This window comes from Fundulus heteroclitus, chromosome 13 (genome assembly GCF_011125445.2).
Source record: "Fundulus heteroclitus isolate FHET01 chromosome 13, MU-UCD_Fhet_4.1, whole genome shotgun sequence".
Lineage (NCBI taxonomy): Eukaryota > Metazoa > Chordata > Actinopteri > Cyprinodontiformes > Fundulidae > Fundulus > Fundulus heteroclitus.
In genome coordinates this window covers 38,111,706-38,385,588 of record NC_046373.1, presented here as the reverse complement: position 1 = coordinate 38,385,588, position 273,883 = coordinate 38,111,706, and the positions used below count along the sequence as shown (strand labels likewise).

Here is a 273,883-nt window from a genome sequence, read left to right as displayed (position 1 = left end):
ATTAGGAGTCTTCCTGGTGCGTGGAAGCCAAACCTCACAGACGCGTCAAACATCATCCAGGCTTCAGTCTCCGCTCTAATCCAGCCCAAAGAGGTTCTGGCCGGTCCGGGTCATCGGCACCAGACTCTCCCGGTTCGTTCCTCCACCATCTAGAGTCCAGCAGCAGCCTGGGTCCACGAAGCTCCATGCGGTTAGGAACCAGGAAGCTGCCAGAACCAGGCTGGAGTTCTGAACGACCCGTTCTCTCAGGAGGCGTCAGGATTGTTCTCACAGCCTCACATCATGGAGGCGGTTCTGGACCGATCTGGGTCGGGCTGAAACCCTCTTTCCCCGGTCACGGTCCAGCACCTCCTGGAAGATCTGGAGGTGCTCCCAGGCCAGAGAGTCCTGGTTCTGACCCGGGTCTCCTCCCTCCGTTGCCTCATGAAGGAGCAGCAGGCCTTCCCTGCAGAGGAGGCTCGTCTCAGCTGCTGGTATCCAGGATCCGGTTCTTTCGGTCCTGGTCCAGTTCTGCGGACCACAGGTGGAACGTAGGTGGAGCAGTAGATCCAGAACGGCTTCTTGAAGCTCAGATTGTTCTCCGGCCCAACGGACCGGATGAAGCTGGTCCGCCTGCATCACTCAGGAAACCGGAAAGTTCTGCAAGCTCCTGGTTCTGGATGCGACCCGATTTCACGTACTTGGTTCAGGTCTTCTCTTCAGAGCTGGAGATACGTTGCATCTGCAGGTGTTCTCCTCAGACGTTCAGCCAGCGGTAAAAACCCAAACTGCATCTTTTCCCAAGCCTTTCTCGTCCAGAACCAGAACCGGTCCATGTTGGAGCCGTGAGTTCTGACCCAGTTCTCCTGAAGGATGAAGCTGCACCGAGAAGACCCGAATCCTTCCTTTGCTGATTAAGAAGCTTCCAGGTAAAGCTTCATGGTGTGGGCCCACAGAACCAGAACCAGAACCAGAGTTTCTTCTCACTCTTCGGACTTCTTGTTTCGAAGCCTAATCGCAGTTCAGAGACTAATGAGTCTGTAAGTGGCTAATAATAGGCCGGCATTAAAGCTGCGGTCCACTAACGAGCCTTTCATGTCTCTCCATCTCATTAGGAGCCACGGTGATTAGCAGGAGGCCCCATTATGCATCATTAGGGGCCAGCGTCAGCAGGGGCCCCGCCTGCAGCGTGCCGCTGGTGCCACGGTTCTTCTCAGCTTTCAGTTCGGCTCCAAGAGGCTCAGATAGGATTTAGCCGCATCCATCATCGTTTTTCAGCCGTTCTGCTGGATGAAGGCTCCGGGGGGCCATCAAATCAACTCTGATTAGAGTTTAATAGGAACATTTGCTCTGCAGCTTCCTGAACAACTTGCTTTAACCCCTGAGAAGTAAATAGGAGGTCAGAGCCGAGCGGCCGACCCCCCCTGAACTCCTGGTGCACTCCGCTCCGACTCCACGAAGGTTACACGTTCTGGCACCAAAAACATCCAGAGGACACAGATCCCATGAATTCAGAGCCAGAGTGGAAGAAGTGAGGAGGAGCTGAGCTGCAGCACCCAGGGCTGTGTGCGCCGACACGTCACAATATTCACTCTGGATCGGTTCTGCTCGCCTCTCAGCGCGCCGCAGGTCCGCAGTGCCTGGCTATGACACGGAGCCCGGTTCTGCAGACTGCTGAGCCCGGTTCTGCAGGCTGCGGGGCCTGGTTCTGGAAGCATGCAGATGGTCAGGCCCGGTTCTGAACAATGCAGACAGGCGGCACCAGTTCTACCAGATTGCAGCCAGTGGGCACTGGTTGTGCAGACGGATGCCCAGGCCCGGTTCTGCAGGTTGCAGTCCAGCTCAGAACGGTTCTGCTGCTGCGTGCGCGTCAGAAGGCGGCCATGTTGACATTACAGTGATGTGTCCTCCCTGAGGACAGCTGGCTGCGTCTCTGTGCCGCCGTCCTCTGCAGACACAACTTGTCCTCCTCTCCTTCCCCCTCAGACGGAGGCAGAGCCGCTCCACTGTGACGAGGCCTCCGGCTGCTGTTTGATGTATTTTTCATGCGTTGGGGCTACTGCAGAAGATGAGGGAGGCAGGAAGGACGCCGGCAGCTGATGCGCTTGAATGGGAATTTAGTTGAAGGAGAAAAGGGATAAAAGTGTGTGTGTGTGTGTGTGTGTGTGTGTGTGTTGGGGGGGGGGGTGCATTCTTCCTGCCAGCAGCAACAACATGTCAGGAGGGATGAGAGACACTGAGAACTTGTTAAATCTGTCTGATGTAGCCTCTCTGCATACCACACACAGCAAACCCTGCAGCCTTCCTGCACATTCTGCATGGTGCTACCTGCCACTGTTGCATTGTGGGTAACACCTACTAAACACTCCAAGCCTCCGCTTCAATCAGAGTAACCTGCTGATCATGTCTGCAGCCTCACTGAACGCTTTAATTGTTTGTTTTGATTGTAAACTACATTTCCCAGAATGCAGCAGAGCAGGGGAACTCGTAATGCTGTTCCAGAGCTCAGGAGAAATCCTGACAGCAGCCGCTCTGTTGGGGGTAAAATTATATCTGTTTCCAGAGTTTATCTGCAAATGATGAGAAATCAAGAATTAGATCTAAAACAAGCCGAGAGCCGAGAAAGACAACGGCTGACCAAATCTGCACGTCTTTCCTCTGGACAACATCTGGCCAGTTTGGTCAACCAGATGTTTACTCCCCAGGTCAAAAAGGTCAGCCATGACCGCTCATCAAAGATCTTCAGTGTGTTCAGAGCATCACTCTGATGAAGGTTCAGAGTGTCAAAGAGTGACGGAGGACATCTTGATTCCAGCTCCGTGTTCTGATGTTCTCTGAGAACTTCATGTTTTTCTGACGATCAGAAGCCGGTCATCAGATCCAGAACATTTTTGGTTTTATTGGAGCTCAGCTGTGACAGAACATCATGAGCTACTGGGACACGTGGCGACCACAGCGCTCTGCAAACAAAGAAGCATTCAAACAAAGTTTTCCACCAAAACAACAGATTTCAGTGGAAACGCTGACCTCATGCAGCTCTCTGCTTTCACACTTTATGTCCAACATTCTTCTTCTCATGTTCTAATTATTCCAGACGAGCAAAATCATATTTTCTAAATAATTCACTTTATCTTCTCTGTTATCTTCAACTTTATCGCCTTTAGAAAATTACGTCTTTGATGCAACAGATTGATGAATTTTATTTGCGATATTTCATTCAAACACTTTAAGAGTTTATTAATTTCATAGATGTGAAAAGCAGGATGGCTGATTTCTAATCTGTCCCTGGTGCAGCAATGTACAACATCACATTATCTTTATTAAATACCTTTAATATGTCTTATACATCCTATCTACTTGGTTAAGGTCTTTAAACAAGAACTCAATAAAATATCAAAATAAGTTTCTACAAAGTTCAAAAATAAGTCTAAATATCTAAAGAAGTCCTCTAAAACTGAGACGCCTTCCTTAGATATTTATACTTATGACAGAGATAACTCTGTGGTTGAGGCGTCTGCTGGCTGAGGATCTCTGGTTCTGATCCAGTTGGTTGAATTCCTCGGAGTCCAGAGTTCTTTAGAACCAGACCAATTGAATTCAGTTTTATTTATATAGCGCCGATTCACCACAGATGTAATCTTGAGCCTCTTTCCTGAGTCAGTTCAATCAAATCCTCCAGACAGGTTGGAGTTTTCTCTCTAAGGAAACCCAGCAGGTCACAGAAACACTGAGCATGCTCAGTAGGGTGTGTGTGTGTGTGTGTGTGTGTGTGTGTGTGTGTGTGCAGAACAAGACAGGCTTTATTCGATAAACTAAAGAAATAATCTCGCTGCGATCTAAAATCATCGGTATTGCACTTCAAAATCCTCCTCGTCATTCTCGTCATGCTGAGGCAAAAACTACTTGTAAAGCTCTGATTTTTCACTCCATGAGGCAAACTTTGGAGCAGATCATGGTCTCCCCTCCCCTCCAGTCTCCAGAGACCTTCACTTCGCTCTCAGACTGCAGGTCTGCTGGTGGTTCCTAGAGTCTCTAAAAGTAGAATGGGAGGCAGATCCTTTAGCTATCAGGCTCCTCTCCTGTGGAACCAACTCCCAGTTTTGGTCCGTGAGGCAGACACCCTGTCTACTTTTAAGACTAATCTTAAAACTTTCCTTTGTGACAAAGCTTCTAGTCAGAGTGGCTCATGTTACCCTGAGCTACCTCTATAGTTATGCTGCAATAGGCTTAGGCTGCTGGAGGACATCAGGGTCTATTTCTCTCTCTCTGCTGAGTTCTCCTACTGCTCTCCAATCTGCATTGTTTGTTATTTCAGCTTTTAACTTTTTGTTCTCTGTCATTTTTCTCTTCATAGAAGGTACACCTGGTCTGGCGTTCTGTTAACTGTGACATCATCAGGGGAGGCAGATCATCCTCTATTACCATCTAACATAGAAAGTACTCCTGGGTCAATGTGAGCTTCTGAGCTTTCTGTGTCTCTGCTCTGTCTTCTCTAACATAGAAAGTACTCCTGGGTCAATGTGAGCTTCTGTGCTTTCTGTGTCTCTGCTCTGTCTTCTCTAACATAGAAAGTACTCCTGGGTCAATGTGAGCTTCTGTGCTTTCTGTGTCTCTGCTCTGTCTTCTCTAACATAGAAAGTACTCCTGGGTCAATGTGAGCTTCTGAGCTTTCTGTGTTTCTGCTCTGTCTTCTCTAACATAGAAAGTACTCCTGGGTCAATGTGAGCTTCTGTGCTTTCTGTGTCTCTGCTCTGTCTTCTCTAAGCCCCAGTGGGTCGAGGCAGATGAGCGTTCACACTGAGCCTGGTTCTGGTTCTGCTGGAGGTTCTCCTCCCTGTTAAAGGGGAGTTTTCCTCTCCACTGTCGCTTCATGCATGCTCAGTATGAGGGATTGCTGCAAAGCCATCAACAATGCAGACGACTGTCCACTGTGGCTCTACGCTCTTTCAGGAGGAGTGAATGCTGCTTGGAGAGACTTGATGCAACCTGCTGGGTTTCCTTAGAGAGGAAACTTTCTCACCAACCTGGAGGATCTGATGGAAGCTGACTTTGGAAAGAGACTTGAGATGATATGATGTGTTTCATGAATTGGTGCTATAGAAATAAAAAATTTTGAAAATGAACTCTTCTCTTTGGATCCATTTTTCCTCCCACACTGTTCCCCGTCCCTGTGATACTGTGCTGCTGCAGCACGTTTCAACATTATTCATTAAAGCTTCTCGTCCTCCTTTACCACAACCATAATAATTACTTACTATCAGCACTTCTGAGTGAAACTACCAATGTTTGCATGACATGGCATTATGAGCAGCACTGCTGTAGATATACTGGATGAATCTATTCCAGTAAAATACTATAATTAAGTTTCTGTGGGACCAGGAAGTGGTGCTGGAGAAGGAATGGGTTAAAAATTAACGTTTTATTTGAATTTTACTGTTTTTGTTTTTCCTTTTCTTATATGTTGAAGAAAATGATGATCCTGCTAACATGAAGTTCAAACTGCGGAGGCTGTTCCCAGAAGCAGTTCCTCCTGGAGCCAGCAGGCTGATGAACACCGAGGAGCTGCTGGTTCTGATCCATTCCTCACAGTAGAACCTGTAGAACCCGATCAGAGTTTCAGCTTTTCCCCACATGATCTGAAACTGTGTTTACGCTTCCAAACAGAAACTCTCTGTCCTGCATTGTTCTCTCTTCCTCCCAGCCCAGCAGGATGTTAGTCACACAGAGGGAGGGGGAGGAGGAGGAGGAGGAGGAGGAGAGGAAGAGGCAGATAAACATCAGCCAGGAGGACCAAAGGAGGAGGAGGAACTGGGAGGGCGCAGCGTCCAGCAGCGGCTCCAGCGAACAGGAACCCAGTAGAAAAGGTAAGAACCTGGCAGACATGTTCTCAGGGTCGGAGCAGCAGGAGGAAGAGGAGCCATGGGGTGAGTTACGTAAGGAGGCACAAGCCGAACATTCTGCCTCGTTCTGCCGAACCATCCAGAACCACAAGCAGATGTTCTGCTGGAGGAGCAGAACTCTGAGCCGACCCGCTTCTGCTCTCATCTGCGTGATGCGCTCAGCTCTGCGCCGTTTGGCGCATTTCAGCCGCAGAACCAGAGGCGCGTTTGCGGATTAAAGCGCACCGAGCTGCATCCCTCCATCATCATCATCATCAACGCATGCGCACTGCCGACTCGGTTACTGTCGCACCGTGAAGGGGGGGGGGGGGGGGTGATTGACAGCTGCCTGTGGGGGGGATTAAACACATTTCCATGTGAGGATGATGATGATGATGAAGAAGCGGCCGGAGGTTAATTTAACGCGGTCCCGCGTCAGTGCGCGTGCGTGTAGACTGCGTTTGACCCGGTTCTGCTGCTGCTCATGTTCTGTTGGGTCGTGTTCGCGGTGTTCTGCTGCTACTCTGAGCATCAGCGGTTCGGTCCAGACCTGCTGTGATCTCTCCTGTTCTGGCTCAGTTCTCCAGACTCTCTGGTTCCGTCCAATCGTTCTACGATGCTGGGTTTGGGACATTTTGCTAACCTGGTTCTGGATCGAATTTGGACCGGCTGCTGAGTTAGCACAGCAGGGTTGAATTCTGGGTTTGCTCCAGAGCACTGGGAAAACAGAACCCGGTTCTAAGCGGGTCTCTTTAGAAGAACACAGAACCAATGACACCACAGAACCCACGCTCCGTCCTGAGTCAGAACCTTTCAAGCTTTGACCTGCAGGCTCACCATTGTTTCCCAGCAGGTCGTCCAGAAAATGTTCTGGTTCCGTTGGAGCGTTCAGACCCAACATCGAGAAAGGTTCTACCTGGAACCTTCCAGATCAGGCATAATATTATGACCGCCTCCAGGGGAAGTTACTGACTTCCTCATCCTGGTTCCTGTTGGGCCCACATCAGGCGACAGTGGTTCTGGTGCTCAGATCCAGAGTCCAGATGCTGACTGCAGGGGGTGAATACTTATTCACGCTGAGCTTTTCTGTCCTATTTGTTGGTCTAAGCCGTCACCATGTTCTGTAAATGAAATAGTGGAAACTTAAACATTTTAATTGCAGGTTGGCAGGAAACAGAGTGAATACTCAGGTGGAGGTGGTGTCAGGTGTGGGCGGAGTCTACTGTGACACGCACGGCCTCCTTAAGGTCTAAGGTTGAATGTGGGATCAGTGGGTCAGAGGTTCTGTGGGGGAACGCTCTGATGTTCCCGTGGTTCTGGTTTACATTCTATGGAGCAGGTCCAGTGAAGATGGATCAGGATGTTCTAGATGTCGGCCTGAAGAACCGTCAGGGTTCCTTCTTCTCAGTCACGGTGTTTGAGCCAAAGTTTAGTTAAACCTCTCCAAGTTCTGCTCCACCAGCATGATTTCAGGTCGCAGGGAGAACCCAGCAGCTGCTGGAGAACCCAGCAGCTCTGGAGACCTTCTGCAGCTCTGGAGGGTCAGGGTCCATGAGGTCTTCAGATTACGAGCAGAACGGATGACAGGAACTGAAAGTTCTGCAGCTCGGTGTTCAGGTTCTGTTGTGTCTCTGTGTCTTTCAGTGAGTCTCAGTCGAGGTCAGTGATGCTGCACCATCAGGACCAACATCTGAACTCGGCCTTCAGAGGCGGCACCAACGGTTCCTCGCTGCGCAGCAAAGACACCAACTTCAACTTCCTGCCAGGCGGCAACGACGAAGGCTTCGCAGAACCCAGGAGAGCCGGAGACGAGAACCGGAACCCGGTTCGTCCCCGGAACCTGACGTTGGGCCGCGACGGCTCGGGCCTCATGTCGCCGCGCTCCCGCCTGCCCTGCTGGAGCCCCCTGGAGCCGCTCCCTGAAGTGGAGCCGGGGGACGACGGGTACGGACGGGTGCCGCCTGACGGAGCGGAGGAATGGAGGATGGAGGAAGAGGAAGGAACGTTTGGTGAGAAGAAGGAGCGTCAGAGGAAGGAGGAGGGCCACCTGGACGACGAATGGGGAGACAGCGACTCGGAGTCAGAGTTCAGTTGTCGCTCCGGCGGCAGCGTCTCCTCCCTGAACATGGAGAGCGGGGGCGAGGCGATGCTTGTGGGGGGCTGGGACCGGGTCGGAGTCGGGGAGCCTAAAGCGAGCCGCGATGCTGGAGCCAGAACCGGCAGAGACGCCGCTGTGAGGCAGAGAAGCTTCGGCCCCAAGCCGACCGGCGGCGTCCTGGAGAACCTGCAGGAGGAGCGTGACCGCGGCGCCAACCAATCCTCAGACTCCGACGGCGAGCTGCCCGAGCTGATGGACGCCGTGTGGACGCTGCGGGACCGCGAGCGCTTCAAGGCCCAGGAGATGGAGAAGCACCAGGTGCAGCTGACCATGTACCGCCGGCTGGCGCTGATCCGCTGGGTCCGCACGCTGCAGGGCCGGGTCCAGGAGCAGCAGAACCGGCTGCAGTCCAGCTTCGACGTCATTCTGACCCACAGGAAGGAGCTGCTGCGGATGGGAGCCGCTGCCACCGCCGTCGGCCAATCATAGGCAGGCCCTCCGTGTTAATATTATACGTTATAATCATCATGGTTCTGTTTCATCAGTCCAGCTTTCTGTCTCTGTAAATGTGCTGGAATGACAGCAGCCGACGCCTAAAGCACTGATTTAATGTGGCGACGCCATGACACCACCATGGCGGAGCGCTCCACCCGTTCACACCCCGGCGGTGGTGAGCTGCTAGCAGCCACGCCTCCTGGCCCAGACCGACGGAGGCCGCCCCACATCGCCGCCACCTGACCACCTGACCACCTGACCACCTGACCTCCTGACCACCTGACCACCTGACCACCTGACCTCCTGACCACCTGATTACCACCAGCAGGTGATTCAGGACAGAAGCACTGAGTCAGCTGGAGCCGGGGATGGAACCGGCAACCCGCCAGTTGCAGGACGACCTCCCTGACTCCATGATGTCACCATGGTGACGTCACCGTGACGATGTCAGCATGGTGGCATGACGGCGTCGACATTAAATCAGTGATTGTGCGTCTGTCCTTTCTGCTTTAACCTCTTTGCACCTGACCCTTCAGAATAAAGCGTCAGCAGAACGTTGTGTGTCTGGGGGTTGTTGTCGCGGCTGAACAGAACCCGCTGAGGAACATGGCGGTTATTGTTGGGCTATTTTTACTCCTGACTCCTGCAGCGGCCTCTCCTCTCACAATGGGCTCTGTGTGGTCTGAGCTCAGCCGCCGTGGTTCTGCTCGTCACGCGGCCCGCCGTGTGTCCGTGTGACCGCCGTGTGATGCTGCCGCCGCGGGCGCGCCCACGTCTCCTCAGCCCCACCCGGTAATCTCCACCCTGAGGGCCCCAGGGACCCCATCAATCTGCACCCGGGGCCGTGAAGGTCCGATGTGGCGCAGAGCGTGAGCTGGGCCCGTAGGGCGAGTTCAGGATAATCCGCTGATGCCGAGCCGCCGGCGCTCTGAAGCTAACCGGGCTGATCCGATGTTCTGCTGGATGTTCAGGAGGCATCAAGCTGAGCGTAGAACATGTTTACAGCAGAACAGAGGCAGGAAACAGCAAGGAACGCTCAGAACCAGCTGGATGGAGTCATGAAGGCAGAACCGCCTGGGTCCGGTTCCACTGATTTTAATTTACAGTCAGAGAATAAATCAACTGGCAGGATTTTATCTCAGTAACACTTTGATTTCTGTCAATAATCAGAGGAAATATGGACTTCAGCTGCTTTCTCACACAGTTTCTGGTCCTGCAAGCCGGAGACCTTCTGGACCGGACTGAACCGGACCAAACCGGACCGAACCAACGTCTCCAGCAGATAAACTGGAGCTGAAACTCTCTGTTGTCCTCAGCAGAACCCAGTCTGGCACATAAAGTTCTGAAGTCACAGGTTCAGCGGCCTTTAGTCTAAATCCTCTGAAGATAACCTAAATTCAGAGTCAGAACCTTCAGAACCTCCCCTGCTGCGCCTGTAGCTCCAGTTGGTTCCGGAGGATTGTCCTTCTGCAGATGGGAGGGATGCTCAGAGGGACCATGTCCCCTGAAGAGGACTATGTCCGTCTCCACAGACCAGAGACGGCGTCCTCTGGCTGAGTTACCATCTCTACTGATCCGAGAACATGCGGCCAACTAAGGTTCTCCAAGTTCTCGCTCCGTGTTCTTCTGCCGCGTTTAACCTCCTGCATCTCATCCAGCTCCTCATCTGGTCTCACTGATGCCTTCAGCCAGGAGGTCCATGAAGGCCTCCAGGATCAGAATCAGTTTTTATCCAGCAGAGTAAAACTCACGCTGATGGTTTTAGGGACAAATATCGTAGTTTTATTGATCCAGATCCCATGATGCTGCTTGGCTGTTTATATCTGATCAATCTTTATTACTTTTCTGGTCTTATTTAGCATTATTTAGCGCACTGATGCACAGCAGGAGATGCATCTGATTTCATTACAGATGATGTTCTGATCTAGCTCAGACAGTCCAGGATTTTCCAGGTTTTATCAGGGAGAGAACATTTTGGACCCTGAGCTCCACGAAGCTCCGTCTGACCCGTTAATGGATCTGGACCAGAGTTCCTGGACCTGCAGCTCCATCATCCGCTTTGGAGAACATCTCACGGTGATGGAGCTTCAGGTCAGACCTGCTGATCTGCTGTCGGTCCCAGGATGAGGTCAGAACTGCACACCTGTCCGCACACACCTGAACACGCCGCCGGTTCTGTCTCTGGTGTCCACCAGGGGGCGACACCGCACCACAGCAGCTCAGTTCAAACAGCGACATCCCAGCAGAGAACAAATGAAACGAATAAACAAATAAAACGCCACTCAATGTTTTATTATTAATACCACGAAATTCACTGAAACTATTTAATTTGAAATAAACAAAATTACTTTTCTTTTACTTGTTTTCTGATTAAAATGATGACGCAATACCAGCAAATGTCCGTTTAGAGCTGCTAATTTAATCACATATGAGGATTAAACAGCTTTAAAACCCATCAGCAGAGCTTCTGTCAACCAGGTCATAATTTCACTTTCTAAAAGTCTTTATTGTTCCTGAGAATGAATACATTTATTCATTTATGTTCAGCTTTAGAACCACAGCAGCGCCTGGCGGAGCAGCGGGACTCCTGCTGTGTGCAGCACCGGCCAGCAGAGGGCGCCAGCGGGCACCGAGGACCGCTCAGTGCATGCTGGGAAATGGAGGAGGTTCTGGACCGTTTCAGGTTTCTCTGCTTTGGGTCTGATTTGGGTTCAAAGGGTTTTCTCGGTTTATTGGCAATATAAAAGCATAAAAGCCACAAGAGGAAGTTAAAGCTTTAAATGAGACGGAGATTGTTCCAGTTTAAAGCTTTGAAAGGTTCAGAACCAAATGGACCTCCTCAGAAGGTTCTCCTGCTCTGGGTCATCTCTAACAGGTTATGTTGATGCTAGGAGGAGATCCGTCTCTGCAGGAGAGGAACAGGACTAAACCAGAACCTGGTGGCGAGCAGCTGGATCTGACAGAACCTGGGCAGAACCTGGGCAGGTTCTGGAAACAGACTCAGTCCATCGACTCCTGGATGATCCAGATCAACCCTGATGGCTTAATTAGGTTCCTAATGAAAAGGCCTCACAACCATTATCAGCCTCCTCTTCCTCGCTGCCTGCTGATCAGGAAGGCCGGTCCGGTCCGGTCCGGCCCGGTCCGGACCGACGGAGTCCTCATGAGAGGAAGTTGGGGCAGCACTGCTGCAGTTCAGCTGCTGTTTGAACACAGAAACCTCCTCCTCTTCCTCCTCCTCCTCCTCCTCCTCTGCCTGATGTAGTGTGACAGTGTGGAGGCCCGCGGCGCTCCGTTGGCGTGGAAACAATCAGCTCTGACAGAAAGGGGGTGGCTGAGGGGGAGGAAGAGGAAGAGAGAGGGATGAAGGGTGAGGGGATGCTGGGGCCCCAAGGCCCGAGGATGAGAAGCATAGATTTTATATTTTCATATAAACATGGACGCTGTTTAAATGCTTAATATGGAGTAATGATGGAGAGTTGTTCACATCTTGATGGTTTTATCTGTCTGGACCTGGTGGCCCGTCACACCTGCTCCTCGTTTTCTGATCAGCTCACCTGGTCTGCAGGTGAGCTCGGTGCTATGGAAGCCCTGGAGGCCCACCTACCCGTTAATTAACTCTTAACCTGCATCCATCCTGCTCCTTCAGCCTCCTTCAAATAATTCAGGTTATTAAACTCAAAGCTGCACGTCTGCAGCAGAACTGCTAACCTTCTGTCTTTGAGCCCCGCCGACAAAAAAGTAAATGACCTGATAAAATATGTTTTAATTTCTCATTAATTCTTATTGATTAAAGTGTTTCACATCCAGAATGTTCCAGGGTCATTAGTCAATTTACAAAAAAGGGGAATTTAATATGTTTTCATCGTAAACATTGAGTTTTATCACTTTAATAAGCTTTTATTAAGAAAACTAAATTCAACAGTAGAGTTTTCAGCAAAATTAAAAGGTGCATATTTTCCCAAAAAGCTTATTTTTTTATGTCTACATACATTGTCTAAAATTATTTTAAAGGCTCAAGGAGGAATAATATAATTTAAAGATGATCTCACAGATCTTATTTAATTTGTTGCATTTAAATAATCAGTTTCTTTAAATATTTAAATGAATACATTTTCAGGTGATAAAATTAAAATGAAGAAATATGAAACAGGTTGGTAAATCAGCTCTTAATTTCCTGTAAAATGTTCTGGTTGGTGTATTATTAACAGAAGCAGTTTCTGGTGTTTTATTTATTGTTTTTTTGCCCTAATTTCAACCAAAAACATAAATGTGGAAGAAGAGCTGCAGAGAAATCCCAGGAGTCCTTCTGCAGGAATTGTGTTTTTAATAGCGAACAGAAAACATGCAGCGTTTATTTGCTCCTGCAGGATCCGGACGGGAATCAGAACATTTGTGAAGGACCTGTTGGGGAAGCCGGGCGTCGCCCTGCAGGCCGCGGCTTCAGCTGCCTCGGCTGCTTTAACCAGCTAATAAATATGAAACCAGCAGGTTAAACTGCGCCCTGAAAGGATTAGCTCCGTCTATAGAGTCCCGTGAAAAATCCCCGACCTCATAAAGGCCCGCGTTGGCCCATAAAACTGCTGAGAACAAAGCAGGAGAAAGAAAGCTTTTTCACGCATAAGAGGTTTTTTCAGGAGCGCATTGAGGGGGTCCTTGGCGGGGCCCCGCCCCCAGATTATCCGGCTGGGATCGGCAGGTGCGTGTGCCGGGATGTGGGGGGTGGCGGGGGGCCAGCTGCAGGCACTTCTCCTCCGCTCCGGTCGGGTGGTGGGGGGGGGCTGCAGGCCTCCCTGGCCTTCAGAGGGTAAACGGTGACACCCTCTAACAAAAGTGACGAGTGGAGAAGGTCGTCTCCGTGAAATGGAGGATTAAAGCGATAAGCTGGAAGAATGCTGCGGCTCGGGTCTCTGGGCACCAGCCTGGGTTCTGGGTGTTAATGTGGCTCCGCATGTCGGCCGGGAAGTGAAGCCCGAGCTCCTTAATGAAGCAACTCATGAATTTAACACAGTGGCATAAACACAGCAGCTAATCCTGCGTCAGCGGCCTCCTTTGGACGCGTCGCTTCTCGTCTTCATGCATCTGTGATGAAGGCCGGGCGTGGACGACCCTCCCAGGCTGCGTCTCTGCCGGGAAGTGGCCGCTTTGCTCCAGAACCCGCTGCCTCTAATCGGCGCCGTCCAAACGGTGTCGCCTCCCCCAGCGGTGGCCCCGGGCGCCGTCAGGCTCCTCAGCATAATCCCTGAGAACGCCTCGCAGCTTTTTCACGCCATCTCTGGGCCAGAGGGGATTAATGTCCTCACCGTTAGAAACCACCATGAATAACAAGCAGCCGGGCCGGGCCGGGCCGGGCCGGGCCGGGCCGGGCCGGTACCGTCTGTGCTGAACGCTGGGGGTCCACATTCACAGCTGCTGACAGATTGATTGTAGAAGATCTGCTAGACTTTAGTTCCTCAGGTTTGGGAATATTTCCACTGAGATGCTCAGAGTTCAGGAAGTGAGACGCTCAGAGGAACGTCTGCATGGAAGGACAGCAGAGGGAGCTTTCAGGAGACCTCCTTCATGAGGCGGCTGCTTCAGGACGGAGGAAGAAGCTCCGAGCTGAAGAAATGCCTCATGGAGGAAGAAGATCTGCAGAGATGAAGAGCTCGGCTTCCTGCAGGACAGAAGTCTGATCTGCTGACATCAACAGAGGAACACCAGGGAACGCACTAACACTAACACTAACCCAGAAAGGCTCATCATCCACACCCTAACCCGCCCGATCCTAATCAGTCTGCAGAGGTGGTTGTATTTTTCTGTCTTATGGTTCCTTACCGCTGAGAACCAACATCCTCCTCTTTCCACATTTTTCTGAGCAGATTCATCTGAAAAGTTCAAATCAAATTCTGGAACCTTTTTTAAAAATGGAAACCAAAGTTCTGTAAGAGCTGAAACCAACAGAACCAGTAAAATGTGGTTCTTTCTGGATAAAAAGGAGCAGGAGCTCTGAGGGAGATGTTCCCTGCTGCTGTCCAGGCCTCAGCCACCGTGGAGCTCTTTATGACGTCTCCATCCGTCCACTCACTCGGCATGCTGGGTAATCCTGTCTCCATGTTCATTGGGTGAGAGGCGGAGTTCACCCTGGACGTGTCTCTGGTCCCTCATTGTTTCCATTCAGGGTTTAGAGAAAGATTCAGTGACTGAGAGGAAAGGATGAAAGTGTGTTAAAACTACCTGTAGCTTCAGGTGTAAAACTACCTGTAGCTTCAGGTGTAAAACCTAGGGAAACGGTTCAGGAACATTACATCAAAGATAACAGACCTAAAAACAGCTTCTTTCCTAAAGCTGTGAGGGCTATCGCCCCCTGCTGGGAGTCAGTGAACCAGCAGCTCATGTCTGTTACATGTTTATGAACACGCTGCTGGTTCCACTGGTTCTGATCCAATGAGAATTATTTACAGTCTCTCACCTGCTGGTAACTATTTGCTCATCAAGTTTCTCAGTGAGTGTTTTTCCTCTAGAAACGCTGGTTCTCCGTCTTTCTTTGCCTGTTTTTGTGTTTTTTTCTGCAGTCAGAGCTCAACGTAATTTTATTATGGCTGTAAATTGTTGATTTTCCTAAAGATGGACCAGTGAAGGTTCAGAGGAGGCAGAATTAATACAAACGATTACTGAATTACGCCCTCAGAGTTTTATTCTCAACATGAGGAAATGAAGCTCTAAAGGACCAAAGGAATTCATTTAGGAGTCCATTTTGGTTTTTAATTTTACTTAATAATTTTTTCTGAAACCAGTGGACCACAAGACCTGGAAAAACAGAAAGAAACAAAAATCTGGACAAACATTGTTTCTAAAACAAGCAAATGCATTTTATGGAGTCCTGCTCTGTATGCAGCTACAGACGAAGGTGGCAGAATACGCAGCGTTGTTGTCCTGATTCCTCGTTATAACGAGACTCAGTCCTCTGCAGACAGTCAGAGCGCCCCCAACTGGTCAAATGGTTAAGTGAGTCAGAAAGTAGGAGCTTCTTCAAGCTCTCAGCAAGCAAAGGTGAGTAGATCTTCAGCGGCGCAGACTGAGCGTGTGCAGAGCAGATAAAGTTATCACATTCATGTCTGCAGTTATGAAGCTAAAACATTTGAACAAGTCCAGAAACTCGCCGTTAGCTTGGCTCCGCTAGCATCAGCTAGCATCAGCTAGCATTAGCTAGCATCAGCTCCAGGACCAGAATCAGAGGAAGGTGGTACCGGAGCGCTGCTCATCTGTAGGAACCAAACTCATCAGAACTTTAAACCCAACTAAATGGAAGAGTAAAAAACAGATATGATGTTTCAGCGAAGGTCCCGTTAACATCAGGTTAATTTTACTGGTCATCAGAGTTTTATTCTCACCTAGAAACCTAAAGTCCAGTAAAAGGTCCAGGTTCTGGGAGCGAGGTTCTGCTCTGGATGACGCTAACATTTTCAACTCTCCTGAGTTTGATTTAATGTCAGCTTGAATCTTTCCTTGGTTCACATTCAATGATGGATCAGAACATCATCCCAGACAACCAGAACATCAGTGCTGTCACTTTGGACCGGTTCTGTTCAGTTCCTTGTTTCTTCTGTCTCAGTCCATCAGGTTCTGGTCCAACATGATGGACCTTCTGGATCTGCAGCAGCTGTTTAACCACAGGTCCCCAGGTTCCGCCGTCTCCACAAGTCAGTCTCGGTCCGGACGGTTCTGATTGGTGGTTCTGCCATGAAGGTCCATCTGCAGACCTCTGCAGAACATCTTGATCACCCGATGAGGTGCTGCATTCATTTTAATCATCCGTGTTGGAGGAACCTCCTCAAACATCTGGGCCACCAGAGAACCTCCGACTCACAGTGACACCGGACCGGTTCTACCGGGCCGGTTCTACCGGACCGGTTCTACCGGGCCACAGTCCTTCCAGCTGCTTTAAATGCTCATCAAATGTAAATCTGCATCTTCTGCATCACTACCTGATCCCTCCTCCTCCTCCTCCTCCTCCTCTGGTCTCCACGGCTGTCAGGACGATGAAGCTGCTTAAAACTGAGAGCTGGAAAATTAAAAAAGAAAGAGTGGTGCGATAAAACTGGTAGATAATCATCTTTTCATTAAACTTTCATCCGCGCTGACTTGAATATTCAAAAGCCCAATTAGGAGCCGAGCGCTTCTCTCCGGCTCGTCTGCAGCAGATCCGGAGCCGCTTCAGGGAGGAGGAGGAGGAGGACGGAGCTGACCTTAGACCCCCGCGGAGGACGCAGAGCGGCGGCCTGGATGCTGAGAGGAGGAGCAGGAGGATGGAGGAGCAGGAGGATGGAGGAGCAGCAGAGAGGAGCAGAGAGGAGGAGCAGAGAGGAGGAGCAGGAGGATGGAGGAGCAGAGAGGAGGAGCAGAGAGGAGTTCAGGTTTCCATGCAGGCTGTGCAGAGAAGTGATTTCTGTGTGTTAGCAGCAGAGCTGAGGCCCAGGGCCATTCCTGTGTGAGCCTGAGATAAGGGGGGGGGGGGGGGGGCTTCCTCTGGATCATGTCCCCGTCGGTCCTCCTCACCCCTCTCCCCCTCATGAAGAGGGAGTCTTGGCAGGGTAATTAAGGATGGCCTCTAAACACGGCAGCATGGCAGCAGCGCTCCAGATGAAAGTAAATGATTAAAATAATTACAGGCTGAGAGCTGACGAGCCGCAGTGTGGCGTGGCCGCCGGACATGTGTCGCTAATTAGATAATTAATCTGAATGCAAATGATGAGCCCTAACGAAGCAGTCAGGCTGAACAGCACCGACTGCCGAGAGTGAGGGGGGGGTAAACCAACAGGAAGGGAAAAGTTTCACTGCTGCTGACAGATTCTGCTGGGTTAAAAATATACAGCAGGCATGAAGAGGAGCGAGACGAGAGACGAAGATGAAAAGACACCTGAGGAGACGCAGGAGCAGCGCACCTGAGCTGCAGAGCAAACAGCCTCATTATTTCTGCCTCCTCCTCCTCACCAAGGTAAACAGCTTCTGAAGCGCCGTCTCTGCGGCACACACCTGTCAGAACCGCTCGTTCTCCAGCAGAACCCTCACCTGCACAGGTTAGCAGCTTCCTGTGGCCCACATCCGCTTCTGACCCGCAGGAACCGAGAATTACACGATCCGGATCAGAACCACAGCTTTTACCTGCATCTGTAGACCCACGCTCCATCATCAGAGCCAGAACCCGGCAGCGACCCGTCATCTGGTTCTCCAGAACCTTCCAGAGACACAGGAGAACATCCGTCCACGCTCAGACCGAGTTCTGTTTGGTTCTGTTCCTCTAACTGCCGGGTTCCCCAATCATTCACGTTATTTCAGGATAAATTCATCCAGTTCTGATCAAACATCCTGAAGGTTCTGCCGGTTAAATCTGCCTAAATGAACGGAACCGGACCCACCCGGTCCACATAATCCCTGCAGGGTTCTGGTGAGCCAGTGACCAGACAGAACCCAGAGAAAACCTGCAAACATCAGGGAAAGCCTGCAAACTCCAGGAGGAACGGCCCAAAAAGGTCCATAGAACCAGGCGGTACCACCTGATCAATAGTAGAACACGGTCCCAGCTGTTAATTAGTCCTGGTTCTGGTTCTTTTGGGCTCTCATTGGGTCAACAGAACAAGCAGGTTTGTTTTGCTGTATTTTTAATGAAGAAACACAGCGGCTGAACTAGTCAGGCTTACGGGTCAGAACTGGATCAGAACTGGGTCAGAACTCATTAATATAAGTTCTGACCCAGTTCTGACACCATGGATCGGGTCGCCGTGTTAAATCATCAGAAAACTGGTTAAAAATCCGTTAAAATAAATATTTTTACATAAATGTATCTCCTGCGGATGTTTGATCGTCTCCTCTGGGTCCAAACGGCCAAAGCTTCACATCTGGCCCGGTTCTGTAACCCACCAACGGTCCGAAAGCGTTCAGCACATCGACTCCATTAAACTTCTGCTGGACTCTGGGGGAACCGGGTCAGTCCTGCTGGGCTTCAAATGGACTCGGTACCGGGCCTCTGCAGGACAGAAGTTCTCCAGAACTGGACCTGGTTCCCCGGTCTAAGGTCTCTAAGTCTGTTCCATTAGATGGTGTCTCTGCCCCCCCCCGGTACCAGCGGACCCCTGCTGGGTCAACGTTCTCCCAGCTTTCTGGACCGGATCATCGTCCTGTGAAGATCCGCTAAGAACTTCTAGATAATATCAGCATTTCTGACATTATTCTGTTACAGCTTCATCAGAGACGTTCTGTCCAGGAGAACATATTTCTCCAATTTTAGCTTCCCTTCATTGGCTTCCTGTTAAATCAAGAATATAATTTAAAATTCTTCTTCTAACGTATAAAGCCCTTAATAATCAAGCTCCATCATATATCAGAGCTCTGATTACCCCGTATGTTCCTAACAGAGCACTTCGCTCTCAGACTGCAGGTCTGCTGCTGGTTCCTAGAGTCTCTAAAAGTAGAATGGGAGGCAGATCCTTTAGCTATCAGGCTCCTCTCCTGTGGAACCAACTCCCAGTTTTGGTCCGTGAGGCAGACACCCCGTCTACTTTTAAGACTAATCTTAAAACTTTCCTTTGTGACAAAGCTTCTAGTCAGAGTGGCTCATGTTACCCTGAGCTACCTCTATAGTTATGCTGCTATAGGCTTAGGCTGCTGGAGGACATCAGGGCTGGTTCTGGTTCTAGTAGCTGACCCGGTTCTGACTGGGTCAGTTCTGCAAAGCACTTTAATGGACAGTTCTTCTAAAGTGGAATCAGATAAAAAAACTTAAAGTAAAAACAAACAAACGAGTGACGCCTTCAAGCAGATGTTCTGGTTTTCTGGATTTATTATAATTTCAGAACACAAACCCGGTTCTGAGTCCGAAAACAACAAGAGCTACAGATGTTCCTCTTTCTGACAGCTGGGCCCATTTAACAGCAGAAAGTAATCTGGTTCCGCATCTTTTCCAGCATCACGGCGCTAAAGTACTGATGAACCGGGCTGGATCCAACAGAACCTAACAGAACATTTCCAGAACCTTTTAAAGCCCAGCGTGTTTCAGCTTCCAGAGGTTCTGATCCAGCTGATCTACACATAATGAAGGAGAACAAATTCACATAAAGCGGATTTCTAACAGAACCTAAAGCTGCAGTTCGGTCCATTCTGTAAACAGAACCGCGTTTCCTCTTTTCTGTTATGATGAAAAAACTAGGAACCAAATCTGCAGAACCCCCAACCCCCCAGTCTGTGATTAGTCCAGAAGTTCTGGTTCTGGCCGTCCTGGGCCTCTTCACTCCACCACCAGGTCGAACTCCTCCGCCTCCCGGAACTCGGCGTTCATCTGGGCCGCCAGAACCTCCAGCTCCTCGGTGTCGATGGGCAGCACCTTCCGCTTCCTCCTCTTCTCCTTCACCACCACCACCCCGGGGATGTTCGGGTCCGGTCCGGAACAGCCTTCCTCCGCCTCCAACACAGACACGAAAGACCCGGAAACCTCCAGAGACGTCCCGGAATGTTCGGCCCGGTTCCGGACCACCTCCGGGGTGCTTAGCTTCTCGAAGCCGAACAGAGTCTCTCTCTTCCGGGGGCTGTGGGGCGAGCTGTCGCTGAGCCTGCTGTAGGAGCGGCGGACCTTCCGGGTCCAGACCGAGTCCCGCTGCTCCGGGTCCCGCTGCTCCGAGTCCGGCTGCTCCGGGTCCGGCTGCTCCGGGTCCGGCTGCTCCGGGTCCGGCGAGGCCAGGATGGGTGACGGCGCGGCGGCCTGCCGCGTCTCCCTCCGCCCGGCTGAGGAGGAGGAGGAGAGGCTGGCCGGGGGCACGGAGGCCCGCTGGCTCCTCTTCACGGCGGAGGAGACGGAGGGGGTCCGGCGGTCCGGTTCCGGGGATGAGAGCTTTGTCTGCCGGAGGTTCCCGGACCTCCTCGGAGTGTTTTCCTTGTTGTCTTCGGACGGAGCGGCGGTGTTCCTGGGGACGATCTTCCTCACCGTGATGGTCCGTTTCGCTCCCAGCGCCATCTTGCTCTCGTTTCCCCGCAGAACTCCCGGAGAACCGAACCGGGGAGATCGTCTCCGCTGCGGGGCTTGGAGGCGGTTGGCCTCCGCCATGGCGGTGTGGGGTGTCCCTTCGCTCATGCTGCGGTGGAACGGGCTTCTATTCCCGGTAATCCGCGCTGGTCTCCGCCCGGTGAAACAAACACAGCAGCTCAACGTTTAAACTGCCCGCCCTTTCTGGTGGCCGCAGCGTGATGACGTGTTCACCCTGCGACGGTTAAACTGCTACTTTTGCTGTGTAATCCGAACAGGCGCAGCTTCAACGCGGTTCCAGCGTCTCTGTTTTTCCTGATAATCCTCATTCTGCTTGTTGGACGCCATGGAATATTTAATCGGGATTCAGGGGCCGGACTATGTGCTGGTCGCTGCGGACAATGTTGCTGCCAGCAGCATTATTCAGATGAAACACGGTAGGTTAGCCCCTTAGCTTAGCTTAGCATAGCATAGCTTTGCCGGTGGACTTAGATTTTCTGTCAATGTTCACGGTATAATGCTTCTATTACTGTTTGACTCAAGCCTTAAATCTTAATCTTTGTTGTGTAAAACACACCGGAGCCTTTGTGATGTTTGGCAGGAATAAAACTGGGAACAAATGAAGCTAATGTGCTTCTAATATCCGGTTTTTATCGGTATTCTGCTACAGTTTGCTCTTCAGTTTTATCAAACATTATTCCTGATTCCTAAAATGCTTGAATCTTATTTTAAGTGAGTTTCTTGTTAAATATATGCCGTCCTGCCCGTTGTAGCACCAGCAGAGCTAAGAGCTGCCTGGGCTGGCAGTGAAAGTGAAAGTCATGGCAGGTTCTGGTTTCTTTTCGGTACAAAAGAACCGAGTTGGTTCTGGATAGAAGCCCAAAAGCGTCTCTAGTTATCAGAGTCAGCCACGCGATCACTGAGCATAGAAGGTCAGCAACCAGTAATTATTAAGCTTAAAAACACAACCCACACATCAGTGGAGACGCTGCTGAGATCATAGAGAAGAACTTCAGGGAACACGGTCAAAATCTTCTAAAACAAGTGAATAAAATTCCCTCATTTTATCAACATTTTACAAAATATTGGCCCGGTGAATCAGAAAAGAACTGATTGAAATGTTTGATTTAAAGTCACGAACCAAACGGATCCAAACAATGATTTGTGTCTGGATTCAGTTCTCAGTTCCTTCCTGGTGTTCCCCAACACGCCTGAATCACACGCATGGGTCCCTAGTAGGATACGGATGTTAAAGATTATCCTGATTTCTTCTGGTAGTTATTGTGCTAATGAAAAGAATCAGAATCTTCTCTTGGTCTAAAGTCCCACAAATACAGCAGCAAGTTTTACACGCGGTTCTGATATTTTCCTCTCATGGAGCCATCGGGGGAAAATAGTACGATCCCAGTGATAATTAAAGTTTTTGGTGTTTGTCACAAATAACTCACATCATTTAAAACATCTCTGATAACGGACAGAAGCACAATAATGGTCCAGCCCTGTTGGTACCGGGCCTCTGCAGAACCTGATGGCGTACGGAGGTCATTCAGCCGCTTGGTTCAGGCGTTGGAGCTGGAAGACCCTCAGTAAAAGCAACATGCAGAACAAACTCTTTGGTGAATTTAAAGGTAATTTCCAGCTAAACAGAACTATTACCTGGGAGTTTCTCTGCTGTTGGTAACTAACACACTATAACCAGCTGGTTACTCAGGTTACCTGCTCAGAGTGTTGGCAGGGGTTCGTTTGGTTTTCACACCACCGCTCTGTTTTATACAAGCTGAAATATTCCCAGACAGCCATGTTTATCCTTCCAGTAACCATGGGAAATGCAGTGTGTAGCAACAGGTGGGGGAGGGGATCTGCTGCGTTGCTCTGCGACTGGCAGCTAGGCAGAAGGCTGTCCCTTCCTCTGGGACCTCATTAACATCTCTGTACAGACAGAACTGGTCCTTTAATGTGGTTCACTGGATGAAAACCTGCTGTCATCACGTCTGCTTAAAAGGACCGCTGGGTTCTTCAGTTCTGATCAGGATCGTGATTTAATCCAAAGAGCCCTGATCTGCAGATGGTTGAAGTCCTCCGTTTCTCTTTCAGACTACGACAAGATGTTCAAGCTGAGTGAGAAGATCCTGCTGCTGTGTGTGGGCGAGGCCGGGGACACGGTGCAGTTCGCCGAGTACATCCAGAAGAACGTTCAGCTCTACAAAATGAGGAACGGTACGTTGGTGCTGGTTCCACGCCTGCGACCCACACGGCTTCCCTTTTGCTCACGTTGGCGCTGAAGGTTCACGTCTGCCTCTCCCTGCTTTCCAGGTTATGAACTGAGTCCGTCAGCAGCAGCGAACTTCACCCGCAAGAACCTGGCAGACTATCTACGGAGCAGGGTAAGCAGTCTAGGCCCGCAAAGAACTGACTACACATTAAAACACGTGTTATTCTTTCATAATGGAGGCTTTAAAAGACATTTTTAACGCTGGAGTGAAGGCACCTGCCCTGCCTCTGCATTTATCAACGTTAAGGAAGATACTTGATAACCACAGCGCCTCTCAGTGTAGAGAACTTTAGGAGCTGTTCTGTAGATGTAAAGCTGTTCTCATCCTACAGAAAACAGCCGACATCCATAGAAATGTTTCCATCCGACTCCCCGGGACAAACAATAAAACCCCAAACTAACCTTCAGTTGGAAACTTTACCGCCTGTCCTAAAACAGTCTCTAAAACTAAGGAGGGGTTGAAAACGTTCATCTTTAACTCTGCAGTTTCATAATTTAACTCTGCAGTTTCATAAACCCTCTTCCAGGGTCTCAGCTACATGTTTAAAATAAAAGCCGTCTCACCTTCAGAATGAAGTTATTAAATATGTTAAAACTATGTGTGTGTATGTATGTGTGTGTGTATATATATATATATATATATATATATATATAGCCTATATTTCCACACTTATACTGGCCATAATGAGAGTTTGAAACGAACTTAAGTACCATTAAATGTTAAACTCTACTTTATTTTGAAAATCCAACACTGCCTCCTTCCTGTCTGGTGGTGAAGCTGCTAGCGGCTACAGGGAAGGAGGACTGGAGACGATGGTCCAGTTTTCACATTTAGCGTCTTTGTTGCTATGTTTAGCAGATTTTCAGACTTTCTAGCATCCAGTCTAGCGACGTTTTCTGTGATAATGGAGACTTTAAGTGAAGCCGCCATCCGTTCTGGAGTCACTGGCAGCAGTGAGAGCCGCTGTGAGAGTTCCTGCTTCCCTCAGCACCGTCTCACAGGCCCAGCACAGCTGCTGCTGCGCCTCCTGCTGAAAGGAGGCGCGATCCTGTCCTTGGTTACAAAGCAGGAAATAAATATGACATACATGTAGTTCTTAGAGTAGTCTGTTTTCTCTCTGCAATAATTCCTCAAATCTGATTCACACACAGCTTCAAATTCACAGCAGATTCAGACAATGTATTAAAATTCATAAAACATTTCATGAAGCTCATTTTTAGCTCCAAACACATTTAATTATTGTTTTCAATCATGGCAAAAGCTCCTTCCCACAATCTGGGTCACAAATAGCCTGTGAAATAAGCTTTTCACAGTAAGAAATGAAAGAAATGATTCTAAAAACTTGTTTTTATGTCAGGGATTTTGTCTGGGAGTTGACCTGAATTCAACATGCAAATAAAACAACCTGTGAAACTGCAACCTGTAAACCAAGATGGCCGCCGTGCCGTTGTAAACAATGAAAATGTTTGCTGCTGTTTTACACAATGAGCAGAGAACAGGCGTCACTGCAGCTGTGTCGCTTCAAACTAAGTTATCTAAAACTAAAATATCATTAAATTACTAAATTAAAGCGTCTCGTGGTAAAAACGTTTCCTCTTTATATTTTAACAATAAATTTTCAGCTTTATTCAGCTTTGTTGCTGTTAATAGAAGACTGAAGGCAAAATAAAATCCCCATTTTTCAAAAATGTAATCTTAAAAATGAATCAATTAAAAAGATTAATCGCCCAGCCTTAGTCACAAATGTATGACCAAATATTAAACGTAGCTCCGCTCTGCTGCGGCACCAATTAGAGTTATTGATTAACGAGGTCATGTAAAGTTGATGATCAATTAATTAATTGATCGTTTTCTCTTGTATCAGAAGAACTTTCCCTAACATAAAGGTTCATTTTTATACAATATGCTGAATTTTTAAAGATGCACATGATTATGTTGTTATAATTATTATTTGAACAGTTTATTGAGCCGCTTGTATTGAACACTGACTGTGATTTTATCCCATTATTAAACTTGCACATATTTCTAAAATCTAACAAAACAAAGCTGTTAAGTTACTGAATAGAAACAAATAAGTTAGAAAATAAAATATGAAACACTAATAAAGCTCAATTCTCTCCCATCACGCTAAAGCTTTAACTTTTACTAATATTCTAGGCGTCTGAGACCCTGAATGCTGCTTTTGCTTCTCTGCAGCCTGGTTCTGGTTCTGAGGCATGGAGCCGGGTCTTCATCCTGTGTGAAGCGACCGTATCGGGCCGTACGGCGCCGTCTTTGGGTTCAGCTTCCTGATAAAGGCAGAACCGCAAAGAACCCGAATGTTTAGCGGGTTTAAACGGACTGAGGGAAGGGCGGGGCCGACCCGTTCAGGCCGACCCGTTTGGGCCGACCCGTCTGGGCCGACCCGTCTGGGCCGACCCGTTTGGGCCGACCCGTCTGGGCCGCTCTGCTCCACAAACACACAGGTGATCCCAGCCTGGCTCAGAAACCAGAGCAGAACCTTACCATCTGGCTCACAGCGCACTGAGAAGCTGCTGTGTGCGGAGCTAGACAGGAAGCTGGGCCCGGGCCCGGCAGAACACGGGCCCGGCAGAACACGGGCAGAATTATTCTGCGGGTTGAGGGGAAGCAGGTGCTGCTGCTAACAAACAACACGTCGTCACCAGAAGCTGTTTCTGCACCGTCTGCAGCTAAATATGGGCTGCAAATCACCTGCTAATTAGTTCTTTTTCACAAAGTCCCGACTGCTGGCAAAAAGTGAGTTCTGCAGAAGCGGGTCCCAGCGGAGCGGGTTCTCCTCAGGCGGCGCGGCGCCGGTTCAGGAGCGAGGCTGAGATCCGTGTCGGCGGGTCGGTTCTGATGCTCTAATGTGTTTGGAGCGGTGCAGCCGCCGCCTGTCACAATAGCAGAGGGTGAAAATAATTAGAAAAAACAATTAGTGAGGCAGAGGAGGGAACGTGGGACACACGGGGGAGGAAGAGGAGGAAGAGGAGGGGGGGGGGGTCCCAGGGGAGGCCGGCGCACAACAACACCCAGCTGAGTGGGAGTCAGCGGCGCCGACCCGACCCGCTTCAGTCTGTTCACTCCAGGCTCAGCTTGTTGTGCAGGATGTCGTTGATTTTCACGCTGCGCTGCCTCAGGGGAACCAGAACCTGGTTCAGAACCTGGACCCGCCGCGTCGTCTGGGCCCAGCAGAACCAGAACCTGGAGCAGAACCGCGTCGTCTGGGCCCAGCAGAACCAGAACCTGGAGCAGAACCGCGTCCCCTGGGCCCAGCAGAACCAGAACCTGGAGCAGAACCGCGTCCCCTGGGCCCAGCAGAACCAGAACCTGGAGTAGAACCTGGACCCGCTCCGTCCTCAGGGTCCAGCAGAACCTGGAGCAGAACCAGAACCCGCTCCGTCCTCGGTTGTTCATGTTTAAGCAGCTTTAGCAACATGTTGAGGCCATCTGAGAAAGCCTGGAACCACCAGAACCGGACCAGAACAGCTCGGCCCGTTTGGTCCTTTTAATTAACGGCTCAAAGAAATTAATTTTCTATCAGGATTTAAAGACTTTAGCTGCTGATGAACTCTAATAATTAGCTAAAAGAGCCTTAATATTAATTTAATTAAATGTTATTTATATGGCGCCAGTTAATGAAACATGTCATCTCAAAGCTCTTTACAAATTAGATCCTACATAAAACACATAATAATAATAATAATTAATAATAATAATAATAATAATAATAATAATAATAATAATAATAATAATAATAATAATAATAATAATAATAATAATAAAAAAAGACTAGAGCATAAATAAAAAGCTTATTTCAGGTGAAGGTATTAAAATCTAATTTATTGGTGGTTCTGGTAGCTTTATCTGCTGCATCTGAACCATTTTCCTGAAACTGGACCTGCAGGATTAAAGATGACGGAACCAACCGGGTCCTGCATGTACATAAAGGTTCTGGCGGATGATTTCCAGAACTCCCTGTTTTCTCCGCCTGCAGTATTTATTAACTCAGACCTGAACCGCAAACATAATTGATTTGAATCACCGTTCCCTGGAGGAGCGATGGTTCTCCCCTCCGGGCCTCTGACTGGATCGGGTCGGCCCAACGGGCCCGCCGGGGATTGGTTCTGCCGCTGCTCCTGCAGGACGAATTACAGACGCGTCTGAGCGGCGGCCCCAAGGCTCCGGGCCCCTGGGAGCCGTCGTTAGCCGAGGTCTGAGGAGGAGCAGCGGGTCGTCCCCGGCAACAGCTCTGCTGGCCTCTGGGGGCAGAACTGGGGCAGAACCAGGGCAGAACCGGGGCAGAACCAGAGCAGAACCAGGGCAGAACCAGGGCAGAACCGCAGCCTCTGACTGGACGGGTCGAGCTGAAGATGCCGGTTTGTGTTTCTGTGTTTTCTGCAGCAGCCGTTCCCCTCGGCGGTACCGGTCCGCCACCGGCCCAGAAATATCTGCCAGCACCGGCCCACAGTGGACCCAAACAATTAGCGCCGCCATATTGCGGGTGGCGCCCCGGTTCTGGCACAGATTAATTCAGTAGATTGAGGAGAAGTGGCCCGGTGGGGGGAACCAGGGGCCATAATTAATGTCCTCCCTACAAACCGGGCCCGGCTCGGCCCGGTGGGCCAGCAGACCCCCCAGTAACAATACCGGCCCAGGCTCGGTTCTGATGGGTCACACTGAGTGTGCTGTTATAAGTTTATCTCTCATGGAACCGGCGGTCCGGTTCCTCCCAGCCGGGCCGGTCTGTTTGGGTTTTCACAGCAAATCAGAACTTCTGGGTTCAGCAGCACCAGAACTCCAGAAGAACCCGACAGGACATTCTGCTGCTTCTTCCTGTCAGTTTGGGTCAGGGGAACCGTTCTCTGAGCAGAACCGCTCTAGAACCTGATCGTCTGGTTCTGAGTGTTGGAGCTTCCTCCTGATTACCGCGGTTCTGTCACCTGATCCGACCGGCTGCTGGGGTCCTGCTGCCTCACACTCTGCAGGTGTGCACAGGTGAGACTCTAGTGTCACCTCTGTGGGGGGGGGGGCAGGTGGCGGGTTAACGAGGCGCCGGTTCCCTCGGTTCCCCCGGAGCGGGTTCTGCTGCCGAGGTGTTATTGTTAGTGTAACCATCGAGGCAGCTGTCAGCCGGGGAGTTACAGCCCCCCCCCTTCAGGGAGCGCGCCCCGCGGGGGGGGGGTGGGGGGGGGGCGATGGGGGCGGAGCCGTCAGACTCACCTGGGGTTCTGAGTCCAAGCGTGTCGCTGCTTCCCGACCCGAACGGCAGAGACGGGCTTTCTGGGGAAGGAGGGAGTTCTAGGAGGAGCCGTCAGAACGCGGGGGGGGAACGTCTTAATGAGCGCTGGCCTTCCTCCAGGACCGGGTGGCGCCGGTACCGAGGGGGGGGGGGGGGGGGGCAGCAGATGGCAGCGCCGCTCCACGCTGCTACAGGATCCGGTACTTTTTGTGACACGAGGACGGCCCGGTTCTCAGGTTCTGGTGCAGGAACAGCGGCCTCCATGCCAAACTAACCGCGGACCGGTTCCTGGACCGTCTGCAGAACATCTTCCCTGGTTCTGGTTCCTATTGGACCAGAACTCTGCTAAATGTTCCCTGCAGGATATTCCTGGGAGTTCTGACGTCTGACCTCAGCGATGATTGGACCGGGCCTGATGTCCGACCCGGTTGGCAGGGAGAACCTCTGGTGCTGGTCCAGAGCCCGCTCTGAGCCCAGTCCGGACTCTAACGGTTCTGTTGGTTCCCCACAGACGCCGTACCACGTCAACCTGCTGCTGGCGGGCCACGATGACGCTGACGGACCGGGCCTGTTCTACATGGACTACCTGGCGTCTCTGGCCAAGGCGCCGTTCGCCGCCCACGGATACGGCGCCTTCCTCACCCTGTCCATCCTGGACCGGTACTACCGACCAGGTACTGCCCTGCTGGTTCTGATGGACCGTCTCTGCTGGTTCTGATGGACCGTCTCTGCTGGTTCTGATGGACCGCCCCTGCTGGTTCTGATGGGCCGTCCCTGCTGGTTCTGATGGAGCGTTCCTGCTGGTTCTGATGGACCGTCCCTGCTGGTTCTGATGGACCGTCTCTGCTGGTTCTGATGGACCGCCCCTGCTGGTTCTGATGGAGCGCCCTGCTGGTTCTGATGGATTCTTACTTTTAGTTTAGTTGAAAAACAGGAAAAACATTTGGACTTTTTAAATTATTATTAAAAGTGAGCCGGTTCTGACCCAGTCAGGAACCAGAATCTTTTAAAAAGTGAGCCAGTTCTGACCCAGTCAGGAACCAGAATCTTTTTAAAGTGAGCCAGTTCTGACCCAGTCAGGAACCAGAATCTTTTAAAAAGTGAGCCGGTTATGACCCAGTCAGGAACCAGAATCTTTTAAAAAGTGAGCCAGTTCTGACCCAGTCAGGAACCAGAATCTTTTTAAAGTGAGCCAGTTCTGAATCTTTTTAAAGTGAGCCGGTTCTGACCCAGTCGGGAACCAGAATCTTTTAAAAAGTGAGCCGGTTCTGAATCTTTTTAAAGTGAGCCGGTTCTGACCCAGTCGGGAACCAGAATCTTTTAAAAAGTGAGCCGGTTCTGACCCAGTCGGGAACCAGATTCTTTTTAATGTGAGCTGGTTCTGAATCTTTTTAAAGTGAGCCGGTTCTGACCCAGTCAGGAACCAGATTCTTTTTAAAGTGAGCCGGTTCTGAATCTTTTTAAAGTGAGCCGGTTCTGACCCAGTCGGGAACCAGAATCTTTTAAAAAGTGAGCCGGTTCTGACCCAGTCGGGAACCAGAATCTTTTAAAAAGTGAGCCGGTTCTGACCCAGTCAGGAACCAGAATCTTTTAAAAAGTGAGCCGGTTCTGACCCAGTCAGGAACCAGATTCTTTTTAATGTGAGCCGGTTCTGAATCTTTTTAAAGTGAGCCGGTTCTGACCCAGTCAGAAACTGTTCAGAACAGCAGAACCTCCATCAGAACCAGGACCAGCAGTCTGTTGGGTTTAAATTAGTGGTGAACCATAGAAGGTCCTTAAACAGAACCAGGTGGTTCTGAAGGTCCAGTTCGCCGTGCTGCCGTGTTCAAATGAAAAGTTTGTGTTTCATCTGATTTAATCATGACGGCACCAGAACCCAGACTGATACCTGCTTTGAGTTCTGCACAGGGAGGTTCTGACCCGGAAGTTACCAGTCTGTGTGCTGTTGGGTCAACAAAGTTCTGTTCTGTTGCAGATCTGACCCGGGATGAGGCTGTGGACCTGCTGAAGAAGTGCGTCGAAGAGGTGAGTCCGACTCGGCGCCAGCTGACTGGACCTTTAATGTGTTCTGGGACTTCAGAAGCTGGTTCGGGCCGGCGGTACCGGTTCTGATAGAACCTTTAGTGTGTTCTGTGTGGTTCTAAAGGATGTTCTGCTCCTTCAGCTCAACAGACGCTTCATCCTGAACCTGCCGTCCTTCAACGTTCGTCTGATCGACAAAGACGGGATCCACGACATGGAGAAGATCTCCATCGGAACCAAGTGACCCGACCCGACCCGACCCGATTCTTTTTGTACTCAGGCCTTTGTTCTGTTCTGTTCTGTTCTAATAAAAGATCCCCAGTAGAAACATGTCTGCTTTCTGCTTCTGGGTCGGCTCAGAGAACCAGAACCGGCTGTGCTGCTGCTGCCTGTGTACGTCAGAAACAGGAGTCAGAACCGGTTCTGATTCAGTGCAACAGGTTCTGCCTTTCAGACCCGGTACAGCCCGGCAGCGTGTCCTGTTGGAAACGAGGAAGGTCCAAATGTGACAAACATCTAGAATTGGTTTCTGCATCAGAGCCGAGAGAAAATATTGTAGTGAACACTGCGGTTCTGTCGGGTTCTATTGGGTTCTGTCGGGTTCTGGGTTTAAATGTTCTAACCTCAGACGGGCAGAAAGAAACGGACCTGTTTGAGCTTCTGCGTGAAGACATGAGCATCAGAACCTTCTGGTACCATCACATGTAGATCAAACAGAACCTTCAGGTCCAGTTTGTACAGAACCAGAGGGGAAATGTCCTGGGCATGGCTCTCTGGGCTCTGATTGGCCAGAATCCAGGAAGTGCTGTGGCAGTAGGAGCCACTGCTGGACTTTAAATAAAGACGGTTCTGAATGTTTCACCGGGTCAGAACCATCATCACACTCTTTACTCTGATTATGGAAGAAATGGGTCAACATAACCAGGTCAGGTAAAGTCCAACTTCCTGTGACCCGTTTAAACTCTGCATGGGGTTCTGGCGGTCCAAACAGAACCGGTCCAATCTGCTGCTTAAACAGTACAGCACAAGGAACCTGGTTCTGTTTCTCTTCCAGAACTCTTAGTAATCCTGAACCAGTTGCATGGGTTTGTGTGGCGGTTCTGACCCGCGTTCATGAGGCTACAGCCAGAACCGTTTATGGTTCTGGAGCCCAGAGACTGGACCGGGCTGAACGGAAGCAGAGCCGAACCTCTACCGCTCATCGGCTCCTTTCTGGTTCCGTGTAACGGTACCTGATCCCGAACCGGGTCGGCACCAGAGGAACCGGGTCGGTACCAGAGGAACCGGGTCGGTACCAGGCAGCAGAGGAAGCGGGTCGGTACCAGGCAGCTGCGGCCTCAGACAGGCGATGAATAAAGATGAAGCAGGGAGCGCAGCAGCAGCGGCGGCATATGTTCGCCTGCAGGCGCCGGCGGCCCGCGGAGCGTCGGAACCGGGCGGGGGAGCAGGTATGAAGGCGAGGTGTGCTCCCTGGAAACAGTCGCCTGGGTTAAATAAAGACGCAGCAGATGGAGCGGAACCGGAGGCGCTGCGGTGGAACCGGGCCTCACGCAGCTCCCCTCAGAACCTGGTTCTGCTCAAGTTTGATGGATTTCAAACAGATTCTCTGGCACAATGATGGAAACGGAATGAAAATCCACGTTTAGGTTCTGAGAGAACCTTGGAGAACGTCTCATGCAGACCTTAAGAGGCTTCAGAACCGATTGGACCTCAGGAAGAACCAGAACTGGGTCGGGAAGAACAAAAACAGCTGGACTGGAGACTAACTCCTGAACAAACATGTTTAATTCTTTAATAATATATTACATTTATGCTGTAATACAATAATAATAATAAACACACACTGAAAGTACAAAATGATTTAAGTTACCAACACCTGAAAATAAAAAAGTCTCCTGTAGCCGAGAGGACTCCATTTCCCATGAGCACCTGCTGCAGAGGACTACAGATAAAGTCTCATCGCTGACCCAGAATCCCAGAGTTCCAGAGGAGGGCGGAGCCAGGTCGGACCCTGCAGACGTGGGAGTGGGCAGGGGATGCAGGGAGTGGGCGTGGCCGTGGGAGTGGGCGTGGCCGTGGGTGTGGGCGTGGCCGTGGGTGGGTCCCGTGGGGCTGCAGGGCTCCTGAAACACTCGGGGCTTGGAGAATCCACAGAAAGAGGAATAAATCAAAACCTCGTGGCTGGGAGGAGGTCAGAGGTCCATGCGTCGTCGTCAGGTGTTGCTTCCAGCACAGGTGTGGTCATCAGCCCCGCCCCTCAGTGGGAGGAGCCCCAGCCTGCCGGGAGGTAGGAGTCCGGTCCTGAGGGCGGAGCCTCCTCCTCATTTGCGGTGCTTCAGCTCCTTGTCGTGGTGGCCCTTCCCTCCTTCTTTGTCCAGCAGCTTGACGGCCTCCATCAGGTAGCTCTGGAAGGCGGAGAGCGCGGCGCAGAGGGCCGGCGTGCCGAAGCCGTGGGTCAGCAGGCTGAAGTGGGTCAGGCTGCCCTGGATGCCGGGCTCCAGGCAGGGCGTGGGCCGGCTGCCGCCCAGAGGGGAGCGGTCCTGGGACATCAGGTCCATGAACTCCTTACAGATCTCCCTGCAGGGAGACAGAGCAGAGGAGCTGAGGAGGTTCTCTCCACAGAACCTTCTCACAGGAAACAGGAAACCTTTCAGGAGCAGAACCGGTCTAACGACACGACCCCCCCCCCCCCCACCCTCAGGTCGGGTCCAGACTCCTGTTCTACCCTGGTTCTGGCCTTCAGGAAATGTTCTGGTTCTGGTCCTAAAGCCCAACCTTCCCTAGCACCACACAGCTGGAGTAACTGAACGTTCCTGGAACTGGCCTGAAAACACCTGGTGTTCTGACCCGGTCCAGTTCTGGTGTTCTGAACCGTCCAGATCTGGACCAGGACCGCGTCAGACAATTAGAACTGTACCCAGTCCAGGTCCAGATTTGGTGTTCTGACCTGGTTCTGGTCCAGTTCTAATTGTCTGACCCGGTCCAGGTCCAGTTCTCGTGTTCTGACCCGGCCCAGGTCCAGATCTGGTGTTCTGACCCGGTCTAGGTCCAGTTCTGGTGGTCTGAACCGGTCCAGGTCTGGACCAGGACCGCGGCATACAAATTAGAACTGGACCCGATCCAGATCTGGTGTTCTGACCCGGTTCTGGTCCAGTTCTGGTACTAGCTTACTGAAGGAAAGGATTTTGTTGGACACCAGTTGGAGGCTCCTGATTGGCTCCTCACCGAGCCAATCAGGAGCCTGGCCCTCAATCCTAAACCTGAGTGGAGGTCAGAGGTCGCAGCGAGTTTATGGAGCAGATCTGCTTATTTTACAGCCATTATGACTTTATTATCATTTTATTATGATTTTATTATCATTTAAAGTGAAGTTTATGTTTCTGACAGCCAGAACACGCTTCACGTCCGTCTGCAGCGTGTTCTGGTGGAACTGGACCCGGTTCCAGGTCCAGCCTCCTGAGATCTTTGAGGTCTGCAGTGAACGTCTGACCTTCCTGATCCTGACGCTGGATCTAAAGGTCCAGACGGACCAATCAGACGTCAGCTTCTGATCGTAGATCTACCAGATCCAGAAGCCTCCGTCGCTAAGTGCTGCTTTTAGCTCCTTCTGGTCAGGAGGAACCTCTGGATCTGCTCCAGGGCCTCCGTGCTGAGGGACCACGCCTCCAGGGACCTCCTGGTCATCAGGCAGCTGAGTGAGGTCATGTGACCAGCGGCGGCCAATCGGTGTACTCACTTGGTGGCCAGCAGCATGCTGCGGCGGGTGGGCAGCTGGTCGGGGTCGCTCTGCCTGCACAGGTACTCGGCCGTGGCTCTGGCTGGAAACTCCGTCTCACACACGTAGCCAAAGTCCCGGGCCAGGTGCACCGCCTCACCTGCAGCAGGGGGAGGAGTCAAGGTTAGCGCCGCCGCTCAGCTCAGGGGTCTGAGACCATTATAAAGGCAGACGCCTCATTGGGCGCAGGTTTGCACGTCAACGTCAGCGCCATGTTGTATGAGGCAGAGACTAGTGAACGTTCCCTGTGTTTATGTTTGAAGTATTCAGATAGAAATATATAGATAGAGCTTATAAAAAAATATAGAGATTAATTCATAGAGATTGGCAGCCAGACTGGCTTTTGTTCGATGTGCGTGTGTGTTATGAATATAAAAGTCATTTGGTTAAATCTAAACATTGTGGTCTTCATTAGTTCATAAAACCGCCTGGATCTGAGTGTTGGCCTAGTGCTTAGAGCAGCTTGCACTCAGAGAACGATGCAAGTACCCGGTTTGATCCTCACTGCCTGCACTCTGGGTCCCTGAGCAAGACCCTTAACCCCAGATTGCTCCCCGGGCGCCGCACATGGCAGCCCACTGCTCCTGCTAGGGTGATGGGTAAAAGCAGAGAAACCACATTTTGTTGCTTTATACTTGTGACAGTGACAATGACAATAGAGTTTAATTCTATCAAGACACAGATTAGAAACAGACTTTTTGGGGACTGTTAAAGAGATAAACTTACTAATATGAGAAAAAAGTCATAGGAGAATAAAGTAAAAAAAAAAAGACAAAAGTGGTAATATTATGAGAAAAACGTCATATTATGAGAATTAAGAGGCAACATTTCCAGAATAATCACAGTTTGCAGAACTATTTCAGTCCTGGAGTAATAGGACCAGGTTAGATTCCTATAATTATTTTTACTCTTTATGAGAATAAAGTCAGGAGAATGAAGCCAAAGTGATATGAAAATAAACTCGTAATATTACAAAAATAAAAATATTACGAATTTAAAGTATGTTCTGAGATTAAACTCAGATTTGCCACATCCAACATGGCGGACGCTCTGACGCATCGCAGCCTAGGCAGAACCGTAGATTATGTCTATGGCAGAGACCAGCTGGAGAAAACGTTTAATCCTCAGAGGAGGAATTACTGGTTCCTGCAGGTTCCTGCAGCACTTTCTGAAACTTTCATCAATGACAAAGTTCTGATTCTAAAGTTAATTTTCAGAACTAAAGTTTTACTCCAATAAGCAAGAAAAGGTGAAGCTTTCACTGAAACCTGTTTCAGACAAACAGCATGTTAGATGCAGGAAGAACCATTCTAACATGATATGTGTGTGGATCTGCACTCAGAACCAGGTACTGGGCCTGCAGAACCTGCAGAACCTGCAGAACCTGCATCAGAACCGGAGCCGAGAAGTCCCAGATTACCAGCATGCAGCTGGTTGAGTCTGCTGGTGTGTCTCCTCCTCTCTCCTCCGACAGTTTGATGCTGCTGTGTCTCTGTGTGTGTGTGTGTGTGTGTGTGTGTGTGTGTGTGTGTCTGTGTCTGTGTGTGTGTGTGTGTGTGTGTGTGGGGGGGGGGGTTCTCTCTCTGTGTGTGTCTCTGTCTCTGTGTGCGCCTGCAGCCATCAGAGCATCTCCTCTGCTGCTGTTTGTTCATGTGTGGCGGAGCGAGGACGTCTTTCAGTGTGTTTCTGTCAGAGTGTGTGTGTGTTGTTGTGTGTTGTTTTACTGTGTGTGTGTGTGTGTGTTGTGTTACTGTGTGTGTGTGTGTGTGTGTGTTGTGTTACTGCGTGCATGTGTGTGTGTGCACGCCTACCCTCCACCAGAGATGTCAGCAGAGTGACGTTGGCGGCCTTGCGTCGCCCAGCGGGCAGGTTGAGGCCAATCTTCTCCAGACGCTCTCTCAGACAGCGGCCACCATTCTTCGACTTGGCCCTGAGGGAGGACAGAGCCACTGAGCGCGCTCAGTAGGAGGCTGTGTGTGTGTGTGTGTGTGTGTGTGTGTGTGTGTGTGTGTGTGTGTGTGTGTGTGTGTGTGTGTGTGTGTGTGTGTGTGTGTGTGTGTGTGTGTGTGTGTGGAGGCTGAAATCTGTCTCCTGTCAGCTCTGTTTGTCTTCTTCAAGCTTCGACCCGTTTCCAGCTCAAACGGACGGTGCCGCTGGATTTAATCTGGTTCTGTTATAATTCTCCAGAACCTTTTATTTCTTTACGGACCCGTGTTCTCCCTGCAGACTCCTGCTGGGTCGCTGTAATTAGTGATGGAGCAGAAACGGGCCAAACCAGAACCTGGACCCGGCCCAGCTGGCTGCCGGTCACCAGAACATCTGTCTGTGTTTAAACCTCTGAATGGACCGGTACCAGAACCTCTCAGAGTTTCTGCTTTTTATAATCCAGCCTGAAGGCTGGCCGTGGACCCGGGGCGATCAGAACCTCAGATCAGTTTCTACTCTGACGCCCAGAACTTACTCAGTTATTTCAGCCTCTTACTCTCTTTTTATTTCGGTTCTGTTGTAGTTCTGGGATTTGGGTCGGCTTTCAGAGCGCTCCATAAATAAACTTTGACTTGAAAAGTTAAATCCAGGCAGAATTATCTTTGGAGTTTGGGTGAGACGTTGGAGCTGATCAGCTGGTGGAGCCGTCAGGTTGGTTCATTTCACATTTCTGGGTAAATTTTACAGGAAAGTCGGGTCGATTGCCGCCCTGCTGCTTTAAAGCCGGGAGGTTCTGATACCGGCGGGCTTCTACGGCCCGTCGCATCTTTTAATCACGTCGTCTGAAAGTGTTTGGCTCTGAATCTGGAGCAGAAAGTGTCCTGGTGTCCTGAGGCCGTGCCTCATTAAACCACTTCTTCTTCTCTTGTGATCCAGTCTCATGACCCGGTTCTGGGCCCGGTCGGAGCCCTGCGGCAACATTCAACAGATTCACTGAGGAGGCGGCGGTCATGTGGTGTGAAGCTGTTTAATTAAAACCAGCTTCAGAGATTTAGATCCAGATAATAAGCAGCTCATAAATCAGCAGAACCGGGTCTGAACCACAGCTCGGTGCTGTGAAGTCCAGATGACTGCTGCCTCGCAGTGATGAGTTCAGGTGAAGTGGGACGTCTCAGTTTTCCAAATATATGAATAGATTTCTCTAACCTGGTCGTTCTGGACGCACCAGCTGACATTAAGTGACATTAAATCGGCTCTCAGTGCAATAATCTGTGCAGCATAAGCCCCGCCCCCAGCTCACCTGCGCAGGACTCCGCCCAGCAGCGATGCGTTGAGGCACTCAGGTGGAGACAGGCGGCGCTGCACCTCCCCCACCGTCACCTTGTACTTGGAGGTGGAGCTCAGCAGCGACAGGCGGCCCGGCACCGAGCAGAACACCTCGGCCGGGTTGGACACGGCTCCCAGGCTCAGGCCCTCCTTCCCGATGGCCAGCGCCGACAGCGAGGAGCCGTTCAGCTTGGAGGGGATGGGAACTGCAGGAGAGGAGGAGAAGCAGAGCCTGAGGACGGGGAGCGTCGTGGCTAATCTATGCAGCGCCGCGTCGTCTCCCGGCTCCACAGCTCTAATTCTGGAGTGCTGGCTGTTGATCGTTTAAGAGAAGCGAGCGGCGCTTTGTCTCACAGCTTCACACCTCCAGCAGCGCCGTTTGCACTTTCTGCTCCGAGCTCAACTTCTTCTGCACTAAGCAGGAAAAGTTTCAGCTCACGGCTGATTATGCAGCCGCCTGCAGCACAGGCCCACAGCACCAGCCTCCACCACCGTGCCCCACAGCACGGCTGCTTCTGCTGCTCTGCTCTGGTTCCTCCACCATGGTTCCTCAGCATGGTTCCTCCATCATGGTTCCTCCATCATGGTTCCTCAGCATGGTTCCTCCATCATGGTTCCTACTTCATGGTTCCTCCATCATGGTTCCTCCAGCATGGTTCCTCAGCATGGTCCAACATCTCTGGTCCTTCCTCCAGGAGCAGCTCTGCTAACTCAGTCCTGCTGATCCTGGGCTGAACGTCTAAGCTGCTGAGATGTTCTCCTCTCTGCAGGATGATGGACCTCAAAGGGTCTGGAGGTTACCCCCCCCCCCCCCCTCCAGGTTGTCATGGTGATAAATTAATGAATTAATCTGCTCAGCAGCTCCTGGCTGCAGTCAGGCTCTACTAAAGTTTTTCTCTCAGATTAAATCCTGACAGTTATCAGTTGTAATCTGGTCTTTCTGTTTCAGAGGGAAATAATTTAGCAGCTGGTAAAAAACACTTTTAATGTCCTGTCACTAATAAATTATTATTTAAATAAATTTAATTAAAGTTCAGCTAGCTTCTGTTTTTAAGTTAAATTCTGTCTTAGACCCAAAGGTTCTAGCTTCTCTGCTGGTTTTTGGTCCCTTTCTGTAAATACAGAGGGTGGGAATAGAACCGGCCCTTTAAGGTGAGCCCCCCTCCCCAGCCTGTTTCTGCATCGTTACGCCTTCATATTCAGGGTTAAAGCTGTTCTGCTCCTTTAGAACATTTATTTCCAAAGGTTCTCTTTTAGAGAATGAAACATGTTCTAACGATGCTGCCAACATTTGTCTAGATTTATCCAGAGGTGGAAACAAGCTCCACGTTTCCACAGCTTAGTGTTTGAATAAAACGCTGCCGGCTCTTTAACCGGTCCCTGTTCAGAACCAGAAAGATTCAAACAGAACCAGCAGAACCTCCAGAGGCTCCATCACTGGTTCCTTGTTCAGGTCAGATCCAGCATCTTCAGGATGTGTTGGAAAGAGTCAGAGGAAGCTCTCTCTGAACCTGACCTTCATCTTTGGGTCTCACAGAACCGTTCTGGGCCCAGACCCGACCAGAACCCCTCCAACATTTCTGGATAGGCTGCTGGCCCCAAGCTTCTGCCCCCCCCCCCCCCCCCCCCCCCCCCCCTTCAACCCAGGAGATGTTTCATCATCTTCAGACCAGAAACAAGATCGTTCCTCTACGGGTTCCTGCACCGCCGCGGCCCAACGGCGGAGGCTGAGAGACATTTTCACAGCTTTTACTCCCCAAACCTCAACCCCCCCCCCCCAAAAACTCCCCCCCCGCAGCAGCAGCAGCTTGGATTTTCTAATCGGGCCCCCGTGTCGCTGACGGTGATATTAGACAGATCAGCTTCTGCAAATGTATCCACGACTCTCTTTTATCACATTCCCTGCGCTTTTCTTCCTGCTCTGACTCCCCCCCCCCTCACACACACACACACACACACACACACACACACACACACACACACACACACACACACACACACACACACACACCCTCTCATATGACCATGAACAGTTCATTAAGAATCTGTGCCTTTGGGCTGCAGTCTGCAGCTCAGTATTAGAGGACTTCTTGACTTCAAATGAAAAAGCAAAACAGAATTATTTATAGAGCGGGTGCACACATGTGTGTGCGCATGCGTGCGTGCGTGCGTGTTAGCGAGAGTGAGACTTGTGTTAGAGAGCCTTGAAACACAGAAACCCCCCTCAGCATGTTGAACACCATTATAGAGGTGCACACACACCTCCTCTTACCTTTTTTAATGACAGAGTGGTCCAGGATGCCCAGGGCGGATCCTTCCTCCATCCCCTGCAACACACACACAATAACACACAATGACACACAATAACACACAATAACACACAATGACACACAATAACACACAATAACACACAATAACACACAATGACACACAATAACACACACAGACACACCGGGTCAGCATCATTTATCCGTGCGCATCCTGGTCGTGTCAAAGACGGACGGTCCCTGTTTCTGCTGCGCCTCCGTTTAAAAAACACTAAATAAAAATTACCCTGAATTTTTATTTTATTTCAGAACAAATGATCAAAATTTCAGATTTAATATTTTTCAGGAAATACATATTTTAAACATTTTCCTTCCTAACTTGACGGCAGTAACGCAAATGAAAGGCGCCATACTTTGCGGGATAAACGCCAAGGTTTTGCGTCTCAGAGGAGACTTTAGCGCCATTAATCAAGCCGCCGCCTGTCAGCGCGGAGCGGAACACCAAGCGCCTCCGCGCAGCATCGATTCGTCTCGCCGTGTTTTCTTGTGCGGCTGCACCTGCCGCACGGAGGCCGACTGCGCCGCAAACAAAAAGCGCAACAAACTGTTGTCCTGCTGCGCAATGCGCTCTGCGCTCCGCAGCTGCGAGCGGCGCTTTCCCCAATAAAACGACGTGTTTTTATTTAGGGGAAAATTATTTGACCGACATATTTACTGCGGAACCGGCCTTATAATTTTATCCGAAGTAAAATAATTATTTAAAGACCTTGAGTAAAATTTGCAATTCGGAAAATCTAAGGAAAAATATAATTCATATAAAATAATAAATACAAACATTTTTAAATATCATTTTAAACTGAAACAAAATTTAAATTCACGTGTAAATGTATTTTTTTGTGCTGGTTTTATTTTGTTTTTAGATTATTTAGTTTCGCTTTTTTAAAGGCCTGAATTATTATAAAGGCCCTGGAGGCTTTTTTCTAAAGCAGAACCAATAATCTAATAAACAGTAACACTGATAAAAAAAATAATAATTTAAATTAAAACAACTCAGAAAACACAACTGACAATCAAACGTATAAAATTATATTTAGAATTGCGTATTCTTAAACTGAGTTTAAAAAAAAAAAGAAGAACGCCTACGGGCCTTTATTGCAAATTTGCAGACATTTCTATTTTAATATTAAAAGGACACATAAATAATCTAAAATAACAGGTTGAATCGCAGGGATTTCTGAAACAATCTGCGCACTTGGTGAGTTTAATGCAGATTCCGCGAAGCGCTGTGAAAGAAAAAAGATGCGGACTCACCTGCAGATCTTCGAGGCCGTGGTGTCCCAGGTGCATCCCCAGAGGTCCGTCCCCCAGAGCCGCGGCCCCCTCCCCGAGTCCGTGCAGGAGCCGCGGCACGGCGGCGTACTCCCGGCGGGGGTCCAGGCTCAGAGCCCGGTGAGACTGCGACAGCAGGCCGCCGTCCTCCGAGCGCGACCTCTGGGAGTGCCATGCCGCCTGCTGGTGCTGGTGGATGGAGTTGATGGAGGGGTAGGGGTCCGACAGGTGGGAGTAGGCCGACTCCTGGCTCTGGGAATACGGCAGGGAGGACTGCGGGTAGGGCGGAGGGAAGTACGGAGGCTGGAAGTCGGAGGCCGGCGTGTGGCAGAGCGGGGGAGCCGAGGAGTAGGCGGCCTGGTTGAGGGAGGAGAGCTGGGAGAGGCGGCCGCTCGGAGAGGAGCCGCTGAGTCCGTCTGCGCGCTCCTGCAACCAGAGAGCAGCAGGTGAGAAGGTGCGAGGAACCCACCGGAACCCAAACTCAGGTTCGGTCCTGGCTCCGCAACAGCGCACTGCTGGTATTCTAACTTTGAGCAATAAAGCTGCATTTAAATATTGAGAAACAACAACAGGTTAAACGTGGTAATTATTTTAAGGATAAAATCAGAGTGAGGTGGAGATGAAGTCTGAAGTGATGCGCGGTGGCAGCAGCCGCCTGTGGCGCCGCCGCTGCAGAGTCACAGAGGTCAGGGCCACAAGAAGCCGCACAAAGGACAGTTGGTGCTCTGCAGCAGCGACACGGTCACGGCAGGGGGGGGGGGGTGAAAATATTCTGCGTGGACAAACACAACGTGACCCCGCAGCAGAAAGTGAAGCAGCTTCATTCACATCCTGCTGCCATCGGATTTCTGCAGCTGGGTCAGGCAGATCGATGCGGCACCGAGCTGGAAACATGTCCATTATCTGTCAGCCAAACCAGGCCACGGGAAACTCGGTCACGGCGCGTCCGCCGCGCGCAGGAAGCCGCGACCCGCCGGACAGAGAGGTCCCCGCAACGCAGGGAAACTGCAGCGGGGGACGGCTGAGTGTCGGGCCGTGGCTGGCGGAGACACGCAGCCTCTCCGCGGAGAGACGCGCCTCTGACGCGCGCCGCCAACTGTGTCCACGCGGAGTTTAAGTGGATGAAAGCAACAGAAAGTGTCCAAAAGCAGAGAGAGGCTGCAGCCACAGCCGCTCCTCACACTCACCATGGCTGAATATGTGTGGATTAACATCTGGACCACTCTGCAGACCCTGACTGGGACTCGGTGAGGACGCGCAGGTTCCGGTGACGCACAGGTGTGTCCAGGTGTGATCCGCGCTCCTCACCGCTCCATCAAATGAAAAGTGTCAGCTGCTGCTTGCCGTACACCTGTCCGTCCGAGCCGCGGAGAAAAGCTGCTGCCGGAGACGCACACGCGCACTGCACACGGACTCCCGCAGCCTCTCCATGAGCGCGCTACTTATAGGACCTGCGCGCTCCCGGCAGAGCGAGGGAGGGGTCGCCACGGTCCGCAAGTCTTAAAGAGATATGTTCTGCTTGGTCCAAACGAAGCAGGTTACCCTTCATCATCTTTAAAACTGTTTCAGAACATTTAACGAAGCGACCGACAGCAGAAATAATCTGAAACTGTTTCATCAGAACCGCGTTTCTGGTCTAAAGGCGCGGGTTCCTGCAGAGACCCACGCCACGCAGTCAGAACCATCCCAGAACTTCAATCCCAGTTCATGACGGAACCGGCGGGAGTTTACCTGCGCGGCCTCGGCTTTGGTCCGGGACTTCCACAGCATCCTGCCGTCCGGCGTGTGGCTGCAGCTCAGGGGTTAAAGCGAGGAAGAGGAGGAAGAGGAGGAGGAGGAGGAGACGGGCTGAAGGTGCAGAGAGGAGTGAGTTAGCGGCGGAGGCGCTGCAGGAGTTTGTGTGCATGAGTCAGAGAGGAGGGGGGCAGGAGCAGAGATCCTCCCAGATCAAATCCTCCAGGAGAACCGGCTGCAGGGAAAGAAAAGTCCACCATGACGTCAGGAAAACGGAGAATAAAGAACCAGAACCCGATCCAGTTAAAGGGGAACCGGATCATTTGAACCCAAAATCTAAAACAGAAGAAGCACAAACAGCCGAACTGGAACCAGAAGGGAAGGTCCAGTGGGCTGAAGCGGTTCTGGTGGAGGCGGTGCTGGAGACCAGCAGGGAGGAGATGACAGAAGATCCAGAGAAGTTCTCATCTGGCCCAGTTTGGTCCAGAGAGCTTCTGTCAGCCATGAGACTTCCCACCACCAGCAGGTTCTGCAGAGCGGAACCGTCTGAAGTGGACCTGCGGGTGTGGAATAGTTCTGGACAAGTTCTCACAGATTTAAGAAGGAGATCACCAGAAGACGTTAAACACCAGAGGAACCCAGATACTGTTCTAGAACCATCAGAGGAACCCAGATAATGTTCTAGAACCATCAGAGGAACCCAGATAATGTTCTAGAACCACCAGAGGAACCCAGATAATGTTCTAGAACCATCAGAGGAACCCAGATAATGTTCTAGAACCACCAGAGGAACCCAGATAATGTTCTAGAACCACCAGAGGATCCCAGATAATGTTCTAGAACCATCAGAGGAACCCAGATAATGTTCTAGAACCACCAGAGGAACCCAGATAATGTTCTAGAACCATCAGAGGAACCCAGATAATGTTCTAGAACCACCAGAGGATCCCAGATAATGTTCTAGAATCACCAGAGGAACCGAGACATGCTTCCAGAGCAGCTGTTCCCAAACTTTTTAGCCCCACACTCCCTTCTGTGTTGTTGACCCACCCCGTCTTTAGTCATATTAAAGGCGCCATGTTTAAACATGCTCACATGACCAGAACACATGCAAAAATAAAAATAGCCATAAAGTTACGCATAACATCCACATCAGGATCTTCAGTCTGAAACGTCTCTGCAGCAGAGACCATGATGATCTACCTGTGCGTTCTCACTTTGTTTCATGTAGCAGCTCCTAAACCTGAGTCTGACTCACAATTTACACCACAAAATATAAACAGGAAGAAGTTTTAATTTAATTTGTGTCTGATGGAGAGAGAGAGAGAGAGAGAGAGAGAGAGAGAGAGAGAGAGAGAGAGAGAGAGAGAGAGAGAGAGAGAGAGAGAGAGAGAGAGAGAGACTTTGGTAGAGCGGCACAGAGCAACAATAACAGAGCGCTCCATAAAGCTGGTATTAATCAGAGAAATAAAAAGTTACTTCCTGATTGGTTGTCAGCGGTTACCTTCAGCAGGTAGACACGCCCACAGCAACACCTCCTGTTGCTGGTTCCCTGTTCCTGTCTGAAAACGCGCTAAAACCGCATCTTTAAAATGAATCTCAGTGAAAATGATTACAGATCTGAGCGTGAACAGAACCAATAAACCGCGTCTACCTGCAGCCCCCCCCCCCCCCAGCAGGTGGTGGTGATGACATCATCAGAGTCACTGCACCATGAGCTGTTTGTAGGCGCTGCGCCATCCATAGATTTACTGTCACAAATAAAACTTTGAGCCTGGATAACATTTTCCCTCTGCTGACGTAGACGACGTGAAGTCAGGAGAGAAAAGAGACATTTCTGATTCTCTCTCCTCCTCCGTCTCTACCTGACCTCACATGTCTCACCTGGCAGCTTACCTGGTTTCAGCCACTTCATCATATCCACCAGAATTAATGCAGCAGAGGCCCCCCATAGACATAATGTAACAGTAGACCCCGCATCGACCGCTTTCGCCTATGTGCGTTGACGGGATTTGGGGGCGCCATGTTGGGGCGGTCGACAGCTCAGTTCAGTGTAATGTGTTGACCAGGCGCAGAATCAACTATAACTCGTTGAATATTGAACAAATTTTCACGTTTATTTTATTTATTTATTTTTTTTGTTGTTGTTGCTTAAAACTTTAAAACTATAGTTATTATAACAAATGGTCCAGTGCGTTTAAATAATCTTAGTGGAATTAAAAGTAATAGAATATTCTGACAGGATGTTTCAAAACACAGCCACTCATACATGTTTATACGTTTTCAATTACTATATAAACAAATACATTTGTACATGTTATATTTATGTATATAAATATATGTTCCAAAAAGAACCCGTGATAAGCTAAATCCTTGAAGAAGTAACCTTTATTTTTGTTTACAATTATTATACAATGAAATACTCCATAGTACGTTGAAACCAAAGAACAAAACCTTTTTACAGGACCAAGCATTTGTTTAACAAATAAAAGTACTATATACTTTTATTTGTTAAACAAATGCTATAAACGTTTTATTTTATTTATTTTACAAATAACTACTGTACTGTAAAATAATAATTTTAATCATCAGTACGAACTGAAGGCTTCAGAGATCAGCACCGCACCGCGACCCGAGTCATTGGATTAGAACGGGAGAAAATTAAAAAATTATAAAAAAATAGAAAGTACAGTATAGGACAAATAGTGACTCGCGTGTATTTCACTGCTCTTCTGACTGAGCCGCTGCATCCTGACTCCGCTCTGCCGCGGTTTTTTCTTCTAAAGCCCGCGGTGCAGGTGGGTTTCTTTCAGCAGAAGAACATAGTTATCGTTGCTGTTGTCGCTCTTTTTTTCTTCTGGGCAAAAATATTCTTATAAAGCAACATGCCACCATCGATTATGTTTGAGAACTGTAATGAACGGCTCATCAATGCAAATCCGTGAAGGTGTATTTTAGGGATCAAATTCACCTGGTAGGTTTGACTGGTATCCCCTTAACTAAATAATAAAAAGTATGTTTTTTGGAAAATGTCTGTTTTTGCAAATATATATATATATATATATATATATATATATATATATATATATATATATATATATATATATATATAGATATAGATATATATATATATAGATAGAGATAGAGATAGAGATAGATAGAGTTATCCCTCGAGCCTTGACGGAGATACTCCCTCGATTTAAACAAAAATAAACCACACAATGCTGAGGCATCATTAGTGAGTTCAGCTTGAATCAGCAGGTTAATGTAGCAGGTTGACCGCCCCAAGATGGCGGCAGTAATTCCTGCGCAGCGACAGTCAATGCGGGGTCTACTCTTTTATGGGTGGCCACCACTGACCTATATAAAACACTGGAGTGCTGATTTTGCAGAAAAACTGAAGTCACTGGCCGCCATCTTGCTCCTCCCTACTCTCCCAGAATCCCATAGGATTTGGTTGCAACAACAAGCAGTTTTCTGGCTGAGTGAAAACGTTTCACAGGTAATTCTACAGTCAGTGGATGTACTAACACTATCAACTACTAGGAAATTATGTGCTGAAATATTTTACATGTTATTCATATATATATGTATACATATGGTATATGTAAATATATGTTTTTGTATATTGTTATTTATATATATTTATAAATGTTATATATATATATATATATTTAAATGAATAAAATGCAAAATATTTCAGCACATGACTTTCTCAGTACTTGATAGTTTTAGAACATAACATAAAAGTATATGGCATTAGACATTTTAAAAGTTTTAAGCCCCCCCTGAACATGAGAAAAGCCTCGTTATTCGATGCTGTAGCGCACATCAAATCCAGAACCAGCAACAGCTGAGCCTCACATTCCAGAACCGGATACAACTGGACCGAAACGGAACATTTTAAAACAAATGAAGTAAAACTCAATTTATGTTAAACTAAAAGATTATCAGTGTTTGACGTTCTGGGTTCTGTGGAGGCCCGGAGTCAACCCAGTTATTCCTGAGGGACCAAACCCAGACCCATCACTGGTTCTGGTTCAGTTCTGATGTCCTGCAGGTACCGGGCCGCTCAGAACCTCCTCAGAACCGCCTGGTGGCTGACAGGATGAGCAGGAATGAAATAAGCTGCAGGACTGCAGATGGTGTCAGTGCGCCCCCTTGTGGTTCTGGAGGTTCTGTTCAGCTGCTGGAAAGAAACAGGAAGCAGCTTCAGTGATAAAATAGGTTTTTATTAATCTTTGGTCTCCGTCACACAGAAGATGCTGGAGTTCTGACCCGGTTCAGAACCCACACCGGGCCGGTTCAGAACCCCAAAGTTTAAACCGCCACCAACTTCCTCAGACTCTTCATCCTGCCCAGAGCTCCGCCCCCGCCGCTCCTCATCGCCTCCCGGACCTCCTGCCGACAGTCCGGGCAGCGCTCCACCACGGCGCACAGAACCTCCTCCAGAACCTCCTCGGTGTTCCGCTCCGGCGGGCCGCCGGTCCGGGTCAGCAGGCCCAGGGTGTGCCTGAGCCAGCCTTCGTCCCGGATCAGCGCCACGAGGCCCGGCTGGACCCGAACGCAGCCGCCCAGAGCCTGGAGGGACAGGCGCCACAGCTCCGCCGCCTCAGCCCAGCCGTCGCTCAACTGGACCGGACCAGAATCAGAACCGGAGCCCAGGGCGCCGCCGAGGAGCCGCAGAGCCGCACAGAAGAACCGTCTCTGGGCCGCGTCCGGCGAGCCTGGAGAGGAGAACCGAGAGTGAACAGGATGGACAGAACCAGCGGCACCACAGAGCCGGTCCAGAACCAGCAGGAGGTTCTGGACCGTTCAGAACACCAGAACATTGGAGCTGCTGGAAGCACTGCTGCCCTGAGCAACAAGGTCCTGGGTTCAAATCCCGGCCTGGTACGGTTCTCCCGGTTCTGGACCCGGTGACCCGTCTCCCTAAGGCTGCAGAAGAACCTGAGACTGAGGTGGAGGTTCTCCTTCCAGCAGGAGAACCTCAGAACACAGAGAGTCATTATGGGATGGAACGGCCTAGTCAAAGTCCAGACCTGAATCTAACCGAGAAGCTGAAAGTCTGCAGCAGAGATTCATCTTCATCGTTCTAAATCCAGTTTTTACCTGAACTCTCACCTGCAGTCGGAGGCTTCAGTCGACCAATCATGAGCCCCAAAGTGCAGTAATTGGCTGCTAGGACCAGGAGGCGGGGCTTATTCACCAGAACAGGAAGTGCTTCGCTAAGATGTGCCTCCAAGGTCCTGAAACAGGGATCCTTCCTGGAAGCAGATGTTCAGATGGTGTCAGCTCCATCAGGAGGCATCAGGAGGCGTCAGGACCCCCCCGCTCCATCAGGAGGCATCAGGACCCCCCCCCCCCCCCCCCCCGCTCCATCAGGAGGCGTCAGGACCCCCCCCCCACCTACCTGACGCTCTCCGGCTCCGTCACGGTGAAGTTGAGCAGGGCGGAGCACGCCGTCTCCATGCTGGGATCTCTGCTGAGGGCGGGGCCGCTCCTCTCCCTCAGGGAGGTCCAGGTCTGCGTGAGGAAGCCCACCAGGAGCAGCGGGAGGTCCAGGCTGAGGAGCACCTTCCTGGGAGCGTCCTCGGCCGACAGGTGGCACAGAGCGGGGAGGAGGTACCTGCAGAGGGGGCGGAGCTTCAAGGCTGTTCTAAACTGAAAGCATCAGATCTCCTCTGGACGGCGGGCTTACCTGAGCGCCTCCCCACCTGTCCAGGCCCCGCCCTCCTCACCGACGGACACCCGGGCCATCCAATCAGAGAGGCCCTGCTCGGAGGCCGCCTCCTGCAGGTGGCGCCGCGCGTAACCGACCAGGAACGGCAGGAGCGCCGTCACTTCCTCCTTCAGGCAGGAAGTCTCCTCGGCCAGCCAGGAGCAGAGAACGCGGAACGAGGCGAAGACAAACGGGTCGGAGAACCGGCCCGGTTCCACCTGAGGGGAGAGGAGGGGAGAGGAGGCCGTTACAGAGCTCAGCAGCACCTCCCTCAGGCAGGAGGAGGTCCATGTTCCTCACGTTCCTCATGGTTCTCTGACCTGCTGCAGGTGGAACATGACGGAGGAGAAGGCCTCGGTCAGAACCCCCAGAACCTGCCGGCTCTGCTGCAGGCTCAGCGCGTTCTGGGAGGAGCAGTGAGGAGGCGCAGCGTCTCCCGCCGTGCACGCCTGCTCCATGGCCGCCTCCATGATCCGGTAACACCCTGCAGGGAGGAAGAGTCCGGTCAGCGCGACCAAGGCCGCAGAACCCGGGACCTGAGGAACCTGCTGCTGCAGAACCCGCAGAACCTGGAGAACCCCCAGAACCTACAGAACCCAGGACCAGAGGAACCTGCTACTGCACCCAGGACTGCAGGAGGGTTCACAGCTGCAGAACCTCCAGAACCTGCTGACCTGGAGAACCTGCAAGACCTGGAGAACCTACAGGACCTGGAGAACCTACAGAACCCGGGACCTGAGGAACCTGCTGCTGCAGAACCTGCAGAACCTCCAGAACCTCCAGAACCCAGGACCTGAGGAACTTGCTGCTGCACCCAGGGCTGCAGGAGGGTTCACAGCTGCAGAACCTCCAGAACCTGCTGACCTGGAGAACCTGCAAGACCTGCAGGACCTGGAGAACCTACAGAATCTGCAGAACCTCCAGAACCTGCAGAACAACCCTTCATGTTTCTGGAGTCCAGAGTTCTGCTGCTGGGCGGCAGAAACTGGATTACGGTTCTGGTGCGGTTCTGAGGAGAAACATACGAAAGGCTTCCTGAGCTGACAGGAAACGGGCCGACTGACCAAGAGGCAGAACCTTCCTGCAGTTTAATCAGAATCCAACAGAACCTGAGACTGTGGGAGCAGATCAGAAGGTTCTGACTAGCGTTCATTTCTACTGTTGGACAATGTTCTGCTTGGTTCTGTTTGGTTCTACTAATGTTCTGCTAATGCTCTGTTTGGTTCTACTAATGTTCTGCTTAGTTCTGCTAATGTTCTGCTTGGTTCTGCTAATGTTCTGCTTGGTTCTGTTTGGTTCTGCTAATGTTCTGTTTGGCCCATATAGGACCGAGCAGAACATTCATCGTCTGGTTCCAGCATCATTTTCATGTCCTGACTTCAGTGAAGAAAGGAAAAGTCAGGCGACCCGTTTGGACTGAGACTCTAGAACCGGGCCCAGCACCAGGAGCTGTCTGGGTTCTGGAGCCCACAGAACCACCACAGATCTCGGACGTTCTGCAGGTGTAGACTCCTCCTGGCGGAGCGTGGTTCTGGAAGTGGCGGCGCTGTTGGGTTTCCCCGGGGCGCAGGTTCTGGGCCCAGGTTCTGGGTGCAGGTTCTGGGCGCAGGTTCTGGACGCAGGTTCTGGGCGCAGGTTCTGCCGGACCTACCTGTGAGTGTGTGCTGCAGCTCCGGGCTCAGATCGGTCCCTGGAGGTTCTTCCAAACCCATTCGGACCTCCACACAGGCCCGGTTCACCAGCAGGCAGCAGAACTTGGGCGGGCCCACCGGTTCCCAGCCGTACAGGTCCAGTAAGCAGGCGCCCAGAACCAGAACCGGTCCGATCTGTTTGGGCGTTAGCTTGGCCTGCAGCATGGGCCTCAGCGCCGCCCACACGTCCCTCACGGCCTCCTTCAGCTCCTCGCTCTGCGGCGCCTCCCCTGGCGGCGGCAGGAACCGCACCAGCCGGGCGCACGTCTGAAACCGGGTCGGGTCCGAGGACCGGCAGAACTCTTTGGCGAGCCGCAGCAGCAGAGAGAGAAGTTCTGCCGGGTGTTTCCTCCACGCCTTCTCCCTGGTTTTACCTGACAGGAGGCAGCCCAGCAGGGGCAGCGCCCTCTGCTGGCTCAGCGTCTGGTTCTGGTTCTGGTCCACGGCCCGGCACAGCGCCGGCACCGCGGCCCGGTTCAGGAGCAGCTCTGGGCCCCGCGGTACCGAACACACCGCCGTCAGAACCTGGAAGCAGTCTGCGGCTGTGGCTTCGTCCAGCCTGGAGCTCTCCTGGGCGCCTTCGTCGCCCGCGGGGCGGTCCACCGGACCGGTACCGGCTCGGTTCTGAAGGCCCGACACCGAGCCGTGGGCCAGGAGGCCCAGCAGGAGGGGCACGGTGGCGAGGAGCTGGGGGCGGGAGGCCGTGTCCGGTTCTGTGCTCAGGGCGGCCAGCAGCGCCGTGCCCAGAGAGAGGAGCTCACGGGCGGGCAGAACCGACCCGTCCGGGTTCTGGACCGCCGTCACCAGGAGCCGGGCCGGCAGGTTCAGGCCCACCGCCTCCAAGATGCGCCGCATGGTGGGCTTGTCCAGCCGGGTCGGCGGGCACAGGCGGGTTATCTGGAGAGAGAACGGACCGGGTCAGAACCAGCGCTTTACAGCATCTACACGGGTCCAGTTACCAGGTTCTACTGGCCCGAAACCTCAGAACCGGGTCAGATCGCACCAGGTTACGGACTCTGCTCGGTGCTGGAGAACACAGTCATAGAACATTTAGGACCGAGTCAAGAACAAATGATGGAACCGCTCCAGAACCAGAACCAGTCCAATTCTGCAGCACCTTAACGAGCTGCTGCAGCTGACTGATGGGGAACCAGAACCAGAGGAAAGGATTCTGGTTCTGGTTTGCAGAAACCTGTACAAGGACTTCAGAACCGGGTCCATGTTCTCTACGTTCTTAGTGAGGACTTCAGAACCGGGTCCAATAATAGTTCATCATGTCAGGTGACGTTGTCTCTGCCTTCAGGTGGACGTGCGTCCCTGATGGACAGCTTACCTGTCCAGGTAGCGTCTGCCCCGCCCCCTGCCCGTGCTCCGGATGAAAACAGTGAAACTCACCAGCAGCAGCGCCGCCAGCGTCTGGCTGTCATTCTTCGCGTGCCTGAGCGCGTGCAGACACCTGTCCAACACCTGTCCCTGCGACTCGCTGAGAGACCCTCCTCCCGCTGCCGCCTGCTCCCGGTCAGCCATGTTCTCCCCGGTGACCAGGAACCAGGAACCGCCGCTCCGCGCTTAGTTCCGCTGGGAAGGCACCGCCTGTCGGGATGGAGGCTCCAGAACACACCTGCTGACGCCGCGGCTCTCTCACCTGCAGCTCAGCCGTCCGCGGAGTCTCCGCTATCAAAATAAACCACCGGGAACCAATGAGAACCCTCAAACTGTCGCTGGGAACCAATCAGAGCAGCGCTTGTTGCGGAGTCTGGGCGCCATTTTAAGCCGCGTTGTAACAACGAGGCAGTGGCTGGGTGCGCCTCATTTACCGCCCGGCGCGTCAGCCGCATCACGCTCCGGATGGACCCAGCAGCACATTAGAGTCTGGTGGTCAGAATCAGAACCAGAATCAGAACCAGAACCAGAATCCGAGTCAGAATCAGAACCAGAATCTGAGTCAGAACCAGAACCAGTTTATTCCCCTGGGTTGAGGGGACAAACAGGGACGATGAAAAACAGACAAACTATCAGAACATGAGTCGTGTGGAGCTACAGGAGAAAGTTTAAACCAGAACTGAAGGTTTGGGTCCAGAGGCAGAAATGTAACCCTGGCAGAGTGTGGTGGTTCCTCCAGACAGGGAGTTTAATACTATATTTAGTTTAATAGTAGCCTACCTACACATTCACACTCACGATGCTTGGTGACGTCATGAGCTCAGATAACTCCTCCCACCGGTAAGAGGCAGCATCCATGACGTAATCTCCTCCCACACCGCCCCTTTGTGGCTTCCTCCCAGGTGATCTGCCGGCTGACGGTAAAGGATGTGACCTGTGACTCCATGAGGATTGATTTACTGGTCTGTCCATAATCAGGATGAACTGTGGAGTTTAAAAGATCCTGTTTAATTAAATCAGCGTGTAACAGGCTGTAGAGCTGGATCTACTACCTGGTCTGCTGGTTTTATCAGGTCACAGCTCAGTGGTGCCAGCATGGATTTAAAGAGGCACAGATGAGATCACAGGACTAAAGTAAATAAGAGATCAGCTCTGTTCGGCTCACTGATAAATCCCACAGCACCATAAAGGCCTTGACTTCCAGTCCCTCAGAGATCGGGTCATTCTGACTCTGAGGTTCTGTGGTCTGAGTGTCCATGAACACGGTTCTGTTGCCATAACAGGTCACACACAGGGAGGTGTTTCCAGATAACTTCTGTCAACATGTACAAGGACATGAGTTTATTGAGCTAATAAAGAACCGTTCACAGTCAGAGTTTTTATCTTACAATAATATTATCTCAGCCTCTGGAGCAGGCATAGCAGCTGCTTTGAAGGTTCTTTTATTATCATTATTGACATTATTGACAAGAAGCAATGCTGTGCAGCTCTTTGTGTAGATTTGTCAGAAGCTTTCTAATACTGCTGACCATGAAACTTTGATAGAGTTAAACAAGCTGTTGGTTCAGAAATCATTTAGAAAAAGGACACAATGTGTTAAATATGATGATATTTGTTCTGAAGCTGTAGCTATCCACAAGGAGGTGCAGCAGGGATCTAAGTTAGATTCTCTTCTATTCAGAATTTATATTTTCACTATTATGCAGATGACACAGTTATTTATTTAAATGGATCCACTCCAACTCATGCCACTGAACTATTTCTCTCTCTCTCTGCTGAGTTCTCCTACTGCTCTCCAATCTGCATTGTTTGTTGTTATTTCAGCTTTTAACTTTTTGTTCTCTGTCATTTTTCTCTTCATAGAAGGTACACCTGGTCTGGTGTTCTGTTAGCTGTGACATCATCAGGGGAGGCAGATCATCCTCTATTACCATCTAACATAGAAAGTACTCCTGGGTCAATGTGAGCTTCTGAGCTTTCTGTGTCTCTGCTCTGTCTTCTCTAACATAGAAAGTACTCCTGGGTCAATGTGAGCTTCTGTGCTTTCTGTGTCTCTGCTCTGTCTTCTCTAACATAGAAAGTACTCCTGGGTCAATGTGAGCTTCTGAGCTTTCTGTGTCTCTGCTCTGTCTTCTCTAACATAGAAAGTACTCCTGGGTCAATGTGAGCTTCTGAGCTTTCTGTGTCTCTGCTCTGTCTTCTCTAACATAGAAAGTACTCCTGGGTCAATGTGAGCTTCTGAGCTTTCTGTGTCTCTGCTCTGTCTTCTCTAAGCCCCAGTGGGTGGAGGCAGATGAGCGTTCACACTGAGCCTGGTTCTGGTTCTGCTGGAGGTTCTCCTCCCTGTTAAAGGGGAGTTTTCCTCTCCACTGTCGCTTCATGCATGCTCAGTATGAGGGATTGCTGCAAAGCCATCAACAATGCAGACGACTGTCCACTGTGGCTCTACGCTCTTTCAGGAGGAGTGAATGCTGCTTGGAGAGACTTGATGCAACCTGCTGGGTTTCCTTAGAGAGGAAACTTTCTCACCAACCTGGAGGATCTGATGGAAGCTGACTTTAGAAAGAACCTTGAGATGATAGGATGTTAATTGGAGCTATAGAAATAAAACTGAATTGAATTATTTTAACCATGTAACTTTTTGGGTGTCTAGTTGTTGCTGCCATTTGACCAGGACTCTGTTGAAAAAGAGTATTTTTTTATCTCAATGGGACTATATCCTGGTTAAATAAAGGTTAAATAAAAAGTAAAACAAACCCTTTTCTTATTATAACAGTGCAGATAATTTAATAACAGTTCTAGGACATTTTCTGAACTATTCTAATATGATATTACCCCCCCCCCCCCCCCCCTATATCTACTTTTCAGCCAATTACAGCAGCTGTTACACCATAAAGTGTCCAGCAGATGTTGTTATTCTGGGCAGAGAGAGGATGAGCAAACATGATACATATTTAAATATAGTCCTCAGCAGCATTTAGTAAACACGGGTCACTAAACCTGAAGCGTAGAAATCAGGACCCAGAACGGGTCTCCATGTTCTGAGGAATGAGTCCGGTCGTCCTGACGGTGAGGACCTAACCTCCTCATATCTGTCCAGACCCAACAGCTGCTGCTGCTTCCTGTTGTCTCAGGGTTCTGCAGAGTAAACCTTTACACACGCTTTTTTCATCTGACACAGAGGAGAAAAACATTTAAATGCTGGCAGCATAATTGTAGATCAGGCGACATGAAGGTCCAGTTTCTGTCACCTCTGAACAGGAGACCCGCCTGAAAACTCTGCAGGACTTTATTTAGAAGCTGTGGAATATCGACTTAAACCAACATTAACACCTGAGTTTGCTGCTCGTCTTAAGTCATTCTGAATTGATGAGTAAAAATAAAATAGTTTGGATCAGGGCAAATAATTATGCTGCATTTCATTTGCGACATGGAATCAAACACGATTTAACTGTTCCAGCTGAAGCGGTACCGCTCCCTACAGAACCAGTACCGTACAGAACCTAGGCTTTAATAATACAAGCTGATAGTGAGTTCTCCACACTCCAAACACTGAAGGAACATGTTCTCTAACTGCTCTGAGTTTCTGACAGGTTTATTTATCGTCATAGTAATTTCTAATTTGAATTCTGGAGATGTTCTGGTGGGAGTTTTGGGCTTTAAGCTGTGAGAACTGGACCAGGAACTGACCCATTCAGAGAGGAGTCTAAAAAACATGTAGAAGTTCTGATTTCATGTGTTGAATAGTTTTAGTAATGTCTTAATACGTCATCATTTTTAATAAAGGAACAGCCAATCAGAGCTGCTGTAGCGTCTCCCTGCCGCCAGGTGGCGCGGAGCGGAAGTCAGGTGGATGTTTATTATTCTGCCGTAAATTAGGCCTTTAAACCACCGTTTAACCGGTTCCGTGTGTAACAGAACCGGGCCTTGGACGGATCCCGTCTAGAGAAAGTCTGGAACTGCAGTTCTTCTCTTCATTTGATACAATTCCTGAGCCGCTGCGGACTTTTATGTTGAAAATCCTCCCAGCGGAAGTTGTGTTTTACGGCGCTGATCCTTCATCAGCTGGACGGATCCGCTCTGACCCACTTCGCCGTACAGAGGGACGGAACCAGCGACCAGACGGTACCGAACCCAGAGAGGCCTGCTTCTCCGCCCAGAACACATCCGGACCGGCACCGAGCTCCGGTCCAGTCCCGGTTCTTGGAGAGATGAGCGCAGCTGTTAGCGCGAAGGAGCCTCAGCGCGGCTGATCCCGGATTACGCAGGTAAACCGCACCGAACCTGCGGTACCGGGGCGGTACCGGGGCGTCAGCGAACCTGCTGCAGCCCGCTGCCCGCACACCAGAACCGGTCCGTGGACCGGTTCCTCTGGCAGCTCCACGCGTCCTGCTGTGACCTCTGACTGCTGTTTACACGCATGTCAGATCCACGGCGCAGGACCGTCCATCTTGGCTGAATTCCTCCGGTTTCCCATCGTGGACCTGACTGCGCGGTAGTCAGACCCAGGCTCGGTTCTGATCCGGACTCGGAGGTCCTGCGTGTTTCTGGCGGGTTGTCAGTGGAACCGGACCCACGGCCACGGTGTTTCTGACCTGGACTCCTGCAGGCATGGAAACACGCAGCGGGTCTGTGGAGGGGCCCCTCCTGCAGGACAGACCTCCACAGGGGCCCCATGTTGGTCCCTGCGTGGATCCCCGCGTGGGTCCCCGAGTGTGGCTCCGTGGAGCCCCTGTGGAGACGTGGGGCCCTCAGGGCTCCGTGGGGCTCCGTGGATCCCCGCGTGGGGCTCCGTGGTGCCTGTTGCTCTGAGCTGCAGAACCTCGTCAGGTTCTCTGAGGATGCTGCAGCCTGCGGAGCATTTTAGGAACGGAAGACTTTCTTTATTCTCTGTTTTTTTCTGCTTTTATCATTTTATTTCCTTTCACTGACTTATAAATGTAGTAAATAATGTGAATAATGTAGTAAATAAGGCGTTAAACGTGTGAAAGTTGTTCTGATCCCCAGAATAATCGGACCTCTCTGCAGGTCTGCGGCACCTTTGCAGTTTCAAGTCGCCTCAGACGTTCTTACAGCGACTCCCTCGTTTCTTCTGAGCGCCTCAGGCTGAGGTCCAAACCAGGGAACAGAACCGGGCCTGCAGGCTGAGGTCCAAAGCGGGGAACAGAACCGGGCCTGCGGTCCAAACCGGGGAACAGAACCGGGCCTGCAGGCAGGCTGAGGTCCAAAGCGGGGAACAGAACCGGGCCTGCAGGCTGCGGTCCAAACCAGGGAACAGAACCGGGCCTGCAGGCAGGCTGAGGCCTCGGGTTTGATCAGAACTCTGTTCTTTCAGATGTTCCTCGTTAGAAACGGTCAGTTAACGATCCTCCTTCTCTGGGCGCCATCCTGTTGCTTTGGGCCCAAAGTCGTCACTGAGCACGCTCAGAACCCCTGGACCGGTCCTGGTTCAGTTCTGGTTGAGCTGAACGGGTTCTTGCATTCACAAACGGTTCCTAACGGATTCAGTCTGATTCCATTTGAACCAACGGTTCTTTTTCTCCGGTGCTGGTCGGTTTTCTGCTGCACTATTTAATCCTGACGGGGGAAGGTCCAAAACCCTTCTGGACCGGTTCTGGTTCTGCTCCCAGCAGGCTCAGTGATTCTTCCCCCACAGCTCCTGGCTGGGAGCTGCTTCTCTTGGATTTTAATTTGGATGAAAGCTTCGGGTTCCTGCTGACTCACGAAGCTTCGGTTCTCTAACAGAACCAGATGAGCAGAACCTGCAGAGGTGGAACCGGAGCAAACGGGAAGGAGGAACCATTTACATGTGTGAAGATAAGAGGCAGCGAACGCACTGATGGCGCTGGTCCTGCAGGCGGAAACGAACAGAACCAAGAGAACGGGCCGAGGGAACCGGACTGGAAGTCGACTCAAAGCAGAACGTTTTTTTATTTTGCTGAACGATCCTAAAAGGCCTGAAGATCCAGATTAATGAGAGGCAGCTGTTTGCAGCCTGGATGGACCTGCGGCCCGGTGCCGGTGCCGGATGGACCTGCGGCCCGGCCCGGTGCCGGATGGACCTGCGGCCCAGATGGATCTGGACCTGCGGCCCGGCCCGGTGCCGGATGGACCTGCGGCCCGGTGCCGGTGCCGGACAGACCCGCTCACTGCTCTCCCTGATCAGCAGCACAGAGGTCAGTGGTTCAATCAGTCGGAGGTTCTCCTCTCATGAGAAGAACCGTCCCTGGAGGAGGTCCGGACTGACCCGACCCGACCCATCCAGTTCTGACCGGACAAATCCACCCAGTCCCGTATTTCCAGTGCCTCCATGCAGGAAGTCGGTCCAGTGGGTCGACCTCCAGGTTCTGCTGGGTTCCTGCATAGGGAGTCCGTGTTTTAGTCGCAGCTTCTGACAGGATCTAAGACGGCCAGAACCGCTGTTCTGCACAGAACCGCCTGAGAAGCCCAATATCTGAGCCGGCACCCGCCAAGGTGACCCAGATCAGTAAAGTCCGGTTCAGTCGGGTTCTGGTCTGGCTCATCTGGACCTTAAACGGACCCAGCAGCTGGAGTTTCTGCGGCGTGGAGGAATGCGGTCGGACAGGAACTGATCAGTCGGGCTCGGCATGTTTGGCCGGTTCTGGGATCCAGACGGCGCCGCTGGCAGCAGGAAGTTCACAGGATGAGAGGAAGTTAAGTCAGCACTCAGGCTGGAGTCCGGGCTTTGACTAGGCCACAGAAACGCCTTGATCCGGTTCTTTTTCAGCCCTTCTGTTGTGGCTGCTGTGTTTGGTACCGTTGTTGGAGACACCAGGAGCAGAACACCTGCTACAGCGCCACCATGTGGCCGAGCGAGGCGGTTCTGTCTGGTCAGGGAGGGGAGGACAGAACCGAGACGTCTCCACGTGTCCCAGCAGGTGGACCTTCTCAGGTGTGCTGACGTCTCTGGACCTTCACTGGTTCTGGAGCTGAGCTCACCGCCACTCTATGGTGGCCTTGAAGGGCCAAACCCAGTCCAGGATGAAACCAGGACCCATGTGACCCAGCTGAGCTGTGATTGGCTGATCTGGTACTGGTTCTGGTTCTGGTTCTGCTGAAGCTGAAGTGCTGGTTTCTCCTCTGCAGCGAGCCGTTGGAGCCTGGTGAGGCGGCCATGTTGGATTTCTTCGTCAGGGTTCTGGTGTTGACTCGTCTTCACCCTTCGCCTCACTGCAGCTCCCTGCCAACCTAACTCCTCCTCCTCTCTTCCCCGGACCGGAACCAGAACCAGGTGAGCAGCTACTCAGAATCTTAAAAATTCAAGTTTTTTAATTAAATTTCTATTTTTTATAGTTATACTTTTCTCATTTCTTCGATTTTATTTTTTTTTTTTATTTTTTTTTTTTACGATTTTGTTGTATTGTGTAATTTTCTGAATGTTTTACTTTGATCTTTCTATGCTCTGATTATTTTCTTGTCAAAATGTCTTTTTTGTATTAATTTTCTTTATTTCCAGTTGAGTTTTTTTAACGTTATAGTTGAATAAATCAGATTTTAAGTGATGAGTGTTTGTTGTTTTAGGGGCGGTTCTGTGTGTTTCTGGCTGTGGTGCCGTCAGGGTCCAGGTCCGTTCGTCGTTCTACAATCGACCCGGTTCTGTGGTTCTGGACATGCAGCTAACGGTCTCCGTTCCTCCTGCAGGTCCTGGTACCTCGTGGAAAATGTCCTATGCACATCCAGACCTGCTCACCTGGAGCCCAGCTCACCTGCTGCGCTTGCTGCTGGCGCACCTGTGGCTGCTGGCTCCGCCCACAGGTAAAAACTCCTCCTCATCAAACCTGAAGGCTGCGCCCTGCAGCTGCCTCCACCAGAGGTTCTGCTCAGTCTGACCTCAGACAGAACCAGGCTTCCTGGTTCTGCCGGACTTCCTGAAAGCTCAACCTGCAGCTGCCCAACAGAACCGAGGAGTTCTGGGTCGGTGCCGGGTTCTTTTAGTCCCGGTCCGTAGGCGAGGGGTCCAGGGAGCGTCCGGTCTGAAGGCCTAAACGTGCAGCAGAACCACGTCGTCTGCAGAACCCTAAGCTGAGGTTCCAGAACCAGAGCTGACCCGTTTCCTCTCTGTCCCTCTTCCCGCTGCAGGCGTGTCAGCGGACCTGTGCCGGGTCTCCGGCGGCGTGCTCGGCGTCCACTGGAGCAGCACCCTGAGCCTGGGCTGGACCCCGCTGGCGTCCGGCAGAGGCGGCGCCACCTGCTGGGAGTGGTGCTGCCTGGAGCCGCGCTGCGGCGCCGTGTGGAGCATCGGGGGGCGCTGCGTGCTCCTCGGCTGCTCCAGGGAGGACGGCTGCATCATCTCCTCTCTGCCTCCGCCTCACGAGGAGTCGCTGGGCCTCCTGCAGCTGCTCTCCAAGGTACGGCGGCGTTCTCTCCCCGCGGCGCTCGCTGTCCATCTGTGGAAGAAACGTCTCTGATCAGTTTTCTCCATGCTTGTCCTGAAGGGCCCGGTCACAGCGAGGCGCAGGAAGCCTCGGCACGCTCTACAGGAACGCAGCCACAGGAAGCACCTCGCCCACACGGTAACGCTGCCACCAGGAGGCTGAAGGCTGCAGGAAGCAGCGTCAGCATCCTTCAGCCGGCGCAGCAGAAAGTTCTGTTCAAAGACGCCGGTCCGACTGGGTCTGAACTCTCCCCGTCTGTCGTCTGCAGGAAAGCTCGTCACAGAAAACGCCTCCTGCAGCTCCTGCAGCTCCCACGGCCCCCAGCGTCATCACGCTCCTGCAGACAGCCCGGCAGAACCTCAGCCGGTCCAATGGCAGCGCAGACGGCCTTCCTGCTTTGTCCCTGCAGAACGCCACCGTCGACGCCGCGCCGTCTTCCAATGAGAGCGCTCCCACTCCGCCAGGTGAGTGACCGCGGTGGGATCAGCGGCGCCGCCGTGACGAACCGGGTCGTGGACCTGGAGCTCGCTGCAGCGGCTCAGATGTTGTTTTCCCAGAGTTGATGTTGGCAGCTGGAACGTGCTGAGCTTCTGCAAACAGGAATAACTGGTCTTATCAGTTCCTCTGGGCCTGTGCAAATATCTGAGCCGAGCTTCCAGAGCTTAAGGCAACAGCTTCAAGATCCGTCAGTTTACAGCCGGGTCGGTGGAACCGGCCCGCATGAACCTAAAAGTTCAGCTCAGGTCAATGTGTCTGCAGACGGAGAGAGTCTCAGTCTCTGCTGCTCAGCAGGTTTGGAACGGACAATCTTTTAAATTCTTTAAGGCCGGTGGTTGGATCCAACATGGCCGCTCCTGGCATCTTCAACAGGAAGCTGTGATGTTTATTTTAAAAGGCACAGCTGTAAGAGTGCGTCTAACATCAACGCTGCAGCTCTGAACCAGACGGATTAAAATGGTGTTTTCATGTTTTCATCTGGAACGTTAGGCTTTAAAGACGTTTAGAAAAGGTTTCATGACCAAAACAGCAGCTTTCCTGGACGTCGCCATAATCCTCACCTGCTTTAATGTTTTTATTCTGAAATCTCAAATTCAGCGTTTACTGGTTCACTCGGTTTTATCCCAAGTTCCTAGTTCCCAGCTCCTAGTTGCTAGCTCCTAGTTCCCAGTTCCCAGCTCCTAGTTCTGAGGTAAATGGAATGCAGCATAAGAACCAGCAGGAAGTTGAGGGTTTCTGTGCAGAACCAGCTCCGCTCAGGTTTCATTATTTGGCGCTTTCCCTTCCTCATGATTGATGGAGTCTCATGATGAAACATGTGACCTAGCCAACTTCATTTCTAAGCACTTTTAAAACACAAAGGTTGACACCAAACAGACATCAAATTAAGCCTTAAAACAGAAAAAAAGATGCATAAAGGACGTTATAAAGCATAATGTGATGCATAAATAAATGGACCAAAACAGCAGGTCATGTTTATGAATGATGTAAAAAGCATTAAAAATCTGACGCCAGATCCATAATTCAAAGTTAACATAAATTAGTCACATTAACATAAATGTTGGAGGAGCACAACGGCAGACACTTCCCATACAAGCAGGGAGCTCACGCATTAATTATAGAAGTAAATAACATTTGGGGTTTTCAGAGTAGCTGTACAGGATTTTTTTTTTTGTCTGAATGGGTTTAAATTTTCTGATGGTAAATTTCATTCCAAATATACTTCCATGCTGTATTATTTATACATCAAAACCTTTTACATGCCCAGTCTTCACTTTGATCCATTTTCCTGTTTTTCTTTAATCACTGTTTAAGGATTTTTTCATGTTTTTCTCCAGAATGTTCAGCTTTGTGTGGTGGTGGTTCTGACCCAGTAAAATACTCAGAACATTTTGCATTTAAACAGTTTCTACATTCAGATGTAGATGTTTCTGTCTCCCGCTGCTAGGACTTCCTGTTCTCTGTCCAATCAGAGCCCAGAATGCAGAGACACGCCCACTCTCATCCACTGCCTGTAGATTTCACCTCTGGGTGGTTCTGGGGGGACTGGACCTGAAGGTTCTGTTTAACCTACCAGAACCTCTACAGGAACACCTGCAGAGCCATTTAGGTGGTTCTGGTTCTGGAATAGATCCGCTAGGACAGGAACGGGTTGATGCTGCCCTGCATGGATGGATGGGAGGGAAAAGCAAACGGTGACTCGGCGGTTTCTGGGCTTCTGACTCAGCAGCTTCTTCTTAACTAATCCAACATGGCCGCCTCCACAGACCGGCGTTAATCTCAGCTATCCTGTGATCTCTGAGCAGGATTCAGCATTTCTAGAAGCTGCAGGGACAAACAGGAAGAGGTTTCCACCTTCAAAATAAAAGTCTTAGTGTGAGGTGTTGGATCAGGATCTGCATTCCTTCTGGGCTGAAACGAGGAAATGCTGCAGGGTCGCCTGCTTCCTGGAGCTTTAATAAAACTCTGCGGGACATGATGGCCGCCAGCTGGAGGATGCTCCTGCTCCATCAGCCCTGGACTGGAGCTCTGTTTGCCTCAAACATTTAACAGTTGTTGGTTCTGGGCTCAGATTGGTCAGAACCTCCTCAGAATAACAGAATCTGATGAGTTAACATTGGTGAGGTTCTGGATCTTTGTGCTGACGGTGACTCTGGGTTTCTTCCTAGCAGCCAGGGAGCTGGTGGTGTCGGCCGGAGAGAGCGTGGAGGTGACGCTGCCTCGCAGCGAGGTGGAGCTCAACGCCTACGTGGTCCCGCCTCCCCCCCCAGGTAACGCTCAACACCTGCAAGCTCAGCAATGAACGTGGAGCTGCAGGCCGCCTGCTTCATACCTGCCGTGGTTCTGATGGTTTGGACCCAACCTTTGTTCTCTGCAGGAACCAACTATGCATTTAACTGGCGCCTGAAAACTCATCCCAAAGATTACAGCGGAGAGATGGAGGGCAAGAAAGGCAAGACGCTGAAGCTCAGCAAGGTGCGCAGCTGGGTTCTACCTGGTTCTGTTCTACCTGGTTCTGTTCTACCTGGTTCTGTCTCACCTGGTTCTGTTTCACCTGGTTCTGTCTCACCTCCTGGTTCTGTTCTACCTGGTTCTGTTTCACCTGGTTCTGTTTCACCTGGTTCTGTCTCCCCTCCTGGTTCTGTCTCCCCTCCTGGTTCTGTCTCACCTCCTGGTTCTGTCTCACCTCCTGGTTCTGTTTCACCTCCTGGTTCTGTCTCTCCTGGTTCAGTTTCACCTCCTGGTTCTGTTTCACCTGGTTCTGTCTCCCCTGGTTCTGTCTCACCTCCTGGTTCTGTCTCACCACCTGGTTCTGTTCTACCTGGTTCTGTTTCACCTGGTTCTGTTTCACCTGGTTCTGTCTCACCACCTGGTTCTGTCTCACCACCTGGTTCTGTCTGTCCTGGTTCTGTCTCACCTCCTGGTTCTGTCTCCCCTCCTGGTTCTGTCTCCCCTCCTGGTTCAGTTTCACTTCCTGGTTCTGTCTCTCCTCCTGGTTCTGTCTCACTTCCTGGTTCTGTCTCACTTCCTGGTTCTGTCTCTCCTCCTGGTTCTGTCTCACCACCTGGTTCTGTTCTACCTGGTTCTGTTTCACCTGGTTCTGTTTCACCTGGTTCTGTCTCACCACCTGGTTCTGTCTCACCACCTGGTTCTGTCTGTCCTGGTTCTGTCTCACCTCCTGGTTCTGTCTCCCCTCCTGGTTCTGTCTCCCCTCCTGGTTCAGTTTCACTTCCTGGTTCTGTCTCTCCTCCTGGTTCTGTCTCTCCTCCTGGTTCTGTCTCACTTCCTGGTTCTGTCTCACTTCCTGGTTCTGTCTCTCCTCCTGGTTCTGTCTCACCACCTGGTTCTGTCTGTCCTGGTTCTGTCTCACCTCCTGGTTCTGTCTCCCCTCCTGGTTCAGTTTCACTTCCTGGTTCTGTCTCACTTCCTGGTTCTGTCTCTCCTCCTGGTTCTGTCTCACCACCTGGTTCTGTCTCACCTCCTGGTTCTGTCTCCAGCTGACGGTGGGCTTGTATGAGTTCGAGGTGACGGTGGACGGGGACGGAGCGCTTGGACGTGGTTTTGTCAACGTCACCGTCAGACCAGGTGAGATAGATATATAGATATAGGTAGATAGATATATAGATATAGGTAGGTAGATATATAGATATAGGTAGGTAGATATATAGATAGATAGATAGATAGGTAGATATATAGATATAGGTAGGTAGATATATAGATATAGGTAGGTAGGTAGATATATAGATAGATAGATAGATAGGTGGATATATAGAGATAGATAGGTAGATATATAGATATAGGTAGGTAGATATATAGATATACTTCTAATGATAATAAAGCAACAATATTAATGGTAGTAAAGCTGAATAAGAATGAAGAACCATGGTTTCATCACTATTATTTACTAACACTATTTTACAGTGGCGTATTTAGGCTGTTTTTAGGAGTGGCCTTTGAAGGTAGAGACACCACCAGCGCCTTAAAGAGATCCGAGAACAGAATAAAAGTTGAGATGTCTCACTCAAGGACACTGTTTTGATGCCAATGAGTGACATAAAATATAACATCATTACGAGGGTAATTTGGTACACATAAAAAGTAAGAGATTATTTAACCTGTTGATGTGGTCGCAAAATAAATGTAATATAGGCCTTTACATATCTTAAAGTTTAATGTGCTGTTCTTTAATAGTCGTACTAGTATATACCAATAGTATATTGATATGTTCTCATTTAAATGATGAAATGGACAACCACCCATGTAACAATTCAGTCTCGGTGTCACCAAACTTACTTAAAGTACAGGATTGTGTCCTCCATGCTGCTTATGTATTAAGATTTACTGCACATTTAAACATTGATAACTCACTATTGTTAGGGAAATAATTAGTTGTCTGAGAGGATGTAGGTAAGGAGAAGCTGTTATCTACACTTTAGAAATAAGATGTAAGAAATGTGTTTAGAATGCTAAGATAAATTACATGAAATGGGCTAAAGAGAGTAACTACAGCCCAGTTGTACATTTGTTGTTTGAATTTAATATTTGAAATGCTTTTAGTATCAGTTACATTTCTACTTCCAGTGCAGATTAAATACAATTAATGTATTTGCAGTCCCTTGCATGTATAATTTTGCTGTATGTTATTTTGCAGAGTATCTTAGATAAAAAAAAATGAGGGTGGGGTTTATTTCTGTGCATTTCTATATCTTCAAAAGAAAATACAGGATAAATCTAGACAACAGACATATTGTGACTATATTTGGTTTAATAGGCACATATTTACAGTCTGTCTCTGTTGCTGGTAGTTCAAATGGAAAAAAGTCCCAATTCGACATTCATCAGATCCTGTGATGCTTTAAATGTTAACAAACAGCATCTAGTGTGTGTCGTGGTTATAAAATTAGTAAAAATGTAGCAAGAAATACTGCTTTTCTATTTAGACAGACGAAACGCACCTGATGCTCAAGTCAAGCATCAAAAAATAGGAGCATGCATATTGCGTAGGACATATATATATATATTGGGGGTTGCATTTTTTTGGGCTTGTTTCTGAAAGTGAAATTGCTTATTTGGGCTCTAAAATAAGTGACGCTGCTGCACTACAGACACTCAGTATGACCAGCTGAAATATTCCTCCGCCTCATAACGCGCTGCAGCTCATCCTGACGTAGGAGTGAAGGCAGGAAGAGCAACTCTGCACGTATTTCCTGCAGTTTACGGTGAAATAACTGATAACTGCTGAAAGTAGATTACGTGGTGCAGATCACCATTTTTATTTTTGACTTTTTTTTTTACACGCTGATAACATTGCAGAAACCATCCCATAAACTATACTGTATTGCTTATTAATTTGTTGTCTTTTTTTGTCTGTAAAATGAGTATTAATATGTAAATAGTTAATACCGTCTATCTTTGTTTAAGAAGCAAGAAAAATGTTTCGGGAATAAATTCTTATTTGTTTCCACACTGTGTAAACATCCGGGCGTTATGATGTGAGTGATTTAGCCATTATTGGCCAGAGGTTAACATTTTATGGTACCAGGATGATTTCATTCCAATTCTGTAAAAGTGCTTGGTTCTGGTTCTGCCAGGTTCTGGTTCTGCCAGGTTCTTTGTTCTGCAGCGACTTAACGGCTCATTTTCCACCCGACAGAACCGCGTGTGAACAAGCCTCCGGTGGCCGTGGTTGACCCCAAGTTCCAGGAAATCTCTCTGCCGACCAGCTCCACGGTGATCGACGGCAGCCGTGAGTTCTGTCCACACACACAAACACGGCGCCGCTGACCCGGTCCGTTCTGACCCGGTCTATTCCTCTGACCCGGTCCGTCCCTCTGACCCGGTCCGTCCGTTCTGACCCGGTCCGTTCTGACCCGGTCTATTCCTCTGACCCGGTCCGTTCTGACCCGGTCCGTCCGTTCTGACCCGGTCCGGTCTGACCCGGTCCGTTCTGACCCGGTCCGTTCCTCTGACCCGGTCCGTTTTGACCTGGTCCGTTCTGACCCGGTTTGTTCTGACCCGGTCCGTTCCTCTGACCCGGTCCGTCCGTTCTGACCCGGTCCGTTTTGACCCGGTCCGTTCTGACCCGGTCTGTTCTGACCCGGTCCGTTCTGACCCGGTCCGTTCTGACCCGGTCCGTCCCTCTGACCCAGTCCGTTCTGACCCGGTCCGTTCTGACCCTGTCCGTTCTGACCCGGTCTGTTTCTCTGACCCGGTCTGTTTCTCTGACCCGGTTTGTTCTGACCCGGTTCGTTCTGACCCGGTCCGTTTCTCTGACCCGGTCCGTTCCTCTGTGCAGAGAGCACCGATGATGACAAGGTGGTGGCCTGGCACTGGGAGGAGGTCAAAGTGCCGCTGAGCGATGACAAGCTCTCTGCCGACACGCCCGTCCTCACCCTCACCAACCTGGTTCCAGGAAACTACACCTTCAGGTACGGGCGGTGCTGGCTCAGTGGGAGCCTGCAGGGGGCGCCACAGAGCAGAGGGTTCTGCAGGAACCTCACCTTTAAGGTGCTGGCTCAGTGGGAGCCTGCAGGGGGCGCCACAGAGCAGAAGGTTCTGCAGGAACCTTTAAGATCTCCGTTTCCTCTGCAGTCTGACGGTGACGGACTCTGACGGCGCCACCAACTCCACCCAGGCCACGCTCTGTGTGAACAAAGCCACCGACTACCGGCCCGTGGCCAACGCCGGCCCAAACCAGGTCAGAACCTTCCCCGTCGACCCGTCCGTTCCGGACCGCAGCCGGTACCGACCGAGCCGCTGTCCCGCTCCCTGCAGGTGCTGCAGCTGCCGCGGAACGCCATCACGCTGTACGGCAACCAGAGCACCGACGACCACGGCAGCCTGTCCTACGAGTGGTCGCTGAGCCCCGAGAGCAAGGACAAGGTGGTGGAGATGCAGGTGAGCCCCGGCGCAGGTCCCGGTACCGGTACCGGTCCTGGTGTCGGTCGGTTCCGCCTCACGGTGTGGTGTCGTTGTCCAGGGCGTCCGCACGCCGACGCTGCAGCTGTCGGCCATGCAGGAGGGAGACTACACCTTCCAGCTGACGGTGACCGACTCGGCGGGGCAGCAGGACACGTCGCAGGTCACCGTCATCGTGCAGCCAGGTCAGAACCGCCTGGGCCCGGTTCACCGCCGGAACCGGACCTGCGTTAGGATGGTCCGGTTCCAGCCGGGTCGCCGTCCTGATGGTCCGCTTGTAGAGCAGAACCCACTCCAGCCAAAGTATTCACACCCGCAGTTCTTTGGCTCGGTTAGAACCAGAGATCCTCCTCCCATTCGGGTCAGACCGGACCAGAACTCTGTAGAACTTCCTCAGTCTGCAGGTCCAGCTGCAGCTTCTCCACCAGCACTGATGGAGAACATCAGTTGGAGTTGGGTCTGGACTTTGACTAGGCCATTCTCTGGGGTGTGAATACTTTTGCTGGGAACCGTGAGTTCTGCTGCACACGGATCCAAACGGCGCCGACACCAGAACAGGCACGTTCTGCCGTAACGGTTCAGGTTGTGACGGGTTCTTTCCCCCCCCCCCCGCAGAGAACAACAAGCCGCCCACAGCAGACGCCGGGCCGGAGAAGGAGCTGACGCTGCCGGTGGACAGAACCACGCTGGACGGCAGCAAGAGCAGCGACGACCAGAAGATCGCCGCCTACCGCTGGACCCAGACCAGGTGAGCCGCCCCGCCCTCACGCTGCACACCTGCGCCACACTCTGAGAAACCTCCGGTTCTGGAGCTTTCCTACTCTCTGGCCCCCCCAGCGGTCCCGGTGGCGTGAAGATCGAGAACGCCGACGGGGTCGTCGCCACGGTGACGGGCCTCCAGGTCGGCGCCTACCGGTTCAAGCTGACGGTGACGGACGACCGGCAGCTGGAGAGCAGCGACACGGTGACCGTCATCGTCAGGGAAGGTGAGCGAGCGCCACGCGGGCCCTGGCCTCCAGGGCGGCGCCACCGAGCCAACCGTGTGAAAAATGTGAGGGTTGATCTTAGAGGCTTTAACCGTCTAATAAAGTAAGAAGATGTTTTCCTCTCCTGCATTAGAAGAGCGTCCAGCTGGAGGTGATCCATAAACTTTATTTATTGTCCTTCAGCTGCACGTTCACAATGTTTGTTTGTGCCAAATTTCATCGCGAGGCTGCGAGTTCAAACAGGAGACACATTATAACTGTCAGTATCTGTCAAGAATGTAGCAGCAAACCAGTGTGCTAATATTACACACTGTTTAAGTTATTTAATGATTAATAAATAACTCTGTCTGCTAGGTAATATCAACCCAATCAGCTGATTTCAGGACAATAGTTTAAAGGAATGATTCGATCTCTGGCGTTCTTTTAACAGCTAAACCTGCACATATGTAGAATAAAGGAGTGACAACTTCTCTTCAAGTTCAAGAATTTATTAACAGAAATAAAATGAACATCCAGAGAACATCACTATAGAATTAATGCTATATTTCAATCAACAAACTCTCCCTTCTAGGCTAGTGAAACTTAACTAAAACTACTAAGCAAAATGAAGATAAAAAGAAGCTAAGGAACTATTTACACACAAAAGAAACAAAAGACAAACTAAAATGGTTGATCATCATCAGAATGATTCAGTGAATCCTGATTCTCTGCAGATCTGAGTTAAAGAACCAAAGTTCATCTTAAAGAAAGTGAATTGAGGTTTAATTAGCTTAACTAATTTAGAACAACATCTGGTGTTCCAACCCATTCACAAAGCAAATCCTGAGTTAAAAGAAACATTATTATTATATTTTTCTGCCAAACCTGTTGGTGCCGCTGGGCATCCTAGGGAGAGCATCGGTTCTTTCAGCATCGGGCAGCATGCGGCTCTGCGCTAGCCGGAACGTGGCGGTGGGAGCAGACCCGGGTCGTAGTCGAGTTCCCGGCATCCAGGAGATCTCAGCCCAGATTTTGCTCTCAGCTTGGGAGAATGGGTTCTGTGCTGGGTTCTGTGCTGGAGTCTGTGCTGGAGTCCGTTTCCTGCAACAGCTGAGGAAGCAAAACATGCTGGTTGGGCATAGATGGGTTCTTTACTTCGGCGTCTCTCAGAAGTTAGACGGTGAACTTCTGATCACCTGTGGTTCTGGAGCCACTCCTAGTGACCAGAAACCGAGCCGAGCTTTTTATTCTGGCCCAGAGCTCAGGAGAAGTGGAAGCTGCAGGCTTCATATCAGCTTCAGGAGTCTCTGGTCTTTGGACTCCCCGGTCCAACAGCGCCACGGCCGCCCGGGATCGGACTCCGTGGGCCGAGACCCGATCCTTCAGACCAGAGATCCGCATTATTTCGTCCAATAGACAGAATGATAATTAGATGAGAACTTTGGGTCATTGGTACCGGGCTGCACAGGCTCTCTGAAACCGGGCCACCAGCAGAACCTGCTGCTTCTGGTGCCGCCTCTAGCGTTGACTGTCTCCCCCCCCCAGAAACGGACCAGCCGCCCGTGGCCCGGGTTCTGTCCAGCCCGCCGGTCTCGCTGCCCGTCAGGACGGCCGCCCTGGACGGGTCGCGCTCCTCCGACGACAAAGGAGCTCTGACGTTCCTGTGGAGCCGAGACGACAGCAGCCCAGCAGCCGGGGTGAGACGGGGGGGCTGTCCTCACCTCTGAGGACAGAACCATGGGGGGGGGGGGCTGTCCTCACCTCTGAGGACAGAACCATGGGCTCCTGCTGCCAGGACGGTAGAACCAGACCCGGGTTCTGCAGCAGCTCTGATGGTTCTGGTTGTGTTTCAGGACGTGCTGAACAACTCTGACCACCAGGCGGTGCTGTTCCTGGGGAACCTGGTGGAGGGGAAGTACAGCTTCACCCTGAAGGTCACCGACAGCAAAGGACAGAGCCACGCCGACAGCGGCACCGTGGAGGTGCAGCCAGGTAGCTGAGGCTCACCTGCACACCTGCACACCCCCGTCCACAGCTCACCTGTCCTCTGTGTCCCATCAGACAGGTGGGAGCGTGAGCTGGTGGAGCTGGTGCTGGAGGTGGCCGTTTCCCAGGTGTCCCAGCGTCAGCGGGACCTGCTGGTCCGTCAGGTGGGCGTCCTGCTCGGCGTCTTCGACAGTGACATCATCATCAGAGACATCAGTGCGTTCAATGAGCACAGGTGAGCCGCGCCCAGGTGCTCCCATCGTAAGCTTCATCTCCAGCGCCGACTCACGGGTTACCCTCCTCTTCCTCAGCACCCGGCTGGTCTTCCTCGTGCTGGGCGGTCCAGGGCGCCCCCCGCTGTCCGGCCGCAGCGTCACGCTGAGCCTCCGCAGCAAACTGCGCAAACAGAAGAACGAGTTCCTGATCTTCAAAGTGCGCCGCGTCGACACCGTCAGTGAGTAATAATTAATAATATAATAATTGTCAACACCGTCAGTGAGTAATAATAATAATAATAATAATAATAATTATTATTATTATTATTATTATTATTATTATTATTATTATTTTATTATTATTATTATTGTCAACACCGTCAGTGAATAATAATAATAATGTTGACACCGTCAGTGAGTAGTAATAATATTATTATTATTATTATTAATATTATTATTATTATTATTAATTATCGTCGATACTGTCAGAATAATAATAAAAATAATAATATTATTATTATTATTATTATTATTATTATTATTATGATTATTGTGAACACTGTCAGTGAATAATAATAATAATGTTGACACCGTCAGTGAGTAATAATAATAATAATATTATTATTATTATTATTATTATTATTATTATTATTATTATTATTATTATTGTTATTATTATTAAATTGTTGTTGACACTGTCAGCAGGAAGCCTGAGCTAACCTGGCGCTCTTCGTCACAAAGACGAGTTTCGTTCGTTTAGACCAGAAGCAGAAAAGCTGTTGACGCTTTCAGGAAGGGACGAAGAGTGAAGGACCGGGTAAACTGTAATGTTCCTGCTGATGCTCTTCCTCACCTCCCTCCTCTTCCTCAGTTTGCCAGCTGAACTGCTCCGGCCACGGAGACTGTGACGCCTTCACCCGCAGGTGTGTGTGCCACCCGTTCTGGATGGAGAACCTGATCAGAGCTCAGCTGGGGGACGGAGAGAGCAACTGTGGTGAGATGATGATGATGAAGAGGAGGAGGAGGATGATGAGGAGGGGGAGGAGGATGATGATGGTGATGATTGATGATGGTCTTGATGGTGAGGAGGATGAAGGTGATAGTGGTGAGGATGAGGAATATGATGATGACAGTGGTGATGATGAAGATGGTGGTGATGGTGATGATGAAGATGGTGGTGATGAAGATGGTGGTGATGGTGATGATGGTGGTCATGGTGATGATGAAGATGGTGGTGGTGGTGATGATGAAGATGGTGGTGGTGGTGATGATGAAGATGGTGGTGATGATGGTGGTCATGGTGATGATGAAGATGGTGGTGGTGGTGATGATGAAGATGGTGGTGATGGTGATGATGAAGATGGTGGTGATGATGAAGATGGTGGTGATGGTGATGATGAAGATGGTGGTGATGCTGTGTTTTGTGCCTCCAGAGTGGAGCGTGCTCTACGTCACCATCGCCTCCTTCATGATCGTCTCCGCCGTGGCGACGCTGGTCTGGTTGATGGTCTGCTGCTGCAACAGGTGAGTTCACCTCTGCGTTGGTTTGTCCTGCGTGCTGATTGGCCGCCGGCTGATGACGGCTCATGTTTGTGTTTCCTGGAAGACGGCGGAGCAAAGCTCGGCGAGGAAAGAGTCGATACAAGATGCTGGAAGGAGAGGAGCAGGACGTCCTGGAGCTCCAGCAGCCGAGAACCAGTAAGAGCAGCAGACACTGTGGTTCTGATGAGCCCAGCTGTGGTTCTGGTGAGCCCAGCGGTGGTTCTGATGAGCCCAGCTGTGGTTCTGATGAGCCCATCGGTGGTTCTGGTCAGCCAGCAGTGGTTCTGGTCAGCCCAGCTGTGGTTCTGATGAGCCCATCGGTGGTTCTGGTCAGCCAGCAGTGGTTCTGGTCAGCCCATCGGTGGTTCTGATGAGCCCAGCTGTGGTTCTGGTGAGCCCAGCTGTGGTTCTGATGATCCCAGCTGTGGTTCTGATGAGCCCAGCTGTGGTTCTGATGAGCCCGGCAGTGGTTCTGGTGAGCCCATCTGTGGTTCTGATGAGCCCAGAGGTGGTTCTGATTGGCTGAGACTGAAGGACTTCAGCAACTGCCCATCAACCTGGCCAGGGTCAAAGGTGAAACCCTCTGAGCTCCAGCATCATGGTGCTGCAATGGCCTAGTCAAAGTCCAGACTGGTTACAGTTGGAGCGAAATCTGCCGTGTTTTTCGTCCTTTCTGGACCTTTAACCCATAGAACCCGGGTTCCCTCAGTTCCTGTGAACTACCCATAGAACATGGATCCAGGCAGACGGAGAGCAGAACCGTTTTACCTGCAGGTTGCTCCATGAGGCTTTATGACCTCCTGCTCTTTAAATTCTGGAGGCTGTAAACAGAATCTGGACAGATCAACCTGGTTGATGCTTGAAACGGCGCTGAAGGTCCAGTTGGACCTCCAGCTGACCCGTTCTCTGGTTTAACGACCAGAACCACACAGACCGTTCCCAACGCCCAGCTCTGATTGGCTGATCAGGTCCCTGGGACCATTCCCTCCCTGGAAACGGGTCCTGAGGGAAATCAGTTCTGAGACCAACAGAACCAGAACCAACCTGAGGACTGGTACCTCTGGAGGTTTGGCTTTGATTAAAGCTTTTTTTTTCATCCAGTTTCTGTAGAACGTTCTCCTAAAGAGTTTTGGTTTAGTCTTTGTCCTCCTCGGCTGTCTGTCCAGCATCACCTGGTTCTGAGCCCGGTTCTGAACCCAAAGTTCAGAACCACCAAACATTTTTCACCTAAAACAGCTGATATTCAGGAAGTGTGTCTCCCTGCAGCGGCAGAGCCTTCCATCTCCCTCTGCTAGCAGATAGCAGCCGTTTATGCTTAATAAATAAATCTTAGTCCTAAAAATAAACCCAGTCCTGAGAAAAAAGGAAAAAAATAAAATAAAAAATAAACCCAGTCCTGAGAAAAGAAATAAAATAAAAAATAAAATAATAAAATAAAAAATAAACCCAGTCCTGAGAAAAGGTTAAAAAAATAAATAATAAAATAAAAAAATAAACCCAGTCCTGAGAAAAAATGAAAAAAATAAAATAATGAAATAAAATAAAATAATAAACCCAGTCCTGAGAAAAAATGAAAAAAATAAAATAATGAAATAAAATAAAATAATAAACCCAGTCCTGAGAAAAGAGAAAAAATAAAAAAATTTAAAAAATAAACCCAGTCCTGAGAAAAGGTAAAAAAAAATAATAATAAAATAAAAAATAAACCCAGTCCTGAGAAAAAAGGAAAAAAATCAAATAAAAAATAAAATAAAAAAATAAACCCAGTCCTGAGAAAGAGAAAAAATAAATAAATAAATAAACCCAGTCCTGAGAAAAGATAAAAAAATAAAATAAAATAAATAAATAAACCCAGTCCTGAGAAAAGAGAAAAAAAATAAAATAAAAAATAAACCCAGTCCTGAGAAAAGAAAAAAATAAAATAGAAAATAAACCGAGTCCTAATCTGCTGACCGGACAGAATGTGTTTCTTTAAACGTGTGATGAAGAGCAGCATTGATCCTTGGTGATCTCATTACTGATTTCCTCACATTAACGTAGCTTAGCGTCTTCAGACCTGATGAGAAGTTCTGATCTGATCCCAGAACCTTTTCCTCCCCCCCAGCCCGTCTGAAGCCGGTTCCCGGGCCCACGTCCTCGGCTCTCATGCACTCGGACTCTGACCTGGACAGCGATGAGGGCCAGGAGCGAGGACACCTGCTGCGGCCCCAGAACGGCTCCCTGAAGAACGGCCAGGGGCCCCCCCGGGGCAAGAAGCCCCGAGAGGAGCTGCTATAGGGCCCGCCGGGCGGCGCCGGTCCGGACGGTACCGCCGCTCCCGCTCTGAGCCGGAACCAGCAGAACCGAGCTGCCTCTGTGATGGAGGACCACTGGCTCCACACTGTGAGGATGTTTCCTGCTTTACTTCCTGCTGCAGCCGCCGGGCCCCCATCCCCCCCCCCCCGTCCTCTTCCACTGCCGCGTCTGACGGCGCCACCAAACCACCCGACCCGGTCCAGAGGTGCCTGCATGACCGGCGCCGGCCCGAGCCGGAGATTCTGCTGCATGTCTGTGTTTTTCTGTTACGGACCCACTGGATTGGTTCTGACACTGGAGGGCCTCTGCTTAACGAGGCTCGTTAACGAGGCTGCTTAACGAGGCTCGTTAACGAGGCTGCTTAACGAGGCTCGTTAAGCTGCTGCTGATGCACTTTGAGCTCTTGTTTCGTCACTGGAGTCGCTTTACTGGGAGAACCCAGCCAAGTCCAGGAAACGCTGTTCTGGTTCCACCCGGGTCCAAATCAAAGCTGTTCGCTGCGCACAGGAAGATCACTCATGATGGAAAAAGGTTTTTATTTGTGAGCAGCTGGAAGTCTGTCTCCTTTTTAGTTTTGCTTTTATTCTATTAAAAACTTTTATTTTGCTGACAGTGAAACATCATGAAGGGATTTTAACCCAGCTTCAGTTTAATCAGTCTTCCTGCATCAGATTATCTGGACCATGAGGCTTTTCCGGACGCTTTAATCTGTTTCCTTGTTTATTTGGTTCCAGCAGACTTTCCTCGCTGCGCTGCGTTGGTTCTAGTTTGGCCCAGAAAGCTTTCAGAATCTAAGTAGATTTGTTCTTTCCTGCATTTAAAGATGTGAAAACTGACCGTTGTTTCAAAGTGAATGACTGTGAGGAAACGTTGGAGCTTCATGTGAGGAATGTTTGCTGCTCTGATCAGCGAGCAGCGACATGACGCGGCTGCAGGGCGCCTGGAGGAGCAGCCTGAGCACGCCGCCGCTGCATGCAGGACCACTGAGTCCATCTTCTCTGCTCTACAGCCATGATTCAGTTCCTCCTGACGCCACTTCTGCTTTTAACGCTTTCTTCAGACTTGGTGGGTTTAGTCGGCCATTTTGTGCCTGAAGGTGACGCCGTGCACCAAGCTGCCAGCTCTGAGGAAAGGCGTTACAGCAGCAGGCGGGCGGAGCTGCGATGTTTATTCATCTGTCTGCAGCTGTTACCCTCAGGACCTCAGCTCTGCAGGCTTCACTGTGAAGAACAGGGAGAACCTGCTGAATGATTGTATTTCTACTCCTGTTTAATGAAGGATCGTCGTCCTTTCTGTGTTCGGTCAGACCTGATGAAACTGGATCGTCTCTACATCAAAATAAAATGTTTTACTGTAAACCCTGGACTCTGAGTCCTCTCTGCTGTTCATCACCCTGTAGGTGGCGCTGCAGCGCTCAGGTGGAAACGCTGCTTAGAGAGCGGTTCTGGCACTGAGCTATATAATACACTGGAGTGCTGATTTTGCCGAAAATCTGAAGTCACTGGCCGCCATCTTGCTCCTCCCTACTCTCCCAGAATCCCATAGGATTTGGTTGCAACAACAAGCAGTTTTCTGGCTGAGTGAAAACTTTTCACAGGTAATTCTACAGTCAGTGGATGTACTAACACTATCAACTACTAGGAAATTAGGTGCTGAAATATTTTACATGTTATTCATATTAAATATATAAATATGTCTATATATGTGTTTATGTATACATGTGTGTATATATATATATATATATAAGTATACACATATGTAAATATATGTTTTTGTATATTATTTATATATTTAAAAATGTTAAATACATATATTTAAATTAATAAAATGCAAAATATTTCAGCACATGACTTTCTCAGTACTTGATATTTTTAGAACATAACATAAAAGTATATGGCATTTGACATTTTAAAAGTCTTAAGCCCCCTCTGAACATGAGAAAATCCTTGTTATTCGATGCTGTAGCGCACATATTCCCTAGTTACTGGGGGGAAATAGGGAGTACCAATATGGCGGCTGGTGGCTTCAAAGCGACTCGTTCAAACAGCGGCTATTAGCACTCCAGTGTATAATATAGCTCAGTGGGTTCTGTTAGCAGCAGGGCGGCCAGGTAGGACGGGTCCAGGGAGACACGCAGGTAACGTCTTAAAACGAGGTCAGCACAATAAATCTCAGCGCAGCATCAGGTGCCATTTTAATCATATTAACTGCTTCGATTGTGCTAAATATGCTGGTCATATATTAGAATATCATGAAAACGCTGGTTTAGGTTCAGTAAGTCCATTGAAAAAAAAAATTAAACTTGTTTATTATAACTCATTACACATATTTTGCATCTTTTTTAGTTTTGATGATTATAACTGATGACTAATAAAAACTTAATATCTCAAAAAATTAGAATATTGTGAAAAGGTCCAACCAGCTAATTAACACCTGTAAAGTCCTTTAAATGGTCAGTCTAGTTCTGTAGGTGACGCCATCATGGGGAAGACTGCTGATTGGACAGTTGTCCTAAAGACGAGCTTTGACACCTGGACAAGGAGCTTCCAGACGTCTGCAGGACCGGGTTGAGCTGCAGCATTGCTGCTCAGGAACCAGAGCCAGAATCGTCTCTCCTGGCTGAAGAAAGGAGCGGATGCTGCTGAGTGGTCCAGTTCTGTCCTCTGATGGAATAAATTATCATTTCTATGGAAATCCAGGCACCAGAGTCTGGAGGGTGAGAGGCACAGAATCCACGCTGAGGTCCAGAGGAAAGATTCCAGTCACAGGTGGTTCAGGTGTCACCTGGTGTTGGTCCACTGGGTTTTCTGAGGTCAACGCATTCATGCTCCCTGCTGCTGACCAACTTTATGGAGATCCAGATTTCATTTTCCAGCAGGACTTGGTACCTGCACACAGCGCCAATGCTACCAATACCTGGTTTAAGGACCATGGTACACCTGTTCTTAAAGGGCCAGCACACTCACCTGGCCTTAACCCCACAGGAAGTCTATGGGTTATTGTGAAGAGGAAGACGTGATCCATCAGACCTCAACCAGAGCAAGCTGGGCTCTCATCACCTCTGATGTAACCCAGGGAGAAGGAGCCCAACTAAGCTGCACATGCTCAGACCTTCAGATGGCCAACATTTATGAAAGTAATATTCTAATTTTCTGAGAAACTGAATTTGGGTTTTCATTAGTTGTTAGTTATAATCATTAAAATTAAAATAAACACTTGAAAAATATCAGTTTGGGTGTAACGAATGAATATAATGTACAAGTTTCACTTTTTGAATGGAATTAGTGAAAAAAAATGAACTTTCCATGATTTTCTAATTATATGACCTGTTTATGACATTAGTCGTTCTCACGCCTGGTTTTCTGATATCCTGCAGCCCTTAAGATTATTTCAATCCATCTCTGTTCATCCGTGTTCCTCAAATCTTACAGCTGGAACTTCTGCGTTGTCCTCTGATAATTTGGCTTTTATCACACCTTATGCAGGTGATACCTGGCTGTTCCAGTCATTAACGCCACTAATGTTTCTCTATGACAAAAAACATTTACAAACCTGGCGCTCACATTTGGTGACACTGCTTTGTGTTTTTTCCATTTTAAAAGAACTGAGGTGAACCCAGATTGTTGCTCGTTACGTTGTGCAGCCCGGGTTCTACCTGGTTCTACCGGGTTCTACCTCTGGTTGACTAGTCGGGTTCATTCAAACTGTTTTTCTTTTATTTCTGTTGGCCTCTGTGGAAACTATCAGGGAGGAGTGTTGGTGAAACTGGAGAGTCAGGAGCATAAGCAAAGCACAATGCAAATCCAGCATGATGAGCCTGACTCCAGCGGACCATCTGGGCCCTCCAGGGTCTGCTGCCCCCTAGAGGCCTGGCGATGAACCGGCAACCTGTCCTGGCCGTGCCCCACTTACCGCTCTGATGGGCTCCTCTGAATAGTTTGGTGGATTTATTAAAAACTGTCTTGTTGTTTCACAGATTATTCATTATTTTTTATATATATAAAACGTAAAATATAGTTGAATTATAAGGCTTGTCGGCCATTTTACTGCCTGCAGACTTGCTCCTTACGTTAAGCTCTCTACATTTACCAACCAAATCAGGATTTGGTTGGTAAATGTAAATTTGGGTTGGCTGAATGGTGAAGAAAAAAATAATGATTAACTACGTTTTTCTGTGAGGACTGTGGTTCTGCCTGTCCAGACAGCTTTGGTTTATCTGCTGTTGACTTTTATCAGCCCATTAAGCTCGGCTCTGCTTTGCTGCTTCGTTAGAGACGCTGATGTCCTCCATAAGAGCTGCTATTAGGAAATGACCTTCTGAGAGCCTTCATCCATCCTGCTGCTAGAGATTCACCATCAGACCGGAAATGTCCACCTTAGGTTAGACTGTGGTCACATCCTGTTGCTCTGCTGCTTTTCTGATGACTTCCTGTTTTAGGAGGAAACTGTTTTGTTGATGGAACATAATTTGATGTTCTTTGCCTAGAATGGATAATTTCCTCTCAGCAGTCTTTGATGTTTCAGGATAATGGTGACTCCTCTGCTTCACCTGAGACTCCTGCAGCTTCACCTGACTCCCTCCTCCTCCACACCTCCACCCAGGCCTCTGCCTCCGTTATGCGGCAGATGCTTCAGCATGTTCTTACACATGTGCGGGTTTTGCACCAGCAACCGTGGCAGCGCCGCAGTAGAGAGAAGATGAAACTTCTGCTTCCTGCTGTCAGGCCGGCTGCGGGGCGGTGGGGGAGGAAAGCGGCGGTTCCGGTCGGGTTCGGCTGCCCTCTGCCTTCGCGCTCCTTATATGGCAAAGGAATTAGTGAGAAGGAGGGCGGAACCAGGCGCGGTGGCAGCTGGGTAAATTCAGCGACACCCAGGAAGACCCAGCCAAGCTCTGCAGCCTGCTCTCCCTGCGACGGAACACGGACCGAATCACTGCTCGACCCGCTTAGCAGGTAGGCCGGACCGGGGCTCGGTTCGCCGGTTCTGGGGAAGGGGGAAGGAGGAAGGAGGGGGGCGGAAGCGGGCCGGGAGCGGCCGGTCGGACCCGGAGAAACGGACGGAGGAACCGGGAACCTCAGGGCGGGGAGCAACCCGGAAAACACATCCTCCGGCTTGTTTGGACCGTCCCCGTTACCGAACCGGCTCGGTCGCACCGGCTCGGTTCTGACGCATTTAGCATGAACGTTCCCAACAGAACCGGCTCATCTGGATGGGTGTTGTGATTTGTTTAAAGCCGTTTATTTGTCTCCATCTCGGCTGCAGCGGTTCTGTTTTCAGGCTGGTTCTGGTTCCGGTTCTGGTTCCGGCATCCCGCACAAAGCTAACGGTGCTGCTCACACATGCCGGGTCTCCGGTGACCCAGTGGTTCCGTGGTGTTCTGAAGCTTTGGGTCCGCAGATGTGAGCTGTTAGCTTAGCTTTAGCCTCAGAGACAGAGCTCATTAATGACGTCAGCAGCCTGGACGTGATTGGCTGCCCACCTGTGCTTCAGGTGAGGGGTCTGCGTGTGTCCCTCCGGGACCGGGACACGTTTTTAAGACTAGAAGCTGCAGAACCGGACCTGACCCACTCGCCCGAACCGAACCGAACCGGCCTCTCTGGGCCGCAGGTAAACACCTGGCTGCTGTGAGAAACCAGGTGAGTCCTGGAACAGTCAGACCTGGTTAACGCTCACAGATCCGGCAGAACCAAGACGGGCCAGAGGATCTCTGCAGGCGGTTCTGGGTCCAGTTGATGGATGCTGGGATCAGAGTCTGAGGTTCTGGGCCTTGTGTCGTGTTTATCCAGGTGATCAACCTGCGGTTCTGCTTCCTGCGGTTCTGCTTCCTGCAGCTCAGCTGCTTTAGTCTCAGGGAACCGTTCTGGTTCTGATGTTTGGATCTCGCTCTCAGCTGAGGAACGGGTCGCTGCAGCAGCTTCAGGTCCACTTCCTGCAGGCCCCGCCTCGCTGCAGGTGAGTCTCTGGAAGCAGGAAGTGCTGCGCTCTGCAGGTAAAGGAGCCGCCCCGCCCAAAGCCTTCAGGGCTGGACTTTAACCCAGGAGTTCCTCTCAGGTCCGCATTCATGGTGCCGGCAGGTCTGGGCTGGTTCTGCTGCAGCTGGAAGCGTCTCCATCTGGTACCGCTGAGGCTGCAGAACCCACCGGACAGGTAAACGGGCCAGACCAAGGTTCTGATGTGCAGAAACCGACCCGGTCTGGACTTCTGTCTGTTCAGATTGTTCTGAAAAGCAGCTGCTCAGGTTTTCTGAGGAACTTTTGGACTCAGCCAGAAAGTTCTGGCAAAGACTGTTCCTGGTTCTGCCTTAGTGACCCGGTTCACCTCAGAACCGTCTCAGCCAGACCGGCTTTCCTGGGAATCTCCAGGTGAGGTTCTGGAGGGATGCTGCATGTAGCCCGACCCGGTTCTGGAGTGTTTGGGTCAACTGAAGCCATTTTATTGATGTGAAATTGGACTAGAAGGCAGAACCGGAACCAATCGGACCCGAATCCTGGAGGCTCTGCAGCATTTTCCTGATTTCTAACTGGAATGAAGAACCGTCTCTCCAGAACCCGTCAAAGGTTCCGTCGGCCCGGTTAAACGGGGAGCAGTTTGGACCCCACCGGGCCCAAAGGGACGTTTAGCTGCAGCTAAGAAGATCCAGAACATTTTCAACCTGCAGGAGGACAGAACCAGAACCGGTCACAGAACCTGGGTCATAATTCTGCAGAGCTGGGACACTCTGGATCGTACATGCCGCGCTGCAAAGTGAACTGGACCACATGGTTCTGATGGTTCTGGTTGTTACTGGGAGACATCCATGTTTTTCTGGTCCTGTTCAGTCCAAACCCAAACTCCAGAACAAAGTAACTCTGGTATGTTCTGTTACGGGTTCCTTTGGCTGCAGATGGTTCTGAACAGAGGTGGACCCGTCCAGAAATTCTGTTTTCCTGACCTGCCTGTTTATCTGCATCTTGCTGCTGGTTCTGTGTGAATCGGACCTCGGCGCCGGGCCCAGATCAGGGGTTTTAGCCGCAGCGCCGTCTGGGTCGGCTGTTTTGGAAAGTCTGCAGGCGGGCTGAGCTCTTAACGAGCTGCAGCTCGTTAAGAGCTCAGCCCGCCGGTTAACGAGCTGCAGACACGCATATCAGGCTGATCCAAACCCGACCCGCAGCTGCTGGTTCTGGATGGATTTGGAGTTAAATCTGTCCTCAGAACACCGGCTGCCAGCCGGGTCGGAACCGCTGCCAGCCGGGTCAGAACCGCAGGAAGAAGAGAACGCGTTGGTTCAGTGAATATCCTGATGGAGGCGTTCTTCACCTGAGGACCAGAACTTCCTCTGCAGATGCTTTTCTAGGACGGGTCCAAACGATCCAGAACCTCTAATTGTGTCTGGTCTCCCTGCAGGTATGGCAGCAGAGTTGGCAAGTCTGGTGGAGCGACTGGAGGTGGCGGTTGGCCGTCTGGAGGCCGTGTCGGGCCCAGGGGCCGGTGCCGGAGGTTCTGCTGGGGGAGGTAACCCTGATGCTGTTCTGCTACACCGGGCCCGCTGACCCAGACCGGTTCTGCTGCTGTTTTCCTTCCTGAGATCCACTGTGGAGCTGCTCTGGACCTCAGTTCTCCAGGTTCTCTGAAGGTTCTTTGGTCTCCTGGTTTCAGTCCTGAAAATGGACCAGAACAAAATGAGAATCCGGAGGTCCAATTAAAACCGGTTCTGTTTCAACACAATCCTTTAAGTTTTGGACCTTCTGTCTAAATCTGAATGAAGCAGCAGAAAAAGCTCTTAAAGACCTTCAGGAACCCTGGAGAACTGCTCCAGAACCCTTTGGATCGTGTGAAGAGTGCTGGACCAGCAGAACCCGTCTGCTTGGTTCTGATTCTGGTCGCTTCTGTTTCCTCCTCAGCCGTGGCGGCGTTCGTCGAGGCGTACGATGACATCATCAACGGACCCGTGGCGCAGTACGTGGCCCTCAGCCAGAAGATCGGAGGAGACGTCCAGAAACACGTAGGTCCGCCTCCTCAGCAGGTTCTGCTGGGTCAGGTTCTGACCCGGTAGCTAACGGGGCGTCACCAGCTGTGTTCTGCCTCCTCTGCAGGCCGACATGATGAAGCAGGCGTTCTCCAGCCAGAGGCGGCTCCTCGCCACCGCCTCCTCCTCCCAGAAGCCCTCAGACGTGAGTCCAGAACCGCCCCGGTCCAGTTACGCTCCGCTCTGCAGTGGGAAGGCGCTGGCTCGTCTTCAGGTTGACCCAAACTCTGCTGCGAGACTTTGGACCCGTTTGACCCGTTTTAAAGTCGGGTCTGGGGTTCTGTTTGAACCTTCAGAGCTTCAGTCTGAGCCCATCCATTCAGAACCTTTGACTGGTCCACCAGAACCCGAGCTTCTGGACCCAAAAAAAGGCTCTGATTGGTTCTGGTAGAAAGATGTTCTGATCCATGGCGTCCGGTTCAGTCTGAGCAGCAGAGTCGTCTGAAGCAGAACCAGCTCCAGTTTCTGCAGCAGAAACCGGGCCTGGGTTACTGATGGGTCCTTCATGTCGTTTCCTCCAGGCGGTTCTGACGGGCCTCCTGGATCCCGTCTCCAAGGCCATCCAGCAGGTCCAGGCGTACCGGGAGCAGAACCGGACCTCGCCGCTCTTCAACCACCTGTCTGCCGTCAGCGAGAGCGTCCCCGCCCTGGGATGGGTGGCCATGGTAGAACCCCGGATTATCCTCCAGAACCGGTTCTGGACCCGGTTCAGAACCGGTTCTGGACCCGGTTCAGAACCGGTTCTGGCTGAAAAGAACTGATTCGTGTTCACAGTTCACCGCCTAACCTTCTGGCTCCAGCTAACGATAAAAACAATTAAAGCTAAATATCTCCACAGGTGTCTGACGGAGGTTTCCTAAACGTCTAATTCACGTTTTAGTTTTAATCTGCAGAAATTAATTATCTGACTGAAAGCTGTTTATTTAAACTTAGTTTGTAGCAACGGTTCCTCTAACCGACCCAAACGGATCAACCAGGAGGTTCTTCTCCGTAACAAGTTAAAGTTTTTTATCATTCTGCAGAGATAAAGTCTTAATAATTCAGATTATCCAGACATAATCTCAGGGAACGGACTGAGATGTAAAATCCGCCGTCACCAGGGTGCCTGGTTCTGCCGGGTCGGGTTCGGCGGCTCCAGAACTTTTGTCTGATGGACTCTGGTTCTGTGGAGCCGTGTCCTCTAACTCCTGCTCATGCCTTCATGTCTCAGGCTCCTAAGCCGGCTCCCTTCGTCAAGGAGATGCAGGACGCCGCCATGTTCTACACCAACCGAGTGCTCAAGGACTACAAGGACAAGTCAGTAGTTACTTCCTGTTTCCTGTCTGGACAGGAAGTTGTCCTGAGAAGGTGAAGCTGGAAGAACTTGCTCCTCTTCTCGTCCTCACAGGGACAAGACACACGTGGACTGGGTGAAGGCGTACGTCTCCATCTGGACCGAGCTGCAGAACTACATCAAGCAGCACCACACCACCGGCCTGACCTGGAGTAAAACCGTGAGTCACCAGAACCGCGCAGAACCGTGCAGAACCGCACAGAACCGCACTCTGAGAACCGCACTCTGAGAACCGTACAGAACCGCGCTCTGAGAACCGTACAGAACCGCGCTCTGAGAACCGCCGCGTGTTTATCTGGCCGTCTGTCCGCCCCTCAGGGTCCCGTCGCCTCGGCCTCCGGAGCTCCGCCCAGCGCTCCTGCAGGTGGATGTCCTCCTCCTCCCCCTGGACCGCCTCCTCCACCCGAGGATCTGAGTGGAACCCCTGGAGTCGGTGGCGACGGCGGCGCCGGCACCCGTAACGCCCTGTTCGCCGCCATCAACCAGGGCGCCGACATCACCAGAGGTAGGAGGCCGCCCGGCTTCTTCTCCGCTCCGTTCTCACGTTTGATGCATTTTTCTAAATTAGAAAACGGCAGCAGAGTGAAAAATGTTGAAATGCATTAAAATCTAAACTCATTCCCTGCATTTTTCCCCCTAAATTGATTCAAGTATCCTGATATGATTTGAAATGTTTTTAGTGAAAATGATTCCTGCAGAAATAAAAACTCAGATTTTTAAACCTTTATAAAAACCAATAATCTGGAAGTTTTTCGCTCCTTTCAGGCCTGAAGCACGTCAGCGACGACCAGAAGACCCACAAGAACCCGGGTCTGCGGAGTCAGGGCGGCCCGGCGGCGCCGGTGCGCTCCGGACCCAAACCGTTCGCCTCGGCCCCCCGCCCCGCTGCGGCGGCGGCGCCGAGCCGCGCGCTGCCTCCCGTGCTGGAGCTGGAGGGAAAGAAGTGGAAAGTGGTGAGGTGCCGGTTCTGATGGCTTTGACCCGTTTGGGCCTGTAACTGCTGTGTGACCCGGTGACGTGTGGTTCCTCGGAGAACAGGAGAACCAGGAGGGCGCTCAGGGTCTGGTGATCAGCAACACGGAGCTGAAGCAGGTGGTTTACGCCTACAAGTGCAACCAGAGCACCCTGCAGGTCAAAGGCAAAATCAACTCCATCACCATCGGTAAGTGCTCAGCAGGAAAAAAATAAACTTTTGCTTTAATTTCCTACAGCCGGCGCAGGAATTCAGCCAGAAACAAACTTTAAAGGTTAAATTAGTCACATTTTCCTCAGACATGTTATAACTCTGTCAGAATCCAACTTCCTCCCTTTATTTCCTGGCCGTCTGCCGAGGCTGCGCCCCCTGCTGGCTGTTGGATAGAAAACCTTTCAGATTAAATCCTGTGACCCGTTAACGGAACCGGTCTGCAGGTCAGACGGCAAACCAGAACCTGTACTGGACCTCCTGGTGCCAGAACTCTGTATCCATCAGAATATTAAGATCTAAAGTTCTAAAAACAGTGGAGAAAGAAAATCTGTAAATCTTCACGGTGCCGAGACGCCAGAATTCTGTTTTAACTTTCGTTCTCAGTCATGCTCTCCATGTGTTTTTTATTTAGCACTTACCTGTTTTACAATGTAGCACTTTGGTAAAGTGCATTACAAAGCCAATTTATTATTATTAATAATAATAATAATAATAATAATAATAATAATAATAATAATAATAATAATAATACATTTCCCAACATAATAGAAATAACTCAAGTAGCCGATGCCAGAACTCAAACTGAGCGTTTCAGTGAAGTTCTGTAAGCAGAAACGCAGCTTTGGCGCCATCATGTGGCCAAATACAGACACTACAGCATGGCTGCAGCCAGCGTTTCATGTACAGATGCAACACAGCTCACATGCAGCGTAACCCAGATATAAGTTACCATTTTTAAGGTAAACTTGTGAAGGCCAGTAGAACTCAGTTGGCTCTCAAACACTCGAAGCTTCCTGAACGTCCCAGATTTGCCTCTCAGCAGCTCGTACCAGCAGGCTTAATGTGAAGAAATAATACGCAGCGTTTGCTTCAGTCTCAGCAGCGATTCGGTGCGTTTGATTGGCTGAAAGACTCAGCCGACCCAGACGGCGTTAGGACCGGTACCGATGGTCCAGTCGTCTGCAGCAGGCCCGTCTGAGCCTGGCTCTGTTAGGGAGATGAATGCTGGTCTGTGACATCTTCACGCTGCTGTCTCCATCAGACAACTGTAAGAAGATGGGTCTGGTGTTTGACGACGTGGTCGGCATCGTGGAGGTCATCAACTGCAGGGACGTGAAGGTCCAGGTGCGTACAGGTGCGTCCTGATCACGGCGGCGGCGTGATCAGCTGCTGACCGCCTCCTGTTGCTCCGTCTGTCTGCAGGTCATGGGGAAGATCCCCACCATCTCCATCAACAAGACCGACGGCTGCCATGTCTACCTGAGCCAGGACTCCCTGAGCTGCGAGATCATCAGCGCCAAGAGCTCCGAGATGAACATCCTGGTTCCCAACAAGGACGGAGAGTTTGTGAGTAACTCAGAGCACGGTCCGGTCAGACATGATGGTTCTAGTGGGTTCCTGTAGGTTCAGGATAAAGGAAGGTCTCCTTAGAGACGGGGTCAGGCGGACTACGTCTGAGCAGCCAGGATGTTACCTGGAGTCAGGGAGGATGCTGCAGTGCAGATGTTCTGAGGCAGCTGTTGGGAGTCGACTCCCAACAGCTGATCGTAAATCTGAATTCAGCCTTTTCACATCATTTAACGAGCCTAAAGGTTAACGAAGGGAATCAGACGTTGGGCTCTTTGTTCTGGATCAGAGGACAGAACCGAGTTCTGACCCAAAACCAACATTTCCTGAATCTTCTGACACTCAGATAAACATCTAGAGGGAAAATGTTTTCTGCTCCTCATACCAAGACGAGGAGCTGGAACTCACCATTAACGGCTTTTAATCGTATTTTAAAGCATTTCTGTTTCTAAAAGGGGAAAATATGATTTTTCTAAATCAGCGTTGAGCAGATTTTCTGCCCGTTAGATTAATAGATTAATAAATGTTAATCTGGGCCTGAAACTCCCAGCTGGTTCCGCCTAACGTTCCCCTTCTTCCCTCAGACGGAGCTTCCCGTTCCCGAGCAGTTCAAGACCGTCTGGGATGGCCAGAAGCTCGTCACCACGGCAACAGAGATTGCTGGATAGACGGCTCCTCCTCTTCCTCCTCCTCGCCGACGACTGACCCCGCCCACCAGCTAACGTCACACTGTAGACTGAGATCAGACCTCATGAGTTAACCCCGCCCCCTGCCTCCTTATCAGCCAATCACAGCTGCAGCTGACCCTTCATTAGCCAATGAGAGGGCTGCTCGTGCTTTGGAGCAGATCCTCCAGCCAATCAGCAGCGAAACAGCTAAAGTGAGAGCATAGATTAGATTCTCAGCAGCCAATCAGCCGCCTCTGTCAGGATGTTTCCTCCTTTTCCAGGTTCCTGTTTCACTATTATGCAATTTCCAGTTAAGGCACTTAGAAAACAGACCAAAAGCATCATTTCGCCTCTGCTGCTGAGTTAAATAAGGTTTAAGCAATCCAAGTGAGCCGGGAACAGTTAGAGCTCCAGGTTTTCCCTCCACCCCCCCTGACATTCCTGAGTGTTAGAAACATTCCCCGACGGAAAGCTGCACCTTTTCACCTGGAAGTCTGTAATCAGATCTGTAAAGATGTGCTCTGACTTTTCTTTATTTTTGGGTCCAAACTGAAATGTTTTCATCAGTGCTGAGTCATTAAAACGTTGCAATAACACCAGGAAGTTTGTCTTTATTGGTTAAAAGTTTACAGAAGCAGTTAAATGTGCAGAGCAGGCTGGGAGCCGTGCAGGAAGCTCAGTGCAAAGGAAGGAGTTGGTGCTGCAGCGCCGCCTGCAGGTCTACCTGAGGAATGGCAGCAGGTTGGCGGTGAACCACTCTCTGGTGAACTGCAGGTGGTCCCCCTCCGTGGAGAGGAACACCAGCTTCTGAGCTTTATCCATGGCAGCCAGACCCAGACGGTCCTGCAGAAACAGGAACATCTGATTCAGAGTTCTGCAAAAAAACATCTGCCACATGTCAGGTCATCAAAACCAGCAACGCTCTGCAGCCCCTGCTAGAAGATCCTCAGAGGAGCCGATGGAGAGGAGCAGCAGCTCTACTCCAGCCTCCCCAGATGGAGCTCCTCTCCTCAGAGCCTGGTCACCCACAGAAGAAGCTCATCCCAGCAGCTGGTGTCCACCGTCAGGTTCCTTTGGGTCTTCTCAGGACCAAAGGTTGGACCAGAGCTTGAGTTCAACTCCATCACCACCAAACTGGAGCAACGTTCTCATTACTGAAGTCCTGACCTCCTGCAGACCTGAGAGAAGCCAGACCTGAACCAGAGAACGTTAAAGGGAACATGGTTCCTCTTTGCTTCAGAGGAGATGTTATTTATCCTCATGTTCACTGCAGCTCAGGCTGCAACAGATTTAGAGGAATAAAGAGTAAACCAGGCAGCAGGAGATGACTGAACTAAGAACGTTCCTCACAGAAGACCAGGAAGGATCTTCATGGTCCTCCTGCTGCAGAGCAGAACCTCATGAAACTAAAGAATGCAGCTGGACAGCAGTGATCTCTGGTCCTCCAGATGGTTCTGGATCCAGAACTGTCATCCAGCACCAGCTGATAGAACATCAGGGACCAGAGATTGTTCTGGAGAACCTTCATCCAGAGGAGTCAGTTTCTCTGAGCTCAGAGGCTTCTGGGATGGACCATCATGGACCAGATGGACCAGTTCTCCAGGTGTTTGGTGGAGGAACCGGTCCCTGCAGCCAGGCTCTGTGATGGTAGGAGGTTGGATCACGGTCTGGCTTTGGATCATCTCCTCTCCTCTGATGGCAGCATTGAAGCAGGAAAGTCCAGCAGAGGTTCTAGAGCAACATCTGCTGCCTTCAGGACCACATCTTCTCCAGGAACGTCCAGCATTTTCCACCAAGACCATGGAGACCAGATCCTAGAGGCCTGGCTGAGGAAGAGGAGGTCCAGCTGCTGGACTGGGCTGTTCTCCTTGTTGGAGACGACCCGGTTCTGATGGACTTGTTTGTAGGGAGAAAGGGGCAGGGGCGGTTCTAGCCAGGGGCCAATAGGGGCCCATGCCCCTGTAGAAATGGCCCTGGCCCCTGTTATGGCCCCTGTACTAAAAGCATGATGTTAAATAAACTTCTCATAATTATTTGCAATGGCAAAGAAACCATAACCAATTGGTCACTTTGACCAATATTATTTTTTACCTATATAGCTTTACTCCAAAAAGAATTTAAAACTTAAGATGTTTCACGTTTAGCTGCATATTTCAGGTCTGAAACCTGCAGTTCCAGAGCCACAAGTGGCCGACTTAATATTATTACACAGTTGAATATTGCCATTTTATTGTTTTTAAATGTTTTTGTTCTGTGCCCCTGTGAAAAAACACTGGCCCCACCTTGGCCCCCCTGGTAAATTTGGTCTAGAACCGCCCCTGGGAAGGGGAACGCTTTATCAGAAAACATTTTAGGAATGTGCTTTAAAAAGTTCAGCTGAGAAGAAGCTAAAAGAATCTCTGATTCAGTAGATGTGGTTTCCTGGAAGCTGCAGTTTCAGAGCAGCACCAGCAGGAGGCAGCAGAGCGCTGAGAACCACAGCTGAAGCTCCAGGAAGTGGTTCTCCTTCTTCAGGGAGAACCTGAGCTTGGTTCTCCTTCAGGGAGAACCTGAGCTTGGGTCTCCAAGGTTACCTCTTTGTAGAGAACGCTCTCCTGCAGAGTCTCGGTCTCCTTGGCCTGGCCCGTCTTCAGGAACCCGAACCACTGCAGAGAGACACACAGATGCAGCTTCATCACCTCCGCCTGCAGGTTCTCACACGCCGGGCGGAACCAGGATCAGTCTGCAGGTTCTCGCACGCCGGGCGGAACCAGGATCAGGTACCTCGGTGTCAACCGGATCCACCACGGTGTCCTGCAGGAACTTCACCATGACGAACTTCTCCAGCCGCTGCAGGTTCTTGCGGTACGTCTCGTTGACGGCCTGAAACACAGACGGAGGTGAGTCTCTGGACCCGAGGAGCGCTGGGTCAGACGGTTCTGCTGATGGTTCTGACCCGCTCCTGGTTGATGTCGGCCAGGAACAGGCTGTGCTTCTTGTACAGGTGGTCGTTGAGCGGGTCGTGCCAGTACTGGGCCTGAACGAGGCTGCCGACACAAACACACGGTCACACAGAGCAGCGGGTCAGAACCCGGACGGCGGCGCCGGCTCACTCACTGTTTCTGGACCAGGTCGCTGTAGGCGCCTCGGTTCAGAGCTTCACGGATCATGTCGCAGATGTGGGAGCTCTCACCAGGACACCTGGGCAGCCCGTACACACCTGGGCGTTCAGAACCAGAACCAGCAGTTAGAGGAGCTGAAACAGGGACCCAGCTCTGGTTCTGCTGCCGGTTCCTCCTGTTAAAAATGAGCCCTTCCTTTCCACTGTCGCCCTGTGCTTGTTCAGGATGGGAAGCGTTTTGGAAGAACCCAAACCTAGACTGGAGAACACGAGGAACGGCAGCAGAACCGAGAAGGTGGTCGTAAAATCTGCAGCCATGCAGGGACCAAATGGACCGGTCTCATCAGTAAATGTTCTTCAGAACCAGGCTGATAAAGTCCAGCTCAGTCCAGATAAAGAACCAATATCAGAACATTGATGAACCTCTAACGTCATGTTCTCAGTGCATCTCACCTATCAGAGATGTTCTGACTATGAACCCACCAGAACCTTCAGAACCTCCAGGTCTTCTGCGAGATTTAAAATATTCTAAAAGTCAGACTTTAAACATTCAGTGAAGCCTGAAAACGAGGAACTGGAGGTTTTAGGATCAGAACCCAACAGAGAACCCGGGTCGGTCCGGACCAGCGCAGTCTGGGCACGGAGGTCATCAGGCCGCGGCGTTCCGGCGTCAGAGCGAAGCTCGCCGTTCCGCTCAGTAACGCGCAGAACGTCCCGGATCCCTGCAGAACGTCCTGACGAGCCGCAGCAGAAGTGAAACTCTCTGGAGGAAACGAGAGGAACGTTCTGGGTTTGTTCACCGGCTCACCTTGATGCTGCCCGCCGACGGAGATCAGCGTTCTCATTGGTGGAGAGGGACAGCGCTGGGCCACAGCCCGCCTGGAAGAGCAGAGGAGGAGGAATGAGAGGCGGCGTCCTGGTGTGGACAGACGTGTGTGAGGAGGCGGCCGTACAGGAACTGGGCGCCCTGAGAGAAGCCCATGGCGTTGTAGCCCGCCTGCAGCTGCTGGTCCTGGGCCAGCTGGCTGCACACCTGGGACACCTGCGTGTTCACGTCCAGGAAGAAGCCGTTCTCCGTGTCCTGCAGGGGAGAACAGGAGAACCGAGGGCGTCAGCCTGAAGGTTAACGGAGGAACGAGCTCTGCAGACTAGAACGCTCTGATGGAACGTCTGCAGACTAGAACGCTCTGAAGGAACGTCTGCAGAGCTCAGACTAGAACGCTCTGATGGAACGTCTGCAGAACTCAGACTAGAACGCTCTGATGGAACGTCTGCAGAACTCAGACTGGAACGCTCTGATGGAACGTCTGCAGAACTCAGACTAGAACGCTCTGATGGAACGTCTGCAGAACTCAGACTGGAACGCTCTGATGGAACGTCTGCAGAACTCAGACTGGAACGCTCTGAAGGCACGTCTGCAGAACTCAGACTAGAACGCTCTGATGGAACGTCTGCAGAACTAAGACTGGAACGCTCTGATGGAACGTCTGCAGAACTCAGACTGGAACGCTCTGATGGAACGTCTGCAGAACTCAGACTAGAACGTCTGCAGAACTCAGACTAGAACGCTCTGATGGAACGTCTGCAGAACTAAGACTAGAACGCTCTGATGGAACGTCTGCAGAACTAAGACTGGAACGCTCTGATGGAACGTCTGCAGAACTAAGACTAGAACGCTCTGATGGAACGTCTGCAGAACTCAGACTAGAACGCTCTGATGGAACGTCTGCAGAGCTCAGACTAGAACGCTCTGATGGAACGTCTGCAGAGCTCAGACTAGAACGCTCTGATGGAACGTCTGCAGAGCTCAGACTAGAACGCTCTGATGGAACGTCTGCAGAGCTCAGACTAGAACGCTCTGATGGAACGTCTGCAGAACTAAGACTAGAACGCTCTGATGGAACGTCTGCAGAACTAAGACTAGAACGCTCTGATGGAACGTCTGCAGAACTAAGACTGGAACGCTCTGATGGAACGTCTGCAGAACTAAGACTAGAACGCTCTGATAGAACGTCTGCAGAACTCAGACTAGAACGCTCTGATGGAACGTCTGCAGAACTCAGACTAGAACGCTCTGATGGAACGTCTGCAGAACTAAGACTAGAACGTCTGCAGAGCTCAGACTAGAACGTCTGCAGAGCTCAGACTAGAACGCTCTGATGGAACGTCTGCAGAGCTCAGACTAGAACGCTCTCATGGAACGTCTGCAGAACTCAGACTAGAACGCTCTGATGGAACGTCTGCAGAGCTCAGACTGGAACGCTCTGATGGAACGTCTGCAGAGCTCAGACTAGAACGCTCTGATGGAACGTCTGCAGAACTAGACTGGAACGCTCTGATGGAACGTCTGCAGAACTCAGACTGGAACGCTCTGATGGAACGTCTGCAGACTGGAACGCTCTGATGGAACGTCTGCAGAACTCAGACTAGAACGCTCTGATGGAACGTCTGCAGAGCTCAGACTAGAACGCCTGCAGAACTCAGACTAGAACGCTCTGATGGAACGTCTGCAGAACTAAGACTAGAACGCTCTGATGGAACGTCTGCAGAACTCAGACTAGAACGCTCTGATGGAACGTCTGCAGAGCTCAGACTAGAACGCTCTGATGGAACGTCTGCAGAACTCAGACTAGAACGCTCTCATGGAACGTCTGCAGAACTCAGACTAGAACGCTCTGATGGAACGTCTGCAGAGCTCAGACTGGAACGCTCTGATGGAACGTCTGCAGAGCTCAGACTAGAACGCTCTGATGGAACGTCTGCAGAACTCAGACTGGAACGCTCTGATGGAACGTCTGCAGACTGGAACGCTCTGATGGAACGTCTGCAGACTGGAACGCTCTGATGGAACGTCTGCAGAACTCAGACTGGAACGCTCTGATGGAACGTCTGCAGAACTCAGACTAGAACGCTCTGATGGAACGTCTGCAGAGCTCAGACTAGAACGCTCTCATGGAACGTCTGCAGAACTCAGACTAGAACGCTCTGATGGAACGTCTGCAGAGCTCAGACTAGAACGCTCTGATGGAACGTATATAGAACTCAGACTAGAACGCTCTGATGGAACATCTGCAGAGCTCAGATTAGAACGCTCTGATGGAACGTCTGCAGAACTCAGACTGGAACGTCTGCAGAACTCAGACTAGAACGCTCTGAAGGAACGTCTGCAGAACTCAGACTAGAACGCTCTGATGGAACGTTTGCAGAGCTCAGACTAGAACGCTCTGATGGAACGTCTGCAGAACTCAGACTAGAACGCTCTGATGGAACGTCTGCAGAGCTCAGACTAGAACGCTCTGATGGAACGTCTGCAGAACTCAGACTAGAACGCTCTCATGGAACGTCTGCAGAACTCAGACTAGAACGCTCTGATGGAACGTCTGCAGAGCTCAGACTAGAACGCTCTGATGGAACGTCTGCAGAGCTCAGACTAGAACGCTCTGATGGAACGTCTGCAGAACTCAGACTAGAACGCTCTCATGGAACGTCTGCAGAACTCAGACTAGAACGCTCTGATGGAACGTCTGCAGAGCTCAGACTGGAACGCTCTGATGGAACGTCTGCAGAGCTCAGACTAGAACGCTCTGATGGAACGTCTGCAGAACTAGACTGGAACGCTCTGATGGAACGTCTGCAGAACTCAGACTGGAACGCTCTGATGGAACGTCTGCAGAACTCAGACTAGAACGCTCTGAAGGAATGTCTGCAGAGCTCAGACTAGAACGCTCTGATGGAACGTCTGCAGAACTCAGACTAGAACGTCTGCAGAACTCAGACTTGAACGCTCTGATGGAACGTCTGCAGAACTCAGACTAGAACGCTCTGAAGGAACGTCTGCAGAACTCAGACTAGAACGCTCTGAAGGAACGTCTGCAGAACTCAGACTAGAACGCTCTGAAGGAACGTCTGCAGAGCTCAGACTGGAACGCTCTGAAGGAACATCTGCAGAACTCAGACTAGAACGCTCTGATGGAACGTCTGCAGAACCTCAGACTGGAACGCTCTGATAGAACGTCTGCAGAACTCAGACTAGAACGCTCTGATGGAACGTCTGCAGAACTCAGACTAGAACGCTCTGATGGAACGTCTGCAGAACTCAGAGAGCAGGAAGCGCCAGGAGGATGAAAACAGGGCTGGACAATAATTCACTAACGATATTTTAACAATGACAGAAAAAAAGCAAAATAAAATAACAGTTTTCCTTCCTGATGCATTCTAGCCATATTACATCATTAATCCTCCCAGCCAATCACGACACAGACCCAGGAATCAAGCCACGCCCCCTTCAGAGAGCTCAGAGAGCACACGTTCTTTTTAGTTTTTTAAAAACCTGCAGTTTTGGTAAAAAGTTGGTTGAATGAAGGGTTGAGTTTGATTTCAGTGTTTGTGTCTAAAATAGGTTGCTAAGCAACAGCATAAAATAGTCAGGGCAGCACTTAGAATAAATGTTTTGAATTTGTTGATAATTATCGATATTGATGAATATGATTTCTATTTCATGCTTTTTTTCTACATCATCTGGCTTTATGTCCGGTTCTAAACCGGTACCGACACAGAACTAATCAGATCTGGACCCGGTTGGACCCCGGCACAGAACCAGGATAAAGCCACAGTTATGATTCTGATGAAACGTTAAATATTTCTGTTTCCATGATATGAGCAACATTTTCCCCTCGGTTCTGGTTTCTTCATGAACGTTGAGTAAAGGCAGGAGGTTCTGAGAGGAACCGGTACCTGCACCGCGTTCTTCCCGATCATCAGAGAGAGCACGTAGATTCCTGGCACCTCCTGCTCCACCATCTTCTTGATGGAGCCCATGCTGAGCGGGTTGCAGCAGTTGTCACCTGGAGGAACACAGCAGAACCTGAGGAGGAACACCGGAACACGTTCTCCTAAAGCTGCGGGAGATTCCCAGCAAGGAAAGCAGACCCGTGTAGAACTGTAGTAGAACAGAACCAGAACTGGTTGCTGGAAAGGTTGCCTCCCAGCAGGAAGGTCTTGGGTTTGAATCCCACTCAGAGGTCCCTCTGCCCACCTGTTCAGTCCAGTAGGACCGGGTACCTGTCACATTACAGACGTTCTAAGGTGGCTGTGGACTCTTTCGGTTCTCTGACAGAAGTCCAGCCGCTGCTGCCAAGGAGAACAGAAACTGGTTTTACTTCCTGGCTGTGTTTCACGGTTCTGATCCCGCCTAACCCGGGTTCTGCTGACTGACCCGACTCCCCGGGCTCTAACGTAAGAAGAGATGCTTTCTGAAGAACACATGATTAAAACGGCTTCAGACCAGGAGAAACGGACCAGAACCGGTTCTGCAGTGTGACCAGCAGGTATAAAGGGCACCAGAGCGACTGTTAGACGATTCTGTGGATCAGAACCTGTATGATTGCAGGTCATGATGCAGGACCAGAGTTCTGACCTCAGAGGACCATGACGGAGAACACGCTGACCCGTGTTTAGAGACTCACCCATCCCGTGCCACAGAACCAGAGGAACCGTTCCGTTGGAGGAGTCACGGACTGGGCCAGAGGAGACCAGCAGAACCGGCGCAGCCAGGAGGAGAGAGAAGAGGACAGCAGCCATCCTGAAACTGAGAACCCAGAATGAGGTTCTGCTGGCAGGAAGAGAACCTACAGCATCCTTCCACTTCTGTGTTCTCAGAACCTACAGTGGAACCGCACAAATCCTCAACAGAGAATCTGATGAGCTTAATGGTTTCTTTTTAATTGACATCTATTACAATCTAATGGTTGATGCTATTACCGGGATGTTTCTGACCCACCCAGGGTTCTGACTGAGCCGTCAGGTTTTAACGTTCACAATACGTCCGGATGTTCTACGCAGAACCTTCCTCAGAATGTGGGCCGCCCCAGAAAGGCGTTCTGCTCCAGAAGGAGCTGGAGGCCAGCATCAAGAACGGTTCCTTAAACTGACTGGTGGCTTTCTGAAGTGGACCTTCCAGAACCAGAACCAGAACCACTCTGGCTTTTCATTCTAATAATAATCAACAGATCCAATTTCTAAACAGAAATAAATGATCCAGCCATAGGAAGGAAGTTCAGTAACTTAGATTCAGTCCATGCTGGGAGTTTTCCTGCAGAAACGACTCATTATTCTATTCTATTCTAATGAGCCCCCATAGCGCGCAGGGACAGGACAATACAAATGATTGGTTCAGCTCTAACGGCTGACATCTGTCTGAATTTAAAAGATAATCAGGTTAAGTATAGTTAAATGAAATCGTTGAGTGATTTAACTAAACACGCCGATAAGACAGAGATTGGCAGCTTTATTTAGGAGCTAAAGCTCTTTCAGTTTCAGTCTTGTGTTTAAACTTCATATCTAATCAGTTTCTGGCTCTGTTCTGGCTTTGATTACATTATAAAATGGGCAGGAAGGTCTGATTGGGCTTTTCTCTGTTTGTTTGAGCCTTTCAGAAGCCACAGATTATTATGGTAGGCTACATTCTTTCACTGCGTGGTTTTAAATGAGCCCCAACGAGCTAAATGACGAAACAGAGCAAATAAATGCCGCAAAAGTCCCTCCTTCTAATAACACAAGCGTTTCTTTTATCTTCTGGCGCTTTAAATAAATAAGAAATATCTTTAAAATCTCAGTCTTTCATTTATTAAACTTAAATAATGTTTAAAGTGTTATAAAACCTGAAAAAGCGCGACTCACCGCCTGACTCTGCTTCCTGTTTGATGTTGGGCTGCAGGTCATGTGACTTCTGTGTTTAGGGCTGACAGCCAATCAGAAGGCAGCTAAAGCTAAGCTAGCCGCGTTAGCAGGGCTTAAAGGTTCTGCCACAAAACCGAACCTGCCACCACCGTCCGCCCGCCGAACCCATCAGAACCCGGTCCGCTGAGATGTTCTGATCCGGTCCGAACAGCAAACAAGCTGCGGTTCCTGTTCGGGGCGGTTGGGTTCTGACAGCCGGGTTCGGAGGAGGAGGAGCAGGCCAGAGAGCCCCGGTTCGGGGGAGGAGCAGGTCCCGTTGCCAGAGCTCGGAGGTTCGGGTCGGGCAGCCAGGGTTCTGCGCAGGTCCAGCATGAACATCCAGTACGAGGAGCCGACGCTGAGCAGCAGCTACAGCGTGGTGGGCTCCTTCCCCAAGAGCTTCGGCTACGGCGGGGAGGAGCAGGACCTGGACCCGGAGGACAGCAGCCCGTCCGCCGGCAGGCCCAGGATCCTGCTCATGGGTCTGAGGAGGAGCGGCAAGTCCTCCATCCAGAAGGTACCGAGGTTCCGATGAGCCCAACACACAGGAGCAGGTCCTGGTCAGCTGCTCTCTGAGAGGGGTTTGGGTCAGTGGTTCTGGGTGGTTCTCCTGTGGTTCTGCCTCCTATCAGTGGTTCCTGGAGTGGGTCAGGTTCTGATATGAGGTCCAGAAATCCCGTTAGGTTTGAGTTGATTCGTTATGTATGTAGTTTAGGTCCAGGAACTGGACCAGGAAAGTTCTGACAGAACTTCACAAAGTTCTGGAGGACCTCTGATCAGATCCGGGTCACAGGAGGAGAACCAGGACCGATTCGTGAAACACGGTGGAGGTTCTGTCATGGTTTGGGTTCATGTCCGCCAACGGTACCAGTTAATGGGTCAGAATGGAAGGTGACCCTGGAGGCAGCGGTACTCCTCAGGTTCTGGACCTCAGGTTCTGGACCTCATGTTCTGGACCTCAGTAACAGATCTTTAGCTCATTAATTTCGTATTATATTATATGTTCATTCCAGGGAGGGAGACTAGTGACCCAAACGGATCTGTTCCCGGTTCCGTGAAGAACGTCTTAATAATGAGCAGCAGAACCAGAACCAGTAAAAGCACCAAGAATGTTTGAGTCCGTTTAGAATCGCCTCGTTTAAACGCTTTCATGTTTGGACCTCGCTGGAGCTGCTCATTCAGCCGGGTCCAGAACCTCAGCCGGGTCCAGAACTTCAGCCCGATCCAGAACTTCAGCCGGGTCCAAAACTCCACACACAGAAACGCAGAACGTTGTTCTGATGGCACTGTTTGTGAGGGATGTTCTTTCGGACTGTGCTGCGGTTCTGTAATGGTTCCCAGAACTCTGCACAGTGACTGAAGCGGGCTGAAGCTGAGGAGCGGTACCGACCGTGAGAACGTTTCAGGGCAGCACCGGGCTGTGGTTCCGTTAACGGTTTGGACCCGTCAGAAGTCCCAGACGGCTCTGGTTGTTCAGAACCTTAAAGAGAACCTGTGGCGGAGCAGAACCGTCCAGAACCAGAGCAGAACCTAGAGTGAAAGGCTGTGCTTGCAGGTGGTGTTCCACAAGATGTCTCCTAACGAGACGCTGTTCCTGGAGAGCACCAACAAGATCTACAAGGACGACGTCTCCAGCAGCTCCTTCGTCAGCTTCCAGATCTGGGACTTCCCGGGCCAGGTGGACTTCTTCGACCCAACCTTCGACAGCGAGATGATCTTCAAGGGAACCGGAGCTCTCATCTTCGTCATCGACGCTCAGGTGGGTCACCTGGAGGTCCGCTCTCGGGACACGGGACCAGAATCCTGTCTGGGTTCTGTCTTATGACGCAGACCGGGTCTCGGTTCTGACGTGTGCTTCCTGCGGCAGGACGACTACATGGAGGCTCTGGGCCGGCTCCACCTGACCGTGTCACGGGCCTACAAGGTGAACCCGGACATCAACTTCGAGGTGTTCATCCATAAAGTGGACGGTTTGTCTGACGACCACAAGATCGAGACGCAGCGGGACGTCCACCAGCGGGCCAACGACGACCTGGTGGACGCCGGCCTGGACCGCCTCCACCTCAGGTCAGCGCCGCCGCCGCCGCTCACATGGTCCGTTAGCAGAACCCGTCTCCATGGAAACGTGGTTAATTATGACGCCAATAAGGGATTTCAGCCAAAAATCTGGATGTGTTTGCTGAATATCTGCGTTAAACGTCTTTAACGGATCCGAGGCTCAAAACTCTTCATCAATATTATTATTTATTTATTTTTCCTGGCTTTCTCCATTTCCTGTTCTCTGCTCTTCAGATAAACTATTTTTCTTTTATATAAATTATGGTTACGTTGATTTAGTTCTAAAATCTGGAAATGCATAAAAAATTTCTTGACTTTACAGTAAAATCAGTAAAAATGGCTCTTTTTAGCAGCGCTCTCTGAGCAGAAACGTTTCTAAAAGTTAAATATATTTAAGTTATTTCTGTTATTTTATTATTTTATTATACGGTTTATCAACAACGTAGCAAAACTGAAACGAGCTCTAAAGCACAACTCGTGTCTGACACGTTAAATTTCCTGGTTTTACGATTTTAGAAGGCGTAAATTTCAGCGCTGAATCCTCGTTATGAATCTACGTTGACCCCCCCCGCCCCTTTAGCTCCGCCCCCTTTAGCTCCACCCCTTCCTGTCTGGCTCTCTGAAGCTTCTCTGATCTCCTCCTCAGCTTCTACCTGACCAGCATCTACGACCACTCCATCTTCGAGGCCTTCAGTAAAGTGGTGCAGAAGCTCATCCCCCAGCTGCCCACCTTGGAGAACCTCCTAAACATCTTCATCTCAGTAGGTGTCCAGCCTCGTCCACCACGTCTGGTTGTCCTCACGTCTGGTTGTCCTCACGTCTGGTTGTCCTAACGTCTGGTTGTCCTAGCGCCTGGTTGTCCTAGCGTCTTGTTGTCCTAGCGTCTTGTTGTCCTAGCGTCTGGTTGTCCTAGCGTCTGGTTGGTTGTCTTAATGTCTGGTTGTCCTAGCGCCTGGTTGTCCTAGCGCCTGGTTGTCCTAACGTCTGGTTGGTTGTCTTAATGTCTGGTTGTCCTAGCGCCTGGTTGTCCTAGCGTCTGGTTGTCCTAGCGTCTGGTTGGTTGTCTTAATGTCTGGTTGTCCTAGCGCCTGGTTGTCCTAGCGCCTGGTTGTCCTAACGTCTGGTTGTCCTAACGTCTGGGTGGTTGTCCTAACGTCTGGTTGTCCTAACGTCTGGGTGGTTGTCCTAACGTCTGGGTGGTTGTCCTAACGTCTGGGTGGTTGTCCTAACGTCTGGGTGGTTGTCCTAACGTCTGGTTGTCCTAACGTCTGGTTGTCCTAACGTCTGGTTGTCCTAACGTCTGGTTGTCCTAACGTCTGGGTGGTTGTCTTAACGTCTGGTTGTCTTAACGTCTGGTTGTCCTAGCGTCTGGTTGTCCTAACGTCTGGGTGGTTGTCCTAATGTCTGGTTGTCCTAGCGCCTGGTTGTCCTAACGTCTGGTTGTCCTAACGTCTGGGTGGTTGTCTTAACGTCTGGTTGTCCTAACGTCTGGTTGTCCTAACGTCTGGTTGTCCTAGCGTCTGGTTGTCCTAACGTCTGGTTGTCCTAACGTCTGGGTGGTTGTCTTAACGTCTGGTTGTCTTAACGTCTGGTTGTCTTAGCGTCTGGTTGTCCTAGCGTCTGGTTGTCCTAGCGTCTGGTTGTCCTAGCGTCTGGTTGTCCTAGCGTCTGGTTGTCCTAGCGTCTGGTTGTCCTAGCGTCTGGGTGGTTGTCTTAATGTCTGGTTGTCCTAACGTCTGGTTCTCTTAACGTCTGGTTCTCTTAACGTCTGGTTCTCTTAACGTCTGGTTCTCTTAACGTCTGGTTGTCCTCACGTCTGGTTGTCCTCACGTCTGGTTGTCCTAACGTCTGGTTGTCCTAGCGTCTGGTTGTCCTAGCGTCTGGTTGTCCTAACGTCTGGTTGTCCTAACGTCTGGGTGGTTGTCTTAACGTCTGGGTGGTTGTCTTAACGTCTGGGTGGTTGTCTTAACGTCTGGGTGGTTGTCTTAACGTCTGGTTGTCCTAACGTCTGGTTGTCTTAACGTCTGGTTGTCCTAACGTCTGGTTGTCCTAGCGTCTTGTTGTCCTAGCGTCTGGTTGTCCTAGCGTCTGGTTGTCCTAGCGTCTGGTTGTCCTAGCGTCTGGTTGTCCTAGCGTCTGGTTGTCCTAGCGTCTGGGTGGTTGTCTTAATGTCTGGTTGTCCTAACGTCTGGTTCTCTTAACGTCTGGTTCTCTTAACGTCTGGTTCTCTTAACGTCTGGTTGTCCTCACGTCTGGTTGTCCTCACGTCTGGTTGTCCTAACGTCTGGTTGTCCTAGCGTCTGGTTGTCCTAGCGTCTGGTTGTCCTAACGTCTGGTTGTCCTAACGTCTGGGTGGTTGTCTTAACGTCTGGGTGGTTGTCTTAACGTCTGGGTGGTTGTCTTAATGTCTGGGTGGTTGTCTTAACGTCTGGGTGGTTGTCTTAACGTCTGGTTGTCCTAACGTCTGGTTGTCTTAACGTCTGGTTGTCCTAGCGTCTGGTTGTCCTCACGTCTGGTTGTCCTAACGTCTGGTTGTCCTAGCGTCTGGTTGTCCTAACATCTGGTTGTCCTAGCGTCTGGTTGTCCTCACGTCTGGTTGTCCTAGCGTCTGGTTGTCCTAACGTCTTGTTGTCCTAGCGTCTTGTTGTCTTAACGTCTGGTTGTCCTAACGTCTGGTTGTCCTAACGTCTGGTTGTCCTAACGTCTGGTTGTCCTAACGTCTGGTTGTCCTAGTGTCTGGTTGTCCTAACATCTGGTTGTCCTAGCGTCTGGTTGTCCTAGCGTCTGGTCTTCTCCGCAGCACTCTGGCATTGAGAAGGCCTTCCTGTTCGACGTGGTCAGTAAGATCTACATCGCCACGGACAGCTCTCCGGTGGACATGCAGTCGTACGAGCTCTGCTGTGACATGATCGACGTGGTCATCGATGTCTCCTGCATCTACGGGTGAGAAGACCTGAACGCATGTGGTCGAAGCGTCCCTCAGGACGCTCTGACGGTTGTCCTCCTCCACCAGGCTGATGGAGGACGGCGGCGGCTGCGCCTACGACAGCGAGTCCCTGGCCATCATCAAGCTGAACAACACCACGGTGCTCTACCTGAAGGAGGTCACCAAGTTCCTGGCTCTGGTCTGCATCCTCAGGGAGGAGAGCTTCGAGAGGAAAGGTGCTCTGATCCTTCGTCTCCTCATGTTCTCCTGATCCTTCGTCTCCTCATTTTCTCCTGATCCTTCGTCTCCTCATGTTCTCCTGATCCTTCGTCTCCTCATGTTCTCCTGATCCTTCGTCTCCTCATGTTTTCCTGATCCTTGATCTCCTCATGTTCTCCTGATCCTTCGTCTCCTCATGTTCTCCTGATCCTTCGTCTCCTCATGTTCCCCTGATCCTTGATCTCCTCATGTTTTCCTGATCCTTGATCTCCTCATGTTCTCCTGATCCTTGATCTCCTCATGTTCTCCTGATCCTTCGTCTCCTCATGTTCTCCTGATCCTTCGTCTCCTCATGTTCTCCTGATCCTTCGTCTCCTCATGTTCTCCTGATCCTTCATCTCCTCATGTTCTCCTGATCCTTCATCTCCTCATGTTCTCCTGATCCTTCGTCTCCTCGTGTTCTCCTGATCCTTCATCTCCTCATGTTCTCCTGATCCTTCGTCTCCTCATGTTCTCCTGATCCTTCATCTCCTCATGTTCTCCTGATCCTTCATCTCCTCATGTTCTCCTGATCCTTCGTCTCCTCATGTTCTACTGATCCTTTGTCTCCTCATGTTCTCCTGATCCTTCGTCTCCTCGTGTTCTCCTGATCCTTCGTCTCCTCATGTTCTCCTGATCCTTCATCTCCTCATGTTCTCCTGATCCTTCGTCTCCTCGTGTTCTCCTGATCCTTCATCTCCTCATGTTCTCCTGATCCTTCGTCTCCTCATGTTCTCCTGATCCTTCATCTCCTCATGTTCTCCTGATCCTTCATCTCCTCATGTTCTCCTGATCCTTCGTCTCCTCATGTTCTCCTGATCCTTCGTCTCCTCATGTTCTCCTGATCCTTCGTCTCCTCATGTTCTCCTGATCCTTCGTCTCCTCATGTTCTCCTGATCCTTCGTCTCCTCATGTTCTCCTGATCCTTCGTCTCCTCATGTTCTCCTGATCCTTCGTCTCCTCATGTTCTCCTGATCCTTCGTCTCCTCATGTTCTCCTGATCCTTCGTCTCCTCATGATCTCCTGATCCTTCGTCTTTCATGTTCTCCTGATCCTTCATCTCCTCATGTTCTCCTGATCCTTCATCTCCTCATGTTCTCCTGATCCTTCGTCTCCTCATGTTCTCCTGATCCTTTGTCTCCTCATGTTCTCCTGATCCTTCGTCTCCTCATGATCTCCTGATCCTTCGTCTTTCATGTTCTCCAGGGTTCCTGAGTGGCTGGAGAAAGAGAATTTTAGAATTTTAGTCACACCAGGTCCAAGTCTGGATCCTTCCTTCCTTCCTTCCTTCCTTCCTTCCTTCCTTCCTTCCTTCCTTCCTTCCTTCCTTCCTTCCTTCCTTCCTTCCTTCCTTCCTTCCTTCAATCCTCCCTCCCTCCTGCAGTTCTTGCTGGTTCCATGTTCACTTCCTGCCTTCAGGGATTTAAAGGACCTGAGGCCTGTTTCCCAACAGATGGATTAGGAAATCCCGGCTAATCCCAGATTAATCCCGGCTAAAGCTCGGTTTAACACGGCGTGGTCAGCGCCAGCCTCATCGTTCCTCAAAGCCCAGTCCAGGCTCAGTAGGTCCGACTAAGTCCATCCAGGTGTAGTAATCCGGCTAAATGTCCCCGGCTGTCTAGCAGACCAGGAGGTCGATCCCAGAGTCACTGATGCTGCCATGGAGGAGCCGTCTGCTCCACCCTTCAGACCAAAGCAGCAGCATCTGCTGATGGAGGCTGGTGAGGAACTGAGGCTCATCAGCCTCCAGGAAGGGAACGCTGCTGCTGTTCTAAAGGAGAACACGTTTGTTTGGAGCTGCTGGTAGAAATAAGTTAAAGCATTAATGTGTTCTGTCAGACTCTGACTCTAGGGGGCGCTGTTTCTCTGAGCCATGGCTCCTGCAGCAGCAGAGCAGCATGGAGGAAGAAACTAGTCAGCAGCCTTTGAGGAACAATGTTCACCTGCTGTCAGATTTTAATAGAGGCATTAATTATTCATGAGGATATTGTTTGTGTTTAAAACACTAAGCAGAGACTCTAAAACTCATTGAAAGAAGTTAATGTAGGATATCTGATGAAATTAAATGACCTATTCATGATAAAATATATCAGTAACATATTATTTCCATTAACAGCTGTTAGATCGCTGAGCCTTATGGTCTGTGTAGTTTTTTCCCTGTTGGAGTTGAGATGCATATTTTGTGCACTTGAGAGGAAATGTGTTGTTTTCTGGTGCAGGCAGTAAAACGGCGCCCCCTAGAGTCAGACTTTATTTAACACCTTTGCTTCTTCAACACCAGCAGTAGTCTATTAAAGGCCTTTCTGTCAAAGATACACAGCAGTCTCTAAAACACAGAACAGTAACAATGCCCACATACATAACAATAATAAAGGTAATAATGTTATAGGCAAACATCGTAATGTTTAAATATTATAGTGTCTGAATACCAACGTTTACTGCGGGCTGATTTAAACAGAATCACTGATAAACTCTCTGGTTTCAGACTAGGCAGCAGCATTAACTCAGCCTGGCGGTTAGCTGTTAGCCATGCTAACTGATCTAAGCCTGGCAGTTAGCTGTTAGCCATGCTAACTGATCTAAGCCTGGCTGTTAGCTGTTAGCCATGCTAACTGATCTAAGCCTGGCAGTTAGCTGTTAGCCATGCTAACTGATCTAAGCTTGGCAGTTAGCTGTTAGCCATGCTAACTGATCTAAGCCTGGCAGTTAGCTGTTAGCCATGCTAACTGATCTAAGCCTGGCAGTTAGCTGTTAGCCATGCTAACTGATCTAAGCCTGGCAGTTAGCTGTTAGCCATGCTAACTGATCTAAGCCTGGCTGTTAGCCATGCTAACTGATCTAAGCCTGGCTGTTAGCCATGCTAACTGATCTAAGCCTGGCAGTTAGCTGTTAGCCATGCTAACTGATCTAAGCCTGGCTGTTAGCCATGCTAACTGATCTAAGCCTGGCAGTTAGCTGTTAGCCATGCTAACTGATCTAAGCCTGGCTGTTAGCTGTTAGCCATGCTAACTGATCTAAGCCTGGCAGTTAGCTGTTAGCCATGCTAACTGATCTAAGCCTGGCTGTTAGCTGTTAGCCATGCTAACTGATCTAAGCCTGGCAGTTAGCTGTTAGCCATGCTAACTGATCTAAGCCTGGCAGTTAGCTGTTAGCCATGCTAACTGATCTAAGCCTGGCGGTTAGCTGTTAGCCATGCTAACTGATCTAAGCCTGGCGGTTAGCTGTTAGCCATGCTAACTGATCTAAGCCTGGTGGTTAGCTGTTAGCCATGCTAACTGATATAAGCCTGGTGGTTAGCCTGGTCTGCAGCAGCTAGCAGCTAGCTAAACGTCTAAACTGATCACGTGTCGCTGCTTTAGTCCAACCAAATTTAAATCAGCTCCACTATCTGGAAAATCACGGCTTAATCCTCCATCTTGGTTTAGTGAAACAGGCCTCAGGAAACTCAAGGATGACAATCTAGCAGGAACCCTTTAGTTCCTCCTCTCCGTCCAGCAGGAACCATTTACTTCCTCCTCTCCATTCAGCAGGAACCATTTAGTTCCTCCTCTCTATCCAGCAGGAACCGTGTTGAGGAACCTGAACTGTGTTCTGCTTCCTCTGCAGGTCTGATCGACTACAACTTCCACTGTTTCCGGAAAGCGATCCACGAAGTGTTTGAGGTGGGAAGCTTGTTTGACGGCGCCATCTGGGGACCTGCGAGTTCCTCCAGCAGCAAGCAGACGAGCCTGAAGAACCCGGTGCTGAACGGAAGCGCAGTTTAAGGCTCCTGGAGACGCGTCAGCTCCAGAAAGAGAAGCTGCAGAGTGATGCAGACTGGAAACACCTTGAATGCAGCAGGGACTCCAGATTCCTCCCAGGAAGCAGACCTGCAGCTGGGACGAGGCGCCTGACGAACTCCACGGTCTGGACCTGATTTCCAGGTTGGCCTCTGGAACCGGACCGTTAGCAGTCAGCGGTGCTGCGTGCAGCTCAGACCCGTTTGACCCGCAGAAAGCACCTCTGTGGCGTCTAGACGTTAACGAGACCAGAACTGAACCCGGTTTACTCTCACGGTTTTATGTGACGAAGCTTTTGGCCAAATAAGTTTGATGTTCTGCTTTTATTATCGTGTGGATTTTTAAATAAAAAGGTTCTGTCCTTCAGAGAGTCCTTCAGCTTCTGTTTTTATGGTTCTGCTGAAGAGCAGTTAAACATTTTAAAACCTTTAACTATGAAAAGATTCCTGCTCAGACTGAATATTAGAAATGCCTTTATTGTCCCACAGTGGAGAACCTCAGGAGTTACACACTGATTAGTAATGAATAACTTCTAAAACAAGGAATGGACTCATCAGGCAATAGATTAAAGTTATTGATAATAGGCATATTTAGATAAAAATGTTCAATAGAGGAAAGACAGCAGCTGATCCTCCTCCAGCGCTCATTCATCTCTAACCCTAAAATAAAGCGCATCACAGAAGCAGGAATTACTGCCTTGATAGACGGGCTTTAATTTGGCGGACCGCCTCAGATGAACAAAGCTAGAACTTTAAGACCTGAATCCATCTAACTGGCCCAGGATGTCATCCCTGAAGATAAAGACAGAGAAAGGTAGGGGCCTGAAACGGAGCCCTGTGGGCCCCCACGCCAAGGAGGACAGAAAAGGTTCCCTCTGCCAAATAAGACCAGAACCTCTGCAGAACAGCAGTCCTGACACCCACTGCTTCTAGATCAGACAGATTAAAGTGACACAGTTCCTGCAGAAACTTTGGGTCTGAAATGTTCTGCTGTAACCACCATGCTTCACCAGCAGGGGGCAGATCAACCCCTCCTCTGGAGGCTTGGAGGGTGCAGACCTCCATCTTCATCACCTCCAGAGGAGCAGGTCCTCCATGGTCCGGTTCTCCAGTCTGATTCTGATCAACGTGAAGAAAAGTCCAGAAGGTCCGGGGCAGTTTCTGCATCCTGGGGATCCTTCAGTAAGTCTGAAAACGTTTTAGCTCACAGCAGGAACCTGAGTCACCCTGCTGAGGAGGAGGAGGAGGAGGAGGAGGAAGAGGAGGAGGAAGAGGAGGAGGAAGAGGAGGAGGCAGAAAGGAGGCGGTCCATTCCCTCTTTGGCTGCTGCACCACAGCCTCTCCTCCTCAGTCCGTGGAAAGTTCACAGAGGATCCACCAGCGTGGGGCAGCAGCTGCAGGAGGTTCTGAGAGGTTCTGAGAGGTTCTAAGAGGTAGGTCCACCTGCTGCTCTTTGGAACAGAACCCATGCGGTTCTGGAGGGTCGGTTCTGGAAGTCGGTTGCTCTCAGAGCGGATCCGGTCACAATAGAGAATCTTTGGACTGTTCGACAGATTTGATTGTTTAAACGACCATCAGCCGGACCAAGGCAGAAGCAAACCAGGCGGCCCGGGCCGGCCGGGCCCCAGAGAGAATCGGACCTCAGAACTTTGCTGGTGCCGCCAGCAGGACTGGACCAGCTGGACGGTTTTAGGTTATTTCTGATCAAAGCTTTTAAACTTTTCTGGAATCAGTTTTTGTTAATCCGGACCTGGTTCTGTTGGGACGGCTTCTGGTACCGGCAGAACTTTCTTCAGATGTTTGGAGCTGCAGCACCAGGGAGGGAGAAGCTCTGCACGGCCAGAACATTTTCGACCCAATCTCTCCCTCAGGCTGTGTTCTGCTACATGTGGGCCTTATCTGAGGTTTCAGGGACGGAACCGGTCCAAAAAAAGCTTCTGGCGCTGGATTCCAGAGGAACCTTTGAGGAGCAGCTTCCTGAGTTCTGACCCGGTTCTAAATAAAACCTCCTCCAGGCGGTCTGGTCCGTGTTCTGGCTTATCAGATGCTGCGTCGGTTCAGATCCAAATGTTTCTCCTGGACCGGCTCACAGTCGTCCCCCCCCCCCCCCCCCCCCCCCCCCCCTCGGGTTCTGGTCCAGCCATCGGCGCCGTGCGGGGGGGTGGATGTCTCTGTGCTGCAGCTCCAGAGGTTCTGACCACAGTCGCATTCCTGGAGCATTCCGGCGTCGGGTTCTGTTGCTTCATCTGGGATCCCAGAGGGTGGGGGTAACCACGTGGTTCTGGTCCTGACCCGGCCCGGTTCAGAGGATGGCTGGGAACGTTAACTCCCCAGAAATAAAAATGTGAGGCGTCTGAACCCGGGCTGCCCAGGTGAGGCCCCGGGGCCGTTTGCAGCGATTTGCTGTGGCCCCTGAACAGAATTCTGGAACGGTACCAGTTAGGCCCGTCCAAAGAGGCGGTGGAGGCAGACAGAACCGTTTCCGCGGTGACGGGCAGGTCTGTCCCTCAGAGAATTAAATGTCTGAAAAACGGGTTCTGAGCTGTGGTGAACGATGAACGACTGGTACCTGCCAGCCGGTACCAGGTCCGTTTGACGGCACCGTGGTACCGGGTCTGGACCTGGGAGGAGATGCCCCAGGGCGCCGCCTCATGCATAGCACCGTGTGGGGCGGGGCGGACCGGACCGGATCAGCCGGCTGCTTCAGTTTCACTTCCTTATTGCATTCTTTCCTCTGTGATCCGGATCTTCTTCCTCACATGATCCGGATCAGTGGTTCCTGACATTAACCGGGTCCATATCAGGAGGGAGATCCAGCAGGATTGGTTCTGATGGGTTTCACACAGAAATATTTCAGTGTTGCTTTCATGGATCACTAAACTTACAAGGAACCAGACCCAAGCAGAACCTGGCTCTTTGATGAATGGTTCTGATGAATGGTTCTGATGAATGGTTCTGATGGTCGGTTTGATCCACATTAACAGCTTCTGAACTTTAAATCAAAACTAAATAGTTCTGAACAGGATCTTCTGGTTCTGTTCATGGTTCCCTCCCTGGAGGTCTGGACCCTCTGAAGTTCTCCAGCACAAAGAACCAGAGACTTGCCCAGTAAACACACAGGGCCCGGTTCTGGCCTGGGTCTCAACTGGACCAGGTTCTGTTCCCTGGTGTGTTTGGGTCGGGTCGTTCCGTCGTTTCCCCGAGTGACGTCCAACATCTGGTCAGCCGGAAACAACCCGGAGCTCAGAGAGTCCAAACGGACCAGTGGCCCGGGATGGAACCAGAACCGCTTTGTGTTTGGGCTCAGAGGAACCCATTTGTTTGGACAGAAAAATGAAGCAGAACCTTCATGAAGATCCAGAACTTTTTCCTCCATGTTTCCAACATCAGATCCTGGTTCTAACGGGTCTTGTTCTGATCCAGAAGGTCCAGTCCGCAGTTCTCCACCCGGACACCGGACCTCCTCCAGCTGAGGCAGAGACGCGGTTCTGGCCAGAAGGGAACCACGACCCAAACATCATCTGCTGTGGAACGGGTCCAGCCAGAACCGGGATGAGCTGGACCCGCAGAAGATGTGACACAGACCCGGAAGCCCGTATTCCCACAGAACCGCTGAGGGGAAATGGACCTGACCCGTCTCTGGATCCACACAGAACATGTAGATCCAGCAAACTTCTCCACCAGGGTTCTGGTTCTGGTTCTGAGTGATGGAGCAGGAGATGCATGGCTGGTTCAGGGCTTCGGCTGCAGAACTGGGCTGAGGTTCTGGTTCTGCTGCTCCACCTTCGGTCCAGAGATCTGGAGGTCCACCTTCTAGATGCGCTGCTGAGGAGGTTCTGGATGGCTCCTCTGCAGGTTCTCCGGGCCCTGAGCAGAACCCCTGGACCAGACCTAGAACCCTCTGGGTGGATCCTCCAGTGCCACCAGGGGTTCTGGTTCTGGTTCTGGTATTTTATATCCGACTGGACCTTGTTCTGGGGCTCATCTCCAGGTCCATTTCTGGTTCTGCTTGTTTCTATCAGAACCGAGAAAGCTGTCGTTCATGTTCTGAAACATAAAGTTCTTCCAGAACACCTGGCTGGTTCCGCCGGGCCATAAGGCAGCTTTAACAGCGCCGACCCGTCTTTACGGGTTCTGGACGGGTTCCGGACACGTGAAAGGATCCAGTTTGTAGAGTTCTGACACCAGAACCCGTCCCTCTGCAGACACTCAGCAGGCGGTCCACGGGTCAAACGGCACCGGCGCCACAGGAAGGGAGACACTTTCCATTTGGCTGCCACTACAAAGCGGTCCGGTCCGGTCGGGTCCGTAAATCTGCCCAGAACCGACAGCAGGAATGTAAGGCGTCATGCTGAGGGTTCTGGTGGTTCTGCAGGCGTGTTTAATGTCTGCGTGCTGCGGTCCAAACTGTCACCTGAACACCTCCGGAACACGAGGACCTGCTGCCACCTTCTGCACATCTGTGACCCGGTTGGGTCCGTTCAGAACCGGGTCGGCTGTGCTGGGTTTGGGCTCCTGTAGAGGAAGTTCTGATGAAAGACAACAGCTGGGGGCTGCAGGACGGGTCCGCAGATGTTCTGCTGCAGGAAGAGCAGAACACTGAGAGGAAGGAAGGCCATTGTTCTGGTGCAGCATTCATGGACCAGAACCAGAATAGAAACCGGGCCTCTGAGCAGGAAGCGGCGCTGATTTCTCTCCACGTTGGATCCGAGAGCAAACGGCAAGAAGGTTCTGCTGTCTTTGGACCGGGCCGCACTTTCCTTTAGAAACCAAATATTGGGCAGAAGACGATCTGAGCTACTCAGCAGGTTCAGGTCGGACGGTCCGGTACCAGAACCAGAACCAGAACCAGAACCATCCCAGCTCTCCATTCACTCTGTGTTTAAGCTCTGCTGTTCTGTTCCCTCTGCAGCAGAACATCAGGTCCATTCCATGGTTCTGCTGAACTGACTCTGGGAATGTTCTGATCCGCAGGCTCGGCACCATGAGCGAGCGGCTGAGCTGCAGCAGCTGCAGCGAGTCGCTTCACGGCTGCAGGTACATCCAGGTGGAGCAGAAGGCGCTCTGCATCCGCTGCTACGACCACCTGTACGCCAACACCTGCCACCACTGCAAGCAGCTCATTGGACACGACCAGAAGGTAGGCGTGCTGCTCTTCATGTGTCCGAGTGGACCCAGCAGAACCCGGCCCTGGTTCCCTGCTCACCCTGACCTCACAGGTGGTGGAAGGAACCGCCTGATTGGTCGGCTGCTTCAGGCTTTGGAGCGTAAAGCGGGCCGACATCTGCTGGGGGACATCCAGGTGCTGCAGCCCTCATGGACCAGGAGGTGTCTGCACAGCTGGACACGAGAGATCTGAAGTAGAATGGGAGGCAGAACCTTTAGCTATCAGGCTCCTCTCCTGTGGAACCAACTCCCAGTTTTGGTCCGTCAGGCAGACACCCCGTCTACTTTTAAGACTAATCTTAAAACTTTCCTTTGTGACAAAGCTTCTAGTCAGAGTGGCTCATGTTACCCTGAGCTATCTCTATAGTTATGCTGCTATAGGCTTAGGCTGCTGGAGGACATCAGGGTCTATTTCTCTCTCTCTGCTGAGTTCTCCTACTGCTCTCCAATCTGCATTGTTTGCTGTTATTTCAGCTTTTAACTTTTTGCTCTCTGTCATTTCTCTCTTCATAGAAGGTACACCTGGTCTGGTGTTCTGTTAGCTGTGACATCATCAGGGGAGGCAGATCATCCTCTATTACCATCTACCATAGAAAGTACTCCTGGGTCAATGTGAGCTTCTGAGCTTTCTGTGTCTCTGCTCTGTCTTCTCTAACATAGAAAGTACTCCTGGGTCAATGTGAGCTTCTGAGCTTTCTGTGTCTCTGCTCTGTCTTCTCTAAGCCCCAGTGGGTGGAGGCAGATGAGCGTTCACACTGAGCCTGGTTCTGGTTCTGCTGGAGGTTCTCCTCCCTGTTAAAGGGGAGTTTTCCTCTCCACTGTCGCTTCATGCATGCTCAGTATGAGGGATTGCTGCAAAGCCATTAACAATGCAGACGACTGTCCACTGTGGCTCTACGCTCTTTCAGGAGGAGTGAATGCTGCTTGGAGAGACTTGATGCAACCTGCTGGGTTTCCTTAGAGAGGAAACTTTCTCACCAACCTGGAGGATCTGATGGAGTCTGACTTTGGAAAGAACCTTGATGATGATGGGATGTTAAATGGTGCTATGGAAATACAATTTAATTGAATTAATGAATCCTTGAGTTTCAGTGGAGGACAGTCTGCAGCTCTGTAGGAAGCAGCTGCAGACACCAAGAGATCCCTGATAGGACGTAAATTATAGCCTGCCCCTCCTCCTCCTCTTCCTCCTCTGAACTAAACACAACATCTTCATCCTTCTCTGTCCATGAACTCTGTTCCTTGTCTCGAGCGGAGGCATCCGTCTCAGAGGTGAAGCGTCTGTAAACATCTGTCTGGGCCCTCAGCTTCTGGTTCTGAGGCAGCAGATGGAGACTGATTGGTTCCCTTCGTAGTTCTAACCGTGGAAACATGCAGGAACCTCACAGCGTCCGGCTTTCCCTGCAACCATCATCTGCTGGAGGCCAGGACTGTCCTGACCAAAGCTCTGGGGGACGTTCAGACGTCTGAACTGAGATGTTTTAACTGAGCTTTGGTTGAGTCCAGGTCTCTGATCTCCTCCTGATCTCCTCCCTCTCCCTGCAGGAGCTCGCGCATGAGGACAGGTCCTTCCACGAGCGCTGCTTCAGGTGTTTCAGCTGCGAGCGCTCTCTGGCCAACGAGTCGTTCATGCTGCAGGGCGACGCCGTGGTCTGCAGAGACTGCTACTGCAGCCAGTTCTCCTCCAGGTGTGCGGCCTGCAGCCAGAGCGTCATGCCAGGTAGAGACGCTGCTTTCTGTGGCTCAGATCTTCCCTCTTCCTGCTGGAAGCTCCTCCCTGTGGGTTCAGGTACCCTGGTTCAGCCTGACTCGGCCCGGTCCTGTGCTCTGGTCCAGATGGAAGCAGCAGAACCCGGTGGTGTATTGGACCCTGGTGCGTGTAAAAGATGCAGGCAGACATCTCCTGCAGCTAAGTCCAAACCACTGCCTGGTCTGTGCTGGACCTCAGCTCCCAGAATAAAACGCAGAGATGAAAGGAGCCGAGGTCTGGCCAGCAGTAAATCCCATCAGAGCCGCGGTTCTGGTTCCTGTCAGCCGCTGTTTGGGTCTGAGAAGCTGTTCAGGCTCTGATCTGAGACAGCAAAGCCAGAAGATCTGAGTTTCTGCTGCTCTCATCAACAGGATCCAGGATTCTGGAGATGGAAGGCTCCACGTGGCACGAGGACTGCTTCCTGTGCCGCGGCTGCCAGAAGCCCATCGGAGGCGAGTCCTTCATCCCCGTTAACCACGACGTCTTCTGCAGGCCCTGCTACGACAAGAAGGTGGCTCCACGCTGCAGCTACTGCAGGAAGGTGAAGCTGCTCTGCTCATGAGACCGTGATTAACCGCTTCTGGGTTTTTATTTTAGTCTGGAGAAAGTTACAGATTACCTCAGCAGCTCCACTCTGCATTTCAGCAACTCTCAGGTTTAAATGGTTTCTCGCTCTGCGTTGACTCCACTGCTTCTCCCAGCTCGTCCTGTCAGGTTCCTAAACATGAAGAACCAGAGGTGGTTCTGCCCCGTTCTCCCTGCAGAGACGTCCTCAGGAGTCCATCAGAACCGGGTGGTCTCCAACAAGGAGAACAGTCCAGTCCAGCAGCTGGACCTCCTCTTCCTCAGCCAGGCCTCTAGGATCTGGTCTCCATGGTCTTGGTGGAAAATGCTGGACGTTCCTGGAGAAGATGTGGTCCTGAAGGCAGCAGATGTTGCTCTAGAACCTCTGCTGGACTTTCCTGCTTCAATGCTGCCATCAGAGGAGAGGAGATGATCCAAAGCCAGACCGTGATCCAACCTCCTACCATCACAGAGCCTGGCTGCAGGGACCGGATCCTCCTCCTCCACCAAACACCTGGAGAACTGGTCCATGATGGTCCATCTGGTCCATGATGGTCCATCTGGTCCAAGAATGGTCCATCTGGTCCATGATGGTCCATCCCAGAAGCCTCTGAGCTCAGAGAAGCTGGACCTCCTCTGAGGAGAACATCAGGTTCTTCTCTGCTCAGTAAAGGCTGTGAACTCTGGATGTAGAGCTGGAGGAAGGTTCTCCAGAAGGTTCTCTGGTCCCTGAGCTTCTACCAGCTGGTTCTGGATGATGGTTCTGGTGCAGCTCCCTGAAAGTCCTCCAGACTCCTTGATGGTTTCATGATGTTTCATGCAGGTCACTGGTGTTTATCCTGGAGCTCCTCTGGAAGCGTCCGTAGGACCAGACCAGGCTGCCTGAGATGCAGGTATTAACCACCTGGTGGTTCTGATCCGGTTTGTGTTCTGCAGGCCGTGACCAAAGGAGGCGTGAGCTGCAAGGAGGAGGTGTGGCACCAGGAGTGCTTCGTGTGCAGCGGCTGCAGAGCTCCTCTGGCCGGCCAGTCCTTCCCCTCACAGGGCGACCGGCCGTACTGCCTCAGGTGTTTCACCAACCTGTACGGCGAGAAGTGCGCCGGCTGCAACACGCCCATCACAGGTGAGTGAGCTGTGAGCAAACGGGTTCAGCCGGGCCGACTCGCCTCTTCAAAATAAAAGCCTCTCTGCATGGCTGGATGTCCATCACGCGTGTGATTGTCTGGGTGTGGATGACTGAACACCACAAACGTAAAGTGGCTTCAGCAGCTTTCTGTCTTCTCCTGAGATCCTCACATCTCATCCAACTTAAAGCTCTTAGATGTTCCAGAGATCATCTGCAGCACCGAAGCTGATCTGCTCAGCTGGTCCACTCATCAGGTCCAACCAGAACCAGAGCTTTCTGGAGCTCTGTCCCATTTCTGTATATTTGGTCTGAGAACCTCTGCCTGCAGCTTCAGGCTGGTTCTCCTGCTGGAAGGTGAACTTCCACCCAGTCTCAGGTCTCCTGCAGCCTCTAACAGGTTCTCCTTCAGGGTTCTCCTGGATTCATCTCCATCCATCTTCCATCAGCTCTGACCTGCTTCCCACATCATCATGCTGCCACCACCTTGTTTCCCTGTGGAGATGTTCTGCCCCACAGTGTGAGACATGTAGGACACCTTCAGTTCTGGTCTCCTCTGATCATCTCCTACCTGGTTTGAGGCAACCTGCAACAGAACGTCTGTTCCCTCTCCTCTAAAGACCAGACATACGGAGTCTGTCCTGTGGACAGATTCTCCCACCTGAGCTTCAATGCTCTCCTGGTCCAGTCCAGGTGGACGTCCATGTCCTGGTAGGTCTGCAGGTGGTCCATCCTCTGTCCAGATCAGAGCTCTGGGAGATGTTCAGAGCTTCACAGTTCTGCTCTTTCTGCAGGTCTGTTGCATAAAATCCTTGACAGATGCATCATGTCCATCACCAGTGTTATGAAAGATCTGCATCTGTTGATGGACCCATGATTGATGGAGACGGCCTCCTTCAGCAGATGTTCTGTGTCTTCACGCTGCAGGCTTTGGAGACGGGAAGTACGTTTCCTTTGAGGAGCGTCGGTGGCACCAGCCGTGCTTCAAATGCTCCCGCTGCTCCGTGTCGTTGGTGGACTCCGGGTTCTTCCCCGACCGGGACCAGATTCTGTGCACGGACTGCTACAGCGACGACTGATGACCCAAAGCTGCGGTTCTACAGAAACGTGTGCGAGTCTGAACATCAGCGCCAGATCAACTCCTCAGCAGCCTGCAGCTGTTTCTGTCTGGGTCTGACACCAATGATTAAAGGCGTGATATTAAACATGTGACATTGCTTTGGTTCTGTTCAGTTTTCTTATCGGGTCATGTTGGTGCCACTGTCATAAGAATCCAGGTCTTTACTGTCATTAAGTCGCCATGATGACATTTTGGTGAGAAATTGACTCAGATTCACCCGAGACATGAAGTTCCAGTTGAAGGAAGCTAAAAGTGTGCAGATAGACATCAGCAGGTGAAAGTATAAATAATAAGTATATACATAAATAATTCTCATTGGATCAGAACCAGTGGAACCAGCAGCGTGTTCATGAACATGTAACAGACATGAGCTGCTGGTTCACTGATTTCCAGCAGGGGGCGATAACCCTCACAGCTTTGGAAAGAAGCTGTTTTTAGGTCTGTTAGTCTTTGATGTAAGGTTCCTGAACCGTTTCCCTGGTGGAAGTGGGTCACACAGAACCAGGTTCTGGTGAGGGGGTCCATGGTGATACGTCTGGTCCTGTTATGGATTAATTCTGCATAAACCGTGTCTAGATCTGTTAGACGCCATCCCACAATCCCCTGCACTGACCTCACCACCCGTGCTAAATCCTTCCTCTCCTGTGCTGCTCCTACCAGACAGTCTGAGACACAGGACGCTTTCTATTGTAACTCTGTAGAAGTTCTTTAGCTGCTTAGTGGGAAGTCCAGACCTTTCAGGTTCCTGAGGAAGAAGAGCTGTTGTTGGACCTTCTTCACCAGGTGGGAGGTGTTCACAGTCCAGGAGGTCAGAGGAGATGTGGATGTCCAGGAACCTGATGCTGTCCACACCTCCACCACCTCCCCCTGTAGAGAGGAGTTGTTCAGTCCTCCTGGACCTCCTGGACTCTATCATTACCTCCACAGCATGGATTCTCCACTCCTCTCTGCTCCTGGATCAGCGACTTCCTCACCAACAGACCCAGGTGGTGAGGATGGAGAACATCTGCTCCACTGATCCTCAGGAACACCACAGGGCTGTGTCCTCAGCCCAGCTCTCTTCTCCCAGGACTGTCCTGCTGTCCCCCCCACAGACACAGTGGAGAAGTTTGTGGACGATACCACTGTAGTGGGTCTGATCTCCACCAATGATGAGTCCCACTACAGGGAGGAGGTCAGCAGTCTGACCCAGTGGAGCTCCAGGAACAACCTAATCCTGAACACCAGTCAGACCAAGGAGGTGATGATGGACTCCAGGAGGTCCAGGAACAACCTGATCCTGAACACCAGTCAGACCAAGGAGGTGATGATGGACTCCAGGAGGTCCAGGAACAACCTGATCCTGAACACCAGTCAGACCAAGGAGGTGATGATGGACTCCAGGAGGTTCAGGAACAACCTGATCCTGAACACTGGTCCCAGAGTTGGTCCTGCAGCACCGTCAGTGACTGTAGTGTGAAGCGCTTTGGGCTCACCAGACTTGACGCGCTGCACAACACATTCACCACATCTGGACTTGTAGTGGATCCGTCCAGGAAGAGGGAGGATGGACTTCCTTCTTGTTCTGAAGGGATATTTTGCTGCCGGTTCCTGTGGAGCTGACAGTTTGATCTGCTTTTCTGTTTTAGGCGGTGAACTTCAGACCTTCTCTGCTCAGAACCTCACTGAGGTGAAGCAGAACTCCAGACAGAAGCAGAGACAAACCGAAGATTTCAGGTTTTAAAAATGTCTTTAGAACATCTATCTGCTCTTAGGGAACTTGCCCTGGATGATGTAATTCATATATTTTGGGATCAGAACCCCGGTGCTGATCCTATTCTGTTTATGTTGGACCGGATCCAGACCAGGAGAACCCAGACCGGCTCTCCGTCAGCCGTTCTGGGTTAAAGGCTCCGTTTTCAGAACTCCTGGTGTCTCTGCTGGGTTTTCACAGAAAGAACCAGATGTTGTTCTGATGGGTTTGTCCGGGTCGCTTCCTGCTGGGAGCGGAGGCTTATTGACTCTCCATGGAGGCCGCTCTTTAAGATCTGACCCAGAGATCAGGTCCAGCTGATAAATAAAAGGGTCTCATGGCGGCGCTCGTTTGAGGCTTTCCCATGACTCCTCTTCAGATATGTTTGACCTTGCTCTCTGGGATTTAGGGGAAAAGGTCCCAGGAGAACGCTGCTGAGCAGATCCGACACGTTTCACGTCATCGTCAGCAGCAGAACTTTACGGTCTCTGCTGTGATGAAGATGTCTTCAGGCCTCCATCATCTCCACCTCTGCTCTCAGGATGGAGGCAGGCTGAAGCTTCAGTGCTGATGCTGAGCAGCTGCTCTTCAACATGTCGTCATTTAAAAGATAAAAGCTCATTTCTTAGCAGCCATGGATCAATCTGGACCCGCCGTGGAGACGTTTTACCTCCTTAGACGACTAGCGGAGGTAAAAATAAAAAACCTTTCCTCTAAGGGTGACCTGGCCAAGACTACGCCGTAAAACACGTAATAAACGAGCAAATACATAAACGGCTGTTTCACATTTCAGGAAAATAAAGTAAGATGTGCCTAAAGGAAATGTTGCTACCTGCAGCGCGTCAGTCGGTTACTTTTGGTTTTCCTCAGATAGTGGATCCAAGTGATGATCCAACAGCCAATAAATAGAAATAAGGTTTAATATGATTTATAATGAAATGTGATCATACCCTGACCCTCCTTCAGCCATGATTAACAGTTTCTGGTGATTTGCTGAAGGAACAAAATGACCCAGAATCCTCCATGAAAACCGGATGTTGAATGTTTGAACGTCTGGTTTGGACCACCGGTACCGGTACCGGTACTCATTACGACCGTCTGGACAGATCGGGTCTCCCTTTAGAAGCAGAGGAACCATTTCTGGACATAAACCAGAGTTTTCCTTTTCCATCAGAACAAATGGGTCCCGGTTTTATTCCTGACCAGAACTTCTCGGATCAGACGTTCGGGTTCAAAGCCGGGTGGACCTTCATCACCCTGAACTGATGAAGAACCGTTGGATGTTCCTCTGCTTTAGGTCCAGTCCGCCTGAAAATGAAAAGCAGGTTCTGTTTGTGTTTCTGAGCCCAAACATTCAGAACCAGCTCTGAGGTTTTGGATCATTCGGTTATTTTTCCTCATCAGTTTCTAGGAAACTTTGAAGATTTTATCTCCACTCTTTGACCTCTGGGTCAAGCCGTCCCCTCAGAACAGAACTCACTAGAACCACAGCGACCCGCTTTGACTCCATATAGTTCCAGTGACCAGCCTGTGTTCTGGATCCTCCCGGCCCGGCCCATATCTCCCAGATGAGTCCCTGCAGTCACAGCTGCTGGTTAGCGTGACACACGCTCTCTACATGCGTGTCCCGTTACTCACGCAGTTCTGGGTCAGAACCGTGCCAAGAGTTTCCAGACTGACGTCTTTGGGGAGGTTCTGGATGTGAGTCAGCGGCTGGTCCCGTCCAGCCTCTGCAGCTCCAGATGGACGAGGAGGAGGTTCTGATGGGTCCCTTCAGCAGCTGGACACCTGAAGGCTTCAGCAAAACTTCAACACCCGGGTCAGAACCAGGAGAACTGCCAGACATCCGTCAGTCAGCAGAACCTGAGCAGAACCAGTCAAGATTCTGATGTCTCAGTCCAGTTTCAGAGCCTTAGGCCTATAATTTCCACAGCGAGACCTTAAATCAGTACCAGAGCAGAACCCCATAGTTCTACTGAGGTTCTTCAGTCAGAACCCCAGAGCTCAGCAGAACCTCAGTCCCTCTTTCTCAACCAAGAACAAAGGAGGCGTTGGTTCTGGAGAAATTAAAGGTCCAACTTTTATTTTCCTTCCTGTGATAAAGGATCTCCAGGTTCTTTAGAAACACACAAGGTTCTTCTGGCTTTGGACCCAGAAACCAGTCAGTGGGCTCAAAGCTGGAGGTTCTGGAGGGAAGTGACACCGGTTCTGGTGAATTTGAAGAACTCCGTCAGGAAGGGTGAAACTGATTCATCATGAAGTTTATTCCTCCTCACAGTTTATGAAACGCATCTCAGAACCAATAAAAGCAGAAATGTTCTGTTCTGGTCGTGTTGGTCCAGCACTATAAATCCAATGGTCTGTTTTCAGAATGTTCTGCCACACAGACATTATTCTGGGTTCTGGTTCTGATACATTAGCTTAATGTTCTAGTGTCATTTTTATTGTTTTAACCCAGCGGTTCTGGGCAGGCTGTGACCAGAACCGGTTCTGCTAAAACCAGGAGTTGATCCAATCATCTCGGTTCCTCTGTCTCTTTAATGACCGTTAATCATTCTCAGAGAAATTCTGGGATTTTATTGACTGGAAACCAGAATCATCTAAAGTAACAGAAGGAAATGCTGGAGCGGTCCGGTCCGGTCCAGTCAGCCCAGAACTCCATCAGCACCAGCCTGGAGCCAGGTCCTCATCAGATGAAGTTCTCCTCCAGGTCCTCTCCTGGAGGAGAACCGGTCCGCTGTGCAGAGCTGCCAGTCAGCTGATTGGAGGTAAACTCCAGAGATTTTCACGGTGAAACACCTGATGACGTTTTTACTGCATTTTGCACCATTATTATTTTTGCACTGCCAACATTGAACTTTTCATATTAATGCCTTTTTGCACCATTATCTATCTTTGCACTACATGGTTAAACATTCTTCTGCACAATTTTTCTCCTGCACCGTTACATCCTTCTCACTGCTGCACTTTATAATAGAATGTTATTTTATTTCAACTACAACCTCGTTACACTGTTGTAAGCTGAATGCAACGAAATATCGTTTAGTATTCACTCTGTGCATAAAAAAATGACAAAGTTAGTCTAAGTGGTCATCACCAACAGTAGAAAACACATCTGGCGCCACCTGCTGGATGCCAGAGGTGTTACATCAGGTTCAGGCCCAGAAATCCCACATTCACTCCCTTTTAGACAAGTTTTATGTTTAAATACAAACGTTCTTTATGATTACAATAAATATCTTGATATATAAAATAATTATTGAAGTATAAATATAGAACCTGAAGAGGCCGATCAGATAAATGACTGAAAGCCTGACAGACTCAACTTTTAAATAACGGGATAGTAAATATTTTCTACACTTATTCAGCCCTGGGAACAATGAGCAGGAGACCCTGGTACCGACCCAGACCCTGGTACTGACCCAGACCCTGGTACCGACCCAGACCCTGGTACTGACCCAGACCCTGGTACTGGCCCAGACCCTGGTACTATTCGTGGTACTGACCCAGACCCTGGTACCGGAACACGGACCACGGTGAAAACATGCAGTTTGTGGATCAGAACATGAACCCAAACATCAGCGCTTCCACAACTTTATTGGTTAATTGTAGAACAAACGGGTCGTAACAGAATCAAACGTGATGCTATGGCAAATGGTTCCTGGGAGACGTTAAAATCTGCTACACAATAAATACAAACAATCCTTTCTAAATGACACGGTGGTTCTGATCCAACTGGTCCAGACGGAACCAGGACACCAGGTGGGAATGTTTCAACATTATGGACACTGTACAGGCTGAAACATGACGACACAAAGGCAGAGAAGTCCAGACGGAGGCTCGTCTACAAGAGTTCTGGAGAGTTCTGGTCCTTCAGGTGGAGTAATCCTGCAGGGCAGAAAGGAACCGCAGGTAAGGAACCAGAACCGGTACCGTCTGCAGCAGCTCAACGGTGACGTCTACTCACCGCTCTGGGTTTCTTGTTGACCTTCATGTCAAACCTGCAAAGAACACAAAGAGCCGATTAGACGGTTCTACGGGACGAGCTGCAGATTCCTGATGAGGTGCTGAAGGTGGAGCCACTACAGAACCATGAAGAAGTCTGAAACGGGTCAAACAGAACCTTTCAGGTCAGAGCAGCAGTGAGCTTGGTTCTGCAGCTGGAATGGAGCAAAGTGAGGAAGACGTGATGAAGGAGGACATGCAGCTGAGAGCAGGGGGGGGGGGCATGCAGAGAGCGAGCAGCAGGCAGCGGGCGAGCGAGGAGAGAGAGAGAGAGGGGGGGGGGGGGGGGAAAAGTCTCACTTACTCAAAGTCATAATCAAACATGGCAGAAGGGCTGAGGGGGGCAGCATTATGGGAGGAAGAGAGCAGCAGCTGTTAGTTCATCACCGCGGTTCTGACTGAGTTCTGGAAACAATCGGTTCTGACTGAGTTCTGGAAACAAGCGGTTCTGACTGAGTTCTGGAAACAATCGGTTCTGACCGAGCATCACCTGCAGCAGCCAGGAGCCCCCCCCACTGTGCACGCGGCTCATAAAGATGGCCGACTCTAAGTTCTCAGGAAAACCCTGACAACCCTCCTGCTCCGAGTCGTTAGTCAGGACTGAGGATGAGGAAGATGAAGCCCGGTTCAGGTGAGGTCCAGAGAAGTTCTGATGAAGTCTTAAACCCAGCTGAGGGGACGCGCTGATCCAGGGTGTTCTACAGAACCCGGCTAATGAATGGGTCTGATTCGGGTGTTCTGAAGAACTGGACCTGAAGGACTGCAGTTAGAGTCATGGGCTCACATGGTCAGCGCTGAACAGAACCGAGCTCAGCAACAGCGCCACCTGGGTCCATGTTCAGTTTGACCAGAGAGCCCAGAACAACCAGCTGCACAGGTCCGATCCCGCTGAGCCGACCAGAACCCGCCGGGTTTGTCCCGTTTCAGCCACCGTACCTGAGCTAAGCTTTGAGACGCCTTCTTTAAACAAAGTGGATTCTTTGGACTTCAGTTCAGAACCACAGACTGGGCCAGAAGTGTTCGCTACACAATGTTCCATCTCCTTGGCAAACAGAACCGGGTTTGTTCTGCTCAGCATCTCTTATGGACCCCTATAAGAACCGGGTCATCTTGTGGATCATCTCATGTCCAGACAGAAGAACTAAGGAAGTGAATGTGGTTCTGGAGCTGGTCGGGTCTAGGTGGGCCGGGTCCAGAGGAACCCACCGATCTGGAAGCTGCTCGCCGTCTCCGGACCCTAACCTTTCGGACCTTACTGGACCGACCTCAGAACCTGAGACAGGTGAGCGGGAGGAAGCTCCGGGCTGCTGCAGGTCCACAGACTTCACAGGAACCGGGTCTGGACCGGTCCATGGTTCCTGTTACCAGGAGCCTGATCCAACAGGCCCGTCAGGACTGAGGTTCTGTACCTGTGTCGGTTCTTGTTCTTCCTCTTCTTGTGGCTGCCGTGGTGACTGCTGGACGAGGACGAGGACGCGGCTTTCTGGGGCTTCAGGTCTTGCAGGGCTGAGTCTACGTCCTCCGTGTCCTCCTGGCTCGGTTCGTTCTCCTGGTTCTGAAGATCTGGAGACGTGTCACTCTCTGTGCCGCTTCCAGCTTCACCTGAGAAGACCCAGCAGAACCTCAGAACATGCAGGAGGAGCTCCTCCGGCGCATCTTAGGAAGCCGACTCACGCTTCTCGTTCATGTGATCGAGGATCCCTCCGAGCGCGCACACCGCCTGCCAACCACAGCACAGCCATGAGCGGGTCGGGCCGACACGGGTCGGTACCGCATCGCGCAACAGAACACTGACTTACTGCAACAGACGTCACAGACGACTTGCTGAACAGACGCTCCGCCTCCTTAAACTTACGGTTCCTCCGGTCAGTTTTGCTGTTGGAGTTCCTGGTGGAGACAAGAGAAAACAGCTGGAAGGTTTTCAAAGTCGCTCACAGCGCCAAGAACCCGAGAGACGAGAGACGGGACAGAATACAGCGCCTCCTGGTCAGAAGCGACCCGCTGGGCCCGGATAACAGCTCAGAACCAGGCCGGGAGCTCTTACTTCTGGTTGGTGAGGTAGCGGTCCCATCCGCGGATGATGTTGCCGTACATCTGAGTGTCTTCCAGGTAGCTGCCCTCAAAAGCGTAGATCTGCCTCTCCAGGTTCACCAGCGTCTCCTGTCGGCATGAAGAAAACGAGTCAGCGCTCAGTTACTGAGCCGAGGCACAACCGGCGAAGATCTCCGGGTAAAACGATTATTACTGGCAGGTTTGTCACCAGCGTTGTAGCGTAACGCTGAAATTAGACCGTTATAGCTGCCTGAGAAGCAGCGAGACGTCACATCTACGCCCAGGTTGGCTTAGGCGTCTGGTGTCTGCCATTTACACCTCTAAAATATAATAAATATACACTATTTAGTATATTTTAGAGCTGTAAATTGCAGAAATTAGCATCAACTTGGGAAAGGGCTCTTGTGTTTTTAATTCATTTTATTTTCAAAAAGTGGTAACCCAAACATTATTTCTATCCTTACAAAGTCTCCTTTTAATGGCTTCATGTTTCCTCTGGTATTTTGTTGATTTATCTTTGGTAATGAGATCTTTGTGATCGTAAGGCAAACTATGAAATGTTGCCATTTTTTCCACTAGTTACCAATTAATTCTGACCTGGAAATAAATTAGAAATTTAATTTAATCCACGGTGATTTAAATTTCAAAACTACTAACATATAAATCTGATTTTTTTTCTTCTACAAGCTATTAATATATGATACTTAATATAAATCAGTTGATTACATGTACTCTTAAACGCTGTTTACGTCCCAAGCATCAGGGGGAGATCTTATTGAATTATCGCGAGACTTCAGTCAAACTGTTGGCGGCTGTACATTGCCATGCTAACTATCCAGCATTTTACCGCATTTATTCTAAATGTTACAAGAACAATAAACATGGACAAACATCTATTTAATAATACCGATAATTCTTTTAGGGTAATTGTTTCATAATACTATCTCTAAGAAGTTGTAAATGGAAGATAAGTTACACAGAGCCGCTCGCTTGCTCCGCTAGCATTAGCTAAGCGTTACTGTTAGCCTCCGTTAGCCTAGCCTGCAGGCCTCAGTTGGTGGAAGAGATTCGTTTCGCTGATAAGAACCGAAATATCCACATCCACTCACAGCCAGCTCCTGTTTCCTCTTCACCAGCTCCGCCAGCTCTCTCCTTGTGTCCGGGATCTGCGGCGGAGTTGCTTTAGCGTGCATCGCCATGACGGAGGGAGCTCTGGAAACCAGCGGAGGGGGAGGCGCTAGCAGCAGCGGGCTGCGGTGATAATAGCAGGGCGCCGATGCGTCCGGGAGGGGGCGCTCCAGGCCTCACGCTGTTACCGTGACAACAGCTCCATTTTAACTGCCACTCCACATCAACGTTATCTGAGCAGCGAGCAACAGTAGAGACGGAGAATATGAAGCTGATTTGTTTTAATGTTTAATTCGCTGTGTCTGAAGTTTGCTGATTCTAAATGTGTGTTTAACACAGTGGGATGTTTTCATCCATCCATCCATCATCCATCCATCCATTCATTCATCCATCATCCATCCATCCATTTATCCATCTATCATCCATCCGTTTTTCTCTCATGACTTTCAGACCTCAGGTATTCATGTCACTAATGTTCAGTAGTTTTATTTTTCATTAACTAACGAGCTAAAAAATAAGATGCTTGGTTTCAGGTTTAGGTGAAATCAGCGTTTCAGCTACACTGGCTGCACGTCTGTCTGCAGCAAAGAACCTTCTGGTCCAGGACTCACAAACCTTTCTGAAACTGAGAGCTTCACTATATATATATATATATATATATATATATATATATATATATATATATATATATATATATGTATATGTTGTATATCTGGAGCGTGTAATAATTTCCCTCTGGGATTATTAAAGTATCTCTGATTCTGATTCTTCATCGATACTGTGTCATACAAAGGGCTACCTGTGCTGACCTTTGATCTACAAGAGTCCAAGCTCAGCTTAACTTTACGTAATATAAACATGTTTTTAAAGCTTTTGTCATTTTTAAATCTATGTAAATACAAGCATTATTAAAAAGGAAGAGCAACTGAAAAAAACAACATTTTAGATGCAGCTCACTGGAGGGTTGTGCTATTCTATATATTATATAGCTATAACAGGCTTGAGGGCACCACATGTGGTCCTTGGGGGCTCCCTGATGCCCGCGGGCCCCATGTTGGTGACTCCTGCACTGGTCCATAAATTCCTGTGGCTCCTAAACAAGGAGCTGTGGCTTAGGACACAAACACATACGTGAGAACAGAGACCCAACTGCTTTGCTTCATTGAATCTCTTCATTATGTCTTTGTCTCACTGAGATCCAGACTCAGGAAGATGTACTCCAACCAAACACGTAGAACCTGCAGAGATCCTTCCCACTGATCGCTGCAGTAACGTCCTCACAGCTGGATGGTCCCAAACATCAAACTATGGCTGGGACACATCATCATCTGTGGATCACAGAGATCCACAACCTGCTCTCAGATTCCTTGGTTATTTATCCCAGCTGTGGAGGTCAGCAGAGGTTGTAGGTGTGGGGAAGCACTTCAGATCTCTGCTGAAATAAAACCTTTAAGGCTGAGCTAAGACCTGCTGTGAACAGGTAAATTCACCTGTTGGCTTCTTCTTCTCTGCACAGTTCCTCTTTATGTTGGGTTGCTATACATCTGCAGTTTCATTCAGTATTATCACACCATCTCTGCCCAGAATAAAGCATTGCAGACCCACCATGGTGAGGAGAAGCCCCTGCTATGAGTTGACCCTCTCACTCTGTGATTTATGCAGAAACATTTCCTGAAATGTTCCTGGTTTATGTGAATGTTTGTCTCTAAAGATGATTTGGGCTCAGGTTGCTCATGATGACCTGTGGACATGTGGAGAAAAGCAGGTGTCCTGCAGCCTTCTGCTGCATCACACCAGCCCTGCAGGAATCGTCCACACCTCCAAGCTGACATGAAACCAAGACATGTTTAAAAGTAGGAAAATACAGAGTCAAGGGGAAGTAGCCACACAACGCAGGAAATAAATCCTTTCCTGTTTCTTCATCAGATAAACGTGGAGGAAATACTCCCACAGCTGGAGGTCCGTGGGATGTCCTCCTCCATTTGTTCACTAGGGAAAATCTGGACCCCTGCATTCAGGATTAAAACCTAGTTTGATCAAATCATTCAGATCAATTATTCATGATTTTTAAAATAAAATCCGTCTGCTGCAGGTTACGCAATCCTCACGTTGTGACAACGACTCGTTTCTCTCCTGAAACATTTTTACTTCAACCACTCCTTCTGTTCTAAATGAGTAATACATTTTCCATTCTTTTATTCTTCATTTGCATTGTATGAATTAGCTGCTGTAACTAAACGCCGGGCCTTTGGCAGCCCAGTTGTCTGACAGCAGGAGGATCTAAAGCGGCCGACCGTGGGTTGGCTGTGCTGCAGCAGCTGCTGATCCAGGAACAGCTGAGAGGAGAGACTCTGCAGGGCAGGACGGGATGATGGGGATGATGGGAGGAGGGTCACTGTGAGAGGAGAAACCAGACAACACCACCAGGCTGCAGGCTGGCTCCATTTAACCACACCTTCTGCAGCGTTAAAGGCCCAGGATGCGACAGCTACTGCCATCTGGTGGTCACAGCGAAACATGGCAGCCAGCTGATCCCTGCCTCAGCATGGTACTCTTAGGTTTCCCTACAGATTCAACCAAACAAAAGGAAACCAATAGTTTTTTTCTGCCAAGCTGCTGATAATAAAGAGCTGCTGATAATCTCCCTGATGATGTTCAGGCTAAAATCTGTCTGAATGAGTCTGGAAGAACTGCTGATCATGGGATGTACAAACTAAAGGCGTTGCACAAGGGCAAGATTTTATTTACAGAAACAAAAGAAATGTTTTTGGTGACAAATCCTGGAACTGAAAGATCCCAAGAGTTGGTCCTATCCCACCTGCAGGATTAAATAACCTGCCGTCCTCAGGTAGAGTTGGTGAGCCTGTTTCTGTCATCTTCCCTGCATGCTGGCTGAAGCGACTCGTCACATCCTCATATTTTCCAGGCTGTGCTTGGACGGCTCCAGCTCACACTGACGTGGCCTTTTCTCTTCACGCTGCTGAGGCAGTAGAGCTGCATGGATAGCACACACAGGATGTGAGCAGAGACTTTTATGTGTCTTTGTCTGACTAAAGCAGCACTCCCACCCTGCAGCAGCTGTGGTTATATCCAGGCTCTGACTTCAGCTCCTCTCTGAAACGACAGCAGGGTGCAGGCTGGAAAACAGATTACGACAGAGAGAGAAGGAGCCGCTCCCTTCAGCCGATCATGCAGGGAGAATCCAAAAACCGCCAGCCGCTCCCTTCTGGTCTGAGAGACGTTTCCCTGCAGGAGGGGAGGGAACGCCGGGCTTCTGTGGCCTCATGGAACCGCTGAAGGCGAGTTTGGACCTGCAGCGCCGCAGCAGCGCAGCTCAACCAAACATCTGACTGCAGCATTGATCATCTTCACTGATTAAAATCCTGCCTCACACCAGAGGCTGGTGAAATAAAGAGAACTGCAGAGCATCAAAAGTGATGAACCCTGATTAGAACATAGCAGAACCAGAAGTTTTTAGTTTTAAAAGAAAACAGACAGGAGAAAATCCAAATGTCACAACTGAAACTGTTCTTCATTGAAACATTACAATAGCCACGAGGCTCCAGGTGAGATTCAGGCGACACTCTGAGGATCTAAGGCAGGGAGTCCATGGATGGGAGGGAGAGCGTCTTCGATCCTGAAGACCACAGGAACGCATCAAACAGCCTGGCTGCGGCGTTGCAGATGGACTGTAGCCCTGAGGGACGCTTTTATTGATGGGATGAGATGAAAGTGTGGATCAGCATCTCCACATCTGCAGAGGAAGCCACCAGCCTCAGCTCTCTGATGTCACGGTGGAGGAAAAAGACAGATTCTGTCATTTCTGTCTGAATTAAGGGACAGGAAGTTTTCTAATACCACCTTTAGGTTTCCTGTTCAGCAATAAAGACAAAAGTCTTGGTGTTTTTTTCTATCTGGAGGGTGAGTTTCTGCAGGAAGTCACCATCCAGCCTCTTCAACACATGCGAGGCGTCTGGTTAGTTCAGACACCCTAAAATAAAGATGTGTGTCATCTGCAACTGACATGAGACATTAAAAGTATAGAATATGTGAGTTTTCATAATCAACCCGTTACTTTGCTGCTGGGACACCTGAATGTCCCACTGAGGGACAATTAGGGACATTTCTGTCCTGTTGTAGAGTCTACCAGGAGCTCAGATGACGCGGATTGTTAGGAGTTCCCGGTTCTAAGCCTGTTTCCCCTGCAGGACTCCAGCTGCCTGTTGGATCAGCTCCCCTCGCTGCTTTCAGCTGCTCTGAATCATCTGACGGACCAAACCATTCAGGGTCCGAACCTGCAGTCCAACGGGCCAGGTTCTGAGGTTCGGTCCGTGGAAAAACTCCCGTGGAGGACCTGATCTGATCTCCAGGGGTTCTCAGGAACCACCTCAGCTCAGCTGCAGCCGCCGATCAGTTTCTGCTGCCTTTCTCACTTGGTTCCGTCCATTTGTCCGGCATGAAGGTTTTAGCTGTGATCAGGAAAAAGTCAAGAGGTTGACAGACAGACAGTAAGCGGAAATCCGGTACCCACGCCTTCAAAATAAAACTGATTTACCACGCGCACGAGGATAAAATCCCTCCTGACAACAGAGACGTCTGTAGTTTTGTTGCAAAAGTTCAAACTTTTGGAAAGTAAGTGAAAGTAAAATATTTTATGTAACAATTAATATTGTTAGACTTTAAAGCGTCTTCTTGAGCAGCAATCTTCAGGTCCAGAACCTGATGGGTCTTCTCAAGCTGAGGCTACGCTGGAAATGGATTCCTCTGTAAAGCCTGGAGACACGGGTAAAGCCTTTAATGTGATTTATTCCTTCTAGGTGCTTCTCCAAGCACTTTATCTAATGAATAAATGATGGAGGAATATGCGTCACATGTTGTTTGTTTGAGGCTGTTGATGCTGATGGAGAGAACTGCCAGCTACTGAGGGCATGAATGTCAGCATGAGACACGCGAGGTTCAGGCCTCACGTTAATGTGCAGAGGGCCACCGCCATCACCTCCAGGGAGACCAGCACCCCATGGAGCCCAGGGGCCAGGCCACCCGCCACAGGATCACCACACATCCACCCAGAGGGCAGAGCCTGAGTGGACATGGAGCAGAACCCACAGGAACCAGGAACCAGGAACCAGACAGCAGGAACCAGGCACCAGGGGCAACACCAGCCCGCCAGGACCCGGTCCCCCAAGCGTCAGTCTGGTGTGGAACCCAGGGGCCCCGCGTGTCCAAACCCCCCAGCAGAGGGCCGGCCCCTGGACAGACAGCCAGGGCGGGTCAGCACCTCTGAGGCCCCAGAACCCCGAGGGCCCATACTGGCCCCAGGTGGGCAGAGTACATTACGGCAGATTTAATCAACTTAAACAAAGAAGGTAAATACATTTAAAGCACATTTTCTGTTTTACATCAGTATTAAAATTATTTGAATCGTTAAACTATTTAAATCTGTTTTATTTATTTGACTTATTTGGTCTATATTTTATTTTTAATAAATGAAATTCTGCATCATTCCATTAAAATGATTTCATTGAATTCTTATTTTATTTTAAATGGTCATTATTCTCAGTTATCTTCTGTCGACGCATTTAGTCTTTTATTTTATTTTGAAGGGCTTCAGCGGAAGTGGGACCTCTCCTCCTGAAGCTTGACCTTCTCGGTCTCTCCCAGTAGATTCCTCAGCGAAGACCTTCACACCCGCAGGACTGGACCGAACCTCTGCTTTTTCAGAACCCACCGAGCGGATCTGGTTCTGTAATCAGACTTCAACACTTTTCTAAACCCCTGGCGTCGGTTCCGTTTGGATCCTGCTACCCGTCTCCGCTGCCTCCTCTGCAGCTGGGTGTGTTTAGAGAGAGCAGAACCGGAGTTCGGCTCCTGTACCGCGGCGGTTCTGAGGAATGAACCCGTCTGGACTGCGTCTGGACCGACACCATGGATTATAAAGAGCTGGGGGTCCGTTTGGAGGAGAAGCTGACTCTGACGGACAAGAGTGAGTAGAACACGTTCTGACCCGGTACCACGGTACCATCGATCACCTGGAGAGATTCAGCCAATCAGATCAGTCCTTCCGGCCTGAGCTGAGCTGGATGCAGGTGTTGGGATGAAGCTGAGGTCCCGCTGCTCAGAAGCACTCCGGCAGCAGCTTCTCAGGTTCTTCCGTCTGCTCAGAATGGTTCTGGGGTCCAGAAACAGAGTTCCAGTCAAATCCTTGTTCTGGTGCTGGTGGCCCAGTTGATGGGAATGTTGAGTTAATTAATGCTTCACACCCTGAAGGTGACGCTGGTTTCTGAGGAGGTCTGACGGAGAACCTGCAGATGTTTCTATGTTCTCTGGATGATGGATGGATAGATGATGGATGGATGACGGATGGATGATGGATGGATGTTGGATGGATGACGGATGGATGATGGATGGATGGATGATTGATCGATGGATGGATGGATGATGGATTGATGGATGCATGCATGTTGGATGGATGGATGGATGATGGATGGATGACGGATGGATGGATGGATGACGGATGGATGAATGAATGGATGGATGATGGATGAATGGATGATTGATGGATGGATGGATGATGGATGGATGACGGATGGATGGATGGATGCATGTTGGATGGATGGATGGATGATGGATGGATGATGGATGGATGGATGGATGGATGGATGATGGATGGATGGATGATGGATGGATGACGGATGGATGGATGGATGACGGATGGATGAATGAATGGATGGATGATGGATGAATGGATGATTGATGGATGGATGGATGATGGATGGATGGATGGATGGATGCATGTTGGATGGATGGATGGATGGATGGATGATGGATGGATGATGATGGATGGATGATGATGGATGGATGACGGATGGATGACGGATGGATGGATGGATGATGGATGGATGGATGGATGGATGGATGATGATGATGGATGGATGATGGATGGATGATGATTGATGGATGGATGGATGGACGGATGGATGATGATTGATGGATGGATGGATGGATGATGATTGATGGATGGATGATGATTGATGGATGGATGATGGATGATGATTGATGGATGGATGATGATTGATGGATGGATGGATGGATGAATGATGGATGGATGGATGGAGAAGGTCTCTTCTTCTGACCCTTGTTGGGTTTGAGGCATGTTTTGCCAGGTTCTGGAGGTTCTGTGGTTCTCCCAGGTTCTCCCAGGTTCTTCTGGGTCGGGCTGGATGACGTCCTCCAGGTTCTGTGGTTCCCCAGGTTCTCCCAGGTTCTCCCTGGTTCTTCTGGGTCGGGCTGGTTCCTGGTGGTTCTGAGTGACGGCAGGACGGAGCAGCAGATGGACCAGAACTTCACCTGCAGTCATGAACCTGCAGGGGAAGAACCACAGAACCTTCTACCAGCTTCAGCCATGGCTGTCTGGTCTGCAGCGGTACCGGTTTGGTTCTGTACCTGGTCCGAATCATCAGGTGGACCCATAGGGGGACCGGTTCCGGTTCTGACCCACAATGACCTCATGACAGAGGACCAAGGAGCTGAAACAGGAAGTTCTGCATCTCCTGCTCCATCTCTGATCCGGTCTCCACCGAGAGTCCTGAGAATTGGACCATGGCTGAAAGAACCAGAACCTGGGTCCAAACAGCCGGAACGAGTTTTCTCTGTAGGCCGGCCGGGTTCTGCTCCATCGTGCAGGAGGTTCTGTCTGACCCGGCAGTTCTGTAGGACCCTCCAGGAGGAACCGGACCTGTTTCCAACTCTGGATCACTGGAGGGAATTTGGTTCTGAAAAGGCTGAACCAGGAGTCTGGGAAGGTCCAGTTGGTTCTGGATACGTGTTTGGGTTTAGAGGTCGGGTCCAAACGGTGGCAGACCCGGTTCAGAAGTCCTGGTACCACGCAGCAAACCGTTTGTTCCATGCAGGGTTCTACACAGCTGAGGTCCGGTTCTGATGTTTGCTTCTGGACCTTCAGGTGTCGGAACGTGTGTGTGACATGCTGGGTTCTGTTCTTCAGAACCTCTACCAGGCTGCGTGCTGGCCATCAGAACCGGATCAGAACCGATGTGTTCAGTTAATCCTTTCATGATACTGAATTGGGTTTAAAATCTGAAATTCTGCCTGGTTCTGTTCTGATTAAAGCATCCTTAACTAGAACCAGAACCCTGGGTTCTATGGACCTTTTGGGTCAGCGCTGACGGGTCGGTTAAAGTTCTTCTGATGTGAGGTTCTGCAGCCCGATGCGCAGTGCGGTCCAAAGAACCTTTACTGCTGCCGAGACACCAGAACCGCCCCACAGTGGAACAGTCAAGAATTATTCTATCCTATGGTTCTGGTTCGTCTATTCTATGGTTCTGGTTCTGGTTGTGGTTCTGGAGTTCTCTGTTCTGCAGAGCTGTGATCAGCTGTACTCTCACGTCTCGTGGAGTTCCTGAACAGACCCGTATTGTTCTGGAGCAGATCGTGCGATCAGCAGGGAAACAAAGACGGGTTTGGTTCCTCTGGGAGTCGCAGCGGGCGGTCGGACCGGACCGGACCGGACCGGACTGGACCGGACTGGACCGGACTGGACCGGGTCGGACCGGGTGGGACCGGACCGGACCGGACCGGACCGCGGGCCCAGCCAGCTTGTGACGTCACCAGGAATGTTGAACGTTAGATAAACGAGAACATTCCTTCTGTCTGCTGGCTGAGAGCCGCCGTCTGCTGCAGGGACAACTTTACAGACTGTTGGTGTCGACCCGGTGGTACTGGTGGACCCGGTGGGCCCGGTGGTACCGGTGGTCAAAGGGGTTTAATCAGGAGTTTGGACCTTCTGCAGCATCTGATCTCTGGTCGGTGATGCTGACCAGAACCTGAAGGTCCGGATGTTCTGAAGGAAGAACCAGCTGCTGCTTCCCCATCACTGTCAGATCACGGCCACACACCATCTGAGAACTGCACACCGGTCATGGTTCTGATGACGACCCAGTTTGGACCCAGCTTCAGCCGTTGGATTCTAGAACCCAACAGGGTCAGAACCTGTTTGGACCGCTCCCAGGAGCCAGACTGGTTCAGGGTCATGACTTTTAACCTGCTGGCTGAGGCCTGCAGACTCTGAGGCGGACCGGGAGGTTCTGGACCGGGAGGTTCTGGACCGGGAGGTTCTGAACATGCCGGGTCTCCTGGTTCGGGTTTGGTGCCGAGCAGAAAGGAGCGGAAAGGCTTTAGCTGCAGAACCTCCAGAACCAGAGAGGTCAGTGATTAGCTCTGCTGCTCCTGCAGAACATTCAGAGACGCTGCCGGCCCTTTAAGAGTCACCTCTGTAATCCAGCCCAGATTATCTGATGGTGATTTAATCCAGCGCACAGAGTCTGTTATTCTGCTGTTTTACTGTTTAAAAGGTTAAAAAAACAGATATTTTACTATTTTACTGATTTATTGATGAAAAAGGTTAAAAATCACCAAGAAGCTGACTTTTAGAGCCAGGGATGTTTTAAGATATCACTCATCGTGTCCCCGGGCCCTCAGCTGTGGGTCCGGGGCCCCGGGCCCTCAGCTGTGGGTTGGTCGGGGGGATCGTTCCTGCGGGTCCGGGGCCCCGGGCCCCCCCCCTGCGTCGGCCCTGCTGCTTTTATTGCAGCGTCTCTGAACGCTGCAGCTTCCTGCCGGAGCATCAGGGGCCCTCAGCGTCGGGCCGAGGCCTCAGGGGACCCGGGCAGATGCACCGCGGCTCACATTCCCGTCCCAGGATCTAATATTAGAGCGGCGAGCAGCGACTGCTGCAGCGGCGGCCATCTTGGCTCTGCTGACTGATTCATGACGGGCGGTGGGATTGATTCCCTCTGCAGGCCAACAGCGACGGCGGTCCTGGTGCTGCTGCTGCTGCCTCGCTGTTCCCAGAGCAGGAATGAGCAGGACAGCAGCAGGACAGCAGCAGGACAGCAGGACACAGGCGTCCTTTCACTTCCCAGAAGTCACACTGAGGCTGTCTGACCTCAGCGCCGCCTCATCTGTCCTCCGGCACGCCGCTTCGCTCTGATTCATCGAACAGCTGATGTTTTTCAGGAAGAGACGCTGCAGCGTTACCTAACCCTCAGTGTTGGCTATGCTTCCATTAATGAACGCTCTAACTACCACAACAACTTCCCTTTCAGGACATTTTACTTATTCTAAGGTACAACAGAAACTCGTTAATCGTTAATTCTCTCTATAAATTCAGAAAATAATCAACAAAGTTTGTTTTTTTGCAGTAAGTTGAAAGTCATTCATTCAGAGTTATTTCCTGTCTTTATTTATGTTCCATCAAACCAATAAAGATATTTTAACGTCCGTTATGACTAAAACAGAGAAAAGGACCAGAGAAGGTCAGAGCTGTATGTGTGTTATAGGAAAGTTTAGTGGAAGGAAGACATTTGGTAGAAAAGGTGCCGCAGCAGCTTTCAGAGTCCAAAGTCCTGTTTTCTGCTCGATCGTTTTTGTTATTTCATTTAGAGCTGGACAATATAGAAAAAAAGCATATGGATAATATCAATAATTATCAACAAATTCAAAACATTTATGTTAAGTGCAGCCCTGGTCATTTCATGCTGTTGCTTAGCAACCTATTTTTAGATACAGACACAAACACTGAATTCAAACTCAACCCTTTATTCAACCAAATTTTACCAAAACTACAAGTATTTAAAAACAGAACAAAGATTATGTGATCTCTGACATCTGTGAAGGGGGCGGAGCTTGGTTCCTTGGATCTGCGCTGTGATTGGCTGGGAGGATCTAATGTTGTAATATTAACCTACATGGCTAGAATGCAAAGGGAAGGAAAACTTCTATTGAACTTTTTATTGTCCTTTCTCTCCATCATGGATTCACGTCTTCTGATAAATATTTTTACTGAATCGCCATCCAGCCCTGACTTCCTCTAGAAGCTGCTGTGGAGCCACGCTGGCGCCTCCAGAGTCAGACTAACTCCACGCTGAGCGGAGCGGCGTTCTGCTGGGTGGAGCAGCATGCTCACGTCCCGGGAAGGCTACAAGACCCTTGGTTCAAATCCAACAGACTGCCCCTCTGGGCCCCTGAGCAACACTCTGCTGCCTGAGGGTCAAGGGTTAAATGCTTCAGGAAGTGATGTAACAATGAGGTCACAGAGGACAGGAAGTGAAACTCAAGGCCCTCGGCTCTAAAACAAGCGTCAACATGTTGTCTGGATTTCCCCTTTTCCCCGAGACGTGATGTTTATTTGATGATCGCCACGGCGACCGCTGTAGCAGGAAGAGGAGCGTCTGAGTCATGGAGGAGTCACAGCTGGCCCAGATGTGGCCCAGTTCTGGTTCAGTTCTGGTTCAGTTCTGGTTCAGTTCTGGTCCGACAAACGGGTCATGTGCGGTTCTGATCAGCTGGCCTGGTTCTGTTGGCAGCTCCTCCTGCTCTGAGCTCATGGTTCTCAGTCATCCTGCATGTTGAGGTGGTGTCTCTGCTTCCAGCAGAACAGAACCAGAACCCGACTGCTAGAACCGGGCTGGACCGGCAGAACTTCCTCTATTCTGCTTGTCAATGATTCAACAAGCCCTTAGACACATTTATCAGAGATCCTGGTCCATTTTTATATGACAGCAGTTTATTACCAACTAACTAACTAACTAACTAACTGACTAATTAATTAACTAACTAACTAACTAACCATGTTGAGAGTTTCGGGTCTGAAACAGATTTCTGTCTTTTGACACACAGGAGCGTCGTCATGTTGGTTCTGTTAGAGAACAGATTTGGACTCTAACAGAACCACGGACGGTTCTGGTGCTAACATTGGGCCCAGAAGGTTCTTGCTGGTGACCCGTGTTCTAGCAGGGTGCCTGCTGGGTCCGGGTCGTTCCCAGGAATGTGCTTCCTGTGCCGGCGTGGAGCGCCGTTGTCCCGCAGCTTTCCGGACTCGGTTCTGTCCCTGGAGGAGGAAGAGGAGGAGGAGGAGGAAGAGGAAGAGGAAGAGGAGGAGGAAGAGGAGGAGGAGGAGGAGGAGGAGGAGGAGGAGGAGGAGGAGGAAGAGGAGGAGGAGGAGGAAGATGAGGAGGAGGAGGAGGAGGAGCTGCTGAGGACACGTGGTCCTGCTTTCAGGAGGAACCCTGAGATTCCAGGAGGAGCTTCCCTCTCTCGTGTCTTCCTGCTCGGAGCGGCGCTGACATTCCAGACATTCCTGACCCAGATCCAACATGTTCTGCTCGCCACAGAACCTCGCAGCGTCTGCTCATGTTGTCCTGCAGAACTCAGAACCCTGGTGTTGCTTGCATGTGATCTGGGTTCTGATGCCAGCGTCGGGTTCTGCTGAACAGCCAATCAGCTTCCTGACTCTTCATGTTCTCCAGAAGGTGCAGGTTCCTTTTATGGGCCACGTTCTCTCTGCTGACTGCTAATAATAAACGGGCCTGCAGGGAGGAGGAGGAGGAGGAGGAGGAGAGCTGGGGCTGAATTAGCTTTCTGTGTCAGATGGAGCGCCGGCATCATGTGATGTTGACTGGTGCTGATGGCTGGAGGCATCTTCATCGCTCTGAGGAAGACCCAGAGAGCAGGAAGCATCTGCAGCCTGCTTTAGTCTGGCCTTCACATCTGAACCGTGCTTCCTGACCTTCCAACCAGGTGTTCCACCTGGGTCGGCTGAACCCGACTTGTTCCAGAACCAGATTCTAGTCTGGGTCTGTGAGGATCCACCAGGAGAAAGTCCATCCGTCCTTTTCAACCCTTTCCTGACCATGAAGTGTCCCTAAAGTCTCCATGGAGGTCTCTGAGGAGCGAAGACGTTCAGAAGGTCTCGTGTTTCAGAGCGGTTCCTCACAGAACCATGGGATGGATCTCCATGGTCCTCCTTCTGCAGAGGAGAACAGAAACCATCAAGGAATCTGGAGGACTTTCAGGAGCAGCCTCAGCTGGACAGCAGTGATCTCTGGTCCTTCAGACGGTTCTACACCAGAACCAGCTGGTAGAACCTCAGGGAGCATGGATGGTTCTATAGAACCTTCCTCCAGCTCTACATCCAGAGTTCACTGCCTTCACTGAGCAGAGAAGAACCGGATGTTCTCCTCAGAGGAGGTCCAGCTTCTCTGGGCTCAGATGCTTCTGGGATGGACCATCATGGACCAAATGGACCATCGTTGACCAGATGGACCATCATGGACCATCGTGGACCAGATGGACCATCGTGGACCATCATGGACCAGATGTACCATCATGGACCATCGTGGACCAGATGGACCATCTTGGACCAGATGGACCATCGTGGACCAGATGGACCATCGTGGACCAGATGAAGCGGTTCTCCAGGTGTTTGGACTCAGCTTCTCTGGGATGGAGCTGTGGGAACCTGGACCAGATGGATCAGTGGACTGTCTGCAGCTCGTAGTGACGTGACCAGAAGAAGTTTGGACTTTATCTTCTGTGGGAATGACCTGGAGGTGGTGGAACGGGGAAGTCCTCCAGTTCTTCTGCGGTTCTTCTCCTGACTGGGTCCACGTCTCTCCTCTCTGGCCGGTCTCAGATGGAGAAAGCTCCCAGAACCCGTCGGTAATGAGCCGTTTGAGGCTCTCGGTTCTGCTGCAGCCTGAGCAGAGCCGGTTCTGAGCGGTTCTGGCCGCTCATGGTGGGATCCACGGCGCCTCCTGTTGGATCAGGATGGTGCGTGGTTCTGATGCCCGTGTGGAGACCAGCCCTGTGCTGATCTATTTGATCCGGTTCTGTGAGCATCTGGACAGTCTTCATGTCTGAGAGGTCCGGTCCGGTTCTGTGTAACTCTGGTCCAGCAGAACCCAGCAGCTCAGACTGGGGCGGCGGCTGAATGAGCGGTTCTGAAAGGACGGGCTTCATCCTGGGAAACGTTTTGGGTTTGGAGACGATGACGGGAAGCTTGGCTGACCCGGTTTATCAGTGGAAAGAAGGTTCTGAATGGACCGGGCCAGTGGTTTGGACCGGAGGAGAACGATCAATCGCTCCTCATCAGCACCGGACCGGGTTAGGCTGCCATGGTTCAGGTTCCAAGCATCAAAGTTCTGCTCTCCAGCAAGATGTTCCTCCACTGGGACCTTTACCGTCCTGCAGGTCCGCAGCGGGGGAACCAGATGTTCCACATCCTGCCGGTCCGGTGTTCCCCTCACATCTGGGTCCTGATCGGTTCTCCTGCATGAAGGAAGCCGACCGGGCTCTAATGGTCCGGTCCATTCTCCTGCCCGGTTCTGAAACTTTTAGTAATTGTTGATTATTTTCCTCAGAAAACTGTTTGAAATCCATTAATATTTAAATATGTGATATTTAAATATCATTGTTTCATACATTAATATTTTAAATACGGGGTAATCAGAGCTCTGATATATGATGGAGCTTGATTATTAAGGGCTTTATACGTTAGAAGAAGAATTTTAAATTCTATTCTTGATTTAACAGGAAGCCAATGAAGGGAAGCTAAAACAGGAGAAATATGATCCCTCTTGTTGATTTTCATCAGAACTCTTGCTGCAGCATTTTGAATCAGCTGAAGACTTCGAACTGCATTTTGTGGACTTCCTGATAGTAAAGAATTACAATAGTCCAGCCTTGAAGTAACAAATGCATGGACCAGTTTTTCAGCATCACTCCTGGACAGAATGTTTCTAATTTTGGCGATATTCCGGAGGTGAAAAAAGGAAACTCTGGAAACCTGTTTAATATGGGATTTAAATGACATGTCTTGGTCAAAAACAACACCAAGATTTTTTACTTTATTACCAGAGGCCAAGTTAATGCCATCCAGATTAAGTGATTGATTAAGAAGTTTATTTTTTTGAGAACTCTGGCCCAAAGATTACAACTTCTGTCTTGTCAGAATTTAGATGCAGGAAATTTAAAGTCATCCAGCTTTTGATGTCATCAAGACATGACTGCAGTCGAAGTAACTGATTGGATTCATCAGGATTTATGGATAAATATAGCTGAGTATCATCAGCATAACAGTGGAAATTAATCCCATGCTGTCTGATAATTTTGCCTATCGGAAGCATATATATAGTAAATAGAATTGGTCCAAGGACTGAACCCTGTGGTACTCCACAAGTGACCCTAGAGTTTGAGGATTTATTAGTCGCTAAATATTCCCAGATGCAGGCAGGAAGTCCTCTGGATCCAGGGACTCCGTGGGTTCTGGGTCCTCAGGGGTTAATCAGTAATTATCTCCCATTTCATTCATTCACAGCCGGCAGACTCTGCTCTGTGAATGAATGCGGGGGGGGGGGGGTGACGTGTGGAGAAATGGTTTAACTGAGACTGACAGGCCAGCAGGACGTTCTGTGTTAAAGAGCAATGAGCAGAACGGACGTCTGCACGCTGCCAGCTTCATGCCTGCATTCTGAGATCTTTATTATCTGCTGCAGAACCTGAATGAATCTGTAGGAGAAAGGTTCTCAGAACCCGTCTGACATCTGATCCCTCTTCTCCTCTGCAGCTCTGCCTCTGCCTGCAGACGCTCCGTCCCTCCAGAACCCAGACAAGAACCCAGAGAAAGACCTTCTGACGCCGGACGACTCGGCCGTCTCGGACCTCTCCCCTAAAACAGACTCCAAAACAGAGACGCCCACCAGGACCGATGCCTCCTTGAAGACTGAAGCCCGGCCGTCAACGCCCGGCTCCAGCAGCAGCAGCCCCCAACCCAAGAAAGGTAGGCGAGGTTCTAGGTTCTGGGTTCTCTGGAACTCTGGAGAACAGATCCGTTTGAAGCCGAGTCGGACACATTTAAGATGATCTGCTAAAGATCTAGAAGATCTAAAGGAACTGACAACCTGCAGGATTAGTGAATGAATGTGTAAAGTTTACACCCTGAGACTGAATCAGAACCAGATTCTTTGACTTATGTGGCAGATTAGAAACGGTAAAATGACGTAAAATAATAAAATGAGACGTAAGACGAGCTGGAAAAGCCAAAGTTACCATGTGGCAGGAAGAAGCTCCGACCATCAAACCTTCCTCTGGAAGACGTTGTCCCTGCGGACACCTGCAGGTCCGGTCCAGCTTCAGGCGGAACGGGCCGACGCTCTGGAGCTTTTTAAGTAACTGCAGCTGTTCCATAATTAGTTTCTGTCTGGATTCAAACTAATCAGAGTCAGAAATACTTTAAGAAATCAAAACCAACCGGAGATTCCTGCCCAGTCTCCGGTCGATGAAACTCTGTGATGTCGACGTTCTACCAGGTTGAAAAACTGGATTTCATGGCGTTCCTCCAACGTTCTGGTTCTGCAGAGGATCCGGCCTGGATCTTCTGCGGAACCAGAACCGTTTAAAATCACAGAGCTGCTGAGTTGTTTGTCTCAGAAGCTGCTGGGCGGCGTGGGCGTGTTGCCATGGAGACAGCGCAATGAGCCAGCATCAGGGTTTAGAACCAGCTACGTGAGATTAGAGAGCGGAGAACCTGTTTCATCAACGCTTCCCTCTGTAGTCCAGAGAGGCTAATATGGCAGAGACAAACATCAGCAGCAGTAACCCTAACCCTGTGAGCCGGTTCTGTTCTAATGGGCCCAGACGCCGGTCCCCGGTCCGGTTCCCCGGCCTCTGTAGGGCTGTGTGGGTTCCCTCCCAGGAGATCAGGAGGGAGGGGGGGATGCAGGGTGCCATGGCGACAGAGGAGAGAAGTACTGCAGGGGCTGTGATTGGTCAGTGATGTTAGCGCTGATTTACAGGACAGAGGGGAAAGAGAGGCTGGGCTGCGTCAGCTGATCCTCCAGAACCACAGAGTGGAACCACAGAGTGGAACCACAGAGTGGAACATCTGACCGGGTCACACATGATGGCTCCTGATCGTCCTTCAGCAGATCAGCAGATCATGTGAGGGACACTGAAAGTCGTCCAGGTGGTCCAGGTGGTCCAGGTTGTCCAGGTGGACCAGGTTGTCCAGGTGGTCCAGGTGGTCCAGGTTGTCCAGGTGGTCCAGGTTGTCCAGGTGGTCCAGGTGGTCCAGGTGGTCCAGGTTGTCCAGGTTGTCCAGGTGGTCCAGGTGGTCCAGGTTGTCCAGGTGGTCCAGGTGGTCCAGGTTGTCCAGGTGGTCCAGGTTGTCCAGGTGGTCCAGGTGGTCCAGGTTGTCCAGGTGGTCCAGGTTGTCCAGGTGGTCCAGGTGGTCCAGGTTGTCCAGGTTGTCCAGGTTGTCCAGGTGGTCCAGGTGGTCTAGGTTGTCCAGGTGGTCCAGGTTGTCCAGGTGGTCCAGGTGGTCCAGGTGGTCCAGGTTGTCCAGGTTGTCCAGGTGGTCCAGGTGGTCCAGGTTGTCCAGGTGGTCCAGGTTGTCCAGGTTGTCCAGGTGGTCCAGGTTGTCCAGGTGATCCAGGTTGTCCTCTCCAGCTTCCTGGTTCTAATCAGACGCTGCGCAGGACGCAGAGAACAAACTCATCAACTTATTTTCCAGCCCGTTTTCTGCTGTAGTTCATGGAGGAAACGACGGTTTCATGTTTCGGTTCTGACACCAGACCGGACCAGAAGGTGCTGTCCAGCCACTCCTCAGCCGACCCGGTCCGGTCCGGTCAGGAGCTCCTCAGGGCGGCTGGCGGTCGGCGCCGGGTTTCTGGGTTTCTGGTTCTGCAGCTTCAGGTGAAACTTCTCTGCTTCTCCTTCCAGACTCCATGAGCTCAGAGCAGCGACAGAAACTGGCCAAGGAGCGACGAGAGGAGCGAGCCCGGTACATCGGTAAGAACCGGCGGTTCCGTAAGGTCCGACCGCGCCGTGCATGAAGCAGGATTGTTCTGACCCGCTCCGTGTTCGGACCTTCCTCTGTCTCTGCTCACTGCTTCTCTCACTCTGTCTTCCTGCACGGCTGTCAGAGCAACAGACTCAGCTGCAAGGTAGGAGCTTCACTGACAGCCCCCCCGTTCACCCGTTCATCTGTTCACCCGTTCATCTGTTCATCCGTTCACCCGTTCATCTGTTCACCCGTTCATCTGTTCATCTATCTGTTCATCTGTTCACCCGTTCATCTGCTCATCTGTTCATCCATTCATCTGTTCACCCATTCATCTGTTCATCCGTTCATCCGTTCATCTGTTCACCCGTTCATCTGTTCACCCGTTCATCTGTTCACCCGTTCACCCGTTCATCTGTTCACCCGTTCATCTGTTCATCTATCTGTTCATCTGTTCACCCGTTCATCTGCTCATCTGTTCATCCATTCATCTGTTCACCCATTCATCTGTTCATCCGTTCATCCGTTCATCCGTTCACCCGTTCATCTGCTCATCTGTTCATCCGTTCATCTGTTCATCCATTCATCTATCCGTTCATCTGTTCATCCGTTCATCTGTTCACCCGTTCATCTGTTCACCCGTTCATCTGTTCATCCATTCATCTATTTGTTCATCTGTTCACCCGTTAATCCATTCATCTGTTCACCCGTTCATCTGTTCATCCGTTCATCCGTTCATCCGTTCACCCGTTCATCTGTTCACCCGTTCATCTGTTCATCTATCTGTTCATCTGTTCACCCGTTCATCTGTTCACCCGTTCATCTGTTCACCTGCTCACCCGTTCATCCATCTGTTCATCCGTTCATCTGTTCACCCGTTCATCCATCTGTTCATCCGTTCATCTGTTCACCCGTTCATCCATTAATCTGTTCACCCGTTCATCCGCTCATCTGTTCATCCGTTCATCTGTTCACCCGTTCATCTGCTCATCTGTTCATCCATTCATCTGTTCATCCATTCATCTGTTCACCCATTCATCTGTTCATCCGTTCATCCGTTCACCCGTTCATCTGCTCATCTGTTCATCCGTTCATCTGTTCATCCATTCATCTATCCGTTCATCTGTTCACCTATTCATCCGTTCACCCGTTCATCCGTTCACCCGTTCATCTGTTCATTTGTTCATCTGTTCACCCGTTCATCCGTTCATCTGTTCACCCGTTCATCTGTTCATCTGTTCACCCGTTCATCTGTTCATCTGTTCACCCGTTCATCTGTTCATCCATTCATCCATCGTCCATCCGTCCAGCTTCCTGTTTGGTTTTAACGTTCTGCTCTAGGTTCTGCCTTGGTGTGTTCTGCATGTTCTCACCTTGGTTCTCCTGAGCAGCCAATCAGACGCCGTGCTGTGGCGTCATTAGGGTGGAGCAGCAGACAGCATGGCTGCAGCTGCTCTGGGATCAGATTCAGAAACAGAAACATGGCCGACTGTCCGTCGTTTATCGGCCATCAGGGTGAGGGCAAACGTGACGAGGCGTTAAAGATGTTGGCTGATTCAGCTCGTTCTGCTGCAGCTGCAGAAACAGATTAAACTCCAGAGAACGCGCTATGCTAACGTCACGGTAACAGAGCAGGAGCTGTAATATTAGCTCAGATGTAATATTAACCTCATCTTCAGTTCAGCGTTAATATTCCACCGATGATCCGCAGCAGGAAAGGTTCAGACAGGAAGAACCCTGCCGGTCAGTGATCAGTGAGCTGTTCCTAGATCAGCCTCCTGAAGGTGTCTGAGCAGCAGAGATGGTGGCAGCAGGTCAGATGGTGGCCTCCAGCTTTACTGTGGAAGCTTCACAGCTTTAACTGCAAAGGATGGATTGGTGTTTAACTGTCGGCAGCAGGGAGGGTGGAGGCAGACTGCAGTGAGGAGCAGCAGGAGGCTGCAGCAGCTTTACTGTTTCCCATCTGCTTCTCTGTTTGGATGCTGCTGATGATGTTTGCAGCTCCGGATGATTAACCGCTGCTTAATTCAGAAAAACTCTCTCTTTCTCTGGGATTTTATGTTTAATCAACAGCTGGATGCACGTCTACGGCGTTAGCTCTAGGTGTTGGTAGTGCAGTTATTATTTTTTACGGTTTATGCAGAAACTCCTGCACTCTCTCTGAAGAGAGAAACTGCTGCTGGTGTTTATCTGAGACTCAGAGCTGACGTGCTGCAGAGAGGAGATGTTCCTCTGAAACGTTCTAGCAGTGTGGATCTGTGGAGCTGACCTTCAGGGAGCAGAAAACATGCTGACCAACAGCCCAGGTTCCTCACCAGGTTCTGTGTTTCTGCAGCCGCGAAGAAGGCCCAGTGGCTGGAGAAGGAGGAGAAGGCCCGGCGGCTGAGGGAGAGCCAGCTGGAGGACCGGCGGAGGAAACTGGAGGAGCAGAGGCTGAAGGCGGAGAAACGCCGAGCTCTGCTGGAGGAGAAGCAGAGACAGAAACTGGAGAAGAACAAGGTGAGAAGCTCCGCTGTGCACAGGTCTTCTTCAGCAGCACTGAGTATTTTTACCCCTAAAGTAAGATAAGTAGATATCCTGCATTTGAAATAAGATGATGGAGATTAATTGTTATTATTTTAATAAGTGCAAAAATGTTATTCCATTGGCAAATAGTCTTATTTAGCTGCTCAAATCAAGTAAAAATATAGTAATTTCAAGAACATTTATTCACTTTTAGTTCCCTTTTTGCAGTGAGAGTTTTTAGGCCTGAAGCTCCTTTTGTCTCCAGATCTTTAACAACAAAACTCAACAGTTCTTTATATCTTTTTACATTCAGAAACCAAAACGGGAACAAATTGTGACTTTGTGTCAGGCGCTCCGTTTTGACTCCTAAACTGGATCCAGACTGAAGAAAAAACTTTGCAAAACCTTCAGAAAACCTGAGAGCTGCTGATTAATACCAAATTAGAGGAAGGAAAGCAGAACCGAGCCGGGTCAGGAGTTCTGCACAGAACTGTGGACCGGTCCAGTTCATGCAGGCTTGGTGCTGCATGAACTTTGGTCCGCTGGTCTCTTTCTTTACTTTCAAAGCGTGTAAATGTTAAATAAACTTTAAAGCAAACTAAAATTTCAAGCACTGAGTCGGTAAATATTAATTATATTTTATTTAAATGCAGTCATCACAAAGTGGAATCAGTAACGCTCAGAAACAGAAACTATTTCTTCTTTCAGGTTTTAATTTAGCTTTTTTCTATTTGACTTAATTGTATTATTTCATATTGGTTTTATTTTATTAAGTTGATTTTATGTTGTGTTATTTGATTTCATTCATTTGATTTGTCTTTAGGTTTTATTATTAACCTTTTTTAATTTGTTGAAAAATTCTCACAGTATTTTCCTCTTTTATTTTCCATTTTCTTAGACTTTTTTATTGCAAATTATATTTAGTTTTATTTTCAGTTACTGTATTTTTAATTTGAATACATTTTTTTAAAGAGTTTTACCATTTTGATTTAAACAAAAACAAACAATGTGCAAACTTAAAATTGTGGGATCTGAAGAAAGGATCCATTTCTAATGGAGGCTTAAAAATCTTTGGGATCTTAAAGCGAACTTGGCCTGGCGCTGCACAATGCATAAAATAAAATAAAATTAAATAAAATTAAATAAAATTAAATCAAACCAAATAAAATAAAATCAGACCAAATCAAATTAAATTAAATCAAACCAAACCAAATCAAATCAAATCAAATCAAATCAAATCAAAACAAACCAAATCAAATCAAAACAAATCAAATCAAATCAAACCAAATCAAATAAAATCAAATCAAATCAGACCAAATCAAATTAAATTAAATCAAACCAAACCAAATCAAATCAAATCAAATCAAATCAAATCAAAACAAACCAAATCAAATCAAAACAAATCAAATCAAATCAAACCAAATCAAATTAAATTAAATCAAACCAAACCAAATCAAATCAAATCAAATCAAATCAAATCAAAACAAACCAAATCAAATCAAAACAAATCAAATCAAATCAAATCAAATAAAATAAAATCAAACCAAATCATCAGATCAACAAGGACTGACACAGGAGATGGAAAGTGATCCGGCTCGTTTGAACTGTTCGTTTCCACAGGAACGATACGAGGCGGCCATCAAGAGGTCCACCAAGAAGACGTGGGCTGAGATCCGCCAGCAGAGGTGGTCCTGGGCCGGCGGCCTCAACCAGACGTCCCGCAGAGAAAGTGAGTTTCAGACGAGCGTCTGGGCGGTCCCAACAGAGCAGCGGGTCAGGCGTCCGGGCTGAAACATGACTCTGTGCTGCAGACTGCAGCTCACCGTGCAGCTGATGCAATGCCAGGAAATAGCTCGTCAGGAGGGCGGGGCCCCAGGGCCCGGCGACCCACACACTTCTTTCTCCTGCTAACACTTAAAGTGTCTGAGTGCTTCTGGGCACCAGCTGGTGGGAATGTTTCCTTTAGTGTCCGACAGACATTCCTGCCATGTTTGACTACATTAGCGTAGCGAAGAGCTAATCGCCTTCTCTATTGTCCTGTTACACAGTCAGAAATGAAACTGGAGAGATCCTGAATTTATTGTCAGCTGCTGCTGCAGAAATGAGCTTTTAAACCCAACGTGCTTTCTAACCACATCCCGATCCCAACCGTTCCTCAAACCCCCCCCCCCCCCCCCCCCCCCCCCACCCGTCCACGCTGGCTGGAGTTGAGCTCAGGGAATAGAGACTGCCCGGTGACGGCGGTGTGACCCGGGCTGAGGGTGGGGGGGCATTCCCGTCTCCTGGCGGCCCTCAGCTGGGGCCGCCGCCCACGCCCGGCCCCATGTGAACAGTTGTTGTCTGTTGCGTTCTCTCTGGTGCAGGCAGATGCTCGGCCTCCACGGTCAACTTGCCCAGACAGGTGGACCCTGTCATTAACAACAGGCTGTCCAAGTCCTCCGCCACGCTCTGGAACTCCCCCAACCGAAGTAAGACGAGCCGACGTCGGTGTCCACCAGGCCTCCCCCCCCTCCCTCCCTCTTCATCCCCTCCCCTCATCCTAATCTGGTTTTCTTTGGTTATTCTTATAACTGTTGTCTGTGGTGGCCTGCCTGCCTGCCTGTGCTTGGTGACTGGTCATTTACCACCCGCTCCCTCCGACTGTCACGCTCTGGGTCTCGTCTGCATCGTGGGTTTTAATTTTAGTTGGTGGTTTGTCTTTGATTTGAGTTCTTTGCATTTTTGATCAGCATCACCTCGACATCTTTTGGGTGTTTCATGGGTTTCTAAGCTTACATCCTGTCTCACCACCTGCTTTTTGGTTGTCCCCCTCCACTTCACTGTGAGTGGTCTGTGGTGATGGTGGTGGATATTATCCAGCAGACAATGTTTGTAGAGAATCAAGCATAGAGCGACTATTACAGTCACTGCTAGTTATTTGTTGTGTTTGAGCAGCTAACACCTGATTATCTGTTTCAGATTATGTCAGACAGTAGCGCATATTTTTCTGGTAGTAGGACAACATTAATGTTATTAATGTGTCCAAAACAATGTTAATAACTAATTTATTCACAGAGTTGGGTAGAGTAGTAGTAGTAGTAAGAGGTTTTACTCAAGAGCAGCACTACTTCAACATATTTCTACTCAAGTCAAAGTAAAAAGTACCCAACAGAGAAATTACTCAAGTAAGAGTAAAATGTATTTAGTAAGAAGGCTACTCAAGTACTGAGTAACTAATCCTACTAATCGCTGAACAAATATTTAAAACTGATGTAATTTGTCAGGCAGAAATATTAAATTATGTACAAATTCTAACCGTAATTCAGGCAGAATAAACACTTTTCTAAACAATGTTTTTCAATATAAAACATATGAAACCAAGCAGTTAATGTATATACGGTAGGTTGGGACAGTTCAAAGTACTTCTAGTAACAATATCTACTGTTTACTGTGGTTAGTTGACCTGTAAATGGCTGGATGAGCTCAGCAGATAGAAAATAACATTAAAACAACAAAGCTTGTGTATAAACAGGAGGTCTCACCTCAATATAAACTGTAGACGCCTCTCTGGTGCATTTTAGGTTGAAACAAGTTATTCCTTATTCAGTGAAGTTACTCACAGTGGAGATTTTACTCAAGTAGGAGTAGCGATATTTCCTCATAATACTTACTCAAGTAAAAGTAAGAAGAACAATGCAGTAAAACTACTCCTAGAAGTACATTTTGTTCAAAGTGACTCAAGTAAATGTAACCAGGGACTACCCACCTCTGTTTATTCACAATGATGCTTTTAGCTAAGGGCTAAAAGTGACAAAGTGGCTATAGCATTCAGCCTTTAGCGCAAAGCAAAGTTTTAAGCTTTAAAGAGCTTGAAACTATTTAATGAATCACTCTAAAAACAAGAAACAATAGTTTTTCATGGCTCTGTTACACACCAGAGTACTTTAAAATAAAAGCTATCTTTAGCATGTTAGCTTTCAGCTCAAACCTCTGTTGTGTGTAGCAAAGTTAAAAAAGCCTTAATGGGAAATGTTTCTCACTTCCATTACATATTAAAAACATGATATAATTTGGGATTAAAACAAGACCTGGCTTTTATAAGTTACTTATTGCTCCGTTAGGCAGAAGGAACAACAATGCTTTGAGCTAAAGGCCTACTTTAGCATGCTAACAGGCTAGCTTTGAAAAAGCTAACAAGTTAAAGTAAAGCATGTTGGTTTTAGATGTCAGCATTATTACATTTTTCTAGGCTGAGCTACTAAGTACAATTGAATTTAAGGTCAAATTGTTACTATATTATATTGTGTATGAATGCTTAAGTGTAGTCCAGGTGTAGCACTGGGACGTACTAATCTACAGTTACTCTCCTACAAATATCTTATTGTCTCCTTGCAGTTTCATCTTTTATGTTTTTTAGTTTGTAGTTCAATAACTGCTATAAATAACATATCTAAATAGATTCTGAAGGCCCAAAATGGTAAACTAGGCGTTTGCAGTTCTGGCAAAAATAATCTCTTCTGCTAAAGTATTCAGATTAAAAATGTACTACATTCATCATATTATAAGAGGCTGTAAATTTACCATTAAAGCTTCTTCCCTTTGGGCTTATTCAGGCTTGTTTTGCTCCTGTATTTAAATTCAACTTGTAATTTTATGAGAATTATATAAAACTGTATTTTACAATGCAAGAATTATAGGAAACGCACTACATTTAAACAATGAACATTGATTTAAGGTTGAATTAGGTGAAATTGGATTACTAAAGGTTAAAAAATCCCATGTACTGTATCACCCAAACCAAACCTGGTATGTATGTGTCTCAGTAATCGACAGCTACACATTGCCACTGGTTTAGACTCTAAAGATATGAAACTGTTCTGAAAGTTCTGGTTCATCTTCAGTTCAGAGACTTGATCCAACAAGCTTGGCTGAGTTTATAGAGCCTATTAAACTACATAAAAGGCTCAAATATTTCTTTTCACCAACTGCTGTGTGTTTAAAAGTTGTTAAACCATCAATTAGGCTAATTTAATTGCACACCTGCGTTGTCACGTTGACACATTAGCAGCATCGCGTTAATTAATATGGGTTGTTTCTGATCAAGCACAGAGCAATCAGCACTTCAGCTCTCAGCCTCACTGTTGCCATATAGAGTCAGATCATCAGTGGTATCGCTGCAGGAGAACGTCAAGCCTCTAAACGGACGGCATGGACTCCAGAACTGTAGGTTCTGCATCTGGAAATAATCAGCAGGCCGTCTCAGCTCTGCTTTGTTGGAAGGAGCGTAGATAGCTGGATGTAGGAGGAGGTAGATATCTGCAGGAAGGCAAACAGTCGATCAGCATCTCAGCCTCGTCCTGCTGCATCGTGACAGGAAGAGGAGGAGGGAAGGCGCTGTAGCCTAGCAACAGGAGGTAGTGAGGTTATCCGTTATAGTCAGAGGAGCCGACTGTCGGCGTGTTGAAGCGCCTCTTGGTGCTGGCTCTTACTGTACCGTTGAGTGCCGCTATAAAGGTGCCGTGTCAGTGTGTGTCGGCGTACCGAGGCTAAAACTGAGAGATGAAAATAAAATCATCTCACTGTAAAACAATCTATGTGCCAGGTTCTGTTACCACAGACAGGAAGAACGCAGAGATCAAATCAGCTGTTCTTCACCTTAACGACGTTGTTCTGTCTCCTGTGGACTCGTTATCAGCTGAAGCTGAAGGAAGACATCAGAACTCATTTCTCAGCTTCTCTGTCATGTTTAAAATACTCTGTAACATATTTAACTGGATCATATTAATGTCAAAACATTGTCTCATAAGCAATAAGGAATCCAAAGGATCAATCTCATCTGAAGACATAGTCTGGCTTCTGTGGCTACCGAAGAGACGGGCCAGTGGTTCTGGTCTCACCTGACTCTGGGCTTTAGATGCCGTGAGGTTCCCCACTTTGAATATGAAGGGAAATGTATTTAAAGGAAAGCGCTAAGTGATTCTGAGCCAGAATAGAGGAAAAACAGAGGAAAACTGGGATCTGGGGCAACCTTTCACTTAAATATGACAAAGGTTGAGGGCAGTGGTATCCATAATGTGGCCTGGGGGCCATTTCTGGTCCTCTGAATAATTTAGTTTGGCCCCAGACCACAGTTCTAGAAAGAAGCAGATCTGACTGTTAATGAAGGTGTTTGTGGTGAGATCATCAGACAAATAAAATCCTTTTAACACAGAAAAAAATGCTTTACGCTTATAACAACACAGTTTACTTCTCACACGTTAACCAGGTCTTAACTTTGCCGTAAAGATGATCACAAACATCCAGGAAAGGATTTTTGGACACCGCCTGTGTTGGGATGACAGCAACTGTAACGTACGACCAAACAGAAACAAAAAGGCTCCTGAGACCAGACCTCTGGAGGCTGATCACGCTGGTTCCCTCTGAGCCTCTAAGTTCAGCAGTTCAGGAGACGTCATGTGGCACTGATCGGCCAATCAGAAGCGGACCTGGGGTAACATTAGAACCACCGTGCTCTGCGTTAGACAGCCAATCAAAGAGCTACCATCCTGAGGTGATGACTGCAGCTGTTTTCACTCAGAGTTCATCTAATCGATGGAATAATTTAATACAAGTTTATTTATATAGCATCAATTCACATCACATCATCATCAAGGCTCTTTCCAAAGTCAGACTCCATCAGATCCTCCAGGTTGGTGAGAAAGTTTCCTCTCTAAGGAAACCCAGCAGGTTGCATCAAGTCTCTCCAAGCAGCATTCACTCCTCCTGAAAGAGCGTAGAGCCACAGTGGACAGTCGTCTGCATTGTTGATGGCTTTGCAGCAATCCCTCATACTGAGCATGCATGAAGCGACAGTGGAGAGGAAAACTCCCCTTTAACAGGGAGGAGAACCTCCAGCAGAACCAGAACCAGGCTCAGTGTGAACGCTCATCTGCCTCCACCCACTGGGGCTTAGAGAAGACAGAGCAGAGACACAGAAAGCTCAGAAGCTCACATTGACCCAGGAGTACTTTCTATGTTAGAGAAGACAGAGCAGAGACACAGAAAGCACAGAAGCTCACATTGACCCAGGAGTACTTTCTATGTTAGAGAAGACAGAGCAGAGACACAGAAAGCTCAGAAGCTCACATTGACCCAGGAGTACTTTCTATGTTAGAGAAGACAGAGCAGAGACACAGAAAGCTCAGAAGCTCACATTGACCCAGGAGTACTTTCTATGTTAGAGAAGACAGAGCAGAGACACAGAAAGCTCAGAAGCTCACATTGACCCAGGAGTACTTTCTATGTTAGATGGTAATAGAGGATGATCTGCCTCCCCTGATGATGTCACAGCTAACAGAACACCAGACCAGGTGTACCTTCTATAAAGAGAAAATGATAACAAAAAGTTAAAAGCTGAAATAACAATAAACAATGCAGACTGGAGAGCAGTAGGAGAACTCAGCAGAATAAAAAAAACATCAAGTATCTGAGTTACGGTCATTATGGACTAATTTAAAGCTAAATAAGACATTTCATGAGAAGGACTTTGACATCTACTGCAGGCTTTCATAAATACCAACATCATGTTTTCTCATAGAGCATTTCTTTAGCCCTCGTCTGCTGGGATAAGAGCTTGTTTTGACTGGATTCATGGTTCTGTGAGGACATTTTAAAAGAACCCGGAGAAAGGACGTTCTTAGAGGAGAAAGTCAGATCTGAGGAGGAGATCTATTCCAGAACCATCTGTAAAGGTTCTGGTCTCTTCTGGAATCTAATTCTCTGATTTTTCTTCATGTCTGCAGAATGGCTCTAAATGTTCCAGATGTTTAAACACCTGAATGGTCTCTGGAATCTGGACCCAGTCAAACCACAGCCTGGTATCTGAGCCGGTCCTGGTCCAGACTTGAGAATAGCAGCATAGAAACTCAATGTTTTCCTGACCGAGCCATTAACTAGGGTCAGCCGGTGTAGGCTCAGCCTTTGTCAGATGCTAAGGGTCTAAACAGAGAAGATACGGAGGCGATTAGGACCAGATATCAGAGAACGATGAAGCAGAAGTCTGAGATCATAGCCCAGAAGCAGGTTTTGGTTCTGAAGGTTTTCCTGAGCTGGACTGTTTGTGAATGGATGTGTTGCCCAGAGATTCCTCCTCTGCTCTCAGTAGCTTCACGTGTTTTATAAGGCATGAAGGAGGCGGTGTGAGGAGGCCCATCAGCAGCCACTAACAGCGCCCTCTATGTGTCAGCCCGCAGCCTGCGCCTCAGCCCCTGGGAGAGCCGCATCGTGGAGCGGCTCATGACGCCGACGCTGTCCTTCCTGGCCCGGAGCCGCAGCGCCGCCACGCTGCTCCACAGCGCAGACTCCCGTGAGTGAAGAGCCGGTTCCCCCAGGCTCTCAGTCTGCTTCCACCTGTTCTGCTCTCTACACACCTGCCAGCGTTTATGTGTTCAGACACTAGAACATCTCACACTCTCAATTAAACCTTTATAATTTGGGCTGATTTTAGTCAGAATATGAACGTTTTATCATCCGGAGAGGAAGAGCTCCATGTGTTGTGGTCTCTGCATGGTGTGAGTGTTTGTTGCTCCTGTTCAGCCTCAGCCAGCCCCTTCAACTCCTGCTCACATCAGCATCAGAGCGCCGCCGAGCGCTGGCGGGTTTCCTCTGCCAGCACGCCGGACATCACGCAGCGGCAGCGCCGACGCAACTCCACGCCGGTAAGCAGGAGGGGGGGGGGGGGGGGGTCATCAGGGTCTGATGCAGCGATTCAATCCAGTAACAGGCACAAGCCTGAATTTGGAAAACTATGAAGCTAAATGCAGGTAGAACATTTCCAAAGTTATGAAATACGCTGATAAGAAAGTGAAGATAAGAGACTTTCTGCAGGATGTGAGAACCAGAGACCCAGAACATGTTGGGTCATCTGTTACCGATGGGACTGCCTCATCTTCTGAGGCGCAGATGGAGCCACTGCAGACAGGAAGCTGAGCCTCAAGCCGTCTCTGTGTAAAAACTAGAAGTAAAACCAAAACCATTCCTGGACGCTGAGCTCCAGAACCTTCTGGTGGTCCTGCATGTGCATCTTCATGTGTCTGAACAGGGTTCTGTAGGACATCTGGTTCTTTAAACAGAACCTTCAGGTCCAGTTTCCATCCAGGGCTGCAATCTCCTGGGAGGAGATGACGGTGTGGGCGTGTCTCTCTGCACGCTGGGCTCTGATTGGACAGAAAGCAGGAATTACTCTAGCAGTGGGAGAGAGAAATACCTACGATTGGACGGAGAAACTGGACCTGTGGAGATGAAGCTGTGGCCACGAAAGGTTCTGAATATTTCACTGGGTCAGAACCATCACTGAGCTGCACCTTCTGGGGGAAGCTGAGAAAAGTTAAACGGGTCACATGGAGGAGTAGAAGGTTCTGGTTGGTCCAGCCTGGGATCTGAATCCTTTAGCCTTAGAGTGTTTTAGCCGAATCAGATCGCTGTCATCGGCTTCACCCGCTAATCCAGATGCTAACGTCCTGCTGTTGGTCTCACCTCCAGGTGGACAAGAAGAAGAAGGAGAAGAAGGACAAGGAGCGAGAGAACGAGAAAGAGAAGAACGCTCTGACAAAGGAGAGAGTGCAGAAGAAGAGACCGACGACATCATCACCAAACGCCACCGTCTCCAGGTCCAGGCCTGAGGGCAGGTACTGAGATCCTCCTGTGAGGAGGAGGAGGAGGAAACATCTTCTCCTCAGGTGCTTCACCTGAGGAGGAAACATCTTCTCCTCAGGTGAAGCACCTGAGGAGGAAACATCTTCTCCTCAGGTGAAGCACCTGGAGCCTCCTGACGGTTCTCCTCCTCTCTGCTCCTCAGCGCTCAGAGGCCCAGGAACAGACCTCCTTCCCCGGCCCCTAAAAGCCGGCCTCTGTCCCCTCTGGTGCCGGCGCCGGCCTCCAGGACCCCCGCGGGAAAGAAGACGCCGCCCCCGCCGGCCAAGACCCGACCCAAACGGGCCCAGACGCCGGCCAGAGTCCAGGCCCAGACGGTCTCTGCCGTCACCGTGGAAACCAGAGATGAGCCGCCGCCGGCCGCCGGTCCGGAGGAGAGAAAGGGTAAGTTACCCAGAAAAGTTCTGATCCGGTCCGGAGGACCGCAGAGGGAGGAGGTACGGTTGAGGAGCTGCAGAACCTCCTGGTTCTGGGTTAGTGCTGACTGGACTTCCTGTGTGTCCATCTGCCAGCCGCCGGTACCGTTCCCGCCATAGTGGTCTCCACCGCCCCGCTCACGCCGCCGTCTCTCAGCCCGCCCGTCGTAGCGGCGCCGTCGGCACCGAGCGCCCCGCCGGCGCCGGCCGCCCCGCCGGCGCCGGCCAGCAGGCCGTCGGCCGGCACCAACGACCCGGAGGAGGCGGCCCGCGCCCTGGCGGAGAAACGGAGGCAGGCCCGGGAGCAGCGGGAGAAGGAGGAGCAGGAGCGTGTGGAGCAGGAGCAGCGCAACAGGTGAGCATGAAATCAGCCGAGGGGCGCGGCTCTGGTACCGACCCGGCTCTGGTACCGACCCGGCTCTGGGAGCTGGACCCGGCTCTGGTACCGACCCGGCTCTGGTACCGACCTGGCTCAGGGAGCTGAACCCGGTTCTGTGGGCGATTGCTGATGTTCTGACTGCATGAAGCCGCTGCTTTTATTTATGTGACCAGTTTTACCTGCTGGTCCGGTTCTGGCCTAAAAGCCACCAGAACCGGTTCTGATCCCGGCGGCGCTGACGCTGCAGGAGGCGCCTGACCTGCTCCCTGAATCCTCCTCAGGGTTCTGCGCGAGGAGGCCGCGGCCCGCGAGGCCGAGGAGAGGAAGCGCCGGGAGGAGGAGGCCCGATTCATGGCGGAGCAGGAGCGCCTGAGAGATGAAGCCCAGCGGGCCGAGGAGGAGAAGGAGGCGCAGAGGAGGGCGGAGGCCGAGCAGGAGGAGAACGAGAGGCAGCAGAGACAGGTGAGCCCGCCTCCTGGAGGAGAGAGGAGGAGGAGGAGAAAAGGAGGTCCCTGCTGACGCAAGGTCCAGACCTCCTCTGGTTAATGAGCTCCACTGATGCTGGTCATGAAAACTGAGCTTTCCAGTTAACCAGCGCTGGGTTGATGGTTTGATTCCCAGTAGGTTAGTGGAGGGATGGATGGATGGATGGATGGATGGATGGATGGATGGATGGATGGATGGAGGGATGGATGGATGGATGGATGGATGGATGGATGGATGGATGGATGGATGGATGGATGGATGGATGGATGGATGGATGGATGGATGAATGGATGGATGGATGGATGGATGGATGGATGAACGGATGGATGGATGGATTGATGGATGGATGGATGGATGGAGAGACCCAGAGACCCGTTTCTTCCTCCTGGTCCTGCAGATGTTAGAAACGGGTCAGGTGATCCAGTGATGTCAGAATCTCCTCATCCTCAGCTTCTCCTTCGTCTCTGTGCTCCTGTTCCTGGATCTGGACCGGTACCAGGTGTCTGACCCGGTACCGGTACCGGGTGTCTGACCCGGTCCCAGACCCGGTACCGGGATCGGGTCAGACACCGGGTCACTAACAGAGCTTCATCCTGGTCTCCCTAAGACAAATCAGAACCTCTTGTCTGCTTTTATATCCTGCAGCCGCCTGTAACACATTAAAATCCCATTTTCAGCTTGAAGGTTTAGTCAAAGAGTTTCTATAAGAACCAGAACCAGAACCGCTCCAGCTGGACTCGCCAGTCTGCAGCTCTGGGTTTTCATAAAGCATCTGCACAGTCACACCCTGCAGAGGATCTGAGCGTCTCCTTCTGCTGCGGTTCTTCCAGAAGGAGGAGGCGGAGGCCAAAGCCCGGGAGGAGGCGGAGCGTCAGCGCGTGGAGCGGGAGAGACACTTCCAGAAGGAGGAGCAGGAGCGGCTGGAGAGGAAGAAGGTGAGGACGCTTTAAAAGTTCCCACAGAGCAGCTGTCAGCAGACTGTCTGATCTGATGCCATGTTCTCAGCGCCTGGAGGAGATCATGAAGAGGACGAGGAAGAGCGACGCAGGAGAGAAGGTTGGTGATGATCTGAGGAACCGGCCTGAAGACGGCGAGATGTTGCTCTAACACAGGATGTTCTTTGCTCCTCAGAAGGACGTCAGAGCGCCGGCACAGGTCAACGGCTCCGGGCTCAGTCAGGGTGAGATCACCTCATGATTTAGCTTCTGTGGATCCTCCTGGATCTGCAGCTCTGACTCCAGAGAGAAACGTTCTGACGGCGACAAACGGCCGAAAAAATGACAAAAACACGCAGAGAGAGGTTAAAGAAACTGATCCATGAGAGAAAATGGCAGAAACTAGTGTTAGAAGAAGATAAAAACACAATAAAGAAGCACAGAATCACCACCAACAGGTAGGAAAAACTGGTAAATACTAAAATTATGATTAAAAGGACCAGAAATGAACAAACACTGGACAATTATTAAGCAAATTTAGCTGTAAATCTACTGGATATTTAAACACCTCTAAAACAGTAAAAAAACACTCAACATAAAGAGAAATCATTTAAATTACCAGAATTTCACTAAAATCCAGTTTAGAACCAAAAGTAATAAAACAACCTCAAATTATTTAAACTGCATAAAATTAATAAAAAGACACAAAATCGGTAAGAGATAAATAACATTTTCATAGGAAATAAATGCTCCTTATTTGGGAAAATAGGAGTGAGATGTGGCGAGGCTCGTTTCTTTTTATAGCGCCGTTTACAATACAGATGAAAAAGTTAAAGATCAGTAACATATTACCAGAATAAAATGATTTAAACATTAAAGGTGAAAACAGTAGTCAGACGTCAGTGAAGGAATTAATTCACTTTATTAAAGAACAAAAACACAGAAAACAGGAACTGATCCATTCCTGAAGCTGACCCGGTTCTCTGGAATGAGGATCTGTGGGAACCCGATACCGTAGCCGGACAGCGGGGCTGAATTCACCTTTAGATAAAAGAGGTCAGGAGAAAACGGCGAGCAGCGATGGCTGACGGGCTGACCAGGTGATGCCGATGCGTCGCCAGTGAGTGACAGAACCCCCAGAACCGACCTGAACCAGGCGGCACACACAGGTCCACCGGATCAGCAGGCCGAGCGCCGCAAACACCGCCGTAACCACAGGTGTAACCACAGGTGTAACCACCGGCAGGCGGCGAGCCGAGGCGTTCTGAGTCAGGCAGGTAAATGCAGGTGGAACGAGCCGACAGAACCCAGAACAATCCTGGGAAAAACTAAAACTGCCAAACACAGATTTAATAAAGGCTGAGAATAAGCAGGATGTAAATGAACCGGACCGGACCGGACCGAGCAAAGGATAGAAGTTTGGTATTCATACCACTGATGCGAACACAATCAGATCTCAGGTGTTTAAAGCTGATGACCGTCCCCCCCGGTGTCTCTGCAGCTCCTGGGACCCAGCAGGGCCCCGGCCCGCTGGCCCCCGGCCCTCTGGCCCCCGGCCCTCCTCAGACCGGGCCCCTGGTCGTGAACGGAGTCCAGCCCGGCGCGCATCAGAACGGCGTCTCGGCCGACGGCGAGCTGCAGCAGATGATGAAGAGCGGCCCGCAGCAGCAGCAGCAGCAGCAGGGGCCGCTGGTGGCTGAGCCTTACCTGATGAAGCCGGGCGCCATGAAGCCTCAGCACGTCGCAGGTACGCCTCCCACCAGGCGGGGGGGGGGGGGGGGGGGGGGTTCTGCCTCAGGGTTCTGCCTCACGCTCCTCTGTTCTCCCTGCAGAGGTCCTGTGAAGCGGCGTGGAGACGTGCCTCGTGCCAAAGCAGGAGGAGCGGAGGTTCTCTGTGGTTCTGCTTCTCCTGAGCCGTCACAGCCGGGCGGATGGTTACCATGGAGATGACTGACTGTACCTGAGCTCTGAAGGTCCCCCACCTGACCCGGAGCAGCTGATTCTCACTGTCGTTGTGGTGTTCTTCCTGTGACCTTCAGTTGAACTTTGTGTGTTTGCTGTTTTTTTGTCCTGAATTGTCGATTATTTAACGTCAGCGGCGTCGTGCCGGCCGACCGCAGGTGTAAATGTAAAAAAGAGCGGCTGCTTCCTGCAGGAACCCTGTGAATAAATAAAGCTTTGAGAAAAGGGGCCGGCCGCAGGTGTAAATGTAAAAAAGAGCGGCTGCTTCCTGTCGCAGGAACCCTGTGAATAAATAAAGCTTTGAGAAAAGGGGCCGGCGGCTGCGTGTTGGTGTCCGGCTGACGCTCCCAGGAAACGGCCCAGCGCCTCATTCACACACCCAGACACAGGTCCAGTGGCAACGCAGGGCTAGTGCCTTGCCAAGGGGCACGTCGGCCTGTGACACGGGGAAGCTGGAATGGAACTACCCGCTGATCTACAGCAGCGTCTGCAGCTCCAGAACCGTTGGTGGTTCTTTGGATCTTCAACATCAGCTCCCATCTGGCTAAAAATGATAAAGAACCATTTAGCATTTAGAAATATAGACATGATGACAAATGCAGCTTTGGCTGTTTCTTCATAGAATAGACTCTAAAAGTACCGATAATTGTGTTTTAGATCTATTTTCCTTCTCATCAGGTTGGAAACCCGGCAGGTCCACAGATGGGCCCCCGTGGTGTTCAGGCTCCTCTTTGGCCTGAATGAGAATCATTTCCTGCTAAAACAGTTTTGACATTTGATGATCTTTATTTTAGAGTTCTGGTTAGAATCTGGAGCCTTGCTGCTCCTCTTCCTCCCCTTATTCCCCGAACACGCTCGTCTTCTCAGGCTTAGGCCATCCATGCATGAGGCAGAGATGCAGGTTTTGTACCTGAGAAATCTGTGATTACTTGTCCAGATGTTGGCTGATGTTTATCAGCAGCGTTTGAAGACAGTTCTACCAGTTAGGCCCGTTCTGGTTCATTTAAAATCTGAAATGTTTTGATGTTAAAGCCTGATGGGGAAAAAAGGCTCAAACCTTCAGCAGGTCTGGTCCAGCAGTTCTAGTCCAGCAGGTCTGGTCCATCAAAGGTGTTAAAAATAGAAACGGATCTTATTTTCTATTTACAGCATCATGGACAAAACTCTGTCCTGTGTAGAAAAGTCCCCTTTAGTCCTGGAGGTCTGTTCATGTAACCATTTCTACTCTTCAGACGTCCTTCAGCTGCGTTACTGACATTAATGCCAACTAATAAATATAGAAGGTAAATATACGGTTTGTTATTATTTATACAGGTTAGTCCCTTTAGACTCAGTGTATCATTTACAAGATAGACCTGTTTAAACACATAAAATTACAACAATTTACAACAGCAATTACAAATTGTGTCCCAACATATGGTTTAAAAATCATGACAAAAGTAAAATTTGTGCAAATGACTAAATAAAACAAATAGTTTGCTATAGATATGAACAAATACCAGTGCAAGAGTCTGCGCATACGTAATGAGGGCCAGCTTACCAACAGTGTAGAGCAGCATGTAAGAACGATGAATAAATATTAAAATGTTACTTGGTTGTCTATTATAATTGTATTACCTTGTTAACATGAGCTGCGCAGAGGGAGCTTCTGATGTCAAAGGAAAGCAGGTGGAGCAACGCTGCAGTCTGGTGGGGTTATTAATATTGGTTTATCGTTAGCGTGACGCTTCAGCTCTGACAGAAAACAGAAAACCTGCTGCTTCTCAGCTTCATGGACGCTCAGGAAGTCCTTCTGGTGCATCTCCATCTTTGATGCTGAAGCTTTAGTGGCGGTTGCATCAGACAGACCAGGCTGGACCTCTCAGGGACTCAGGCAATAAACCGTTCTGTTATTCTGCACTACGTTCATTTAGTTCATTGAAACATTTTCAGCATAATGCCAAGAAAAGAGGCAACACAAGCATAAATATATCCTGCAGTGTTGGAGAACATGAAGATTCTGGCAGCAGCGGCTCCACCATGGTGGCAGCCCCTTTGACTCCAAAACGCTGTGGAATCATTTATTAGTTACATATTTAAATATTAACCTTAAAACGCCTCATTTGAGGTTAAAAACTCTGACATAAAATTAAAACACAAACATATTTTGGGAATTTTAAGGATTTCTTTTAGGAATAATTTTATTCCATCTTAGAGTCGTTTAGATGCAGTTCAACCAGACCTCCAGAGGATGGCAGCACTGTTCCGTGCGTAACAGGCTCTAGACAGGTTCGGGTATGGAGACAAATTTCTGCCAAAACGTTGCACACAAAAAAAAGTTTTGCACACAAACAAAACTTGTTTGCACACAAAAAGATATGTTTCACACAAAAAAATTGTTTTGCAAACTGTTCGCCAACCTTGCACTCAAAATATCATTTATAAGTTTTCCTCGAGCACAAAACGGTCTCTGCTCGCACAAAACAGCCTCTGCTCGAGTACGAAACAATCCCACTACCGCTGCGGTAAATTTGTGCCAAAAGTCACGTGATGCATTGAGTTGTTGTTGTTGTTTAGACTTCCCGACAGCAGGGGGCGCACCCGAAAGAAACTGAAATGCGCCGGTTTGGCTGAAGAAGAAAACGTGACATCACAGCTAACAGCATTAGCACCCCACAGGTAACTTTCAAAGCTTCCCCGGTGAAAAAGTAATAGTTCACAATGGTGATAGATCATGTAAGATTTCAGTTAAAGGTACTGCTATGTTACAGTAAGGGACCATGTTACTTTTTAGAGCAAATAACTTGAAAGCTTGCCTTAGGTTGAACGCCATGCTAAAACAACTTTTGCTTTGTAATGCAGCCACTGTGGTTGGCTTCTGATTTTACAATGCTGTGTCAAATAAATAGTACCTGAGTGGATACCCAGATAAATGCATTGTTAACAGATTATAATGTGTTTTTATGTTGTTTTCAAATGACTGTCTATTGTTCTTATTGGTGTAAATCTAAATTGGTGTTTGGATTTGGTAATTTATCCTAAAACTATCAAACCAATGCATGTATGCTTATGTGCAAAACGAATTCTTAATGAATTTAAAATAATTGCAACGAGTGGATATTGATTATATGAAAATTGGTAAGGAAATTAATTAAAAATTGCGTTTTCTAACAAATATGAATGTTACAAGTAAAGCATATAGCAGCAGATCTAGATTATATCTCACTATCTTTCTAACTCCTTAATTTCTTCAAAGTAAAAATGAGGTCATCTGTGCCCAATTGCAAATATGTGTTGTGCACTTAATAAAATTGGTTTGGCCATGGCAAAAACCACAGCTGGAATTAGCCACATGAGCAGATATTTTCTTGAAAAGTTTGTTTTCATCGAAGTGGTGATTTATTTTTTTCTTTAACAGTATTATCCTTTACATAACAATAACACATATCTGTTTTCCAGCACCCACTGATGAGGTGAAGGCCAAAGTTCTGGGCTGGATGGAAGGCTCCTACATAAACTCTGGTAGTCTACCAGGTCGACTTCCATCACGAGACTACCAAGACTTGAACAATTCAGGATTTGATGGAATCTTTAAACACACGAGGAGTTGGGCTTGTTAAAAAATAACTTAATATGTAACCGTTTTAGTTCCCAGTATTAACTACTTTGATCAGTAACTGTTGCAGCATGTCCTTCATAGCTCTTAGTGGAGCCGTTTAGGCTAAAAAAAAAAAAAAAAAAGGTTAGGAAAAAAAGGCCAGGTTTGAGATTGTTCTAAATTTCCTGACAGTATTACATGCAGAAATTGTTTTTCATAGTCCTGTTTTTGGCTTCATCCATTTCATCAGCCAGTTTTTTTTTAATACAGCCCGTTTTATTGTTAATACATGGATTGTTTACTGGGAAAAACCTGGAGAATTAATGGAGTTCTTTCAGTCTTAATTTCAACAATAAAAGCAATCCTTGTGAAAAAGGTGTATTCACTTTGATTAATATTGGTAAGAATTGGAAATGAAAAGTTTATCAAAGGGTATGTTTATTATGCAATGTGGAAAATAAAGGACTGTTTAATTGTCGCACAATGTTTGCATCCTCAGTTTTAGTAAAAAAAGGGGTCATGTGCCCCTTTTTTTCAATAACCTCAGCATTTTCAAAAGGTTTATACAGTACCTTACACATTTACTATCACAATCCTAGCAATTCTACATTTTTATTCAGTGAATACACTAACTTAGTTACATTTTCCTGGCTAGATTTTATTATTACTTGAAAATCTTTTGCAACAATGGTAACCAAAATAAGATTAAACTCGTAAAGTGTTGGTCATACTGGACAGTAGCAACATATACATATAGATAACATATAGAGAGAGAGAGAGAGAGAGAGAGAGATAGAGAGATAGAGAGAGAGAGAGAGAGAGAGAGAGATAGAGAGAGAGAGAGAGAGAGAGAGAGAGAGAGAGAGACAGACAGAGAGAGAGACAGACAGACAGAGAGAGAGAGATAGAGAGAGAGAGAGAGATAGACAGACAGACAGACAGAGAGAGAGAGAGAGAGGAGAGAGAGAGAGAGAGAGAGAGACAGACAGACAGACATAGAGAGAGAGAGAGAGAGAGAGAGAGAGAGACACAGACAGACAGAGAGATAGAGAGAGAGAGAGAGAGAGAGAGGAGAGAGAGAGAGAGATAGAGAGAGAGAGAGATACAGACAGACAGAGAGAGAGAGAGACATACATAGAGAGAGAGATAGAGAGATATATAGAGAGATATAGAGATAGAGATACATACAGACAGACTACATACTACATACATACTACTATAGATATATATATATATATAGATATATATATATATATATATATAGATTATATATATACATATATATCATACATATATAGATATATATATATATATATATATATTCTATATATATATATATATATATATATATATATTATATATATATATATATATATTCTGAGCCGTGCGATTCAGAATGTCCCAGTGCACCCATGGCTGCCCTCAGTGCTACCAAGTTGTTCGGGGCTCAACACATTGCCAGTTTCAGGAATAGTGACCCCACAGTGTGGGTCATCCAGCAGTCCACTGTCAATATGAGGCAGGCAGAGTCCCTGCAAGAAAGATGGAGATATATAGAGAATAAAAAAAGAGGCCATGATTCTGTTGCTACAACTTACTGAATATAATTTAATTCATGGAGCTAAGGATTGAAAAAAAGACTCCAAAATCCATTAATTATTTTAATAATAAACACATTTCAAAGAAAACAGTTTCAATGCCACCTCTCTGATGTATTCGATGTTTTGTTGTATTGGAATGATCAGATAAATTCATTTCTGGTTTGAAATATATGCATTGTGAGAAACTGTATAATAGCACGCACAAAAAAAAATCCATCTTACCTCTGTGATTTCTGGTTCTACCACAGCATGCTGGATGCTTCCCATCTTCCATAACTGACTGAGTGTTAGATTCCCCTCAGTTCTGAGTGAATGGTCATCTCAGCCACTGCTGATGGTGTGAAAACTTAGTTGTAGTCTTGGAACAAATAAATGGTGACAACAGAAGTTATCTAACATGTTTGACAGCTCAAGCAAACTGTTGTCCTCTCCTGAGTGCAGCACATTGTTGTATATGTTTGTTCCTGCGCACCACACGTCTCTCCAAACACGTTGAATTCTGAAAGGAGAGTTAAATCATGGTTTAAATACGTTATTTTTGAAAAGTCCGTTACACAGCATTTTTAGATCAGAGATAAAACTAAACAGTGCCTTTAACTGAAATCTTACATGATCTTTCAGTGAGCTATTACTTTTTCACCGGGAAAGCTTTGAAAGTTACCTGTGGGGTGCTAATGCTGTTAGCTGTGATGTCACGTTTTCTTCTTTAGCCAAACCGGCGCGTTTCAGTTTCTTTCGGGTGCGCCCCCTGCTGTCGGGAAGTCTGAACAACAACAACAACAACTCAATGCATCACGTGACTTTTGGCACAAATTTACCGCAGCGGTAGTGGGATTGTTTCGTACTCGAGCAGAGGCTGTTTTGTGCGAGCAGAGACCGTTTTGTGCTCGAGGAAAACATAAATGATATTTTGAGTGCAAGGTTGGCGAACAGTTTGCAAAACATTTTTTTTTGTGTGAAACATATCTTTTTGTGTGCAAAACAAGTTTTATCTGTGTGCAAAACTTTTTTTTGTGTGCAACGTTTTGGCAGAAATTTGTCTCCATATTCGGGACTCCAGCTTCGGCCCGGTTTCCCTGGTTCCGTTGGATTATCTGAGCTCATGTTCTGACCTCTGATGCTTCCTGTGAGCTGGACTTCTGGTTCTGGACTGGTTCTGAGCTTTCAGGATGTTTCTCTCCATCTGAGTTCTTCAACCATCTCAGCAGGAGATTCTTTGAATAATCGGAGCAAGCGGGACCAGAGGAGGACAGAGCAGAGGAAGTGACGTCACTGGCTGCCATGGTGACTGCCTCCTCTGATGGAGCTCACAGCACCACCTTTTCCATCAGACCTGAGGGAAATTAGCCTCTGGGTTAAACTACAAGTCCTATCAAAGAGCTTCTTGGCCCATCAGAGGCAGAACCTTCTACATGTCCAGCAAACAGAACCTTCAGGTCCAGGTTCTGCAGAGCTGAAATCTACTGGCCTCTCTCTCTACACTCTGGGCTCTGATTGGACAGAAAACAGGAAGTCCTCCAGCAGTGGGGACAGTCTGGATGGATTCCTATGGAGGTAAAGCTGTGACCATGAAAACAGGTTGGATCCAGAAGGTTCTGAATATTTCACCGGATCAGAACCATCATCACACTCTAGTTGAACATTCTGGAGACAATCTGCATGAATCCAAACTGTTTTCACTAAAATCTCATGGCTGTCAGTAGATAAAATGTTCCCCTGAACACTGAACTATCTGCTGCAACCAAAGGTCCAAACAGATCATTCCTGACCAGCTTTTAAACAGACCTGCAGATTTATGATTAATTTTGACTTGATCATTTCAGTGTTTGGCTTGAGGTCCCATAGTTTTCGTACGGAAATGCTTTGGTTTGCCTTGAAGTCACTGTGAACTGTAAACAATCTATTTTACGTTTTTATTTGCAGAACATACGGTTCTGTTAGGAACCGTATGTTCCTAACAGAACACTTCGCTCTCAGACTGCAGGTCTGCTGGTGGTTCCTAGAGTCTCTAAAAGTAGAATGGGAGGCAGATCCTTTAGCTATCAGGCTCCTCTCCTGTGGAACCAACTCCCAGTTTTGGTCCGTGAGGCAGACACCCCGTCTACTTTTAAGACTAATCTTAAAACTTTCCTTTGTGACAAAGGTTCTAGTCAGAGTGGCTCATGTTACCCTGAGCTACCTCTATAGTTATGCTGCTATAGGCTTAGGCTGCTGGAGGACATCAGGGTCTATTTCTCTCTCTCTGCTGATTTCTACTGTTCTTCAATTATGCATTATGTGTTGTCATTTCAGCCTTTAACTTTTTGCTCTCTCTCTTTTTCTTCATAGTAGGTACACCTGGTCTGGCGTTCTGTTAACTGTGACATCATCCAGAGAAGACGGCTCACCCGCTACTACCATCTAATGTAGAACAGATTACTAGATCAATGTGTGCTTCTGAGCTTTCTGTGTCTCTGCTCTGTCTTCTCTAACATAGAAAGTACTCCTGGGTCAATGTGAGCTTCTGTGCTTTCTGTGTCTCTGCTCTGTCTTCTCTAACATAGAAAGTACTCCTGGGTCAATGTGAGCTTCTGTGCTTTCTGTGTCTCTGCTCTGTCTTCTCTAAGCCCCAGTGGGTGGAGGCAGATGAGCGTTCACCCTGAGCCTGGTTCTGGTTCTGCTGGAGGTTCTCCTCCCTGTTAATGGGGAGTTTTCCTCTCCACTGTCGCTTCATGCATGCTCAGTATGAGGGATTGCAGCAAAGCCATCAACAATGCAGACGACTGTCCACTGTGGCTCTACGCTCTTTCAGGAGTGAATGCTGCTTGTCGGGATTTTGATGCAATCAACTGGTTTCCTTATATAGGACATTTTTGACCAATCTGTATAATCTGACCCAATCAAAATGATTGAACTTGACTTTGGAAAGTGCCTTGAGATGACATGTTTCATGATTTGGCGCTATTCAAATAAAATACAATTGAATTGAACCCGGGTTCATTCTGGGTTTTCTGTGTCGTATCATCCTAACAATGGGATTCAAAAAGAAAACCGAGGAGGTGTAAAAAATATAGGCATGGGGCTGAAACTGTGACGTTCACTACTAGGCCCGGTTGGCGGTTGTCCCTCAGTGAGAAGATGTGGATGGATCTGAGGAGCAGCCAGAGCTGCAGAGGTAAAGCATTTTATTCAGTCTTTTAGGACAGATTAAATATCAGAGGTGCAGGAAGAAGCTGCTGAGTGAAACTGCAGCTACCAACAGTGAAACTCCTGGTTCAGGAGAAACAAAGAGAGTTCTGTTGTCTCTCTGCGTTACCGCTGCTCTCTGGAAAGCTCAGGGTCCTCTCTGGGCTCAGAGGAACCTGCTCAGTGTCAGAGGGAACATTTGCATGTTTTTCAGGAATAAACCTGTGAAAAGAGTCAGACTGACTCCATTCGGCTCAGTTTTACCTGTCAAAGAACTCAGAGGTAGTTTCTTTCTAAACCCCAGAATAACTCCAGCGTTACAGAGTAAAACCTGTGATCTCTGCATCTCAGTGTGAAGAAAACGGTTTGATCTGAGTGTAACCGATACAGGCGGTTCTGCTGGAAACTTGGACTGATCCAGAACCAGATGTCCAGAGACACTGAATCAAGAGTCTTTATTGTCCTTTTGTAACCAGAATGACATTTTGGTGAGACTCAGAATGATCACTGTGTGTTTCCAGCACCAGCAGCAGGAACCAAACAGCTGAGGGATCCATCCCTCCTTCACCTCCACGCGCCAAACTGGGTGAGATCATGATGAAGAGCTGATCTCATCTGGGATCTCATTCAGCTTCTGACGCTGCACAGAGGATCTGTGGCTCAGAGGCAAACAGTTCAGACTCTCACATCATCACGGCTTCGCTTCAACGCCTCCAGAGACTGAAGTGTTTCTGGACTCGCTGTGATTTCACTGAGTTGTCAGACAACCAGGCCAAGTCCGTTCTCAGGACCTTCATCCTCCGTCTGCTTGGTGAGTCTTCCTCCTCTCCGTCTTTAGATAAAAATCTTCACATGGAGGCTCAGAGATACATTAAATCGCTTCATCAACAGTTAGCCTGAAATTTTCATCTTTCAAACCCAGAATGACTCAAACACTAATGAAGGTGTGCAGAGAGTTTCATGAACGCATAACTGTGAAGGCTGATTCTGTCGATAACCTCACTTTTTCAGTTTCTTGTGCGCTTTAACAATGAAAGCTTGTCATCAGTCTCTTTGCTTTCATATGATCTCACCGGTTAAAGCCGTCCTCCCTTAACACCTCCCAAGATCTGGGGCCTCACATTGTGGTTGAAGGAGAGCTCTGCTGCAGTTAATTTTAACCTCGGCATGAACAAATGGCTGAAACCTGCGCTGCAGAGGAGACTGACTGAGCAGGAGGGGCTTGAATGTTTCTGCAGAAGGTCAACGAGGAGCTGAGGTGTGAAAAATCAGGAACAGGTGTTCCTCCTCATTCATTAACAAATGCTATAAAGATTAAAATTCATCTTTAAATGTAAATCTTCCACCTGTATGCCTGATCCAGTCCCATCAGCTCTGGTTAAACCTGCCACCATTCACTCCTCACTGGACCATTGTTCCTTTCTTTAAAACTGCCGTTATACTAAATACTAAAATCTGACCCAGATCCCAACAACTAGAAAAATATTTGCCTAATTTCTAATTAAGCTTTTATCTCCAGAAAACTTGAAAAAAACAGTTGCCTCCCAACTCCATTCTGATTTAACTCATAATGACCTTTATGAGAAAGTCCTATAGTTCCCCTCCATCCTGCCACAGCCTGCGGTTCCCAGGACTTTTCATTCTTTACATTCTTCCTATCAGCAATATCTTCTGGAAATTCAACATCCATCTTCACCGTTATGCAGATGACACCCAACTCTATCTTTCATGTAAGCCAAGTTCTACACTCACTTCCTGCCTGCCTGAAATAAAATCCTGGTTCATTTCCAACTTCCCTAAAGTGAACAGTGATAAATCTTTTATAGGAACCAAATCTGTAAAATCCAAAGCTACAGTTTCTCTCCTTCACTGAATGGTTCATTATTCTCTCCCACCGACATCCTCCACCTGGTCAAGTCTAAACTCTAAACTCTGCTCTATGTAATTGTTCACTGTAACTTTAATCGTTTGTTGTTTTATCTTTATTGTTCTAAATTGTGCCTTATTAAATAAAATGTTAAATTACTCTAATTATGATAATAAAAACAGAACATATTATCACTTTATATACGTTAGATGTGAAATACTTGAATTCCTTGAGTCTCAGCTTTTTCTTTTGGATTTTTGCATCTAATGAATGAGAATAATATGGGGAATATTTAATATTTGTCGAAGTTGTGATATATGAATGATGAAATTGTGTTTAAGTTCATCTAAAGTTGTGTGCGAACCTTTAAAGTGTTTGCAGGAAAGTGGTGCAGGCTTTGTTTCAGTGGGTCAGACTGAGCCTTGCTTAATTTAAACGTGTCTGTGGAGATGCAGGATGGCATCAAGTTAATAACATTTATAATTTACATGAACAGAGAAAAAAAAAATTATGTGTTACTTTTGACAAACAGAATCAATGATTAAATCTTTGTAGTTTAGCCTGTTTTTCTGTATATTTTTAATTCTCCCTGTGAATGAAATGTGCTGTACAAACAAAGGTACCTCTTATGCCGTTTGACATATTTGTGAATATGAGTCGACTAAAATAAAAATCATGCGTCACCACAGCGGATTCAGAGCAACGGGTCACCAGAGGTGTACGCAGAACCGGATTAAGGGGCCGAATCAGGTGCTGCTGCTGTTTTGGAGTCTTGAGGAAGAACGCAAAAACATGCAAATCCAGTCATTTCCATCCCTGGTTTGCATGTTTACTGAATTACATCCTCATCACTATATCTTCCTTCTAGGTCCTGCACAGTTGGTGCCACTCACTGTAGATATTCCTGCTGTCGTACTTTGGTTTTGTTTAAACAAATGTTGACTGTCCTGCAGCTGCAGCCGGATTGCTAAATAACGCTCAATAACCAGAAAATCTGCGACCCGGAGAGAAGCCGAGGTGAGGACAGAGACAGCGGTTCTATCTCACTGTTGGGCTCTGTTTTCCTGTCACCATGTGGGATTAGGAGCTCCCTGAGCCCAACAGGTGCTGCATGACCCAGTGACAAGATCAGGGTCAGTATGGCGCAGCTGCAGCGCTCACTCCTCACTGGCCAGTTGGTTTCAATCAGATGGAGCTGCAAACAAGCTCAATTTGTCCTGGAAACACGTGCAAACGAGCTGATTAGAAGCTACAAACGACTGATAATTCAGAAACATCTCCCTGCTTCTTCAAGTATTTGGTGCTGTAGGGTTTTATAATTTACCTTTCTCCACCTCAATGTGCAGAACTCATATAAGGAGTCTAACAATCTCTGAAAAGAAATGGAAATGTGTCCCAGGAATGTACAGAACAAAAGCATGAATACTTTATAGGTCATAAGGGCTGCTTATTTTCTCAGAACCAACGTTCCCTTCGGCTCCAGGGATCCGTCACCTCTGATCATCAGCTTTGGCACCAACAACAGTTCCGCCTGCCAGAGTCACTGGGACCGGATGGCTGCTGGTTCTGGTTCAGTTTGTCATGTGTCCAGGTCATTCCTCACCTTGGATTCAGGACCAAGCAATGCAAAGGAAGAAGGTTCTTTAAGAAAGTCACTGAGAACCCGACAGAGGAAAAGCTAAAGAAAATGTTGCCTGAACTTCACAGAAATTAGACATTTATTACAGTTGGCTCCTAACATGGTCTGTGGTTCTGATCCGGCTGGGTAAAACTTCTAGCTGGTTCTGTTTCTATTGTATTTTACATTCTCCAGCATTAAAAAGCCAGTTAATAATTACTGTACCAAAGAAAACAGACAGGCTCCAATTTCAGATCTTAACACATAAAGCAATATTTAAAATGAAATTAGATTAAAAGTGGGCTGAATTTTTAAATTAGCAAATTAAAACCAATCATTTGAGAGGAACTGACTCATAGGGACAAACACTGAGGCTCCTCGGGGTGGTTGAAGATTCATACAGTGAGAATCAGCCTAAAAAGGGCCTGTTTCAACCCAAACCAAGCCTGCTGTGGTGGATCCAGCCCAGTCAGAGGTAAAGTTTTAATTTCCTTCTTCTAAATTCACATACAGGCTTTTGTCTTTGGACCAGAGTCCTAAAAAATAAAGTTCTTAATCAATCACTTAATCTGGATGGCATTAATTTGGCCTCTGGTAATAAAGTAAAAAATCTTGGTGTTATTTTTGACCAAGACATGTCATTTAAATCCCATATTAAACAGGTTTCCAGAGTTTCCTTTTTTCACCTCCGGAATATCGCCAAAATTAGAAACATTCTGTCCAGGAGTGATGCTGAAAAACTAGTCCATGCATTTGTTACTTCAAGGCTGGACTATTGTAATTCTTTACTATCAGGAAGTCCACAAAATGCAGTTCGAAGTCTTCAGCTGATCCAAAATGCTGCAGCAAGAGTTCTGATGAAAATCAACCAGAGGGATCATATTTCTCCTGTTTTAGCTTCCCTTCATTGGCTTCCTGTTAAATCAAGAATAGAATTTAAAATTCTCCTTCTAACGTATAAAGCCCTTAATAATCAAGCTCCATCATATATCAGAGCTCTGATTACCCCGTATGTTCCTAACAGAGCACTTCGCTCTCAGACTGCAGGTCTGCTGGTGGTTCCTAGAGTCTCTAAAAGTAGAATGGGAGGCAGATCCTTTAGCTATCAGGCTCCTCTCCTGTGGAACCAACTCCCAGTTTTAGTCCGTGAGGCAGACACCCCGTCTACTTTAAATTAAACCTACTGATAATAAATTAATTAATTGTTCCCTCGGAGGCTCTAATATGAATTCCTCGTGAATTGTTGACTGTTCTCTCGCAGATATCTGTTTGGCTTCGGGCAACTTCCTGCTCCCTTCACGTTTCAGTTACACAAAGTCTCGCGTGATTTGGCCAAACCGCCTGTTATCGTAAGTTAGCGACAGCTCGGTGGTTCGGAACCGTTTAGCGTCGCTGCAGACAGAACCAAACTTTTCCTACATTTACCCAGCGGGGACGACGTGCGGCGTATTTTATGGGCCAGGACAGAGCAGGGGACCTCCTGGCTTCTTGTTTTTACCTTCGACTCTACATCGGCTCTGCTAACGGCTAACAGCTAGCCCGCTAGTTAGCATCCGGCTAACAGATTTAGCTTGGGCTGCAGAAGAACCAGGAAGGAGGAGGTGGACCTGCAAGCTTCTGGGCCCGAACCTCCAGCGGCTCTCTCGAGCATTTATCCGGTTTAACAGAACCTGTAATCCACAGAAGGACAGAGGTAAAGCGGATTTATTTCCTTGGACTGCTGGTAAATGTCGGAACCGGGTTAACGTGGCGCTGCTGGGCATCAATCGATCCCGCTGATTGGTTTATGGGTTAAAGGTTCGGCTGCGGGGATGAACAGAACCCTCTTCATGAATCCGCTTTAGCTTGTTTAAATGGATTTGCAAAGATTTACGTTTTTCTGCAACGCCGTTAAACATAACTCAACCTCTACTGTCTGTATTTCACGTGAAAATTGGTTGAAATGTAAACGCATTGATGGCTGCTGATTTAAAAAGTGGTTTAAATGCAGCAGTTTGGTCCAACAGATCAGGTTCTAAGCGAACCTCGAGGTTCTGTTACACGGAAGTAGACTGAAGCGTTCAGGCCAGAAATCCAGACGCTGCAGCGTGTAAAGCGGATTTCTGACGCAGTTTATCAACCTGGGTTTATACAGAAAGTTTGGACCTAAAATAGCCTGAATACCTTCACCTGTACAGGTTAGAGCACATTTCAGTGGGTTTACTGATCAGATGCAGGCAGCTCTACTGTAGATATAATGTTCATATATTTAAGAGAACAGAGGCTGTTCTGCCGTGAAACGCGTCCTAAATGACATCTTTTGATTTATGGTTGGTTGGGAGATGAAAATACAGACCAGTTTATTAATATTTGGTTGGTTAAAACATTTCTAACAGGTTCTGACTGAAGCAGACCAGTGATCCTCATTTATGTTGCATACAGGAAAAAAAATCATGATATTCTGGGCATGTTTACGCCATCAGTACCACCGGTATCTGTTTCATGGTTTGAAGGACCCAGCTGATGCAGAACTGGATCAGAACCAACCCAACGGTGCCAGTTTGAAGCTGAGATTAATCCTCCTAAATGTACTAGATGGATCATGTTTACAGCTTATCAGACTCACTAAATTATTAAACTGTTACACAGTAAATAATAAAAAAATTAATTTGTTTAAAAAGGTTTAAATTCGGGAGCTTTTTTACATTTAAACAACGCAGATTTCCCAGAGAAACCAGGCAAACGTGCGCTTTGGACACGGCTCACAGTCGCTGCGTCTCTCAATTACCTGGGAGACAGAATTATTATTTCCATGCTGCCAACCATCTGTGGAGCGGAGGTCAGCGTCAAATAGATTTTTTAAACTCGTTTAGAACCAGGTAGTTACCAAAGTAAAATAAAAGACAAAAAGAGGAAGCAAACATAAAACAATCCAGTATTATTTATATAGCACTCAGAGCTCTTTCCAAAGTCAGACTCCATCAGATTCTCCAGGTTGGTGAGAAAGTTTCCTCTCTAAGGAAACCCAGCAGGTTGCATCAAGTCTCTCCAAGCAGCATTCACTCCTCCTGAAAGAGCGTAGAGCCACAGTGGACAGTCGTCTGCATTGTTGATGGCTTTGCAGCAATCCCTCATACTGAGCATGCATGAAGCGACAGTGGAGAGGAAAACTCCCCTTTATCAGGGAGGAGAACCTCCAGCAGAACCAGAATCAGGCTAGCACCTTCTCACACTGGGTCCAATGCCAAATAAAAACATGTTTAGAGAGAGACTGAAGAACCGAGTCGTCTGACTGGATTAACTTTGTTCAGCTCCTCTTGGTGCTGCTGATTCAAACCAGCCTGGATCTGGACCTCCTGTCCAGCAGGTGGCGGTGTGGCGCAGCGACAGCACAGATAACTGCAAAGAAAACCTTTACAGAACACATCTGACCAACCAGGCAGATATTTCAGCCTTAAAGCCACATTCACACCTTAAATCCTGCTGAATGTATCGTTTATAAAACTCGGCTCACTTTCAGTGTTCGGCCATTTTGGCTGAAGGTGGCGTGTGAGGAGCTTCATTCCTGCTTCATTTCTCCTTTATGTTTACTAGTTGACCTAAAGCCAGTTATTCAAGCTTCAAGCTCAATCTAAGATGGCCGCTGCCACGTTCTAAATGACATCATTAGTGGAAAGGCCTATCACTGCCTGGAGCTGCGGTCACATGATCAGCTGGTGCTATACTGCCCCCTGCGGCCACCTTAATAAACTGCAGGTGATTTAAAGCGCAGCTCTGAGGGAAATGCTCAGACGCAGCAATGTTGAGATATTTAGAAATGACGCTTTGCCGCATGAACGGTAGCGTTGCTGTTGGTTCATAGTCGACCTTGTTGTCTAATGGTTGCAGTCGTAGAGCTTTGATGATGGACAGGAGATGATGGGCTGCTGCTGTCTGCAGACAGTTCATTCTGTTTTATTCCGTCTCATCGTTTTCAGACCCTTTCAGCAGCGTGCGACTTGATCTTCTATCCTCCTCCTGGTTCTGGAACGCATCTTCTCTGCATGTCAGCTGCTCCTGGCCCAGTTTGTCTCTTCTTTACTCGTGGAAATAAAATGTTGCTGTGTGTGAGTAGATGTTGTCTGATGAACATGGCGCCACTTCCTCCGATCTTTATCTGGTCCTCCTCTCTGAACCCACCGTCCGCCTCCTGCTCGTTCTTTGCTTCATTCGGCCTGCAGGCGGCTGTCAGAAGAGCAGCTGCGTGTCTCCCAGGTGTTACAGTCACCTGAGCAGCTGCTGGTGGAGGCTCAGGTGTAGTTTTAAAACCCAGATACCATCAGGTGGGTTCAGCTTTGGGCTGAACGATGGCTGCACAGACCTGCTTTATCGGCTCTGTAATACGATTCTCCATGTAGCTCAGCTTGATTTGATTTTTATCCATATTTATTACTTTCAAATTAATGCTTAAAGTCATTCAATCAACAAAATCAGCCAAATATTATATTTATGTTCAATTTATTTAACACTGATGTATTAACAGGAAAATAAAGTGTATTTGGTTCAATGCATTTAACACAGAAACCAGAAATGTGCCAAACATCTGATTTTAGGGACGAAGGCGTTTTTTAAAATCCTGTCGGCTGTTCAGCAAATTCGTCTCACTTCCTCGCTGTGAACAGTGATGGCTGTGATAACGCCCCCTAGAGGCTGGGAGGTATATTGATGTTAAAAGCCAGAATATCCATATTAAATCATTTAGATCAATTTGGACACAAATGAAGATGTTAGGATTAATTTTCTATTGATTATTTCCAGATATGGATTCAGTTTTATGATCCAAGACACCCTAGAGCAGGGATGGGCATGTAATTATACTTTTGACCGATAGAGGGCGCGTCGTACCCAAACAAAGCGGGCACGGGCTGCTTTGCAACAGCGAGGAAGAAAGTCTAGAGCCATGGCCACTAGCAGTGACATAAAGGGAAAACTTGACAGAGAAAGTCACATTTTTTCAGACAAAATGGGAAGAAGTACGGACATGGGGATTTTTTTTTTTTTTTTTTTTTTTTTTTTTTTTTTTTGCATTCCCTCGCAAAGGTTTTTGCGTTCCCTAGAGGTACGGCTGATTTATTTGTTGTGGTCTCTTGTCATTCACACACAACAATAAACCGTGAGAGCCAATGTGAGTTTTCGCGAGCGTCAGAAAGCTATGGTGCATTCAGGAGCATGGGACATTAGATTTTTCAGAATAAAAAGCTAACAGATGTGCAGAATCAAAAAATAACAGAAATACAATTATAGAGCATTCAGTATTGTAAGAAAGCCCACGCTGTTTCTGGATAGACACATTATTGTTTGAGTTAAGTTCTGTTCCGTTTTATGCCTCTTTCCTTGTAAATTTGAAATGTCCCATGTTCCTGAATGCATTGATATGGAGTTTAAATTCCTTTTTTGCCATTTTTTTTTTTAAACCAAACGATTTGTCTTTTGGTCAAGGACATATTAAAATGCATTTATATGCAGAAAATAGTTATATGTTGGTGCAGTAAACATACAGATATAAATTCATCTAAAATTTGTTCTTATTGAGAATAATTTGTAGCGTCTTTCATATCCAATTATTTGAAGTGCGTGGTCATGTGGCCCTCCAATGGTCGTGCTGAAAAAAACGTGTCCCTCTTTATCATGGAAGTTGCCCATCCCTGCCCTAGATGAACATCATACATGTGAGAAAGTGTTAATATTCATTATTAATGATGGAAATAATCATTAAAAACCTGATGATTTAAAGCTTTTACTGACATGATAAATAAGCTTTTATAACAAATTCTCCTCAGACCCGCTTTCAGTTTAACTGTCAGCTGATAAAAACATTAAACGTCCTTAAATCTGCTAGATGTTTTATTTTCTCAGTTTGGGTCGGAGCTGATTGGCTGTGGGGCGGAGGAAGCTCCTCCCACCTGGTTCTGACCAGCGTCAGCCTCGCTGCTGCTGATGTCGGGTCGGTTGGTTCTGACTACAGTCCGCTGGAGCTGATTGCTCTCTGACGTTAATGTCCTAATTTCTGTTTCTAAGGAACCCTGATTGGATCCCACTGCAGACATGTCGAAGGCTCTGGATTCTCCGTCCCGACCCAGATCCAGGTCAAGGTCCAGATCCAGGTCCTACTCCAGGTCCAGATCCCGAAGCCACTCCCGCTCCAGATCCAGGAAACGCCACTACAGGTAACGGCTGCTGGAGAAACGCTGACTGACCATGTTTGATCTGAACCATTGGACTCCAGAACCCGGCAGAACCCGGCCCCATGAGGACCGGGTTCTGCCATGAGAACCCGGTCCTCATGCCAGAACCCGGTCCTCATGGGGCCGCTGGAGCTGAGGGTTATACTCTGAGCAGCAGACTGGACCCTGACCCGAGTCGCTCCCCGCTGATTGGTCAATGATTGTCAGAGCAGTTGACCTTTGCCCCCGGCGCTGGGGGCGGAGTTAAAGGCAGAGCTTTGACCTTTGACCCTCTTAAAGGACCGGGTTCTCGATCAGCAGAACTTTAGTTTCTGAACCGTAGAACCGGGTCAGGAGCGCTGCTACGGTCAAAGTCAGCCGTGGTCCGCCCAGCTGACTGCGTGGCACCAGAACCATCAGAACCATCAGAACCGACCCAATCAAGCATCCAGCCGGGCCTCAGGATTGGAAATGTTGGTCTTGATTGGACCTCTGTTGGTTCTGAAGCCTGAATCTGAAATCAAAACCCAGTGGGACCTAGGGCTGGGCGATAAATCGATTTAATCGATTAAGTCGAATTTACAATTCTTTAAGATTTCATTTTTGAAAAATCTGGATTTTATTTTGCCAAAACACTCATTGGGTTTCCATGAAGAGAACAGCATGTGATGCTGAATATATGTTTAGGCAAATGTATTGTCAAAATATTGTTAAGTAGAAACTTTTTTTTTTATCATAATACGAGGTACTTCATTTACTTATTTACTTTTTTTAACTTAGAAGTTCACAAGTGCAGTGAAGCCTGTTCTTAGCTCAATGTGTAAAACCACTAGCAGCAAATATTTTGTTATATTTTCATTGTTTATAATGGCACGGCGGCCATCTTGTTTCACAGCTTGTTTTTAGTTGCACTTTGAATTCAGGTCAACTCCCTGACGAAATGCTTGACATAAAAGCAAGGTTTTAAAATAATTTCTTTAATTTCTTTTTATGAAACAAAAAGGAGGAAAAAATTGATTAATCGGATTTGGTATGATAAAATCTGAGATTTATTTTTAATCCATATCGCTCAGCCCTAGTCTGACCCGCTGATGACAGTCAGAACCGATAACTGGGTACAAGAGTCAGTGGGTGTGAAGGGAACCGACCCGAAGTCAGCTGGACTTTGGGTCGGTTCCCCAGTGTTTCAGTTATATGAGAACGTTCTGAACCCCGGCTGCTGATGTGGGCTCCGGCTTCAGAACCAGCCGGTTCTCCTCTCACCAGCGCGTCTCCCTGTCAGCTCCAGGTCCCGGTCCCGGTCCCACTCCCCGGGCTACAGGAACTACCCGTCCCGGGACTACCAGGGCAACAACCGCGGCTTCAGGGGCTACAACCGCGGCTACCGCCGGCCGTACCACTACCGGGGCCGCAGCCGAGGCTACTACCCCCGGGGCCACTACCAGAACCGAGGCCGGGGGGGCGGAGGAGGAGGCGGCGGCTACGGCTACAAGTCCAACTGGCAGGGCGGGGGAGGCGGCTGGCACGACCGCCAGGAGCACCGCAGCCCCAGGAGGGCGTACTCACGCTCCCGCACGCCTAAGAAGCGCTCGCCCAGCCGCAGCCGGTCCCGGAACTCGGACCGCTCGTCATCGGGCCGGTCGCAGCGCTCCAGGCACTCCAGCTACTCCTCCCGCTCCCGTTCCCGCTCCTCGTCCCGAAACCGCGACAGCAAAGGCCGGCCCCGGTCCAAGGACGCCAAAGACAAGCAGCCCGAGAGTCAGATAGAGAAGCCGGCGCCGTCCGGCGACGGCGTCATCGTCAAAACCTCCGGGGGGAAGTGGATCGACTACGACGCCAGCCCCAAGCGCCGCACCCCCGACTCCAAGAAGGAGGACCCTCCGTCTCCTGGCAGCAAAGGCTCCGGCGGCGGCGGCGGCGGCGCGCTGTGGAAAAGCGTGGGCTCTGTGTCGCCTCCTGCAAAGAGTCCCTCCAAGTCCGGCCAGACGGCCTCCTTCGGCGGCTTCGGCTTCTTCTCCAAGGAAGAGGCCAAAGCTGGAGACAGCGCCGTCATCTCTGCTGCTTTTAAAAAGTAGGTCCGCTTCTGCTCCACTTCTGGTTCTCCTCTGCATCGGGTTCCTCACCTCGGTTCTCTGTTTCAGGTTCATGGCGGAGAACAAACACAAGAAACAAGCCGCCGAGAAGGAGAACAGCCGGGAGAAGGAACAAGGTTCTGCAGAAGCCGAGAAAAGCTCCAAATCCTCAGACCTGTTCACCATCTCGGCTTCTCCCTACGCCGAGTCCAAAGAGGACAAGGTTCCCTTCTTCGACCCGGGAGAGGAGGAGTTCCTGGAGTCCCAGGGCCTGAAGGAGCGCATCATCAGCGAGGACGCCCCCGAGGGCAAGCCGGGCCTCACCGAGCGCGACATCTTCGGCAAATGGGGCGACGAGCCCAGCTACTCCTCCTCCTACCAGTCTGCCAAAGAGAAGGGCCGCAGAGACGAAGACGAGGAAGACGCCGTCGACGACGTGGAGGAAGAGCTGTACCGCAGCCGCAAACACTCGTCCAAGAAGGAGGAGAAGTCTAAGAAGAAGGAGAAGAAGGAGAAGGCCAAGAGGAGCCTGACTCCCCCCTCCACGTCCAAGGAGAAGGAGCGGCCGCTCTTCCCCGGAGCCTTCCCCCCCCAGGACCCGTGTCCTCCTCACCGCCTGTCCGCCTCCAGGGCCGAGTTCGAGCTCAAGATGAGTTCCTTAGAGGAAATGCCCAGGTACGTTCTCTGCTGCCCCCCTGAGGCCCGCAGCAGCATTACAGGCCGAGGCTAGAGAGGGTTCTGCAACCCCCCCCCATGCTAAAGGAAAGTCCTGACAGACGCTCATCTGTCTGCTGATAAGAACATCTGTAGTAAAGATCTACAGTAGGAAACGTGTCGCCATGTTTATACAGCCATCATTTCTATTTTTAGGTTTAAGGATGGTGAGATTTATGGAAAATAAAAAGCTGATGGTTTCCAACCCAGCGACAAAAACTACATCTGAGTGTTAATTCTGGTACTTTAGTGGAAATTCAGCCTGAAAAACAGCTAAAACCTGCATTTATTAATCTGGTTTATCAGGTTTAGCCAAAGTTGTTAAGGACGGCCCAAAGAGCCACTGATGGCTCCAGAACCGCAGGTTGCAGAACCCTGGACTAGACCGAGCCGTCACACGCTGGGTTTCTGTTAAAGCTGCAGAAACCAGCTAAAAACGCCAAAATGCATCAGATTATCAGGTTAAAGCTGTAAACTAGAAGCTGTGACCTTGTCCTCTCAGCTCGTCTCTGTCCAAAGATCGCCTGACGCCTCGCGATCTGCTCCATTCCTCCAAGAAGGACCCAGAGTTCAGGTCCATTTTCCAGCACATGCAGTCGGTGCAGCTGCGGCGCAGCCCGTCGGAGCTCTTCGCCCAGCACATCGTCTCCATCGTGCACTACATCAAAGGTAGGTTTGGCGGCGCTCTCCGGTGCGGGCGGCGTGAGCGGCTCATTAACTGTCGTGTGTTTGCAGCTCAACACTTCCCCTCCTCAGACATGACTCTAAGCGAGCGCTTTGCCATGTACGAACGAAAAGCCGCCGAGGCAGAAATGATGAAGCCAAGGAAGAGCCCAGAAATCCACAGGTATCCCGCCGCCGCCACGCCCTCAGCGTCCTGCTCCTGCTGCCGCTCCCCGGCTCTAACGCCAGCTGCGCTCCTCTTCCTCCCGCAGGAGAATCGATGTTTCCCCCAGTGCCTTTAAGAGGCACTCTCAGCTGTTTGAGGATGTGGACGAGACGAGCTACAAGGTGACGAGCACTTTAGAAATTTGCCGTATTTGGAGTCTGAGGCCATTCCCAGCAGCAGTGTTCAGCTTTGTGCTTTTCTTTCAAAGGATGCATATTTCTATATCAAAAGAGCCCAAATGTGTTTAATAAGTGCCAAGAAAGCCCCCAGCCTATGAGATATGGTAATTGATTGGGTATATACGAACCCAAGCAAAGGCTTAAAGGAAGTGAATTATGATCCAGAGTGCGAGCATCTGAAGGGACGCTTATCAGTGCCTTTACCTTGTAAGTATTTTTCCTGCCAAGAAAACCATCCAGCCACAAACTGTGACGTCAGTTTATGTTTGAGCTTCATGCATGTTGCACCAACACTTAAGAACAGCCTTAATGGGCCGCGCCTGGCTAAAGTATTCACGCCCTCGGCTCTTTACCCGCTTCCTTCAACCTGCGCTTTAAATGCTTCTCAGAGTATTTAATGGTAAAGTGAGAAAAAAGAATCATTTGTCTTCACCTACTGAAATGGTCCAAACGCTGCGCAGCATTTTAACTCCAGGTTGAGACGCAGCAGATGCCCAGGGGGGTGAATACTTTTGCACGGCGCTGTCCAGATTATCTGCATAAATGTGAATGTTTAGAGACTGAAACAACGCAGAGCTGATGTGTTGTTTCCTGTTCTGACTGCAACCCTCCTCCTCCTCCTCTTCCTCGTGCTGCTGCACTTCCTAATCAAACTCCTCCCTGCAGGATCCAAGTAAAAGGTTCAAAGGAGACATCATGGACCTCCGGCTGGATATTGAAAGACGAAAGAGGTTTGCCGGGAAGGAGCGCGACTACAAGCGTGAAGGAGGCAAGAGCCCCGAAGGCTCCCGAGGGGCCAGCAGGGAGCGGTCCTCAGAGAAATCTGGCAAACACCACAAAAAGTCCAAGTAGGTCCAGATTAACTGTTTTCATCAGAACAGCAGCGCTTCGTTGTACTTCTGACGTTTCAGTGATCCTGACGCACTAAAACAGCGTCAGAACCAGACGGATCATCAGCAGCCGGGTCCAGCAGGGATGCACCAATCAGAGTTTAGCGTCCCATTTCAGATCTGCGTTTTCAAAGCTTTGAGCTGCCGACCGGTTCGGGTTTATCTGTTAGAGCTAATAATTCAGAAACAAGACGTTACGATATGTTCAGACATCAGAGCCGAGCATCAATGATCGTCATTCAGAGTGTGGCAGAGAGTCCGTTAAACCCAGGACCACATGCTGCTTCCATCGTCTGCAGCAGCTTATGCTAGCCGTTAGCATGGCTAGCATGGTTAGCATGGTTAGAGTGGTTAGTTAGTGCAGGTAGCACGGTTAATAATAATAATAATAATATTATTATTATTATTATTGAACATTATTGATCTCACAATGGAGAAATTCACTTCTGCATCTTAACCCATCACCCTAGGGGAGCAATCTCGGGTTTAGGGTCTTGCTCAGGGACCCAGAGTGGAAGCGCGCTGCTCTAACCACTAGGCCAACACTAGTTAGCGTGGTTAGCATGGTTAGCCTGGTTAGCATAGTTAGCGTGGTTAGCATAAGAAGAGCATCAGTGTGTTGAGCCAGACTCAACTCTTTCAGAAAGCTGCCATCATTTCCACATCCAGCGTCTTCCAGGACACCAGCCTTCCTGGTATCTGCTGAACAGTCCCCCCCCCCCCCCCCCCCCCCCACAGCAGACATGTCTCCATATGTGTGAGAAACCTCTGACTTTGACCAACATGACTGATGGCAGAGAAGCTAGTTACTGCAGCTCCTGGGTTAATTTGTTCAAAGCAGGAGAAAACGTGTCAGAAGGTAAAGATGTTGGTCAGAAACTACAGCGAAACATCTCAGGCGAAATTTTCATTAAAACTTAATGAACGTTTCTGTTTTTAGCAGCTGACATCCTAAAGCAGACCGACTTTAACGCTTTAATGATTTATTCTGACGTCGTCCACACCAAACCATGATGGCGGCCCCTGATGCTCGGTCTGTTCCCACAGGAAGAGCAAGAAGAAGCGTGACCGCTCTCCTTCCTCCTCGTCCTCCTCCTCCTCGCCGTCACCCTACCCCCCCCTCTACAGAGGAAAAGAGTTCATGGGGGAGGGCATGGAGCCCCCGGAGGAGGGTTACAGCCACTCACGCTATCCTCCACGGGACTACAGCGCCTCCGGGGACCGGGGCCCTCGGGATTACGAGGGCCACTTCCCAGAGAGAGGAAGAGGCCGTGGATTTGTGAGTTTGTCTTTTGTTGATGACATCATAGTAGAGCTCAGATCCCTCGTTATCTGGAGTTAACGAGCCTGTAAGAAGCCAGCGTCCCTTTAAAACTGGTTCGATGAAGATGAGGTGAGGAAGACGTTTAACTGCTTTGCTTTCAGTTCCCCAGAATAAGAGGAAGAGGCTGGAACAGAGGAAATTACCCTGGAAACAGCAACGGAAACCCGGCCAATATGAACCCCCCGGTGCGCCCCCAGGAGGAGGACTGGGACCCTGAATACACCCCCAAGAGCAGGAAGTACTACCTGGTGGGTGTTCAGACCAGCAGAGGGCGGCAGAGAGCTGAAACATGGCCTCTTCTTTCACTGCCTGTGTTTTATGTTCCTGCAGCTTAAAGTTAGTTAACGAGCTGGATGTGGTGTTAAACTGGACATGATGAATGTGATGTAGCTCCTCTGCCTCCAGGAGGTTCCTCTGACCGCCGGGGGGAACCGCTGTCAGCTTTTCCTTCTTCACCTCCTCTTCCTCAATCTTTCAGCACGACGACCGGGACGGAGAGAAGACCTGGGTGGAGAGCCGGGGCCGGGGCCGCGGCTCCTTCCCGGCCCGCCGCGGCCGCTTCGTGTACCGGAAGGGCGGCAGCAGCCCCAAGTGGACCCACGACATGTTCCAGGGCGCCGAGGAGGGCGAGCTGGGCGACGACGGCATGGAGGTGGAGCACAAGGAGTCCAAGCCCGGCGCCGACGGCCCCCCCAAGCAGTGAAGCGTCTCCTCCCGTGTCCGTTTAACGGTTTAACTCTTTCTGTTTTTATGTCTTTTTAAGGGGGAACTTTAAGGCTTCGTGTTGTGCAGAAAATCAAAGCATTTGTGCCTTAGAGGAGAATAAAAGCTGGTGGTGTTGTCTCTGTGCAGCGTGTGAAGGCATCGTTCATAACTGTAACTGTTTCTGCATGAAGTGGCTCAGCGGGACCAATCAGCAGCGGCCATCCACCTCAGCCTCGGTCACATGACGTCTCCGCCTCGCTCCGTCTGTTTAACACCACCCGTTCATGTCGTTAGACTTCAGTTCCTACTGAACCATCTGCTGTAGAGATTTAGCTTGAACCTCTTATGAATTTCTAGTTTTAAACCTGACAAAGGATCAGATGCTCTGCTGTGATTCAGGCTGTTTGGACCGGACGTTCTGCATGTTCTGAACAAACCGTCCCACGTCTTCTCTTCAGCCTGAACCTTTTTTACTTTTCTCAAGCTTTAAACTGGCTGTCTTGATTTTCAATAAATGTTCTTTTTGTCGGGCCTTTTTTGACTTTTTGTTCACCTGTAACGCTAAATGTCATTAGTCGGGTCGCAGCTGCACATCCAGGAGCTGCAGAAACGGTTCTGATCCGACTCTGCTCACCAACCCGCGTCGGATCAAACCCAGCAACAAGGTTTCAGGAAACCCAAGTTAGAAAGTTACTAAAATAAAAGTTCTGCTCAAACAAATTCAGAAAACGTGTCAAAAACATCTTTATTTTCAGTTAAATTTAAAATATAAAACCTGTTAAATTCATATTTTCACTGGAACTTTAAGGCAGAAAAAGAAATCTGGCAAATGTTTTCCTCTTAAAGGATGAAAATGTTCTGGAGTCTTTGGTATTCTCACGTGCACGCTCACGTGCACGCTCCTGCAGCTCTCCAGAACCGATGGGCTGCTGAGCTTCAGCTTCAGTTCCTGCTGAAGATCTTCCAGCAGACACTCAGTAACCTGCTCAGGTGTCAGAAGTCCGTCCTGGAAGACCTTCTCCAGCAGATCCTGAAGAAACAGAGGAGCTCAAGTTCTGGAGAACCAACCCAAGTCCCAGAAAACAAAAACACCTTAAGAACCAGTTCATGTTTTTAAAATCCATAAAAGTCTGAGTTTAGGGAGCATGGCTTCAGGTTTGTTCAGAGACGTGGTTCTGATGATGGAACCCGGCTCACTACGTGGTTCTGATGATGGAACCCGGCTCAGTAGAACCTCAGTGAACATGTCGGTCTGGAGAGTTTCACTGAAGGAACCTCAGGAAGACTTTAGAACCAGATTTTGGACCATAAATGAACAGAACCAGATGTTTGGGTTCTTGGAGATCTGATGAAGCAAACACTTGGTTCCAGAGTTCCTTCATCAGGAACCTGCTGGGTCTGGAGATCCAACTCTGTTGGGTTCTATCTTTGCAGAACCCAACATTAAATTAAAATTGGAAAAGTTGACATGAAAACACTGAAGGAACCCGTTGTGGGTTCAGTCGGAACCTGAACTATCTCCTGGGTTCTGAGTAGGAAGCATCCTGCACAGGTTAACCCACTCTGGGCTGGGTTAGAACCAGAACCAGAACACAGAAAGTTCATTGTTAACTCACAGAACTTATTCAATCCTTTACAGATGAGAGCATTAAGGAAACAAACCCGGTTCTGGTTCTGTTAAAGGGGTGAAAACTTTCTCCAGCAGGTTAACAGGTGAGTCAGGTGACCTGTCAGGAACTTCATTAAAAGGTTTTTAACGGGTATTCAAACAGAACCTCCAGAACAGAACCTCCAGAACATCTGCAGCAAAGAAGCAAACTCGGCTGTTTGTTCTCTGAAAGAAAGTCCAGCTAACCCGCTTTAGATGTTCTTCAGAACATGAAGGTGGATCCTACAGAACTGCATGAAGTGAAATAAAAAATACTTAACATTAAAGCTCAGTTACTGAGTACATTACTGCAATAATTTAAATAACGCTGAATAATCTGCTGCAGAGTGACTCTGCTTGGTGTCAGCTGGTCAAAGGAAGCAGAACCTTTAAAGTTCTCAGAAACACAAGCAGAACCTTTTCTGGACGGGTCCAGTTTGTTTCACTTTGTATCAGAAACCTTCATATAAAAGTTTTAATTCTGGGAAATATGGTTAAAAACTAAAAATTTCTCGCTGGTTCTGAAGAAGTTTTTGGGCCATCTAGATGAGACAGAACCGGGCTTCAGTCGTGGGCCTGAAGGGACACAGACCCACAGAAGGAGAGCAGAGCGCCCCCTGCTGGAGTTAAACGTATAAAAATCATTCAGAGCAGAAACAGAACCTGTTTACACCACTGAGCTGTATAATACACTGGAGTGCTGATTTTGCCGAAAAACTGAAGTCACTGGCCGCCATCTTGCTACTCCCTACCACAGACATATATACGTAGACGCGTCATAGGGCGCAGGTTCGCACGTCAACGTCACCGCCATATTGTATGTGGCAGAAAAAAGTTGAGTTCTGAACGTGGATCAGAGAAGATGGCTCATTCCTGAGCTGCAATAAATACACACACACACACACACACACACACACACACACACACACACACACACACACACACACACACACACACACACATATATATATATATATATATATATATATATATATATATATATATATATATATATATATGTGTGTGTGTGTGTGTGTATGTGTTATGAATATAAGGATCAATTTGTTAAATCTAAACATTATGGTCTTCATTAATTCATAAAACCGCGTCACATGTGAACCTTTAGGAACAGACTTTTTGGGTGAGTATTAAAGAGGTAAAATTAATAATATGAGGGAAAAAAGTCCTAGGTCAATAAAGTAAAAATAAACAAACAAACACAAAAGTGATAATGTTATGATAAAAACATCATATTATGAGAATTAAGGGGGAACATTTCCAGAATAGTCACAGTTTGGAGAATTATTTCACTCCTGGAGTAACGGGGCCAGGTTAGATTATGTTAAATATTTTTATTCTTTAGGATAATAAATTCAGGAGAATGAAGCTAAAGGGATACAAAAATAAACTTGTAATATTACAAAAACAAAAATACTACGAATACAAAGTATATTCAGAGATTAAAGTCCCTCTGAAACTGTTTAAGTGACTGAGTAACTGCAGATTTGCCACATTTAAGATGGCGGACGCTCTGACGCATCGCAGCATAGGCAGAACCCGCCCAACGACGCGTCTACTCTTATATTATGTCTATACTCCCTACTCTCCCAGAATCCCACAGGATTTGGTTGCAACAACAAGCAGTTTTCTGGCTGAGTGAAAACGTTTCACAGGTAATTCTACAGTCAGTGGATGTACTAACACTATCAACTACTAGGAAACTAGGTGCTGAGATATTTTACATGTTATTCATATTAAATATATATATATATGTATATATAAGTATGTGTATATGTATATATGTATATATATGTATACACATATGTAAATATATGTTTTTGTATATTGTTATTTATATATTTATAAATGTTAAACATATATATATAATGAATAAAATGCAAAATATTTCAGCACATGACTTTCTCAGTACTTGATATTTTTAGAACATAACATAAAAGTATATGGCATTTGACATTTTAAAAGTCTTAAGCCCCCCCTGAACATGAGAAAATCCTCGTTATTCGATGCTGTAGCGCACATATTCCCTAGTTACTGGGGGGAAATAGGGAGTACCAATATGGCGGCTGGTGGCTTCAAAGCGACTCGTTCAAACAGACGGTGATTAGCACTCCAGTGTATAATATAGCTCAGTGGTTTACACATTAAAAACGGCTGGTTCCGGTTCTGCTAACACCTCTACATGACAAAAGTAGTTTATTCAAGTGTACCACGACTATATTTATTTCATACTTACAATGAGGCTGTGTTATAAACTATATTTCATTGACTTAACAGCATAATTAAGTATACTTGACTAAGTAGGCCTACTAAGACCTAAGCTTTCACTTTTACTTAAGTATACTTAATGAAATTTAAGTGCTCTGCTTTTTGCTAAACGTTTGATTACAACCAGTGTGCACACAGCCAGGGTAGAAAACAGTGTAATTTCCCTGCCATGCCACTAGTAGGCGGTATGTTCTTAGTCCTACTGCGCACACGCCGGATCTCCCTATACTGGCAGGTTTTGTTGTCTGCAGGCAGCAGAGACCCGGACCGTTCCACCAGGAACCCGATTTCAGAGAAAACGGCGCCGTAGTTGTGTAGACGGGCAAACGTGAACCTGAGCGTGTAAACACGGCCTCAGCGACACACAGAAACTCCTGCGCTGCAGACGGTTTCAGTGGTAATGGACTCGCCCCATCGTTCCCGTCCCTGAAACCAGGATGTCCGGTTGCCCGTTCCTCCAGATTTCGCGGAGGATCCGCTCGCGTTCTTCCAGACGGCGGGCCTTCTCCAGCTCCTCCGCAGACGCGAACACGTTGACGCTCCTCAGCGTGCCGTTAGCCTGGCTGCTGCGCTCGCTCAGGGCCAACACCGTCATTTTGTCTTCAGACTCCTCCCCGTCTTCCTCCGACATGCTCTCTTCCTCCTCCTCGCTGGACTCTTTCAGCTGCCTCCTCTCGGGGGACGGCGGAGGTCTGCTGTAGCGACGGGTTCTGCAGGCGATGCCGGCCACCAGGAGGCAGAGCGCCAGGAAGAGCCCGAATGAGACGCCCATCATGAAGTAAAGAGCAAAACTCTCTGGATTGGCTGAAAAAACACAAGACAAGAATAAATAATCAGTTCCCTGCAGGCGGGACAGCTTCAGGTGTTGAGCAGCAAATATTCAGATCATTTATGGGTAGAACAATATTTTCTGTCCTCTGGATTAAAACTGCTGCTGTCTCTTTAAGATTGCCCAGTCTGCTCTGATTGGTCAGTCCTGTACCAGTGCAGCCAATGTGCTCGCTGTATGCAGGAGTTTCATGCTGATGTCATCATGTTCAGGAAGTGAAGATCAGATGTTTCTGTTTCAGAGAAAATTAGGCTCCATCTGAATACCCTTAATAACAGCATTGCTGTTTCTTCCCATTCACAAATCGATACCTTTGCTAACAATGTGACTTCCTCATTGCGTTCTGCATTAGACAATGTAGCTCCCTTGAAAAAGAAGGTGATTATTCACAGGAAGCTGGCTCCTTGGTTTAATTCAGAGCTGCGTTCCTTGAAGCACAATGGTAGGAAATTGGAGAGAAAATGGCGCTCTACACACCAAGAGGAATCCTACTTAATCTGGAGGGACAGACTATTGTTGTATAACAAGACCCTCCGCAGAGTTAGAGCAGCATATTTTTCATCATTAATTGAAGAGAATAAAAATAATCCTAGATTTCTCTTTAGTACAGTTGCCAAACTTACCCAGAGCCACAGCTCTGTTGATCCATCCATTCCCTTAGCTCTCAGTAGTAATGATTTTATGGGATTCTTCATAAATAAAATTGATGCCATTAAAAATAAAATAATTGGCATCCTCCCAAACATGATTACCTCGTCCTCAGTAAGTGAGGCAGCATTGGAGGAATCTTTAGAATCTGCGCAGTGTTTGAACTGTTTAGAAGCAGTAGAGCTTTCTGAGCTATCTAAAATTTTAGCTTCATCTAAACCTTCTACCTGTATGTTAGACCCAATCCCAACCAAGTTGTTTAAGGAGATATTCCCTTTGATCAGTGGCACTATTTTAGACATGATTAATCTATCCTTAGTAAATGGATATGTACCACAGGTTTTGAAAGTAGCTGTTATTAAACCTTTACTTAAGAAACCTTCTCTTGATCAAGATGAGTTAGTAAATTACAGACCTATATCTAATCTTCTTTTCTTATCTAAAATTCTTGAGAAAGTAGTTGCTAATCAACTTTGTGAACATTTACAAAGTAATGACCTACTTGAGGAGTTTCAGTCAGGCTTCAGAGCTCATCATAGCACTGAAGCAGCTCTGGTGAAGGTCACTAATGATATTCTCATGGCCTCAGATAATAGACTTGTGTCTATACTTGTCCTGTTAGATCTCAGTGCTGCATTTGATACAGTTGATCACAATATTCTCCTACAAAGACTTGAACATACTGTAGGGATTAAGGGAAAAGCATTAGGCTGGTTTAAATCTTATCTGTCAGACAGATTCCAGTTTGTTCATGTTAATAATAAATCTTCCTCAAACTCTAGGGTCACCTGTGGAGTACCACAGGGTTCAGTCCTTGGACCAATTCTATTTACTATATATATGCTTCCGATAGGCAAAATTATCAGACAGCATGGGATTAATTTCCACTGTTATGCTGATGATACTCAGCTATATTTATCCATAAATCCTGATGAATCCAATCAATTACTTCGACTGCAGTCATGTCTTGATGACATCAAAAGCTGGATGACTTTAAATTTCCTGCATCTAAATTCTGACAAGACCGAAGTTTTAATCTTTGGGCCAGAGTCCTCAAAAAATAAAGTTCTTAATCAATCCCTTAATCTGGATGGCATTAACTTGGCCTCTGGTAATAAAGTTAAAAATCTTGGTGTTATTTTTGACCAAGACATGTCATTTAAATCCCATATTAAACAGGTTTCCAGAGTTTCCTTTTTTCACCTCCGGAATATCGCCAAAATTAGAAACATTCTGTCCAGGAGTGATGCTGAAAAACTGGTCCATGCATTTGTTACTTCAAGGCTGGACTATTGTAATTCTTTACTATCAGGAAGTCCACAAAATGCAGTTCAAAGCCTTCAGCTGATCCAAAATGCTGCAGCAAGAGTTCTGATGAAAATCAACCAGAGGGATCATATTTCTCCAATTTTAGCTTCCCTTCATTGGCTTCCTGTTAAATCAAGAATAGAATTTAAAATTCTTCTTCTAACGTATAAAGCCCTTAATAATCAAGCTCCATCATATATCAGAGCTCTGATTACCCCGTATGTTCCTAACAGAGCACTTCGCTCTCAGACTGCAGGTCTGCTGGTGGTTCCTAGAGTCTCTAAAAGTAGAATGGGAGGCAGATCCTTTAGCTATCAGGCTCCTCTCCTGTGGAACCAACTCCCAGTTTTGGTCCGTGAGGCAGACACCCTGTCTACTTTTAAGACTAGGCTTAAAACTTTTCTTTTTGACAAAAATTATAACTAGTGACTCATGTTACTCTCAGCTACCTTTATAGTTTTACTGCTATAGGCTTAGGTTACTGGAGTATATCAGGATCTAATTTTCTCACTATATTGAGTTCTACTGTTCTTCAATTATGCATTATGTGTTGTCATTTCTGCTTTAACTTTCTGTTCTCTCTCTTTTCTCTTCATAGTAGGTACACCTGGTCTGGCGTTCTGTTAACTGTGACATCATCCAGAGAAGACGGCTCACCCGCTACTACCATCTAATGTAGAACAGATTACTAGATCAATGTGTGCTTCTGTGCTTTTTTGTTTCTCTTGTTGTGTCTCTGTTCTGTCTTCTGTAACCCCAGTCGGTCGAGGCAGATGACCGTTCATACTGAGCCCGGTTCTGCCGGAGGTTTTTTTTTCCCGTTAATGGGTGGTTTTTCTTCCCACTGTCGCTTCATGCTTGCTCAGTATGAGGGATTGCAGCAAAGCCATGTACAATGCAGATGACTCTTCCTGTGGCTCTACGGTTCCCCAGGAGTGACTGCTGCTTGTCGGGACTATGATGCAATCAACTGGTTTCCTTATATAGGACATTTTTGACCAATCTGTATAATCTGACCCAATCTGTATAATCTGATTGAACTTGACTTTGTAAAGTGCCTTGAGATGACATGTTTCATGATTTGGCGCTATATAAATAAAATTGAATTGAATTGAATTGAACACCTCCTATCTCCTATCTCCTACCTCCTAGCTGGGTCAGCAGAACTCCATCAGGGAGGAAAGAAGCTTCAGCTACTGAGCTGATTCCAGACTTTAACTCTGAAGTCATTAGTGACGGAAACATGAATGATGGAGTCAGAAACACGGAGGATGGAGTCAGAATCATGGAGGATGGAGTCAGAGACACGGAGGATGGAGTCAGAGACATGGAGGATGGAGTCAGAATCATAGAGGATGGAGTCAGAGACATGGAGGATGGAGTCAGAGACATGGAGGATGGAGTCAGAAACATGGAGGATGGAGTCAGAAACATGGAGGATGGAGTCAGAGACATGGAGGATGGAGTCAGAAACATGGAGGATGGAGTCAGAGACATGGAGGATGGAGTCAGAGACACGGAGGATGGAGTCAGAGACACGGAGGATGGAGTCAGAGACATGGAGGATGGAGTCAGAAACATGGAGGGTGGAGTCAGAAACATGGAGGATGGAGTCAGAATCATGGAGGATGGAGTCAGAGACATGGAGGATGGAGTCAGAGACACGGAGGATGGAGTCAGAGACATGGAGGATGGAGTCAGAGACACGGAGGATGGAGTCAGAAACATGGAGGATGGAGTCAGAATCATGGAGGATGGAGTCAGAATCATGGAGGATGGAGTCAGAGACATAGTAAAATAATCAGCTGGTTCTCCATCTGTTCCTCTTACATTTAGTTTTATTTTCTCTCACTCATATTTAACCTGATGATCCTAGAATCAATAAATCTGGATCATCTGTTCTGGATCATCTGTTCTGGGTCATCTGTTCTGGATCATCTGTTCTGGATCATTTGTTCTGGGTCATCTGTTCTGGATCATTTGTTCTGGGTCATCTGTTCTGGATCGCCTGTTCTGGATCCTCTGTTCTGGGTCATCTGTTCTGGGTCATCTGTTCTGGATCGCCTGTTCTGGATCCTCTGTTCTGGGTCATCTGTTCTGGATCATCTGTTCTGGGTCATCTGTTCTGGATCACCTGTTCTGGATCCTCTGTTCTGGGTCATCTGTTCTGGATCATCTGTTCTGGATCATCTGTTCTGGATCCTTTGTTCTGGGTCATCTGTTCTGGATCATCTGTTCTGGGTCATCGGTTCTGGCTCATCTGTTCTGGATCATCTGTTCTGGATCATCTGTTCTGGGTCATCGGTTCTGGCTCATCTGTTCTGGATCATATTTTCTGGGTCATCTGTTCTGGTTGATGAAACGTTCTCAGGTGTTCTTCTTCACTGACCCCTCCCTGCTGCCTCTACTCAGATTATTTATCTTATCGTCCAAAACTAACAGCGATATTTCATCTTATTGAAAGGGGACATTCTAAAACGCTTAACGTGAAAAAGCTTAACGTGGCTTAAGGTAGGAAAACAACGAGGAATCATCACCAAATTTCGCATGGCCATATCTTGTCATGAAGACTTAAGCCTGTCAAAAAGAATAAACCGAAATCCAACGATTATAGAAGATATCTCACATTAACGTTTTCTTCTTCATTGGTGCCTATGGCGAGAAAAAGGCTTAACGTGGTTTAATGTACCTAATCAACGATCAATGATCACCAAATTTCTCCTTCATATTGTGTTTGATATTTTTATAGTTTTATGTGCTTATGAAGAGCAATATGAGAGAGAAATTTGGTGATCACCGAACGTTGTTTAGGTACATTAAACCACATTAAGTTTTTTCATATAGCCAGCCTCTATATACTTAATGTCATATAACGTCCATAATAATTGTACTTTGGTTTTGATTTTTGATAGTCTCATGTGCTTAACAATATATGAGAGAAATTTAGTGATCACTGAGCGTTGTTTAGGTGCATTGAATTGCGTTAAGCTTTTTCCTTTGCCTCAATGAGGCAGAAACGCTTAATGTTAGATAACGTCCATAATAATTGGACTTTGGGTTTGACATTTTGACAGTTTTATGTGCTTATTAGGAGCAATATTAAAGAGAAATTTGGTGATCATTGATGGTTGATTAGGTACATTAAACCACGTTAAGCCTTTTTCTCACCATAGGCGCCAATGAAGAAGAAAACGTTAATGTGAGATATCTTCTATAATCGTTGGATTTTGGTTTATTTTTTTTGACAGGCTTAAGTCTTCATGACAAGATATGGCCATGTGAAATTTGGTGATGATTCCTCGTTGTTTTCCTACCTTAAGCCACGTTAAGCTTTTTCACGTTAAGCGTTTTAGAACGTCCCTATTGAAAGTCATTTTCCAGAGAGACTCTAGAACAGAACCAGAACCGATGGTCATGGTGGGAAGCGGCGATACGGACCTTTGATGTGGGCGTAGGCGGCCATGCTGTTGCTGAGCAGCTCCATGTCTGTCTTCACTGGATCCATCCTGATCCAGAACCGCTCAGAGATCCACCGTCAGGCTGAGGAGGAGAACCTGCAAGGAGCACAGAGAGGGTGAAGGTCCATTTCAGCTCAGCGGTACCGTCCGACCCGTCAGGCAGCAGCCGTGGCGTCCGATTGGCTGGACGGGTCTGAGCCTCCGGGTTCTGGCGGTCCCACGGTCAGGGCCCTGAAAACTTCCCACACTGGTTCAGCAGCAGAGTGCGTGGGAGCTGAATGTTTTCTTTCTGACCCCCGCCCCCCCCCCCCCGGAAGACCCGTTCCCCCCCGCCCCCCCCCGCCCTGATCCTTATCGTCCCCCAGGCGCTCTTTAAAAAGCTCATTTATTTGTTTTAGGCCGAGAAAGCTCTGGCTGCTGTGGGGGGGGGGGGGGGGGGGGGGTTCATAATGGGAACCAGAGGCTCTTAGACGAGTTGACCGGACCGGACCAGACCAGACCGGACCGGACCGTACCAGAACAACATAAGAGGGGGTGATTTGATCCCAGTCCAGCTCAGAATGTGTTGTTTTAGTCCATTAGTTCCTGAAAGCTGCTGGCTGAGACACGCCTGCGGGTCTGGAGCATTTATCAGAAGGTTCTGGGGGCCCGTCGGGTCAGACCTGATCCATATTTACATGTGCAGGAACCGGGCCGAAGCACAGAACCGCTCGCAGGTCGTATATCGGGCCTGGAGAACGCTGACACCGTCTGGACTCTGGAGGTTTGAACAGATTCACTTAATACCACCAGGAGAACCGGCTAGAACCGCACAGGCCGGCCCAAATGGTTCTGCTGGTTATTAACGGACCTCAGTGGTAACAACGTCCGGTACCGTCCAGCGCTGCGGTGCTGAGCCACACGTTGTGAGCCCAGGTCCAGTCAGCCTTTAAATGAGCCGGTTCTGTTATCGGACCGGCCGGCAGGAAGTCAGCGGGACAGACGGCCGGATGGAGAACAGGAAAAGACGAGGCCCGTTTCCCTCAGGACTCAGAAACAGAAACCGGGTCGGCTGGAACCCAGTCTCGGTACCGATAGAAGCGGGGCTATTCTCTGCGGGTTCTGAGTGGAACTCTCTCCGGGTTTTGGGTCGGAGCAGAGAAACAATACCGGCTGCAGCATAAAACTCATCTGGGTTCTGTTCATTTCTACGATCGGGTTCTTATACAGAAATATTGGATCCGTTGAGTCCAGGGAGGTTCTGTTTACGCTAGCTGAGCTGGTGACAGTGGAAAGCTCCAGCAGAACCAGAACCAGCACAAATTCATGCACTGTGCTGCACCCACCCACCGCTTCAGAACCAGAACCCAACTGGACTTCTACTCGGTTCTGAAGAACCAAAGAAGCTTTTGGATGAGAGGTGTGCCACCGTGTACTGAAGCCCCGGGACGGGCCACTAATGGACCGGTTCTGTTCACACGTCGCTTCTTTAATGTTGCAGGTTCTGCAGAGCAGCAGGAGGCCTGTCAGAACATCTGAGATCCTCCTTCCACCAGACTTTCCACCTCCTCCTATCAGAACCAGCTTAGCACCAGAACCAGCCCAGCACCAGAACCAGTCCAGCACTAGAACCAGCTAAGCACCAGAACCAGCTTAGAACCAGAACCAGCCCAGAACCAGCCCAGCACCAGAACCAGTCCAGCACCAGAACCAGTCCAGCACCAGAACCAGCTAAGCACCAGAACCAGCCCAGCACCAGAACCAGTCCAGCACCAGAACCAGTCCAGCACCAGAACCAGTCAAATGTCCAGTTGGTTTTAGGACCACCAGATGAGGAGGAAGACTCTCTTCAGCCCAAACCCGGTTCTCACTCACCTTGATCTCAGTGAACTAAAACGACAGGGTGGTTCTGATCCGTCAGGTCCAAGAGGATGGCCCAGTCTTCATGTTGTCCTCATCTGGGATCCTATGATGTCCACAGAGAGACCGGACCGAACCAGAACTCGTAGAACCCGGAGACTTTAAAATAAAAGCTCCAGACTGGAGGCTGCTGTGGTGAGATAGGAGGTTCTGGTCTGATCCGACTCTGCTCTCTGGTTCTGGTCTGATCCGACTGCTCTCTGGTTCTGGTCTGATCCGACTCTGCTCCCTGGTTCTGGTCTGATCCGACTCTGCTCTCTGGTTCTGGTCTGATCCGACTGCTCCCTGGTTCTGGTCTGATCCGACTGCTGTCTGCTCAGACTAAGGGCGGGACAGGAAATAACTGGGCGGCTGCTGGTTTAACACTCAGCTGTTTGCATCTGGGAGCATGGGGGGGGGGGGGGGTTGGGGGAGGAGCTTACCTGCATCAGGTGGACTGAGTCTACTTTAAGGTACCAGCTCAGATCAGCCAGACTGCAGGTTCTGAGCGGTTCTGCTGGACACGTTCTCCGGTTCTGCAGAACCACAGGATGTGTTGTTGTGTCCAGCAGCAGCTCCGGCTGTGCATCACTGCAGAGGAATTGTTTGTGTGGTTCTGGCAGCTATTCTGGGCCCGCGTGGCGCTGCTGGTGTCTCATTATGGAGACAAAGGTTCCGCTGTGGCCCGGCCCACGTGGACCACACTGACCCGCTGGGCCAGAACCGTCCAGATTCCTCACATTCCCACGTTAACAGGACCCAGTGTGCAGCGGCAAACAGAACCACGCCCAGACGGGTCGGCTGTCAACAAGCAGCGCCGCTCAGCATCTCCAGCTACAAGTTCTCATGTTTACTGAGAAACAGCGTTTAGTTCCTACGATCTACTGATCCGGAACAAACTCCAGAAAACTGGAAACTCCAGAAAGAGTTCCTTTAAATCAAGATAAAACACATTTATTCAGGATTATCTTTAACTGTTCTAGTTAAACTAAACATCATTAGTTCAACTTTTTTAGTCCAACTGTTTTTAATGTTCTATTTTGTTTCTACACTTTATCCCTACTTGCTTTTATTCTGTTTTATTTTCCTATATTTTAATCATTTAAAGCACTTTGTATTGTCTCTGTACTGAATTGTGCTATAGAAATAATTTGCCTTGCCGAGAGCTCCAGGCTTTAAATCCTGAAAGAACCGTCCAGCTGGACCAGGAACCAAGAGACGCCTCAGGAAGCTGGAGCTTTACTGGTTCCTGTAGGTTCCACTCTGTTCTCATTGTTCTCAGGTCAGAGGAGGTTCCTCCTGAAACCTTCATGTCTGCCTCATGTTCCTCACAGAACAACGACGAAGGAGAAACCAGTCGACCTAAACGGCACGTTTCAGAACGTGGCAGGAAGACGGAGAACCAGGAGAGTTCTGATGAAAATCAACCAGAGGGATCATATTTCTCCTGTTTTAGCTTCCCTTCATTGGCTTCCTGTTAAATCAAGAATAGAATTTAAAATTCTCCTTCTAACGTATAAAGCCCTTAATAATCAAGCTCCATCATATATCAGAGCTCTGATTACCCCGTATGTTCCTAACAGAGCACTTCGCTCTCAGACTGCAGGTCTGCTGGTGGTTCCTAGAGTCTCTAAAAGTAGAATGGGAGGCAGATCCTTTAGCTATCACCATCTAACATAGAAAGTTCTCCTGGATGAAGTGAACAGAACCCCCGCATGAGGAGAACAAGCAGATAGTTGCAGAAAACATGAACTCGGACCATCTGGGCTGAACACAGCGCCGCTGATGTTTCCTGTTTTTAATCCGTCATCTCTGACCCGGCTCACCCTCAGGGGGAGCGAGCTGTAATGGCGTCTGACCATGCCCCCCCCCCCCCCCCCCCCCCCACACACACACACACACACAATAAAGATGTGTAAATTAGCATTTCTTTTGTAAAGATAAAAAAAAAATGTAAATTTAATCAATACATTTTTTTTTATTGTAATGATCCTTATTAGACTTTATTGCTAAATGCTGTTGCACACTTACTGTTCCTTTAAATCTGAGTCGCTTTGGGGTCATACCACTGAGCTATATAATACACTGGAGTGCTGATTTAGCAGAAAAACTGAAGTCACTGGCCGCCATCTTGCTACTCCCTACTCTCACAGAATCCCACAGGATTTGGTTGCAACAACAAGCAGTTTTCTGGCTGAGTGAAAACGTTTCACAGGTAATTCTACAGTCAGTGGATGTACTAACACTATCAGCTACTAGGAAATTAGCTGCTGAAATATTTTACATGCTATTCATATTATATATATATATATATATATATATATATATATATATATATATATATATATATATATATATATATATATATATATATATATATATATATATATATATATATATATATATGTAAATATATATATATGTAAATATATGTTTTTGTATATTGTTATTTATATATTTATAAATGTTGTATATATATATTTAAATTAATAAAATGCAAAATATTTCAGCACATGACTTTCTCAGTACTTGATAGTTTTAGAACATAACATAAAACTATATGGCATTTGACATTTTAAAAGTCTTAAGCCCACCCTGAACATGAGAAAATCCTCGTTATTCGATGCTGTAGCGCACATATTCCCTAGTTACTGGGGGGAAATAGGGAGTACCAATATGGCGGCTGCTGGCTTCAAAGCAACTCGTTCTAACAGCGGCTATTAGCACTCTAGTGTATAATATAGCTCAGTGGTCGTGGTTCAGGGACCGGCAGAGTGAAAGCTGTCCGTCCTGTTCGTCCTAAAATAAAGTGTTAGCAGCAAAACCTCGTCTGGTGCTTGGGTGTCATAATGGAACGATACATTAACATGAAAATTTATTTATTTAGAAGAAATCTTCTTCTACGCTTCATTTTAAGATGAAAAATCCACATTGTGCTGTATATGTGCATATGGCTTGTGGTCTCTGCTTCAATAATTCTCGCAAATATGCTCAATAGGTTGAAATCAGGGGAACAGGTGAGACATCTAAGGTGGAAGTAAGTGATTAAGGAGGAGAGGAAGAGAGCAGAGAATCACAACGGATCAGGGAGAAGAAAACGAGCCAGAATCAGAAAATCTTTCTCTCTCCTGACTTTACCTCGTTTACGTCAGCAGAGGAAACATTTAATTCAGGCCGAAAATTGTATTTACGAGATTAAATTGAGTGACTTGGTCTCTATGGATCGCGCAGCGCTGCTGCTCATGGGGCCGCGATAGAACCGGTGACAAGCTCTGACGCGCAGGACACGCCCACACCGCTGACTTGGGGGGGTCATCTCCCCATTACACAGATCTGTAATAGTTTTCATTGCGATTCAGACAGGCACAGACTGCACCGTGCAGTTCATTTTAAAGAGGCAGTTTTAGCGCATATTCAGACAGAAACGGGCTGTGTGGACCAGAGGTGTGTTGCTGTGGGCGAGTTTACCTGCTGAAGGTATCCGCTGTGAAACAATCAGAAAGATTTTTCTGATTAATAACATCTTTATGGAGCACTAGAGTTATTGTTACTCTGTGCTGCTTCACCAGGTCTCTCTCTCTCTCTCTCTCTCTCTCTCTCTCTCTCTCTCTATATATATATATATATATATATATATATATATATATTATTCTTGGGGATGTTTCAACCAGGCTTGGACATGGAAGGGGGTGCGCGGCTAAAACAGTTTGGGTGTAGAAGATGGAGAAGACCGCAGGAAGGAAAGCAGAACCACAGAGCGGATCCGGTGGCTTTGGACAGTTTAGTTCTTTTATTACCAACAGAAATCAGACGGTTCATGCAGAACAAATCAGAACAAACTTCAAACCAAAACGGGTCCAGGCCCTCAGCGAATGTTCTGAAGAACAGAACCAGGGTTTGAGACGTGGAGGATTCTCTGGACCTGCAGAGCTCAGAAATGTTTAACTAACGAGAAACGAGTCATTTGGTCGTCCTGCTGAACTCCTTCCTGCCGCCGCCGCCTTCGCTGCCAAAGCTGCGGACTCTGTGGATCTGGGCCAGCTGGTTCTGGATGGTCTTCAGGATGTCCACGTGGTCGGGGATGTGCACGTAGCGCACGTTCCTGCCCGTGATGAACAGGTCCTGCAGCCGGGCGCTCCGTCCCCGCCGGTCCCGGTACACCACGTCCCGCAGGCGGACGTTCATGAAGGCGTCCACGTTGAGCAGGCGGCCCCGCGCCGTGCTCTCGTTCCTCAGGTCCACGGTGGTCTCCTCCCCCTGCAGACCCTGCAGCAGAACCACCAGGCTGTTCTCTGCGATCGTCCGCTCCCGGATGGAGCTCACCGCCGCGCTGGACGACGCAGGGTCCGCCAACGCTGCCGCGGGCGCCGCCGCCTCGGAGGCCATGGTCTGAGGATGTGAGGGGCGTCTGGAGGAGGAACATCAGAACGTCGCCAAGATCAGAAATCTGTCAGCAGAGGTTCTAGATCAGGTTCTAGATCAGGTTCTAGATCAGCAACCTTTCTCAAACTGAGAGCTACTTCATCGGTGTGTCACACGCAGGCCTACCTGTTCTGATCTTTGACCAAGAAGAGTCAGAGCTCACCTTAACTTTATATAAACATGTTTTATAGATTCTGTTGTTTATAAATCTATATAAATATGAATAAACAGGAAGAGGAACAGAATAAAATAAAGTTTTACATGCAGGCGCGTTGTTCTGCTTTTAGAACAGGCTCCTGTTGGTGACCCTGTTCTAGAGGAGGAACCGGTTCTGGGTTCTCAGGCTGGAGAACTGATCTAGAACCTTCAGCTAAGTCTCAAGCTTAATGGGGGGGGGGGGGGGGGGGGTGTTAATAGGTTAGACTGAAGGTTCTGATCAGATCGAGTTTTGCTTGTTGTTTTAAAACTTTAAAGCGTTTCTGCAGATTTTGTTAAAGAGTTTTTTCTCCAATGTCCTTAAATTAAAAGTTGGACTTTATGCCATTTTTCCACATTGTGCTGCTGCCCTAAAAACGGCGTAGCTTCATGGTTCTCATATCTGTGCAATACATCTGGACTGGACCTCTGGTTCTGGTGCCAGTGAGTCTCAGTGATTAGAACCTCCTCAGAACTGGACCGCTGGTCTCTTTCTTCTGACATTTATTCAGATATTAAAGTTCTGCTGGACTATGGCTGCGTTTGGACCCAGAAACGGAACCAGGGCGGTTCCGTGGATCTGGATCTTTTAGAACAGGGCGTTGGATGCGACGGCATTTTAAAAATCTGGACCCGAACCAAACACGCAGAGACCGAAGAACCTGAGTTCTGTGTTCGTGCTGCTGGATCTTAAACTGGGTTTTCTTGCCGGAACATGAACGCAGAACCATTTCTGGTTCTGGTTCTGATCCAGATTCCAGCTGAAAACGGGACAAAGCGGTAAAACCCAGTTTTGACTCCTACCTGTTCTGGTGGTTCTGGTTAAAGTGGGACTTGTTTCTGATAACCCGCCATAAGCTCCCTGCTACCGCAAACACCAGCTGACGCACAGCGTAATGACGTCATCTTCCCCATTCTTCCTCGTGGGTCGCACTACCGCCCCCTCGTGGTGGAAAGGTGTTACTGCCGTCATGGTGATCTCCGCTGGGCCGAAATGGGCTGAAAGTTTTGCTTTTCGGTTCTGTAATAATCTCCCCTGTCTCTTGTTTTCTACATCCCATAATATCTCGTCCTGGTTTATCTTTAGCTGTTATGGAGAGTGTAGTAATAATGTTTTGTGATTTTTCCTCTTACTACAGTAATAATGTATACATATAAATGTGTGTAATGTATAGGATTGATTTTATATTTTTATTACTGGATATGAAATTTTGTAAAGAATATTATTAAACTGAATTGTAGTGAATTAAATCTAACGATTTCTTGTATAAATCAGTGTTGGAGGAAGCTTATTTTAGCTGCTTATACCCAGATCTTGATCCACATCTGACCATGTTAATGTAGATGAGCGGACATTGGCTGACAGGAGAACCCGGATGCAGAAGCAGAACCTGGCCTCCTTCTCTGGTTCTGCTTCTGAGATAAAGAGGATCTCCATCATCCAGGAGGAGTTTAGAGTAAAGCTGCTGCAGTTCCTTAGCATGGAGAGGAGTGAGCTGAGAAGGTTCATCTGATCAGCACGCCTCCATCTGGAGCTCGTTCCAGGTTTGTTCTCTGGGGCGGAACCAGAACTCTGTGCTGGGGCTTTAAATCCCTCCTGCAGATAGAGCACAAACGGACCTCTATCTTGGTTGTACTACATTCTTAATTCATTCAGAGTGGTTCTGAAAAGCATTTTTAAAGCAATAATTTAGGTCAGATACAATTTCAACCTAAATTTTTATAATCTTCTCCAAGATTATAAAAATTTAAAATAACCCAAAGTTTGTGTTTTATTGGGAACAGGCCACAGAGTAAATATCTTTCTGATGATAACTCATTTATTCTTCAAATAACAGTTTTTCTTTTCCTATTTTATTGACTTTGCATCTTTTGGAATAAATGCTGAGTTAAAGGAAGCAGCAGAGAAATAATTGCATTATGATAAATCCCGATCAGAGGTCATCCATCATGGCCAGCAGCTCGTCTCCTTTACTGCTGCTGGGATTTTCCAGCTTCGCCTCTTCGTCTGCAAACTCTCCAGCGATCCGAGCCAGCGCCAAAGCCGCCTGTCCGTCCTGGGTCAGAACACAAACACCATAATCTCAAAGGAAGGAGTAAAATATCTCAGAGGATCAGGAAGTTGTCTGGGTTTCATCATGATGGAGGCGGAAAACCGACAACACAAGAAAAAAAAAGCTTCTTAAAACACCAACAGCTAAAAGTTTAGATGGAGATCTGGACCGGATCCTGGTCTAAACTCTATGAACCCAACCTGTGGCTTCAGACAGAGTTTGTCTTTATTTGTGTAAATTAGTATTTTTTGGTATTTTTGATGGTTTAGAACCAGAATAACTCCACAGATCAGATTTAGTCCAGATTAAGACTTGAACCATTTGCTGTTCATTAGAATCCAGAAATCCTTTTTCCAGCTAATTTAGGCCCATTTTACTGAACCCAAAGGTCCCATAGTCGCTGTTTTATAGTGACAACATGAAGAGTAGATCAACATGATAAAGGTTATTAGAAATAAAAGATGTTTTCTGATTTTGCTGAGAAAGAATATCTGACGAGGAGGACAAACTTTCACCGACCCTAAACCTTCTGGTTCTGAAGAAAAACATAACTCAGCCCACATGCATATGTTCTTATATGACAGACATGAACAACTTTATATCAAAACATTATTTAAAGACTTTTAAGATGGTATTTATCAAAAAGGCCCAGTGAGCCTGGAGGAGAACCAGAAGGGAACCATAAATCACGTACGACACGTTTTCATGAGCAAATGTTCTGCTTTTAAAAACAAAACAGAGACAGGTAATGGGAGCTCAGGTGTGTCTAACGGACCTACCTGCACAGCCTGAATGTTGATCACCTGGATGGTGTCCTGCTGCTCTCCGCCTGAAGCGCCGCTGGTCAACAGGAGAAAACGGGGATGAGTCGGAACGACGCGGATTTATCTGCAGAGAACGAACCGAAGGACGGACGCAGCACTCACGCCTCCTCCTGGTCCGTGGAGAACAGGCTGATCCGGAACCGGCGCTCTCCTGTGGGAACGTTCTCGGCCTTCATGCTGCCCATGAGGCGGGCCAGAAGGTTGAGCTCTTCTTTGGCCAGCGGGTTGGGGGGGCTGTTGGGCTGCAGTGAGAAGGGAGCATGAAGGTGACGCGGGGGACGGACCTCCAGATGTGGACCTAACGCTTTGGGTTCCATGAGCCAGAACAACGTTAATTATAGGAAAGCAGAAAACAAAAGTCCAGCAGAACTCTTTTCTATAAACCAGAAAGTAGAAAAACACCCAAACATCCAACAGTTACAGCGAGAGAATCGGAACAACATCTGAAATCATGTGAACCAAAACATTGTGGATCCTTGGAAACCAAATGGAAGATCTGGATCCGGAGCTGAGGCCCGGTTACCTGAGCCCCAGGTGTCCTGGACGTCTGGGTCTCCTCTGGATGCTCCGCTCTGTACCTTCAAACAGAAACAACGGCCGGGTCATCTGGAGCACGGTGAGAGCTGCGCTACGATACCGGCTCAGGAGACATACAGGTTCCGGCCCAGTCTGAGGACTCTGTCTCCATTCAGCTCAAACGATCCGTCTCCAACAGAACCGCTGAAGCTTCCTCCAGGCGGGAACTCGCTCCGACTCACTTCTCTCCCCCTCAGGTCAAACGTCCTGGAAACAAACAGGTTACAGATCTGTGAGCTTATATTGGACCTTATATCTTGGACTTCTACTGGGCCAGAATCATCTTCTCATTACAGAACTTCTGCCAACCCAGTTATCCAGTATAATGTTCCCATTCCCTCATAAAACACCTGAACTGGTTCTGGTCCAGAGGACACCAACCCATGCGGACCTTCAGGAGACAGTTTGTCTAATTTGTCCTGCAAACATGAATGTCCTCATAAAAACATCCGTTCCTTCAGATGAACACAAACATTTGACACGTCAAACATCCTAAAGTCAAATATTTTAACAGGTTTAAATATCTGTTCCTGGTTTCATAAAATAAATATAGAACTGGAATAAAAACAAGAACTTTGCTTTAATGTGACTTTTATTTTATATTAGAGGCTTTTGGAGCCACATTATGTCTCGTTTCTTCTCTTCAGCTTCATTCCAGTTTTTAGTCTCCATCCCTTCCTGCATCTCAGGATCCAGCAGCACCAAAAAAACATCATCCTGCCCCGTTCTCCCTGCAGAGACGTCCTCAGGAGTCCATCAGAACCGGGTCGTCTCCAACAAGGAGAACAGCCCAGTCCAGCAGCTGGACCTCCTCCTCCTCAGCCAGGCCTCTAGGATCTGGTCTCTAGTCAGAACCTTCTGGTTGTCACATGTTCATTTTGAAATGTTTCTGAAGGAAATTAGAACCTTTCAGGTCCAGTTTGTTCATAACCATCCAGCATGAATTAGAATGTGGGCGTGTCTCTCTGCACTCTGGCTGTGATTGGACAGAAAACAGGAAGTCCTCTAGCAGTGGGTGACACTGAGTCCATCCGAATACCCTTAATAACAGCTCCTAGCTCTTACCTCCTACCTCCTACCTCCTTTCTCCTGCTCCTGACCTTTGCTGGGTCAGCAGAACTCCATCAGGGAGGAAAGGAGCTTCAGCTGCTGAGCTGATTCCAGACTTTAACTCTGACGTCATTAGTGACGGAAACATGGAGGATGGAGTCAGAGACACGGAGGATGGAGTCAGAAACATGGAGGATGGAGTCAGAAACATGGAGGATGGAGTCAGAAACATGGAGGATGGAGTCAGAAACACGGAGGATGGAGTCAGAAACATGGAGGATGGAGTCAGAAACACGGAGGATGGAGTCAGAGACACGGAGGATGGAGTCAGAAACATGGAGGATGGAGTCAGAAACATGGAGGATGGAGTCAGAAACACGGAGGATGGAGTCAGAAACATGGAGGATGGAGTCAGAAACACGGAGGATGGAGTCAGAGACACGGAGGATGGAGTCAGAGACATGGAGGATGAAGTCAGAGACATGGAGATGGAGTAACATGGAGGATGGAGTCAGAGACATGGAGGATGGAGTCAGAGACTGGAGGATGGAGTCAGGAGACATGGAGGATGGAGTCAGAGACATGGAGGATGGAGTCAGAGACATGGAGGATGGAGTCAGAAACATGGAGGATGGAGTCAGAGACATGGAGGATGGAGTCAGAAACATGGAGGATGGAGTCAGAAACATGGAGGATGGAGTCAGAGACATGGAGGATGGAGTCAGAGACATGGAGGATGGAGTCAGAAACATGGAGGATGGAGTCAGAGACACGGAGGATGGAGTCAGAGACATGGAGGATGAAGTCAGAGACACGGAGGATGGAGTCAGAGACACGGAGGATGGAGTCAGAGACATGGAGTCAGAAACATGGAGGATGGAGTCAGAGACATGGAGGATGGAGTCAGAGACATGGAGGATGGAGTCAGAGACATGGAGGATGAAGTCAGAGACATGGAGGATGGAGTCAGAGACATGGAGGATGGAGTCAGAATCATGGAGGATGGAGTCAGAGAAATGGAGGATGGAGTCAGAGACACGGAGGATGGAGTCAGAGACACGGAGGATGGAGTCAGAAACATGGAGGATGGAGTCAGAAACATGGAGGATGGAGTCAGAAACATGGAGGATGGAGTCAGAGACACGGAGGATGGAGTCAGAAACATGGAGGATGGAGTCAGAGACACGGAGGATGGAGTCAGAAACATAGAGGATGGAGTCAGATCCTACAGCCTACTGGAGATGAACTACAGAGAGAAGCTCTCTGCTCTACGGATGTTTTAGTTGGTTTCTGTGAGGAGGCTGTGATGTTACGTCATGTCATGCAGGATTGTGGGAAACCTTCAGGGTTTTTGGCGCCTTAAGGGACGTTGTTGGGTCTAAACTAGCAGCAGGAGGAAGCATCCAGGCTCCTTTCCTGCCTCCTTCCTCACTGACTGATTCAGACGCTCTGATCATGGAGACGCTGATGGACTTCTGCTGAAGTTCTGACTCTAGCAGAGGATTCAGATGGAGCCAGAAACACCGACGACTGGATGGAGGAACTGGACCAAAGGAGGTTAAATCCAAAAGATTCTGAGCATTTCACCGGATCAGAACCATCTTCACACTGTAAGCTGAAGGTCCAGCCCCCCATGTGGACGCTGGATGGGGGGGGGGGGGGCTTGGTATCTCCAGCAGTGGGACATCCTGGACTATCCAGATCTAATCATTCTGAGGGAAACCGGACGGTGCTGATCTACACTGTAGCCCCAGCTGTCCCGGTCCGACTGACGCTGAGGACAAAATAAATTAGTTTTCATCACAGACGACATTTTTATATCGTTTCAGCTGAGTACCTGATAAGTCCTGGAACATCTACTCCAGACGGCACCGGACCTGAGGTTGTCAGGACAAAACGGCCGCTGGGGTTCTGGATCTGATTCTTCAGGAAAAGTGACACCTGAAAATAAAACAAACATATTTAATGAACGTAAACTGGTGCATTTGTGGCAGTTGTTGAAAAGCCTTGATTGCAGGAGACTCACCCGGATGTGCATGTCCTGGAAGAATATGAGCAGCGTTTGTCTGAGGAGCTGGAGCTCTCCTTCTGAGAACGTGGAGTAAACCTCAATGACTTTCCTGTGAGTCTCGTCCACCTGGTTGAGGACGGCCGGCGTGTCTCTGACCAACGCTCTGATGGAGTCCATGTGATTGTAGGAGATCAGCAGAAGGTCTTTGGGCCGAGGACAAAGGAAGACCTGATACTTGAAGGCCATGATCATCAGCTCGTAAAGCTGCAGGTCAAAGACAGACGGTTGATGTGAAAGCAGAGGAAAGCCTGCAGACTTTATTCCTCTGAAGGTTAAATAACTGAAATCCATGAACAGGCCTCCTGCTGCAGGCTGATGTCTGCAAGGAGCAGGAACGTCACCCTTAGTGGCCAGAAATGGGATTTTATAAGCGTCAAAGTTTACGTACTGTGTTATTTAAAGGGAACAGGGAAACTAGAGCGTGGACCAGAACCAGAACCAGAACCAGAGTTCAGCTTCTCTGCTGTTCTTTAAAGCTCAAACATTCTTTTCTCTCTGTAAACCATGTCAGCTTTGTGAGTTTAAATAAAGCAGCTGCTCAGATTTTAGCTGACAAAACTGAACCTGGATGAAAAGCTGCTCCAGAAACCGGAGCAGATGTTTACTGCAGCCTCAGATTACAGAAACATCTGGATCACTGGAAGGAACATCTGGAGAAACCGGAGATGTTTCAGCACGGTTCCATGTGGCAGTGATTCGGTCCTGATCCAGACCAGTGACGCGTTCAGAGGCCAGATGTTGGACAGAACCGGGTCCACAAACACCATGTCAATGTGGAGAGGAGAACGCTGGTTCTGCTGTCTGACCACCAGGAGAACCGGCGAGGTGACCATCATCTGCATCACTGCTCTGCATGGGAACCAAACACACCCAATGAGACCGTTCCTGCTGGTTCTGGAAGCAGAACGGTTCTCTTTCTGGTGCCGCGTACTGACGGGCCGTTGAACAGAACCGGCTCGCTGTGCACAGAACCTTCTGGTACTAAACAGAGAACCGGGTTTCCTCCACGTACCCTGTCCATGCTGGCCGGGTTCAGCCTCATGATGGAGGTGTGTGCCAACCGGGTCAGTACCGTCTTCATGGTCCGGTGGGAATACAGCTGCTGAGGCTTCAGGAGTTCGTCCATGAAGGATTTACTGAACATGGTCCCAACGATGTCATTCAGAACTGAGATTCAGCAAAGGACAGAACACAGAGTCCTCACAGTCTGTCCCAGCGGGTTCTCAGGAGGTTCTAACGGTTCTGCAGCAGGCGGTGACGGCTAGACTCACATTTACTTCCCTGGACAGCAGCTACTTCCTCAGGATTCATCACTAACTTCTAAGGATTCATCTGGTAACTAAAAGCATTCAGCACGTACATTTTAAAGGCGTTTTATTTCTCAGCGGGGATTTAAACGATGGCTACCAGGACAAAAGTCTGACAGCGACACAAATATAAAAGCTTTCTGAGCATTTCTGCCAGAAAGAGAGGAACTAACTGCAGGTGAGAACAGGCAGAAGATCCACAGCAGGAGAAGCTTTAGGAAGAGTCTCAAACCCTTCCACCGGGTCACGGTTCTGCTGAAACCGTTGTTCTGGTAGAACCAGGAACCTTTGGTGTCGTTTTACGGCCATAATGACATGAAATGAAAATTCCCTGCAGGGACAAGAGCTTCTAGACCATCAAGAACTTCAAACTGAGGAGGTCTGGCTCCTCCTGAGGAGGTCCCTGCTGCCATGTGGGGCCACCAGTGCAGAGCTTGCTGGACATCGGCAGCAGTTCATCTGCATGCACAGTGGACTGAAGAAGAAGAGCAGCAAAGAGGACGAAGAAGAGCTGAGAGCCACCATGAGTCCTGGTGGACGAGTCCAGCAGGGAAACATCCGGATCCGATCCATTCCTCCCAGTTCTTCCTACATCCAGGAAGAACCTGCTGATGACGTGGACCTGAGATGGAGCCGGTGGCTCAGGGACCAGAACCAGCTGGACCTGTGGTCAGTTCTTACAAAGCAGAACTCCAAGCACTGAGAAGATAAGAATGGACCTCCATGACCTTCAGGATTTGGTCCAGAAGGTCAGAGAGAAATCCAGACATTATGAAGGTGGAGGACCAACCCTGGAGATGTTCAGCCTGTAGATCTGAAGCCATGAAGCTAATATTTGTGTCACTGCAGGAACTTTTGGCTGAGAACTAAGTGAGTCTAGGAGGAAGGAACTAAAATCCTGCAGGATGGTCCTCTGATACCTCTCTTCCTGTCACCTTCTGACCAAACTCCTGCAGGACAGGTCCCATGAAACAGAAGAAGACAGACTTGTTACTGGAGAAGCTGAGCTGAAAATCAGACCCCACCGACACCCAGCTCACCTGCCAGGTGTGCCTACCTTTCTCTGAGCTGCTGTCAGACGTGTTGTGGGCCCGCAGGCGCTGATCCAGAATGTAAAGCATTTCTCCGCCCAGATTGATGAAGACCAGCGGCAGGGTCCTCACAGACATCCTGCACAGACAGGATCCCCTCCTGGAGAAGAACCGGCCCGTCACAAGCAGCTCAGGTCATCTGCCGTCATCTGAAGAACGCTTTCTGGTCGTTGCTGTGGTGAAACGGCCCAGACTGACGAGTCCATGTTGGCGTCTGGCTGATCCAGCAGAATCCTGCAGATTCTCACTAAGATGCGACAGGTGGTGAGGAAGAGGATCAGCAGAGACTCAAGCTCATTGGACGGATAAAGACGACGCGGACACAGCCTGCCAGCCAGAGGGAGAGCTGCAGGCCTGCTGGTAAACGGGTTTAAACAGGGGAACGTTTCATGGATGTTCTGCTGCAACATCCTGGACTCTGGAGAGCTGACGGTCATAATGGAAGAACCTAAAGATCCCTTTGAAGTGTTGAATAAAAACGGTTTTATAAATAAAGGCTGCAAGAGATTAACCACAGCAGTGGAATAGTAGCATAGGAAGAGTTTTTACTTCCCAGGATCAGCTCAGATTTAACCTGTCAGCTCCGTTAACTTTGCTGGTTCCAGACAATTAATCCCTGCAGCGAGTGTCCTGGAACCACAGAAAATATGAATGTTTTCACGCCCTCAGCAGTTTCTGTGCTCAACTTAAAGGACGTGTCTGAATGCGGGTCAGTGTGTGTGAGCGTTTCTCTTTAGCTGTCTTAGAAATTCTGAAATCTTTCAAATAATCCCAGATTAATGATAAATTTAAATATTATTATGTCAGATGTTCACAGTGGAACCCGCCTTTTAATTTGACGGAATGACTGCATGTCTCAAAGGAAACATCATGAGACAACGGGTGATATACTGATGTCTCTCCAACTGTGAAGAACAGAGAGAAAAATAATAGAACATTTTTATCATATTGACCGTCTAACAGTGTTGTATAAAGTACTGAAATCTCGGAGTCAAGTAAAAGTATAGGTACCTCTCCAAAATATGACTTTGGTAAAAGTTCAAGTCACTGACTGAAATGTTACTTGAGTTAAAGTCTTAAAGTATCTAACATGTCCTGTACTTAAGTATGAAAATTACTGTAAAAATAGATGTACTCAAGTAATGTAATGAAAAATACAAGTAAAAAGTAAAACAAAGCAAATGCAGTTTGAATGCCATTTTTTCATATTTTGGTAAACTTTGAAAGTCAAATTCACTTAAAATAATATAAACAACCAAGTGCAGGAGAAATTTAGACCAAGTTTAGACAGAAAATACAACCGTTTTGTAAGCTTTCAGTTTTCCTTCTTCAAGCAAGGTCAGTGCTAAGCAACCAACACACAACCAAGTGCAGGCAAAGGGGGCGTATACTAAGAACATGGTGAAGTGATAAAGTGATAGTTAACCTGCAGGAAGTGGTAAACTTGCTAATAGATACACCTGCAGGTATCATTTAGTTCAGAAAAGTAGGACTCCCGGCTCTGCTATTAGATGCTTTACCTATAACACAAGGTTAATTTAACCCGCCCTAGCACTGAACCAGCTTCTTGTCCTGTTGGTGGTGATGAACAAGCCCAGGCAAGTCCCGACTTTATTGCAGTCAATCAGTAGGTGGGGTCAAAACACTTGTTCCTCTCTCTCTCTTTTTGTAACGAGTAACTAAACCAAACATTGAAAATGTATTGGAGTAAAAGTATGCAATGAAGTTCAGAAATATAGTGAAGTAAAAGTAAAAGTTATCAAAATATTTTATACTCGAGAAAAGTGTAAAGTACTCCAAAATATACTTAAGTACAATAGTGAAGAATTTTTACTTCATTACTATACAACACTGCCGTCTAACATATAATATCTCTCCCGTTTCTCCGAGCCTGCTTCTGATTGGCTGATCAGCTGCTCTTAACGACTCCTTCCCTGCAAACTCCTGCAGCAGAACAGAGAGACGAGTCTGGGATGACCTGCCTCTGTTTTCTGGAACATCGTGTTCAGAATCAGCGTTTATGACCTTATTTTCCCTGCAGCACAGAAGAAGTCAGTGGAGGAAGAATAAGAAGAAAAGTTGTTAAAGCTTCAGCATTCCTGAGTTTAAAACTCAAAAGCTCAGACTCTGCTGGCCTCAGTTAGCCGGCTAAAGATTAAAGGTTTTGACCCTCAACCTGTCTGCTGGGAAACGGGATGGCAGCAGGGCTGCGGTTAGCAGAGCCAGTCCTCTGAGCTTTAGTTTAGTTGTTGCTATGTACTATTTACCGAACATCTGTTTACCGGACCAAACATCTGTTTTACTGAACCAAACATCTGTTTTACCGAACCAAACATCTGTTTACCAAATCAAACATCTGTTTTACCGAACCAAACATCTGTTTACCAGACCAAACATCTGCTTTATGGACCAAACATCTGTTTAACGGACCAAACATCTGTTTTATGGACCAAACATCTGTTTACGGACCAAACATCTGTTTTACTGAACCAAACATCTGTTTTACTGAACCAAACATCTGTTTACGAACCAAACATCTGTTTAATTCAATTCAATTCAATTTTATTTATATAGCGCCAAATCATGAAACATGTCATCTCAAGGCACTTTACAAAATCAAGTTCATTGGTCAAAAATGTCCTATATAAGGAAACCAGTTGATTGCATCAAAGTCCTGACAAGCAGCATTCACTCCTGGGGAAGCGTAGAGCCACAGGGAGAGTCGTCTGCATTGTACATGGCTTTGCTGCAATCCCTCATACTGAGCAAGCATGAAGCGACAGTGGGAAGAAAAACCACCCATTAGCGGGAAGGAAAACCTCCGGCAGAACCGGGCTCAGTATGAACGGTCATCTGCCTCGACCGACTGGGGTTACAGAAGACAGAGCAGAGACACAACAAGAGAAACAAAAAAGCACAGAAGCACACATTGATCTAGTAATCTGTTCTACATTAGATGGTAGTAGCGGGTGAGCCGTCTTCTCTGGATGATGTCACAGTTAACAGAACGCCAGACCAGGTGTACCTACTATGAAGAAAAAGAGAGAGAGCAAAAAGTTAAAAGCTGAAATGACGACAGTCATTTCAATGTAATACAATGCAAAACTGGAGAACAGTAGACTGAAGAACAGTAGAAATCAGTAGATTGAGAAAATTAGACCCTGATGTCCTCCAGCAGCCTAGGCCTATCACAGCACAACTATAGAGATAGCTCAGGGTAACATGAGCCACTCTAACTATAAGCTTTGTCAAAAAGGAAAGTTTTAACATTAGTCTTAAAAGTAGACGGGGTGTCTGCCTCACGGACCAAAACTGGGAGTTGGGTCCACAGGAGAGGAGCCTGATAGCTAAAGGATCTGCCTCCCATTCTACTTTTAGAGACTCTAGGAACCACCAGCAGACCTGCAGTCTGAGAGCGAAGTGCTCTGTTAGGAACATACGGGGTAATCAGAGCTCTGATATATGATGGAGCTTGATTATTAAGGGCTTTATACGTTAGAAGAAGAATTTTAAATTCTATTCTTGATTTAACAGGAAGCCAATGAAGGGAAGCTAAAATTGGAGAAATATGATCCCTCTTGTTGATTTTCATCAGAACTCTTGCCGCAGCATTTTGAATCAGCTGAAGACTTCGAACTGCATTATGTGGACTTCCTGATAGTAAAGAATTACAATAGTCCAGCCTTGAAGTAACAAATGCATGGACTAGTTTTTCAGCATCACTCCTGGACAGAATGTTTCTAATTTTGGCGATATTCCGGAGGTGAAAAAAGGAAACTCTGAAAACCTGTTTAATATGGGATTTAAATGACATGTCTTGGTCGAAAACAACACCAAGATTTTTAACTTTATTACCAGAGGCCAAGTTAATGCCATCCAGATTAAGTGATTGATTAAGAACTTTATTTTTTGAGGACTCTGGTCCAAAGATTACAACTTCGGTCTTGTCAGAATTTAAATGCAGGAAATTTAAAGTCATCCAGCTTTTGATGTCATCAAGACATGAATGCAGTCGAAGTAACTGATTGGATTCATCAGGATTTATGGATAAATATAGCTGAGTGTCATCAGCATAACAGTGGAAATTAATCCCATGCTGTCTGATCATTTTGCCAATCGGAAGCATATATATAGTAAATAGAATTGGTCCAAGGACTAAACCCTGTGGTACTCCACAAGTGACCCTAGAGTTTGAGGAAGATTTATTATTAACATGAACAAACTGGAATCTGTCCGATAGATAAGATTTAAACCAGCCTAATGCTTTTCCCTTAATCCCTACAGTATGCTCAAGTCTTTGTAGGAGAATATTGTGATCAACTGTATCAAATGCAGCACTGAGATCTAACAGGACAAGTATAGACACAAATCCATTATCTGAGGCCATGAGAATATCATTAGTGACCTTCACCAGAGCTGCTTCAGTGCTATGATGAGCTCTGAAGCCTGACTGAAACTCCTCAAGTAGGTCATTACTTTGTAAATGTTCACATAGTTGATTAGCAACTACTTTCTCAAGAATTTTAGATAAGAAAAGAAGATTAGATATAGGTCTGTAATTTACTAACTCATCCTGATCAAGAGAAGGTTTCTTAAGTAAAGGTTTAATAACAGCTACTTTAAAAGCCTGTGGTACATATCCATTTACCAAGGATAGATTAATCATGTCTAAAATAGGACCACTGATCAGAGGGAATACCTCCTTAAACAACTTGGTTGGGATTGGGTCTAGCATACAGGTAGAAGGTTTAGATGAAGCTAAAATTTTAGATAGCTCAGAAAGCTCCACTGCTTTTAAACAGTTCAGACACTGCGCAGGTTCTAAGGATTCCTCCAATGCTGCCTCACTTACTGAGGACGAGGTAATCATGTTTGGGAGGATGCCAATTATTTTATTTTTAATGGAATCAATTTTATTTATGAAGAATCCCATAAAATCATTACTGCTAAGAGCTAAGGGAATGGATGGATCAACAGAGCTGTGGCTCTGGGTAAGTTTGGCAACTGTACTGAAGAGAAATCTAGGATTATTTTTATTCTCTTCAATTAATGATGAAAAATATGCTGCTCTAACTCTGCGAAGGGTCTTGTTATACAACGATAGTCTGTCCCTCCAGATTAGGTAGGATTCCTCTTGGTATGTAGAGCGCCATTTTCTCTCCAATTTCCTAACATTGTGCTTCAAGGAACGCAGCTCTGAATTAAACCAAGGAGCCAGCTTCCTGTGAATAATCACCTTCTTTTTCAAGGGAGCTACATTGTCTAATGCAGAACGCAATGACGAAGTCACACTGTTTACAAAGACATCTATTTGTAAATTGGAAGAAACAACATTGCTGCCATCTACAGGGCATTTCTGCAATACGGAGGATATTAAAAAGGGGACAGACTCTTTAAGTTTTGATACAGCATTATCCGATAAAAATCTACTATAATGGAACCCTCTTTTGGGGGTGGAGAACTCAGTTAGATTAAACTCAAATGTTATTAAAAAATGATCAGATAGGACAGGGTTGTGAGGAAATACTGTTAATTCTTCACAATCAATGCCATATGTCAGCACAAGGTCTATAGTATGGAGCCAAGAGTCCGTCCGTCCGTCCGTCCGTTGTCTTCCGCTTATCCGGGGTCGGGTCGCGGGGGTAGCAGCTTCAGTAGGGAGGCCCAGACGTCCCTCTCCCCAGCCACTTGGGCCAGCTCCTCAGGAGGAATCCCAAGGCGTTCCCAGGCCAGCCGGGAGACATAGTCCCTCCAGCGTGTCCTGGGTCTTCCCCTGGGTCTCCTCCCGGTGGGACGTGCCCGGAACACCTCTCCAGGGAGGCGTCCAGGAGGCATCCTGACCAGATGCCCGAGCCACCTCAACTGGCTCCTCTGGACGTGGAGGAGCAGCGGCTCTACTCTGAGTCCTCCCCGGATGACTGAGCTCCTCACCCTATCTCTAAGGGAGAGCCCAGACACACTACGGAGAAAACTCATTTCAGCCGCTTGTATCCGGGATCTCGTTCTTTCGGTCACGACCCAAAGCTCGTGACCATAGATGAGGGTAGGAACGTAGATCGACCGGTAAATCGAGAGCTTCGCCTTTTGGCTCAGCTCTCTCTTCACCACAACGGATCGGTACAGCGCCCGCTTCACAGCAGACGCTGCACCAATCCGCCTGTCGATCTCCCGCTCCATCTTCCCCTCATTCGTGAACAAGACCCCAAGATACTTGAACTCCTCCACTAGGGGCAGGACATCCTCCCCAACCCGGAGAAGGCACTCTACCCTTTTCCGGTTCAAGACCATGGTCTCGGATTTGGAGGCACTGATCTTCATCCCGGCCGCTTCGCACTCGGCTGCGAACCGCTCCAGTGAGAGCTGTAGATCACGCCCTGATGAAGCCAATAGGACCACGTCATCCGCGAATAGCAGAGACGCAATCCTAAGGCCACCAAAGCGGATCCCCTCAACACCTTGGCTGCGCCTAGAAATTCTGTCCATAAAAGTTATGAACAGAATCGGTGACAAAGGGCAGCCTTGGCGGAGTCCAACTCTCACCGGAAACGAGTCCGACTTACTGCCGGCAATGCGGACCAGACTCTGACACCGGTCGTACAGAGACCTGACAGCCCTTATTAAAGGGTCCGGTACTCCATACTCCCGGAGTACCCCCCACAGGATCCCCCGGGGGACACGGTCGAATGCCTTCTCCAGATCCACAAAGCACATGTAGACTGGTTGGGCAAACTCCCAACCAAGAGTGCGTAGGTTTATGCACATTTTGAGCAAAACCAATTGAATCTAGGATAGTTTTAAAGGCTACACTAAGGTTATCACATTCTGTGTCAACATGGATGTTAAAATCACCCACTATAATAGCCTTATCAGTATTTAACACCAAATCAGATAAGAAATCTGACAACTCATCCAAAAACTGAGTGTAAGGGCCTGGTGGACGATACAAAACAACAAACAGAAGAGGTTTTATTGCTTTGCAGTTTGGATGAGGGAAACTGAGGGTTAAATGTTCAAAAGAACTGTAGTTATTAATTGGCCTGGGACTAATTAATAAATCAGACTGAAAGATGGTTGCCACTCCTCCTCCTCTTCCCACAGATCTGGGAATGTGGAAATTTGAATAATTGGAGGGAGTTGACTCATTTATACTAACGTAGTCCTTTTGTAGCCAGGTTTCTGTGAGACAAAACAAATCAATCTGTTTATTAGAAATCAATTCGTTAACTAACAAAGTCTTTGGAGGGAGAGACCTTATATTTAATAGACCACATTTAATTGTTTTATTTTTAGGTTCAAGGTGAACCGTATGGATTTGTATTAGATTTTTATGATTTGTTCCTTTTAGATCAGTTTTTGATCTTTTAAGTTTTGGCCGTGGGAAAGACACCGTCTCAATAGGATAATGGATGGGTAACAGTACAGAAGCTGCAGAGAGGTGTGTTAAACTACGGCTCTGCTTCCTGGTCTGGACCCTGGGTTGTCAGCATTTAGGAGAACTAATAAATCCGGCCAGATTTCTAGAAAGAAGAGCTGCACCATCCAAAGTAGGATGGATGCCGTCTCTCCGGATCAGACCAGGTTTTCCCCAGAAAGTTCTCCAGTTATCAATGTAGCCCACGTCGTTTTCAGGACACCACCTAGACAACCAGCAGTTGAATGATGACATGCGGCTAAACATGTCATCACTGGTCAAACTGGTTTACGAACCAAATATCTCTTTATGGACCAAACATCTGTTTTATGGACCAAACATCTGTTTACGGACCAAACATCTGTTTACGGACCAAACATCGGTTTTACCGGACCAAACATCTGTTTACCAAACCAAACATCTGTTTTACCAAACCAAACATCTGTTTTACCGAAACAAACATCTGTTTACCAGACCAAACATCTGTTTTACCAGACCAAACATCTGTTTTACCGAACCAAACATCTGTTTTACGGACCAAACGTCTGTTTACGAACCAAACGTCTGCTTACCGGAACCAAACGTCTGTTTACGAACCAAACATCTGTTTACGAACCAAACATCTGTTTACCGGACCAAACATCTGTTTACCAAACCAAACATCTGTTTTACGGAACCAAACATCTGTTTTATGGACCAAACATCTGTTTACGAACCAAACGTCTGCTTACTGAACCAAACATCTGTTTTACGGTACCAAACATCTGATTTACCGAACCAAACATCTGTTTACCAGACCAAACATCTGTTTTACTGAACCAAACATCTGTTTACCGGACCAAACATCTGTTTACCAGACCAAACATCTGCTTTATGGACCAAACATCTGTTTTATGGACCAAACATCTGTTTACGGACCAAACATCTGCTTTATGGACCAAACATCTGTTTTATGGACCAAACATCTGTTTACGGACCAAACATCTGTTTTACCAAACCAAACATCTGTTTACAAAGCAAACATCTGTTTACGAACCAAACATCTGCTTTATGGACCAAACATCTGTTTACCGGACCAAACATCTGCTTTATGGACCAAACATCTGTTTTATGGACCAAACATCTGTTTACGGACCCAACATCTGTTTACGGACCAAACATCGGTTTTACCGGACCAAACATCTGTTTACCAAACCAAACATCTGTTTTACCAAACCAAACATCTGTTTTACCGGACCAAACATCTGTTTACCAAACCAAACATCGGTTTTACGGAACCAAACATCGGTTTTACGGACCAAACATCTGTTTACGGACCAAACATCTTTTTTACCTAACCAAACATCTGTTTACAAAGCAAACATCTGTTTACGAACCAAACATCTGTTTACCGGACCAAACATCTGCTTTATGGACCAAACATCTGTTTACCGGACCAAACATCTGTTTTATGGACCAAACATCTGTTTACGGACCAAACATCTGTTTTACCAAACCAAACATCTGTTTACAAACCAAACATCTGCTTTATGGACCAAACATCTGTTTTACGGACGGAAAATCTGTTTACCGGACCAAACATCTGTTTACCGGACCAAACATCTGTTTTACCGAACCGAACATCTGTTTTACAAAACCAAACATCTGTTTACGAACCAAACGTCTTCTTACCGAACCAAACATCTGTTTACCGAACCAAACATCTGTTTAACCGAACCAAACATCTGCTTACCGAACCAAACATCTGTTTACGAACCAAACATGTTTACCAAACCAAACATGTTTACCAAACCAAACATCTGTTTTACCGAACCAAACATCTGTTTTACCAAACCAAACATCTGTTTTACCGAACCAAACATCTGTTTTACCGAACCAAACATCTGCTTACCGAACCAAACATCTGTTTACCAAACCAAACATAATTTTTACTGAACCAAACATCAAATTCTTTTCATTATGTCCAGGTACGTCAAACCTTGGCGCTATCACAGAACGTCTGTATATGATGACGGTAGCAGAGTCTCCCCGTCCGTCTGCTGAGCCACATTTTACTATCCAAACAGTGACATGATGGTCTGTTGGGGCCTTTAGGACGTCTGGCTCACCGTCCTCAGCTCAAAGAATAGATTAGAGTAGAAACATGCAAATGTCCCTTTATCTCTGAGAACAGCTCTCTGCTCAGCAGACAATGAGCTTTGTGAGAGTCATGTTCCCCGGTGTACGATGAGAACCAGACACCGGGAAGAAAAGAGACGGAAGAATCCTGATATTGTGACTTTAACCGATTAAAATCCATCCAGAAACCAGCATGGAGATCCACCTGTTCCTCTGGATCTTCTCTGCGTAAGTTCTGCCTTCATATGCAACTAGAACCAACTTCCTGATGGAGAAAGAACTGACCATATGTTTCCTCCTCTAGGTTGACGTCCTGCGTGAGCGCGGGGAGCGGTTTTAACGACAAGTCGGACCTGGATCCCAGCCTTTACAACCAGGACTGGATGGGATCCATCCCTGACGAGACCTTCATCTCCGCTATTCCCATCCCTGGAACCCAAGAGAGCCTGAGCCTGACGGGAGGAGCGCTCGTAGTGTCGCAGGTGTGGAGTCTGGAAAAGCAGCTGAGAGTGGGAGTTCGTTATTTTGACCTCCGTGCATGGATTTGGTTGTCCAGCAGCACGGACATCGACATCCGCAGCGGCAACTGGGGGATTCCACAGGGCGCCACCTTGGCCTCCGTCTTCAGGGAGGTTCTGGGGTTCCTGGACGCCCACCGCAGCGAGGCTGTGCTGATGAAGGTGACGCCGAGCGGCTTATTCAAGGACAGAGTGGCGCAGAAGGTGAAGAAGCTGGTTGAGAAGTTTGAAAGCAGAATCTGGGCGAAGGTGTCGGTGCCGACGCTGAAGCAGGTCCGGGGCAAGATCGTTTTCCTGCAGAACAAGCACTTTACGTGGGGAACCGAGAACCACAAGTCTAAGTTCTTTGAGTCCAACAAGCTAACTGATGTTGAGTATAAAATCAAACACGTGCGGTGGCATCTGTGCGGCCATTACATCCTCCTGACCGAGACCGCCAGCCCGCTCTACAGGAGCCCGAAGACCCTGGCCCGGTCCGTCAACCAGCAGCTCAGCCACCTGGTGAGGTCCAGGAGGAGGTCCGGCTGCCTGGGCGTCCTCAGCCTGGCCTTCCCCAGCGCCGCCCTCATCAGAGACATCATCCGCCTGGGGGTCTGCAGCTGTGGGCCACCAGAACCATCCGGACCTGGACCAGAACCACCGGCCTCCGCAGGTGAGTCAGGCATCCAGAGAGGAGGCAAAAGAGAAATAACAGGGCAGAACCTAGACATGTTCCACATTCAGAACCAGAACCTGCTGCATCTTCCTTACCTGAGGACTTGGTCCAGTTTAAGAACCGGTACCAACACATAACTTAGAACTTTCCCCAGAACTTATATTTTTCCCAGTATAGCGCAGCCTGTTCTTGCAATTATAAATAGCAGCCTGTCTTCGGGTGTGGTTCCCGCTAGTTTTAAACATGCAGTAGTGCAGCCTCTGCTTAAAAAACCTGGCCTTGATCCTACTGTTCTGGCTAACTATCGGCCTATTTCGAAGCTGCCTTTTCTTTCTAAGGTCTTAGAAAAAATTGTGTATTGTCAGCTGACACAGTTTTTAGATGACAATGGCATCATGGAGGTATTTCAGTCAGGTTTTAAAACTCTCCATAGTACAGAATCTGCTTTGATTAGAGTTTTTAATGACGTTCTTCTTGCATGTGATTCTGGTCACCATGTTGTTCTGATGTTACTTGATCTAACTGCTGCCTTTGATACGGTAGACCACAACATTTTAATATCGCGATTACACCACATTGTTGGTATTGATGGCACTGTTCTTAAATGGTTCAGGTCTTACCTGGAGGAGAGAACTTTTTCGGTGAATATTAGTGGCTCTAAATCATCTATTGCCTCAATGTCTTACGGTGTCCCACAGGGCTCAATTCTTGGCCCACTGCTTTTCTCTCTTTGTATACTGCCTCTGGGTTCTATCCTTAGGAAACATGGGATCTCTTTTCATTTTTACGCTGATGATTGTCAGATTTATTTGCCCATAAAGCAGCAGGATGTACGGTCAATCAAACATCTCCTGGCTTGTCTAGGAGATATTAAAGCTTGGTTGGCCTTGAACTTTTTAAACTTTAATGAAAACAAAACAGAGGTGATGGTGTTTGGACCCAGTGGCTCCTGTGAGTCCTCCTCTGTTGACCTGGGACCTTTGGAGGAATATTTTAAACCTGTTATTACAGATCTTGGTTTTAAGGTGGATAGTGATTTTAAATTGGACAGCCAAATTAGAGCCGTGGTTAAGTCCAGCTTTTATCATCTAAGGCGATTGGCGTCAGTGAAATCTTTTCTTTCCAGGCAGCATTTTGAAACAGTGATCCATGCTTTTATTTCAACTCGATTGGACTACTGTAATGCACTTTATCTGGGAGTCAGTCAGGTGCTGCTCTCACGTCTGCAGCTAGTACAAAATGCTGCTGCACGTTTGTTGACAGGTACTCGAAAAAGGGACCATGTGACCCCTGTCCTGGCCTCACTTCACTGGCTGCCTGTATATTTTAGGATTCATTTTAAAATTCTTATGTTTGTTTTTAAATCATTGCATAATCTTGCCCCGGCTTACCTCACTGAGCTTCTTCATCTCCACATACCCCATCGGTCTCTCAGGTCAGCAAATCAGCTGCTCTTGGAGGTACCGAGAACAAAAAGGAAGCTCAGAGGGGACAGGGCTTTCTCTGTTATGGGCCCCAAATTATGGAATGACTTACCTTTGCAGGTCAGAGAGGCCCCTTCTCTGTCCACTTTTAAAGCTCGTCTTAAAACCCATCTATTTAACTTGGCTTTCAACACCAGCGAGATCTAGTTTAAAGTGTATGTCTTTGTTTTTAAACTACTTTTAATTATAATTATTTTTATTTTGCTGTGTTTTTGGATTGTACAGCACTTTGTATCAACTGTGGTTGTTTTAAAGTGCTTTATAAATAAAGCTGGTATGGTATGGTATGGTATATTGATAAAAGTAAATGCTCCAATCCTGATTATGTTCTTTTACCCCCAAAAAACCAGGAGCAGAACATGGAGGAGAACGTGCAGAACCTGCAGGACCTGAACCCAAACCAGGACCAGAAACAGGAGAACCTACAGTAAAACCTGAAGAACCAGTGTCAGAACCCGAAGAGAAACAAGAACCAGGACCAAAAACAGGAGAACCTAAAGAACCAGGACCAGAAACACCAGAACCTGAAGAACCAGGACCAGAAACACCAGAACCTGAAGAGCCAGGACCAGAAACACCAGAACCTGAAGAACCAGGACCAGAAACACCAGAACCGGAAGAACCAGGACCAGAAACACCAGAACCTGAAGAACCAGGACCAGAAACACCAGAACCTGAAGAGCCAGGACCAGAAACACCAGAACCTGAAGAGCCAGGACCAGAAACACCAGAACCTGAAGAACCAGGAACAAGAAACACCAGAACCTGAAACACCAGGACCAGAAACACCAGAACCTGAAGAGCCAGGACCAGAAACACCAGAACCTGAAACACCAGAACCTGAAGAGCCAGGACCAGAAACACCAGAACCTGAAACACCAGAACCTGAAGAGCCAGGACCAGAAACACCAGAACCTGAAGAGCCAGGACCAGAAACACCAGAACCTGAAGAACCAGGACCAGAAACACCAGAACCGGAAGAACCAGGACCAGAAACACCAGAACCTGAAGAACCAGGACCAGAAACACCAGAACCTGAAGAACCAGGACCAGAAACACCAGAACCTGAAGAGCCAGGACCAGAAACACCAGAACCTGAAGAGCCAGGACCAGAAACACCAGAACCTGAAGAACCAGGACCAGAAACACCAGAACCGGAAGAACCAGGACCAGAAACACCAGAACCTGAAACACCAGAACCTGAAGAACCAGGACCAGAAACACCAGAACCTGAAGAGCCAGGACCAGAAACACCAGAACCTGAAGAGCCAGGACCAGAAACACCAGAACCTGAAAAACCAGGACCAGAAACACCAGAACCTGAAGAACCAGGACCAGAAACACCAGAACCTGAAGAGCCAGGACCAGAAACACCAGAACCGGAAGATCCAGGACCAGAAACACCGGAACCCGAAGAGCCAGGACCAGAAACACCGGAACCCGAAGAGCCAGGACCAGAAACACCGGAACCCGAAGAACCAGGACCAGAAACACCAGAACCCGAAGAACCAGGACCAGAAACACCAGAACCCGAAGAGCCAGGACCAGAAACACCAGAACCCGAAGAGCCAGGACCAGAAACACCAGAACCTGAAGAGCCAGGACCAGAAACACCAGAACCTGAAGAACCAGGACCAGAAACACCAGAACCTGAAGAGCCAGGACCAGAAACACCAGAACCCGAAGAGCCAGGACCAGAAACACCAGAACCCGAAGAACCAGGACCAGAAACACCAGAACCCGAAGAACCAGGACCAGAAACACCAGAACCCGAAGAGCCAGGACCAGAAACACCAGAACCTGAAGAACCAGGACCAGAAACACCAGAACCGGAAGAACCAGAACCCGAAGAACCAGGACCAGAAACACCAGAACCCGAAGAACCAGAACCCGAAGAGCCAGGACCAGAAACGCCAGAACCTGAAGAACCAGGACCAGAAACACCAGAACCCGAAGAGCCAGGACCAGAAACACCAGAACCCGTAGAACCGGGACCAGAAACACCAGAACCCGAAGAGCCAGGACCAGAAACACCAGAACCCGAAGAGCCAGGACCAGAAACACCAGAACCTGAAGAACCAGGACCAGAAACACCAGAACCCGAAGAACCAGAACCAGAAACACCAGAACCTGAAGGACCAGAAACACCAGAACCCGAAGAACCAGGACCAGAAACACCAGAACCCGAAGAACCAGAACCCGAAGAGCCAGGACCAGAAACACCAGAACCTGAAGAGCCAGGACCAGAAACACCAGAACCTGAAGAACCAGAACCAGAAACACCAGAACCTGAAGGACCAGAAACACCAGAACCCGAAGAACCAGGACCAGAAACACCAGAACCCGAAGAACCAGAACCCGAAGAGCCAGGACCAGAAACACCAGAACCTGAAGAACCAGGACCAGAAACACCAGAACCCGAAGAACCAGGACCAGAAACACCAGAACCCCGAAGAGCCAGGACCAGAAAACACCAGAACCCGTAGAACCGGGACCAGAACAAACACCAGAAACCCGAAGAACCAGAACCAGAAAACACCAGAACCTGAAGGACCAGAAACACCAGAACCGAAGAAACCAGGACCAGAAACACCAGAACCCCGAAGAACCAGAACCCGAAGAGCCAGGACCAGAAACACCAGAACCTGAAGAACCAGGACCAGAAACACCAGAACCCGAAGAACCAGGACCAGAAACACCAGAACCCGAAGAGCCAGGACCAGAAACACCAGAACCCGAAGAGCCAGGACCAGAAACACCAGAACCTGAAGAACCAGGACCAGAAACACCAGAACCGGAAGAACCAGAACCCGAAGAACCAGGACCAGAAACACCAGAACCCGAAGAACCAGAACCCGAAGAGCCAGGACCAGAAACACCAGAACCTGAAGAACCAGGACCAGAAACACCAGAACCCGAAGAACCAGGACCAGAAACACCAGAACCCGAAGAACCGGGACCAGAAACACCAGAACCCGAAGAGCCAGGACCAGAAACACCAGAACCTGAAGAACCAGGACCAGAAACACCAGAACCTGAAGGACCAGAAACACCAGAACCCGAAGAACCAGGACCAGAAACACCAGAACCCGAAGAACCAGAACCCGAAGAGCCAGGACCAGAAACACCAGAACCTGAAGAACCAGGACCAGAAACACCAGAACCCGAAGAACCAGGACCAGAAACACCAGAACCCGAAGAGCCAGGACCAGAAACACCAGAACCCGAAGAACCAGGACCAGAAACACCAGAACCTGAAGAACCAGGACCAGAAACACCAGAACCTGAAGAGCCAGGACCAGAAACACCAGAACCCGAAGAACCAGGACCAGAAACACCAGAACCTGAAGAGCCAGGACCAGAAACACCAGAACCCGAAGAACCAGGACCAGAAACACCAGAACATGAAGAACCAGGACCAGAAACACCAGAACCTCAAGAACCAGGACCAGAAACACCAGAACCCGAAGGACCAGAAACACCAGAACCCGAAGAACCAGGACCAGAAACACCAGAACCTGAAGAACCAGGACCAGAAACACCAGAACCTGAAGAACCAGGACCAGAAACACCAGAACTCGAAGAACCAGGACCAGAAACACCAGAACCCGAAGAGCCAGGACCAGAAACACCAGAACCTCAAGAACCAGGACCAGAAACACCAGAACCCGAAGAGCCAGGACCAGAAACACCAGAACCCGAAGAACCAGGACCAGAAACACCAGAACCCGAAGAGCCAGGACCAGAAACACCAGAACCTGGAGAAGAACACAAAGACACCGGAACAAAACCAGGAGAAGAATCTGTGCCACCTGACACAGAATCAGAAGAAGAACCAGGGTCAGGACCAGTGACAGAACCAGGAGAACCTGGACATGGAGAGAAAGCAAGAACAGAACCTGCAGGACAACCTGCAGCACCTGGAGTGGCAGAACTAGAACCGCACCCTGTGGTTCTTCCTGAAATCCCTTTCAGAATAAAACACAAACAGGAACCAGCATGGAGAGTGCGGAACTGCCACAGGGGGCGCTAGAGCCCCACAGGAGCCAACCTGCCGCCTTTAATCTGAAGAATGAAAATAAATTATAATAAAAGATGAAAGTCGTTCTTGTTTTAGTTTAACTATGAATCCATGATTTTTATCTGATCTGAATCAGAAATCTGAATCAGAAATACATCCCTGACTTGTTATCAGGGCATCAACCCTCCAGACCACTCAGGTCTTCTGGCTCCAGCCTGCTCTGCAGAACCAGAACCAGAACCAGAACCAGACATGGAGAAGCAGCATTTAGTTCCTATGCTCCACTGATCTGGAACAAACTTCCAGAAAACTGTAAAAGTTCTGAAAGCCTGAGTTCCTTAAAATTAAAAACATTTGTTCATGATTATCTTCGACTGTTGTAGTTAAACTGTTTTACTGAAACAGTTACTATTAGTTTTCTTTTAGTTTCCGTTTTCCCATGTTTTATTTTGTTTGATTTTTTTCTACATTTTATTCAAACTTGCTTCTATTTGGTTTTATTTTCCTATATTTTAATCATGTAAAGCACTTTGCATTGTCTTTGTACTGAAATGTGCTTTACAGATTAATTTGCCTCGCTTAGATGATTCAACAGAAGAAAATAAAGCTGATTTATGGCAGTAAAAAGCCACAAGATCAATAGAAATAAAAGACTTTTCAAAGTTACTGAAGAAATATTTATTTTTACAAATTATTATTCAGTAGAAAAGGCTTCAGTAGCATTTATATAAAATTGTATTTATAGTTACATTTCGTATATACACACAGCTCTGAGAGGTCAGCTCAACGGTAATAAGGTCCAGGTAACCGGCAGCAATGCCTTGCTTCTCTATTAAAAAAAACAACAACAATAATACAAAAATATAGTTCATATTTTAACAACTAAATGGCAGAAAACAAATACAGCAAATTTTAAACAGATTCTCAGTCTGAATATACCTGATTTAAATGTTAAAGCTGTATCAGACCCTCATTTAGACACATTTCAACCTAAATAAGTCTTCTAGGTTCAGACAAAGCAAAGTTACATTTAAAATCTGAAGTCCCAAAAAAAGTCAAACCCCCTCAGTTAATAAAACAACAATGTGAGAAAAGCAAAAAGCAAAACTATGAACGCTTTAATTTAGTATTAAACCGTTTTTCTTCCTCTTTTCTCTTATGTTGACTAATATTAACGTGTAAAAATGAAGAGATTGATAATATGAGACATTTCCATATTTACACTCATCAGAACCTCATCAGAACCAAAGTTCAGTTGGTTCTACAGCAGCCGAGAACAATAATTTCCAAGCAGAACCGATGTTCTTGTGGAGGCAGGTGAGAACAGTTTAATTTGTATGAAAATAACAACGTCATCATAGAAATAATTAAAAGCAGCATAATACGAACGGACAGGTTCTGTTCTAGCAGATCCTGTTGGATCACGCAGGTGGAACATAAAGGTCCACATTGAGACTCCTAATAAGCCTCTACATGTGAAGAACCTTCCCTTAGGAACCAAAGTTCTGCCAAATTTAGCCGAGACTGCTGGGAACCACTAAGAGCGTCTCTGACTGACTGAATTCAGGACTTTTGTTCTGCTGCCACGTAATGATGGGTTCCTCACATCCCTCAGAGATGTTCTGATGGAGCTGCTGCTGTACAAGAGGGAGGTTCTGAACCGAAGTTCTCCAGTGAAAACAGTCCAGAACGTTTCTGGTCCAACTCAGAGGTGGACAGAGAAGCTAAACATTATTTCTAACCTTTAGACAAGCAGAAGTGAAACATTAAAACGTCTTTGATCCGGTAAATGTGGCTCAGTGCTGCCCCCTCTGGTCAGACGTCACATGTTCATCCTTTGGTTCTAAAATAAACCAGATTATTGTTCCTCACGTTCATGTCACTAAATTCATTCAAACTGAGGTCCGGTTTGTGGGTTCTGGCAGAACCTGCAGAACTTTTGGGTAATTTGCTTTAAAGGAACAGAATCACATCCCTTTGTTCTTGCAGTCCGCGCCATCTGGACAGAACCTTTTTCCTGCAGCAATGGCGCAGTGGGATGGACCAACAGAACCTCCCAATAGTTCTGCGGTTCTTGTACAGTTTGAAATGTTCTGGAGTCCGTATTGACCTTAAAAAGGTTCTACCATCCCTACAGATTTATTCTGCTTTTACAATCACGCACACGGAGAACACCACACAGAAAGATTTCTGTTCTGCAACAGAACCTCCGGAACCGAACGGACAGTTTGATTCAGTTTGTGCAACAGAACCAGGACAGATGCTGCCAATATGGCAGACAAGTTTCTATGCTCACTTTCTATCTCATTAGGGACAGAGTCAGCTTTATAACAAACACCGGAGTGTTTAAAGTGGGTCAGAACCACAGCAGGTTCTGGCTCTCAGAGGAAATACAGCTGGTGTTTTTGTCTGCATGAGAACTAAATGATAAAATAACAGCATTAATGAAAAAGTTCTGACGTAAATCAGTAACACTGTACAGATGAACTGGACCCGTTTAGTGACTAGAACCCACTTTTTTAAAATAAAGATACAATTTGTATCAGATGCTCAGCGCCTCTGCCCGGCGGCCCGACCCGGCGGCCCGACCAGGCGGCCCGACCCGGTTCTGGAGCGCAGAGACAGTTTATTCCCAGGTGGATGCCACTATACCAAAACACACCAACTCATGTTGGTCTGAGGGACGACGCCTTCCAGCCGGACCGGACTCATCTCTGGGACCGGTTCTGACTCTGGAGAACCAGGATCTCTGCCACCAGCACCTGTGGGTCCAACACCTGAGGGAACCGGTCCATGGCCGTGTCCACCAGCTGGGCACTGAAGATGGCCAGAAGCTTCTTCCGCACCACTTCCCTCTCCCCCGGACCCGGACCTGGACCCGGACCCGGACCGGCCTCCCATGGAGAACTTTGGTTCTGTGGAAGGCGACAGGCGAACGGGTCGGACCAGTAAGAGGGGTGCTGATGGGTTTGGACCCGCCTGCGCTGGAAGTCTGCAGGCTGACTGAAGGCAGACCTGCTGGGTGGGATCGGGCCACAGCCGGGAAAGCCCGGCAGGCTGTAGGGGGTCGGATCGGTGCCGCGGCCGCTCGGCGGTACCGCCCCGGTTCGCTGGAACGGACCGTGTGAGCAGCAGCTGCAGGCGGCGCTGCCTGGCGGGCAGAACCGAGGCGGGACGGTACCGTACGCCGGGTCGTACTTGGGATCATGCAGACTCCACATGTTCTCCACCAGCTGACTGTCTATGGAGCCCAAACCCGAGTCCAGCTGGTCCTGAGAGTCGTGGTACCGGACCGAGGCCCGGTCCGAACGCTGGCCCGCCTTCTCCCTCCTGGGCTGAGGCTTCTTGGCGGAGCGATGGCCGCCCCGCGCCGGAGGCTCCTGGGCCAGAGTCAGCCTCTCCGCCATGTCCTCCACCACAGAGAGGCTGAGCCCGGGAGCAGAACCGCAGCGGGCCGGGCCCGGTTTCTGGGAGGCCGGCGGGTTCTTGGCGTTCTGCCGCAGGTCGTCGGCCACGGTTCTGTTGGACTGCTTGGCTCGCTCCGGATGGTAGAACTTACATTTGATCCCGTAGGTACACTTCTTCCCTGGAGGCAGAAAAGAGAACCGGCTGGTTTTAAAGATGTTCTCCTCAGAACCTCAGGAGAAACTCAGCAGCTTAGATTCATTTATTCTTTTTAATAAACGTCTGTTCTGGAATTTATGCTTGAAGCTTCGTGCATAATGGGGGGAACCTATAAAAAAAGATCACTAGAAAAAGCTGTTCCTGCGTAACAGCGAGTGAGAACGCTAAACTGCAGAAGGATTTGAGCAGAAGATGCAGAAAACATTGAAATCAGATTTAAAGAATAAAAAAATTAATTAGAAAAATTTGAAGGAATTTGAAGAATTTGAAAAAATTGAAGAATTTGAAAATAAATTAAAAAAAGTGAAAAATTTAGTGAAAATTTTTGAAGAATTTCAAAAAAATTCAAAACATTTAAAAATGTGAAGAATTAGAAGAATTGAAATAATTGGAAGAATGTGAAGAATTTGAAGGAATTTGTATCAATTTGCATTGATTTCAATGGGAACAGCCAAAAAAAAAAAAAAAAACAAAAAAAAAACGCAAAAAGTGAAATATTTTAAAAAGTGTAGAAGTTAGCATAACCATGAGATATAGCAGGCATGCCGGGAACGAGCCGAACATTTTGATACCAAAATTGTTGAAATCGGTTGAAGTAGTTACACGCTGACGGAATATTAATAATAAAGAAAAACATGAAAACAATCATCCTGGTCACTGCATCGTCCACAGGAGCAGCAGGTCGCCACTGGGCGGCGCCAGAGGACCAGTCTGAGGCCTTGCTCAGGGGACCCACGGCAGCAGGCTGTGGGATGGAACAAATAAATGTTCTATAAATAATAATCAATCTAAATCTCCTCGTCTGCATCGGTCGCAGACAGAACCGGCCCAGGACCCGGACAGGATGGTGGATTTGGACCTGATGGGTCCGCATGCAGAGCAGAGATGTTCTGGTGATGCTGTCCGATTGGACTTTACTCAGTGATGGTTCTGATCATTTACTGGCACCGGCTGGTAGCAGCCAATCAGCGCCATGTTTTAAGCTCTGGACCCGACCGGCACCAGAACCACAGAACCTGACCACCACTAAGTTAAAGTAGCTCAATGAGCCGCTGACTCTGGCAGATAACTTCTAAAGGTTCTCCCTGAACCCGGAGAACCTTCCTAGAACCTGAACACGGAGCTTTGGATCGGGTCGTGGTTCTGACAGCACCAGAACCCGGGTTCTCTCACCATAGGGGCAGGCCTGCTTCTTCTGGGTTTTTGGAAACTTCCTCAGGAAGTTCTCCAGGTTGGGTCCGTGTCGGCCCAGCGGATCGTCAGGAGGCATAAACCTGTGAGGACGACAGCGGCGGGTCAGTCTGCGGGTCAGTCTGCGGTTCTGGCCGGCGGTTCTGGGCGGCGGTACCGGCCGGCGGCAGAACTCACTTGTTGTTGACGAAGGAGTACATGAGCAGCCGCTCCTCGATGAAGCGCTTCCACTCGGGCCGGTCGCCCTGCAGGTCCCGGTACAGGTCGTTGGACACGATCACGCCGTCCGACTCGAAGGCGTGCTTCACGATGAAGCAGTCGTCGTTGCACACGACCCGTTTTCCTGCCACCCGGCGGGACGGCGTGAACACCAGAACCTTCTTCCGCTCCAGCTCTCTGAGGATGTGCTGATCTGCGAACACAGAACCGGCTTTGGTCATTTATAGGCAGAGTGGACTTTAAACACGGCTCACGTCAGCCTCGTTGATCATGTGACCCGAGCGGCCCGATAGAGGCCCGTGTTTGAATTCTGCAGAACCGTGAAGGCTGTGGTTTTTGGGTTTTTCACAGCTGGTTTCTGCTTCCTCTGGAAAACAAATCAGAGGAAAGAAACTTCTTCTCTTCTTGTTCTCCAGAGAAATTAAAGCGTTTGATTAAAATCGCTCCTGCAGCCGTCATCTTCATCACTGAGCGCCTCTTCCCCGCTAACTGGGTCCAGAACCGCTGCTGGGTAGCACCGGTTTCCTCTGGACCGAAGCCTGGTTCTGATCAGAACTGCAGCATTAGAACTGCGTTCTCTGTTTGGACCTGCTGACCCGGAACCAGCAGGTCCAGATTGAAGAGCGTTCCCAAACACCCGACTAGTCGGTTCTGAGACCGACCCAGTGAGGATTAACAGAACCAGAATCAAACAGTTATTGGCAGAACCTCTCGTAGAACTGCCCGGACTGTGGAACACAAACCCGGCCATTTTATAGAACCTGTTAGGAACCGGCACCGGAACCGGTGGAAGAAGATTTAATAGAACCATAAAATGCAGCTTTTGGTGAATCCAGAACTTTCCAACCCATGAAAGCAGGTTTAGGTTCATAATAATAATAATAATAATAATAATAAGGGTTAGGGTTATTATTATTATTTAGGTTCATAAACGCGTTTTAGTTTGGTAAATTTGTGCGTTTTTGCAGCATGGAGGTAAAAAAGTCAAACATTAATCTGGTGAATCTAGAAAAGGATGAAAACGGGTGTAAAAACTAAAAAGCTCGACTCATTTCCTCCTTTAGGTTCCATGTGACAGCGGCGCTGCAGATCCAGTTTAATGAACCTTCAGTCAGACTTTTCCTGGAAACTGCTGCTGCTGCTGAATTTGGCCTTTCCCCTGCTGATGGTGACCTGCTTAGCTATCAACCCCACACATCTTCATCTTCATCTTCATCATCATGCAGCGAAGCCGCTTCTGCTTCCAGGCCTCCGAGCTGCTCTCTCCTTTTTGGTGTTTGGGGGAAAAACCCAGATTTTAATCTCCATTATTTCAGCAACACAAACTTCAGATAAAATCTGGAAAGAAGAACAACAGCTGAAGCAGAGCGGCGTTGTTTTTTCCATCAGAGCGCTGCAGTTAACCACGTCCTGCTTAATAACTAAACTCTGTTCATCTCTGAGACGAGCTTCACACGCATTTCACCGCTTTGTCTCCTTTAGAAAATATTCTGGAGAAAAACTAAACTTTGCCTTTATTTACATGAAGCAAACTGGATCAGAATAAATTGGAGCAAAGCAGAGTTTGGTCAGGTTATGTACTTTAATCAAAAATATTTAAAACTGAAGACTAATTCACAGTGAAATAAGCAGGTTACTGTTAAAAGAGACACTTCCAGCCGCATGTCTAGATTTAAAGCTGCGCAGAGCAGGGGTCCGTTCTTCGTACGTCGCCAACTCAGTTAGCAGGATTTCATTGTTGACGATTTGGCATGATTTTGGATCGTTTGGTTCTTCGAAAGACTTCCTGCACTTGTTGTCATAGCAACATGTGCGCCAGCTTAAACCTGCTCGAGAGCAGGCTTATTTCATGTAAACAAGATTAGATCACAGCTTTATAAGCGGAGGAGATGGGAAGTCTGCCGTAGCCATGTCCATTTTTACGATAGCAAACTGTTGCGGAAGGTGCAAGAATAATTTCAGAGTTTTATGAATTAATCGCGTATTGCGCAATAGACAGCATCCTTTAGCGCAGCGCGACAGTGTAATTGTAGAGAGATTTTTCCTGGTGGCTGTTATAAACAGACAAACACATCATTTAACAGTGGCTTTAAAAGAGGAAAAAGTGATATTGGAGTCATAAATCTAAAATATTTAAGTTATTTGTATGATAGTTTGCTTTTTATTTTTATCATATTCAAGTGTGAAGATTTGTTCAGGCCATTTTATTGTGAAGTTTAGTTTTACTTTGAAAGGCTTGCTTCCTGTCGAGCCGTATATTGTATTAGAAAAAACTACGGATGGATTATCTAGACACGGAGCAATACAGTTTTACCGTGTAAACTGTGGATGACTTGGAAAAGGAAGATTTTAATTTTTTATGGATAAAGATTTTTTTGTTTGTTAAAATTCCTAGTTTGCACGCGTCCTTTACTTCCCGTCTCTAAGGAATGACACTGAAATTTGGATCTGTTGCCATAACAAGTGCCTTTTTAAAATAAAGTATAATAATTAAAGGCTACCATTTTGTAGAATATTCTTGTATTTCACTTTTACTTGTCCCCATGTTCTAGTGGGTCCCGTGGAGGCTCTGATATAAAAGAACAAATAATATCAAATTATTAAAATGCACAAATTCATACTGTAGAAAGTGATAGAAACATCTACCATGGACAGTATTTACGCATTAATTTGTCTGCTACTTTTTGCCAGCCCTCTCTCCTGGCTTTAACAGATTTTGAGGTGCTCCCTGTCGTTTTAATTAATGACTCAAATTCATCATAACCTTCCATTAAAAGCTCTTGTTCTGCTGGGAGAAAAACTCTGGGCGTTCTTTGGCCATGCTGAACAGCCAATAGCAGCGCTGCTGATCATTGTTTCTACTATCGATACATTTCCCCTTTTAAACAAACGCATGAACGCACAGTTGTCTCAGATAACTCAATCCAGCCATACTAATCGTAAACAACAGGTGTGTTGGAAGAACCCACTTAGCCGGATCAGGATTAGCCGGATGAAATCATCTTGGATGTGTCGTTTGATCTTGGATGTTTTAAGCAACGTACGAAGAACGGACCCCAGGTTCTACCAGCCCTCAGCAGAACCACACTGACACCACACCTGTCCTCGCACCTGCGGTGGGAACGCCGTACCTGTGACGGGAACGCCGTACCTGTGACGGGAACGCCGTACCTGTGACGGGAACGCCGTACCTGTGACGGGAACGTCGTACCTGTGATGGGAACGGCGTACCTGTGACGGGAACGCCGTACCTGTGACGGGAACGCCGTACCTGTGACGGGAACGCCGTACCTGTGACGGGAACGTCGTACCTGTGATGGGAACGGCGTACCTGTGACGGGAACGTCGTACCTGTGACGGGAACGCCGTACCTGTGATGGGAACGCCGTACCTGTGATGGGAACGTCGTACCTGTGACGGGAACGCCGTACCTGCGATGGGAACGCGGTACCTGCGATGGGAACGCCGTACCTGTGATGGGAACGTCCGGTCGGGGCTGCTCTTTCCTCCACGACGGGACGAAGACGGTGACGTCAGTGTGGCCTCGGTCCAGGAAGAAGTTCACGGCCAGCTGGATTCCCAGGCAGGAGAAGACCTCCTTGTTCCCGTGGCTGAGACACATGGAGACCAGGAGAGGAGACGGATCAGAACAAACAGACGAGCTGGTTCTGATGCTGCAGAACCCGGTTCTAGAATGTCCCAGAAAGGAGGTTTTATTCTGGACCGGGTCACCCCGACCAGCTCCCAGAACACGGTTCCCTAAACAGAGTCAGAACACGCCTGAGCTCAGCTGGGTTCCTCACACCAGATTTATTATTAATGAATATATTTTTCATTTGAATTATTTACTATTTTATTTAAGTAGCTTAATCTTTTTATTACTTGGATCGTGACATAAAAGTGGCTGCAGGTCAGTCAGTGGGTGGAGCTAAGAGAGCTCAGAGTTAAGATGATTGGCCCAGAACCTCGCTGCGGTGTCAGTTAACCAATCAGATGTCAGGGTTTCTCATCCGTCCCTGCTGTTGCTTCACATATAAAACGGTTCTGGTTCTGATGGTCATCAGACCCGCTGATAATTTAATGATAATGATAATTAAAACGTCTTTATTCAGCCGCTTCAATGCTGCTGCAGCTGCTGGTTCTGATCTTTTTCGGATCCTGACGACTCCTCCACCTTCGTTTCATAACTTTGTGGCACGATTAGCGACATCAGGCGGCTGTTTTCAACATTAACAATATTTTACGATAAGTTTTAACTGGCAGATTATTTTCCATGATCGTCGTTAAACACTTAAAGCCTCAGAGATCCAGAATCCATTTAGGGCAGCTTAGCGCCGCAGCCGTTAGCAACACGGTCCTGGGTTTGAATCCCTGCCTGGAGTCTTTCTGCTTGGAGTTAGCTCTGTTCTCCCTGTGCATGAGTGGGTTCTGCTGGGTTCTGCCGGGTTCTCTGGGTCCAGAACCGGGACCGTGGGGTTAACGGGTCTCTAAGATATGTGCCTGCATGGCAGAGTGGATGGAAAACCAAATCTGGCTCTCTTCTCATGGATGGTTCCCACAAATTCTCTTACTTCACAGTTGGAAAAATTATATTTTTAAAATATTTTCTGAAGAGCGTCCCTCTAAAAAGGACCAATAATTTAGCTAAAATCTACTGCGGCTGAAAGAAGAGGCAGAAGTGGCAGGAAAGTGTCAAAGCTACCCTAACGTGATAAAGTCCTTCAGACTAAAGTCTCCTTAAATCTGGTTAAACTTTGAGCAGCAGAGCAAACTGCGTCTCTTTGTTCCGACAGTTTGTTTAAACAAAACATTCAAGCTTTCCAGAGAATTTACACCCAAACTTATGCAAATCAGCTAAATGCCTGCCATAAAACATCAGCTGTTTGGGACATTTCCACCGAGCTTTGACAGGAAGGATTCCTCCCAGCGAGGCGGCTGCTTTTTACAACCTGCCACAGAACGCAGACGCTGCCGGTTTGAAGACAAACAGGATTCCTCCCTCATCAAGTCAGACGGTGCGAGGAGTGCCGCGTTCTTGTTAAGACCTGGAGGCTGTAGGAGCGTTCTCCAGCAGAACGTTTGGTCTGCTGGACCTGTGGGCGTGTTTGCATGAGAACGCCTTCAGAGCGATCTGCAGCGTGAAGCCAGGGCAGGATGAGCAACAGCAGAAGAATAATAAATAAATGACAGTTTGGTTTTTGTTCCTCCAACACTCTGCTTGTGTGGAAGATCCCTGGGAACCTCAAATGGTTTCAAAAGCCGGTAAAAAATAGATTGTGGTCTTCATCATTACCAGCCGGTTTTCCATGGCTACAGCATGAAGCCAAGTTCGGTCATGGGACTTAACAAAAAAAGCAAAATAAGAACAGAAAATTAACCTTATTCCATTTCTGGATGGGATTATTGACCGTCTGTGGCTGATGGATTCTTCTAAACTGTTACTGTGATGTAGGCGCACCCTTACAGCTTATTCTTTTTTATAACTTATTAAAGAATAGCTTATTCCTTCCATTATGGAGAAGGTCCAGGTGACACAAGTAGCTGGGCAGGAATATATATATTACAAAAAAGGATATTATATGAACCATTTATAAACATTAATTTATGAGCAAAAAGCCTTGAGGAACCAACATCAGCCAAAATAAAGCGCTAGTTCCCACTTAAACTTCACACCCTTTGATTTTTCAAAGGGTGTAAAGTTTTATTTTGACATTTTATTTTGACATTTTAGCAAAAAACCTAAAAAATGTCATTTAGAATACAGGCTTATCCAGGTGTTTGAAAAGCAGATATTAACAGTGTGTTTCTAACCAAAACCATTCAGGTGCAATTCACCTTTTATTCCATTAACCTAATTTAATACGTGTCAAAGTCTAAGGCCTGCGGGCCAAATCCGGCCCGTCAAGGTGATTTATCCGGCCCTAAGGAACTAAAAAAAAAAAAAAAGGCCTATCATGTTATAAAGTAGAGGAATATGTCATTTTAAAGTGTATAAAGTGGCTAAAACTGAGCCTCCTGTAGTGAATGTTAATTATTAACTGTGTAGTAACAGCATCCTGCCACTAGGTCAGTTTTTCCACAACACATTAAAACAACCCAGAAATGTCAAGAAAGAGAAGAAGTGATGCAGAATGATGAGTTTAAAGTGGAACTCACCATAATATCAACTTTTTTATGCAGATAAACTGTATAAACTGGGCCTAAAGTGCTACTTTTATGTTACTGTGCAGTTTTTATATTTCTATGTGAACTGGAATGAAATCAAAAGTATCTGTACATGTGCAACCGGCCATTTTAATGACTTTATGAAGCCAAATTAGCCTCATGTAGAAATGAGTCTGACTCCCTGCTCTACGGATCTGGAGTTTTGGGTGAACCTGTTTATCTAGAGAAAAAGGAAAAATGAAGCTGAATAATCTGGAACTGGTTCTTCATGTCGCTCCCTCAGATATGTGATTAGTAAAGGCATCCTCTGAGTCACGTCACACACTAAAGTACTCATTAAGAAAGTCTAATCAAAGTGGAGGCTGGAACGGCCGTTCTGGTTCCAGTTTCACATCAACAGCCGTACGCTGGGAAACTCCACGTCTGTCAGCGCTCTGAACTTCCTTCAGGTGCTTTTCCACTGCCAGAAGACGACAGCGGAGGCTGGCTGCGAACGGCCGGCGGGCCTGTTCCTGCTCAGACCCAGCCGTAAACCAATCAGGCCTTAAAGCTACGCTCACATTTGCATAATGAAGAAGAAAGCTGTGGCATGCCTGAACCTGCAGGGAGAGGTGGAACTTCAAAGCGCAGAGGTGAGAACAGACTGAACAGGACAGCGATCGGCGCCCGCAGGTTCTCACCTGTCACTGAACAACCTGGGCGGAAAAGCATGATGGATGTAGCAGAACTGTTTCTGTCACTGTGCAGCAACATTACATCGTTTTCAGATCAGCTCCTTTCAGTCTGAAGCAGCAGGTTAAGATAAGATAGTCTTTATTGATCTCACAATGGAGAAATTCACTCGTCACATCGGCTCATACAAGAAGGTGCAGAGTAGGGAAGGTGCATTCAGTTCAGGTTCCCTCCAGTTCCTGCATGAAGCAACGAGCAAAGCTGCAGCTGCAACACAGACTCTAATCCCAAGTTTCTACAGAGCCGAGGGTCTGAAACAGAAAGAAACTCCTTCAACATCCTTTAAGCGCTGAAACAGCTTCCTGTGAACACGGAGAGGAGCCAGACCCGTCCCACTCAGAAGGACCCATGAAGCTCTGCTGCTTGATTCAATCTGCAGCGGCTCTGCCTTCACGCTGACCTACATTCTCCGCCGTTTTTCCTTCAGCTCAGCACTTTGCTCAAACGAGCCTTTTCTGACATTCTGACGCTGAAACTGTGGTTTAGCTGCTTAAAAAGAACAAAAAATCCCCTGAAGCGGCCTCAGCCTGACTGACGACTTCAGAGAGGATTACATAACGAGAAAATGAGCGATAAAAGCCAACGTAGATGGTTTCTGATGCTGGAACAGCCACGGTCCTGTAAGCGGCTAAAATGACTGTTTTTCACGTTAGATAAGCTTTCCCTGCACCTCTAGACGACCTGTGGACTTCCCCGTCCCTCCTGCAGCAGCTCACGCTGTCACTGGGGTCGCTGTGCGGGACAAATCACATGACTGGGGAGGAAATTACCCCACAGAGACGCCTGGGTTCAGGAGGGAGACTTTCCATTCCCACCACGCTGCTGGGAGGACTTTGTGGAGGAAGAGGACCGAGCGTTTCACTGGGTTCATCTCCTTAGAGTCAGATTCAGCTTTTCTAATTAACTGTAGCATCAGGTTTTCCTCTAAGGCCCGAATAAAAACAGCCAGAACAGATTTTAAACTAAGAAATGAAGCCGCTGCCGCCTCACGGTGTTCCACACCTGAATGCCTCAAACTTCCTGTGGTTTTCAGCAGAATAATTCAGAATCTAACGCTGGGAGAGAATCACAGGTTCTGACTGCAGAGCTCCGCACCTCGTCTTCCTCATCTTCCTCGCTGGCTTCAGACAGATTACGCATCGTAATCAGAGTTTTAGCGCTGAAAGTTAAAGCCTTTATGCTGAAGACAGGAGCTGCAGGAACCCGGGTCACATTCAGCCTGCAGGTGGCGCACTTCAGGTTCTATTCTGCTTTGTTCATCCTGCAGCGTCCAGCTTTTATGACATGGAGCTCTCACAGCATCCTTAACCAATCCTGAGCTTCCCTGCTCTTAGGTCCTGGTGCGACCCGAAGGATAAAACCCGTGCAGACAGAACTTTGTTTCTCCACGAGTTGAAAACCCGGACGCTTCGGGCCGCACCGACGCAGACGCTGATGAGAACAGGCGTTCTGCTGCCTTTGTGCCTCTGAGCCAAACGGTGCAGATAGATGCTGATCCATCAAATGAGCCACAGCCGCTGTGGTCAGTCCAAACCGGACCCGGTTCTGGAGGAACCAAACAGGACCTTTTTCCTCTCCACTGTGGCTTCATGCATGCTCAGTATGAGGGATTGCTGCAAAGATGAGCGTTCACACTGCGCCTGGTTCTGGTTCTGCTGGAGGTTCTCCTCCCTGTTAAAGGGGAGTTTTCCTCTCCACTGTCGCTTCATGCATGCTCAGTATGAGGGATTGCTGCAAAGCCATCAACAATGCAGACGACTGTCCACTGTGGCTCTACGCTCTTTCAGGAGGAGTGAATGCTGCTTGGAGAGACTTGATGCAACCTGCTGGGTTTCCTTAGAGAGGAAACTTTCTCACCAACCTGGAGGATCTGATGGAAGCTGACTTTAGAAAGAGACTTGAGATGATATGATGTTAATTGGAGCTATATGAATTAAACTGAATTGTATTAGTTTACATTCAGGCTGACGTTCTCTGCTAACAGGAGAGGAACCTTATCAAAGCTGCAACTGGACCACCGTTTAGGTGGTTTAGTGACATTGTTCTGACCTCCAAGACAGAAAGACCAGCGCTCTGGTTCTGAAAAATAAAACCGGTTTTGTCCTTTTATCTGCTCTCAGCTTTCTGAGTCAACTTTTCAACTGGATCAGAACCAAAGCATCTTCAAGTCAAATTCACATGTGGAATGAAACGCCATTAATAAAAAGATGAAAAGTCAGTGCAGCTCTAAATTGGGTCTAAAAGGCTCTGAGTGGGTTCTGTTTGTTCCCCAGGTGGAAAACACAGAGGACAGAAACGCTGAGAGGGCGGCAGATCTCTGGGAAAGTACTGATTCAGTTCCAGGAAGTCCGGTCCCAGCAGAACACAGAAACCAGGTTCTGTTTGTGGCTTTATGTCAAAAAGCATCAACCTAAAAATCATTTCCACTCCGTTCTGAACACTTTTTATCCAGCAGATGTTCCGGCTGGCGCCTCAGAACCGTTTAAAACAGGAACGTTCAACCCGCCGCTGAAACCTCGCTGATCAGAAAATACCGGGCTGGATTCAGAGGACGGTTCTGATCCAGATGAATTAAAACCGACAGAGAAAGACGCCTCATGAGTCAGAACTTGCTGCTCAGAGTAAACCCGGTCCAGTCGGGTCTCCTGTTGATCCAACCCGTTACAGACTGAACTGACCCGGAAAACCAGACCCAACAGGCTGAAGCACGGCCCACTGGACTCAGAACCTGACCACAGAACCACAGAACCACAGAACCACAGCCTGAGCCTCAGACTTAAACTGGATCAGCCACTGGTTCAGGTTTAGCTGCTCATCCTCCGCTGCAACGCTCCTGAGTCAAAGAAGCAGATTTGATTTTCTGCACAGAATAATTATTTTATTTATAACAAAATAACCCCCCCCCCCCCCCCAGAACATTTCCACTCGGTCCAGAACTTCAAGAGATTTGACATGCAACACCAAAACCAACTGAGGTTCCTGGCCGACGTGTAAACACAGCAGATGAACACGCCGTCCTCACAGTGAAGCACGGTGGAGGCAGCATCATGCTGCGGGAAGTTAGACGGAGCTAAGAGCAGAACCGTCCTGCAGGAGAACCTGAGACTGAGGAGGAGGTTCTCCCTCCAGCAGGAGAACCAGCCAGAACCTGCAGCCAGAGATGTTATGGGATGGTCCAGATCAGAGGTTAGAATGGCCTAGTCAAAGTCCAGACCTGAATCCAACTGAGAGTCTGTGGCAAGACTTGAAGACAATAAAGTAATTATTAAATATGGATAAACTGAGGTAGAACTGAATAAGCGCGGGTCTTTTATTTCCTCTTAGGACCAAAACCAGAACCAGTTCTATGTGACAGTCTGGGTTAAACAGTCTTAGCGTTCATGTCTGGAAGATTAAATAAAAGCAGACGACTGAACCAATGAATGACTGAATCACTAAACGAACGAAGGAACGAACGAAGGAACGAACGAACGAACGGGTGGTGTAGAGGTTCTCATGGGCTCACCTCATGGCCACGTTGCTGCCGTCTATCACCACGGCCCTCAGAGCGTCTCCATCTTCTCCACCTTCTCTGCTCCGAGGAGACGAGTCTGTGACGGGCACCAGCAGCTCGGGGGCCCCGGCCTCTGAGTCCCCTCTGGGCATCAGCACCGACACGGTGGTCACCGGGCCCTGCTTGGCGCTCCGACCGGCTCCGACCCGAACCAGCTCTCCCAGCACTTTGTCCGTGTCGGTGCCGAACTTCTGCTGGACGGCCCGCACCTGAGCCGTGGAGAATCCCAGTTTATGGAAGAAGTCCATCTGAGTGTCCGGCTCCAGCATCTTCTCACAGGGGTCCCATTCACAGACGGCCGGGCGTGTGGCGGTGGTTCTGCTCCACGGCTGCGCAGCTGGAAGTGGACCAACATCTGCTTTCATCGCCTCACCTGCGTGAGAAGCACCAGGTGAGGACGGCTCCTCAGGGACGAAGGCCGGGACCAACGGAGCGAGACGAGCCGCTTCCTCAGGAACCTTCAGTGATAAACACAAAGCTCTGACGTCATCAGATTTACACGTTCTAAGGTAAATTAGATCAGTTAACCTTCTGTTCACAGCAGATTAGCACAATAGAACATTTCAATATTAATTATTAATACAACATTTGCTTATTAATCATTAATAGGTTTAGTTATAATTAATGTGGGTAACAAACTGAGCTACTAGTTAATTATGGCCAGATTTAGCATTTATTCTGATCTGTTCTGGCTGTTTTTATTCAACAAACCGAGCAAAACATTTTAGAGACATTTTAGAAAACTATTGTTTCCTCGCATATTTTAAACCGACCAGCAGAAAAGGTTAAAACCGGTTCGGCTGATTTTTATTTTAAAGGAGCTGGTTTATTTAACATCGATCAAACCTTTATTGAGTTTTCTGGACGCTCCACCTTCAGCAGGAAGATCCGGTCGGGTTGTTCACTGAGAGCAGGGGAAGGTAGAAAGTCCCGGTACCTGGCAGAACCCGTCCGAACCCGCTGCCAGCAGCTCACCTGCCCCTCAGGTGTGTCTCTCCGCTCAGGTTCCAGTCTCTGAATCTGAGGCGCAACGCGGAAGCTGCGTCTCTGTTTTTCTCCGCTCAGCAGAGAACGGCGTGAAGTCACGTGACTCATTAGGGTGTGAGGGGGCGGGGCCCAGAGGACCCCCGCCGGGGGCGGGCGGGGTGGGGGGGGGGGGCAGTTTTAGCCCGCAGATTTAAAAAGATGCATGAAGAAGAACTCATTAGACAGGAAACGGTTTAGATTATTACACCAACAACTTGTTCAGTTTTTAGGTTTTAAAGCTAAAACATCATCAACTTTCTACATAAAGGGAATAAATACATATTCTTCCATGGATATTCAGTTTATATAGTAAAGTTACAACAAAATTTGACTTTATAAAAATGAATATTCCTTTAATCATGAGTGTCATTCTTAGCAGGAAATGCATGAAACTCTTGGAAAAGTAGGAGTCAGGGACAGTGGTGGCAGATAATGACTGCCCCCTGCTGGCCACTGCTGCCGGGGTAATTCCAGTCTGCAGTAGGTTTGGTCTCTCAGGCTCATTTCAGGATCAGCTTTATTGGCTGAGTTTCTGCACACCGACAGGGAATCGGACCCGTCTGATCAGAACCCGTGACAGAGACCCAGTTTATGGTGAAACGCGACTTCCTGGATGCACCTGAGCTTCTGGGATGAACTGAGGAGATGACAGGTGATCAGATCCAATGTAAAATGCCTTTTAGACGTATTTTCTGCCCACTGAGCCTGAGGTGGACGGGCAGCAGGTCGCTGGGCGTAGAGGTCACGTGACCTGCTGTTACTACGGCTACAGAGAAGGGACAAACCCGGGTGTGTTGTGCCTTTATTTCATTAAGACGTTTTCTTTTGTTCTTCCATTGTGATTTCATCGTTTCTAAACACACAAATCAGACTTCTTCCTCTTTTCCTCGGATCCTTCTGCCGTTCTTTCACAGGAGTCCCTGAAGGAGAAGCAGAGCTGCAGGTCACATAAAAAACTGAGAAAATCATCATTATTTTTATAAGCGTCTTCAGAAACGTAATTATTTATTAGCTAGACATTAATATAAAGGACGGTGTTTGATTTTAGGCATATTTTCCAAATTCAGGCCTATAAATGTATAAGTTTATTCAGTATAATATTTTAGTTTTATTAAAACGCATTAGGGCCACTGTGATGAGTTTTTCTCCTACAGCTGGCTTTTGTTGCTGCCTGGATGTGTTTCTATAAAAATCATAAATCTCCTTCACCCTCCCTGCAACACGTGTCGCTGGTTCTTGCTGATTCAGAATTTAACCGGTTCTCCTTTGGACCCTTCAGTTTCGTCTGTTCTGTGGCTGCAGGTTGTTGGAGGAGACGGCTCCGCTTCTCTCATCGTTCAGCTTCTCTCATCAGATCGTCGGGGACTTCTGAGCTTTGCTGCCCTGAACCGGAGCAGGCGGGAGGATCCTGCAGGGTTCCTCTGCAAGGTTCAGATGGAAACGTTGCATAACTGAGGTTCTGCCTGCAGCTGAAGAGCCTTCAATATGCAAATACCGCAGCAGCTGTATATGAGGGAACACATTATTACAGGAACATACAAGTCAACACAGGACAGAGTGTCAAGCTCTGCTGAAATCATCTCTGCCATGTTTGTCTGCAGTTGTTTTGTATTTCTCCGTATTTCACAAATGTGAAAACAAGCTGAATCCTGGCGGAGATTCCCTGGCCTCCCTGGGGTAACAGACCCGAGCTGGGGTGGGTTTGGCTTTCCCTCTCACTGGTTCTGGTGCTGCTGGAGACTAGGGGGGGGGGGGGGCTTTGCTGGTCTCTGGAGGTTCTGGTTCAGCCTGGAGCTGCTGAGGCCCTCAGGAACCGAGGCGTCCCCGGGGAGCAGATCTCTCTTCCACTGACAAATGATCAAAGTAACCGAACTCAGGTTTTACTGCCATGATTTAAATCATGTATTTTCCTTTGAATTATGCAGTTTTTATGGGTCATTGGGACACTTATTTTGTTGTAATATGAGGTTAGTTTCCTGCCAAAATGTTGCACACACAAATAAAACTTGTGTTACAAAATGTCCCCAAACGTTACACTCAAAATATCATTTATAAATTATCCCCGAGTACAAAACAGCCTCTCCTCGACTAAGAGACACTTCCACACCTCTGCGGCAGATTTCTGCCAAAAGGAACGAGCTGTTTATCCTAACAGCATTCAGAGTCGTCGTTCTGACTTCTGACAGCAGGGCGCAATGGAAGCAACTGAAAGGCGCCGGTTTGGCTGAGGAAGACTGACGTGATTTCACAGCTAGCACCATGAGCATTTCAAAACTTTCCCACTGAAAAATGTTTAGCTAAATCATAATTATGCAGATAGAGCATTTATGATTTCAGTTAACGGCACTGCTGTGTTAGGGTAAGGGACCGTGTCACTTTTCAGATCATCAATAAGTGTTTGCTGTAAAACGGTCTCTACAAGATAAACCAGACCCATGATCACTAAAGGAAACTAAAGCGCAGATGTTGCTGTTTGATGTTTTTTTAAAAGCATGTCCAATCATACAGAAGAATCAACCTGTTGGAATAAATGTTTATACTTCATTAACCGATTTATCTTGTTATGATGTAGTAATGTAAGCTTCTGATATAATCATATTACTCACATGATAGATTAATCATGTCCGTGCAAAGAAACAGAAGACACTCTGTTTCTTCGCTTCCTGAAACAAAAAGACTCAGCTAAAAGGTTATGTGCTGACTGGACGTGATGCTCAGCTGTGTGTCTTTGTTTGGCAGCTGAGGCTGTAACTATCTGTTCCTCCACCCATCAGTACAGCCTCAGTCATGTAACCAGGGAAACGCCCCTAACTTAATAAAACCAAGGAGAACGCTGAGACCGGCAGAGTGGGCTGGAGATTGTAACTGTATGGTCTCCTCCTACTCTCCTCGCAAGTAAAACCAATTAATTGTCCTTGTGCCTTTCTTTCCCTTGTTGTCTGATGTTTTAGGTATTTAGACCTGACACAACCTGAGCAAACTGTTCTCTGTAATTGATTTTCATCAGTTTATTTGCCCGTCTCAATGTCAGTTAACAAATAATACTAAACCAGTTTGTTTCTCAAAAGAAAGAAAAATAATTTAAAATGTTTTATATCCTACCAGAAAATCCTTTAATTTACTACAATAACTCATTTTATGTCTTTTTATTCTTGTTCTGTCTAGGAATAGCTTGCACAGAGCATGTTGGAGAGGCTTCAAACACGAATTCAGCATGCTGTCAATCAGCAGCCACTCCTGGATTACGCTGAGTTTGTATGTTTCCAAGAAGTTGTTCTTTTTAGCGTTATCTGATCAGGTTCACGTCCCTGAGGCCACAGTGAACGCGTTGACCGACTTGCACACCTTAGTTGTTCAAGAGAGACAAAATCAGGCCGTTACCGTGTCTGTTCAGATTACCCATGGAGTTACTGGACGTCCAAGATTTGATATATCTTCTGATGCCCTCTTACATCTTCTAAACCAAGGTCTTCCAGTGGCATTCATTGCCAACCTGCTGGGCGTGTCCACCTGTTCTGTCTACAGAAGAGCTCTGTTAGAGCCTTCTACAGCACCTGTTCTGACGCACAGTTAGACCAATCGATATCTGACATAAAAAGCCATGCCTCATGCTCGCTATCGCCTGGTTGAGGGAGCATTGCATGCTGGGGGGCTCTGAGTCCAGTGGAAAGGGTGCGGGCCTCCGTGCACCGCATAATTACTGTTGGCATCCTTTGCCGGATGACCCAGCGAGGATGTGCTCTGCGGCGCACCTACTCAGCTCCTGGTCCAAAATCTCTGATGCACATCGACACCAATTATAATATGGGTTCTGCTGGCACACCTGTGTGAGAGGTGCACAGGTGTGTGAGAGGCATGCCAAGTGTGAAGTGTGAGCAAGACGGTTTATAGCCAGAGGGGCTGCTTTGAGCTGGAGTAAGTCAAGGGAAGCTAGCGATTGTTTCATTTCTACTTCTACGCTTGGGTCAGCCAGCGAGGTTTGTTTACATGTTATATAACTTTATGTCTTTGTTTTGCTGTTACATTGTGTTTTATGTTTTTTAGTCCCACGGTGGCGTTAAATGGTGCTGCAACAATCAAGACTGTACATCCTACAATAAAGTCAACGTCATGCATCAGTAAAACAAACTCTTTATTGACACAGGAAGAGGTGGAAGTGATGGCAGGAGTTCAGGTTCCTGCGGCCTTGATTCCCCGTTCTGCCTCGGTTCAACGCTGCCAGGAAGACGTCTCCAGACGACTTTCAGCAGAGCCGAGCTGGCCCGGTTCAGACGGGCCAGCAGCAGAGATAAAAGTCTGCTGTGTCATTTATTCATGTGAATCCGTCATAATCATCACCAAAACCACATAAACCCTTTAAATTCTGCTCTGGTTCTGGTTCTGGTGTTCCACACCAATATCACCAACGCCTCACATCAAGTCAACACTTTCCAGAACTTTCTGGAGAGCCTCTGAGTCACAGAGACTGGATCACGCTGGCAGCCGGTGGACACGAGGCTAAACCACTGAGCTATATTATCCACTGGAGTGCTAATCGCCGTCTGTTAGAACGAGTCGCTTTGAAGCCACCAGCCGCCATATTGGTACTCCCTATTTCCCCCCAGTAACCAGGGAATATGTGCGCTACAGCATCGAATGACGAGGATTTTCTCGGGGGGGGGGGGGGGGGGGGGGGGGGGGGGGGGGGTGCTTAAGACTTTAAAATGTCAAATAACATATACTTTTATTTTATGTTCTAAAACTATCAAGTAATGGGAAAGTCATGTGCTGAAATATTTTGCATTTTATTCATTTAAATATATATGTTTAACATTTATAAATATATAAATAACTATACAAAAACTAGGGCTGGGCAAGTTAACGCGTTAATTTCGCGTTAATTCATTAGACTATTAACGCCGATATTTATTTTATCGCGCATTAACGCATGTTGCTCACATGCTTTCAGTCAGTGTCAGTCAGCACGACTGCAGCGCGCTGTCACGGCAGCACTCTCCCGCTCCCCCTCCCCTCTCGTACATGGCTCAGCGGCGTACCGTAAATGAAATCAAGCTGTATGTTTTGTAAAAAGCCGGTTCATTTCAGTGGAAACACAACAAATCTATCTAAGCACGTGAAAAAACATGAAAACGTCGAGCCCCAGAAACAGAGAGAGGAGACGAAACTTCTCTCACTGCCCCGACAGACCCACAGACTGACGTCACTGACTGAGGCGTTTCAGTCCTCCAGGGAACATCCAGGTAGATCAGTGGATGGATGGATGGATGTTACTGGAGCCCACACATAACATGTAATTAAGACCTTGAAAGAACCCAGTACATATATTAAAAAGTGTTATTTAAGATAAGATAACATTAGCTAATCCTTTTTTTATCCCACGACCGGGAAATATATAGGACTAAAGCAACAGGCAGGTTCACACAACACAGACAAAATTACATAAGGATTGAAATATATAAGAGGTGGATTAGCGAAAAAACACTGAACATAACATTATTGTTATTATTATTTTTAATTATTATTATTATTATTATTTAATTGTAATAATAAAATAAAAACCACAAAACCCAAAAGGTCAACAGTTTCATGATACATCAAGCTTAGGGACTGGCTAATATACAGCAGGTCAAAAAAGGCCATATTTTGGCTGCAGTGCTTGCTGTTCTCTTATGAAGAAAAGATCAACTAGTGCACTAAATTCAATAGATGGGTTGAAAATATCCAGTATAAAATAAGAGCTACAAATGTTACAACACTTTTGTTCATATGGCAGCAGAACATTAAAATAAAAGTGCTCTTTACACTACTTTTGAATTCATTCTTGGAGTTTGTAAATACAATGCGATTAATCGCGATTAATCAGGGCGATTAATCGCGATTAAATATTTTAATCGTTGCCCAGCCCTAACAAAAACATATATTTACATATGTGTATACATATATATACATATACACATACTTATATATACATATATATTTAATATGAATAACGTGTAAAATATTTCAGCACCTAATTTCCTAGTAGTTGATAGTGTTAGTACATCCACTGACTGTAGAATTACCTGTGAAACGTTTTCACTCAGCCAGAAAACTGCTTGTTGTTGCAACCAAATCCTGTGGGATGCTGTGAGAGTAGGGAGGAGCAAGATGGCGGCCAGTGACTTCAGTTTTTCGGCAAAATCAGCACTCCAGTGTATAATATAGCTCAGTGGGCTAAACGCGCTTAAACTACACTACCCAGAAGTCAGCGCGAAGCTGCGCAGCCTCAGTTGACCTCTGCTGTGTTGTCTAACCGGGTCACAGTTTTGCTCCGCGTCGCTCCACAAAGTTCGGGATTCAGACCCAGAACAGGAGCTCCGGCCTCCTGACACCAGCTGGAACCGGTTCTTGTCCGCTCATGATCCTCCCGTCCCGGGTCCGGACCGTCTGTGAGGCTCGGCTCGGTTCGGCCCAGTTAGCCAGCAGGCTAACCCTCTGGCCGGCGTGGCGTGTGAGATGATCCGCTGCTGGTGCTCCTGTTCCGGCTAAGCTGTGAGTGGACCGGCCGGAACCATGTGGCAGAACCTCGGCCTCACCCTGCTGGTCATCGTGGCTACGCTGCTCTGTGTGCTGCTCTTCATGGTGTTCGGTGAGTTCCACAGAACCGAACCGGGTCGGAACCAGGCCGGCTGTAGAGGACGTGGTGGGTCTGCTGCCTCCAGCTTCTCCCACACATAAAGGAAGGAGCTTAGCTGAAGCTAGCTAACAAAGGCTGGTTCTGACCCGGTCAGAGGTTCGGACCCGGACCCAGCTCCAGAAATCACCACATCCTGAACAGGTTCCGGGTTTATCAGAACCTGTTCCTGCAGAGGAAATGTTTCAGGCCTTTAGCTCCTCTGGTTCTGAGGTTCTGATGATTCTGGCCGTAGAGAATAAAACCCAAAGTTCTGGGTCACAGAAAAGCAGAACATCAGATCAATAAAAAGTTTATTTTAACCAGAAATGTATCAGGATTCTGGAAGTTCTGTTCAGTGTCTGCTCCCAGTACCGGGTCTGGGCCCCTTTGCTCTCCTGTGTCAGTGCAGCGTGGAGATGGTTCTGATGAGGGGTTCTGAAGCCCAGGTTGCTCTCATGGTGGCCTGCAGGTAATCTGGGTCGTTGGTTCTGGTGTCTGTCATCGTCCTCAGAACAGTACCCCGCCTACGTGTACCGGTCCAGATTCTGGAATGGGTTCTGCAGTTCTCCCGGTGCTGGTCTACACGTCCTCCTTCCACTCAACTTTCCTTAGATAAAAGGTTCTGTTTGAGACGTACGGTCCACAGAACCCCATCTGATCCAGAACCGGTCTATCCTGGACGGCTGGAACCGTTTTGTTCCGGATCTCAGAACATTAACTTCACATCAGGTTCTGGTTCTGAACGTGAGCTGCAGAGGAGAAAGCGGACCATGACTGACAGAAGATGCTGGGGGCCCGCTGAAGACCGTTCACTGTGGATTTGTGGAGCGGTTCTGAGACATCCGGGTCGTCTGCAGCAGAACCGTAAATATGTTCTGGACTCAGAGTTGGGCAGAACTTAAGGAAAGTTCTGCCGTCATCTGGGTCGACACCGTGTGTTTCTGCAGAACTTTTCCTGCTGGGGTCACTGAGTTCGGCAGGATTTTACTGACGGTACCAGAGTCCTTTACAGAACATGTTTGGTTCTGACCCAAAGCGGGTTTTCAGAACTTTTTACTTGAAATCTAAACTGCTTCTGCCTCTTAAATTAAAGTACGGAACCAAACCGGCCAATCAGGAGATGCTAACCGGGACATTCGGGTCTCCCTGCCGGGCCGTCAGATAAACTGAGGATAGAGATGAAAATGATCAGAACCAACATTCAGAACCTGGATCAGTCTTACAGCCAGAACATTTCTGACCCAGATGTGTCCCACAGGTCCAGTGAGTGCATCCTGACGTCAGGTGGCCGTGAATGGATCGGTTCTGGTACTGAAGCAGAACCTGTGGGACAGACTGGGTCTCTGCAGACAGAACCCATGCAGCGGTTCTGATCCGGTCAGTAACGAAAGCTCTCCTTCCTCCTCAGGTTGGTACGTCGTCTGGCAGCTCTTCCTCTCCAAGTTCAAGTTCCTGCGGGAACTGGTGGGCGACGCCGGAACGCCGCAGGCCGAAACCCAGCCGGCGGAACCAAAGGCGGAACGTTCCGCCCAGACCAGAACCCGGAACCGGACCTCACGCCAAAGAGTCTCCTTCCCAGACGGCGCCTCGTAGACGGCGGTCTGACAGGAAGCAGGCGGAGCGCCGATGGAGCTACTTCCAGCTTCCACCAGAGGGGGCGTGGCTTTAACAGAATCAACCAATCAGCTCCTAATCAGCTGATCTGGAAACGTTTGAGAGATCTGCCCTCCGAGGCAGCAGGAGGCGCCGTCAGTCACATGGTCTGCTGTTATCCAATCAGCTGTCACTTCCTGCGCCGTTTAATCGTTTCCGTTCTGAAACTTTAGCTTCGAATAAACAAATTAATGCCAAACCAGACCTAAACGAGTCTCTGTGTGGAAACGTTTCTCCGACCAGAACCGAAGCTTAGCGGTGCCGCAGCACCTCCAGGTTCTGGTCTGAATAAAGCAGCTAATTCTGCAGCGAAATGACCAGACAGCTTCAGGTTGTGGATTTTTAGTCGTTTATTGAAGTTTTGTCTCCAGCTGCTGCAGAAATCATTCACAGAAAATCCTCCGGTTACAGAAAATAAACGTTAAACATGAAACCTGCAGAGAAGACCTAACAGGAAGTGATGTAAGGAGGACCATCACCTGCTGCCGCGTCTCCAGGAGCTCAACGCCCAGCAGGTTTACAGGTCGGCCCGGGTCCATCAGAACCGCAGCTCTTCCAGAACCAAGCTCCGCCTCCTCAGCATCTCACCTTCAGGTCTGGTTCTGAGCAGCCGAGCCACCGGTTCTCCTCCTGCAGACACGTTAACGTCATCAACCCTGCAGCAGAACCACTTCCTGTCTAATCAGCCTGTCGGGGGTCTACCTATAACCCTGCAGCGGGGGGCCACAGCAGGGCCTCAAACGGCCCCTCGTGTCTCTAGCAGAGCGAGTAATGAGGACAGAGCCACGGCCGCTCAGCCTCGTTAGAAACGTCTGCAGCTACGGTGTCCTGGATGGACAAACGTCCTTACCGGGTCATGGCGGTCCTCCTCAGGCAGCTGCCCCCCCCCCATCCCTGCTCCACTGCAGATCCTCATGCAGGCTGCAGACATACAGATCATCAGGGGTTTAATTAAACAAGTTAGCATTTTAACATTTATCATCTTCTAAATAATTTATTAATAATTTAACCCCCTGACTGTAGGCTGAAGCTTTAGTTCTTTAATTCAAACTTATACCATAAATATAATACAGGAATTTATCTTTAAACAAACCTCTACATAAACGGTGAAATGCTGCCCCCATGTGGACACCAGCAGCACTACAACCAACGGTTCTAACACTGGAGAGGCTGAGCTGGCTCCTGGGGGCCACAGAATAAATAAAGAGTTCAGGAGTGAACCAGAGTGTTTGTCGGGGGTCTACCTATAACCCTGCAGCGGGGGGGCCACAGCAGGGCCTCAAACGGCCCCTCGTGTCTCTAGCAGAGCGAATAATGAGGACAGAGCCACGGCCGCTCAGCCTCGTTAGAAACGCCTGCAGCTACGGCGTCCTGGATGGACAATCGTCCTTACCGGGTCACGGCGGTCCTCCTCAGGGAGCCGCGGGGCCCCCAGCATCTCAGCGGGCCCCCAGCATCTCAGCGGGTCCTCAAGCAGGCTGAAGGACAAAGTTAGCATGTTTTAAACTGAGCAGCATGTTTTACTTTTAAACACGAAAAATAAGAAAATACACAAAATAAATTAGAACTTAATGGAACAGAAGCAGGTTGTTAAAATCTTGTTTCTGGTCAAAGTTTAGGATCTTCATGGAGGTGGGAATAAACTGTCAGTACCACAGGAGCTGATATCCTTCTTCACCTCCAGTAATTCCCATTTACAGACTTTCCACCAACTTTAAAGTTCCGGCAGTTTTCATCCTGACAGAAAATGATCCGCTTCAGCATTTTATCCCAGATCTGAACTTAGCAAACCTCTCCTGTCTGCTTCTGAGCCTGATGCCGCTGGAGAAATGCTGCCCCCATGCGGACACCAGCAGCACTGCAGCGTTTCTGTCAACGGCTCGGAGCCCGACCCAGAACCATCAGAACTACATCCCTGCCTGCGGTTCCGACCCACAGACAGGACATATAAACAGTTTATAAAGAAAAGGACCGTGGTTCTGTCGGGGGTCTACCTATAACCCTGCAGCGGGGGGCCACAGCAGGGCCTCAAACGGCCCCTCATGTCTCTAGCAGAGCGAGTAATGAGGACAGAGCCACGGCCGCTCAGCCTCGTTAGAAACGCCTGCAGCTCCGCAGAAGTCGCTAAAACAGAGACAATCATAGACATACATACACACATATATATATATATATATATATATATATATATATATATATATATATATATGTCTATGGAGACAATGTTTCCATCACAGCAGCAGAGAGCGGCTCCATCTTTTCAGAGACGGAGCAGCGACGCGTTTCCGTGTCACAAACCCCGCATTTAAAACAAACATGGCCGAAACTGACTGTGGAGCAAAGCTCACCTCTCCGGGAACAACTCTGGGCGCTAAAAAGCTCAGATTCCCCGCTGCAGAGGCAGGATGGCCGCGGATGGAGCTCTCACACGCCGCCATGTCTGTCCTCTCGCTGCTGCTGCGCCGCTTCTTCTTCGCTGACGCGGCGCGGTGCTGCCACCTACCGGACGGAGAGGAGAAATAAGGCACTGACGTAAAATCATAGCTAAATTAAATACAATTAAATAAAAAAAATCACAGAAATTTGCGTTTGTGGCTTTTTAAAAATCTGATCAAAGACATTTGCGGGTTATACCGCCCCCCTGTGGTCATCTGATTAAACAAATAAAATGCATAAATACAGTCCTGTATTACAAACAAAGCTTATAAGAGATTTGTATACATATTGCTGGTATAAAGTTGGACAAAGTGAAAGTTTTAATTGACACTGATTTAAATCCCAGATCAAACATCCCAGAAAAGATCTTTGCAGCTCCTTGAGAACATTAAGCACGTTGGACAATACTGTGATCTCCAATGAGCAGCAGATCCGAAGCCAATCATACGTTCTTATATCGAGGTGATTTTAGAGTTCCATTGTTTCCGCGGTAACTTCACCTGAATCGCTACATTATCTCATTTCATTCTTTACTAACCAGGTCTGCGCTTCCATCCCAAACATCTGTGGTCATCTTACAAACATCCAGAATTTAAATGTTGGATAAAATGATGCAGAAAATCCTCCTTAAAACCTTCAACTGTTTCTATCTGCAGACCTTTGCTCACTTTTACACAATTAATGTTCAACTTTATAGAACAATTCAGGTCAGAGCTGGGATTAACATTTTTATTGTGATTTTATATATTTTTTTCTTTTTAGATTTTATCCATAGGCAAGGCAAGGCAAGGCAAATTTATTTATATAGCACAATTCAGTACAAAGACAATGCAAAGTGCTTTACATGATTAAAATATAGCAAAATAAAACAGAATAAAAGCAAGTAGGAATAAAATATAGATAGAAAATAGAACAAAAAAGTGGTGATTCAGTTAACTAGGACAGTTGAAGGCAATTTTAAACAAATGTGTTTTTAATCTTGATTTAAAAGAACTCAGGCTTTCCGCACTTTTACAGTTTTCTGGAAGTTTGTTCCAGATAATTGGAGCATTGGAACTAAATGCTGCTTCTCCATGTTTAGTTCTGGTTCTGGTTCTGCAGAGTAGGCTGGAGCCAGAAGACCTGAGTGGTCTGGATGGTTGATACACTGATAACAAGTCTGTGATGTATTTAGGAGCTAAGCCATTTAAGGATTTATAGACTAACAGAAGTATTTTAAAGTCTATTCTCTGAGATACAGGGAGCCAGTGTAAGGACTTTAGAACTGGGGTGATGTGCTCTACTTTCTTAGTCTAAGTGAGGACACGGGCAGCAGCGTTCTGGATCAGCTGCAGCTGTCTGATCCACTTTTTAGGCAGACCTGTGAAAACACCGTTGCAGTAATCAATTCTACTAAAGATAAACGCATGGATTAGTTTTTCCAGATCCTGCTGAGACATCAGTCCTTTAATCCTAGAAATGTTCTTCAGGTGATAGAAAGCTGACCTTGTAATTGTCTTTAGATGCTTTTGAAGGTTCAGGTCTGAGTCCATCACTACACCCAGATTTCGGGCCTGATTAGTGGTTTTTAGCTGAAGCGACTGAAGCTGTGTGCTAACCTTTGATCTCTCCTCTATTGGTCCAAAGATTATTACTTCTGTTTTGAAGAAAAGGCACATCCACGTATTGATTTCTTCTAGGCATTTACTCAGTGCTTGAACTGGTTTATAGTCACCTGGTGACATGGTGATGTAGAGCTGTGTGTCGTCTGCATAGTTATGGTAGCTGATGTTGTTATTTTTTATTATCTGGGCTAGAGGGAGCATGTAGATATTGAAGAGGAGGGGACCCAGGATGGACCCTTGGAGAACCCCACATGTGATTTTTGTAATCTTCGATGTAAAGTTACCTACTGATACAAAAAAGTCCCTGTCCTTTAAGTAGGATTTAAACCAGTGGAGAGCTGTAGCAGAAAGGCCGACCCAGTTCTCCAGGCGTTCTAACAGAATGGAGTGATCAACAGTATCAAATGCTGCACTAAGGTCCAATAGAACCAACACGGTGGTTCTTCCACAGTCTGTATTTATATGGACGTCATTAAACACCTTGATCAGGGCGGTCTCTGTACTGTGGTGAGCGTGGAAACCAGACTGGAAAACGTCAAAGTTTATTCCACTACATTTAAAATTATGGTTTTATATTTAGATTTTCTTTTATTACAACTGCATAAAACTGAATAAAAATATTGTATGCAAGAAAAGAACATTTAAAATACTTTAAATTAAAAAAAAATGAAAACAGAATATAGTATGATTTAAGATACAATAAGATAAATGATTTAAGATACAATAAGATAAATGATAAGATAAATGAGATTTATTTATAAATAAATAAAAATAAACTTGGAAAATATGGAATAGAACAAACATGTACAAGAAAAATCAACACTGAAGGAAAGTACAAAAGTAGACTAAAAAAAATTTAATTAAATGAATGCTAAATAAAATATGACAACAATTTAACTTTCCATGTGTGTTTTTGCGTGTGAGGAGGAAGTCAGAGTCCCCAGAGAGTCGGTGCAGAAAGAGCCGAGCCAGGATTGGATGTCTGGACATTTTACCTGCATGGCAGCAAAGTTAAATGATAGACCAGGAAAGATATGAATAAAACAGTTCAATAAAACATAATAAAATAGAAACAAATGAAAAAACTCTCAGAACTGTATTTAAGGTTTTTGTGTTCCTCAGATATTCTGTGGAAAGTGTTTCTGAATCTAAGATGAATAATAATAGACACTTCTGACCCGACAGGAAGCATTTTTACAGGCGACACCGTTTATTTAAAACATGTTTAGGCAAAAAGGTAAAATGAAATAATTTTTTAAATGAGAAAATGATTAAATACAACATAATTTGTTAGCAGATGTATCTTTCTTCCATGAAATGGAGCGTTTCTCCTCAAAGCAAAAGGAGAAAGTCCTCCTGGGACCGTTCCCTTCCCAGTAAGCGGCCGGTACCGGTGGGTGTTGGCAGCTCCGGGCGCCGTCCTTCTGCTGCATGACTCACTGCCGCCCAACAATGGCGTCAGTGAGGAGCAGCAGCCTGCAGGATGAATGCCAGCTTTGTTTATCTGCCGCTGACCGCCCGCTCAGCTGACCCTGTGACCTCTGCCACCAACACAGACCTGTGCTCCGAGACGTTTTCCTCATGAAAGCCCATAAGAAAACATAAACATGTGTTTCTGTCTGTGACGTCTGGGCAAACAGCAGAGATCTGAACTCTGAATTATCCTGTTTCAGACAGAAACATCCGAGTTCAGATCAGGCAAAGATCTGAAGGAATAACCAGATTATCCGCCCTCTGCCTCTGAAAATAACGGCAGTAAATCTTTCTGCAGAAGGAATTTACCCTCACATCACTTCTGGTATCGCTGCTAAAAGAAGAACGAGCCCCAAGGACATCATGGGTTCAGGATTACTGATTTCATAAACACTGTATTAATGCACTCTTTCAAAATGAAAATACCACCAACTAAAGGTTTTATGTGGATTTTTAAAAATGTCAGTAATCAGCAAGAGAAATAAGTGTAAGATCTGGAAACTCTGGAGGCTTTAATGCTTTCAGAGATACGTGCAGCTTCATGCATGGACCTCTTTTTATTCTAAAGAGCTAAACAGAAATGTAATATCTTCTTTAACTGATCAGTCTCACCACTTCCTGTGGAGGTGTGAGACTTTATGAAGATAGACTGCATCCATCAAGCTGCAGCCGCCCTGAGGCTTTTTTCAGCATTTATCCTGATCCCAAACCTCAGTGTTGCTCTGATTTCTTCAAAGCTGAAGCTCTGAGGGTCGAGCCAGCGGAGACCCAGGCCTCCTTCCAGAAACACCTCATAACGTTGTTGGATTTGTTTAAAACCGAAGGCTCAGGGTGAAGTTATGCAAGAACATCTGAGTGCACGGGGTCAGCATGTGAATAAAGTCTTTGTGTCGGTCAGCTGACCCCCATCAGCTCTGAGAATGTGAAAAAACAGGAGCAGAACATGCATGGATGCACGAGTCATTCAGTCATATTTAATGAAAAAATGAGATTCTCCATGTTGAAGGTTGAGAATCATCAGGACATGAGATTCTACTGATGGAAGAAGCACAACTTTAAACCCTCAGAAATGTCTGTAATATTCTGTTAAACTGTGGGAATAAAAGCTGTCTGCTGTCCTGAAGCTCATTCTGATGGTTGGTTCTGCCTGACGTTTCAGGATCCGCAGCTCGCTCTGAAGCTCTGAAGCTCTGAAGCTCCTGTTCCCTAACCTTTGATTCAGGATTTGGACTTTCAGAGCATAAAATCTGCTTCACATGATCCACGGCGTCTGAAAGGAGGTGAAACTCTCCATGCTTCAGAAAAAAGCAGAGTGACCTTCGGCTTCATTGCCTATAATAGCTGTAAGGCAGGAGGTCCAGTTAAACCTCATGTCTGAATGCATAAAGAGCTCGATTGTTCTGGTCCTGGGGGGGAACCCGAGGCCGGGCGGATTCTGCTGCTGGATAAAGAAAACAACCTTTTCAGCTTCCAGACGCTGATGGTCAGGTGATCCGATGAGAAGCTCCTGAACTGCAGCTGTGATCCTCAGATTGGATCAATGAGCAGAAAAATCAGCGTCCAGCCAGAGCGGAAAGTTTTCATTCAGATTAAAAGCCAGAAACGTTCACAGATAATCATGGAAAACAACCTTGACCCATTTAGAGCCTGCTGCACTGATATCATCAGCACGTTTATCACTTCCTGCTACGGGGAAGAAGCTGGAGCCGTTTGTGGATCATTCAGGAACTGATTCTGCCTCTGAGACTTTGTGTGCATGTCCTGCATGTTCCAGGTGTTTCCCTGCTGCTGCACACCTGTCTGACCAGGTGACCATCAGGTTTCTGCAGCACCTGATGTCCCGCTGAGGAGGCGATGCGCCCATGTGCAGCGTGGATCCAGATGAGAACACACCTGATCTCCATCCAGATTTCTCTTGATCTGGAACTGAAGGCGGCAGCTTGGTGCTAAGAAGGTCCCTGGTTTGATTCCCTGCCTGGGGTCTGGAGGTTCCATGTTCTCCCTGTGCATGTGTGGGTTCTCTCTGGGTACTGCAGCTTCCTGCCACAGTCCAAAAACACGGCTGTTGGGTTTACTGGTTCCTGTAAATCGCCCTCAGCCATCAGTGTGTGATGGACGGAGCAGACTGCCTCCCACCCAGTGGCTGCCTGTGTTTTACGGCCCCTCAGAACCGTCTGCCTGGTCTGTGCTTTGGGCAGACAGGGAAGCATCAGGAGGTTGCAGGTGGAGATGTTCTCCATGTTCTCCATGTTCTCCAGCCTCCTGAGCATCCAGGACTCTGAGAGACGCTGCAGCACACGGATCAGGCGCTAAGCAGTTTTCCAGGACATGATTTCCTCTCTGAGCGGTGAGTCAGCCTCTTATCGCTGCGCTGGGCCTGATGCAGGATGTTCCCTCAGAGACTCTGACTCAGCTCCTCCTCCACGTGTCCAGCCGTACCCCCCCCCCCCCCCCGGGTCTAAATCAGCCTGATGACACCGTGTCCCGACCCGCCGCTGCCCTCGGTCGTCTCAGCAGGACGCATCACAGCAGCGTCTCCATGCTGGGTTTGGATTTCACAACATAAAAATGACGATGACCCAAAACAGAACCAGCGGGTCCAGACGGCTCGTTCCTGAGTTCTGGAGCTGCTGCACAGTGCCGGCATTTGCCAGAACAAAGCAGCAGCGCTGCTGATAAGAGAGATTTAACGAGCTTTCATTGCAGCTTTACAGCTTCTATCGGGTTTATTTGCTGCGTAAAAACGCCTGAAACTCTGGAGGTGCTCGTCACATCGTTGCTGCTGTTACAGTTTTTCCATCCGGAGGAAAACAGGATTATGGCTCCATGCTGGGAACCCACTGTGGAAACATCCACAGGTCACTCTCTGACCTTTTGGCCTCATGAAGTAAAGCTGGAGCAGCTTGTTCTCACGCTCAGGAAAAACACAAACATCTGAGGATTCAAACCAGCCTCAGTTTGATCGAACGTCCCCTCAGAACTACAGAATAACCTTTCTGCTCATTTCAGACACGCTTATTTATTCTGAGCAACAAACCTGGTCCAGAACAACCGAAGAAGTTTTTATTCAGGACAAAACTGCATGAATATTTTACTATATGATCAAATTTGGTTCAAATAAGAGTTAAAGAATTAAGAAGATTTATTTTTCATTACATTGTGAAATATTTTTTCTGGTTCCTGAGCTAAATCTCAGCCTGATGAGCTGAACAAGAACATGGGAGATATTAAATCGAGCTAAAAACTGAAAACCACTGAAACCATCAGAGGTCCATCATCCTGCAGAGAGGAAGATCTTTCCTGTCTCCTGGTTTCTGAGCAGCAGACTGGAAGTCCTCTGGGTTTCACATGGACCTCAGCAGCACCAGGGAGGTTCTGAGCTCTGTGATTATCGCTGCAGACGGGCTGTAATTATGAAGTCAATGTGAGGAGGCAGATGGAGGGGGGGGGGGGGGGGCTGAGAGCACGCAGAGTGACAACAAGGTTCCCAGTGAGGGCAGGAGGTCCAGAACGGGACGTTCTGACCCGCTGCTGTAGATCAGAATCAGGCCATTCATCTGGTGCTCAGCGCCTCCAGAGAGGGAGCCCCACCCAGCGGGGGGGGGGGGGGGGGGCAACATCTGCACTGGAGCTCCTGCAGGAAAATCCATTAATACTGAGTAATAGTGGATCTAATTGGTTTACACGCAGGGTGGAGGAACCAGTCCTCCTCAGTCCGCCTGCAGGACTTCACCGGATCACCTGAGGCTCCCAGAGGAACCGTTCACCCAGTTCATGCAGGACTAACAACAGAACATGTTCACAGGGAGAACCGCAGAGTCTGCCCAGAACCAGCCAGACGGACCCGCAGAATCACAGCAGAACGGTTCTGCTGGTTTGGGCCAAAACGGGTTTAAAGTCCTGCTTTACTGTCAGGAATCGGTTCTGCCTCCTCAGAGTTCGGATCAAATGTTTGATAAATTTTCAACATTCCATTTGCAAAAGTCGGAGAGGTTTGACTTTTGTAATCAATAAAATGAGAACCAATTTGTTCCTGAAACAAAAACTGGGTTCTCTTAAGACCTCAAATCTTCTCTTATCTGGTCCTGATGTGGGAGAACCCGGTTCTGATCAGGTAACCAGTCTGTCGCAGGGCAACACAGAGCTGTGAGGGCAACCGCCCCCTGATGGAGACTGCAGTCCATCATGTTAACCCCCCCCCCCCCCCCCACTGTTACCAACCCTACATACGTTACAATCACCTTAATGTTACTGCCTACTGCACACCATCATCTCTGATTATCTAAATGTCTGTAAACAAAGCCTCAATCATCATTGTTCATTAAGCTCCTCATTATCTGTTATCTGTGACTCTCCTGAACGCTAAAAAAAAAATTTAACCCTGGTTCTTTGCATGTTTGCCAGTTTTTGCCTCATTAAGTGTAATATGAACCTCTGGAGCCAAAGAAAAGTTTCACCGCGGTGACAAATAAAATATTCTGATTGTGAGAAAGTTTGTGCAAAGATTCTCCGTTTAAAGATCTGATCTGGTCTGAAACCATCAGAGCGTCTCTGTCGGCTTCTGTTTCACGCTGTTATTTAAGGATTTATGAGGTGAGCTCCGGTTGACCTCTGGCAGAAGACGCCTGCAGCATCATTATATTCTGTTTTTAAATAGTAAACCTCCTGCCATAAACGTTCTCCAGTTACGCAAGAACGTAAAGAGGAAATTTAAGAACACGCTTTTCACAAGAGAGAGGCAAATGAATCTGCTGCCAGTGATTAAAGTTTACATCCTGCAGTCAGCAGCAGATGAAAGCCTCATAGAGGCTCTTTAATTATTATTTAGTTATTTATTATTCCTATTGACTTTGAGTCATTAAGAAATGCCATCATGTGGCTATAAACGCTGCAAACACAACGAGAAAGGAGCAGAAACCACGTGGAGGAGCTGAGAGGATCAGTTTTGATGGAAGGAAAATCCTCGTTTGTCTCTGAGCAGCTGAAGATAATCTGAATTAATCTGAAATAATCTGTGAATTAATCCAGCAGCTCACTGAGCAATTATCTGGAAATAAAAGGTTTTATGCAGAAAACAGAGAAAATGTGAATGAAGCTGCAGGAAAGAGAGAAAACAGAGAGACACATGGATGGATGGATGGATGGATGGATGGATGGATGGATGGATGGATGGATGGATGGATGGATGATGGATGGATGGATGGATGGATGGATGGATGGATGATGGATGGATGGATGATGGATGGATGGATGATGGATGGATGGTTGGATGGATGGATGGATGATGGATGGATGGATGGATGGATGGATGGATGGATGGATGGATGGATGATGGATGGATGGATGATGGATAAATGGATGATGGATGGATGGATGATGGATGGATGGATGGATGGTTGGATGGATGGATGGATGGATGGATGGATGGATGGATGATGGATGGATGGATGGATGATGGATGGATGGATGATGGATGGATGGTGCATAAAGCTGGTTCTGGTTCTGATCCATCATTTTCTCTTCTTCTGTGGTTCCTGACCAGGTTCTTGTCCTCTGAGTCCTCCTGCTGCTAATAACCCAGTAATCATCTCGGTTCTCCGCATGTTCCTGCAGCTGGGTCACAGCAGGACGGGTTCTGAACCGAAGCTGAGGACGTTCCCCGGTCCTTCCTCAGCTTCATGTTGAGGTTCTACTTCCTGCTGCTAATCGAGGTCCAGCTGCTGGAGGTTCTGTGCTCAGGGAAAATGGACCCGTCCCGTCCGGCCCTGACTCTAAAGCTTCTGGTTAACCTGCGTTACTCCTCTGGTTCTCCTGCAGAACAAAGTTCCCTGAGAGACGGCGCTGGGTTTTTGTTCTCGGATCGGAGCGGCGCTGGTTCCTGCCTCATCAGGAGGTTCCACAGCAGAGCAAACCTCCACCATGTCCAGGACCTGCTGGAGCTGCAGAACCATGAAGGTTCTAAGCCAGCTGCTGGACAGGTTTGGGTTCCATCACATGGTGTCAGTTCTCCATGCCCCCCCCCCCCCCCCTTCTCTCTGAGGAGCTAAAGCTAGCACAGACCCCCCCCAAGCTGAGCGCTCTCTGTTAGATGCAGGTCCAGAACCAGAACCCTGGTTCCTGTGCTCCGTCTGCTTTGGTCCCTCTGAAGGACGGCAGATCAGGGGGAGGAGAGATTTCGGGCCGCCTGACTGGACCGGCACCGACTCTTTGATGGGGAACCTGATCCCGGTCATGAGGTTCTCATGCAGAACCTCAGGAATGCGGATGGGGCGAGGTCAGGAGTGAGCCTGTGAGCTTCATCTGGGTCACATGACACCGCAGCACGAGCAGCTGAGCGTGTTCTGATCCGGCAGCCCGGCTCTGACCCGCATGGTTCTGCTCCGCATGATGAAGAATCCGAGAGGTTCTGGAGGTTCTTCTTCCTGGTCTTTGTTTCACTTTCCACCAAATCAAGTCTGGACCCGCCGTTCTGCAGACGGATCGGGTCATCAGGGGGATGTTAAGGTTCTAACCAAACCGACCCGGTCCAGTTGATAAAAAGTTTAGAAAGTTAGTCTAGAACTCTTTCATCAACAGTTTATTGAAGATGTTGCTCCACTTTTGGATTTCTGATCGGGTTCTGGTTCCCTGACCTGCAGCAGGAACCGTGTGATGCAATGATCCAAGTTCTGATAGCCTCACTGACCACTTTATAAAAAAAACAGTCAGTTGGTCTGAAGCTTTTCAATAAAACACAATGACTGATTAATCCTTATTATGGTCCAAGAAATGAACCGGACCGGACCGGACGGGTTCTGTGCTCACCTGGATAAATTGTACCTGAGGTCATCTCCGGATGAAGTGAGAGGGTTTTTAAAAAAAGTGAAGCCGGGTTTGGACCCAGCCGGGTTCTTTTTGGCCCTGCTAATGATTTTATTGTCCTAAAGAAATAAAGGAGATTTGGACAGAACCGATGAAGAAGCTCAAAGTGCAGAACTCCTCTGACATCAGGTGGTTCTGATCCGGTGACTCTTTCACTAATAACTCTGCATGTTTACGCCTCAGGCGGCTGCAGAGCGCCACGCTCCCTCCATGGAGGCGCTGAGCTGGATGTGGGTCAGTCAGAGGTTCTGCAGGTTCTGGTTAGAGGTTCTGCAGGTTCTGCTCATCACGTTCTCCTCCGCTGCAGCCAGAAGGTTCCCTGAGGTCTGGCAGGTTCCTGAGAAGAAGTGAGGTGGACTTTAGTCCAGCGGAGAAGCTGAACGTCTGCAGACGGATCCACATCCTCTGATCACATGAAGAGGCTCAGATCTCATGAATGAACCGTCTAACCAGGAGGAGAACCGTTCCAGGGTTCTTCTGAGTCCAGCTCATCCCAGGACAAACCGCAGCAGAGACAGAATCACTCCTTTTCATTTGAACCACATTAATGTGTGAACATGATGGGAGGTCAGTAAATGAGCCGCTTGTTCAGCTGCTGATTCCCCTGCAGCTGGTTTAGCTCCAGAGGTCCAACAAGCTGCAGGGATCTCCACAGTGTTTGTGTATCAAAGCAGCAGGAACCAATCAGATGGGAGAAGGTGACTGTTGTCGTCCTCAGGCTGCAGGTGAATGAAGGCCAGCTGGGCGTGGCACATGATTCACGGAGCTGTTGCATCAAACCGACGACACGGAGCTATTTTTACCGGCAGGCGGTGATTGTTGCAAACTGCAGCGGGACAACGCCGACTTAAATTAGACGTGACTTCTGCTGGGAGCCTGAGCTGGAACGTGTTCAATAGCGTTATGTAAAACTTTAAGTTTAAAATTAAAACAAGCACAACTCATCCACAGAGCAGGACCGGTCCAGACTAAAACAACCAATCAGGTCCTCAGAGAGGGCTGACCTTCCCTCCATCCAGAACCAGAACAGGTCCAGGTCCAGGAGAAGGTCCGCTAACATCTCTGCAGACCCCACACATCCTGGACACCACCTGGCTAGACTTTCACCTGCAGGGGGCGCTGCAGAGCGCTGATACCAGCCTCCACAGACAGGCTATATAATACACTGGAGTGCTGATTTTGCCGAAAAACTGAAGTCACTGGCCGCCATCTTGCTACTCCCTACTCTCACAGAATGCCATAGGATTTGGTTGCAACAACAAGCAGTTTTCTGGCTGTGTGAAAACGTTTCACAGGTAATTTTATAGTCAGTGGATGTACTAACACTATAAGCTACTAGGAAATTAGGTGCTAAAATATTTTACATGTTGTTCATATTATATATATATATAAAAACGTCTGATGAATCGCTGCAGACGGTTTATAACCTGGCTGTATTCTCACAGCGACCTACTTCTAAAGCAACAGATGAACGCTGGACTCTGCAGGGAGTGGAAAATTCTTCCTACAGGAGCCAAACTAGCAGCGGGGGGGCTGTGAAGATTAACCACCTTATCTGAGGAATCCTCGGCTTTTTCCTTTACAGCAGGCAGCAGGAGCGCCGCCACCATCCTGCAGCCTGGTCTCATCCAGACTCACAGTAAATGTGTAACAAAGACACGCAGATGAGCGGGAGGCTGTTGTGAAACATGTTTAAGTTCTAAACTTAGCGCAGCTTTAAACAAAGCTGGAGCTATTTTTATCCCCCTGAGTCCTTGACCTTGTAACTGAATCTGTCAACCATCGTCTTTATCTGTCGACAAGAAGCCTCAGTCAGACAGAGGATCATCTGTCCTGAAGTCATTAGAGGAACACTAAATCTGTCCATAATAATAATAATAATAATAATAATAATAATAATAATAATAATAATAATAACATCATACTGGGACTAATAGCCCAAAGTCTAAAGTAATGACTAATTATTCCAGTGACTAAAAACAGCTAAATAATCTCTAATTATTACCTGAAACTATACATCCACCCAACGGGTCTCCAGTCCATCGCAGGACGACCAACCACACACTCTCTTAGCTTGGGGAATTTATAGATATATTTATTTATATATTTATATTTATTTAAAGCTACAGTTGGTGATCCTGTTCAGCAACACTTTATGGTGCACAGGCTAAAATAGTCCTTCCATCCTGAAAGTAGTAAATACATTATATATATAGAAAAGGGAGCTTAAACAATTAGACCTGTGTGGGAGCTGCAGGCCTGTAAAAACGGACCAATCACTGCCGTTCGGTCCGGATGAAAAGAACCAATCAGATGCCTTCATGTCTCGTCCTGCCCACAAACTCCCTCTGCTCCTCAAGTTCTGGTGGAATCAGCTCATCTATTGGTTGTCCCACATGCCAATCATTGTGACGTACGCACCCTGCGGCGCCACCTGGTGGCACTGCCAGGCAGCGCTACAGCGCCACTTTGCTGCTGATGCAGAAACAGCATAAATCCAGAACACATCCACGTAGCTGTGCTTCTGTGATGATGGAGGGATTAGAGAAGAAGAAGCTGCTGAGTAATCCATTATATCACGGAACATTAAAGGGTTCCCAGTCAGAGTTAACGAAGAACAGAGAACAGAAAACCATAAAAAAACAATAAAATAGTTTTAAATCAATTGGCTTCAATATTTCACCGTCCTAAAGCCCTTCACTGATTACTGGAAAAGCTTCTCTGTGTTCCTTTGCCGCTCTGTGTTCCTCACAGGAAGGTTATTGGTGGTGCACGGCCTCCAACCTCCATTTCCTGTGGGGATAACCATCGGCTGTGTGAAAACACACTCAGTACAGTGAATTACTACGACACGTTTTAAACTGTTCAGACTAAAGAGGTTTGCTTTGACTAGGCCACTCTCAGACCAGCTGCTTTTTACTGAATGAGGAGACGAAGCGGGGTTACCTGCTACAGAAACCGTGACCTGTCCCTTTAAGATCCATCTGCAGGAGTCTGCCTGGTCACAGTTACTTTCCATGAAAGTGGATTTCCTGGGAAACCCAGAGCAACATAAACAGACGGGTGACGCCTCGCCTGCCGAGACCACCGCTTTCCATGCAGGTTTCCATAAAACCTTCGTTGGCACTAGAAATGTTTGGCACATTTGCTTTGACATCAGCAGAAAAATGAGCCGACTGCAGAGCGTATCTTCATCATGATCTGGATTAGGTTTAGGATCCAAACAGTGGAGGTGGGCTTCTGAACAGGACGGAGACACGGACATCAGACCTGCTTAGGAAATAAAGATGAGCAATAATTCCTGGAAAACAGGAGCAGGAGCCCAAAATCTAATAAAACTAGTGGCAGCAGCAGAGAGCGGAGGAGAAATCATCTGAGAACCACAGAGACTAAGGAGAGGACACACCTGCACACAGGTGTGAGGAGAGCCGCTCAGTCCAATCCACCTGAAACAGAAAATAAGATTTCAAGTTAAACCTGGGAAAGAAAATCAAGTCAAACAGTTTCAGCATTTATAATCAGAGGTTTCCTGGAACATCTTAGATGAATATCTTCAATATTTTCTTTCACTCTGGGGGTTTTCCCACTTCCTGGACGGCCTCACCTGTGTGCAGGTACTTCCTGCCTGATTGTCGCTCCGGTGTGGCCTGAAGCACCGGCGTCAGCGGACGTCTGCACGCACTCAGCAGTCAGGCGGCGTGAGGCGGCGTGAGGCGGCGTGAGGCGGCGTGAGGCGACGCTTCCTCCTGCGCTTCACCCAGAAACCCAGCGAGAAGCGTTCATTCTCCTGTGAGAAGCTTGGCTGAACTTTCAAAGACTTTAACGTCTTCAGAGACGGAGACGCCGGTAAAAACGCAGCAGCAGCGTGAAGTTGACCGTGACTATGTGGTCTGACGGGGCGTGGTTGACCCTTCTGTCTGCTGAAGTTCTCTGGATCAGCAGTTCTTCAGGGCTTTCTGCTGATTTGATGACTTATTAGTTGCTCTGACCTCATCCAGGGATGCTCCGGTGATCTTTTGACACAGAACAACTTAGCAAAGAACCGGTTTTAAATCGGACCTTTTCTACCTACAGCCAGCAAAGATAAAACAGCAAACAGCGACTTCTAGCAGTTTTAGAGGCCGATCTCAAAGTAAAATGCAGACCAGAGCAGATCCTCCTGACTGCGCCTCCATGAATAATGGTGGAAGCATTTGCTTTGACCTCCTGAAGGAGAAGGAGAGGAACATCATCAGGAGTTCAGTCATGACAGAAAGCTTCACAGGGACTCTGAGTGCCGGACGGCGCCGTGGGCCGTGGTATCGGACAGAACACGATGATTTAATTACCGGCTGGGAGCCGTTATGTAAGCAGGAACATGAGCCGCAGAGGGGAGGAGCCCAGACCTCTTTATGTCCGTTTGCTCCAAGCGTCTGCAGCAAGAAAGCTCAGAGAGACGGAGCAGAACATCAAAGTTTAATCATTTAGCAGAAAACATGCTGAATATTGTCTTAGCTGTGCCAGGCAGAGCTGAAAGTGTGAGCGATGTCAGCAGGGACCATGAATCAGCGTGAAAACACTGTAAGCTGACAGCATCTGCAGTCTGTAAATGTCATCTGGGAACACTCGTTACGACCTTTATGTGTTACACAACACAGACATGCAGCGTCATGTTAAACGGCCTGGTTGTGCAACGTGTTTCATCTCCTGCAAGATTCTGCAGCTCTTACATGTTTAGCCTCATCAGCTCACCTGGTTCACATGAACGGCTCATTTCCACACCTCAGGTTCAGGATCATAAAATGTTTCCCTCTTCTAAAAGACTAAATGCATATAAAACAACAGATAAAAAGCATAAATGGAGAAAACGATACATTACAAAGTAGATAAATAAGTACTAAACTGCAACTAAATAACTTTTACTGATGTTTAAATGAATGAACAGTGTGGCAACGAGGACAGTTTATGTAACTCTTTAACAAGCAGAATAGCTGAATATCATCTGCATAAACAGTAACTATCATGATGGGTTTCTGAATAGAACCAAAACAACTCTGGAGGATCAGGGTGACGAAGATTTAATGAAAAACTTAAAAAGACACAAAGGAAACCAGGGAGCTTAAATAGGAGGAAATATGATTTGCTAACTGTGCTGCTGAGTTCTTGGTCTGTCTGTTATGTAACAGGAGATATTTTCTCTCAGTGGGATCAACCTGCGTCTATAAAGGCTAAATCAAAATTAAAATCATGTTTGATGCTTTTTAACAATGCTGCAGTCAAAAATGTGTTTTTTTATGTTTATTTGGGCTTGGTTCTGCTTTGTTGGTTCTTTGTTCTGAAATGATTTGATAAAACATTCAGTTGAATAATAAAAAAATCAACAATTGGTCTATTTTAGATTCTTCATTTGATTTCTTAAAATGATTTCTGGTTCTAAAATACGGCAGCTGCTGACTTTATGTGACGGAGCATCTGAGACGAGATGTTCTGGACGTCTGCAGCTTTGGAGCTCAGGGCTGTTTTTAGGTTTCCATCTGCCGCTTTATGACGTCTGCAGCAACAAAACGTCAAGTTCAGGAAATAAAAATCCTGCAGCAGACAGCTGGCAGCTTTAATCCTGCGTTAAATCCTCCATTAAGAGACTCAGATGTTTTCAGGACTCACTGCAAGGGAACCAAAGTATGAATGGCTTCACCGCGGATCGGTCTGCTAACACAGGCTTTAACTGCTTCTGCTGCGGTTCTGAGCCCGGTTCTGAGCCCGGTTCCGAGCCCGGTTCTGAGCTCTGCTCCCTGCAGATATACCTCCGTCTCCTCCTTCATCTGCCAGGGACGGTGGATCTGCAGCAGCATTAACCCAGATCCAGCGGGTGAGGAGAAGCTCTCTTCTTATGCAACCCTCTGTCTGCAGAGCATGGGCTGCAGCCCGAGGCGTCCTCTGCACAATCCTCCTGCAGAGTCAGGAAGGAAGACAAAAGCGATTAAAAACAACTCAGAGACACTGAAATCACCGCAGGGCTGGTAGATGTGGACGTCTGCGTCAGGCGTCTGAGGTCAAACACGCCGGCAGCTCCTCTGAGAAAAGCTAAAAAGGTTCGGCCTCTAAGGAGGATTAATGTTTCCTGGGCTTTATGTAAGAGAATGGCCTGAAATCGAGCTGGATGACGTCAGAGCCGTGAAATAAAGATCAGCCATCCTGCTCCCGTCTGTTTGACTCAATAATTACACAGATTTTTACCTTCTAGCTGTTTATGTTTCTATCAAACATCATATAATCAGGAATTCTCTGCTCAGACTTTTATATAACTCAGTAAATCCTCTCCTTGAATTCCCAGGTCTGTTAGAAATCTTTCTGGCAGTTCACTGGGCTCAGCGGGTCAACCAGAACCAGACGGGTCAGCCAGAACCGGCTCGCTCCCTCCAGTCAGCCCGCGAGGATGTATGTCACTATTTTCCAGTTAACTTATTCATTTAACCGTTTAAATGGGAGGATTTTTAGATCATTTATCCTTCTAAACAAATCTTCCATGGTTTTAAAGCTCAGGATTGAGTTTTATTCTCAGAAGCCGAACTTGGACCTGGAGTCCCGACTTGTTTTTAGCGAGTCTGTCTCTGCATCACCTCAGCAAGAAGCACAGGATACAGGAAAAAGCAACATTCCCAGAAATCTGATGGATTTGAGAAGAAAATACTTTGAAGGTGGTTTGATGGTTCTGATTGTTCTGCAGAAACTCTGGAGACGTTTGAGGAAACCAAAGAGCCAGGATGTGAAAGCTGCAGAAAAATGAGCTGAAAGGAACAAATGATCTGGTTCTACAGACAAATAGAACAGAAATAGAACAGAAAGCAAAGCGGAACAAAGCAACAAAGACAAACACGCAGAAAGCACCAAGGTAACAGAGCATCAAACTCCAGCGAGCGCTCGCCACGCCGTCCTGGACGTCAGAGACAAAGACAAAGTGAAAACATTTGCATGCAGGTTATTGACGTCACAGTGTTGTAACCTGAGGAGAGAACAGGACTCAGGTATCTGGGTCAACAGGTGAGTCATGCTGGTTTAATGTCTCTGCCGGCTGAGTTGGGCTGAACTTTTCAGGTTTTAAATGTTGTGGAGTATAAAGTAGGCAGCATCCTGCAGGAGAATCACAGCTCAGACATGAACTATTCATGTTCACAATAAAGAAAAACACCAAACATCTGTAAAACATGCAAAACTCAACATACTTTCCATCAGGTTTTAGGACATAAATTCTCCTTATTTGGCCTCCAGCTGCTCATTCGCATCACTTTGATTCTCATGTAATGTGGCTGAAAGTAGCAGAGCTGCTGACCCAGAGGACCCAGATCCATTCCCGGCTAATCGGCACTGATTCAGTGATTTCCTGCTCTGTAAAAGCATCTATAGGTGCTGTACATCCTGGTCACACAAGAAAAAAGACTATTTCCCAGCAAAGGTTACGTGTGTTTGTAATGTACGGCGAGAGAGAAAGCTCGTTGTGATGAAATCAGGTTAAAGACTTTAAGCTTCAGTCCACAGGATCACAAGACAGTAAAATGTGTTCAGATATTGAGACAAAAATGTGTTTTTTAACCCAATAAAGGTGTTTTAATGGGTGTTTATTATTACCTGATGCAGCAGAAATTCAGCCCTTCCTGTTGATTCAGAGGAAAATGCTGCAGAACTCAGATGTTTGATTTTATCTGTGAAGGAAAACCTTCGTGGTAATTCTGGGGAAAGAACCGTGAGTCAGAATGATTTGAATCTTTTCTTAGTAAAAAGATTTGAGCGACAGAGCCGGGGCAGCGAGCTGATTGGTGCTGTGTCTCAGGTCTTCCTCTGAAGGATGAAGGTCAGGGTGGTGTAACAGGTCAGGAGGTGTTTGGGCTACAGACGGACGAATGAAGCAGGCGGTTCTGATCGGGTCGGTCCGCTCCATGATGGATATTCAAATCTCTGGCTGTGACTTCCTGATCTGAGCTGTTTTGCATCCAGCTGGTTGGACTTTCCTGGGTAAGCATCAGCGGCCTGCTTTTCCTAAAGCTTTCCAGCAAACCAGTGGGACGTTTCCCTGATGAAGACGAGCAGCAAACAAAGAGCCGTTCTTCATCCTGGACCAGGAACCGCTGAGCGCAGACGGCGGGTCGCTGCCCCGGAGCACAGCTGGACTTCACGTGTTCCCCGTAGACGATCACATGAGCACAGCTGGACTTCACGTGTTCCCCGTAGACGATCACATGAGCACAGCTGGACTTCAGGTGTCGACTGGTTGTTGCTCCAGAGGGATGACAGAACCATCTCGGTGCTGTAGATGACGATCACCTCGGCCTGCCGCTAAGTTCTGCTGAGGCCCGCTAACGACCCGCTCTGTGAAGTCAGGAGAGGTCAAGCAGAGAAGCATCTAAAACATCCACGACAGGAAACATCTTCTCATGATCCGCTGGTCTTTGGTTCTGTTTGTCCGGCTGGGTTTGGGTTTATTTTGGACTGAGGTTGATTCTCTCTGTTTCTTCCTCTGGTCACAATATTCACCAAAAACCCTAAATATTCAGTTTCTGTATTTTTCTCTCCTTTCTCCCTCAGAATCCAGGTTCTCAGCTGCTGCCTGTTTGTGGACACCTCCTGGTTCCCACACCACCTGGTTCCCTCACCTCCCTGGTTCCCACACCTCCCTGGTTCCCTCACCTCCCTGGTTCCCACACCTCCCTGGTTCCCTCACCACCTGGTTCCCACCTGGTTCCCACCTGGTTCCCACGTTCCCTCATCAGATCCTCCTCTTCCTCCTTGCTGGTTTCCTTCCTGCTGCTGGAATAACCAACAAACAGATTTTCTCTCTTTAAGCGAAGCTTCAGCTCAGACCTCGGGGTCTGGGCATCACCTTTCATGTTTACTCCACCTGCACGGCCAAAGCTGCCGTAGCTCCTCTGATGCTGGAACAGCCGACTTCCTGATTTTCAGAAGTGTTTTTTGTATTTTATGTCTAATTTTAATGATCCAGGATCTAAATGTGCATTACTTCCTGAGCTCAGAGCGTCACATGATCTCTGCTGAGAAGATGCCGGTTCCACCCTGAGGTTGATCTGCTGCAGAAACACCAAACGCCTCGGGGTTCCTGGCTCAGCAGGACGTCTCACTGTGTTCCTCATGTCTGTTTTTATCCTGACGCTACAGGAGCTGTTTGGTTCTGTTGATCTGCAGAGTCACGCAGCTAAAAACAGAACTTCCTTCCACAGAGGCTGCAGCTCTGGGTCAAAGCCCAGAACCCGTCCTCCACGGTGGGCTGCTGCTCACAACACGTTACATAAAGGTCTCCTCTGATGGAGCCGGCAGGTGAGAGCTGCACACGGGACTGTTTGCTCTGGGCATCAACTAAACCTTTACTTACACACACAACATGTACAACAATGAGTGTTTGGCAGGAATTACGCTATAAAACATCCATTAAATCACTATAAATGCTGTTAATGAGGGACAGCAACAGATTTACAACACATTTTACCTCAGGAAGGAGATTAAGCAATCTGAGGATCATTCTGGACCTTTCCACACCAGGAGGACATCAGAGGACATCAGGAGGACATCAGAGGACATCAGGAGGACATCAGGAGGACATCAGGAGGACATCAGAGGACATCAGGAGGACATCAGTGGGACATCAGGAGGACATCAGGAGGACATCAGAGGACATCAGGAGGACATCAGAGGACATCAGGAGGACATCAGAGGACATCAGGAAGACATCAGAGGACACCAGAGGACATCAGGAGGACATCAGAGGACATCAGGAGGACATCAGGAGGACATCAGGAGGACATCAGTGGGACATCAGGAGGACATCAGAGGACATCAGGAGGACATCAGGAGGACATCAGTGGGACATCAGGAGGACATCAGAGGACATCAGGAGGACATCAGAGGACATCAGAGGACATCAGAGGGACATCAGGAGGACATCAGGAGGACATCAGAGGACATCAGAGGACACCAGGAGGACATCAGAGGACATCAGGAGGACATCAGGAGAACATCAGGAGGACAGCAGGAGGACATCAGAGGACATCAGGAGGACATCAGAGGACATCAGGAGGACATCAGGAGGACATCAGAGGACACCAGGAGGACATCAGAGAACATCAGGAGGACATCAGGAGGACATCAGGAGGACATCAGAGGACACCAGGAGGACATCAGAGAACATCAGGAGGACATCAGGAGGACATCAGAGGACATCAGGAGGACATCAGGAGGACATCAGAGGACATCAGGAGGACATCAGAGGACATCAGAGAACATCAGGAGGACATCAGGAGGACATCAGAGGACATCAGGAGGACATCAGGAGGACATCAGAGGACATCAGGAGGACATCAGAGGACATCAGGAGGACATCAGAGGACATCAGAGGACATCAGAGGGACATCAGGAGGACATCAGGAGGACATCAGAGGACATCAGGAGGACATCAGAGGACATCAGGAGGACATCAGGAGGACACCAGGAGGACATCAGGAGGACATCAGAGGACATCAGGAGGACATCAGGAGGACATCAGAGGACATCAGGAGGACATCAGAGGACATCAGGAGGACATCAGGAGGACATCAGAGGACACCAGGAGGACATCAGAGAACATCAGGAGGACATCAGGAGGACATCAGAGGACATCAGGAGGACATCAGGAGGACATCAGAGGACATCAGGAGGACATCAGAGGACATCAGAGGACATCAGGAGGACATCAGGAGGACATCAGAGGACACCAGGAGGACATCAGAGAACATCAGGAGGACATCAGAGGACATCAGGAGGACATCAGGAGGACATCAGAGGACATCAGGAGGACATCAGGAGGACATCAGAGGACATCAGGAGGACATCAGGAGGACATCAGGAGGACATAAGGAGGACATCAGAGGACATAAGGAGGACATCAGAGGACATCAGGAGGACATAAGGAGGACATCAGAGGACATCAGGAGGACATCAGGAGGACATCAGAGGACATCAGGAGGACATCAGAGGACATCAGGAGGACATCAGAGGACATCAGGAGGACATCTGGAGGACACTGGAAGCTGGAGGGTCTGATGAGGAGCTAAAGAACCTGTCCGGCTTTCAGCTGCATGGGTGCTGGTTTCTGGACCAGGAGAACCAGACTAACAGCAGGAAGTGGAACTAAAGCTGGGAGAAAGTGACCAATTAATTAATAGAGAAATAAACTCCAGGAGATCCAGGAGATGATTGGTTCTCTCAGAACACAGGAGAGGACTGATCATCTCCAGACAAAGAGCAGACCATGTGACAGTAAAAACCTGAAACATGGCCAGATGCTGCTTCGCTATAATTAAGCTTTATGGACCTGCTGGAGCTCCATCTTCATTCCTCGCATGTTTCAAGCTCCTTTAAGCTCATCACCGCCAGATTATTGAAAGCTTGTAGCGAGTAGATGTCCAGGTTTAGACATTTTTGATCGCAGCCTCACAGGTTTACCTGCTTTTCTATTTTCTGGAGCACGACTACGAGCCTCGCTCTGGACCCGGCTGCTTATCTGAGCTCAGATCAGCCGGTGGGACTCAAACCGGCATCCCTACCTCAGCCAGCCGGCCTATCAGCGTCTTTATCACCAAAGATCTGCAGCTTGCTCCTGCAGAGGTTTCTGAACAGAAACCTTTTTAAATTTAACACCCCTGTCTGCTTTGAACACGCCTGCCTGTCTGTCGCATCACAGATATTATAATAATTATAATCATCTTTGCAGCTTCGTACATTTCAGTTTAATCTATCCGTTAAATTTAACACACCCCTTATACTCCAGACAAGTTTATTTATGAAGCACTTTTCAGCAAAAAGACGATTCAAAGTGCTGCACATGACCAAAAAAATTAAATTAAATAGGCAGACACCCTATCTATTTTTAAGACTAATGTTAAAACTTTCCTTTTTGACAAAGCTTCTAGTCAGAGTGGTTCATGTTACCCTGAGCTACCTCTATAGTTATGCTGCTATAGGCTTAGGCTGCTGGAGGACATCAGGGTCTAATTTTCTCACTCTACTGATTTCTACTGTTCTCCAGTTTTGCATTGTATTACATTGAAATGACTGTCGTCATTTCCGCTTTAACTTTTT

The 273,883-nt window shown here is 48.3% G+C and overlaps 19 protein-coding genes and 3 long non-coding RNA genes across 42 annotated transcripts; 10 read left to right on the top strand and 12 right to left on the bottom strand.

Annotated features, from left to right (window-relative positions):
- The first annotated feature begins 5,125 nt into the window (after positions 1–5,125).
- LOC105917388 (UPF0500 protein C1orf216 homolog) lies at positions 5,126–9,005 on the top strand. 2 transcript variants are annotated; one of them, XR_004932362.1, is made up of 2 exons: positions 5,126–5,843; positions 7,503–7,613. XR_004932362.1 is itself a non-coding variant. In XM_036145706.1 (2 exons), the coding sequence occupies exons 1-2, from the start codon at positions 5,899–5,901 to the stop codon at positions 8,443–8,445; spliced, it is 948 nt and encodes a 315-aa protein (XP_036001599.1). In that variant the 5' UTR covers positions 5,830–5,898; the 3' UTR covers positions 8,446–9,005. The 2 variants fall into 2 exon arrangements, 1 of the variants encoding a protein (XP_036001599.1); XM_036145706.1 differs by having other exon boundaries at positions 5,830–5,903; positions 7,503–9,005.
- A 10,245-nt stretch (positions 9,006–19,250) lies between these two features.
- cdca5 (cell division cycle associated 5) lies at positions 19,251–20,630 on the bottom strand. 5 transcript variants are annotated; one of them, XM_036145701.1, is made up of 2 exons: positions 20,134–20,630; positions 19,251–20,103 (listed from the first exon to the last, which is right to left on the bottom strand). In XM_036145701.1, exons 1-2 carry the CDS (start codon positions 20,552–20,554, stop codon positions 19,715–19,717), a joined length of 810 nt encoding a protein of 269 aa, XP_036001594.1. In that variant the 5' UTR covers positions 20,555–20,630; the 3' UTR covers positions 19,251–19,714. The 5 variants fall into 5 exon arrangements, with proteins under 5 accessions (XP_036001594.1, XP_036001595.1, XP_036001597.1 ...); XM_036145702.1 differs by having other exon boundaries at positions 20,149–20,630; XM_036145704.1 differs by having other exon boundaries at positions 19,251–20,093; positions 20,154–20,630.
- Positions 20,631–20,678: 48 nt separating this feature from the next.
- psmb2 (proteasome 20S subunit beta 2) lies at positions 20,679–30,311 on the top strand. The gene is made up of 6 exons (XM_012852194.3): positions 20,679–20,883; positions 22,541–22,663; positions 22,760–22,830; positions 28,473–28,635; positions 29,937–29,986; positions 30,126–30,311. The coding sequence occupies exons 1-6, from the start codon at positions 20,793–20,795 to the stop codon at positions 30,225–30,227; spliced, it is 600 nt and encodes a 199-aa protein (XP_012707648.2). The 5' UTR covers positions 20,679–20,792; the 3' UTR covers positions 30,228–30,311.
- A 1,439-nt stretch (positions 30,312–31,750) lies between these two features.
- tfap2e (transcription factor AP-2 epsilon) lies at positions 31,751–42,497 on the bottom strand. 2 transcript variants are annotated; one of them, XM_036145699.1, is made up of 7 exons: positions 42,338–42,497; positions 40,589–41,032; positions 39,283–39,337; positions 36,985–37,216; positions 35,570–35,688; positions 33,720–33,858; positions 31,751–32,560 (listed from the first exon to the last, which is right to left on the bottom strand). In XM_036145699.1, exons 1-7 carry the CDS (start codon positions 42,374–42,376, stop codon positions 32,305–32,307), a joined length of 1,284 nt encoding a protein of 427 aa, XP_036001592.1. In that variant the 5' UTR covers positions 42,377–42,497; the 3' UTR covers positions 31,751–32,304. The 2 variants fall into 2 exon arrangements, with proteins under 2 accessions (XP_036001592.1, XP_036001593.1); XM_036145700.1 differs by lacking the exon at positions 42,338–42,497 and adding an exon at positions 41,794–42,268.
- Positions 42,498–46,551: 4,054 nt separating this feature from the next.
- Positions 46,552–51,459, bottom strand: ncdn (neurochondrin). 2 transcript variants are annotated; one of them, XM_036145697.1, is made up of 7 exons: positions 51,149–51,459; positions 49,714–50,650; positions 48,383–48,546; positions 48,042–48,280; positions 47,754–47,969; positions 47,453–47,607; positions 46,552–47,067 (listed from the first exon to the last, which is right to left on the bottom strand). In XM_036145697.1, the coding sequence occupies exons 1-7, from the start codon at positions 51,278–51,280 to the stop codon at positions 46,661–46,663; spliced, it is 2,250 nt and encodes a 749-aa protein (XP_036001590.1). In that variant the 5' UTR covers positions 51,281–51,459; the 3' UTR covers positions 46,552–46,660. The 2 variants fall into 2 exon arrangements, with proteins under 2 accessions (XP_036001590.1, XP_036001591.1); XM_036145698.1 differs by having other exon boundaries at positions 47,465–47,607.
- Positions 51,460–54,987: 3,528 nt separating this feature from the next.
- kiaa0319l (KIAA0319-like ortholog) lies at positions 54,988–75,309 on the top strand. 3 transcript variants are annotated; one of them, XM_036145690.1, is made up of 25 exons: positions 54,988–55,404; positions 58,244–58,388; positions 58,679–58,722; positions 58,799–58,912; positions 59,237–59,505; positions 59,593–59,670; positions 59,801–59,996; positions 62,199–62,300; positions 62,408–62,505; positions 63,528–63,615; positions 65,684–65,776; positions 66,326–66,458; positions 66,622–66,727; positions 66,805–66,927; positions 67,010–67,133; positions 67,564–67,696; positions 67,786–67,934; positions 69,459–69,610; positions 69,767–69,905; positions 69,975–70,134; positions 70,211–70,353; positions 70,986–71,108; positions 71,548–71,638; positions 71,721–71,812; positions 73,761–75,309. In XM_036145690.1, the coding sequence occupies exons 4-25, from the start codon at positions 58,819–58,821 to the stop codon at positions 73,931–73,933; spliced, it is 2,859 nt and encodes a 952-aa protein (XP_036001583.1). In that variant the 5' UTR covers positions 54,988–55,404; positions 58,244–58,388; positions 58,679–58,722; positions 58,799–58,818; the 3' UTR covers positions 73,934–75,309. The 3 variants fall into 3 exon arrangements, with proteins under 3 accessions (XP_036001583.1, XP_036001584.1, XP_036001585.1); XM_036145692.1 differs by having other exon boundaries at positions 54,989–55,404; positions 62,202–62,300; XM_036145691.1 differs by lacking the exon at positions 58,679–58,722.
- A 3,500-nt stretch (positions 75,310–78,809) lies between these two features.
- Positions 78,810–87,089, top strand: cap1 (CAP, adenylate cyclase-associated protein 1 (yeast)). Its single transcript, XM_012852196.3, has 13 exons — positions 78,810–78,903; positions 81,335–81,442; positions 81,832–81,932; positions 82,024–82,101; positions 82,478–82,621; positions 83,167–83,252; positions 83,344–83,449; positions 83,608–83,794; positions 84,055–84,242; positions 84,328–84,451; positions 85,518–85,600; positions 85,679–85,822; positions 86,407–87,089. Exons 2-13 carry the CDS (start codon positions 81,337–81,339, stop codon positions 86,488–86,490), a joined length of 1,431 nt encoding a protein of 476 aa, XP_012707650.2. The 5' UTR covers positions 78,810–78,903; positions 81,335–81,336; the 3' UTR covers positions 86,491–87,089.
- ppt1 (palmitoyl-protein thioesterase 1 (ceroid-lipofuscinosis, neuronal 1, infantile)) lies at positions 87,082–96,390 on the bottom strand. The gene is made up of 10 exons (XM_036145694.1): positions 96,269–96,390; positions 95,056–95,177; positions 94,325–94,434; positions 90,544–90,671; positions 90,399–90,469; positions 89,587–89,689; positions 89,426–89,516; positions 89,254–89,352; positions 89,064–89,135; positions 87,082–87,333 (listed from the first exon to the last, which is right to left on the bottom strand). Exons 2-10 carry the CDS (start codon positions 95,168–95,170, stop codon positions 87,211–87,213), a joined length of 912 nt encoding a protein of 303 aa, XP_036001587.1. The 5' UTR covers positions 95,171–95,177; positions 96,269–96,390; the 3' UTR covers positions 87,082–87,210.
- Positions 96,391–96,609: 219 nt separating this feature from the next.
- LOC105924603 (ras-related GTP-binding protein C) lies at positions 96,610–105,694 on the top strand. Its single transcript, XM_036145693.1, has 7 exons — positions 96,610–96,824; positions 97,863–98,066; positions 98,175–98,374; positions 99,012–99,126; positions 101,166–101,308; positions 101,379–101,527; positions 105,156–105,694. Exons 1-7 carry the CDS (start codon positions 96,639–96,641, stop codon positions 105,311–105,313), a joined length of 1,155 nt encoding a protein of 384 aa, XP_036001586.1. The 5' UTR covers positions 96,610–96,638; the 3' UTR covers positions 105,314–105,694.
- Positions 105,695–106,645: 951 nt separating this feature from the next.
- On the top strand, positions 106,646–115,147 carry LOC105917390 (four and a half LIM domains protein 3). Of its 2 annotated transcripts, XM_036145696.1 has the most exons (7): positions 106,664–106,750; positions 108,751–108,985; positions 110,302–110,467; positions 112,039–112,213; positions 112,615–112,784; positions 113,744–113,930; positions 114,858–115,147. In XM_036145696.1, coding segments are annotated over exons 2-7 (852 nt in total). In that variant the 5' UTR covers positions 106,664–106,750; positions 108,751–108,983; the 3' UTR covers positions 115,010–115,147. The 2 variants fall into 2 exon arrangements, with proteins under 2 accessions (XP_036001588.1, XP_036001589.1); XM_036145695.1 differs by lacking the exons at positions 113,744–113,930; positions 114,858–115,147 and having other exon boundaries at positions 106,646–106,750; positions 108,754–108,985; positions 112,039–112,653.
- A 5,213-nt stretch (positions 115,148–120,360) lies between these two features.
- On the bottom strand, positions 120,361–124,064 carry meaf6 (MYST/Esa1-associated factor 6). 2 transcript variants are annotated; one of them, XM_012857903.3, is made up of 8 exons: positions 123,949–124,064; positions 122,832–122,947; positions 122,587–122,674; positions 122,462–122,507; positions 122,197–122,389; positions 121,092–121,121; positions 120,750–120,783; positions 120,361–120,670 (listed from the first exon to the last, which is right to left on the bottom strand). In XM_012857903.3, the coding sequence occupies exons 1-8, from the start codon at positions 124,036–124,038 to the stop codon at positions 120,656–120,658; spliced, it is 612 nt and encodes a 203-aa protein (XP_012713357.2). In that variant the 5' UTR covers positions 124,039–124,064; the 3' UTR covers positions 120,361–120,655. The 2 variants fall into 2 exon arrangements, with proteins under 2 accessions (XP_012713357.2, XP_012713358.2); XM_012857904.3 differs by lacking the exon at positions 121,092–121,121.
- A 5,537-nt stretch (positions 124,065–129,601) lies between these two features.
- LOC105922017 (MAP7 domain-containing protein 1) lies at positions 129,602–158,267 on the top strand. Of its 6 annotated transcripts, XR_004932355.1 has the most exons (19): positions 129,603–129,950; positions 139,389–139,601; positions 141,542–141,610; positions 141,745–141,765; positions 143,938–144,101; positions 145,728–145,836; positions 146,471–146,575; positions 152,311–152,430; positions 152,661–152,782; positions 153,606–153,751; positions 153,922–154,160; positions 154,289–154,547; positions 154,853–155,033; positions 155,888–155,992; positions 156,063–156,113; positions 156,189–156,237; positions 157,494–157,739; positions 157,825–158,112; positions 158,194–158,267. XR_004932355.1 is itself a non-coding variant. In XM_036145684.1 (18 exons), exons 1-18 carry the CDS (start codon positions 129,893–129,895, stop codon positions 157,833–157,835), a joined length of 2,268 nt encoding a protein of 755 aa, XP_036001577.1. In that variant the 5' UTR covers positions 129,603–129,892; the 3' UTR covers positions 157,836–158,182. The 6 variants fall into 6 exon arrangements, 1 of the variants encoding a protein (XP_036001577.1); XR_004932358.1 differs by lacking the exon at positions 146,471–146,575 and having other exon boundaries at positions 129,602–129,950; XR_004932356.1 differs by lacking the exon at positions 141,745–141,765.
- A 4,658-nt stretch (positions 158,268–162,925) lies between these two features.
- On the bottom strand, positions 162,926–163,837 carry LOC118565374. The gene is made up of 3 exons (XR_004932360.1): positions 163,794–163,837; positions 163,355–163,631; positions 162,926–163,063 (listed from the first exon to the last, which is right to left on the bottom strand). It is a non-coding gene; the product is annotated as an uncharacterized LOC118565374 (long non-coding RNA).
- Positions 163,838–171,088: 7,251 nt separating this feature from the next.
- Positions 171,089–183,270, top strand: thrap3b (thyroid hormone receptor associated protein 3b). Its single transcript, XM_036145683.1, has 11 exons — positions 171,089–171,475; positions 175,819–175,967; positions 177,247–178,035; positions 178,106–178,711; positions 179,253–179,419; positions 179,486–179,597; positions 179,686–179,761; positions 180,485–180,666; positions 181,756–181,987; positions 182,134–182,280; positions 182,511–183,270. The coding sequence occupies exons 2-11, from the start codon at positions 175,846–175,848 to the stop codon at positions 182,733–182,735; spliced, it is 2,658 nt and encodes an 885-aa protein (XP_036001576.1). The 5' UTR covers positions 171,089–171,475; positions 175,819–175,845; the 3' UTR covers positions 182,736–183,270.
- Positions 183,271–183,470: 200 nt separating this feature from the next.
- Positions 183,471–185,052, bottom strand: LOC110367581. The gene is made up of 2 exons (XR_004932361.1): positions 184,803–185,052; positions 183,471–184,772 (listed from the first exon to the last, which is right to left on the bottom strand). It is a non-coding gene; the product is annotated as an uncharacterized LOC110367581 (long non-coding RNA).
- A 1,494-nt stretch (positions 185,053–186,546) lies between these two features.
- eva1bb (eva-1 homolog Bb (C. elegans)) lies at positions 186,547–195,361 on the bottom strand. Of its 2 annotated transcripts, XM_036145687.1 has the most exons (4): positions 195,236–195,361; positions 194,769–195,134; positions 192,895–193,010; positions 186,547–187,475 (listed from the first exon to the last, which is right to left on the bottom strand). In XM_036145687.1, exons 3-4 carry the CDS (start codon positions 192,959–192,961, stop codon positions 187,063–187,065), a joined length of 480 nt encoding a protein of 159 aa, XP_036001580.1. In that variant the 5' UTR covers positions 192,962–193,010; positions 194,769–195,134; positions 195,236–195,361; the 3' UTR covers positions 186,547–187,062. The 2 variants fall into 2 exon arrangements, with proteins under 2 accessions (XP_036001580.1, XP_036001581.1); XM_036145688.1 differs by lacking the exons at positions 194,769–195,134; positions 195,236–195,361 and having other exon boundaries at positions 192,895–193,206.
- A 3,193-nt stretch (positions 195,362–198,554) lies between these two features.
- lsm10 (LSM10, U7 small nuclear RNA associated) lies at positions 198,555–200,349 on the bottom strand. Of its 2 annotated transcripts, none has more exons than XM_012857901.3 (2): positions 200,214–200,349; positions 198,555–199,200 (listed from the first exon to the last, which is right to left on the bottom strand). In XM_012857901.3, the coding sequence occupies exon 2, from the start codon at positions 199,176–199,178 to the stop codon at positions 198,753–198,755; it is 426 nt and encodes a 141-aa protein (XP_012713355.1). In that variant the 5' UTR covers positions 199,179–199,200; positions 200,214–200,349; the 3' UTR covers positions 198,555–198,752. The 2 variants fall into 2 exon arrangements, with proteins under 2 accessions (XP_012713355.1, XP_036001582.1); XM_036145689.1 differs by lacking the exon at positions 200,214–200,349 and adding an exon at positions 199,341–199,364.
- On the top strand, positions 199,276–221,066 carry LOC118565137 (1-phosphatidylinositol phosphodiesterase-like). The gene is made up of 5 exons (XM_036144816.1): positions 199,276–199,319; positions 218,097–218,139; positions 218,216–219,081; positions 220,913–221,015; positions 221,057–221,066. Exons 2-5 carry the CDS (start codon positions 218,105–218,107, stop codon positions 221,064–221,066), a joined length of 1,014 nt encoding a protein of 337 aa, XP_036000709.1. The 5' UTR covers positions 199,276–199,319; positions 218,097–218,104.
- On the bottom strand, positions 201,254–208,692 carry LOC105922014 (protein OSCP1). 3 transcript variants are annotated; one of them, XM_012857902.3, is made up of 10 exons: positions 208,349–208,692; positions 208,212–208,241; positions 206,997–207,151; positions 205,940–206,188; positions 205,751–205,854; positions 202,942–203,070; positions 202,811–202,865; positions 202,390–202,529; positions 202,243–202,303; positions 201,254–201,466 (listed from the first exon to the last, which is right to left on the bottom strand). In XM_012857902.3, the coding sequence occupies exons 1-10, from the start codon at positions 208,458–208,460 to the stop codon at positions 201,344–201,346; spliced, it is 1,158 nt and encodes a 385-aa protein (XP_012713356.2). In that variant the 5' UTR covers positions 208,461–208,692; the 3' UTR covers positions 201,254–201,343. The 3 variants fall into 3 exon arrangements, with proteins under 3 accessions (XP_012713356.2, XP_021169453.2, XP_036001579.1); XM_021313778.2 differs by having other exon boundaries at positions 207,256–208,241; positions 208,349–208,418; XM_036145686.1 differs by lacking the exon at positions 208,349–208,692 and adding an exon at positions 207,256–207,323 and having other exon boundaries at positions 208,212–208,230.
- Positions 221,067–225,243: 4,177 nt separating the features above from the next.
- On the bottom strand, positions 225,244–241,154 carry si:dkey-206d17.12 (uncharacterized protein LOC563108 homolog). The gene is made up of 6 exons (XM_012857871.3): positions 240,920–241,154; positions 240,026–240,531; positions 233,095–233,234; positions 229,582–229,816; positions 229,387–229,487; positions 225,244–228,175 (listed from the first exon to the last, which is right to left on the bottom strand). The coding sequence occupies exons 2-6, from the start codon at positions 240,436–240,438 to the stop codon at positions 227,298–227,300; spliced, it is 1,767 nt and encodes a 588-aa protein (XP_012713325.2). The 5' UTR covers positions 240,439–240,531; positions 240,920–241,154; the 3' UTR covers positions 225,244–227,297.
- Positions 241,155–247,354: 6,200 nt separating this feature from the next.
- On the top strand, positions 247,355–249,611 carry smim13 (small integral membrane protein 13). Its single transcript, XM_012857868.3, has 2 exons — positions 247,355–247,727; positions 249,163–249,611. The coding sequence occupies exons 1-2, from the start codon at positions 247,652–247,654 to the stop codon at positions 249,345–249,347; spliced, it is 261 nt and encodes an 86-aa protein (XP_012713322.1). The 5' UTR covers positions 247,355–247,651; the 3' UTR covers positions 249,348–249,611.
- Positions 249,612–249,742: 131 nt separating this feature from the next.
- On the bottom strand, positions 249,743–250,860 carry LOC110367575. The gene is made up of 2 exons (XR_004932354.1): positions 250,801–250,860; positions 249,743–250,037 (listed from the first exon to the last, which is right to left on the bottom strand). It is a non-coding gene; the product is annotated as an uncharacterized LOC110367575 (long non-coding RNA).
- Between the last annotated feature and the right edge of the window lie 23,023 nt (positions 250,861–273,883).

What these genes read in the sequence shown, in the direction of transcription:
- cdca5 (XM_012852193.3), bottom strand. Translation starts at nt 20,554, where the DNA reads ATGAGCGAAGGGACACCCCACACCGCCATGGCGGAGGCCAACCGCCTC.
- psmb2 (XM_012852194.3), top strand. Translation starts at nt 20,793, where the DNA reads ATGGAATATTTAATCGGGATTCAGGGGCCGGACTATGTGCTGGTCGCT. An exon ending in CATTATTCAGATGAAACACG is followed by an intron (nt 20,884 to 22,540) that starts GTAGGTTAGCCC and finishes TTTCTCTTTCAG; the next exon opens with ACTACGACAAGATGTTCAAG. An exon ending in GCTCTACAAAATGAGGAACG is followed by an intron (nt 22,664 to 22,759) that starts GTACGTTGGTGC and finishes CCTGCTTTCCAG; the next exon opens with GTTATGAACTGAGTCCGTCA.
- tfap2e (XM_036145699.1), bottom strand. Translation starts at nt 42,376, where the DNA reads ATGCTGTGGAAGTCCCGGACCAAAGCCGAGGCCGCGCAG. An exon ending in CCAAAGCCGAGGCCGCGCAG is followed by an intron (nt 41,033 to 42,337) that starts GTAAACTCCCGC and finishes CTCTGGTTGCAG; the next exon opens with GAGCGCGCAGACGGACTCAG. An exon ending in AGCATGCTGCTGGCCACCAA is followed by an intron (nt 32,561 to 33,719) that starts GTGAGTACACCG and finishes GTCTCCCTGCAG; the next exon opens with GGAGATCTGTAAGGAGTTCA.
- ncdn (XM_036145697.1), bottom strand. Translation starts at nt 51,280, where the DNA reads ATGGCTGACCGGGAGCAGGCGGCAGCGGGAGGAGGGTCTCTCAGCGAG. An exon ending in GCTGCAGCACACACTCACAG is followed by an intron (nt 48,547 to 49,713) that starts GTAGGTCCGGCA and finishes TCCTCCCTGCAG; the next exon opens with GGTGTTACCGGATCATGGAG. An exon ending in ACAGGTGGGGAGGCGCTCAG is followed by an intron (nt 47,970 to 48,041) that starts GTAAGCCCGCCG and finishes CCCCCTCTGCAG; the next exon opens with GTACCTCCTCCCCGCTCTGT.
- kiaa0319l (XM_036145691.1), top strand. Translation starts at nt 58,819, where the DNA reads ATGTCCTATGCACATCCAGACCTGCTCACCTGGAGCCCAGCTCACCTG. An exon ending in CACGGTGATCGACGGCAGCC is followed by an intron (nt 65,777 to 66,325) that starts GTGAGTTCTGTC and finishes TCCTCTGTGCAG; the next exon opens with AGAGCACCGATGATGACAAG. An exon ending in ATGGTCTGCTGCTGCAACAG is followed by an intron (nt 71,639 to 71,720) that starts GTGAGTTCACCT and finishes GTTTCCTGGAAG; the next exon opens with ACGGCGGAGCAAAGCTCGGC.
- cap1 (XM_012852196.3), top strand. Translation starts at nt 81,337, where the DNA reads ATGGCAGCAGAGTTGGCAAGTCTGGTGGAGCGACTGGAGGTGGCGGTT. An exon ending in GCCTGACCTGGAGTAAAACC is followed by an intron (nt 83,450 to 83,607) that starts GTGAGTCACCAG and finishes TCCGCCCCTCAG; the next exon opens with GGTCCCGTCGCCTCGGCCTC. An exon ending in AGGGAAAGAAGTGGAAAGTG is followed by an intron (nt 84,243 to 84,327) that starts GTGAGGTGCCGG and finishes CTCGGAGAACAG; the next exon opens with GAGAACCAGGAGGGCGCTCA.
- ppt1 (XM_036145694.1), bottom strand. Translation starts at nt 95,170, where the DNA reads ATGGCTGCTGTCCTCTTCTCTCTCCTCCTGGCTGCGCCGGTTCTGCTG. An exon ending in AGCGACCTGGTCCAGAAACA is followed by an intron (nt 89,517 to 89,586) that starts GTGAGTGAGCCG and finishes TTGTGTCGGCAG; the next exon opens with CCTCGTTCAGGCCCAGTACT. An exon ending in AGAGCGTTCTCTACAAAGAG is followed by an intron (nt 87,334 to 89,063) that starts GTAACCTTGGAG and finishes CTGTTTCTGCAG; the next exon opens with GACCGTCTGGGTCTGGCTGC.
- LOC105924603 (XM_036145693.1), top strand. Translation starts at nt 96,639, where the DNA reads ATGAACATCCAGTACGAGGAGCCGACGCTGAGCAGCAGCTACAGCGTG. An exon ending in CTGGACCGCCTCCACCTCAG is followed by an intron (nt 98,375 to 99,011) that starts GTCAGCGCCGCC and finishes TCTCCTCCTCAG; the next exon opens with CTTCTACCTGACCAGCATCT. An exon ending in GATGTCTCCTGCATCTACGG is followed by an intron (nt 101,309 to 101,378) that starts GTGAGAAGACCT and finishes CTCCTCCACCAG; the next exon opens with GCTGATGGAGGACGGCGGCG.
- LOC105917390 (XM_036145696.1), top strand. An exon ending in CAGCCAGAGCGTCATGCCAG is followed by an intron (nt 112,214 to 112,614) that starts GTAGAGACGCTG and finishes TCTCATCAACAG; the next exon opens with GATCCAGGATTCTGGAGATG. An exon ending in GCTGCAGCTACTGCAGGAAG is followed by an intron (nt 112,785 to 113,743) that starts GTGAAGCTGCTC and finishes TGTGTTCTGCAG; the next exon opens with GCCGTGACCAAAGGAGGCGT.
- meaf6 (XM_012857903.3), bottom strand. Translation starts at nt 124,038, where the DNA reads ATGGCGATGCACGCTAAAGCAACTCCGCCGCAGATCCCGGACACAAGG. An exon ending in AGAGGAAACAGGAGCTGGCT is followed by an intron (nt 122,948 to 123,948) that starts GTGAGTGGATGT and finishes TCATGCCGACAG; the next exon opens with GAGACGCTGGTGAACCTGGA. An exon ending in CGCTACCTCACCAACCAGAA is followed by an intron (nt 122,675 to 122,831) that starts GTAAGAGCTCCC and finishes TGTCTCCACCAG; the next exon opens with GAACTCCAACAGCAAAACTG.
- LOC105922017 (XM_036145684.1), top strand. Translation starts at nt 129,893, where the DNA reads ATGGATTATAAAGAGCTGGGGGTCCGTTTGGAGGAGAAGCTGACTCTG. An exon ending in GAGCAGGAGCAGCGCAACAG is followed by an intron (nt 154,548 to 154,852) that starts GTGAGCATGAAA and finishes AATCCTCCTCAG; the next exon opens with GGTTCTGCGCGAGGAGGCCG. An exon ending in CGGCTCCGGGCTCAGTCAGG is followed by an intron (nt 156,238 to 157,493) that starts GTGAGATCACCT and finishes GTGTCTCTGCAG; the next exon opens with CTCCTGGGACCCAGCAGGGC.
- thrap3b (XM_036145683.1), top strand. Translation starts at nt 175,846, where the DNA reads ATGTCGAAGGCTCTGGATTCTCCGTCCCGACCCAGATCCAGGTCAAGG. An exon ending in ATCTCTGCTGCTTTTAAAAA is followed by an intron (nt 178,036 to 178,105) that starts GTAGGTCCGCTT and finishes TCTCTGTTTCAG; the next exon opens with GTTCATGGCGGAGAACAAAC. An exon ending in AAGAGCCCAGAAATCCACAG is followed by an intron (nt 179,598 to 179,685) that starts GTATCCCGCCGC and finishes TTCCTCCCGCAG; the next exon opens with GAGAATCGATGTTTCCCCCA.
- eva1bb (XM_036145687.1), bottom strand. Translation starts at nt 192,961, where the DNA reads ATGGATCCAGTGAAGACAGACATGGAGCTGCTCAGCAACAGCATGGCC. An exon ending in CGCCTACGCCCACATCAAAG is followed by an intron (nt 187,476 to 192,894) that starts GTCCGTATCGCC and finishes GTGTTTTTTCAG; the next exon opens with CCAATCCAGAGAGTTTTGCT.
- lsm10 (XM_012857901.3), bottom strand. Translation starts at nt 199,178, where the DNA reads ATGGCCTCCGAGGCGGCGGCGCCCGCGGCAGCGTTGGCGGACCCTGCG.
- LOC105922014 (XM_012857902.3), bottom strand. Translation starts at nt 208,460, where the DNA reads ATGTCTGTGAGGACCCTGCCGCTGGTCTTCATCAATCTGGGCGGAGAA. An exon ending in GATGTTCCAGGACTTATCAG is followed by an intron (nt 203,071 to 205,750) that starts GTACTCAGCTGA and finishes GTTTGTTTCCAG; the next exon opens with GACGTTTGACCTGAGGGGGA. An exon ending in TCCACGGACCAGGAGGAGGC is followed by an intron (nt 202,304 to 202,389) that starts GTGAGTGCTGCG and finishes CCTGTTGACCAG; the next exon opens with CGGCGCTTCAGGCGGAGAGC.
- LOC118565137 (XM_036144816.1), top strand. Translation starts at nt 218,105, where the DNA reads ATGGAGATCCACCTGTTCCTCTGGATCTTCTCTGC. An exon ending in TTCCTCTGGATCTTCTCTGC is followed by an intron (nt 218,140 to 218,215) that starts GTAAGTTCTGCC and finishes TTCCTCCTCTAG; the next exon opens with GTTGACGTCCTGCGTGAGCG. An exon ending in AGAACCACCGGCCTCCGCAG is followed by an intron (nt 219,082 to 220,912) that starts GTGAGTCAGGCA and finishes TTACCCCCAAAA; the next exon opens with AACCAGGAGCAGAACATGGA.
- si:dkey-206d17.12 (XM_012857871.3), bottom strand. Translation starts at nt 240,438, where the DNA reads ATGAAAGCAGATGTTGGTCCACTTCCAGCTGCGCAGCCGTGGAGCAGA. An exon ending in GGCAGCAACGTGGCCATGAG is followed by an intron (nt 233,235 to 240,025) that starts GTGAGCCCATGA and finishes CATGTGTCTCAG; the next exon opens with CCACGGGAACAAGGAGGTCT. An exon ending in TACTCCTTCGTCAACAACAA is followed by an intron (nt 229,488 to 229,581) that starts GTGAGTTCTGCC and finishes TCGTCCTCACAG; the next exon opens with GTTTATGCCTCCTGACGATC.
- smim13 (XM_012857868.3), top strand. Translation starts at nt 247,652, where the DNA reads ATGTGGCAGAACCTCGGCCTCACCCTGCTGGTCATCGTGGCTACGCTG. An exon ending in GCTGCTCTTCATGGTGTTCG is followed by an intron (nt 247,728 to 249,162) that starts GTGAGTTCCACA and finishes CTTCCTCCTCAG; the next exon opens with GTTGGTACGTCGTCTGGCAG.